At 37.5% G+C, this 288358-nt stretch overlaps 12 protein-coding genes across 20 annotated transcripts in view; 8 read left to right on the forward strand and 4 right to left on the reverse strand.

The window, feature by feature from the left end:
* The first annotated feature begins 1654 nt into the window (after positions 1 to 1654).
* On the forward strand, positions 1655 to 4282 carry lyve1a (lymphatic vessel endothelial hyaluronic receptor 1a). Of its 2 annotated transcripts, none has more exons than XM_030131056.1 (6): positions 1655 to 1819; positions 1907 to 2090; positions 2165 to 2304; positions 3330 to 3488; positions 3597 to 3669; positions 3765 to 4282. In XM_030131056.1, exons 1-6 carry the CDS (start codon positions 1732 to 1734, stop codon positions 3901 to 3903), a joined length of 783 nt encoding a protein of 260 aa, XP_029986916.1. In that variant the 5' UTR covers positions 1655 to 1731; the 3' UTR covers positions 3904 to 4282. The 2 variants fall into 2 exon arrangements, with proteins under 2 accessions (XP_029986916.1, XP_029986917.1); XM_030131057.1 differs by having other exon boundaries at positions 3768 to 4282.
* A 267-nt stretch (positions 4283 to 4549) lies between these two features.
* ampd3a (adenosine monophosphate deaminase 3a) lies at positions 4550 to 13152 on the reverse strand. The gene is made up of 15 exons (XM_030131055.1): positions 13009 to 13152; positions 9836 to 10058; positions 9507 to 9687; positions 9087 to 9252; positions 8783 to 9002; positions 8546 to 8675; positions 8230 to 8424; positions 7906 to 8037; positions 7658 to 7821; positions 7421 to 7547; positions 6971 to 7134; positions 6598 to 6718; positions 5747 to 5920; positions 5510 to 5620; positions 4550 to 4734 (listed from the first exon to the last, which is right to left on the reverse strand). The coding sequence occupies exons 1-15, from the start codon at positions 13082 to 13084 to the stop codon at positions 4567 to 4569; spliced, it is 2352 nt and encodes a 783-aa protein (XP_029986915.1). The 5' UTR covers positions 13085 to 13152; the 3' UTR covers positions 4550 to 4566.
* A 5824-nt stretch (positions 13153 to 18976) lies between these two features.
* On the reverse strand, positions 18977 to 21504 carry adma (adrenomedullin a). Its single transcript, XM_030131152.1, has 4 exons — positions 21367 to 21504; positions 20654 to 20756; positions 20413 to 20538; positions 18977 to 20225 (listed from the first exon to the last, which is right to left on the reverse strand). The coding sequence occupies exons 2-4, from the start codon at positions 20746 to 20748 to the stop codon at positions 19922 to 19924; spliced, it is 525 nt and encodes a 174-aa protein (XP_029987012.1). The 5' UTR covers positions 20749 to 20756; positions 21367 to 21504; the 3' UTR covers positions 18977 to 19921.
* A 3007-nt stretch (positions 21505 to 24511) lies between these two features.
* On the forward strand, positions 24512 to 137868 carry sbf2 (SET binding factor 2). Of its 2 annotated transcripts, XM_030130811.1 has the most exons (42): positions 24512 to 24652; positions 41812 to 41897; positions 62548 to 62685; positions 68095 to 68229; positions 69624 to 69734; positions 70988 to 71093; positions 75150 to 75282; positions 76334 to 76442; positions 76829 to 76942; positions 77197 to 77274; positions 78586 to 78699; positions 79513 to 79641; positions 79924 to 80022; positions 80516 to 80720; positions 80852 to 80961; positions 81904 to 82053; positions 88204 to 88272; positions 98901 to 99068; positions 100379 to 100644; positions 101699 to 101871; positions 102150 to 102223; positions 105423 to 105618; positions 105892 to 106019; positions 106904 to 107079; positions 107433 to 107566; positions 107685 to 107886; positions 108502 to 108698; positions 108793 to 108933; positions 111987 to 112070; positions 115867 to 115941; positions 116993 to 117171; positions 119181 to 119357; positions 120516 to 120617; positions 124574 to 124759; positions 125781 to 125907; positions 128536 to 128663; positions 129759 to 129983; positions 131451 to 131558; positions 131662 to 131852; positions 133105 to 133192; positions 133274 to 133405; positions 136455 to 137868. In XM_030130811.1, the coding sequence occupies exons 1-42, from the start codon at positions 24598 to 24600 to the stop codon at positions 136551 to 136553; spliced, it is 5697 nt and encodes a 1898-aa protein (XP_029986671.1). In that variant the 5' UTR covers positions 24512 to 24597; the 3' UTR covers positions 136554 to 137868. The 2 variants fall into 2 exon arrangements, with proteins under 2 accessions (XP_029986671.1, XP_029986672.1); XM_030130812.1 differs by lacking the exon at positions 115867 to 115941.
* A 9732-nt stretch (positions 137869 to 147600) lies between these two features.
* Positions 147601 to 169139, reverse strand: swap70a (switching B cell complex subunit SWAP70a). Its single transcript, XM_030130814.1, has 12 exons — positions 168976 to 169139; positions 164209 to 164349; positions 162341 to 162514; positions 162016 to 162243; positions 158221 to 158367; positions 157315 to 157423; positions 156995 to 157176; positions 154194 to 154301; positions 153371 to 153537; positions 152630 to 152828; positions 151058 to 151154; positions 147601 to 148212 (listed from the first exon to the last, which is right to left on the reverse strand). The coding sequence occupies exons 1-12, from the start codon at positions 169069 to 169071 to the stop codon at positions 148094 to 148096; spliced, it is 1767 nt and encodes a 588-aa protein (XP_029986674.1). The 5' UTR covers positions 169072 to 169139; the 3' UTR covers positions 147601 to 148093.
* A 3795-nt stretch (positions 169140 to 172934) lies between these two features.
* ipo7 (importin 7) lies at positions 172935 to 186138 on the reverse strand. Its single transcript, XM_030130813.1, has 25 exons — positions 185940 to 186138; positions 183661 to 183742; positions 181829 to 181985; positions 181560 to 181718; positions 181298 to 181454; positions 181039 to 181128; positions 180825 to 180919; positions 180651 to 180735; positions 180401 to 180535; positions 180119 to 180218; positions 179955 to 180031; positions 179747 to 179863; positions 179473 to 179562; positions 179163 to 179328; positions 178914 to 179074; positions 178477 to 178605; positions 177620 to 177686; positions 177339 to 177464; positions 176840 to 176937; positions 176660 to 176755; positions 175407 to 175627; positions 174945 to 175153; positions 174642 to 174848; positions 174441 to 174557; positions 172935 to 174216 (listed from the first exon to the last, which is right to left on the reverse strand). Exons 1-25 carry the CDS (start codon positions 186021 to 186023, stop codon positions 174119 to 174121), a joined length of 3123 nt encoding a protein of 1040 aa, XP_029986673.1. The 5' UTR covers positions 186024 to 186138; the 3' UTR covers positions 172935 to 174118.
* Positions 186139 to 189211: 3073 nt separating this feature from the next.
* tmem41b (transmembrane protein 41B) lies at positions 189212 to 198196 on the forward strand. The gene is given in 17 exon segments (XM_030130123.1): positions 189212 to 189424; positions 189823 to 189838; positions 191841 to 191897; positions 191900 to 191936; positions 192187 to 192200; positions 192203 to 192237; positions 192240 to 192316; positions 192578 to 192591; positions 192594 to 192634; positions 192636 to 192671; positions 193211 to 193315; positions 195646 to 195702; positions 195704 to 195763; positions 195765 to 195786; positions 195879 to 195950; positions 195953 to 195981; positions 195983 to 198196. Coding segments are annotated over 17 exon segments (837 nt in total). The 5' UTR covers positions 189212 to 189319; the 3' UTR covers positions 196043 to 198196.
* A 1540-nt stretch (positions 198197 to 199736) lies between these two features.
* dennd5a (DENN/MADD domain containing 5A) lies at positions 199737 to 231709 on the forward strand. Its single transcript, XM_030160924.1, is given in 25 exon segments — positions 199737 to 199976; positions 208079 to 208150; positions 209010 to 209119; positions 209937 to 210621; positions 214560 to 214595; positions 214598 to 214746; positions 216628 to 216937; positions 218184 to 218401; positions 218502 to 218736; positions 219110 to 219196; positions 220130 to 220280; positions 220402 to 220495; positions 220705 to 220809; positions 221143 to 221274; positions 221942 to 222094; positions 222200 to 222375; positions 224767 to 224895; positions 226193 to 226314; positions 226406 to 226551; positions 226862 to 226980; positions 227067 to 227248; positions 227576 to 227658; positions 228544 to 228667; positions 228949 to 229117; positions 230201 to 231709. Coding segments are annotated over 25 exon segments (4116 nt in total). The 5' UTR covers positions 199737 to 199831; the 3' UTR covers positions 230385 to 231709.
* Positions 231710 to 232284: 575 nt separating this feature from the next.
* Positions 232285 to 236643, forward strand: sinhcafl (SIN3-HDAC complex associated factor, like). Its single transcript, XM_030130961.1, has 6 exons — positions 232285 to 232408; positions 233485 to 233640; positions 233763 to 233862; positions 233958 to 234072; positions 234222 to 234372; positions 234457 to 236643. The coding sequence occupies exons 2-6, from the start codon at positions 233513 to 233515 to the stop codon at positions 234638 to 234640; spliced, it is 678 nt and encodes a 225-aa protein (XP_029986821.1). The 5' UTR covers positions 232285 to 232408; positions 233485 to 233512; the 3' UTR covers positions 234641 to 236643.
* Positions 236644 to 238393: 1750 nt separating this feature from the next.
* Positions 238394 to 260708, forward strand: scube2 (signal peptide, CUB domain, EGF-like 2). 5 transcript variants are annotated; one of them, XM_030131017.1, is made up of 23 exons: positions 238394 to 238597; positions 239055 to 239174; positions 239440 to 239565; positions 239928 to 240062; positions 240939 to 241064; positions 241186 to 241302; positions 243034 to 243123; positions 244213 to 244329; positions 244465 to 244587; positions 245326 to 245442; positions 245610 to 245732; positions 246039 to 246155; positions 247844 to 247933; positions 248078 to 248200; positions 248882 to 249049; positions 249346 to 249552; positions 253798 to 253968; positions 255625 to 255792; positions 257379 to 257540; positions 257644 to 257841; positions 258476 to 258628; positions 258726 to 258805; positions 259451 to 260708. In XM_030131017.1, exons 1-23 carry the CDS (start codon positions 238510 to 238512, stop codon positions 259595 to 259597), a joined length of 3066 nt encoding a protein of 1021 aa, XP_029986877.1. In that variant the 5' UTR covers positions 238394 to 238509; the 3' UTR covers positions 259598 to 260708. The 5 variants fall into 5 exon arrangements, with proteins under 5 accessions (XP_029986877.1, XP_029986879.1, XP_029986878.1 ...); XM_030131019.1 differs by having other exon boundaries at positions 249349 to 249552; XM_030131018.1 differs by having other exon boundaries at positions 239058 to 239174.
* Positions 260709 to 262237: 1529 nt separating this feature from the next.
* On the forward strand, positions 262238 to 269872 carry tmem9b (TMEM9 domain family, member B). Its single transcript, XM_030127236.1, has 5 exons — positions 262238 to 262469; positions 264392 to 264483; positions 264573 to 264681; positions 266022 to 266156; positions 268507 to 269872. Exons 1-5 carry the CDS (start codon positions 262398 to 262400, stop codon positions 268660 to 268662), a joined length of 564 nt encoding a protein of 187 aa, XP_029983096.1. The 5' UTR covers positions 262238 to 262397; the 3' UTR covers positions 268663 to 269872.
* Positions 269873 to 270797: 925 nt separating this feature from the next.
* Positions 270798 to 288358, forward strand: part of dennd2b (DENN domain containing 2B) — a 48355-nt gene continuing 30794 nt past the window's right edge. Inside the window, exon 1 of one of the 3 annotated variants that reach the window (XM_030130857.1) lies at positions 270798 to 270928. The gene's annotated coding sequence lies outside the window, so the exon portion shown is untranslated. Of the gene's footprint in view, positions 270929 to 277374; positions 277538 to 288358 lie in introns of those variants that run through there. The other 2 variants (XM_030130858.1, XM_030130856.1) reach the window with 2 other exon arrangements.

Here is a 288358-nt window from a genome sequence, read left to right on the forward strand (position 1 = left end):
CAAATTTACCATAAATGCAGCTGCTTTTGGCTTCATTTGTGTAATATGACTCCCAAAGCTCAGCTACTTGCAGAATTTGAGCTATGAGTCTCAAGATGACAGGAGTTCATACAACTGCTCCATTAAACCAGAGTAGACAGTTGTGTTGCAATCCAAATGCAGTTTTGATTGATTGAAGTATTCATTTTGAACATAAATGTCAAAAAAGAAGAAAAATAAATAAACAAAACATTTAAACACTAGAAAAGCACTCGGAGAGCGCAGACCTCCACCAAGGCAGATCAGTGCTCCCCCCCCCCCCCCCCGATCACCACCAAAATTTAACCATTTGTTCCTTGTGCCAGTATCAACATTTCCTGAAATTTTCATCCAAATCCGTCCCTAACTTTTTGAGTTATTTTGCACACGGACAGACAGGCAGGCAGACATACAGACAAACCAACGCCGGCAAAAACTTAACCTTGGCGGAGGTAATAAGACATAAAATACATATTCGAAAAGGAGTGAGAACAAGTATAACTCATAAACTCCCACCCCTTCTCCTTAAATAATTAATAATGATAATAATAAGCTTCCTATTCTACAGATATCTATACTCTAATGCCTGATACTTATTGTTAAATAATTTTGTGTCTGACTTCATATTATTTAAAAAAAATATAATTGACATACCCATAATACAATAACATACACACACACACATATATATATATATATATATATATATATATATATATATATATATATATATATATATATATATATATATATATATATATATATATATATATATATATGTGTGTATATATATACATACACAGATATAAATACATACACATGCATATAGATATGCACATACACCACATACTTGTACATCCTTTTATGTTTATGTTTATGCATTTGGCAGACGCTTTTTTCCAAAGCGACTTACAGGAGAAAACCAATTAAATCACTCAATCAATCAAATTTTATTTATATAGCGCCAGATCGCAACAAAAAAGTAATCTCATGACACTTTATATACAGAGTTGGTATAAAACCAGACTCTAAGCCAATTTACAGAAACCCAACAGAATCCTCCAGGAGCAAACACTTGTGACTGGTGACTGGTGACAGTTTTAACACCCAGTGGTACCCAGTTTTTGCCTCAATGTCGAGTAAATTTAAGTTGCATTTATATAAACACATTCAGTCCAGTCTCCTCTCCCATGCACTGAAAAAAATTGCGGATATAAGACACCTCATGTGACTGTTTATCAGTTTGATGAACTAAATGAATGTGCAATGGGGAATGAGGAGATCCACAGATTTCAAAATTTCTTTTTTAATTACTTTTTTAAGTTTTTCATAGTCTTCCACTTCACTACATTTTTATGTTTTCATATACTTAAGGAAATCATTTTTAACTAAAGGTAACATTATTACATGGGTATTTCAGTGAAAACTCAGAGAGTATTTTAGTGTATGTCATGTGATTCTTGGAACATGAATTCTGCATCTTTGCCTCTTGTTGACATATGTTTTATCTCTTGTCTCCCGGGCATTGGTCCCAGAACATATGATCTGACCTGTGAACTGTACTTTCCTCTTCCTTTTCCTGTACTTTCTGACACTGACACACACTGCCCAGAAACACCTCTATTTAACCCTGAAATTTGGCTTGCAGATGCATAAACCGTGCTGCACTTGTCACCGCCTGCATTCATTCATCTGTATCCACTTAGACCAGTCATGAGTGTGATCAGGGTTTTCATCTGTTCAGTGCTGTCTGTTACTCTGGGCATCTCCGAACAAAATATTGACACAAGCAACATCAGAGGTAAGTCCTTCCAGCTATTCTATAAATGAATACTTGTCATCTAAAAATGTGTCAGTAAACCTAACATGTCTCATATGACATCTTCAGTTTTCCCAGCCCTGCACCACAGTATAGCTGGAGTATTTCAGGCTAGTTACATGAATAAACAGAACCAGGTTCAGTATGCTTTTAACGCCTCTGAAGCTCGGACCCTCTGCTCATCTCTTGGTGTCGTCATCGCCTCCAAAGATCAAGTACAAGAGGCTCTTACTAGAGGTCTAGAAACATGCAGGTGAGATTTCAACTATTTGGCTCAGTTTTCTCAATAAATAGGAGATATTATATTTCTGTTAAATTGTGTTTTAGATTTGGATGGACTGATGAACATTTGGCAGTCATTCCCCGTGTGAAGCCACAAAGCACCTGTGGTCAGAACCAGACTGGACTGGTGACATGGCGAGCCTCTGTTACACGCAGATTTGATGTGTTTTGCTTCAATGAATCAGGTAAGTGTGTTCATATTGCAATGTAACCGTATTTTCGTCCATATTAGAAGAGAATGTCACTCTGAAGAGGTTATGCAAAGTGTTTAAGCATCAATTTCTAATGGAATACAGGTTCTCTTTTATAGATTCCTCTTTATTACCCCGTCCCCCGAGGGGGAGGCAAGGGGTGTTGTTTTTGGTTCGATTTGTTTGTTTCTTTTTTTCTTTGTTTGTTAATACTCTAGCAGCAAAAGTATTGGTTGAATTCATACCAAATTGGGTTTATAGATTGCCAGTAACCCAGAATAGATCTCATTACATTTTGGGAACAGTAGGTCAAAGTTCAAATTTGTTATGAATTTTTGTAATCTTTTTTTCTCCATTTACTTATAATGGGCGAAATTTCAAATGTCTGTAGCAGCAATACTGTGGATTGAATTGATGCCATATTGGGTTTATAGAATGCCAGTGACCCAGAATAAACATGGTTACATTTTGGTAAAAATAGGTCAAATTTCAAATTTTTTATGATTTTTTGAAATATTTTTTTTTTCTCCCATTTACTTCTAATGGGCAAAATTTCAAATGCCTATAAAAACATCAATTTTGTTTTAATTTACTTCAAACTTATATAGACACTTATATAGGCACATATATAGAGGCACGTGATATACTGACATCAGCACACGCATAGACATGATGACAACAGCTGGACTGATGCCAAAATAAGATACAATATGTGTGAGCTTGTTGTTATTATTATTATTACTGTTATCATCATTTTATTATTATTATTATTATTATTATTATTATTATTATTATTATTATTATTTAATTAATTAATTTCTTTCTTTCTTTTTTTTTATTTCAGTTATTAACAGGCTGTATTCAAGTTGTGAAAAAGTTATAATTTTAGAGACACTCAGCACACACACAAAAAAAACAGTGATGTTTATATCTTCAGGCATTTGTTGAAGTGATGTATATTTTGTGATGTGCCACATTCTCAGTTTCTTGTGGCAATTGTTTTATGTTTGATGTTTCAGATATGGTGGCACAAATAGAGGATGCAACTCAACTCCCCTCTGAGCCAGCTCCTACTTCTCGCTCTTCCACTCCCACCCTGCCATCATTTATTTTAATAAACATGGACAGTGAAGCAGAAAAGGCCCTGATTGTTGGCAGTGCTCAAGGCTCCAGTGGAAGTATGAGAAATGAGTTCACAATGAAAATCATACAAAATACATCTAAGGCATGCGCTGGAATGAAAATTGTATTTGTTGTTTTATGACTAATGCCTCTGCTTGTTTCAGAAAAGGCTGTGCTCATCACTTCAGCCCTGGCCGTCCTCCTTATTGCAGTTGTCATCTTCGCATACATAAGACGGTGAGTTATTTAAGTGATACTTTAAGAAACATATTCATATATATGCACCAAAAAGAAGAGCTGATTGAAACAAGTAACTTTATTCTCTTTATTAGAAGGAAACGAAAGTGCTCTGATAAGAAACAGCAGGAGTACATCGAGACAGAAGAGTGGATATGTGTGACGAAAACACAAGAACCAAAAAAAGCTGCTTCAGAAGAGGAAAGGATAGAAGTGGATAAAAACACAAGTTAAAGCATTTTTGTACATTATTAGGTATATTTTTTAAAAAGTAATTATCCATTTGAGAGTTAAGATGTATTCCTTGACCTGTGTGAAAGTAATGTAATATTATGGATGTAAAGTTATTATTCTTGAACAGTTTATACTTATTTTAAGTCATGTGATACTGTTACATGCTGTAATTGTGTTAGAATTTAATGCTACATGCCAACAGTTTAGCCACTAGATGGCAATGTTTACAATACAATCATGCGGAAGACTTGTAATATATCTTGTAATAATAGTTCAATTTTTTAAGCATAAATGATTTCATGTTTGAGTATTTTCCAAAGCTTCATAAAACTGATTTATGTATAGATAAAATACGGAAAACTCCCTAAAACATGTAAAAGCAAACACATGAAAATGTTCAAGACATCATTCATCTCAGTTACCTGAGCTCACACTGTGCAAATCTTTTCAACCTGAAAGTGTCCAGTATATGTACTTACTTTAAAAACTCAAAAATGACATACACTGTTAGAAAATGGACTGTCAGCTACAACTGTTTATACAAAGTAGTTTTTACAATGTGTTTCCAGTCACTTGAAGTTTTTGATGTACAATGTAAGTAAATACTGATTACTTAGAGTTCTGCATGCTTCTTTTTTGTCTAACGTGTCCATTTTGCTCAAACTAGGATGCCATTGTTTCAGATTTCACTGCATCGACTATGAAGCTCAGTTCATTACACAGCGTCTCGTGTCTGTAGGCCATGCGGATCTGGGCCACGTTAGTCCGACGGATGTCATTGCCCCCAGGTCCATCTTTAGGATAGTTCACACCTAAGAAGTGCTTTTTTTCCTGTAAATGAAAAATAAAAATAGTCATAGTGTGAATGGACATTATAAATAGTTTGTACAATGGTGTCAAACATTAATGGAGGTTTGAAGTTCAATAAAGTTTCTCTTTTTTTCATATCTGTTTACTTTATTTTTTACATAATAAATAAAAATACCCATCCTAACATACCCATCCTCCCACCCATTCCCTACCCTTGGGGAGAGATAAAATAAAATAAAAATAATTAATTCAATAAATTAATTAATACCTAAATAAACAAAGAAAGAAAATATTTAAATAAATAAATAACTCAATATATAGATATATAGACATACACATACCTACATACATATATATGCCTACATGCACATACACATACGTATAATTAAAAGTAGATAAATAAGATAAAATATATGCTGCATAAACATGATAATAATAATAATCAAAATTACCTGTGCATGCATATATACATACATACTTACATTTGAATACATACACATAACCATACAATATATACCTTACATACATTCAAATTTACGTATATATATACTCATGTATGCATGCCATGTGCATATGCATGCACTAATGCACATACATATACACACGCACACACACGCACACGCACACACATGCACACACACATGCGCGCACACACACACACACACACACACACACTCACCCACACATATATCTACAAACCTGTGCAATTGATTTTAAACACTGATTGATTTGTTTAAAGTAAAGTTCTGTCTAATCTCAAATATGGTGAATAAAGAGTTAGGACTAATAGTGTCACCTGATGTGAAAGACCACTTTGCAGGACACTGTTCCTGGCTATTTCACACACATCACAAGTGCTGAGCTTCCACAGCTGAGCCGCTATAGCATACTCCTCCATTAATGGTTCCTAAAATCAGGACACATAAACAGTGGATAATTAAAGGTATACAAACTACACTGTAATTGTGTCTTAAGGATGAATCTTGACCTAGTTCAGACCACGTGCAAAACGCTGTTCCATGTTTCTGTTTACCTTGGTGTAGTGAAACTGCATGGGATCATCCGTGGACAGGGACACACATAGGCCCTTGTGCAGAAATTCCCTCAGAGGGTTTTTGGAATACTCCAGGAACAGGCTGTTGTTGCTGAGTGGAGACATTGCAATAGGGACCTGAGCCAGGTAGTACAAGTACTGCAGCACAGGACTCTGCAACACAAACAGTTAAAAGAGACACACTTAGAAAACATAATATTTTTGGTTGTTTGTATCCTATAGGTGCAGAATTTGTGATTCAGTTTCGTCATTGTCATCTGTGTTTACTGCAGAGCCTACTTTAAAAACACATAATCAATCCAAACCAGATGCTCCTTTCAAAGGTTTTTCCAGAGTCACTTGAATTTTCCATGTGATACAGCCTTAAAAGACAAGACAATAAACCTTTTACTGCCTCACAGTGTTTTAGTTTAGTTTCAACACTGTGATCTGGATGACTATAGACCAGTTCTATAAAAAATGTTGGCTGATGTGCTCTTGAGCAAGCACCCCCATCACCACCCCCAGGCACCTGTTATGGCATTCCACTCTCCTAGTCTGCAGTGTGTGTTCCTACATGTTCAGCTACTGATGGGTTAAAAGCAAAGGGTCTGTTTCAGTGTCTACATGTGCAATATATACTAACAAAAAGATTCTTCTTCTTCTTCTTCTTCTTCTTCTTCTTCTTCTTCTTCTTCTTCTTCTTCTTCTTCTTCTTCTTCTTCTTCTTCTTCTTCTTCTTCTTCTTCTTCTTCTTCTTCTTCTTCTTCTTCTTCTTCTTCTTCTTCTTCTTCTTCTGTTTATCTACCAGAGTATCAGTGTCTGCACTCTTACCTACAGCTCTCACATACCTTTTTCAAGTTGAGTCCATGTGAGATGTTGTCAGCTGTCAGAAAAGCAGAAACCAAATGAGTGATTGATCCTGCTTCTCCACAGTGAGGACGGAACTGGAAGGTGCTCAGGCCACGCTCTCTAATGGACACAAAGGGAGGGTGTGAACACCAAGGTGAAAAGTATCATAGTGTGTATCTCCTTTCACTCTGGCAAGTGTCTAGATATCAACTGTACTGTATGATTATACAGTTCAGCAGTTCCTAATATTTTTCTTTTTCTGTAAATTTATCACTTCTGCTGAGTATAAACCATGATGTTCCCTGAACTATAGCGTACACCTGACATGCCTTCATCAGCCTCACAGTAACAACAGACAACACTCATTCTTACTTTCTGAGGTTGTTGAGGACCATGATGTTTGCATACATATGGAAGAGGTAGTAGCTGTAGGGTGGGTTGTTATCTCCAGTCCACTGCTCTGGCTTTGGGCTCCTGAAGGAGAACATGTGATCACTGTGTTTGGACTCGTCATCTACACTGTCAAAGCCAGAAACCTGATAGGAAAAGACATGTTGCTAATTACTGTGAGAATTTAACATAGATGCAGTAGGAGATGGATTCAAGCATTTACAGTTAACTTTACATAAAATGATATTTATTCCCTTTAAATTATATATATTTTTCAGTAAATAAAGTAACTACTCCCTGCAAAAATGTATGCACATAAAAATTTTTTATACTGGATGGAGATTAATGCACTAGTTTAGGGAATTATTTACACGTGACACAACTTTGTAATTGAGCAATAGTGTAATACATTAAAATGTGTTAAATACATACATATTTGAGGAAAACATGAAGCTCTTTGTGATCCTGTGGATTAACAGTAGCCTCAAAGAGAGGTAGAAATACATTCTCCAACATCTTGGCAAAATTTGGGACCAGCTTCCTTGACTTGAAAATATCACTGCAACACATAAACATTTTTTTTAAATTTAGTTCTATGCATCACAGAGTGTTTTTTTTTTATGTTTTTTTTTTAAATTAGCTATAAATTCAACATAGTCCTGCACTCACTATATCCTGGGCACTTGAATGATCCACCTCATGTTTGGTGAGTGCACTTTGTGTTGGATAAACCACTTGGACAGGCTGTCCCACTCGTCTGGAGAGCGTCCATAGATGGACAGCCGTGGCTCTGCGTGCTGGTACTTACTTTCCTCTAGATCATGGGCCACTTCCTTTAAAATGTGATAAAAAGAGAATTGGCAAGCTGTCTCTGCATTATTTCTGAAATGAAAGCTGACATATAGATGAGAACATACCTTTATTATGCGAGCAAAATACTCTCCATCAATCAGGTTGTCTGTTTTGAGGAAGATTTCTCTCAGTTCGCTGGCTCCCACTGGATTATACTTTGAGTTGAACTTATCAAAGCGGTGGAAGGTTTGTCTCCCCTGTTGGGTTTATAAAGGCAAAGCATGTCATTGTGAGTCCACATGGTCCACCATAAATGGATACAGAAACTTTAACTGACAATAATCATCTTATTATATGCCACAATCTTTTCTAATTTACCCTCATTTTGACATAACTCAAAAAAATCAACTCATAATGCTAATGAACAAACATTTCCTTCTTTTTCTTACAGCATGTACATCCAGAGAGTCCACAGTGAGATCATAGGGGTCTTTATTAAGGCTGTGAAAAACCTGCTGGAGAGTCATCTTTTGTCCAGCTTTTTCCAACACCACACGATCTGCGTCCGTCTCATATGTTTTCTGAATGAAGGTCAGCAGGTGCTTCTGAGACATGCAGGCAGCAGCATGAATATGTGTGTCCACCTAAGAGAAGAAAATATCAATAGGTTTTGTCATTTATTTTTATCTATTTCACAAGTATCAGCAGGCACTGAGATGTTCAAAGAGGCATGGAGTGATATATCATTTCCAACAGAATGCTTACCTTCCTAACGTTATAGAAGTCTCTGTGAGGCACACTTTTCAGTTCCTTTAGCTCAGCCATTTCATTTAGCATCTCATGGAGGTAGAACTTGGAGCACAAGAAGTTTAGACGTCTGTGACAATATGTCTTCCTGAAAATAAGACCAGAACTGACTTTATTTGTACAGTATAACACAGGTGGAATAAACCAATTTCACACTCTGTATATGAGTATTAGATTTTTGCTTTTGCAGCTTACGTGGGACCATCTGCAATCATTGCCAGCACATGACTGAGGTCAATGGCAAAAGTTTCCAAGTCTGGATATGGAAGGTCATGGGGTTTGTTTGCTCTCAGTGTCTCGGCATTATCATATACATGTACTATTCCATCTTTCATCCTCAGTTCATAGTTGAGGTTTTCTGGGATGTTTTCCATTCTGTAGGGATCCTCTCCATCTGTCGGACACGGGCAGATATCTGAGGGCCACAAAGGTGTTATTGTAATATAAAGAGAATTGTTTTTTTCTTTTTTTAAAGTTATACAGAAAGTACACATCCGACCTGGTAGAACTTCATCATCTTCACTCCATCTCATATTCTCAGCGTTGCGGAGGAACTGTGCTGTGGTTCTGCAGAATCTGTGATAGGCTAGTTTAGAGTATTTCTCACGAATAAGCAGGGCCTTGAATAGACTCTTGGCTGCCTGTTCGTAGTCTTCAACTGTGATCTGCAGGGAACATGAGAGGGACATATAAATATATCCTAAGTATGACCTTTTCAAGGCCATGTATTTCAATTTGGTCTGGACCTTGTTTACATTGGAACTATAACACATATGAACTGAGCACACAGTACATTCAGCTCTAGGTAATAATGCCTCCTCCAGATATAACCTCATAACCTTGACACTCTAGTCTGTTGACATCTCTTACTTTTGCAACCTGATGCACACCAGTAATTAATCCTCTTCACAGTACTTACTCCAGCACAGTAATCCCCACTTATAGTGACTCTCTGATAATCAGGGCAGTGTTCTGGAAGCGATGAGCAGGTGGAGCTTGGAGACAAGAATGGTGTAACTGCGACTGAGCAATTTAATTCTGTAGCCACTGGGATTTGTAAAGACATAGACTGGGAACGAATCATCTTCAAGCTTTTCCTTCTGCAAATTGAAGAACACAACATGAGCATTGTGACAAAGCTATGACTTTACCAAACTTATTAGCTTATCTTGAAACATAATCAATTTATGTGAGTTACGATAACATCTACTGTGATGTGGAGGCAAATCCACAACCAGATCATTCTACCTTTTGGTACTCTCTTCAGACTGCTGTTCTGCCAGCTCCTTGAGAAGTTCATAATCTTTGGCTTGCTGCAGACCAATCGGGCAATCCTCAGGCACAGTGAACATAGATAAGGCATCCTTATTGTCTTCTTCTTTCAGCGCTGATGCATAGACTCTCTCTGCAAGCAGCTGTGTCTCCTCCTCCGCCTCACTCAGTGTTACCTTTGGGAACTGACGAGGCATATCTGTAAGAAAGAAGCTACAGTAAAATGACTTGTGACAGGAAGATGTAGCCTGATGATCGGATAGAAAAAGAACTGGCTGTCGTCTGAATGAATAAAGATTGCTCCTGCTCTGACCAGTTTGTGTTATTTTGTAAACAAACGGCTTGTATGAGGGCTGGGTGCATACCTGCTGAAAGTATTACCACTTGGTCATGTGTAACATGGTCATGGGCTCAAATGCATTATTTTCTACAGTTTTCAGGATTACTTCAAACGGAACAAACATTGTTGATAACACTAGTCTATAATCATTATTTATTTATTTATTTATTTATTTATTTAATCTTCTTTAAAGACAAAATGTACTAATCCCATAAAGACCCAGGGTTACTTTTGTGGCACTTCCCAAATATTTTTTTCTCTAGATTTCACCTTTCTTAAATTATTTATTACCATTTATTACAATACTATCCTCTGTATTTTGTGGTTTTTCAATGAAAACCCTCTATTTTCTTGTATTTAATTTACTGATCATGTAGATGTTTATGGAAGCTTAGATTAAAGTTGAGGGTTATTATACGGTCAAAACACAGTAGTGTCCTGTGAGAGAGAGAGCTTTAATTGATTGCCATTCCAACATTTATTTCAACATAAAGTAGCACCTTGTTTTGGATAATCCCTGATGGTTCAACTAAAGCAGAAATTAATTTAAAAGTAAAAATGTGGGTCATTTAGCAACACTAATCTCTCAAATTGTCTTTAAAATGTTCCATCAGAGATTTTGAATACCGTGTTTTGACCCTATATCAGAAACAGAAAAAACAGAAGAAAAAGTGACTTTTCCAGCAAAGATATCAATAACTGAACATAAAAACAAGTGTCTCCATCTACTGTCTTTTGTCAAACGCCATGGGTTTTACTGGTACATCAGTGTTGCAGATGACGGTGTTTACGCATTCACTACAGAGTTTCTGAACGTCCAAATGGGTTATATCAGATGACCATGAAAAGATGACAAACTGCATTTTACACCAATTATTTACATGTATTGATAGGATAAATGGTTCATCGTTATTATAATATTTTAGATCAATAGATAAGTTTGGTCGCCATTCGCTATTTGGGTCTTTATGGGTTAAAATATGCAATTAAACTACCATTTCTGGGATTGGTTGAGACCCTGATAAAGACCATAAGCTGAAAGGTGTTGGTCTAAATTTATAGATGAGTAAACTTCTTTTATGTGATAAGTGCTGCTGGGGTTCTTGACCTCTTTCTCCATGTAACTTGAAAGTAGGTGAAGTTGTGTCAGAACCCTCTACTTAGATTTACCAAGAATTTAAGAGAAACACTTGTGCAACGTTACTTAAGAGTCATTCCATTTCTAATATTGCTATAATCATGTTTTATCTCTTAAAACATATGTATATACTATGTAAGAGAGCTTGTGTCCTTGGCTACCTACATCAAGATGCTGCAGATGGTTTTCTAGTCAGTGGTGGCAGGTGTGCTGTTTTGTGCTGCGGTCCACTGGGCAGGCAGTATATAACACAAAAGGACACAAGACAGCTAGACAAACTGGTGGAAACAGCTGGATCAGAGATAATATATTATACACCTCTACTAACATCAGACTGTACAATACTTCTGTCGATGTCAGATAGACTATATATGACATTGAAGACTGCCCCGGTAGGTTCACTTGGTTTAATTTCCCTTTAATTTTTAATTTTAATTTTATTTTTCTAACCTTGAGGAGACATGAATTTTACTGAGAGATCATAGCAGTAGTTATCTGAATCTGCATTACTCCATCCCATTTGTTCACCCAGGCTAAGACCATGACAAAATAAGATCTATCTGATGATAACCCAGGTGAAATGACAGAGCCTTGATACCTTTAGTGACAGGTTATAATTTTTGATCATTGGAGTGTTGAAGCAACAAGTAGAGAAACTGTTTCTCATCTGCCATGAGCCTGTACGTTCTGCCCTGCCAGGGTGCTTCCAGGAAGTTTATCACTGTGAACACAAAACACTATCCTGATAACAGACGTGTGCACCATTGCTGCTGAGTAGCTCTGCGGCTCCTAAAGTTGTATTGATCTGGAGATAATGGCTTTATAAATTATTAACCATCACTTCAAACACCTCTAAATGAAATATAGATTATATATGTATTTCCTTTTATTCCAAATTTACACTAAATGACTCAGGACAACTACCCATCACAACCATTCCACAGCAGACATTCAATCAAAGCAGATAGGATATAACATTAAAAACATGTTAGTTAGCATTAAAGTATAGCCTACATTATTTAATCATATTATCAGAACATGAACCAGAAATAACTTGCAGATATGAAATGTCAGAAATAAGTGTGAATATACAGCCGAGGCTGCAAAATGACTGTAAAGGCAAACATTACAGTGAAAATAAATATCTTTACATTCTGGGATGGTGTTTTTCACTATCCTCAAAGGGTTAAAAAGTGCTGTAGCAAACGAGTAGGAGGCTGTGTTAAATGTGTTAATTCATTCTTATTGTTGTGGACTAACCTCTATTTTTTTAACATTTTGTATTTAAAATCTAAGCATAAATAACTTTTGGTAGTTAATGATTCATTTATTCTTGCCAGTTGGCATGAAAACTAGGGCCAAGATTTCAAAGCCATACAAAAGTTAACTTTTAGTGTATTTAAGAATTATTTTTAATGAATTAATGTTTTGGAAAACTTAGATATTTACAACATGTAGAGAAGTCTTTGCAGTTTATATATGAGGCTACTAATCACCACATGCTGCAAAAGTCTGCTGTTTGAAAATATGCTCTTTAGACAGTGTAAATAGGAGAGGTTTTGATACCATGATACAGAAGAAAATCTTTTCTGCAACTGTGATATTATTTAGCCCTGCACCTAGTTTCCTCTTATCTTATCATTCCTATATCTATTATATGTTCTTTCTTACCTTCTGTGTCAGTAAAAGCCATATCTGTTGGAGTTGTCTTCTCAGAGTCAGAGGTGCAGTAGAACATGGTCTCCATGTATCTGTGTCAGACCCACTTTATCTTGTCCATGGTAGTACACAAATACAGTTTTGTTTTCCTGACTGCCCATGTCCCTCTATTTTAAGGACCCAGTGGTATCATGTTGACAGAGTCACTAATCCGGAGAATATGTCAAAACTGGCTGTCCACAAAGAGAGGGCTCAGTATTGCTCCCCTATTGTGGTCTGTCTGCTCCCCAGAGACAAACACACACACATATGCTGTGTTTTCTTGTGTTTGTGGGACATTATATTGACTTACAACTGTTGCGTTTAACCACAATCATGATATGCCTTAAACTATCCCATACGCTAACCTCTACACAATCCTAACCTTAAAAAAGTCTTATATTTAATTGTTTAAATAGTGGACATCTGTCAGCATAAAGGAAACATTTACTGTATCATAACAGGTTAATAAACAGGTTGCAACTTGCTCTAGATGAGAAGAATTAAGCTCTGAATGCTGGACAAGACAGACTCTAACCACTGTAGATTAATCAATTAACTAAATTAGATTAATTAAATTAATTCTAAATTAGAAAATCTTATAATTCAATTTCATCTTATAATGATAATGTGTCCTCCACCTATTTACTCTTCTTTAAAACTTGAGGTGCAGAAAACAAGGTTTAGGAAACATGAGATCAGTATTGGAGATAGTATAATGATCCTGCTCTGCAGAAGGCATTAATGTGGGGAGTGTCCTTATGGTGCCCAGTCCACACTGACTAATGTGGGTGTGTACACTCTCATGTTTGGAAGGCTGCTTAAATGTGCTGCATGTGTGGAAAATCCCCACACTTGCTTTGCAGAATAAGTACTGTCATTCATCATATTCCAGTGGCTGTGTGAATCCCATAGGAGGTTTCCTGAGGCCATTACTGGACCAGACCACTCAGATATATCTCAAACTCATCGTCTACTTTTTTTTATCATGTCCTTTTTGGAGTCAAACACTTCCCTGCTCTTGGCACAGACCTCATGTTAGCTCTTTGTCAAAGTCATATCTGAGGGGGAGGACAGCAGCACTGGAGAAAGCCACTAGCACATTACAGAGAGAGATAGTGGGAGAATGAGGGAGGAAAAGGGGCTCACTCTTTCCCAAGCAAGGACTTGACATCTGCTTTAAAAGAGGCGTGTCTCCTCTTCTCATCTTTCTCAGTGACCTGGGTCTGAAGGAGAGTAAAGACAAAAGCAAGTCATCAATGCACCAACATAGAGCTATTCTGCAGTTCTTAGCTATATTTCCACTAACTGGAGATCTGAGATTAGTTATTGCACTGATGAATAGGCTAAAGCAAAGATGCACTTGAATGCACACCAAAGTCTTTAGCCCACATGATAACAGTACCAGAGTACAACGTACTGGTCTTGTCATGCAGATATGACGTGGCCATCACATGCCATGCTAACTCACCTCTTCGGGCTGTGCTGTCTGTCTTGAGTGTGTATGAACTGTGCAGAAGTTCCTTTACAGAAACATCTAAGTCATGCTGTGCTTTTGTTGTGGCTAGAGGATATGATATCTCACCCACCAGCCTGCAGTGCACATCACAGCATCCTTAACTCCTTCACTGCCACACATTAGCACTGGGACAAAGGAGGAGTAAATGCTGAGTGCAGTCAGCATAGAGTTACTTGATACTCAGACAGTGTTTGAGTGGTGATAAATAAAGGGGACACAGTATGTTCAGAAGGCATCTATGTTCAAAATATTATTATTCCCGTTTTCTGTTTTCATTTTCACAGACTGTTCATGTCCTCTTGTGGTTGTTTCAGTCCATTGCAGCTGTGCAAAGATATGCCATGAGCAGAATGTATTTACATTTAATATAAAAATATTTGTTTCCCTGGTTAAAAATGTTCTCTTGCTGACTAATTTCTCTTCAGCTGCAGGGCAAAGTCAAGGGAAGGTTAACATCTGGTCATAAATTTTTTATTACAATAATCTACACCAAACTTATATTTTTGGGTAGGTAATAAATTATGTTTTCAGGAAAATGTATTTTGAAATGAGAAAAAATTTGTGGGAAAAAAATGTGAGGAGTTTTATGAGTGTGAATGTTTGGAAAGTGACAGTTTTTTTTTTTTTTTGCCATAATTCTGGGTTCATTTTATAAACTCTCATGAATAAACTAAATTCATTCCAAATACAATGATATTTGACTATTGTATTTTTTTATGTCATATTCTAAACACACAGTGTTTAAAATTAATAAATGCATATATCTATGCAAAATACACTTAAATATAATGCTAATATTATTTGTATGTTGTAAATATTGTTTAAAAAAAAAAGTCAAAGAAAAAAAGTATATGATATTGATAAACGAAATAAAAAAGGTTGAATTTTTTTAATTTTATATCTACTTTTGTTGTCCATCCGTGACATTTTTGGCTTCGTCCATCCATGACGCTGCCATTTTTCAAAACTCTTGCTATTTAGGTAAGATTAAAAAAAAAATAATTCTGTAACCAATTATTAGGTTGTAAAATAGAGGGTTTAAGGTGTACACTGAATACATTTTAGGATGAAAATGTCGTAGGAACTTCACTTTGGAGAACTTTGTATTTCAAGGATAAGAATAAATGTGTGAAGCTGGACTTGCACTTCATACTACATCATGGCAAAATTTCTTTATTTTTCACAGGAACTAAAACTCCACAGTATATGAGTTGTATCCGTCAGTCAATTAAGTCTTTAACTGACTTATTTATTGAACAGTTGATTTCATATTTACATATTTTCATATTTCTCCCACCGCCCAAAGACAAAGGTTATTTTGTAAGTCCATATCATCCATAAGTGTGAGTGTGAAAGCAAACGGTTGTTCATCTGTACATGTCCAGGGTGCATATGTCATTCCAACACTTACATGAGTGGTTTGGAAAATGAATGGATAAAAGAAACTACACTGCCAGTCAAAAGTTTGGACTCACCTGTTTTTTCTTTATTTTCATGTCTATTTACATTGTAGATTCTCACTGAAGGCATCAAAACTGTGAATGAACACATCTGGAATTATGTAGTTAAAAAAAAGTGTGACATAACTCAAAGCAGGTTTTATATTTTAGATTCTTCAAAATAGCCACATTTTGCTTTTATTACTGCTTTGCATATTCTTGGCATTCTCTCAATGAGCTTCATGAGGTAGTCACCTGAAATGTTGTCCAAAATTTCTTGAAGGAGTTCCCAGTGATGCTGAGCACTTGTTGGCCATCTGCAGTCCATCTTACGCCATTTAAATGAGAAGGTGAGTCCAAACTATTGACTGGTTTGTTTCCAATACTTTGGGTTATCTTCTACTGTTTGAACTAATGTGAACAGTTTTCACTACTTTTCCTGTTACGTAGATTGCATGATCCATTGATAAATACTCATTGAGAAAATAATGCCATGTTAAGTGATAATGCCATGAACTAGCTGGGATAGGCTCAGCTCCCCACCCCCCCACCAACACCCACCCACCCACAACAAATTGGTAGGGGAATAAAAGGTTGCAGAAAATGAATGAATGAATGGATGAATGAATGAATGAATGAATGAAGTGATAATGAAATGAATCATTAATCTGTTTCATCATGTTCATCCAGGTAACTGTGTTAACTCTGTTACATCTGTTACAGCAGAACAGAATTAGCTGTCCCATGGAAAACTCCTATAGTAGTCCAACCTCAGAACAGCCAGATTTACTACAATAGTAATAAGCACCAAGGGGCCTCTACTGCCTGATTTAGCCTGACAGTGGTTAAGATTATAATGGTAATCCTCTCAGCTCAGGTTATCGGGCTTTCCTCTCACCTCCTCTCATCTTGTCTCCTTTGCTCTCTTTGAAATATTCATCTGGAAAAAAAACAAAATTACAAAGATCATTAGCCACTGCCACAGGTGAAATATAATTAATATCATCATTTGGACATTCTGTAGTATATGGGCTAATTTCAGTTATCTAGGTTGTGGATCCCTAATCTTTTCAGAACTGTTTAAACACAAGAGCAGAGCTTAGTACAAGCTCTGAAAAGCAGTTATATAGTAGCAGTTGACCTGTGGTTATCAGTGTGCTGATGCCATCATCACGTCACTGGTGTCACCAGATGATTGGCTTACTGGAGGAGGGACGCCATCACATATACATTAGTTGTAGATTACTCAGACAGTGCCAGAAATAGATCCATTCAGGCTACTCTTTGACTGCTTAGCTGTAATTACACCAATTCAAGTATTTCTATCAATGGGTTTTGGTAAAATAAATAAATAAATAAATAAATAAAAAAATCAGTCCCTTTAAAATATATAAATGCATTGTCATTGAAACAGCCACTAGATGGCATGTTTGTATTGTTTTAGTTTTGTCACTATTTTTTTTTTTTTTTATGCCCCCCATGGCGTTTAGTCTGGTATGGAATTCCTAAGCTTCATTTCTTTTACAAATCCTGTAGCCAGTGCATGTACTGATTTATTAGTTATTTACCATTTCTTATATTCACAACATATTAAAACATAATTTAAGAAAGATTTAATCTACACTAAATTGCAGCTTCCATTACAATGTCGTGTTTTTTTTTTTTTAAGTAGGAAACGTGGAATGTGCAAAGAAGGTTCTAGCAAACACAACAGTAAATTGAACATTTAGGACAATAACATTTTAGCTTAAAAAATATTGTTTGTATTTATTTATTTATTTTTTCATGCTGTAAAATTATTTTTGGTCCAAATGATATTTCTATTATAGTGAGAAAGCTGCTCATGCTCTATTCTGTGATTTAGGTTACAGTATGTAAATGTATATTATACTTTATATTTTGGTATATTTTATTAGAAAACCTTAATTTAAATTAATCTGTGGTTGAATTATTGACATACCAAAAATAGCCGAAACGCAGTCTTTAGTTTCTGACCTTCTAGTCTCACTAGATGGCAATAAAGAACACAGAAACACAGCACTGACCCATGCTTTGTTTCTGTATAATGTGTATATATATCACATATATGACATGCATACATCTATTTCAAGACATAATCAAAACTTTTCAAAATCTGCACATTTCCTTTCAGTGAGTTTTAAATGTATATATTGCTTTTAATTCAATAATCTGTACTAATTCCCAGTTGTTAGATTATCCTAGACCTTATTTTTCATTTCCTGTAGGATTTCATGATGAATTGTTTATAATAGCAGGATAAATATCTAGTTAGTGTTCATAAAATAGACTTGGGCTATAGCATTTATACCCACTGCTAAAATTCTAAACTGGGCAATTGAAAATGTTAATAGTTGGGTAGGTCTTGGTTAAAAAAAAAACAAAAACAAAAAAAAAAAAATGGAAAAAGAAAACAGAAATGTGGTATGTGTAGGTGTTTGTAGGTGGTGAAAGAAGTGGGTGATAATGTGTTAAGTAAGTGGGTCTGCAGCCTTTCAGTGCTGTTCAGTCTCAGGGGTCTGCTTGAATGTGGAGGTCATGATCACTGCATTGTTGGAGCCTTTTTTTGCGATGCTCTTGCAGGAATGTTTGCCAGAACCCCCCGCATTGGTCTCCTCGTGTCCCGACCGTTCACCATTGAATACAGATGGAGCTAAAGCCTCAGCCTCCTCTGATGGCTTTAAGGCTGCTCTGTGGTGAGGGCTGAGCCAACAAATATGAGCTGAACCAAGCAGGAATGTGCCTGGCACTCTGTCTGCCCCTTTTTTTTTTTTTTTTTTTTTTTTTTGAGGAGAGGGGGGTGTCATAACTGGGGGAATGTAGTGAGAGGAGGGGAAGCTCTAATGAGACCCTGTAATCACTTAACAGAGACCAGGTGCTCCACATCTAGCTGTAGTAGTGTGCTCCAGACAATAGAATGCCATTTTCAATTTACAAGAACCAAGAGGAAAGACGTCTTGAGAAGTTTTAGATTTTGTATGCAAAATGTTTATTGAATGACAATGTTTATTGCTTTGACACAAATAAAATAGAACACATTTACAAATATATAATATACCTATAAAACAATATCCTATTACCACAGTTTGCAAAAGAATAATGACAAATAGCTACAATGCCCATATATATTTCTTCCTGTACAAAAATAGTTCTATCTGCATAAGTACTTTAATGTAACCTCTATATAATATTTAAATAAAGGGATTCATATATACATATACCTGCAATAAAAAAAACAAATATAGATTGCACATGTGTTTGTACAAAAAAATAAAACATTTTCAAGTATATTTCAGTCCATTGTGGACTGGCACATATATCACAGAATCTAAGGCATTTCCCTTATACAGTGTCCAAACATGATATAGACTGGGAGCTTCAGAGCTCTGTAGCTTCTCCCTATTTGGCATTGTGAAGATGATGTCTTTTTCCTGATAATTCATTTGACTTGAAGTCCAAATGGAAAAGTGCAGACAAGTACTGACAGTTTGATGGAACATGGTGGTGTAATCCTCAGAGGATAGCACTTATCAAAGTCCTGGCCTTGAGGAAAAGTGTGTGTTTAGTCCCAGAAAGAGAGTTCCCTCCTTAGGCCAGAGGAGATCCACTTGGCCAGGTTTTAGCACTCTTCCTTTCCTTCTGCCAAGCAGAGAGCAGCACCTTAGGTTACTCCACACTGTGCTATCCAGTGTCTTTTAGCCAGCTGCATGTTCAACATCACTGAGCTGCAGGACTCAGCTTTTAGAGACACTCAGTGCAGCCAGTCTAGCTCTGACTCAGTCCTCATGCCTGGAAAATGTGCTGGAGAATACTTGGCAAGAGTCTGAGGCATTTGGAGAATTTTAGAGGAGAGCAGAGAGGACGCTAAGTCCTATCGCTTTGGTTCCAAACTCCTTCTGCAAAGTCCTGCTCATGTCCTTCTGAGGAGAGCCTCAAGCTTGTGGACTTGTGAGCCAATCTTGCTCCACATGGGCCTCAGCCTGCCCTGGTCCAGCCTCAGAGAGACTCTGCGGTCGGGAAGAGAGCGACGCCTCCGGCCATATCCCTGTGGGCTGATCTTGTCAACAGGGGCGCTCCCAATCTTCATCTTGTTATTGAGCTGGTGCAGGCGGTGTGCCAGGTCATGCACTGTGCAGGTGCCCAGAGAACAACCTTGTCTTCTCGACTGGGTGGCTGAGCCCTTAGACCTCTTGGTTCGGACATGGATGTCAGTGCTGGAGAACAAAAAGGATAATAGGTCATAAATCCATGCAGTTCATTCTTGTATTTGCTTCAGATCATTCTTATGTTCTCTGCTTAAATTCTGTGTTGCTTTATCTATAACAGGTAAAATATATATTGACAGAAAATGATATTATTTCTTAATGGATAATGCAAAAATTTTGTGGTGTGTGTTTTTACCTGGAATGTGGCACCAAGGTATCCCTGATATCTTCTGGTCTGACCAGATGCTCAGACTCTGCTATCTTCTCTACAGACACACTGTTAAGATCCCGTCTCAGTCTGCTCCCAAGCCATATGCTTAGCCTGGACAAGAGAGAAAAATCCATTAGTCTTAAGCATTTAATTCACTGGATTGGTCAAAAACTTGACAGTAACTACATAATAATGTGAGAAATGATGAATGTATTTTAAAACTTACCTCTTTTTCAACTCTGGATTCACTTCAAGTTCCACACAGTGAGCTACTGTCGCCAGCAGACAGCCATAGAGGAAGGATTGGAAGATGAATTTCATTTTGACTCCTGTGGACAGCAGAAAAAAAAAACATTTGTTATTATTTATACTCCAGATTAATATTTAACTCCTTTGATTTCTGACTTTGTCTCTCTCTACATGTAAAATTCACTAAATGAGTATGCCCACATGTGCCACACTGGTGCTTTCTTACACAAGAGTCCAAAAGCCAAGTTATTTGCACTTATCATTCATTTATTTAAAAAGTTAAGCTAAGGTCAGATTTTGCTGGGTTAAGTAAACCAACAACCACGGCTTGGGCCCCTGGCCAACAATGCGAAGGACATTTACCAGTGAGGGGTCCAAAATAGGCTCACTCAAACAAAAGTGAAACGCTGTTCAACTCAGTCATCTAAATAAATACACCCTCAGCTGCTAGTTTAATTGCAATAAACACACACTAAGGTCTTTTGGTGCAGCGCTTCTGACAGATGCTTTACACCATGAAGGCAATTCCTTGACAGACGCACATGTTAAGCGCTGAACTGCTTATATAACCAGAGATAACCTGTCCTTGCCTATACACTTGTGCTCTGACCTCAAAAAGCAAGGATAAAGCCATCAGCTGGGAGCAAAGCAAATCACAGCAGTATGTTCTTTAAAACAGAGTGCACATACCTGTAATTCTCTGTTGATTCAGTGAGATGAGAAAGCTCTTCTTGAAGAATCAGCTACAACAGGGTACTCCACAGATTTCTTGAATTTGCAAGTAGTTCTGTAAGGCAGCTGTGTCACTCTGCTAATAGTTCCTACACACCAGACAGGGAGCATTTATACAGGAGGTGGGAGGGGCTCATTGACTGACACACACACAGTCTCTCATCCTTTCCCCCCACCCCATCCAGTACATGACGGCTGCGCTGCTGCCTATGTACAAGATCATGTATGACATACAGAAATTAAAATAAAATAATTAAGAAAAATGTATAGCTTAAAGAATACAAAGCTATCAGTTATCAATTATAAGAATTAAAACTCAACTATACCTCTTAGGCACGCCTCTTGAGATGTGGGAATTTCAGTGTTTCTATTCATTGGGTTTTAAGAGGGTATTACACATTTAAATAATCAATGATGAAAAGGTTTGAACAATAATCCTCATATATTTGAACATTAAGGCTGGTCATGTACTACATTTTTTTGTTATGTTTCACTTTGCTCAATTGACTTATTACATGTAATGAAAGATAAAGAATGTTTCTCCTTTGCAGGGCACTCCTTGACATGGTGAAGTTTCATGTCAGCTTGAAAGTACATTATGATAAATGTATTTTTTTCTGGGAGACAAGCATTGTGTAACTGGATAAATATAGTAGGTATGCTCAGCTGTAAACTGAATATACTGAATGTATTTGTTTGTACAGAGCAAATATTGGACTTCAGACTAACCATGTAGTTTGTTTTATTATTTGGATAATTGCGAAATGGAATTTTACAATTATCTAAAAATAAAGCTGGAGTCAGAAAGTGAACTTGAACAACAATCTATGACGTATGAACAATATTAGCTTAGACATTTTTCAAATAATTCAGTGGATTTGTTGCTGTTATAGATTTTAAGTAAATTGACTTCACATTCGTAAGAATCTGCTGTGATAATGAGAGAACCATCAAGTCTATGAGTGTTCGTCAGAGGATATCACCCTTCATGTGATGGCCAGTACAGTGAGTCACTCTATGGCTGCAAGTTCTGCTATTTTCACACTTTCATGTCTTTACATGTCCACACATATCCATGGGGGTTTAAAGCTTAAACATTGAGAGAAGTATACCAGTATTCCAAAACAGAGCACAGAAAAACACTTTAATCTGTTCGACTGAACGTAAGGCAGCTGCTTGAAAGGTTCATGAGGGAGATAAGACCACGATAAGAAGAGTGCAGAAAATGCCACAAGAAATGCCTCATTAGTGCAGGTAACAAGTTTTTGGTTTTCACTGTTTGATGCCCAGCAAATGAGGATATAGCTTTATATCTGAAACGTTTATATTGTGTAGGTAATCTGTTCCAGAAAATGTTGAGATTCCAAAAAGACTGTAATTATACACATACATGATGAATGAATGAAATTCTGTAAATACCGGTGAAAATTCCAGTTCATATAAAATTTCCAGTAAGGGCATTTCCACGAGGAGTGGTGTAAATTTGAGCAGATGTTAGCAATAGTTTCACTTTTTTGGTTTCAGTTTCAATGAAGGGGAAATATGGTGCACTAGTTTCTTACAGCATGCTTTTTCTCAACACTTCAAACATAAGAGAAAACAGTCACTTCCCCTCATTTTATATTCTATTGTATTTTTGCCTCTTACGAAGAATAGCCGTTGGTTTATTTATATCTCATGTGACCTCTATCCATACATGGTGTCATATTTTAAACTTAGAAAAATACATAGATGTCAACCACATGTGCTGTAAACCAGCAAACATTTTGTAAGCACTTTGTAATGATAATTGCCTCCGGCAGACAAGTAATCCCCTTATACCAGGGTTTATAACAGGAGATTGTGCAATCATGACAACAAAAAACTGCTGTTGCTTTTTCGGTGCCTTATATAGAAATCTTTTGCTTATCCCCTAAGAAAGCTGCTGACATAGGATGACTGTCAATGTTATTACTACCTTTCGTTGTTTGTGTGCTCAGGTACATGTAGCAGGAAACCTGAGCAATTCAGCCTCTATGTGCCAGGAAATAGATGGTGCCAAATCTAAACACAAACATTTCAAAGTTGACTCATAATTAATAGAATGCTATGATGAACCTGGAAATCATCTGTCGCCTTGGAATGCACTTTGTTCTAGGTCTCATGATTTTCCCTATCATTCCTGTGTGTCACAAAAACTACATGCAAACATCTGTATTTCTTAGTATTCTGGCTCACATTCAACTATTTGATTACTTTCTTCATCCTCTTACAACAATAACAATAAGCGTGATCCTGAATGTGAGTGATTAAGTGGGGGAAACAGATCCATAAAACATTTAGGGGACAATGAAATGAGGAATCAAGAGTGACAAAATGCAGTGGTCCTAACTTGCTTTGTTTCTGATGGTGATGGTGGTTTGTGTGTTATTGCACACACACACAATAGTTTGTGATTTCTTCTCTCTCTCTCTCTCTCTCTCTCTCTCTCTCAGTTTTTTTTTGCCATAAATATCCAATATTCTACAATAACCACATGACTTTCCTTTGTCTCTTGTGCTGTATTTCAAATCACAACCATGCACAGTTTAATAGAGAGGCTTTGAACAAAATATGGCTTGTGACAAAGATTTATTTTTTTCTTTTGAAGGCACATCCTACATAATTGAAATACTACATTAAAATGGATTATAATGCTCAAATATGACCTTACAGCTACCCCCAACCATTATAAATTGGAGCAGCTCTGCTCTCTCTCTCTCTCTCTCTCTCTCTCTCTCTGCTCTCTGGATTCTTGTCGCACGTTTACACATTAACTTTTGACAGGTTGGGCTCGTGATTCCAGTGAAATCTAAGACTGTCCATTTCATTTTATTGATCAGGCAATATAACAGTAAGTGAAAGTAGAGGGATTTTCCAACATGAATCATCAATGTATGTCTCGCTTTTCATTGAATTTTGGAATAAACTGTCAGATCAGTGTTATGTTGCGGCTGTGTGAATGTGAAAACAAAGCTGCAGCCTTGTTTTAGGGCTAAAAACAGGGTTTGGTACACAGTGCATTATTTGTAAACTCAGGGGCCCACGCCCATGGATGTCTCCTGCTGCCGCACGCAAGCGCACTGACACTCCTTCTGTCAAACATGGCTGTGCTTTGGAAGAAGGAAAAATGCTGAATTGTGTTGGTATATATCGGGAAAAGCAGCAGAAATGGCGAGATTGGCTGACTACTTCATTGTCGTTGGATACGATCAGGAAAAAGCCGGTGAGTTTGATAGCACGGTGGTGAATATTGAATTCCAAAGCTGAGGTTTGTGTCCGTCAGGCCGTCAGTCAGTGATGATGTTGATGCTAGGATAGCTTTGCGATTAGCCTAACGTTAGCCGCACAGCTAACAGGCGAGGCTTGAAACACTTTCTTTTTCCTTATTAAGAAGCCAGATGGTGACCATCCTCCGGCTTGCACGTATTTACAGATCAAACACACGCCTGATGGCAAGTCAGCAGGGGGCTCTAACACTAGATCCATGTCGATATTTGACTTGGATCAGCCGAAACTTTTCAGGGATTGAAAATCTGTCACATCCTGTCCCTGTTGATCGTACTCCTGTCAGCCAGGGATTGGGATCAGTACCCGCCAGAAACAAAAACCTGGACTTTAACACGAAACAGCAGATTCAACTAAATGTTATTGCTTGATCTTGATTGCTCTACTTAAAAAAAAAAAAGAATAAAAATGATGCCAGTACTGATTCTACTAGACAGTGATTGCATCTATGTTTTGTTTGTCTGTGGTGTAATTTTGGCTCTGCTACTTATCTCTCTTGCACGCTGCTCTGTTTTCGGTCTGTTTTTAACCACTGCGGCCGCACCTGTCAATGATTTGATGTGATACATTTGTTTTCGCCGGAAGAGTGGTCAACTTTTTCACAATGGGCGTAACATTACGCAGCTGCAGCTAAAGGCAGTCCCCCAGTTCTGCCCTCTTCTCCAGTGTCTGCAGGGGGACAGGAAGCTCCTCATGCATTCAGGACCAGCCCCAACGTTTCTGATTCTGCAAGGGTGGGGGGGTATGCAGCTCAGACATTTCTACCAAAACAAAACATTTTGGCTTTGCACACTGAGTTTTTACTTTGCAGAAATATTAATATAAATAGGTCAAGCTTTTGTAATTTATTGCTGCTTCACTTGTGATCTATTAGGTTATACATTCCTGTGGAGCCTGGAGAAAGTCAAAATATTCAGCTAATACTCAGCCATAAGGGAAAACGTTCAAGTTTCTAGCCTCTTGCAGTGGCATCCATCCAGCGCCATGTGTGTCAAAGAAAGGCCAGAGCAGCTGAATCCTCTTAGTCACCATTGCTTGCTATGCACAAAAGGTAAACAGTGTCTTTCATCAGCTTTGCGCATCCCAGCGCCAACTGACAAATGAATATTTTGTGCTCTGGGGACAAAATGTTCCTGGCGGCACCAGAAGTCTGAATGGGTTCGCATTCAGACAGTCTTACCACAAGAAGACGTCCCTAACCCCATGACTTTATTTTTTCTCCACTGGCTGCTAAAATGATGAAGTCAATGGTGCAGAAACTATAAAAGCAATGAAAAAATGCTGGTTTAGATTGTGGTCGATAGGGCACTGACAGGCTTGTCTCATCTACATAAGCCCCTCTAGAGGACAAAAAAGATCCATATTTAATTGTATTTTTATGATTTTAATAAGTTTAACTAGTGTAACAATCCATTAAAGTTAAAGTTTTGTAAGTATAATTTTCTAAATATGGTAGAAAATGCGTAAAAGCTTTAATTTTACAGAAAAACAAAATGCTAACTGCATTGTGTGTGACTCAGACTATCTTGAATGAAGTTGGGTGGTTGGACCTAGTCTGGCCATAGTCCCATACGGTACGTAGTCTAGACAACAGATTTTTTTCTGTCCACCTTGCTGATTAAATCAAACCAGGGATCCCTGTCCCTGTGTAGGTCATCTACAGGCCTCCTGTGCTGCTCTGGCTTTTGCTCTACTGGCCTGACCCAATTCTTATTGTTAGATTACTATGGATGGATCAGTAGTACACATTGCTAAGCATGCAATCTGTTGAGGAATAGGCTTGGTTCCAATTCGTAGTGAATCAGAATGACGCTATAAAACCCACATCAGCCTATTTAAAATCTCATTCTGTTCTTTTATGTAAACTTTAGTTTAAAATATTGCTATAGTAAATGTTCTTTTGTAAACCTAAAACATCTGCTAAGTAACAACATACAGCTTAAAGAAAACACAAACCTGCTGTGTTGCAACATCCAGAATTGCAGCAGTAGAAGCAGCCTTCATGGAAACGAAATTCAGGTAGACCCCTGAGTTTGGAGTTCAAGACTGTAAGACTGGAAAAAACTATGTATAGTAAAATAAGAGAACATAGTAAATATTCTTTCAAACTCTGCATTTGGACGAGCTAGATCTATGGTGATTCATGGAATTTCAGGCCATTTGCAAGTGCAGAAAAAACACGCTTCTTCTACTGTCTTCAGCTTTCATCTAGGAGCTGAATATAGATCCAGGTTATGTGTATCTTGCATGAGTACCTGTGAAATTTTCATTGTAAGACAGGTGACCTATTTAGAAATTGTATTGAAACCATCACTAATATAACTAATGGTCAAGTCATTGTGCTTACTTCAGCAGATTGCAGTGTTTTAGAAAAAAAGGGTTACAGTGAAGGTTACAGTAAGTAGGGCAAATGCTGTTTCTGGTGTTCATGACTATAAAACCTACCTGAGGTATGCCTTTTGTCACTTCAGTGCTGTTAGATGTGTGACAAAAAACAGCAGTGGGGAATATGCTAAAAGGGAATATGATCCAAGGGGCAGACTCCTCTATTAGTAATCAGACTGTAGTGTGCTTCCCTGGGGGGTAATGTCATGAACCGCAAACCTTGGAATTATTTTTTATGAATAATGCTAGTATGCAAAAGCCCTGGTTTAGATGGATGCAGTCTGTCCTGAGCCTACACTGTACTCTGTATTTTCCATTTGCAGTAGGTCACTGTTTTTTCTCTCTTGGCAGGGGGTTATATATGGAATGGCGTGCTGTCCACCATAAATTGTAATTTGTCAAATGAAATAGAGGAATTTACCCAGCTGCTTTTGTCAAACAGTTTACTGGATGGATATCATCACTCTGAATTGAATCAAACTGGGTTGGGAATATGTTCCACTGACAGCGTGCCCAATATTCACTCCGTTTTGTGACTTTATGATCTGGATTTTGGTGTGGATGAGGGGAATAGCTTATATAACGTAGCAAAATCCTGCAAAAATAACCAAATAAAAAAAAGAAAAGCTTTCAAATGACCAAGAGAAAAATACTTCCATGTGCAGATGGAAGTATTTTACATGTTTGTCTCTCTCCATGTAGAATAGTCTCTTAATCAGCTTACTGTTATGTTGTTTGAATCACATAAATATCACACGTACAAAATCATTTCAAGCATTACTTAAATAAATCTACCAGGAATGAGCCTGTGCCAGGTTCTGTCTTTCTAAACTTTTGTGAATTGGCTTTCTGTTACAACTTCTCAAAGGGTGTTTGTTTTTGTGCTGGCTCACTTGGCACACCCACCAGGAAAGTGCTTTGGCAAAGAACACATCTGTCTTAAACAACAAAACCAGCATTTGAACCTCTGAGAGGATCAAGTGTTTGTCTGCTATTTTTACTTACTTATTACATCTTGTTGGAAATACTATGGAAATAGCCTATGGTGGTGTTCCTGTGGTTTATCTGGATGCTTGTCTCACTAAACTTGTATGTTTAACCCATCATTAGACTATTTCTTTGCTTTCATTATAGGCCGTAAAATGGTTTTCAAGCCTGTGTTGGTCTGCACTAGCTGAGGTTCTTAGCGTCATGTACCAGATCCTTTAGCTCCCTTCATAGTCCTGCAGGATTTTGGCTGGCCGTTAATGTGTTACTGTTACCGACTGCATGAAACGCTGTGCTTTTCTTGCAGCATCCTACAATTGCAACATATAATGAAAATGTGGGCTTTTTACTCCTTAATATACCAGACCTTTCGAAATGGTGAAGGAATGTACACTTTTTCATTCTTTCACTGTATTTTGTCAAATAAAATCAGTTGCAAGCTTGGTCATCACCTGAAGATTTGGTTTCCACTAACAAATAATGGACAGTCCTCAAATACAAGCCGGGTAAAAACACATTGTGGACAAACTTCTGAAGTCTATCTATTGTGCCCAATGTACACTTCTGTGGCTTTAATTTGATACGTCCAACATTATAATTCAGCTGTTTTCCAGACTTAATTGTTCTCAGTGATTCATCTCAGGTGTTATTGTCCAAGTTGTGTTTGTAGAAACCAAAGTTCCTCCATGTATAAAGATTATATCAAATTGCATGAAACAGTACACTTCTCATTTTCTAAGTTGCTGTAGTCAAAAGGGTTGACAACATTGTGTGGATGGATGATTACTTAGGTTTATTAGGTCCTTTTACAGGTTACTAAGATTATTGCATTGTAATTATGTTTCAGTTTATTTTCCTGCTGATTTTTATCTCTTTTTGGTGAGATGTAGGGATGCACCGATACCACTTTTTTCCAGACCGAGTACAAGTACTTACATGTGAGTACTTGCCAATTCCGAATACTGATACAAGTACTTAATAATCCCATTCTAGTTCTTAGTTCCTTTTGTAAATGTGCTTTATTGTCGTTGTCATTAGTCTGACTGTAACAAGGTGCTGCTACTGACATCAAGCGTCTTTGAGTACTTAGAAAAGCGCTATATAAAACTGATGTATCATTATTATTATTATTATTATTATTATTATTATTATTATTTATTGTGTTGGAATGAGCGTGTCTCAATTAATCCACCAGGGGGCACTGCTCTTAATTAACCATACTGGATAAATACCACGAAGAAGAGTAAAGTTTTTTGAGAAGAAGAAAGGCAGTAATAACAAACATGGAGACGACAGAGGTAACACTGATGTGGATACTAATATTGCAGCATTTTTGCTAGTAAGGTTTAAAAGCTTAGTGTCAGCAGGTAGGGAAAAGATAAATGAGCGATAAGTTTAATTTTCACTTCCGCTGGCAGTGGTCTGCGCTGCTCCGTACGCCCATAGTATTATAAGTAGGACAGAAACCGGCCGAGACCTGGGTAGTTGTCATAAATATGTCAATAGTTTTTCCTCTAACTCACACAGTCGCTCTTTGGTAGACAGATCCTCTACCTCCATGGTTCCTGCTGGTATTCTCCATCTGGGTGTGCATCTGTGAGCACCTGGAAAATGGATGGAATGTATGCAGAGGACGGACAGAATGCTCCGTCCGTATCTGTCTGTGTCTTTAACGTTACTTGCAGTCAGCATTACTTTTATCACCGTCTCCAAAATCTCCACACTCCCCACACATTATTCCACCGCCGCATACCTGCTGCACTGAACTGTGAATGTCACACGGCCGTAAGTGATATCGGTGCATTTGTGTCGGATTACTTTTATGAGTACGAGTACAAGTACACACACTGAGTATCGGAGCCGATGCCCGATACTGGTATCGGATCAGTGCATTCCTAGTGAGATGTGTGTTGCAAGATCCTGCAAGAGTTTGTTGCCAAAAGAGATCAGCTTCAAATTAAGTCATTTTTCTCCTGTAGCATGTGTCTGAATATTGTCATTTTAATGTGAGTGTTTTCATTTACTACATCCCAGCTACATAGGGGCGAAGGCGGGGTACACCCTGGACAAGTCGCCAGTTCATCGCAGGGCTGTACCCCGCCTTCGCCCCTATGTAGCTGGGATAGGCTCCAAGCGACCCCCGTGACCCTAGTGAGGATAAAGCGGGTTCAGAAAATGAATGAATGAATGAATGTTTTCATTTATGAGGCTTATGAATAAGGAGTCCAGTTTTTAAGGAGGTGAGTTTGAAAGAATTGGTTAAAATGTGTAAATCACATTTATTTTCTTTCTCATTGGAAATTCTTTGGCTTTCATTCATTCATTCTCTTAAATAGACAGGACAGAAGAGAACCTCATGTGATACTGACACATGAAATTAGGCCAATGCTTACACAGTAAAAGTACTGTCAAGCAAAAGGTTTCTATTCATATGAAATGGTAGAACTCTTGTAATTTAAGGAAGTTTGGCGTTTGTAATGAAAGTAAAGGAGCGGATCGAAACAAGATTTGTACTAAATATGATTATTCCTGTTTATTGCTCACGAAATTGCAAATACTCATACTACTACTTGCCTCCTTTAAATAAAGGCTTGGTATCTTCTGCAGCTGAGATGCACTATACAAAAGTAAATAATACACATCACACAGCCTGCAGGACTTTGTAGGGTTTATAATGGTATCATGATAAAAAATCTTCATGTCAGTTGTCAGTAATTATCACAATAATTGTCAAATCAATACATATACTTTTTTTTTTTTTTAAGTGTAAAGGCTAATATTTCTTCCTGAATGACAGTTGAAGAAACCAGATGGTTCCTTTTGATTTAAAATGATATCTTGTCAGAATAAGATACAACCCAAAAACATACCACTTCCATTTGTAATGGGAGGACCATGTCATAGTCGAAGTGTGTTTATCTGAGCTGTCAATCTATCATTGCTGTTCCAAAGACGGGAAATGAGTAGAGACACTGTGGAACTGTACATAAAACTACAACACTGACTTCCCTCTGAAAAACGAGCTGAGATAGACAAACACAAGGGAACTAAAACCACAGATAACTGTGCAGCAGTCATTTTACCACATGAGGATGATTAAGTCCAAACAGCGTTCCACCATAACTGATGATCTTTTGGAAGTCTGCCTAAGGCTTCTACCAGTAGCTACTGTCCAGACTATATTGACTTCATTCAGTGCAAGTCGTCAGAGTAAGATACTGACCAGATATGTCAATGCTAATTATATTTTATAAAGTATATTCTGTATATTTATAACTACCGTAAATTCTGGACTATCAGCCACTACTTTTTTCCCACGCTTTAAACACTGTGGCTTATACTTCGACGTGGCTTATATGACGATTTTACCGGTACCATGGCTCGGTGCCGCAGCACACCTTGGTGGTGCCGCGGCGTACCTCAGGGCCAACGCTAGGTGCCGTGGCACCACCGCGGTGCCACGGCACCTGGCACCGAGCCGTGGTACCGCGGCACCGGTGGCACCCAGCTGTGGCACCGCGGTGCCATGGCACCCGGCACCGAGCCCTGGTACCGCGGTGCCACGGCACCTGGCACTGAGCCGTAGTACTTCGGTGCCAGGTGCCATGGCGCTGTGGGACCATGGCTCGGTACCACAGCTCAGCTTGGTACCACGGCTCGGTACCATGGCATCTCATCCCTACTGCACGTCGTGGGTAATGTTAAATGAAAATGATATTACAACAGATGTAATTACTTGTTTTTAATCTTTATGTTTTAAAAATAAATTAAAAGTGCTACTCTAACGAAAAACAAAAATTTGTTCACTTTCAAGTGTCTTTCAAGTCATTTTAAGTCCGTGAATCCACAGCCGGCGCAACAGCAAGTCAATCCCGTATCAGCACGAATCCAAAGGAAATTCCCGTTAAGTCCACCGACAAAAAAAAAGAGAAAATGTGCTTTTATTACTATCCTTTTATTGCCTTGTTTTTTGTCTTTTGTTTTTTAATCATCATATTAACAACGAATCAACCTATAGATATGACCGCAAGCTCACACATATCATACCCATTTACATACAGGGAATAATTTCATTTGAACTCAAAGAAAACCTTTATCCAATTACCGTCCAGTTTTGACACAATGAAAAAAAGGTTCCACTCGGTCCCATAGACTCCCATAGAAGCCAGGCTTCATCCTGGAAATGCATTGACCATAGATTGTATGAGGAAACAGCGCAATGGGAATGTATGAGAAGTGAACAACATCGAGTCTGATGATTTGTGATAAAGCTGATTCTGAACGAACTCTTCTGTGAGATGAACGTGTTTTAACACGTGTAGTCAATGAAATGTCAACACAACCAAACATATTTAACCATTTAATTTTCATAATGATAGGGGAAGCCGGACTTCTCTTGCAGTCTATGAGAAATCGCCACTGGTGGACACCCGCGGCTTATACGTGTACAAAATTGATTTTCTTTCTAAAATTAGGGTCTGCGGCTTATATTCAGGTGTGGTCTATAGTCCGGAATTTACAGTATATATACATCTGCAATTTTTAGTGTAGGTACATCATTGTGACTTGATCATTTTAAGAGTAACTTTCAAGCCAAAAAAGTTTGGGCATCCCTGGTCAAGAACATTTAAGACGATTATAATGATTAAAAAATCTTAATGTTGACTTAAATTAAGTACAAAAATTTCTGAATTATGCAAGTGTTTTGTGTAACAGTGTAAACATAATTAACTCTAAAAAAAAAATGAATTAAAGAAAACCTTTATTTCATTTGTTATTATCTTGTAGCCCAGCCTTCAGCCACCTGAACCCTATTGTACTTCATAGTATAAATACTTTTGTCCATATAGTGCAAGTAAAAGTCCCATTCACCATCTGAGGAAATATGATATTTAATACAGTGTTTATAGTTCCAGAATTTCTTTACAGTATCAGAATCTTTTATAGAAACACTATTTACAATTTGCATAATTAACCCACTCGACTTATGACACATTATTGATACCAGTTACTTTACACCAGTGTCAGAAGTGGCTGCATTTTTATATCTTCATAAACTCCCAGAGCCTCTGTCTAAAATATGGCTAGTGTACAAAGTAAGGTTCAACAAAGTTGTGATAATCAGTCCAAGATTATATATTCAGCTTTTATCAGCTAAAAGCCATCTGTTAACTCACTAAGTACTAAATTTGACTAAATAATGCCATAAAATGCATTGTTTGGACACGATGACTTGTTAGATCGGGTCTTTCAACAGCTGGACATGTTGATTCCATGTCGTAGATGCCAGATCTTGAAGTACTGCCATGTGTGGTGGTTGTTTTTTTTTTTTTTTTTTTTTTTTTTTTAATCTTTTTTTTTTTCTTTTTCTTTTGCATTGTGTAGTCTGTTTTGTTTTATTAGCAGTAACATAAACACATGTTGAAATAGTGGTTTATTCAGTCGCTGCCAAATTAACATTGTGATAAAAAAGAGTTTATGTGAGATTGGAAGTACTGGATTTTTTTTCTTTCTATGTTTAAGTGATACTCAACATCTGTTTCTGATGTCAACCCTTAAATCTTAAATATATTCACTGGTCTTTTAATAATAAAAGCTGTGACATTTTCAACTATAAATAACTAAAAAGATTGTCAAGTAATATTAAAACGTTAGCTATAAATCTAATATATTTCATGGTTATTGCTTTCATACTGTGGTGATTTGCAGCATTTAAGTTACATGTATAATATTTGGCAAATTATCTTAATAAAAACATACCACTTTAAATATACTACTTTTAAAATAATAACTAAATTTATTGCATAATGAAAGACATCATTTTGAGACTAATCATAACTCAATGTTTAATAGATTTTACACAAGTGATTAAAAATGAACCATCTCTCTGCAGTCACTACATATGTATTTATCGCCAAAACTGAACTAGACCGATTATTGCATTTCAGCTAGAAAGACCCTTAAGCGCTCTCCTCCTCAACGTCCTCAGGCAGTTGTGGATGGAAAATTTCAGTCCTGTGGGGTTTTTTTAGTTTTTTTTTTTTTTTTTAGCACCAGTAGTCTTGTGGAGACCGGAGGTGTCATGCTAATGTTGTTATTCGGAGAAAAATGGCAGATGTGAAAGTGTTTCTCTCTTTCTTTTATATATATATTTATTTATATATCTTGGATTTACTTTCGTGATTGATTGTTTGCTTTTTAGTTCCACATTTGGCAGCTCCTGGTTTGGATTCCGACTTTGTGGTGAGAGGCACTCTGAAACCACAATGGAGGAGTTCCTTCCTTTCTGTTGTAACATTTAAAACTGATAGCGAGGGAAACTCCACAGGCTACTGTTACCACTGTCAGTCCACCGATAAGGGATCAGAACACTCTGATTTGTGTGGTTATGCAAATTATGCACAATCCACAGCAAGAAACCCATGTCTGAACATTATAATAATAATGTATGAGAATGAAATAAAACTCGGGTATAATTGAGTCATCACCTGGCTTCACATTTCCTGTATCTGATGAATTACTTAGGTAAATAATGAGTGAAAATCCTTTTAGATGAAATGTTTGACACCATATGCACTCTTACTACTTGATATGAAAAGTATGTATTATTTTTTTAAAAAGTCTTCAAGCCAAAAAGTTTAGACAGAGGGATTTGGTCTTGTTATTACTGTGCAAATGTGGAATGAGGAACCTAACACATGATGATATGATTATTTATTACACATTTGACGGATATATTTCTTTTTTTAATTCCAGCATTTTGACCTGGCACGACCTCGAGTCAGTGTCTGTCTTTATTAAATTTTTTTTTCCTCTCTGCAGCTGTTTTTGAAGCATGGAAGGCTTCCTGAATTAGATATTAAACATATTAATCATTCATTTGCAAGTCTGTGATACCTTTTTGCCATGCAAAAAAACACCACAGGTTAGTCCTTTGCATATCATTCACACAGAGCATATAACACAGAGCCTTTGTTTCCTGATAATGATTATTAAATGAATGGTCCGAGTTCTGGAACACTTAGTTAAAGTTCACCCTGATACGCTTTGAGGTCATGACTGGATTTTCCTATAGATGAATGAAGATGTTAGCGGAAAAAAAACTCAGGTACATGACTTAGATTTGCATTTAATATTGTTCATCTTAATTTGTGAACTGGAACCTGATCTGCCCACAAGATTAACAGTAGTGACAGGTGATGACAAAATCTGGGATGCAGGCACATTTTAAGATTTATAGCTGAAAATTCCACATTGAACTCAAAGCAATATAAATATGACGTTCATTGTCAGTAGGTTTGATCTGATCTCCTCTGTGACTAAAATGTGAGTACTTTTGTTTTTATGGGGATTTTCCCCTCAATCTGTGGTCCTGATAGAAACATAGAGGAAGTTGAATTAGTAGTACCTGTGAACTTGTTCCAGAGCAGCCCACCTGTGTGCACGCTTTGGCCAAACTCGGGGTACTGGCTGACGTGAGTGTTACGTCAACTGGCAGAGTCCACTGGTGGCCTCTCCATACATGGTAAAATAAGCATTAGGCCAATAATCAGCAGTAACAGCAGTAGGATAAATCAAGACGATGGAGCTGTAGGGATGAAGCTTTCCAAGAGGAGAAACATCTGCTCTAATCAAGAAAGACTAACAACCGTTCCTTGGTGGATTTTCACTTATTGTTGAGACTGTGCTGAATCACGCAAGCAAGTAATAAATTATTAGGATCATTCAATCTTTCTATGTTGGCTAAATCACATATTACTGATGGCTCCATTCCCAGTTGTGTTGTTGAGGAAAGGAATGTTTAATTCTGAATGTCTGTGCTGAATTTCAGATTTTAATTTCATAAACTCATTCGTTATTATCAGGTTATATTGTTGACATTCTGATATGAAAATCTTTTATTTGAGATCATGTAATCGGTTAATAATAAGATCAGTTTAATATTTAGTTTCAGGCAAATGCAGGAGAAAAGTCTGTATAGTACTGGTCATACTTTTTGCAGTTCTGAACATCAGGTTTTTTATCACCAGAAAGCTGGTTAGGTAACATTAACCCTTTTTTTGCATGTGAATCCACACGGTTCAGTTGACTCAAAGTGTTTTTTTCCATTCCTGCTGGTGGTGACTGTTAAATTCACTACAGTACATTCCTAGAAGTGTGAGACTTTATTGTCAGTCTGTGGATGCAGGATTCAGTGTCTGCAGATTTATTGATTCATATACTGATGTTTTTACTTGCCAAAAATGTTGTCTTCTTGTAGGCCATGCCTTATCAGTCCATTGCATAAAATGAATGCAGATGGACAATTTAAGGCATGATTCAGACCAGCGATTTGCAACGACATTGAAACATTTTGGGATGTTGTAGAGAAATTGCAACAATGACAAATGAGTCATTAAGAGTGTCGCCTATGCTGCAACTTGTCAAGTTGTTAATGGCTGGTTTTAGAACGTAGTGTAATGCAGTGTATGGTTTTTCAGTATTTATTAATATAATAAAGATAAAACAGAAATCAGCCAAACCAATTAAGCAGTGGAAATGGGATGTTTTATGAAATAATTATTGGTAAAATTTGGCTGAAATTACTGACATTCAAGTACAATACTAACGATAAAAAAAAAAGCTTGAAATTCATTTCCACATTGACTCAGACTTATTTCTTAGTTTATTTATGGAGTTGTTAGTTTTTCTTAAATGTCTATTTCAGCACATAATAAAGTGAACATAATGCATTTTCAGTGTCACATTTTTTGGCGTGAGGGGTATGATACTGGCTGATATTCCTGCTCCAGACTATCATTATTATATCGGCCTTTTAAAATTGGTCAACCTCTTGTACGTGTTGGCTATAGCTTAGCTGTTACCACGTCCTTTGGTGAAATTGTAATAATTTGTTATCTCTACTGCTTAGAGGTGAAAGAGCCAAAGTCATTCAGGAATAGATGGGACAATTTATCACCTACCCATTTTATTCATATTTTACTGTCATTTGAATTAGAGATGCAACTATAGCAAGCAATTCACTATCACTGCCTTCATTTCTTTTACATTATATAAGATACTACAAATTATATTCAGCTTCAGAGAGCTTTAAAAACTGGCACTGGGAATATTAGTAATGACTGTTGCTTCTGGAAATGATCCACCATCTCACCTGGATGCATTTGTATGAACCAGCAGGTTTTCAGAGAGTGGCAGATTGGTGTTATGCAAACTCAGCTCTTGTATTTTTGCCGAAAAACTTTAGCATGAAGTTGATCCTGACAACTTGTAAATTTTATTTTCGATTTCTTATTTTGGAATTAAGAAAATTAAGATCAAATGTGCACACAAACACATCATAAATGAGGCCCAATGATTATACAAAGCAGTTTATATCTTGAACAACACTTATTAAAGGCTTGGTTAATAGTTGTTGCTCCCCAATAAAACAATACCTTAAGCACTTTTCATTGGTAATGCTTTGATAGCAGCATATGCCATCAGAAAGCATAAAAAATATCAAGATGTTATTTTGTTAAGTCATATTGTGCAACCTCACCACACACTGGATGTGTTGTATTAAGCTGGAACTGAGCCATGCTCTTAAACATCCAAGCACGCGCCACAGACCTTGACAAGTTTTTTTTTTTGTATAAATAGCGCCTGCCAAAATCTAACTAAATAAATAAATAAATAAACTTGATGTGGATTTTCATCTCCCTCGCGCTTTGCTAGCGGATGTTAAAATTAGCGTGTTCCCTTTCATGCCTGGTTTCGATTATTCTCTGTGATGGGGTTCTTTATAGTTATCAGGGGGGTCGTATATGAGAGCACGGCTTGTTTTAATACAACAGTGCAGCCTCATGGAATGCGAGGAATTCTGTCATTTATTTTCATCTGTGGCTGAAAATTAGAAGTCGAAGCATGTGATTTCAATTAGAGGAGCTGTAAAGACCTGAAGACACGTTACGTTAAGACAGACCAGCGCTCGTCCAGCTCCAACCTCCATACGGGGTCCGGATATGCCGAGCTGCCTCACAGGTGAACAAAGGCCAACATCCAGGCTTTCGTCTTCTAAAGCTCAAATATGTACAGACGTCTGCTAAAAGCATGTGATACCTATCCCCACGCCAGAACAAAAGCTTCATGGAGGTTAATTTGTCACTGTGTTTGGTGGAGTTTTAAGGAGCTGTTGACAGCAGGCTTGAGGCAGTGGAAGCAGGAGGGCTGCCCTGTGTCGCCATGATAATGTGTTACAGTTCTCCAACCTTAGTTATACATCGTATGGGACCTGTGGCTAAAGTAGGACACAGGGGCATCTGTAGTTTGCTGAATCATGGCATTTTCTAATGGGGACACTAAAATATTACACCGGTTTGACTAAAATCAGTTAACAAAATTAATCGCTATTCAGGTATATGTGTGGATGGCACGTTGGTAGATCTACAGGGTTTAATATGATCCCACTACACTCCAGGTTACCCTGAAGACCCTGAAGGTACCCTGTGAGTTTTTTCTTGTTATTAAAGTTATGTTACATTCAGGAGTTCACTCTTACACTGTTCACTCTTACACTGTTTTTCCTAAAATTAGAGATGGGATCATAAAAAATGGGTAATGGAACATTATTTATTGATTGATAGAGTAAATTTAATAAGAAATGTGAGGTTAATTAATTTCATCAATTTTATAGCATGAATTTCATTGGTGATGTAATTTAACACAGTAAACAAACTACAAAAGTACTAATTTGACAAGTATTTCCATTTCATGCTATTATATACCTCACCGTGTTTCGAAAGAAAATATTTTGATTCCACTACATGTATTTGATACATGTACAAACTTTTTATATAAAAAATAAATGATTTTTGACTAATCAATACCTTATAGTCTACAAATGATGTAAAATTGACTCTACAGTGTTAGGCTAGAAAATTATAAAAAAAGAAAATAAGAACATTATAATGCTTTGACATGGGTTTGTCAGTGATAAAAATGGAAAATGTTTCTGTGCTCTGGTATTTATACTTTCACTGATATAAAGGAAGTGAATACTTTTTCCACCTCTAACAAATTTTCAGAAGAGTCTTCTCTTTGCTGCACTGGTCCGTTCATTTCAGATGCTGTGCCATGCAATGTCAATGTTATGACACTTCATAATGGATTTTTGTAGGTTTTTGTATGGTCCTCTGGAGACACAGTATGTCTCTTTCGGGTTTTGAGCTGAAACAGTTGCCAACCCCTGCCCTAACACATTGTTTATCACCTACAAACTGTATTTCTCATTTAGTCATCACACTTTTGTCAGACTGTGTGTGTTCTTCTTCAGTGTCACTTGCTAATCAGTGCCACTTGTTTTAAGAGAGTGATATCATCATTTAAAACATTGTTCCGCTAGGAAGAAAAGAAACTGTTCTTCCATTTTGAAAGGGAAATATGGCAAAAGCTTTAAGAAAGTTGTTAAAAATATTTATAAGTCAATCTGGGTTATGAGAAAGTGTTGTTAAAGGTTTTGAATGGAAGCCAATGATTGTTTCAAACATGTCAGTCCAGGTTTTTCCTCTTTGGATATAAATAGATCAACTTGGCTTTTTGCTTAATTGTAAGTATCCCTCTCTGTAAATGTCCTTTTATTTAAACAGATATTTTACAGTTTTAGAGCTGATTAGAGCTGATTATTCAATTTCTGTCTTACTCTGTTGATAGGAGACCATTTTCCCTTGGCTGATGAATAGAAAGTGTGTCTTTGCTGTCAAAGAGTGATCAAGTCAAGACTGTTATGACAAAGCATTAAGAGGCTGTTGACTAAAGAGCTGCATATCATGTATGGCCAATCGATTTCAACACAAAGTCACAACTACTAAATATATAAAGTACAGTACAGTAGTTTGAATGAAGAACGACAGAGACAATGCTGATTTTAGAGCTAACAATTACAACCTACAACATCTTGTGTGTAATTCTGTTTTCACTAGAGCAGGTGAAATGTTTTATCTTAAGAATTTCTTAATTGCATGAACAGACTATATATTTCTATTTATCTGTTGCACAAATACATCCCAAGAAATTGGCCATATGTATTCAATTTCTGTCTTACTCTGTTGATAGGAGACCATTTTCCCTTGGCTGATGAATAGAAAGTGTGTCTTTGCTGTCAAAGAGTGACTAAGAGTTTAAAATAACGCTGAGATGAAGTCATGGGGTCAGACAACATGGTGTGACAAAGCGCATATTGAGAAACACACACTGAAATGCTGTTTTTGGCATGTTAAAAGAAGGGAATTTTTCTTTAATTAGATAAAATTTCCATTTATTAGCCGTCCAGATTGCTAAACAAGAATGTTGCAGTCATATATCAACTCTTAAATACATATTGCGTTGTGTTTGCACTCGTGCTGACATGACTTATTACATCCAATTTAAGTTTCAGAGTTTTGCAAGACTCGGCCATATGGGGTCCTGGGGGAGATCTACGAGGGAGTTAGTTCACCAATAGAGCGTGCACTGGTCAAACTTGCAAATCTTTGTGGCTGAATGCTTGGTACACCTGCTATAGATCAGCATCCAGCTGTGAACATACCCTATGCTTTTGTATGAATGACATGCCCCTATTTCACATATATTTTTAGGATCAAGTCAAGACTGTTATGACAAAGCATTAAGAGGCTGTTGACTAAAGAGCTGCATATCATGTATGGCCAATCGATTTCAACACAAAGTCACAACTACTAAATATATAAAGTACAGTACAGTAGTTTGAATGAAGAACGACAGAGACAATGCTATGCTTGCTATGAAAAGGTGCCAGAAAGAACAAGAAAGTTGTCCCTCGTTTCTCTGGGTTTAACTTTGATTCTTTACCCCCCCCCCCCCCCCCTTACTTTACTACTACTAAAAAAAAAAACAAAAAATGAATGACCTTCTCCCTCTTGTAATCTGCTTTGTGTTAGCGTTGCGGGTTCCATATCTCACTTTGGGCCACATTCCTCCTGAAACATCTTGAATCAGTCAGTCTCAGCAGGATTTCACCAGGAATTTTTTTTGTGTGTGTGTATTTTGCAATTATTGTTACATGATTGAATGCATTTGCAAAAAAAATAACAGTTGGGTCAAAAATATGAGCCATCCTTTTTACTATTTGAATAATGTGAGGTCTTTGTTTAATTCCACTTTTTATTTGAAGTGGGTCAGACAAACTAAAGTCTGCAAACAATGCTTGGTTAGCATCAATAATCATATTTGTATTGATAATTACAAAATCTGCCTTTTTGTTTGTGTAATGAAAATATTCAGTTTATCCTCATCATTCAGTTTGTGTCACTGTTAACGTTTTTACATATGAAACTATTTTCCAATTCCTCTTTAGAATTGTTTTCTTTTTTTTTTTTTTTTTCCGTGAATTTTCATGTTTCCTGTTCCTGTTTTTATGAAAGTGGCCTTGGGTCATGTGAAATCACTTCAGTTGAAAATCATGTCTTCACTAGAAGTATGTGTAATGTATGTACGGTATATGAATGTATGTAGTCAGAAAAGGGGGGAAACTGCTTGGAAGTCATAACAAAAGAATTCTCGGGAAGAAAAAAAGTTCAGGAACATTTTTTTCTGATGTAAAAAAAAAACCCAATGCAACATGACGGGCCAAATTAAAATATCATAGGCAATCAATGCAGAGCTTTTCCTGCTATGATGCTCATTTCTTTGCATCCTGAGTGATGTGTCTTTGTTCCATTTCACCCACAGGTTCAGGAGAGGGATGTGGGAAGATCATTCAGCGATACCCCAAGACGGACTGGGAGGGAACCGCGTTCCCTCAGGGGGTGGAAATGGTGAGTGACGCGCTACCACCTCACTACTCTATAAATACAAAATAACATATAGTGAATCAGCCTAAGTTCAGCAGAATTCAAGTACTTTTCTGTGGGGAACAGGTGCCAGTGTTGGCATCTCGTGTTTTAGATAAATTCCTTCTAAATGCTTTTATTCACTACTTTGAAAGCCTCTTCTCCCAGAATCCTGTATGATCTTCATTTCCAGCTTGGTTCCCATTGCTCTCTGTCCTCTCTGTAGTCACTTTGTTCCCTCCCTATCTGTTTGGTGAATGCAGGGGGTCTGTCACAGGGGGTCAGTTACCCTTATATGGTAAAGTAATGGATGGACAGATACTTGCTTATCAGGGGGAAACTGTCATTCTGCAGAGTACCATTAGCTGTAACAGTATCAAAGTGTGCAAAGCTATGCATGTCTGTGTTGTATCTGTTTTCGTTCATTTATATTAGCTTCTGCAGATAAGCTTTTAATGACTAAGCATAGTGTTTTTTGGCAAAAGGCAAAGAGTGAAAACAGCAAGAGGAGTCCCAGAACAGCTCTTAGACTCCAGTTGAAAAGGACAAGTTTGCTCAGCACATATTTCTGTAATATTAAGTTATTTGTTTCATTTATTTATTTATTTTTTTATTGTCTTTTCTGTTACTAAAGCAGTGTATGACTTTCATCACAATTTTTTTAAATTTGTAAAACACAAGTGATCGCCTAATTATCACTAATCCATTAGTCTTTCTGTGCTTACGTACCTGAATCACTTCCCTCATGGTGAACAACTTTGAAGATGACTTCATGTTTACGTAACAAACCAGGCCTTTTCTGAAATTTTGTCGCGAAGTGCATCGTGGGAATGGGAATTCCACGCAGCAGTGATTTCACTGTCTCTTGGTGAGTGTTGAACCCAAATGTCACCTTTACCTCCATCCACCTACGATACTCATGCTTTAAAACAACCCTTGTGGACTGTATAATTTTACGTTGTTGCAATCTGGCTCATTTTCTTGCCGAATCTGTGAGAAACCGCTTTCGCTTGGTTGCCATTCCCACAATGCACTCTGTGACAAAATTTTCAAAAAGGCCCAAGTGACATTTCAGTTTGTTATGTAAATAAATGGAATGTGTTAATGGTGGAGTCATGTTTGAAATTGTTCACCATGGGGGAAGTGATTCAGGTGTGTAAGCATGGAAAGACTAATGGATTAGTGATAATTATTGTTTTTTTTGTTGTACTTAGTCGGTTGTTTTATTTTTTTTTTGTCTTTCTTTATGCTAATGTTGTAATGAGGTGAGATTTATTTAATAAGCCCCATGGGATTTTCTGATCTCACCAGCACAACTTGTTTCTTTGCTTGTCCTAATGTTTAATTTGTTGTTGTGTGCAAAATAAATAAATAAAAATTAAATAATTAAGCTATCACTAGGGCTTTACAAATTTGAAAAAAAAATTGTGATGAAAGTCATACGATGCTTTAAGGACCACTTTAGGCATTGCTAACAGGTCACTGTCTATGTCATTTAGGCAATCTTTTCTGAATTTTTATTAACTGTTCCAAAATAAATATTTGTGCTGATGCCTCTGTGTGCTTTTCCCATCAATTGAGGCTGTAACGGGCAAATGTGTTGAATTTGGCAATTCTATGCCCATTTTCATGTAGAAAAATGAGCATTTGATCCTCTATATTTGTGATAAAAGAGCTGTGGTAAACAAATCAGATCAGAAGTAATGCACCTCTGTTATTATCTATTTCATTGCATGAGTGGACACAATTTTTTTTCTTGAATTAATTTAAATTAACTTTATGAAAACTGTGACAAACTAAGTCGCAACATGGAGATTGGTACTTCCTCTTGATTCTTTTCTTGCTCAACAAAAATAACATGCACAATGTTTTATATTGATTGTGAATATTTTTCTCCAGTCGTAACCTATCATTGATTTATTACTACCATCAGGGAGGTTTTTACCTGTGTTTGTCTGTTAGCAGTCTAACATAGACAATTTTGGACAAATGACCCTGATTTTTATTTTGTGAGTACCTGAAGACAGTGAGTACAGATGATCAAATTTTGTTCATTCTGTTCATCCTAGGTCAAAGGTCAGGAGCAGGTAAAATATTGTGAAATGAAAAAAAAAAAAAAAAATCAAAACAAAAACAATCTTATCTGTCAAAACTCATTTGATTTGTATTTGTTGCATGTGTTATAGTATCAAACTCTCGTGTCACAAAATGTTTAACCTTGGAGGGTGAAGGTCACAATCAACTACTGTATATCTTAGTATTTTGTAAACTGATGTTTCTCACATCTGAACTGAGGTATTTTTGTATCTTTAATATTATTTATTGATAATACGCATATATAACATGATTTCACTAAATTATTTTGAATCACATTGTGTCTTGTGTTTATCTTGGCAAAAGAAAATCAAGTATTGTCCAAAGCACTGACAAACATTTCTATTTATTTTATGGCCCTGTTGCTTAGTCCCATTCTTTACACTAATTCACTGACTCATCTTACATAATGTTGGCCACCCAACAGCTGTTTTTGTTGGTCAATGAAGTCTTTCATATGCTTTCTGTTTGGTGGAAAGGCTCAGAGGTCGTACCTAGAGAAGTTTTAATTTAGGAGCCAAATGATGTAGAGCACCAGAGTAGGTGTAGAAGTCAGCATGTTGCATAATATGGGTCAGATATCTAAGCCAAGACAAATGGAGAGAGCTAATCTAAACATCAGGCATTCCTCAAAATCTCATGTTTAGATGAAGTAATAGTTTTTCACTATGATTGAATCCTTTGTACAAATGCATATCTATCACAAATTACTACAGTTATATGTTTTAATATTACATTTGAATTAAATAAATCTTTATCAGTTGATATATGATGTCCCCTACATATAGTAGCTATAGCTGAGATCTATTTTCTCTCTGTGGACGTGGTCAAAGCGAAACTATTGTGTGATGACTTTTGTTTATGCAATGGTATTTATAAGGCAATTGAGGACAAGTGAGGCTGTTATTCCACCACAAATAGACATATTGTGAGTGGGTGGTTAAATGGCATGCAGCCGTCTTCCTGTGTAACTCATTGAGTTTGTTGGTGGCCATCAACAGTGTCTTGCTGTGAATTACTGCTTAGAGAACCAGAGTGGTGTGTCATACCGCACAGCGTAGTGCTCATCAGAGACGACATACAGTTAATATAATAAATCAGACTGTATGTCCAGTCAAAGTGGCCAGTAAATTGTTGTTGAGTACAACTTGTTGAGTTGACATTTTGGTGATAAAGGATGACGTGGTAACCTTACTGGTCTTTGGCCTTTTGTTGACTCTGAGGGATGGAGCAGGGTGGCTCCGTTCTGTCAGCATCATTCCTCAAAAATCCTGTCATCATATCACAGAGTTTAAATATAGAAACACTGCTATGAGTTGAGCTAAATCTATTAACTTAGTGTTTCCAGATGTCACTGAAGACCTGTGTGAGTGTGTGTGGATTTTTTTTTTTATCGCATCTCACTGAAGTTGTCCCCCCATACTTCTTCATTATGTGTCAGCCTAGACTGAAATTGAGACATACAGCTATCCCCAGTGTACTAAGAAAACATAAGGCATGATGTTTCTCATTGGAGTAAGTAAGCCTGCGCTGAAGCGAGAGGATGCATTTAATGCTAAGTGAGACCTTTTTGGCAAATACTCTGCATATTTTCTTAAGCACATTATGTTTCTCTAAACTTACACTATATTAAAATAGAAAAGCGTAAAATATTCAATAACATTCTGAATAGGATTCATATGTTGACATCGGCGGCTTTCTCTATCGCAAAGCTCCCAGAGGAGTAAGCAGGGACAGGAAATGTGCCTGTCTACTATGTTGTGTGTGACAAACTTTGGTCAAGAGCCAAATGACTGGAATTCCGACTTTGAAGCTTTAATGAAGACACACCATAGTGTTTAACAGACCCACTAAGCAATTTGCATTTTGGCTCTGTTTTGGCCTGGTATGTAAACCATTATTATCTGCAGATTTTCTCTACTCCATGAAAAAGAAAATGAGTCATTTACAAACACTGAGGAACACATCTGTAGAAAACAGTGGATGAAGCTGAGCACGAAAAGCATTTTGCGGTCACAACAGGCCCCCAGCAAACTAAATAACCACAGATGAGGAATGCACAGAGAAAAAGCGTTTACAACTTGTGCTAGGAAAAATGTGTTTCTAATCTATCCCGGCAAGTGATGATGATAGGAACCAGCTCGATCCTCATCTGTTATGGATGAGCCAGGTTTGTAGATAGAGGTCAGTACATTGTGCGTCTAGTACATTTCCATCAGCTCACCCTCCAGTGTCAGCGTCCAGTGTCAACGTCCTCATGGTGAACTGTAAATGCACCAATGTTATAGTACTGTATATGACATTTATACTGCAGGTCACTGCGGTCAAACACACTTCAGTCAAACATTTTTGGACAAGCATAGCTATGGTCTGTAAATTTTTTTTTTTTTCGGTATTTGTGATGCTCTCACTTTTCTCGTCTCTCCCAGTAACTTTTACCAGGAGATCTGTATGAAACTACAAAAATGGGAGTATCTGTTCTAGTTTTTTTTTTTTTTTTTTTTTTTTTTTTTAACTGTAGTTCACTAAACTCAACACAGGGTTCGTACAGGTACTTGAAATTCTTGAAAATCCTTGAATTTCAATGTTGTATTTTCACGGTCTGCTTGAATTTTACTTGGTGTGCTTGAAAGTCTTACAGTTATAACTATGTGATATGCTTTATTTATTTTTAATATTAACTTTGGTCAAAGGTACTTACAGACAGTGATACATTTTGAAAAATAAAACTTTATGTCGAAAAATAAAATTCCCAGGTGTTCTCAGGTCGACTCCAGGTCCATTTTTATCTTAATCTGTCTCGGTGCGAGTGTGTCTGAAGAACACTAAATGGCTTCCCTTTTTTTGGATAAAACTTTGTGTTCTCCTTTAATTTCTAAACTTCTTGCAATTATGAAACATGATTTTAGATGTTTATAGCATAATACAATGTACATTATTGTGATAAAAAGTGAAAAAAAATATGAGAATGAGTATATGTATTCCTGTAAATATGTATTTTACCCCAGCAATAAGGTGCTGTGCTGGAAAAATTTCAAAATGACCCTTAAAAGTGCTTGAATTTGACCTTGAAAAATGTGTATGAACCCTGTCAACAATACAGTCATTATTTCCACATTTCCTGGACAGTTATGTGTACCTGCTTTTGTACTGAATCTGCTTCACCTGCAGTACAATTTTCAGATTTGGGAATCATAACCAACCCACCAGTGTCTTTAGATCCATTATTTCTAATTGTCCTTCACAATGCCTTTTATGCCTAGTTTAATAAGGATGTTCAAATTAAATTAAGTTAATTTACCAAAATTGCACAGTAACATCCTACAGTTGGTCATTTCCACTGACCACTAATGCTGAAATGAACTCCATAATTACCAAATGAAGGCCTAGATTTTGTGGTTTTCAGTAGTTAATTGCTCAATTTTCTGACTGAATTCCAGGTCCATTAATTCAGTGTTTTGAATGTCAGTATAACATTTGTTCCTTATGGATTACCAGGCTAACAGATGGTGATCTATGGCTGTTTTCACTCTGCAGGCAAAAGTGGCACAAATCTGATATTCTTTTATTTTTCTTATTTTGTGAACAGCACAAACCACACAGAATCTGATCTTGCCAATTCTAATTCAGGCCACTTCCACATGTGGTCCTGAATCTTTTCCAATGGAACCTCAGTCTGAACAGTCAGAATTCGTGCACATTTTTACATCATTTAAAATTCAGATTTGCTACAGTTCTGTATGGCAGGGAGTCACTTGCATACTAAAAAGTAGTTCAGTTGATATATGTTATGGTAAATCACTGCAGGGACCTTTTTGCTGCAAAATGAATATTGATAATACTACATATTTTAGCTTAAAACTAAGTTTTAAATGCACAGCTTTATTGTAGTGGAGTATTTTCACTGTGTATTAGTACTTTTACTGAATGGAATGATCTGAACATTTCTAACTCCTCCTATTTGTGTATGTACCACAATCCAGTATTATTACCAGTTCACAATGGAACTTGATATTTACCACATTTTAAAAAATAACGTCAAAAAATAAAACAGCCAAACAAAAACATCTGAGCAGTAAATCAGAGTTGAGCACTAAGACTAGCAATGCGAATGTAGCGTAGGAGTCCCTGACTGTTCCTCTCTTTCTCGTAGTTTTTCATTTTTTTTGTGCTCCTGATAAACACTTTTATTGTCATCAGTATTTTTTTATGTTTGACAGACTCTGTTAAAACAAGATTAAGTCTAGATTGTAAAACATCATGTTTTCAAAACTGTCCAAGTTGATTTGAGTTATTTGGACTCCTCAGACTAAATCCTGTCTTAAATTGTCTTTGTGATTTGTCTGCCAACTCGGTTGTAAATTTTTTTTTTTTTTCTGCATTAGCCCCAATCATACCTGGCTGTGTATTGTGGCAAAGTAGAAGTACTTTGATCCAGTTTACGTCTTGTAAAGCGTGTTGAGGAAGTACTCAAAAGAGAACGTCCTGATCTCCTGTTCAGTTCTGAAACTATAGAACACACAGGAAATAGTGACCGTTATATAACTTGATTAGATTAGATTACATTAGACATTACTGATCCCACAAATTCAAATTAGTTTGAATGTCTATATGTTAAATATTCACAACAGTATTTTCAGGATGCATATTTTACTCATACAAATATATTACACTTTGATCTACAATAACTTTATATTATTTGAATAAACAAGATGAAGATAATTCATTGTAGCTGAGCTATGTTTGGATATGTTTCTAATTTACTAAAATATAAAAGGTGACCTGTTATGAAGTTTAGGGTTCATATGCACTTGTTTTATAAAATTCATACAGTGTTAAAATTGTATATTGTAATATCCTCCCAGACAGAAAACCCACTACTAGTAAACCCCAAAATCCTGCATTATACAAAACAAACTGACCACAGTATTGGATTTGTTATGAAAAACCGTATTCATCCAGAAGACCGTTGAATTGTGGAGATGACAATATGAACTACAGTGGAATGGAAACAGTTGTTTGTTTCTGCTTGGGTTAGCCTTCAGTTTGTGTTCTGCGTGTGTGCTGAGTGAAGAGGGATGTCTTCAAAACTATGCCCATGAGGTCAAACACATTCCACAGTGCCACAAAGTTCAGTGTTAAACATGAAGGTCAGTTCATTACATGTAGCCTGCAGACATCATTCTGTCAGCAGACTCGTTACCCCTGCCTTCTCTCAGCAGAAAACAAAACATCTTTATCAATGAATTCGCTTACAGATCAATCAGTGTCCTACTCAATCCCTAATACTTGACTTTTGCACGCTATGGTTAACAGCTACATTAAACTGTTAATACTTCTGCTGCTGTTAAAAAAGTTTAGCTCTGATCGGATCCTATTAGTTTGGCTCTTTAGGTTAGACACTAATAAACATGCTCTGCTCAGCACATTCAGGTTGACATTTATCCAGATAAATAGATTTTTTGTGGATTAAAAAACCTTTGTCATCCATTTGTCGTTTGTCTTCTTTCCCTGAAGTATTTCTCAGTTTGTTTTCATAGCTTGAAGGCAACCTTTTCTCACCTTTAAAGGCTTGTAGTATTTAACCTGAGGTGTTTGACATTAAAAACAGCGGGAGTCTCAGCCTATCTTCTGCTCTGTCTCTGTTGTGGCTTAGGGCGAGATTCTGCCACACTGAACAATAGAAATTCTGTGCTCGTCTACTCCTGCACGCAGTGGGTTTTTTTTTTTTTTTTACTTGGTCAGCAAAGCAAGCACTGTTGTTCCTCTCACTGAATGCCATCCCGGTCATTTGCTGCAGCCATAATTAGACATTCATACATGTAAAAATGTCAGTCAGTCATACTTGAATGGAGACACGGAGACTACTGCTTCATCATCACTTCAGAATTTCACCCAGTCTTCTCCACTGATTTGCCCAAATTTGGGTTGTCTAGTGCTATGAACTGAACTAACATGATGGACAGTCATAAGGACATTCCTTCAGTATGAGAGTGTTGTTTATCGTACGTACTATAAATACATACACTTGAATATAATTGCCTGTAATTACTAATGTTTGCTCCATCTCAGCAGTTATTGTAACGTATATGTCATGATAATTTATGCATTATTTATGTGGTTTTTGATAGGGACAGACACATGTACATAGATACACTGATAACAGCAGTTTATAGGAAATGTTACTTTGTGACACTCGCCCCTAGAAGCGTTTTTACAGAATCAAAAAGTACAATATGAAGTATGACTATAGTATAGCTCTTTAAAACACATTACTCATAAATTAGACATGAGTACAGGGAGGTTGCTGAATAGACCAGGATATAGTGGCTCTCTTAAAAGTGGGAAAGTTTGTAGCAGATGTCAGATAATCCAGACATTTGCTCCTTTCACAGCAAATGATGTCCGATTCTGGAGCAAAAGATGTTTCAGATAATGGAAGTTTACTGTTGCTACATGAAGTTGCACTGGTGGATCTGTAGGAACTTTGCAGTTCATTTATGTAATGCAAACGTGTGTATTTATACATATAAATACCAGTATTATGTAATAAGATCAATAAAATTGGTAAAACTTAACCTAAAAATATAAAAATTTGTATTTATATTTGTATAAATGTGGCATTGATGATATCTTTTTTTAATTATAGCCAATAATTTGGCCTGATTATTTAAATTCAGTGGATCTAAGTAGGAACGGTTGGCCTGAGAACAGATAGCTGAACCAATGAAAAATGTAAGAAAATCCTTGGCTGTTGATGTAGTGTGGTGCATCCTAGGTTCATCCTAAAACAGTTCAGATTAGCCTTCATTATTTTACGTGTTTTTTCAACATGTCTCTTAAAATGTAACTGAGAATCTAAGATGATATCGAAGTACAGCCTGGCAAAACAAAAGTCTGACACATCTATAATATTACATATTATAGAACATGTATAACATATCACTGGTCCCCCTTTACCTTTTGAATGCCAGATGCATTTACAGTGACATAAAGCCTATCTGATGTCACAACATTTTTTTTTTTTTTTCATTTATTAGGCACATAACGGTGTTTAACATAGACCTGGCCAACTGAACCAGCTTCAGATCATAACGCTGCCCCCACAGGTTTGTACTGTAGGTTCGAGGCATGATGGATAGTAGCTTCATCCTCCCATTTCTCTGGAAAAGGGGCAGTCTGGACTCATCTGACCACATGACCCTTTTACATTGAAACACAGTCCAGTCTTTACGCTCTTTATCAAACTGATGGTCGTTTAAGGTATAACACGCTACTCACTGCATCATTCCAGGTTAAAGAACCTGTTGCAGCTGAAATATGAATCATTGCTGAAATAATTCATTGGAAGGATCTCGGCTTTACCTCTAAATACTCCATGTAGCTCCTGGATTTACACAAAATTCCTGTGTTGACTTTTCTTTGGCCAGGTTGTGTATTTCTCTCTTTTTATTATCCAATGAGTTCACCTTTAATTCTAATGATTCCTCTAATTCAAGGATTCTGTTGCAGTTTGTTGTTGTTCTTGGAGTTTGTAAGACAAAAAACAGACAAAGTTTTCTTAGTATTTAGGGTCAGACAGCAGTTATTAAGCCAAGCTGAAAACATTTCTAAATTTGTGGTTAGCCCTTCTTCATATTTCTGTCCCATCCCACCTCACACTTTCACGTTTTTCTTCTTTCTGACAATAATATGTAGACATACAGTAAGTTGCCCCTTGGGGCCTAACTTCCGCAAATGAAGGAATTTGATCTGACTTGAACAGACTGTAAACATTTAGGTCATTTCTCTCGTCTAGATCTTTGACTTCTTGACCTCCTTTTTCCCTCAAATCTCTGCTGTAATGAGGAACCAGGCTTGAATGTCCGGGAAGGATGCTCAAGTTATTCAGAAAATGTGTAAACGGCTGCTGTCGTGAGGGGGAGTTGTTATGAAGGCTGGGCTATGGCACAAATATCGGAGCCTATTTATTCACATTGTCTCAGAAAACAAGTACTTAATGGCCTGGCACCAGAATGAGCAGAATCAGGCTCAATACAGGGAGGAAAAAGACTCACCTCTGTTGTTGAGAGGAGTCATTCATGTGGCTTTGAAATTTCAATAAGCAATTCATGACAAACTTAACAACATTGTTCATCATCAGCAGCCTTGGTTAGTCAGTGTTAGGTTTCCCACCAAGCCACAGACAGATGAAAGAATGCAGCTTAATTGCATGACTTGATGGATTGACTCAAATGACCATAACCTGACATGTCGCGCTGCACGTCGATGTCTTATGATGTTTGTAAAACTATGAGCGAAAAGCTAAACAGTGCATTCCAGATAGCAGGATGCTGTTCCAGGCAGGGGGAGAATAGGATCATGTGTTTGTCAGGAAGATCCACACATGAGTAATCAATGATTCGTGTGCCAGTGAAGCTAAACACATCAGGAAACAAAGCTGGAGCTGTCAAGCATGCAGGACTTTCCACACTGAAAAGCACTATGAGCTCACCAGGAAATGGGAATACACAGGATGCAATGAAGCCACAGAATGCTGCAGAACTTACATACACAGGCTTTTAGATGAAATTCTGGAGAGGCTTTCAGTCTTTATTATTTATATACATTGGCTTTCTTGAATTCTGAAACCCATTGTGGGCGAATGGGCACTAGAGGCCACGAATGGGGGCAGTGTTTTGGAATACCCCGTCCTGTATATCCGGCATATTTCCACTGTTTCTGAAGAGCTGCCTGGCTCCAGAGATCCCAACACTTGACTACCAATGAATGCCATCATTGCTAGAAAATATGTGCTGATTGCCACTAATATAAAGACCAGTAGCTGCTGGCATAACTTGAAGGCTAAAAATACACTACTGGTCAAAAGTTTCAGAGTACCTCCTTTTTTTTCCTACACTATACTACATTTTTAGTTAGAGGTGTGGGTAATATGAATTGTGATGCAAACGAAATAACTGAATGTTCACTTCTCTACTTGTAATGCACTGCAGAGGGATTTATGTTGTGTTTGTAAAGTTTATGTTCTGTGGTGGGTCTTTTCAAGAGCTGGTATGGAAAAACCCCAATTTATTTATGTTATAGACAGTTGTAGTCTGACTTTGAAAGCTTTTTCTCAATAAAAGGAGGTTCAGATTTATCTAACTGCTTGTATTAACTTATGAGAAAATAGCCTTGTGGTAATGTAGAATTTATGATGTAACAAGAGTTATTGTGCATTTGACTGGTAGTTTATGAATCCACATTCTTATTATCATTGTCCTGTCTGCTAGAAACCTGAAAAAATGTCAACATAATGGCAACGTACCAGCCTGTATGCCCAGTTTCAGTTGTGGTGGTCAGTGTTAAACTATTTCAGAGTGACTTGTCAGTATTTTTTTTTTTACTGTAATTGTTCCTTCCTTGTTGTCACAGTAGATATAAAACTAATGTGTTAACTCTGCAGAAGTGGAGCTGTTGTCAACTTGGGCTTGATGTTTGAAAAGCTAAGGTTAAAATAGCCAGGAACTCTCAGGCACTGACAGCATAATAACATGGTGCAATAATACATTACACTGCTGTCATTCAGCTACAATTTTAGCCCTTATAGCAAGAGCATGAGACGACAATGTTGGTTGATTGTCAACTCTTATTAGTCTCCTTGGGTTTGGCCTCTGGGAGCTTGTAATAGGGCTCATACTCTTAGCCCATTCTCTACTGTATTTTTTCCCCTTTTCAATCAGTTACTTTTTTTTTTACTTGTTTATTGGAACTAGTCAAATAAAATGCTCATGTAATCTTCTGCACATGCGTGTATTGTAAAGAAGTAAAGGTTTATTAGGAACCAGTGATGTGTAACCACTTCCTTTGTTTTATTTTATCTGGATCTTGTTACTTGTTACTTTTACATAGAGTCAACTCAGGATCAGTGATTACCATTATGCCACTTATGTTGAACCAAACTTGTACAGTAAAAATACAACAAATATACAACGTTCGGGTTAAGGAAAACTACATTATATGTTGTGGGGACAGGTAGTATATTGAATTAAGTCAATGATTCGAGGTTTTACTTTCTGACAGTTGTGGAAAAATTGTAAAATCAACACCATTCCTCTGGAGATATTTCTTGCTCAACAAAAATTCAGAATGCAATATGTTTGCCTCTTGTAATATATTGTCTTTAGTTCACAAGAACTGCCCAGCTCTAAAAATGTTTGCATATACAGGGTGGGGAAGCAAAATTTACAATGAACATTTAGTTGTTTTTTCTCAGCAGGCACTACGTCAATTGTTTTGAAACCAAACATATATTGATGTCATAATCATACCTAACACTATTATCCATACCTTTTCAGAAACTTTTGCCCATATGAGTAATCAGGAAAGCAAACGTCAAAGATTGTGTGATTTGCTGAATGCACTCGTCACACCAAAGGAGATTTCAAAAATAGTTGGAGTGTCCATAAAGACTGTTTATAATGGAAAGAAGAGAATGACTATGAGCAAAACTATTACGACAAAGTCTGGAAGATACTATTAAAGAAGAATGGGAGAAGTTGTCACCCGAATATTTGAGGAACACTTGCCCAAGTTTCAGGAAGCGTGTGAAGGCAGTTATTGAGAAAGAAGGAGGACACATAGAATAAAAACATTTTCTATTATGTAAATTTTCTTGTGGCAAATAAATTCTCATGACTTTCAATAAACTAATTGGTCATACACTGTCTTTCAATCCCTGCCTCAAAATATTGTAAATTTTGCTTCCCCACCCTGTATGCCTGAAAATCTGTACAGAAATGTGATGTAGCTATTAAATAAAATCCCGTCCAGAATTTCTCACTTAATTTCAAGTTCACCATCTAATAGCTGGTCCAACTATAGCTACTCAGAAAAACAGTGTTTGGACAACAGAGCACAAGCAAAAATAACCAGCACTTAATTCGACAAATATCAAAAACAAGCCAACTGTCCGAGACCAGTGTATGTCATGAAGTATTTCATAAAAGAACAGACTAATGCAACAAAGATGCACCGCTAAGCTAACACTAAGGAGATCCAACAGTACAAGTATTATTTCTCTGCTGCTAAAACTCACTGAACAAACCCAAGAAGAGTAAAAATAAAGGTTGCACTATGATGCAATGATCATAACTTGGTTTTATATGAATTAAACTTTTTGGTATCGGCTCATCCATTGTTTTATGCTACATTGAAATTATTTCAACTAGAAACAAATAAACCAGGGTTTAATATGTGAAGTGCCAAACAGACTCATGGTAAATCCTCATTAGACCCCTCTATGTATCAATTTTTTTTGTATTTTAACTGACCTTTCCAATGGGACATGAGAGAGACAGTGGTTTACAATGAGTAAATCTGCCAGGGCCTTCACAAGACGGTGGAGGAAGCACCTGCTTCAGAGCTGGGTCATTCTGAGCCATTATCTAACAGCCCTGTAAAGGCCAGGACTCTAGGATAGCCATTGTATTTATCTTGTACCTCAGGACAAAGCTGTTTACGCTGCTCTTTCATTTATCACTCCATGTGTGCTCAGAACACTGTTTTGATGTTGTTTTTTCCCCCCTTTTTTTGGGAGATGACAAAGAAAACCTTGTTTACCAAGCCTCAGCTGATATTGGTAAATGTCAGCTGTAGCAATGAACTCATAAAATTAGCAATGTTTGATAAATGAGTACAGCACCCAATGAAAAGCTACAATACTTGAATTTACAAGCAAGTAGAGTGCCATGTTTATAGGTACCTGTGGTGACAAGTAGTTCAGACTGTTGACAGCTGAGAAAAAGCAAAAAAAAAAAATACTGCCTCCAATCCAAATAAGCTTGTCTCTTTGTCAAATACTAGACAGACTCAAGCGCAAAGATGACCTACTGTATTTAGCACAACTATAGCTTGGACGGACTTGAAAATTAAAGTGAAAGGAAGATGGATAGCCACTGACTAATGACTGGAAACCAACACCTGTCTATGCTTGTGAAGAAATCACTTATGCAATTGTGGAAATTGTGTTATTTTAAGGTTTTTTATAGTAATACATGGCTCCGTACTCTGTACTGACATCACTGCTTTGAACTGTAATGGAGCCTGATCCGTCATATCACAAATATTTATGTAAACTTTTGTAAATATTCAGTTTTACTAAAAGTTCTCATCCTTCATTTCCACATCATATCAGGGGGTTGTGGCCAGGTAGGACCTGAGCCTGACAGTTCATGGTTTTGTTTTTCACCACAGCTGTCACAAATGCAGAGTCAAAGAAGGTTGTTATGGTCTGTTGGCGTATGATATGACGCTTCCTGTCGTGTGGAGACTGGGAGGAATCATATGCATCTGTAATTGTTTTACAGCTAGCTGGCTGCTAAGTGGAATTTTTTATTTTTGTTTCAGATGTACTTGGTTTTGGAGCTTATGGAGGCAGCCTTCCCTCAGGCACCACAACATGTCCTGTACTCAGTAGTCATTGTCACTTATCTACTAGATAAATTCATAATGGGTTACTGTGCAAAGTACTCTGCAGTGTGTTGCTAGATTTCTGTTTAGTGTTGTCATATGAAGTGTGAAAGTACAGTTGTTACTTGGCTTTAACAGAGCTTAATATTGTTAAAAAAGTACAGTGTGAGGACACTCTATGATTAACCCCATAATATAAACAGACATGTTTCCACATGAAAGAGCAGAGGCTTCATTAGCAAATGTCACTGATTGCTTTAGTCGTCATACAGTTCAGCCGATTGCTGTTATGACGGGTATCATCACCTCAAAAATGCATTGGCTTATGCTTATGTTGATATTAATCAAGTGGTTTTAATATCAGCTTTTTCTACTGGGATTTGATATTGAACAGTATTGGAAAAATCCCTGGACTGCCCTTGGATTTGTAAAGGGAATTTCTATCCCCTGGATGTTTCCTGTAACTATGACTGAGTATGTTTATGCTTAAAGGATATGGTGCTAATTATTTTTGACAAACCCAGAGTCATAATAAAGACCAGTGAAATATTTGGGACCTCTCTTACTTGCGCAGTTCAGTTTTACTTTAAGGAGGGAGTTCGTAGGAACAGGATGAGTTCATCTGACCATGGACTGATTTAAGAGGAGGAATGTCTAATTTTATAAAGGGTCTTCTATTGGCCTCTTTATGTATATCTGTTTTTAAGTTGCATGTCGTGAATTGGCCATATGTTTTTAATTTATATTGTGTTTCGAAATAAACCAAAGTATTTGCCCTGGAGTGAACAGATCTTCATGAGATGTTTGGGATATGAGGAGAACAGCAGAAATTAGCTTGTCTCTGGGCTGTGCATTATAAAGAATTGCTCTAAAAATACACATTTTACATCATTTCCGACACACATGGTAGTTATGAAGCCTGAAATTTTGTGTACAGTACTATTTGTAATATTTGCTAGATGACTCTTCCTGTAATATTTGACCTGTCTTTTTGTGAATTACTGCAGTCCATCACAACAGTCTAAAAATACCTAACTCTAAAATAAACCTTATGTGCCTGGTGTTGCATAACAGATCTGTAATGAGGATCCAGGGGTGTCGTGACAGTGGAGAAGCAGAGTCACCTCAGTGCAACGCTTTTAGATAGCGTGAAGCTTTAACTCATCGCAGCCACCAAACAGTATTTGGACAACACTGCTGTTTTGGTCATTTTGTTGACGTTGCTCCTTGTGTTAATTACGCTAACGTTGAGAGACGAACACAAGTATGCATGTGAGTGCCAAACCGCTTGGCTTGAGCCAAACCAACTCTAGTTGTTTTGTCCGCTGTTCATCCTGCGGACCAGATAAAACAGGAGTGCTGTGTCGGCGGCACGCCATTGACCTTCTCACCCCCCGGCTGGTCCCTCTCTGGCCCTTGACACCTCACACTTTACTTTCCGTCATTGTTTTGCCTTCCTGACATGCGCCTCCTCCGAATGAATGGGAAGAGGACAAGGTATAGGGAAGAGGATGATGGGACCATACAATGTCATGCACATCTGTTGCTAAGCTTTCCTGGCCACATTGTCTTGGCAGTTGCTTAACATGTAGGCTCAGTCTACAGTTCACTACAATTTTGTATTGTGGTTTGAATGATTAAAGATGTCTCTTTCATTTTTTCAGTCAACATCATTTCCTCTCAGTACCACCTGCTCTTTTCAAGATTTTGCAGTTTCATGATTTATTCCTTTTCATATCTACTGTTGTTTAGTTACATGGTTCTTTTACAGCACTTTCATGTGACATTCCAGTAAGAGGAGCATTGATGATGATCAGAGCACAGGAGATGGCTTAGTTTGCACACATTTTATTGCTGTGGAGGAAAAAATTACAGAAGGATTTTGTGAGAGCATGAAAAAAGATCCTCACTTTAAGGATTTGCGGTATTTGCTTATGTGTGGTTAACAGGAACTCTTTCTAGTCTCTCATGGTTTTATGACTCTACCAAGTCTGTTTGTGTTTCCCCAAATACTGAAATCTTAAATGAAGGGGTTAGAACCAAATCACACTAAACGTGTTTCCAGTCATGTTTCAGCTGAATCTAATCAGACAAATCCAAAGTTAAGGATGATATACCGTTCTCCTTTTTCCTGAGTCATCTTTAGTAATGGCTTCTGCCCCAGTTATATCTGGCCTGGGCCAGGCCTGACCAAGCATAACTGTCTCATTACAGTATGAGAAGGCAGCTCTGTCCTGTTCTGGCAAGTGAGCCGCTGGGTCTTTTTTTTTTCAAATGGCTTTTTTTGTTTCTTGAGCACTGGTCTGTGACGATGCTTAGCAGGTCAGACCGCAGATCCTGTGTCACAGTGTGGGAGTGGGTCATGCCAGACTACAGCACATGATGTGAGAGTTTAGCTGGAGGGCAGCGCTTTCCTCGGCTTTGACATCAATGCAGCAAGTGTGTCCCAGAGTTCCTTTGTCACTTGACTGAGATCTAATTTCGGAATAGGAGGTGTCCTATCTCCCACAGTGTGTGTGTGTGTGTGTGGGTGTGTGTGTGTGTGTGTGTGTGTGTGTGTGTGTGTGTGTGTGTGTACTGTATAAAGGCTGCATTTCCAACAAGTCGACCTTTGCACCTGTTGAATTACAGTGGATTCTGGTATCATGCTATAGCTGAGCATATATTATTTCCAGTATCTGATGCTGTCAGGCTTTCACTGCTTTCAGTTGCTCGCTCATTTGTGCTGTTACCCTGCAACCTGCCCAGTGTCAGTCATGACACCAACACAACAGGATACAAGTGAATTTGCAGAAAGACCTTTTCTGTTTTTCTGTGATGTCATCCACTTTTAATTCTTGTCTTTAACTTCATAGGACTACATCAGAATGGTGTGATATTGCTCTCTGTTTATGGCTGTATTTTAATGACAGATTTTAAAGTTTTTCCAACAACTTTAGGCAGTGTTTCCATTTATAACAGTGAAGCAAAGCTAAAAATTAAGTTATTCATGCACCTCAATACCGGGAAGTAGATTAAAATTGGTGTTACTACTTTCCTTCGAGGTGTACTTAAAGTAATTGCATCTACAACTACGCACAATGTACTGCCTTACACTATAATTTGACATCACTGATGTATTCATCGTCATGCTGTATGAGTTCGTACACCTCTGCTGTTATTGGCCACAACCAGAAAAGCAAGTTTAAACATTGAGTATTATTGTGTTTACATGCCAAAATGTAATGTGTTGAGGCATAGAAAATGCTTGTTAATACGCATATTGATGTTGTTCAAACACGAAATCACATGGCAAGTGGCATTCCACAGTCATGAGTTGTGCATACAGTGATGTCAACAAAGTGTCTTGATGTAATGTTCGCTGACTGTCGAGAATTTCGCGAAACTCCCCAAAGTGTCTTTGAAGTTGTTCCAAACTTCCAAGTGTTTCTCTGCAGACCTGTAGGCAAGATAACAGCTTCAAGGAAATACTGATTAAATATTAGGGAAGTCAATTAAACCTCTCCTCACCGTTCCTTTTCATGCTCCGAGCATGTCAACCTCTCTTAGGAATACACTCCCATGACACGTACAATATATGCACACGTACACACACACACACACACACACACACACACACACAGACAGGATGTTATATCTCCTGTGATCTTTGGAGGAATGCAGTCCCAAAGGTGTTTATCTCTTTTTTTCAACAACAATGAATGGCATTGTTGGAATACTTTAGGACAGGATCACAGTTATCTGCACTTGTCCTTGGGTCCTGTCTGGACTGAGTGTGTATCAGCGAACACACACTCACCACAATGCAGCTTTAACAGATTTCCTGCAGGCTATTGTATCTGCTAGAAGATGGTGGCATCCTGGTCCAGGCCAACAAACCCCCTTTTCCTCTCTTTCACTCTTTGCTTTCCTCTCCTCTCTCCTCTTCCCCTTCAGTGTCTCGCCTCCTTTTTTCCTGCTCCAGAGTCCATACCTTGCAGGTGTATTTGTTTTTTACCCTGCACAGATCCACCTATCCATCTGTCCATCTGTTTGACCCTCACCCAGCACTCCTTTACCCTCACTCCCCTCTTCCTCCATGTGTCCGGTGATCCCCTCCCCATGTAACCCCTGAGGAGCAGTCTAAACACTGTTTCAGAGCCAGCCCAGTGGGGGCCTCCAGCAAAAACACAGAGCGCAGACACAAACACTTGACTCTGTGACCAAATGCCCGCCTGCTTCCCAGATTTGGCCTCTCATCTCTGCCCCCTCCCCGCTGTTTTTTTGCATATCCCTATCATTAATCCCCTTTGAATACATATATAATACTAACATATTTTCATCATTTGGTATGACACGACCTTGAAATTTTAAGGTATTTGCCTCCGATATCTGTTTCCTGATTATAAACTGCATCTGTGTTACCAAACATAGTATCTAAAATAAGCTTGTTTTTTTCCCCACATTTAGCATATGTTTCGTGTCAGAATTGGCTATGACTCACACTGTTGCCCTGAGACTTAGAATGTGTTTGAGATGCTTTTTATTATTGTGGCTTATTTTGTCAGGCATCGCAAATAGTTGATTTGTGTGAGTCTTTGATAAACAGAGCATTAGGAAATCTAAATAATATGTTATTCCAGGAAGATTTTGTAAGAGCTGTTTTACACACTTGTTTCTCAGATTACTAACTTTAATGCTAAATCTTTAAAACAAACATTCAGAATAGAAACATCTCTATTCAGGAAGTCTGTTTAAATTGATGGCCTTTGCCACCTTTTGTAACATATGGTGTTTTATGATGGTACGTTATTCACTCTATACTGTTATGTACGTTACGGTAACTCCATAACCGTGTCTTTCAGTATTTTTCCATTGTTTGATGTTTCCTTTTATGATCAGGCAGGTAATGAGCTCAGGCCGCTCTGTCTGGCACCTTCGCTGATGACTTCCAAAGAGAGTAAACACTCTATGTGCCATTTCCCGCTCTGATGCACAGATGTACTGTAATTTGGCCTTAAATGGGACATCCTGTCTCCAGGGTGGCATTTGGAGAAGAGTGGCTCAAATACTATTATTCCCTCCCCCTTTATCTATTAGGTTAGTTTCCAGCAGCGAGTTTCAGGGAATATCGTAACCTTTGAGCATTTGAGAAATGAAAAATAAGCATTATATATTCCTTTGTCTGTAATTAACAAAGAGTAAACTAATCTACTGATCTAAAAACCTATCAATACGTGTTAATAATTTGGGTAAAATGCAGTTTCTCAGCTTTTCAGTTTCCTGAAATGTGTCTAATTTGGATTTTCAGAAGCGCCATAGTGAACATGGAAACACTGTAATTCTCTGCAACACTGATAGAGTAGTAGAACACTCATAGTTTGACAAAAACAGGGATTATAGGTGCATGTATGTATGTTGAGTTAATCATATTTTGCTGAAAAAGTTATCGAGTTTGATATGTTTTTAAATAATAATCTTTGCATTTACTCTAAGCTTTTATGAACTTCTACATGGTCAGTAAATGAAATATTGGAAAATTTTTGCTTTTTACTGAAAAAATACAGAGCAAAAAATAATAACTAGGGATGAATCACTTTGGAAACGCTACGTCAAAGCTACTCACTTTGGAAGTTACTACAAAAATAGTTCTAGGTTTTTAAAGGTTAAATCTGTTTCTCGAGGGGGTGGAGGGGGGGTAATTTCAGTAATAATAAATAATAATTCAGTAATTTCAGTAATTTTTTTTTTTTAATCAAGTTTATTTTTGTCCTCTTGTTAAGTGTAAATTGACCAAATTTAGGTTTGGGATTGATTATATTAATTTACTCTAACATTGCACAGTCCATAGTAAAAAATAAATTGTACTGTTGTACTGAATAATAAACAAAGAGTACATAAATGCATAATAAATAATTCATAGAATACACTTTCATCCACATTAAACTCTCATTTAAGTCTTGTGTGCTTTTAACTACATTACCCTCGTCACTCATACAGATGCTGCAACATATGTGTCTTCATGCCTCAGTCACACATTGTGTATAGTCTATCTGACCTTGTTACATAGTTTGTGCTCAATCCTCATGCCATGGTGTTTTTATGTTTACAGTTCTGCCAGCCTGGAGGTTGGAGGTTGTCCAGAGAGAGGAAAGTACCCACCTTCTTCACAGTCGTGCTGACAGATATCGACTCAGACCGACACTACTGTTCCTGCCTCACTTTCTACGAGGCTGAGGTCAATCTGCAGGTACCATACGCAAACACTCCACCTCAACTACCATCAAATCTGTCATGTTACCCACACATTACTTCATCTGTACACAGTTTATGTTGGATAGATTGTATTATACTTATTAGCATAACAGTCACATACATGACTTTCATTTCTTCAATCTTACTTTCAGTGTGGTATTTTGACATTTAAGTAAGAATATATATTTTGTGTGTTGTGTGTTTCTTGCAACATGGGGAGAAATTATTATGTCCCTTTTTATGCCCTGTGAGACATGATATGTGCAGACTGTGAACAAATATATCCACACTGGGACAATAAATGCTGTATCTACCTCTGCTTTACTACCTGCTCCCTTCACATGCTATGTTTTAGGACTGCAGGAATCAACAGGAGCAGCACATGAAAGTCCAGAAACTCAAGCACATCACGTGAACTACTCCACGCAAATATGATGCAGCAGTCCTAACCCCTGAGCTATCATGATTATAGGATTATAGCCTGAGTTTCTGAAGCCTCATGATGAGCATGAGATCACCTCTTAGACGCTATCAGGAATATCTGTTGAGCAATGTGATGGTTTTCATTTTCTGCTTAAGCTAATTGTTTGTTTTTGAATCCTCTTTGGCACATTTTTAACACTTGGAATGTCTTAAAATGTGAGGTACCGGTAGAAAACAGCAGGACAGCTTTGGTCCAGCTTAATAAATTCTGAGCTGGCTGCTGGCTAAAGGAGAGGACGGCCGGACACATGGTCACATTCCTACACTGCTTCTGATTTGATTTACTCATGCATACCAAATTGTGTTTGATTACAGATTAGTGGTCATGGTACAGTTAGTAAACCCCCTCCCTCGATAAACTATTGATTACAACAGATTTTTATACTTATGAACGATCTTGTGAATGTCTTTCAATGCCAAAAGCCCACAAAATACCAAACTAATTGTTTCCCCGTGTTTGCCTTTGTTACAGGCCTTAAATGACTCTTGTCCCTTTGCCCACTGTGATTTCACATCCTTTCACATGTGGAAGGCAGTCGTCAATCTCATTCCGATTAGATCAGCACAACATCTCAAGTGAAATTCAAAATATAATCGTGTACAAGAAGTGAAATAGTCACTTTGATGGAATGCTCAGAATAAACGTAGTAGTATTGCATCCTTTTCTCATTACTTTACAATTTAAGCTTGTGTGATGCAGACCATAATTACACAAACATTCCTCTGTTTGCACAACGGGGCACATTTTTCCACAATCGTTAAAGAGAGTTGGAATAGGAAGAAATTAAGTCAAATCACCGCATCAAAGGGGGAAAAGCCCCAAAATAGCCCAGTTGACTGTCATTATGAGGTTTCTTTGTAAGAGCCTACTGACAGACTAACACTCGTTGCTTGTCACTTGTTATATGTCCCTCAGCTGTATGAACAGCTCAGCAGTGATTCCATTCTGGTGGGTAATTCTCATTCAGTGTTGAAACTAAAATCCAGCCTGTTCTGTCATTTCACATACTGACTCACTGGAGGGAATATGAGTTACAAGGCTTGTGATGTGTAACAAAAGACAGTATATAAATAGTTAAGGGACCCTCTGCGACATCTGTGTTGGTTTGTGAATGGAAATTCTAAAGCCTTGATATGTGCAACATGACCATCACCGTGTTAGTTTTTTAGAGTTGAAGAAGAGTCCAGGAGGAATCCAGACGGACCACAGTGTTATAATAAATGCCATCAAGGAATTTCCGCTACTCACTTAAATGTTAACATATACTGTTGTGTTTGATAGCAGTAATGCTAATGTCATGAAATATATAAACACACTAGTTACGGCTTCCTGAGCTTATTGGCAAACTAGCTGACAGACCATTTACTGTAATTCAACACAAATTAATGCTAACATCAGCTACAGCAGCTAAGGTATACCAGTTATTGTAAAGCACTTGACAGTAAACAAAAGGTCTGAATGTCTGACTCAGCAAACAAGCTAACTTTAGAAAAGCACAAACAGCATGGAGGACAGTAATGGCACTCACACAGCACACAGCAGCCACTCTCGATTATGCAGAATTTTTTTGGCTTTAGATAATCTAGGTAGGTGGGTTACTTTAAAAATTCACCCTCATACAGTTGTCATGGCGTGGGAAATGAGCTATGGACAGAAAAAACACTTTTTTTTTTTTTTTCTGCACCATGTTGTAAATAGGGATGTAACAATTACCGGTATAACGATAAACCGCGGTAAAATTCCCGATGGTTAGTATTACCATTTAAATTCTGATTATCATGATAACTGTGTTTGATTACCGCACTTTGAAAATTAATGATGCTGCTCATTTCCTGGAGAAGCAGCAGTACTCCAGGCGCTATCTATCTATCTATCTATCTATCTATCTATCTATCTATCTATCTATGAAAAAGAAACTCAAACAACTCAAACTTGATATGGAAAATGGTCAAACAGTGGCCATAAGGTGCCATCTTTAATGCACATTTGTATATTTGATTGTTCACATGTTAATATTTTAATGTTTCTGCAGCAGAAGTACATTGTGGCTATTATTTAATTACATTTATTTTTCAAAATGCAACTTGATTAAATTATTTCAGTGTGTGTATAAGTACTTTTTGAACATTTTGAACACAATTTCAACAATATCGCAATAATAATGATAACCATGATAATTTTGGTCACAATAACCGTGATATGAAATTTTCATATTATTACATCCCTGGTTGTAAACATGTTGATTTCTGCTGTGAAGTCTGGCATGTGGGTCCATGGGGACTGACTCCCTTTTAGAGCCAGCCCAGCACAGAGGATAGCACTGTTGCCTCACAGCAAGACAGTCCTGACTTTGGCGCCTCATGTAGCATTGGCTTCACTTTCCAGCCCCAGAGGTTGCTGACTATGTGTAACATCACACACAACACATCTCGTTTATTGTTTACATAGGAATGTATAAATCAAAATGACAGGTTACAGTATGAAGACAATACTGTAGCATTAACATCTGTTAATTCACAAACCAAAATGAAGATGGAGACGAAGATATTTCCATGTGAATAATGACTTAACTCAATTTTATGTTCCTTTCCTTTTAACTTTCACTAAAGAGAAAAGTAGTGCAAGTATTTGGATTTTTTGAGGCCACTGATTATACTTTTATTCTGATAATTAATCTTCATACATGATTATCATTGTTAAAAAGAATTCAGTCTAATTTTTGTTTAGGTTTTTCCCATGAATGAAAACCTGATGGAGCACTTGAACAGACCAAAATGCACACTTCCTATTGGATCAAATCAAAATGGTCACATATTTAACCCCTCTACCTCACTGTAAACACAATTGACTGGCCATATGTGTGGTTTTTCTACAGTGGGTAGTGGTTAGACTTCTACTTTCCTTGAATGAAAATATGCTGAAAGGTAATCATGTATTTTTTCCCTAGTGAAGCCAAAAATAACTATCAAGCACTGCAGCTTTAAGAGACAGTAATATGGACCATCTATAACCTCCTGCTGGATGGACTTAGGCATCTGTTTAAGTTATGACTCTTATGTATTGACTAGACCTCACTCCTTTCCTTACGTTTATTTCAGGTCAAACTACGTAGGAATGATCACAAACATAACTCTGTGGTTTTTAATGTAGTCAAAATCATCACTGAAACTTGTGCCAGTGGAATTTCTGTAAGCCTGACAAAAAAAAAAAAAAAAAAAAGAATACTCAAAGCTTCATATGGCATGACCACATCTAATTTGATTGACAGAATTCGGATTTTAGACAGGGCTGCTTGACTTCATCCAGAATTATTCAATGTTTTGCTGTTTTTATTGACGAGGGGCAATGGCATGGTTGTAAAACTGGTTGTTAAAGGTGTCATAAATATCATATCATGACTGAGACAACTGACACCTTATGTTTTAATAATTAAACTTACAGGGACAAAACTTGGATGTGGTGGCCTTTTCAACCGCAATACCCTCTTGCTTTTTTCAATCTGAGGTTAATTTTGGGATTAGGCTATATTTGGACTGGTCTAGACATCTTACTCCTGCAAAACAAACACACATTCCTGGATTCAGCCTATGAAGATGTTCTTGAAACGTGAGGGTGTTTTAACAGACTTCGCTAACTAAACTGACATCCTTATCTACCCAAACTGGAATCCAGGGAGAATCCAGACAGGCACTGGAGGAATGTATTTTGTCGAACCAAAGCCTTAGTATAACCAGGAAATGTGACCCCCCCCCCCCTCTGAATAAGATATTTTGATCCCATACTCCTGAGTCTGGAGATATTGAAGCACTTATGGCATGTTTTCTCTGACTGGAGAAATATACCACATTGTGATAAGGGTTTTAGTGAGGAATGAGCATTGCTGAGATGTTGGTGTATCCTCAATAGAAATAATCTGATTGAAACTATTACTGGTGAGCCGCGTTTATTTTGATTTTTGAGGGAGATATGGACAACACACATGACCAACTAGCTTTTTAATGTTCCCTTAATTCATTGAACAGTACAGTCACAAATCCAATCTGTTATCGCTGCAGGTATGTGCACAGTTTTCTGTAACACACCAGTTGTTAAATTCTCCTTAAACTGTTTTGCTTTTGTGGCTTACTCTTATATTTATCTTATTGGTCTTTTTAAACTAAAGAATTGGAATCTTTATTCTGTTTTTGGGAATCTTCTTGTATCTAATTTGGTAGGGGTATTTTCCTTAACAAAAGTAATGATTATCTTATCAGTGATATTCTGGACTAAATTGTTTTGGCTTTCCTCTACGTAAATCAACTCTTCATTATAAGCAAAATGTTTTATTACACTCTAATTTTATCTGCTGAGCATTCCCTTTGGCTCCAGTGGGACAACCAAATATGCTGAATGGGGAAACAGTTTGAGAAAGGAGATAATTAAAAACCCAAACTTTCATAAATTGGTATCCTCACCCTGATGATAAAGATTTTTAAGATTTTTTTTTCACTAAATGAGTTGGTATGAAGCAATAGGATATGTTTGTTTTGAAACAATAGACTGTTTTTGCTCTGAGACAATAGAGTATTTTTGTTTTGCAGTCAGAATAAGAGTAAATGAAATTTAATGATGCAACCCTTAAGCAAAAATGGAAAATGTGTGTCACCAGCTGTTGATCCATAAACTTACTTCATCGAGTTACATTCCATTCTATTAGACAGTGTTAATTAGAATCAGTACACATTACTATTAGATACATACATCTTACATGTCATCAGTTATTTCTCCTAAAAATGTGTGTCATTTATTGCTTGAGATGAATTTAAGGTACACGTTGTGTTCAAAGGCTGAACTGGAAGGTCAGCAAAGCTGGCGTGCTTTACAGTCCATGGCACTTTGTTGAACTCTTCAACTGAAATAGCATCTTTTTTAATGTTTCAGGGATCAAAGAGTATTGAAGCTGATGGAGACGAAGATGAGGAGGCTGAGGAGGATGGTCTGATCCAGCCAGCTCAAGTGTTTGCACCAAAAAGTCTCATACTCGTGTCCAGGCTGGATTATCCTGAAATATTCCGGGTAATAATAGACCGTATGATTAAATCTTGATTAAAGAAGGTTTTTGTGTCTTATTCAAAACGAATACTCTGAATTTTTGTCAAATCAGAGCTTTCATCTTGTAGTTTATAGACGATGCTAATCTGCTGCGTATTCTCTGCAAATTGGAAGGGTTTGCTTTAGAATTTTAGTGACGTAAATGAGACAGAGGTATGAACATTCGTGATCCCTCCATTGGATCATAGTTTGTGCAGAAGTCAGCTTTGATATCTAATTTGTTCTGCTGTTTTATCTAAATGCCACAGACTTTCAAAGTAAGAATGTTTTTGTTGTGCATCATACAAATATGGTTTAAGGTCACAAGTTGATTATCTTGAGGAAAAACATGTTAAACACTGTATGATAACTGGAAATTTGTCAGAAATGGTCTGAATATCAATGTGATTTTTTTTTTATGGTAAAATAAATTAATTTAAGACTACTTCAAGCAACTTTAATGCTGTTTCATTAGGATCTAGTAGTTCAGAGTCAAATTTCAGTACTAATTAGATTTTACTTTATTTACTATAAGAAAGGCTGCATTTTTAAAGATAATGTTAGTGATGAAAGGTACATTTTTAATTATAGTGTTTTATGGCAGGTCTACACTTGGATTTTGGCCTTTCTCAGACAAAATATGAGGAAATGCAGTGATTTCTCTAGTCATTGCTAAAACACAGTAGTCCTACACAGTTACACAGTGAGATTCATAGAAGACAACCCAGGACAAAAGTCTGACAGTGTCAGAAATTTAGGATGACCTTCTGACTGTGTGACTGCTGCTGTGGCCTACATCTAGGAAACAACCAATACAAATTCAGCATGAAATGAGATGTTGATCAATACAACATGTATATTTATATAGCCTAAATTTCCAACATAAACCTTTCTTTGGAAAATTGTCATCCCATGCAGGCACCCACATCACAACAGGATCATTAATTATTTCTGATCATTAGCTTTATCGTTTACAATTATAGCAGTACAGATGGACAAGGTATACTGGTGTTTTTGCTCTTTAACTTGTGTTGTAGCTTGGCATTCAGTAGGTATTATCATTACACAGTCTATACTCATGTCCTGCTCATGTCCATTAAATTGCTGGAACAGAGTGTGGCTAGCAAAAAACTGAAAGCAAAAAGACTGAAGCTGAAATCTCCAATTTCTAGGAACCTTAAAACATTTCCATTAAGTTGGTGTTATATTACGTTTTTTTACCGATTTACTCTGTAGATCTGTTCCGAATGTCCACTTTCAGTCTACTTACAGTCTAAAAATGTGTATATACAGTGTGTATTTATTTATTTATTTATTAAGACCTGTCTGCTGACATCATTCTCTTTATTATTTGTCTTTTTCACATGTTCTCCAACCAGGGCTGCTTGGGTTTGATCTACACAGTTCATATTGACAGCCTCAGTTTCCCTTTAGAGGGTCTGGTGGCCAATCTCTTTACATTCCTGGTTCCTATTGCTGGTGGATCGCAGGTAAGGTGTCATTATAGGAAATCATGCCTACAACACCACAGCTTGCTCAGCATCTCACTCTCCTGATACTGGCCTTACTCTTACTGATCCAAAGCACAGATTTAGACTCCACACAGGGCTACAAAAGGTTCATGTTAAACCCACCGTGCTGTTGTTTGGGGAAATGATGGCTGAGGCTGATGGTGCAACTACCAAAATGATTTATGTTTGTTATGCAGCTGATCTGGAATGTCTTGTATAGATGGTGCCAGAGATTGTTGTCCAAGCACAGCAGTAATTTTCTAATACATGTTCATCATTTTTCCATGGTGTTAGTTAGGTAGACCAAAATATCTCTGACTAGAGTGGGACAAAAGACAGCCCAACTATTAAACTGTGTTTATAGCCGTTTAGAGGAGTGCATATTTTAAAAGGCAGCCGTGCCTTGAGATGCCTCATTGCTTAAGTTACAAGAAGCATTTTGTTTGCTGCAGTCCGGTGTCAGAAGGTGAAGCAATAAATGCACTGAACTAGAACACATTATTTACAGCACCTACACTTTATTAACGTCAGCAGCCATATGTCTCCAAAAATTCTGCTCCCTCATTGCAAAATTCTACCCATACATAAAAATTAGGTTTTATTTTAAACTATGTCTAATGTGCTGTAAAAGGGAAGAATTTGGCCTGTTCCCCACCATGACTCCACTAAAATTCCCGAGTTCTGTAGTGTGCCTGGAGGCAGAACATCAGCAGTGGCACAGACTCATTTGTTAAACCAGCTCACAGTTAGATGCACAGGTATGCGGGGAATTGGATGAATGGAAATCATGCTATCCCAGATTTTTGCCTTGACAATTGACATTTGTTTTCTGCGTCTTAAATGGCTTAACAAAACAAATGTCATCCCCAAAATCTTTAATTACAATCAAAAATACATGGGTTTCCACAGCACAACTGCAATTCAGGCTGAGTAATAAAAGCTGTGTATAACCTCAGCAGCTCCCTATATATAGTACATAAAATACCAAATATATGTGTCTAACATGTAATTGAGGTTTACTTTTTTTCTCTAACAAACTAAGTTTTTCAATTGGCCAATTCAGTGCTATAGCTGTGACGAACAGAGCAGAGAGTGTCCTACTTGTCAGATACAGCCTTAGTGCTCTTAACTATACATCTGAATGAGTGTCAGTGTTGATTGCATTGCCGTTTGGTCCTGTAGACTTCATGGCTGGGGAAAAAAATTCCATGACCTTTTGTTTTTCTTCACAGAAGCTGTTCAGCCTCGGAGCAGGAGACCGGCAGCTCATCCAGACGCCTCTAAATGACACATTACCTGTCACATGCAAGAGTGTTGCTCTGCTCTTCCAGCAGCTAGGTGTGTCCACGCATTTTGATAACTGCTGAGCAATAATCATAAGACTGAAAGGGACCTGAGTCATAATCTCACTTTTTATGACTGTATTACTAATCACATTAGTAAAGCATTCAAAGGTTCAGTATGTACTTCGGGGAAATTTGTGTTGGAGCCTGTTTTGTTGTCGGAGCAGCTTTATAAGAGGTAGAGCTCTGGAGAGAAAATTGACCTGAGTTCTTTACATAAAAATCAGTGCAAAGGTTGTTGTCATTGATGAAAGCTATCATGACAGTTCTTTGCTTAGAGATATTTTTAGATCTACCGCAACACCGACTCCAACATAAACTTCACATAAGCACACAAGCATGCACACATCTTATACATATCAAACTACTGACTGAAATACTACTGTGCAATAATATGCATATTATTTGTTTGATAAGCATCTTAATGTGCAGAACATTCTTTACAGTCTTTCAGAGATCCCTCTTCCATGTTTGTAAATCACATTTTAAGAGCTTTTGTTGTACTTTGCGAATCACATGGCGTTCAACTACAGTACCACAGGATTTTGCAATGAGCCATTAAGAACAAGATTAATTCTACACTAAATGTGTCGGAGGCTGATTATGTGGTGTTTGCTTTGCCCCATCAGTGTTTCTTATCTGGCCTAGAAGGAGCACATGATGCAGATTTGATGCAGTTTACTGGTTTCACATTGCAGTGTCTGCACATTATGTTAAAGGTCCAGACCCTCAATGATCTGCACAGGCAATACGTGCACAGTCAAAGATACACCATGCCTGATTCGCCGTGAGTCACTCATGAGCTAGTTCAACTCAGTTCAGCAAGTGTATTTAGCACTTTTCTTGGCCTTTGAAAAGTCAGGTGCAGAAAAAAAGGCAGATCTTTTGGACTTTATATTTTTAGATGTTAAGATCATTGTAAAATAATCAATCCTGGTTTTCTTTTCATATCTCTAGGCATACAGCTGTGACCTGAGAGCTAAATTAAATATAATTCACCTGAAATTTGATTTGTAATGGAAAATTGGCCCTCATTTAGTCTCATTTGATTAGAAGAATGTGCTTCAAAACAGATCAGATCTAATTTCCTGAGTGCATTAACACTGTCCTCTGTTTGTTTGGATATAGTGGTGAATGTGCGCATGGGGGGTACTTACACGATACACATGTGAGCAGGGTCATGTGCAAGTCACGCAGTTGTAGCCAATCTGGACACACAAAACAAAGCTCATACCCAACTTAGTCTGCCTTGAGCCTGTTTCCATTTATAAATATGTCTGTTTGGCGCAAATTTATTTTTGATGACTTTGAGTTATAGTATCTTCTTAATGTTAAGTCATAACGCAGTGTCAGGAACAGTGAAGGTGTCAGTGTTTGGACAAGTGACATTTGTTTGTGTTCAAACTTGGATCCACATGAATGCACCAGCACACAAACTTGTTGAATATATCAGTTACACAAGCTACATAGGCACTGGAAATGGTAATCTGTGACCTTTGTACATGGTTCTTACCAAGTATGGAAACGTTTGGAATTTGATTTTAGTATTTTTCAGATCTATGCAAGTACAGAGAAAACAAAAGAGAGTCAGGAAACAACTAGTTTCCACACTATTGTCAAAGTCCAAGTAGTTTACCATTCAGTAGACTGGTTTATTCTTGTGGATAGCGAGGTATTGCATGTGACTGAACACACACCTGTTTAGTGAAAGGGAAAAGAAGGCATGTATGAAACATTTCAGTGTCTCAAACATTGAGATGGTAGCAATATAAAAAAGTAAAAGTACTATCAAACAGCATCCCATGTATCATCAACATTTTAAAGTAATGTGAGACCAAGAGCAAGACAACGAGAAATTAATCTAACAAATAATTAAATCAAATATGCGTCTTAAACGTAAATGGATTCTAAAACCCTTTAAATGCATAATGAGCATCTTGCTATTTGAACAGTCAAATGAAGTCTGGTCCTATACATTTTTAAATCCTGCTTGATACTTGGAAGCTGAGTTTTCTATGAATAATGCACACCTTGCACACTATTCATTATGATTGCATCCCACATTCTGGTGTTTTAGTAGTTGGACAAAATATGCACAAACATCAGGGTGTCAGTTATCAGCTGTCCTGATATGGCAAGTAATGATTGATTCTGTTAAATATTGTCAAACTATACTTTCCTTCCTGAATCTGTTGGACGCCGACAGAAATGTCAATATCTCAAGCCAGCTGATCAGCTACACATAACTGCAGAGAATGAGTGTATTATCTCATCCTTATGTCCATATATGGATGGTTGAGGATTTATATACACGGGCAGGTCGGCACATCTCTTGTGTGTGCACAGGTCACCCGAGTCATCACAGAGGAATGTGTGTTAAACATGTCACACTGCACAGGAAGTACATCCCCCTCAGGCCAGATAAAACCGGCCATCAACAACCACACTGTTTGTTGTTTGTTGCCTTTGTCTGTTCTGTTGTCCTCGGCTGTTGCTGTCATTTTTTATTTAGAGCTCGGAAATGTGTCACAGCAGATAAGTAAACACCTGAACCTGAGGTGCAATTATGAAACGGTAACCACAACAGTTTGATCACATAAGGATGGTTCAATACTTCGTATCCAAAAATAATATTTCATCGCATTTGCACCGGTCGTGTCTGAATATGATTAAATTCCACAGCTCATTTAATTTGACATGCATGTTCACTTTTGGATTTTGTTGAGGCTCATGTTCAGCTTCCTGTTTATCATTGGAGTCCTCCACTCAGGCACCCAAACCTCTAGACCCAGCGCCCCCAGTGGCGCAGACATGTCTGCCACTGTTCCTCTTCTTTATCACTCCAATGTGTGATGAATTGGTCTGTCTGTCGCTTGATAGGAAACAATAACAGGAACTGTAAACTTAGAATTCTTCCTGATTATCATACTGGTATTTGAAATAGTATTTATACTCTATGAGAGTGTGTAATTTCCTTTGTTTTGCAGAGATGAAGTTTATAAAAAAGTGTTTGATATAAATTGCCCTGTTTAGTGATGGAAATTTTTAAGTTTTAGTCATCGTGAGTTGTCAAGTTGGCTTACTTAAAATAACGGCAGACAGATTTCAGATTACCTATGACATTTACACCAAGTATACCAAAGTAATTTCAGTAATTTAGAAGTAGACTACACCAGTAGACCAGAAACTTAAATGTCATTACAGTAGAAATAATGCTTTTGCTAAAATGTTTCATGCTTTACTTATATCTCAACTGAACATTCCTGCTTAAATGTACAATATATCCTCCTTAAACCCAGGAAAGTTTCAGTTGTTTTGCATGAAAAAAAAACATGATGCACCAGTTTTTTCAGGTACACTTTAAATTTTTTTTTTACAAACATCCTTTGACCTTTTTTTTTTTTTTTTTTTTTTTTTTTATAATAATGCTGTGAAACTCTTGTCTACAAACATGGACAAAAAACTCATAGCTGAGTCTCAGGAGGATAACCTCAACATAATGCTGTGTTCAACTCCCAAAGCCAAACCAAACCCAATAAAGATGCAGCAGCTTTTACAGAAAGAAGCGATTCGCTTCTCCATACTGAAGTAAAATTAGAGTAGTTTCAGGCATCTTCCACACCAAAGATAGATCAAACTCTGGCTTTTGAATGCTGTTTGGGCAGCAGTTTCCCACATTATGCTTCAGCCTGACAATTACAATCAGATTTGAAACCACAGATTGTGGAGTCATGCAGCATCTTCTGTAGCACTGAAGACTGCTTTCTAAAACAAGACCGCATACACCAGTGCACAAACTTGCCTGTAATAGTTGTAAAACCTGCATGGCACAGCAGGCATGTGTGTGATTTAAGCTTCGGTAATCAATCTTGAAGCTGCTCTGGATCTTTATAGAATTCCTAAATGAATATTGTTTGCTCTAATCTGTGTTTGAGGTTAGAAGTCCCCCACAAATAGCCCTGAATGTGTGATTAATGATCTTGAACAATGTGGCAGTCACATTCTGACAAATACCTCATTAATTTCATTCTCTGTTGTTTTCCCATTCCAGGAATCCACAATGTTCTAAGTCTGTTTTGTGCGGTTCTGACAGAACACAAGGTTTTGTTCCACTCCACCAGTTACCAAAGGCTCGGAGAGGCCTGTCGGGCCCTGGAAGCCCTCATGTTTCCTCTTAAATACAGGTAAATGTCAGCTTTGACCCCACAGGCTGGACAGCTTCTCATGTGACCTTTCTCCAACACCTACCATGAATTTTGTTGTGACATGACAGATGATTACCTTTTTTTTTCATTGTATATAGTTTCAAAAGCAACATTTGTATTTTCCCACGCACTGTTATTTTTTTAAATTTATTTTTCCTTGAAGCACCTTTCACTTGTATTGTGAAAAGTTTCCTTCCCTTTTAAGAACATATGCATGAATCACTTTCTATTGCAAAGTAAAAGTTTTTGCGGAACTTGTAGATGAGGAAATTTTTAGTCACGCAATATGACTACATTATACATTTAAATACGAGGAGTTTTTATTATCCTGATCTATTATTTTTTTGTCATTTAACAACAGTGCATGTGAGTAAACTAAATAAACAACTTGAAAAAAATAAAAATGTATGATTTACACCTATTTTTTAAATTCTGTATCTATTTGCATGTGCTGCTATGATGATGTGAAGTGAATATTGAGACTCAAGATAAACTTGTATATGAGTGGAGGTATATTAAATAGAGGGACACAGAAATCTCTTAAGTAAATATTCTATATTCTTTTTCTATATAATAGCAACACAAGTAAGTTCTTTTTTCCTTACGTATTTAGGATTTTACAATTGAGCTATTGGATATAATAGCAATGGTTTCTCTTTCTGGTTTTGTGAATATCCAAAATATATCAAATAAAGCACAGAAAAATTTAAATTTTTAGATGTAACTGCCAAGATGTCATATTGAAATCCATTGATGAAAATAAACAAAAAAACATTCAGTTTGGTTTAGCTGATGTGATTCCGTTTCTCTAGCCAGCGATAACAGTTGTAGAGTAAATGCAAATCATTATTACCAAAGTACTAAATGTCATCAGACTTTCATGTGACATTAATGTTATCGTTGACCTATTTCTCACGTGAGTCAGTTTTTCCACTAGATCTTCCGGTCAAACAGATTTACTACGCTAAAGGGAAGTCATTTTTCAGTTTTGAGTGACTAACGGTGTCGTCGTATTCTCTTGTGTGCTCAGTTATCCATACATCCCTATTCTGCCTTCACGGCTCCTGGAGGTGTTGAGTTCGCCCACCCCCTTCATCATTGGAGTGCACTCCATGTTTCAGACTGAAATCCAGGATCTGGTGAGTGCAGATGTGTAACAGACATCAAGCAGCCTGCCTTACTTGCATGCAAAACTCCATCATAAAGAGCTGAATACTTGTGAACATATGCAAATCATTAACACATATTGGAATCTTTTGGAAGTTATTGTAGTATCCTAAAAATGAAGACGCATCATGACATTTTTGGATTTGTTGTTTCTGCTGACCTGCAGAATTTTAATTTCACAAGCCCATGGTTACACAAAGTTTTTAGACATAAAGATTAAGTAATCTGCCCCTCCGCGAGATGTTTATTTAGCTGTTTTCGGCTGAACCTGGTCAGGCAAATGTGTTTTTCCTCACTGTACTCCCTCCAGCTGCAATCAAACCAGCTGACATGTTCGTGTTTAATGTGTGTTCACCAGTTGGATGTTATTATTGCTGACCTGGATGGAGGAACAATAAAGATTCCTGAGTGTATCCACTTGTCCCTGCTCCCTGAACCTTTGTTACACCAAACACAGAGCGCCCTGTCTCTGGTAAACAAACACACACAAACATATTTAGAAATATAATTTATGGATTTTATGTGAGGTGAGCTTGAGAAAATTTTTCTCTAAATTTGTAGTCATTAAATTTTTTTTCTTATGCTGTGCTATCTTGTCTGTGTTTAATACAAATATTGAATAATGTTGTTGTATTATAGGTTATTCTGTATAAAAGCATGCATTGAAATGATATGGAAAACTAATAAATTATCAGGTAATTAGAATATTCTTTCATATTCTCTCAGGTTTTACACCCTGATCTGGAGATAGCAGACAATGCATTCCCTCCTCCTCGCACTGCACCCTCCAACCTCAAGCTATTGGTAAGTCTGTGTATCTGTCCTTAGGGTGTGTCGTAATCAGTCTCTATGTTTACATTCGTATTAATATTCCAACATTATGCCAAATATTACAATAAACTGAATTTGATACAGGTCGCATAAGTAGCATTTCTGTTATTAGTTTCCATCCTTCCATCCACGCGTCTGTCCAACCACCCACCTTAATTACCTCCACCAAGGATGTTATGTTTTTGTCAGCGTTGGTTTGTCTCTCTGTTTGTTTGTTTGTTTGTTTGTTTGTTTGTTTGTTTGTTTGTCTGTCCGTGTGCAAGATGACTCAAAAAGTTATGGACGGATTTGGATGAAAATTTCAGGAAATGTTCATACTGGCACAAGGAACAAATGATTAAATTTTGGTGGTGATCGGGGGTGGGGGGGCCTCTGATCTGCCTTGGTGGAAGTCTGTGCTCTACGAGTGCTTTTCTAGAAAAGAGAGTGCAGACCTCCGCCAAGGCAGATCAGTGGCCCCCCCACCCCTGATCACCACCAAAATTTAATCATTTGTTCCTTGTGCCAGTATGAACATTTCCTGAAATTTTCATCCAAATCCGTCCATAACTTTTTGAGTCATCTTGCACACGGACAGACAGACATTGGGGGGGGACTGATCTGCCTTGCTCTCCGAGTGCTTTTCTAGTTCTGAATGGAACATTTCCTGATTAGACATGGACCAGTATATTTATGTTTTAGGAGCTGTATTTTAATATTTAGGATTTGTGCTTGCTTGAGTTGGATTTTAAATGCAGTTTTCAATTCCCTGTCTCTGGTTTACAGTCAGATATACGTAAATAGCAAACTGTTTCTAAGACTGGGATGGAGAAGGAGGAACATTCTATAACTGTATTATAGTATATTAAGAGGTTCTCTATTATAATGGTGACCTTTTCATGAAGATGACTGAAGGAATGAATGTGGGAGACTGTAGAGATGGGGAAGTCTGAGTAAAATGACATTAATCAGAGTATACATGTTTTAGTGTAAATGGGACTCTCACTGGATACTCATGTTCATTAATCATGTAAAGAGCTTATTAAGAATATATTATTTAAAAAGGGCAAAAAACTGAACATTTTGCACATGGAAACATTATTTTAATGTTGTTCTTCCCTGAGGAGATTACTGCAACCGAAAGGTACTTTTAATTCCTAAAATGGATGTAAAGGGTGGGGAGACTAAGAGACAGCAACCCATTACCGTAAAGACAAATAAAACTTGTGGGTTGTGTAATTAACTTATCAGACTGTGAGTCTGGGGCATGGCATACCTGTTTGATGAGTTGTGTTTGTTTTCCAGGATAAGGAGGTGAGGGCCGTCTTTCTCAGGCTGTTTGCACAACTCTTCCAGGGCTACAGGTCATGCCTGCAGCTCATCCGCATCCATTCTGAACCTGTTATTCACTTTCACAAGGTAACGACATAATGGAAGTTTCGCAAAAACCTCTTTTTTTCTTGTTGAGTGTGTGATCTTAATTTAGCAATTTCTGCTCAGAAAACAAAAAGTTCTTTCGATTTGCCAAGAATGTTTAGCCTCAGTCCAGCAGCAAGGGTGGAATTACATGCAAAGTCTTGACAGATAAACCTGTCAGGAGTGTATCGAGTGCATGTGTGTGTATGTGTGTTGTTTTAAAATGTGTTGTAGCAGCTCCATGACTCTTCCGTGATGCTATCCTTTTGTTTATGCAAGCCTCAGTCCATAGTCCTCTAACCTTGGGCAAAGCCCGGCTATGAGCCATATGAAACGTATTAGGTTTACATTTTTGTTTTGTGCCGGGGTTTTTGTTTGTTCGTGTCTGTGGTGTCTCCGTGGTAACCCCTCTGCACATCATCCTCAAAGTACCCCACATGGATCAGATTATAAACAAACGCTCGGCTTATTCGCCTGGAAATGCTGAGTAGGGAAGGCTTGAGTGAACTGTGTTTTATCTCTTCTACCCACAAGCACAAATAATTATGCGTAAAGTAAATTAAATTCATTTGCATGTAGTCATTTATAACTAGATTTATTTCCCCTTTGTACATGCTGTAGAAGTTAACTGTGTTTTCAACTATAAACGATGTCAGGGCCTCTTGCAGAGATTTTTTTTTCAAATCATATTCTAAAAATGGCTGTGATTACCATGTTTGCTTTCAGTCTACAGTATATCCATATGAACAAGATTACACGATTATATTGCTTCCATCTGTGTGGGATTGTAACTATTCTAATTCTGACATTACCCAGACTGCCTTCCTGGGCCAGCGAGGCCTCATTGAGAATGATTTCCTGACCAAGGTTTTGGATGGCATGGCCTTCGCTGGCTTTGTCTCAGAGAGAGGTCCGCCTTACCGAGCCTGTGATCTCTTTGATGAGGTACTGTACCATGACACTCTACTTCCAGCAGGACTTGATACCCTTCACTTCTTATTTTCTTTCACTTCATAAATTATCATTAGTATTCTCTAACTGTTCATTTGGGTCTTCAAACAAACAGCAAAAGGCTAAACTGTGTATTTAATGTTGCTTCTGTTTGCTACTGGATCTGTTTAATATCAAGTTATTCAAGTACTATTGTTCAGGGAAACCTATGAAGGTCGTCCTGTCCTTTCTGCGCTAGTAATGTTTTTGTTTTGTGTGTGCTGTTTTATTTTACAGCTGGTGGCCTTAGACATTGACACCTTTAAAGAAGAGGAGATCAATCCTGCCAGGCTGCAGAAGCACATCAGAGAACTCTCTGAGCAACTGTACAAAAATGTAAGAGTTGCACTTTCCAGCTACTCTGTTCTGTTGGACAAATAGACTCATTTTCACATGTCTTTCATGTGTTTAGCGGCTTCCTAAACCACAGCTAACATACCACAGCTACGTACGTACATATTAGTAGCATTTTAGCTATTTATTAGCCATTAAAAAGTGTAACCATAACCATATGCTGTTTTCTGTATAACCATAACTACCAGACTTAACTAAGTTTCCCCTTCAATAACCTCCTAATTACTATTTAATGATAGCAAGTAAGGAAGTTGTGAGTGAACTATGATTGTAATATGTTTTAGTCAATACAGGCATTATAATAGTAATTATTATATAAACCGAAAATCATGTTGTGTCCAAATAACTCAAATAGTAAATTAAGTCTTTTCTCTGTCAGGGTGTGTTCCAGAGTCTACAGTGATGCTTCTCCTGTAGTTCATCACTTAAGTGTCCTGGTATCCTAATCATTTCATTTGTCTTTGGTGTACCACAGGAGAACCCAAACCCCCACATGGCTTTTCAGAAAGTGCCTCGGCCGTCAGAGGGATCACACCTGCGGGTGCACCAGGTACCTTTCCCCCTGTTGGAAGATGCAAAGGTGGAGAAGCTGCTGCAGGAGGGTGTGGCCAAGCACAGCAGTGCACCTGCTGTCACACGACCTGAGAAGAAGTGTGTTGTACCTGCCGGACCCCCTGTTGGTATGAACTACTTTAAACTGCAGTGCATACTCTTGAATCTTTACGTAGTGGTCTGATTGACAAACTGTAGGTTTACTGTGCTGTTGTCCTTTACTTAATCCGTTTTTTGCTTGTTTTTTTAATTATTACAGTGTCTATTATGGGCAAAGGTGGCTCTGTGTTTAACAGCGCTCGTAGGCTGGAGGTGGTGAGGAGCTGCATTTCTTTCATCTTTGACAACAAGACCCTGGAGACAGAAAAGGTGATGCATGTTGTCATCCATCATTGCTGTTAATCAACTGTTGGACTGTCTCATCAGCTGGAGGCACCTATCATTTGTGTAACACATCCAGCAGACCTGCTGGATTCTACATCTCTCCACATGATCACATCCTAATACCTCCCAGCTGACAAATAGACAGGATGAGAGTGGACTTAATATTAATTCTCTGAGTCCATGTTGAAGTCTTGCAAACCTTTATAATTAATGACTTGAGGTTATTCAGTTCTTTCACTTTGCCTCTAAAAATCCCTTCAGTATGTAACCCTGCAAAAGACGTTATACTTGAACATTCAGTCCAATTTGCATCCAATGTGTTTTAAATGATACTTTTACCAGGTACTTTATACATCCCACTAGCTTTATTTTTGAGTTATATAACCCAGGCCTGCATTTCTGTGCAAATGAAAGAATGTATAGCATACATCCTCTCAACCCCCCATGAGGCTGTAAATCCTGCACTGCCAAATGGTTTCTGTGAATAGCATTAACCATATGAAGGTGCTGGAAGAACTTATACATGCCTGCAGCATTCCTATTTCATGTATTTCATGCATTGTACTAAAAACTGTAGGTTAAATGATGCAGTACTTTTTATGCTGTTGCAATAAAACAAAGGTCTGTTTTCTCACAGTCAAAAAATGCACTGAATAATTTATATAATAAGAAAAAATTTAGTCTAGCCTCAGTGTTGTCATGGGGCAGATTAGATAAAATCAGAATCAGATCAGATTTCCAATACGGTATATGTACAGAAGCTGAATGCATGCGGAAGTGCTGAAAAACAGTATAAATTCACAATTTTCAGTTAAATTCTGTTAAATCAAAACCCATTTGTAGACTGTGATCACTTAGACGTTTAAGACCAAGTCACAGTGAAAGAATGTGTAATATATTCCTCTTTATTAACATTTCCATTAACAGACCCTGCCGGCTGCACTTCGTGCCCTTAAAGGCAAAGCAGCCCGACAGTGTCTGACTGAGGAGCTGAGTCTTCACGTCCAGCAGAACCGCGCAATATTGGATCATCAACAGTTTGACTACATCATTCGGATGATGAACTGTGCTATTCAGGTGAGTCAAATCGCAGAAATACAAGTCCCACTTTCCCCTTTTTGTACACTGGAAACTGATGAAAACATTCATATTAAGACATGATATTCAAAAAGAAAGACAACCAACCTGCTTCAAACCTGTGCGTCAGTTAGTCCATCATCTTATGGGTTAAATAACAATAATCAATATAAGTCTAACATTTAAAAAGACCAAAGTGATAACATTTCAGTTACATATATGTGGTTAAACATGTAAATCATTTAGCTCTGAACCTCTAATTTAACCTATAAGGGCCTGGTGTTACTTTTATGGCAGTTCCCAAAGGATTTTTTCTCTATATTTAACCTTCATTAAGTGATCTATCATCATTTATTGTAATATTATCTTCTGTATTTTCTGTTTTTTTCATAGAAATCAAGTATTTTCCTATATTCAATTTACCGATCATGTAGATGTTCATAAAAGCTTAATTTAAAGTTGAGGTTATTAAATCAGAAACAGAGAAAACTCAAGAAAAAGTGACTTTTTCAGTAAGCTGAAACCAAGTGTTTCCATCCACTGTCATTGATCCAACTCCATGGGTTTTACTGGTGAATCAGTGTTGTAGAAGATGATGGTGTTTCCACGTTCACTACAGAGCCTCTGAACGTCCAAATGGGTCATATCTGATGACCATGAAAAGATGACAAACTGCATTTGACACCAATTATTTACATATATTGATAGGATTAGTGGATCAACAGGCATTAAACAGTTACATCAGTAGATGGTTTAGATAGACATGGGTGTTTGGGTCTTTATGGGTTAAATAGTAAAAACTGGTTCTGATTTAGGAAAATATCTGTAACTGGGGCTGTAGTGTACAACAGAATAAGTACAACTTGTAAATCCTCTGTGTTTGTCAGATCACTTTGATAGCATGTTGTAAGACTTAATCCCATCATTGTCGCTCATTGTTTGTCAGATACTGTGCTGTCTCTTCTCGGTGCCCTCATTCTTCAGCTGCTTGTCAGTGCAAATAAGTAATGTGTTTTTGTGCAGCTCATAAAGTGTCACTGAGGCTTCACTGGACGAGAGCAGCCAGGTCTTTATTGGTAGTTCCTCCAGTTTTTTACTATGTTGAATTAGCTCTAACCAGGGCATTTTTTAATACTTTCAAGCAGTCTTCACAAAGTGCAGCTTTTATGGAGTGACACTGGATTCCACTCATTCTTCTTTTCCCGCCAAATGATAGAATTAATCCCACATCTGCTGGGACACACAAGGCCATTTGACGTGTCATTTGTTCCGTAATTATGAAACGGGCCAAACTGGAGCTTAGTGCAAATGTCTGTGTCACAAGGCTATAGATCTACATCCTTTGTATTTCCTTGAATTCTGGAAGGTCTGAAAAGAAAAACTTGTAGCATCATTCCTCATGTGCTGCATAACATCTGTCAGTCTGAGTTTGCCTCTGCCTTCACAGGGGTTTGGTGAGCGATGTCAAAGATTTCTTTTTAAGCCAGTATCAGTGCAGGGCTGCATGCTGGGTCACCTTTTATAGCACTGTTTTCTTACAAATAGTGTTGCTTTTTTGTGTTGAAATCAAATACTAGTTTGACAGCTTTTGTTGGCACAATGGTAAGAGTGAGTAAATAAAATTACCAAGTGGTTTTTTCCAAGGGCTTTTGAAAACAGGTGAGCCTGAAGATTGTTTTGTAATAAAACACATGCAAAGCTGGATGTGAAATTAACTTTAACACAAAATGATGAACATTGCAGCCAAGCCCCCTAAAGGCTGCCACGAGGGGATAAATGTGAAATGGATGTTCTGGTCAGTTCTTGTTTTGGCAAGGACGATCTTTGAGTAAAACCTGTAATTATCATGCACATCTGGAGAAGTGCAGATGCTTTCTGTGTCTTCTCTGCTTTTTGTTTCAGTCTGTTTGGAATTAGAGTATTGACATTAACCGCAGATTTCTAAAGTGCAAACTTTTACAAGTCTGTACCACACATATTGTACAGCAATGGTACAAGATTAATAATCTATACTGTAATTACACAATAAAAAATGAATGACAATTAGCATAAATAACTTTGAAATAGCAGTTACACATGTGGAAAAGAGATTTAATTACTTACATGACAGAAGATAGCAAGCCTTTCTGTAGGTGCACTTTGTTTTCATTTATATATATATATATATATATATATGTATATATATATATATATATATATATATATATATATATATATATATATATATATATATATATATATATATATATATATATATATATATACACATATACACACACACACACACACACACACATTTAGATTTTTTTCTCCTTTCTTCATGTTAACATCCTGGTATTTTGTCCTGGCTTTCATTCCTTTTGCTCAGTGTGATGGATTTCTCTCCAATGAGCTGTGAAACAAATATAAATAGTAAATTGCTGGGTCAGTAATTAGTTTCATATTGTGCTCTCTGCCCTTTGTTTCAACGCTGAGCCACATAAGAACCCCAGATATGACATTAGTGAGCACCGTTGCCAGCAGCCGTGTACTGTTGGGTGTGTGTAAGAGATTGTTCAGTGTTTAACAAAGCCAAAGTGACCTATTCTGTAAAAAATGTTGCTTGCTCTTTGAGCAATGACAACATGATGCCTCATTAAGAGTTCTGGCCAGTGCGTTGATGTGACACATTGCTTCCCAACGACATCATTATTATTCTCACAGTTACAACATCTATCGTTTAACTGTCAACTTCAGGCTAAATGACAGGTTTGTTGCCTGGTTGCATGACCACATCAGTGATTTCTTTTTAAAGCTTCATAGGGAAGCACAGCTGCAGGAAGAAGAATGTTATACAAAAATGTACAATAGGCCAAAGGTTAGGACATTAGGATCAGGTGGTACTGTAACATGTCACCACTTGTTAATATGTTTTTCTTTTGTACATTTTTTGGAGCGTACAATGCCTGTAAATATGTTAATGCATTCTATGTATAGGTGGTTTACAGTGACGCACTTTTCCTGTGTAAACTTCTGTTGTACTGCTTTTATCTGTGCAGTGTGTCTGCCATGAATCACTCAAAATAATGACCCTCATTAAGCTTTTGACTTAATTGCACATTTATTTGTGTGTGTGTGTGTGTGTGCTCCTCAGCACTCCAGATTTTGGAAGTAAATGTTGCGCAAGCCATGTGGGGGAATGCGTCCTGCTGTGGATGTATCCTGGCATCCCAACCATTTCCTGTCAGATAGGATTATGAGCCCTCTGTGCTCTGCTCTCTCATGGCCGAGGGCCTCATGATGGTGCTCAAAAGCACACTCTGAGTGGCAGTTTACTGTGAGAGGGGATTAGGGCGGGAGGTTCATGGAAAGCTGCTGCAAAGGCATGGAGCCCATGAGTTCTGCATGGTCTTGAGCTGATGTGTAACACTATGCAAGAACACACGTTAGACGCAGATGTTTTGTCTGAATTGCAGATCCATGGACTCTGCACTGATGAACTGGTGGGTCTGCTCACTGGATTTGTGCCCTGTATGCCCTCAGAGTCCACAGGCTAGTGTACAGCAAATAGTTTTATTCCTAGTTGCTATTTCCTCTGCTGCCTCTGCCTGTTAATCATTTTAAACATCTCCTTTAATAGTGAGTGAATGACTTCATTACTTTTTTTTTTTACATTTTTCAACCCATAAACTAGCTTCTTACTGTGAGAACATGGCCTCTGTCCACCATAGTGTCCTTGATGTACTGCCTTACGTAATGTGGACACTGGGAATCTGCACTGGGTATCATTCCCATGTTCAGATATCTGTTTCTCTACGATGTCCACCAGTACGACCAGGTGAACATCTGCATTAATTAGATTTTATGCTCTTGTCATATAATCTTTGTTTATTGTTTGTCCTCCTAACAGCACAGAAATAAACTGTGAGGCTCATTCCTCTGTCTGTTACTGTAGACTCTATTTACAATAATGGCCTTTCTATTAAGAATTTCCTGCACATACATTACAGTAGAAGTCTAATAAACGTAATGCCGTTCATCTCCCAGCTTTCCTGGAAGTGCGAACATCTCCACACAGGAAGCTGCCGTTTGTTCACACCCTGTAACGTTTCTGTCATGTGAATGTGCTTCTTGTTTTCTTTTGCTGTATACGTGTCGCCCACAGAGTAGCTGTGTTAGTCATCATAACAATTATAACTCATTCACTCTCTAGAATGAGGGTAACACGGTGAGACTTACAGTAAATAATGGGAGGAAAAGAAGGCAGTGGGGTGTCCTCTTAAACTTAAATGTTCATTCAGTCTCATCTCAGACCCACTGCAGATTTGTTGGGCTTATTTGTTTGCTCTGGTAGCCGATGTCCAAAGACACCTCTCAGCTTCACAGTATGTGTACAGGAGATAAAGTAAAGGATTGGAGGTGATAATAAATATGTCTTAAGTAAACCTGATAATGTCTACTTTTTGTAACATAGAACTGTATTGAATCATCCTCCCTTTTCCACTGATATCTGGGCATCTTCATCTGAATCCTGACTTTTGACTGGAAGAACTGATAAATTTCTGTTTCGAAACAACTAACAAACTTCACAAACTTTACTCTTTTTGTCAGAATAATACCGGTTTGTGAAATATTAACACTTTCTGCCCGTGTGTTTCCACTTGTTGTTCTATTTAGACTGGGGTCCATGAACTCCTGTGACCTGCAGCATTGTTAAGGATGCTGGTAAACAATACTTTGGTGCTGCTCCAAACTGGAACATTTTACCACAGCCCAAATAACTGCAAAGAAAAACACAAGCGACAAGAAAAATAAAACAGAAAGTATGTTGCTCAGTCCACAGGGGGCCAGGCTTTCATGTGTAGCTGTGGAACTTGTGTTTTGCATTTTCTCCCCTCTGTACATTCTTGTGTTTCTTTTTTTTTCAAGGAATAGCGGTAACAGAGGCCCCAATACAGACCACTATCAGAAAGTGAAACATTCCTCTCCGTATCTCTACCGCCCAAAATTAAAGACTTTTAATCGTATGCTGCATTCTTTAAGAAAAAAACTGAGTCATGACTTTAAGATTTATGTGTGTGTGTGTGTGTGTGTGTGTGTGTTGCATTTTTGCATGACATAAAAAGACAGATGATACTGAAAAAGAAAGAAAATATAAGTGATGCACATGTTTTCTGGCTCTTAGGTCCTCTGAGGGTTATGAGGTGCTGCACCGGGTCAGAATCAGTGCTGTTGTTTCTACATGGTCTTAAATCAAGTTTCCTCTGGCCATTCTCATTTACAAAGTTCAACAAACAAATCCCAACAAAGCTCACCAAGCATAAGTACCAATTTCCTGTGAATGAAGTATTTTTAAGTCCAACTCGCTCCCTTTTCTTGCATTTCCTTGTTTTCATCATTCTCTGTAATCTCTGTAAGTAAGTTTTGGTAAGGGCCCCTAAATCCCATGCCCTAAGCCTCTTAATGTATTATTCTTCTTTATACTATTCTCTTGAAAGCATCATTAAGCACTGCCTCTTTGACCTGAAACAATCCCAAATACAAAGACACTTTGGCGATGCGAGTAAAGGTCAAAAAGCAAATATTTCCAAATATTCTGTGAGTCAATAAACCAAATAAAACAATTCAATTTTGCTTTCTGGGTTGTCATAGCAGCTTGAAAAATGAACATGGTGTTTTATAGCCAAAATAACTGGATGATTTGCTTCAAATAGATTTATATGGAAATGTAGTTCAACAATGCAAAACATAAAATTACCAATAAATTGATAACAGGATCACTTCAACATTTGTATCAAAGCAGTGATTATATAAAGCTATTGAAAGCATGTGTCCAGAAAAATGAGTGGTTTGGCAGACCTTTTTCTGACACTGACAGAGTGTCTTTATGTAACAGGAAGTCAATGAAGATAAATAATTTGCCCCCTCATTGCTATGGAATACACATCAGTTTTTACACATTCCTTTAACAAAGTGGATCTTCTTCAGAACTAATGCACAAGTTTTGAGGCTGAGGTTTCCCTGTAACCCCACAGTGTATGACCTCTCTGTTGGGAACCTGTACTGATTGTTTTGGGCTTCTGCTGAAGAAAGGTGTTCACAAAGCTGCATAACCAGTGTCCCACTGTGTCCTGCCTTGCGCTCACTTCTCCCCTGTTGTTTGACCCACAGGACTGTTCCAGCTCAGAGGAGTACACTGTGGCTTCTGCATTGCTGCCCCTGTCAACAGCTTTTTACAGGGTAAGAAAATTCACAGAAAGATGTATATGAGATCAGTTTAATGCTTCAGCTACTCTCATTTGGGTATGGTTACACTGCAGGGTCCAGTGGATCAGTTCAACTCAATAAGCCATATGTATTTCCAGAAACTGTGTCCTCGATACTCATGTCCCACAGACCCACAGACCTCGTTATGGATAGTTCATGTCACAGCTTCTGCAGGTTCTTAAAAAGTCTGAAACAAAAAAAAAATAAATCAAGGAACATTGACTGGATTATGATGGTTTCTTCTTTTCACATTGCTACAGAAAAAAACCCTAAACCAACACTAATACAAACTGTATCAGCCTGGTTCAGAAAAGATAGCGACTTCTAGAAGTTTATACTATTAATCCCTTTTATTAACATCAGTCACATGCTCTGATATGGGTAAGTGAAAGTTCAACCAAAATCTGGTTTGACACCAGTACTACTTCATTTGCTGAAGCCTGCTGACTTTGCACCTTGGTCATGAAATGCTTCTTCATACTTTTTTGACATTTTGGTTTTCAAATAGGTCTTAAATTGCCTTCTTAATGACATTTAAAAGTCTTAAATTACTCTTAAATTACTTGCTGAAATCAGGAGAAACCATCAGGCCAGTAAATCTAGATGCTCACTTAAGCAAGTGGTAACAAAGAATTAAACACATCACTTTTTTTCCGTAGTTGATGATTGCTGAGGATTGAGCTGCACTATATGGATAAAAATACTGGGACACACCACATCTACAGATTATAGGTCATGAGGGAAATGAAGAAACCATACTGTTACATGTGGTTTAAAATGTTTATTTATGGTCAGAATGTGAGAAGTATTTCAGAAATCTAGAGTTAGAGCATTTAAAAGCAATAATGGGTAAAAATTTCAATATTGAGTTAAATTAATTGAATCCAACTGTAAGTTGTTTTGGAAGTGTAGATGACAAAGTAAACAAAATAAACCCTGAAGACAAAATAGAAATGTTCACTGTAATGATATTTGTCACAATATAAAACTATATTATGGCATTATGGCATTTGTTGTCATCATTTTGTAGTCCCCCCGTGCAGAGTCTCAGTTTATTTATTTCTTCTTTTTTTATTACATTTACTTTAGATAAGTGTATTTCTGTCCCACTTGCCCGACCGGACAAATGTAAAAAGAACATTACCATTGAAGCCTGGTGAGATGCTACACGTTGCACTACAGGAGAAGCGTAACCCAGAAAATAGGTTTCCCAACCTTTGACCTTTGCTTATCCTGGAGCATGTGAATAATAGGGTGTCCTGCGAAGTCTGAAAGGACATCTGTAGCCTGGGGTTTGCAAACCTACACTGGGTGGCTGCAGCACTCACCACAGCTATGTCTCCACAGTTTGCTTGTTACCATGGGGATAGACACAACTGGATGCATTGGCTTGTTGTCAGGTACCAGTTCCATGGCCTGATTGACTGGACTGGGATCTGTCTCCCTCTTGTCCACCAAATGACTCATCTAGTTCACATGCCCCAGACTGATGTAACTTTGTTTTTCTTGTCTCTCCTTACTGCCACCAGCATTGAAAATGAAGTAATTGTGTCACTATGTCACAGCAGGGTTCATGCTTTTTGAACCATAAAATCAAAATACACCACCATAAAGTTTTTCAGTGTCCTAACTGTTTTGATTTATTGCTAATCCTTAATATTACACAATGGAGTGATTTTCTGCTATTTTAGCAGACTGTAAGGCTCTGACACTAATTAGAAATGGGGATATTTTGAGAGATTTTTTCCTTGTGATTTACAGATGACTGGAACTAGTGACAAGCTTGGGCTTTACCTCATGCAAAGGGTGAAAAGCAAAGTGAGGTCAGGGGGGAATTTGCCAAAATTATTCTGTAATCACTGGTTTACTGGTGCAAGGATCATGCGCTGGAAATGTGAGAAAAACAAAGCTCGATAATGGAGCATCTCAACTGTTCCCAGCAGCTGTCATCATGGGCGTGGACTGAGAGGCAAAGCGTGATCCTGACTTCACACCACTGATACCATTTTAGAATTTTCCTGGATGCGGTAAATTAGACTTTTATGATTCTATAGTAGTTTTCTATACATATTTGAGTATGTACAGTGTATCTTTACGTAACGTGAACTGGATGTCTCATTTCTTCTAGTACAGCATGTGCAAGGACGGTATGTACAATAAGTTGGTGCAGAAAGCAAGCAGTTGTTTTTACAACCATCTAAAATATCCAAAATGTGGCATATCATCTTTCAGAAGCCCCCACGACCCCCCATCTCTATTATAACATAAATCTTATGTAACTACCTCAGAGCGACGTTGCTAGCATGGTCTTGTAACCATTGCCTGTGCATATGAGCAGCTATGCAGATTACATACTGTTATGTAGCCTTGACAAATGATCAGCCAGACCTTGAATTTGACAGACAATTTAGCCTACATATGAAATCTGTGGTTATTGCACCAGAAAATGACTTTAAAAGTGGTATGAGTGTGCAGCAGTGGAGTATGGTGTTGCACTGCTTTGTTCCATTGTTTAAGAAAAAGCTTTCCTGGTTGTAAATACCACAAGGAAAATGATTTTAAAGTTTTTCCAAGTCAGCAGTCTGTTTGTACTGTGGATTGAATCATTGACCTTCTCAAAATTGTTTCCTGTACTAACCCACTTTTCTGAATCTGGAGGTTAAATTTGAACTAGTTTCGCAGCCATGAGCAAAGCTACTATGCTTCTTTTCATTTCCATCAAGTTTATTTTTATGTTCTAGACATTTCACAACCTCTAACTTCATATATAAATTAGCTGATGATTTTGTGTCAGTAGTATCAGTGTCCACATGGTGTTTTCTGACTGCCACCGCCTGCCAAACATCAGGCAAGAAACTGTTTTCCTTGTTGAGTTTCCCCACATTAAAGATTGTTAGTTTAAGTTCAGGAGTCAGACATTGGTCAATTCCCTGTTTGGTATTCTTGGCCAGACTTCCACTGTGTTCATGCTTACAGTGGTTTTGTCCCCATGGTCCTGAAGTCTTCAGGTCAGAGAACATGGGAACCCCCTCACTACAGTAGTCTGCTCCCAGAATCCAGAATCTGGTCTTCTGAAAAGACAGTGTTAGTTTTTATCCTCGCTTTACGTTAACACTGAACCATTTATGCTGTTGACCCACATTCTATGTCCAGTTGTTTTGTATTCCCAAATTACCCTCAGTTTGACCCCCTTGGATGTTTGTCTTATTCTGATGCACTCATGGTAACACACTTAGAGGATTTTTCAGACTTTAAATCACAAAAAAGGTAGAACTGATTTACAAAAATATCTTGTTGTCTCCATCATAAGAGGAAAAGTTCATCTAAAAGCTACACGACCTCTATACAGCATCTTTTGTTAGAGGTGAGATTTTCCATTTTGCTTTGATTGTCTAATCTATGGTCAGTTGTACTGGCATTTGTTATCTAGAGGAGGAGGTTTATCAGAAGATTAACAGGTGTCATTGACGTCTGGGGCAGTTGTTATTCTGCCCTTTGCGCTCCCAGGTGATATTTCTTGAATTTGAATGTGTCACCAGTGTAAATGTCTCTGCGGGGGGAAAACAGCAGCACGTAAAAACCCAAACACAATTCAGGATGACTTACACAGCAAGAACACTTGACTGTTAGCATTCTTTCAGCCATAGTTTATGCAGGGGGGATTTGGCAGCTCACTTTGTCGAATTTGCTCTCCAACATGTCTCACTGAGGAAATGACGTACTGTATGACCCTTGTATAGCCCAGAAATGTCCAGCTCTTGACTTACCGTATCTGTGTTTACTTTGTTGTGGAGCATTTATGTTACTCGCATGTCGTGTTTTTACACAGTTGTGGCCTATGAGCCCCATGATCGGTTTGTTTTTTTACGGCCTAACTCGCAACATTATGTTCTCTGTTTGCTTTACGTGACTGAGTTTTGTAAATACATTGTTTGAACAGAGGCTTTTTTTCATGCTTTTAGGATGCTGGTAGTTTTCCTCATTTAGAGTTGTAAAAATGAGATGGATTGTGTACAGGTCAGGCATGCATTCCCACAGAGAACATGACCAAAAATAATGACTGTTTTTCTATCTACGTCTTAGGAATGTTACGAATGCTTCCAAAACACTTGTAAATAATGTCGCTGCCCCGAGGCTGGTGACATATCAGATACAGGGCTTTTACTCAGTGTCTACATACAAGCCAATAAGCCGAGATTTAAGAGAATATACGCTTTTCTCAGTGACGACATGTACCACCATCTCTCAGTCTGCGAGAGACACAGTTGACACATGGGATGCTGTATGAAGGTCCAGCTGATGTTTGAGGCCACATTCAATCACACTTGTCAACGTTGGGATCATGTCCCCAAGTTCAACACAAGATCCCAAATCCAAGATAACTGTCTTTTCTCTGACCTGTTTGCAACATTTTCTATTTTCTGTCTCCTCTTGTGTTTTTTTTTCTGTGATTTTTTTTTTTTTTTTAACCCTTTCTCAGTCAACCCTGCATTCGTCCTCTTCACTAGTCGTCACGCAGTCAACTACGTCTGATATTGTTCTACTCCCTCCATCCCCTTCATCTTCACTTCCCTTCTTTCTTTTCCTCCTCCCTTCTCTTTTCCTTTATCCTCTCCTGTCTCATCCTCCTTCTTTTCCATCTGTCCCTGAATTATAAAATGATGACCTCGGTCAAAATGACCTGCACATATCTAACGTGTCAACGGAGAACAGCCAGGCAGAGTATAGACAGACAGATCACTCACACAAATCACCCCCTACTCAAACACACACAAACACACACCCACGCAACATCTGCTCCAAGATGCATAACACACTCTTGTGACAGAGAACTATTACATCTCTTCTTATCTTATTTGTCACTTTTATTTATGCTCGCGGCTCATTCATCTTAATACTTGGTTTGGCCTCTGTGTGCGGCCTGTGGACCGGTCTAGATCTACTCTGTTTGTCTGTTACCTCTAGCAATGCAAGGTTTGGTCACAGTGCAGCCTCCCCTCAAGCCATCTCCAGCCACAGAACATTCATCTTCGTCATTTTATTCAGTCTTTTCTGGCCCGATTGTCATGCTCATCTAAGGGTGTATTCTGTTCCCCTGATGATAGCAAAACTGTTGTAATCATCTCTATCTCCTGTTAGAAAACAATCAATCTAAAAAAAAAATCAAGCGCTCATGTCCTCCTAATGTTGTCAGATGATCTACTGCAAGGCTGGGTTGGCTCCGTTATGTTGAAACCTGTACTTAGTCAGTGGTTTTAAGATAGAGGAGCAAGAGATAGAGTTCAAGTGTAGATGTGAAGCTTAATGTATGACTCGACTGACCGATGAACCTGCCTGGAACTACTTGGTGTGGACTAGAAAAACTGTGGGAGCTAAACATGTGTTTGGTACCAGTAGAACCTGAATAAAGGATTATCAGCAGACTCTCAGTGGCTACGCCCCATAAATATGCATAACTAAGTCTTGCTATAAATTGAAGCTATTTATTTATTCATTCATTTATTTATTTATTTATTTATTTATTATAAATCTGTCCATACACTTGTTCTCCACCTATGGGGCACTGTTCATGTACTGTATCTATTATACTGCATTTTAATTTGTGTGTTATTATTTGCAGTATACACTATGCCTGAAGGAAAATTCCCCAAGGGGACAATAAAGTATATTACATCATATTGTATTGTATTTTAAACAGCTGAATTATATAAAAATGCAAACCCATACAGCTGGCATGAACAGAGAAATTAACTCAAGTGACCAAGCTCCTTTTTTTAGTCCAGCAGCCCGAAGGTCCAATGGGCTTTTGTTATCTATAGCTGTCCATCCATCCGTCCATAAGCAGTTTTTCAAAAAACTTCCTCTCCAAAATCGTTAGCTGGAATCAATTGGAATTCATAGCAGATGTCCATTGGGGTAAGGTCTACCAAGTTTGTTCAAAGATTTGAGAAATATTGATTTTTGAATTTTATATGAATTTCTGAAATTTAAAAAATCCCCATTGGTTTATAACTGGACATATTTCAAAGTGCTGTAACCTCAAAATAGTTGAAAATATTGATATAATTACTGTTGGCAATAGAAAGGAATTCACATATGGGCTTTCATTTGGTGCCGTGACCTTGAAAGGTCAAACGAATGTCAATTAATGTCTTTAAATGTACCATTGGACTACAGGAGCCTTGGTCCTAGTTTTTACTATGCTGTGAATGTGTTTATTTCTGTTGTAAAGTTGTTTTAATATGGGGCAGGTTTGAAGATACCAACTGTACTTTTTAACACTTTGGTACTGACTTGATTTTTTAGCCCCTGGTCTTATCACCTGTATTGAAATAGTTCACAGCGTGTATTTAAATCAATATTCTTTAATTTAATATTACTAACAGAAGAAAATTTAAAACTCTGTGTTTTATGTCATCTGTACTGTAAATATTTTTCATATATTTCGGTCAAAGGGGTGTTTTTGATGTATCATCATCAGGAGGTCTTACATTTTTCATTTGAACACCTTGAACAGTTGAAAATCTGCTGAACTCAGCAATGCTACATTTCCCGAAAAAGCGTTTCTGATTTTGAAATCTAACATTACGAGACAACTAGCCGGAAACTGCAGTTGTGTAAGAAGAACATGTTTGAGCATGTTTCAGTGTGTAGTCTACATTTATTATGAATCTTCACACATTACTCAGTTGTAATCCAGTAAGTTGTAATTGCCTTGAATTTGTTTAAAAATGTGTCAAATCACAGATACTTCTGCACCATATATAATAAGACTGTGCTACTCGCTAACTGCTGTATGGGTATTGGCTGTCTTTTGGCCCCCGTCCTCCCAGCTCTCTCCTCTTTTGGGTTCTGGCCCATCACACTGGGAGTAGATCTGTTATGGTTCCTGTCTCTTATAATTACAGTAACCAGTCCAATTCTCATCCTCCTAAGGAAAACTCAATGTGATAATAGAAACCACTGTATTGTGTCAGACTCTGGGGAAAGAAATCAGAAGCTAATCGAATAACAGCCTTGAGCCTTGCACGTGTCCTTCAGCGTCTGCGAGGAGATGGACTGATGGTGAATGGAGACTTGTGGCTGGTCATTTATTGGCACGCTGTTATTCTGGTTGAGACCGTGTGATTTGCGGTGTGATATTCTTTCCCAGGCTTGCACTGCGGTATTTTCTACATGTTACACTGTATGGATCAGCTTCAGTGCCTTTAGCTGAGCACTGTGTGTTCTCGTCAGGAGCTGTTTTCGCAGGCAGCAGGTGCTTTACTCTTCAGTGCAAACTAATGCAAAACAACCAGCACTGCTTCCAAATACATCCAGACACAGTGAGAAAGAGGGGTGGTCTGGTACTCCATTAGGGAATGTTATCTGTTACGACTTACACAGGATGATTAATATCACTTGAAATCCCATGGCTCACTTGTTTTCGGTTTTCCTACTCTTTCCCAGCAATTTGCCAAACTTTTCAAGCCACACTTCCTGCAGCCCAGACCCTACTTGATGCAAATACCCAGTAGTGAATAAGTGTGACAGCCCATAAGGAGGGCAGCAGTGAGATCAGGAATCAGCACAAATGTTTCAGAAAGGGGGCATGTTTTCTTCAGTCAAAACATTACAGGCTGTTGATCCACGACTGCCAATGTATGAGACTATAATGATTCACGTCTACTTTTCCCCTTTAAGAATACTGTATAAAAAACTAGAAGGTCATTTGCATTTTTTTTTTTTTTTACTAAGTTGCTATGATGACGTATTTACATGTCCATTCCAAATAAGGATATAATATTTTTTTTTTTAAAAGAATAATGTATAAAAGATGTGCATTGTCTAACAGAAAATATCCAAAAAAAATTTTAGAAATCCGGAGGGAGGTTATCAGTTAAGAGGGGAACATAACTTCAAAATCAAAATAGGACAACAACCTTAAAAAGCTTTTGTTTATCAATTTCTGGTATTAAGCTATGGAACAATCGAAGTGAGGAACTCAAGCAAAGTCCAAATATTATCCAGTATAAGAAAATGTACAAAAATATTTTGTTTAGCAGTTATAATTGATAATTATCATTACTGACTGTTTTCCTTTACTTATTGATATGGCATAGGGATTAGAGGCAGAGAAGCCTATGTGAATGTATATGTGTATGTATGTAACAGTGTATATATGAATTTGTACATGTATATGTAAGTGTACGCGCATGGGTATGTAATGTGTGTATATGCATATATATGTATGTATGTATATGCAGGTGTATGTGTATATGATATATGTGGATGTGTATATGTATGCATGTGTGCATGTATGTGTGTATATGTATGTATGTATGTATGTATATTTATATGTGTGTGTGTATGTGTGTATATATACAGGGTGGGGAAGCAAAATTTACAATGAACATTTAGTTGTTTTTTCTCACCAGGCACTACGTCAATTGTTTTGAAACCAAACATATATTGATGTCATAATCATACCTAACACTATTATCCATACCTTTTCAGAAACTTTTGCCCATATGAGTAATCAGGAAAGCAAACGTCAAAGAGTGTGTGATTTGCTGAATGCACTCGTCACACCAAAGGAGATTTCAAAAATAGTTGGAGTGTCCATAAAGACTGTTTATAATGGAAAGAAGAGAATGACTATGAGCAAAACTATTACGACAAAGTCTGGAAGATACTATTAAAGAAGAATGGGAGAAGTTGTCACCCGAATATTTGAGGAACACTTGCCCAAGTTTCAGGAAGCGTGTGAAGGCAGTTATTGAGAAAGAAGGAGGACACATAGAATAAAAACATTTTCTATTATGGAAATTTTCTTGTGGCAAATAAATTCTCATGACTTTCAATAAACTAATTGGTCATACACTGTCTTTCAATCCCTGTCTCAAAATATTGTAAATTTTGCTTCCCCACCCTGTGTGTGTGTGTGTGTGTGTGTGTGTGTGTGTGTGTGTGTGTGTGTGTGTGTGTGTGTGTGTATATATATATATATATATATATATATATATATGTATATGTGTGTGTGTGTGTGTGTGTGTGTATGTGTATATATATGTATATGTGTATAGATGGATAGATGTGTATGTATATGGGTGTATATGTATGTATGTATATATGTACATATTGTTGGTTTAGACAAAGGGGTGAGAGCTAATAAGCTATGCTTCGTCTCACTCCTTTTCGAATATGACTTTTTTTTTTTCTTTCTTTTCTTTTTGCATGTATCATTATTTTATGCTTCCTTGAATTTTCATTTCTACATTATGTTGTGCAAAGAAGTCAAATAGTAGTAATCAGGAAGCTTGTATCATATTCATATTTGAAATAAATCAATAAATAAAAAAATAATAAATAATAAATATTAAAGTGACATGATGTAGGCGGTAGGTTCAAACAAGGATGCATGAGCAGCTAATTTTTACTTTAGATTTCACTTGAAGTTTCATTAACATGTAAGAAATCATCATTGTAAGACAAACAAATATGGCACAATGACCTGTATCTGAGAAGTGAGGCAAAACCTAGGTACAGAATATATCCTTGTATAGCTTTTATACAACTATATTTTATAAACTATCTTTTGCACATCATTAAAGCTCCAGGAGCCACAACTAGGTGGACAAAAACGCAAAAATTTGAGAATCTACACCTGGACAAATGAAAATATAAATAAGGTATTGTGGTTTTTTTGCTGTTGTGGAAAAATTTAAACAGTTTTCCAAGTTTCTGCATGAAGACGCAAAGTAGAATCATGTCCAGGTCACATTTAATGGAATCTGATTAGCAATCATTAATCATGGCTGTCAATCATATGTTTAACCCCACGACCTGTCCAAAAATGCCTGTGATTTGTCAAAATGTGCCTCAAGGATCACATTTTCTACAGCCTGAAAACACAAAGAGTAGATATAGACCTCTCGTGTCTTCTTGGACCTGTTGAATTAAATTATCGTGAAAAGCCATCATAGACTTTTGGCCCAGTGACATTAAATATCAAGCACTGTAGGTTTATTTTGTAATGTAATAAAATGAATGACTTTTTTTTTTTTATTATTGTTGTACAAATGTTACAAAGATGGGAAAAGTCAATGTGTCATGAAATGTGACTTTTAAGGCCATCTGGGTTTTCTTGTGTGCAAATGTTAGGTATAAATCTGATATGTGTCTTTGTAACAAGTAACATGACATTGGATGTAGAAAAAAAAACAATCTAGAAATATTCATATTCCGAGAACAAAATGTTGCGCTGTTTTGAATATTGAATACAGAGGTAATGTAATAATTATTTCCACAGTTGTACCAAGTTTTTTTAAGATATGAATGCTGATTACAGACATGAATAGACATGAAAACAATGTGAAATCATTGCCCTTCTTCGCTTGCGGGTAGGACACTGTTTAATAACACCAGCATTGTCACTATGACATTTCACAGTCGAGCATCTGGTTTGTATCCGTTGCTATGAAAAACAACATAAACTCTGAAAACATTTACAGGCTGTTAATGAGGCTCATTTTTGGTTTGTATCTTCAAAAGGCTGCTTCTCTAGATTGAAGAGTGTGTTAGGGATACATTTGATACATCGTGTCGTGTCTATCTTACAGAAACTAGCCGCTGGGGTGAACCAGTTTGCCTACACCTGCATACAGGATCATCCCATCTGGACCAACCAGCAGTTCTGGGAAGCCACTTTCTACAGCGAAGTCCAGGGCCAGATCCGAGCCCTGTATCTTAACACCCCAGAGAAGGGGAGCATCACTGCCAGGCTAAAGGTAAGACTGGAAAGTGACAGATGTGAGACTACATGTAATCTCATTTATCCAGTAAGAGGAATTCAATAGATACGTACCAGAGGATTTTTTATACTCAGTCTGTTTGCAGTGGCAAATATGGCTGAATACAGATATTGTGTAATGAGTCAGAACATACAAAAGACAACATTCACTTAAATTGTGTGGAAGTTTTCTTACATCTGGAGTATGTGATATGTAACTTGGATTCAATTAGATGAGACTTTATTGATCCCACAATGGGAAAGTCACTGGTCCAGGCAGTAGCAGAAAAAAATGCACGAAAAAATGTACACGTATACAGATAATGCAAAAAGACAAACAATATAAAATTAATAATAGTAGTAAATAATAATACTGTATATACACATTTACATAACAGTAGACAGATGAGACACAAACACAACAGAGCTACGCTGATGTGTTGTAAGTTGGGCCACAGCGTTCAGTTGCAGAGGGATGTTGTGATGGATTTTACCTTCAGAAAATAATGGTAGCTTCTGTGATAGGGATTTTGCAATTTCACATTGCAATGTTGGTTTAAATTAATTGTTCACAATTTTAAAGTGTAAAGTCAAAACATTTCCATCGTTGCAATCTTGCAAAAAATCCACTAAGAGATTTTTTTAATACTTTTTTTTAAAATCAGTTGCTCATTGTATATGAAATGGGGACTAGTTTTCAGATTTTTTAAGTTTTAAATATAAACTAGAAGCACTCGGAGAGCGCAGACCTCCGCCAAGGCTGATCAGTGGCCCCCCCCGTGGGCCCCCCCACCACCGATCACCACCAAAATTTAATCATTTCTTCCTTATCCCACTTCCAACAAACCCTGAAAATGTCATCCAAATCTGTCCATAACTTTTTGAGTTATGTTGCACACTAACGATCAGTGCCCCCCCCCACCCCCCCCCGTGGGCCCCCCCACCCCCGATCACCACCAAAATTTAATCATTTCTTCCTTATCCCATTTCCAACAAACCCTGAAAATTTCATCCAAATCTGTCCATAACTTTTTGAGTTATGTTGCACACTAACGGACAGACAAACAAACAAACAAACAAACAAACAAACAAACAAACAGACAAACAAACAAACCCTGGCAAAAACATAACCTCCTTGGCGGAGGTAATAAACAGGAATTAAAATGAAATGTCTAAAACTCGATGTCCAACATCCCCACCATTCAGCCTTAAAAATTTTTCAACTCTCAACTGAACAGAATCGATGCATCAGTCAAATTCCCTCATCTCCCTGTCCTCTAACTTGTCTTGTCTCGTCTAACTTGCCAGGATTCGGTCTCTGCTCCGGTCAAGGATGACGACCAGACGGCCATGGACCTGGCGGCGGAGCAGCTGCGCTCTTGGCCCAGCCTGAGCAAAGAGAAGCAGCAGGAGCTGGTGAAGAATGAGGAGAGCACCGTGTTCAGCCAGGCCATCCACTATGCCAGCCTCATGGTTTACCTGCTGGTTCCCCTGGACACCAGCAAGAACAAGCTGCTCCGTAACACCCCCGTGGCTGACTGGGAGAGTGGAAGCAACAGCATCGTCACAAACAGGTCTGGAGTGTACGGCAGAAAGGTCGGATTAACTTAACCTCAGTTGTGTTTAACATCTTTAGTAGAAACATAGGTGAGCCCAGAACAAAACTTTGGCTTGTTCAGGATTTGTAAGGTAGAACAATCACTGTCGAAGTAGCCTGAGGGTAAGGTTTCATGATTTGGGAGTATGTGTACTTCTCTTAATAAGGTGATGATAAGCATGTGGGTGGATGTGGCAAAACTTACAGTCTACATGATACCTTTCTATTCAGCCAAATGGAACACAGTACCTCTTCTGTATCCGGCCCACATCATCCTTTGGGCTTATATCACTACTGCACATAACAGAGTAAGACTCATCTACGGCTGTTGGGAAGTTGAATGGGGACACCCAAACCAAACAACATAGCAGTGGGAGTGATTTCCTGTGCTTTGCACTAACTGTAAAGTGAAAAAAATCTGGGAAGACCCCTCATGTCCTTCTTTTCCTAGAATTGGAGATTTGGAGATTTCAAGGTTTGTTACCATCCTGTGCAGTAATACAAAGTAAATGAAATAAGGTATTTGAGGAGAATATTACAAAAGCTTTTGTTCTGAATTTCACATTGTATTCCCAAATAACTCAAAGAACACAACATTACAACATTTATATTTTTTCAGAAAAAATATTAATGGAGTTGAAAGGAGAAAACAAATTCTTGGCCATAACAGAAATGTAATGGCCAAGAATTTGTTTTCTCTTTTTGATTCCATTTTTGCCGCAGACTTGTTTGTTTCTCAAAGGACATTTGGATCTCATCACTCACTATTTGTGGATCCAGAAGGACAGTTGCATCACCGTCTCATGTGAAACATTCTTGTTGGCTAATGGAGTCTCAGTGATTGATCCAGGCATCAACACTTGTATCAGACTACAAATCAGTTCCACTTTCACTGCCCTTTATTGCAGAACTGCTTTAAATCCTCTTGTGTCAGCACACATACCTCAGATCTCAGATCAGATCTCCTGGCAGACATGTTGACTTGGCCTTTCACTTTCATTCTCTATCTATGCCCCTGTGTATATTTGCAGCATTGCCGGTAGTGTGGCAGAGAGCTTTGACACCGAGAGCGGGTTTGAGGACTCGGAGAACAGCGATGTGGCGAACTCTGTCGTCCGGTTCATTGCACGCTTCATTGACAAGGTGTGCACAGAGAGCGGAGTAACCCAGGAGCACATCAAGAGTCTGCACAGCATGATCCCAGGTATCAGTCCTGTACTCATTCACTAACGTCACATCCTGACACTGTCCCAGTTCCCTCAGCGTTTTACAGAGAAAACACTTAACTGTGCACCTGCAGCTCAGGCCGACAGCAGGAGACATCTGAGCTCATTAACTCATTACCCTTAAAATCTGCAAATACACACACTGGCTATAAGAACATGTGTGTGTTCATGTGTGTCTCTGTACTAACATTGTGCACACTCTTGTTCTTGTACTTGTATGTACATATGGTAATTGACCTTGAGTTCTGACCCACAGGCATCGTAGCTATGCAGATGGAGGCTCTAGAGGCAGTTCACAGAGAGAGCAGGAGGTTGCCTCCCATTCAGAAGGTTAGTGCCGTTCCACTGTTTGCACTCAACTATTTGTGAAAAATGTTTTTTCATCTGAAGCCTATTATTTCTGTTCGTAAAATGCAATTAAAAAATCACATTGACCCATGTAATGAAATATATTACTGAAATTTACCCCTGAAACATTAAAACTCTTAACTCTATTTTAGGATCAGTGTGTAATATTTAGTAACTTCTATTCATCAGGTTGTGCATTACAAGTGACACAATACCACTCACCTCACCCTCCTCTATGACGGCCACTAAAAAGGCAAAAAGGCCCCTGTAGAGACTGCGTTTTTTTGTCTAGTTGGGTGGTTATTTGGTGGTTAACATTAAAAAATGGAAGGTTGTGCTAATTCACCTAGATGATCAATACCATGTAGTGTATAATGGAAAAAACATGGAATCCACGGATGCTACCCACTCTCCATGTTTATGTCAATGACTCATTCTAAGGTATCAAACACAATTATTCTTATTTTCAGATAATACTCTAAACCTCACATTAAATTTATTATATCCCTGAAACTTGATTTCAGGGATATAATGGAGATTCCTGGTGGAAGAACCCTATCGATTCCAGCTTCTCTATGAGTATTATAAGTCATCCAAATGGGGGCGCTTTCATTGAAAATCTGTTTTTTGAACATAAATCAAGAAATAATTGGCCGATTGAGATAAAATTTGGTTCATATTGATTGTCTCACAAATATCCATTTTTTGGCTACCATCCAGAGTTCATATGGTGTCATTTTCATTCACTAGGTGGAGGTTTGTGAGGAAAATTGGTTCTTTGGCCATTATTTAACCACTATCAGCTCAATGTAGCTCAAACTGAGTTCATATTGATTGTCTAACAACTATCGTGGGTATATTTATATATAGCAGAGGATTGGGGGGATTTCAGGGATATACTGTTGCTGTCGGCTTCCCCGACAACTTAGGCCTTGTTCATTTCTGCAGATACCTGTAAATCTTACTAACTGAACTTATAAGGTAGTCTTATGCTGACATAGTGTTCGAAAAATTCTGAAATAAACTAACACTAGTAAAAGATTGAAATAAAAACTTGTTAATAAATCTGTATTTATTTATGCACCTAAATCCACCTTTTTCCTGATGAAGGTATTTACTCACACATCATAACTCTTTGTTAGGGCTAAGTTTTGTATCGTTGGCTGCTACTCTGCAGAGTGCCGACCTCCTTCAGTATTTTCCAGTCATCATCATGCTTTCATATTTTACCAGTTGGTCTTTTGGATTGTGCTGTGCTATTTGTCTGCCAGCTCTAGGTAATTCCTCTCACACACACACTCATACACACAGACAAACATCATGCCAGTTCTGCTTTGGGAGAAACCTGGAAACCACGGTGAGCAGTCTGGGCAGATTGTCTGCTGTGCTAACTCGTCACATGTTTATGTGTTGGAAAACACTTCCTATCCTGGACTGCTAGCCACAAGTAGCATGCCAAATACTAAAACCTGTGTGTACGGAACTCACTTTGGATTCACTACTCAAGTAATAGTAGCAGTAGGACTGCAAAGAAAAACAATGAACACATTTAATGTGCAGCCTCATTAAGAAGCTGAACTCACAGCAGTAATGAGGTGCAGAGGGACTCTCCTTGAGTCCTGATCGGCATTTAAGGATTGACTCGAGAAGCTCTTATTATCTCCTGTCCAGACCTCAACTCCCTCCGGTTGGCTTTAGTCTTTATGGGAATTGCTGTGAATGATCTAATGTCCTTCCTCCTTCTTATTTGTGACAGTGGAACAACTGAGTGTTTCTGTACTGGTTTTGAAGGCCAGAAGGAGGTGAAATAACACAGGCAGCAGATTACAGTCTTCAGTTCCATATCAGACACTGAACTGTATTGGTTCTGGGTATTGTGAAAAACAAAACCTACAAATTGTGGCTGCTGTATTGCATTATACATTTACCTTTCTTCTTTGTAAGGAAAGACCCAGTTCACCTTTCATATGAAAGTGAATTTAACCCATAAAGACCCAAACATCCACTGTATAATACCTGTATAATACCTATTGATCCACTAATCCTATCAATCCATGTAAATAATTGGTGTAAAATGCAGTTTGTCATCTTTTCATGGTCATCAGATATGACCCAATTGGACGTTCAGAGGCTCCATAGTGAACGTGGAAACACTGTCATCTTCTACAACATTGATTCACCAGTAAAATCCATGGAGTTTGATAAATGACAGAGGATGGAGACACTTGTTTTCATGTTCAGTTATTGATATCTTTGCTGAAAAAGTCACTTTTTTGTAATTTTCTTCTGTTTCTGAGATAATAACCTTTGAATTTACTCTGAGTTGTAATGAACATCTACATGATCAGTTAATTAAATATAGGAAACTACATGATTTACACTGAAAAATCCAAAATACAGAGGATAATATTATGATAAATGGTGATAAATCACTTAAATTGATTAAATATAGAGAAAAATTCATTTGGGAACTGCCACAAAAGTAGCACTGGGTCTTTGTGTGTTAAAAAGAAAGTAATTAACCCACACATACAAAACACACTCCAAAGTCAATACTGAGAAATGAAATATTTTACATGTGATTTTTCCAAAGAATAGGGAAGCACATTTTGATCTACTTTACTTGGAACCAAATGAAAGTGATGATTATTGGAATCAAGAAGCTGATGAAATTAACTGTAGAAGTGATTCCGCATGAATGCACAACAGATGTAAAGCAGTGGCCATTAATTTTAATTTTTGGTGAGAAATATAAATATATAAATTAATTTAAATTAGCACTAATGACTACACAGTACATTAAACTGATAAACAGACACAAATAATAGTTTTACTTGGAAAACAAATCATAAGATTCCTTCAGGCCTGAGATGGTAAATTGGTCTTCATAGACTATTTCTTTTTGTTGGCAAGTTTAGTTTTGAGTTCTTTGTAAATGCTTTCTAATGCTTTGTACGCCAGCAAGATGTTTGTTATGTTAATAATGGTGTGCATGTAGTGCTGTGATTTGACATACCATTCATTAATAGATTTCCTGGCATTTTGGATTTGATTCACTGACAAAGATGTTTATATGAATCTCTCACTTTGACAAGCATCCGTTGTCGTAGAGGGTACAGTTTGTTCATATACAACAATGTCTAGGTACGAGGTTGTGATTAATGTGTGTCCCCCCCATCAGCCTAAGATCCTGCGTCCAACATTGCTTCCTGGCGAAGAGTTCGTGTCAGAGGGGTTGCGGGTGGTTTTGGATCCTGATGGCAGGGAGGAAGCCACAGGGGGCCTGTTGGGGGGCCCACACATCCTGCCAGCAGAGGGAGCACTTTTTCTCACCACATACCGCATCATCTTTAAAGGCAACCCCCATGATCCACTTGGTAAAATCTCTTCCGATGTAGTTCTATCTCACAATCTCAGTCGAAAAGAACCACAATTTATTGCTTGTTAACCACTTTTTAATGAAATGATAGAATTTCTTTGTCTGCTTGAATGAAGCCTTTCTCAGAATGCCTGTTGCACTATCATCCAGATCTTATTACTAATTAATAATTCTGTAGTTTTCAATTGGTTGCCCAGTGTGTTTAGTCTGTAAAACACTGCTGCATTCACCCAGAGATATAACTCTAGTGTTTGTTTGTGTTTGTGTTCAGTGGGGGAGCAGGCAGTGATCAGAGCTTTTCCAGTGTCGACATTGACCAAAGAGAAGAAGATCAGCATCCAAAACCAGCTGCAACAAAACATGCAGGAAGGCCTGCAGCTCCGCTCTGCGTCCTTCCAGGTAAACGCTGAACCACAGAGCAGTGAACACTGACCCATGTTACCATTCAGACCCAAAGGAATTTATTACATTTCAAGTTTACTGATGTCTATAAGAAACTGAACTGCCGCTAGTGTTCCCTTCTAGCTGATGCTTATGAGTAACCTATCGTGAACCAAAATATCCCGAGTTTGAGGCTGTCCCTCCACAAACCCTGTGGAAATAAAATAAAATAAAATTCCTAAAAGAGATTATTGAAAGAATGTGTTTCCCCAAAAACAAGTTGAATGGAAAGTTATTATAAAGATTATGGTGATGAAAGTGATGATGTTGGTTGTATTTTTCATAAAATGAATTCACATTATTATATTATCTGTTCCTCAGTTGCTTTATTTTCCAAAGAATTTTAGACCCCAATAGCCAATAATGTAATCAGTGATGTATTACAATTACCCTCCAATGTGGCATCGATTTTAGAAAATATGCTGTTTCATAACATGACTTTGGTTTATAGATTCACAGAGCAAAATTTTCAGCCAAGCATGTGCTTTTAGGCTTTAGATTTATTGCCGTAAAACTTTTTATGACTATCTTTTTACCAAAACAGATGAACTAAGGGGTCATGTTGTTGGAGCCTAGGTAACTTTGCCTGTATGGGCTTTTTTTTGTTTTGTTGTACTTCTACAAACACTGACTGTGTGGGTGGATGTTGGAAACAGTATGTGGAGTGTTTTTTCAATCTTCCATTTAGAGGTGGAAGTTTCAATCTTTTGAGATTTGACAAAACAGTCGTTGCCGTAGTAATAGTGAAATTCTTTAACCCTCCATTATAAACACAATAAATTAAAACTAATTTGAGTTTAATTGAACTTGTTGTTTCTGAAATGTCATAATATCTTTTACAGTTGATAAAGGTTGCGTTTGATGAGGAAGTGAGTTCAGAGATGGTGGAACTCTTTAGGAAGCACCTCCAGAGGATCCGATACCCACAATCCATTTTCAGCTCTTTTGCATTTGCTGCTGGACAAACGGCACCTCAGCTAATCCTTCCAAAGCAAAAAGAAAGAAACACTGGTTTCAGGTTTGTGCTGCAAAGTTTTCATCACAAAGCTCTGGGTTCAGTGAGTAGAAAATAAAACTGCCATCACCTTTTTTAGATGGTGATTTATTTGTATCTAACATACTGAAAAAACATTATAGTCTTCACTGAGTAAATGTGTCTCTGGCCGTATTAACTAACATTAAGATTTAAGTAAGGTTAGTAACTGTGCTGACATTTATTTAAACAATCTTAATAATCTTACGTAATCTGTCCTTTCATAATATATTATTTTCAAAACAAGATTAAGACTTTATGGTTGGGCATAAGATTCCAAGTTTTGAACGATGAGGGTTTTCGTTGTGAATCTAATGTCTGCTCTGTACTCCTCAAAGAACACTATCCAAAACTATTGTCAAAGGAGCCAAAAAGGCTGGAAAGATCACTATGGGCCGCGGCAGCCAGAGCACACTGAAGAAGAACGATCGAGGCAACAGAATGACCTGGCATGAAGATGATGACATTTCAAGTGAGAGAAATGAAATAGTTTACACAATTTTTTATCAGTGAAGAAGACTAAAAAACAGTACCATGAGTAAAATAAAAGATGTTAAAATCTAGTTCTGCTTCACATATGTGTTTTCCAGTATCAGATGATGGCGAGCCTCCTCCCAGCAGCACTTTGCGAGCATCAGAGAAGTCCACAATGGAGCAGCTGGTAGAGCAGTCCTGTTTCCGTGACTACCAGCGTCTGGGGCTGGGCACCATCACTGCCAGCTCGTCTCGCTCCAAGACTGGAGAACAGTTCAGGATCACAGCCGTGAACAGACTTTACTCCCTCTGTCGCAGGTACATTGACTCACAAGCTGAATGGATCATTTTAGCTGCAGCCTCCAGACAGAAGTTACCTAAAATACAGTCGCGGAAAAAAATATTCGACCACCCTTGTTTTCATCATTTTCTTGATCATTTAATGCCTGGTACAACTAAAGGTACATTTGTTTGGACAAATATAATGATAACAGCAAAAATAGCTCATAAGAGTTTAATTTCAGAGCTGATATCTAGACATTTTCCATGGTTTTCTTGATAATAACCAAAATAACTTCAGTTCTTACATCAATAGCTATGGCATTATACTGTACAACCGGTGCTTTTAGGCATTCCATTTTTTCTTTTCTGTCTGTTTTAGTCACATGATACACTCAGGAGTTAGTACTTGATTGCATAACCATTGTTTTTGATGACTTTTGATGGTCTTACCATTTTTTCCGTGACTGTATCTGTCTAGAAACCCGCTAGGATACCAGTGTCCAGGATTTAAAGGCCTAATTTAGCTTTAGCTTTTTTCTCAACATACACACACAGAATATAAATATTTCTGGCACAGCATATTAACATTAGTCTAAGATCATTTATTTGCCTCTGTATTTTTGAGACATTTCCTGTGTCTTTCTGTTCCAGTTACCCAGGGTTGCTGGTGGTTCCACAGGCTGTACAGGACAGCAGTTTACACAAAGTGGCGCGCTGTTACCGACACAACCGCCTCCCGGTAGTGTGTTGGAAACATCCACGTACCAGAGCCGTGCTGCTTCGCTCAGGAGGCTTCCACGGCAAGAGTGTGGTGGGCCTGTTCAAGTCACAGAACCCCTCCTCAACAGGTGCCGATCACAAATATTACACAAGCTAACTTAATAACATCCTCAGTGTCTGCTTCTGTCGAAGTCACATCCTTTCATTGTTTTTCTTCGGCAGCGCCTGCCTCATCGTCAGAGTCTTCAAGTAGTCTTGAGCAGGAGAAGTACCTCCAAGCCATCCTCAACTCCATCCCTATCTACTTCAAAATGAACGGCAATAATACACTGTCCAACCGCTCCCTCATAGGCCTCTCACCAGGTACTGTACATGTCAGCACAGTTCAGTGAAACTGTTTAATATAAGACTTCTCATCGGCTGTTGGTGTATTTTGATCTGTTTTTATGAGACTTAAGCTATAATGATGAGTGATTAGATTGTAGCTACAGGAGGATTAGCTGAATCTTCAATGTTGTGTAACAGAAAAAGCAGGTGTAACCAGTTCCTTTAGTATTGGTGGGCTGGAACAGATCTACAGTGGATTTTTGCCTTAATGTTATTTGTTCCACCTATTTTTTTGGGGTTAAGGAGCGTTGTGTGTGACAAACCTCCGATAAAACTAAAAATGGCTGCAGAGTTTCCCTAATTTAAGGCTTTCTATCTGCAACAAGCCCAGTGGACTGTCCCTAATCTGCATACACATAATTCTAATGTTACCCTGTCTACCACTTTCTGCTGCAAAATAGTCGTATACAACATGCACCATAAAAGAAAAAAACAAGAATTTGGTCCTTAAGTTTTAATTTATTTCATTTTATTCATGCATACAGGCTCACAAATAAATATATGCACATATTTAGATTATTAATTCAGTGGTGCAGAAAGTTTCAACATCTTTTAACTTGCCAAGGCCTCTTAAGGTCATGTTACTGATCCTGATTGACTACAGCTGGTAGCATCACCGTGCCAACATAAAAAGGCTTTGTTTGACAGCCCTCATTGTACTGAACAACACACAATACAATGGAAAAGTCCAGTGAGCTCAGAACAGATCTGACATAGAGGATCTTAGATTTACACAAGTCAGGAATGTTTCTTGGAGCCATTTCTAAACAAGTGGAGATTCCAAGATCATCATTTCAAACAATTGTACATAAATACAAGCTGCTTGGAGGCGGAGCCACTTGGGCAAGGTTTGGATGAAGACCTAGTCTGAGGGGAATCTGGTTCAGATTCTCAGCAACTACCCAGGAAGCACCAAAGGCTGAGCCTATCTTGAACTGGAGCACCAGTGTCACAGTCAACCAAGTTTTTTCTGCCTTGTAGACTGAGAGGCCACTGTGCAAAAACGCAAAGCCCCTGCTCCAAAATCAATACCATTAAGGTCAGCTGCTGTCTGCAGTCTTAGTTATATGGTCAGACCAATGAGTCAGTGGGTCACAAAGGCAGAGGTTCATTTAAAGGACTAAAAGTAAAGCATTCAACCTCAACAATCTACATTAAATGTACTCAGGAAACAATAAAAAAAATCCAAGGCACTTTCTTTTAGGATTATTAAAATAGTTGTTTTTATATGTCCAACTTGTCCATGCTGTGACATTTTAATAACTTTGCAAGGAATTCTTTGTTGTATCCTGAGTGCATATATGTCAAAATCCAAAGAGCACCTCAATTAAAACACTTTTTTTGTCCAAGAAGTGCTCTTTTTCCAACATTTTAGCTGTCTTTGAACTACACTAAATGTTAAACATGGCAGGAGTAGCAATAAGTGTTTTGCTGCCAATGAAACAGGATGGAATAATGACGATTGTCACAGAACTGTTCAGCATAACCTCAGTTAGATAGTTGAAACTTGAACACATTCATATGTTCCAGACATTGACCACAAATATAAATCAAAGCTGGTTGGTGAATAGATAAAGCAGACTGATATTAAGCTTTGGATCGGCCTCTGTAAAGTCCTAATGTCAGCCCGGTCTGAAATATGTGAAATGTACTGAAAGGTCTTTCTGTGCCAGAAAACAAACATGTTTAATTGAACTCTACTAATTCAGCCAAATATACAACCAGCATCCAGATAGAAGTTTGTTGATGGCAGCTAAAAAAAATCTGGTCAAAGTACAACTTGTTAAAGCACATGTAACCAAATATTAGCGTGATATGAGCTCTGTGTGTGTTCCATGTTCATGTTTTCACCTGTCTTTGTTTTTGCCTTTTAAATATATATGCAGTGTACCCACTCTCTGTTTAAAAAAAAATCATTAAAAAAAAGCCTATAGCTGTGGCATCCATGTCTGTGATGAATTTGGCCTGCAACTGTAAATACATTTATGTCAGAGGTTGTTACAATTTATATGAAAGATTCCTGAAACTACTGGTATTGGATTTTGCCTCTGAATCATATTAAACTTTAATATTAACACATAAAAAACATGAATTCAGTCAATTGGGGATGAAAGAGGCAATAAATTGAACTATTATTACCTCTATATAGCTCGTATTTACTGATACAAGCAGCCTGTCGGTTCTAGTTTACACACAGTTTTAATAGGATGTCTTTTATTTATGGCAGACAATTCAGGAAACATTGGTATGCAGCATTACCTTAATATAACTTTCTACTTCATGAGGGAAACGAAATGTACCTGTGAAACAAAACTCTGACGCCCGACTGCCTGGGCTCCTACCTGACCTGAATTGTCAATGAAATGGCCTTGGCTGTGCCGTGGGAAAAAACTTGGTTTTGTTTGCAGGAGACCAGAGGCCATGTGGAGTGCATGTCTTGTGATAAAGGCAAAAACTGCAGGCTTGCACTTTGCAGACTTATTTTTGTTCACCACATTGCCATCAGACAATCATTCTCTTCCCCTCCATGTTTGCCCCTGGTCAGCGGTTATTATTCACCTCATGAATTGTGTGTGTTTTTGTGTATATGTGAGAGGTCCAGAGACCATGTTGGGAAAACATCTGATATTTGGCAACATCTGGAAGGAACTCTGTACAATAAAAAGGTTATGTAAAAATTGCAGGACAACCTGGGGTCAGTGCCCGGCCCATCCATCTCCTCTTGCTTGTATCCTGAATACACACTCTGGTTACTGGACTAAATTCTCATGCACCTTTTGCTTGTCTGGACTGCTCGTGATTTTGTCCAGATTATAATTAATGCCATTAATTTTTGGATTTTAAGAACTTCAAAAGGTAAAACTGAATGTATAAGCCAAGAGAGCTAACTAAAGTTTGCAATCAGCTGTATATTCATCATCTTTTCTCGTTAGTATTTCTTGTTCAGTGCTCATGCTATCTGACAAACTACTTCCTGAACCAGTCACACATCTCTAACGTCCTGTGTGTTGTCACCGTGTTGTCTGCAGGGAGTGAAAGGAGGACGTCCAGGATACCAAAGATGACTCCTGTCCATTTAGACATCCCATTCTCAAACAGCTTTACCAGAGGAGGTTTGTGTTTTAACGCCTTGTGTTTCAGTTCCTCATTCAAGTGTAAAAATCCTGCTGAAAAAAGTCTTACCTCGTTTTCAGCCAAAGAGTTTATACATTAAAATTTATGTATACACTAGCGTGTTGACCTGTGGGGAACCAGGGCTTATATTAATACCGATATCTACGGGCATAAGTTAGTAAATGCATCATTCCAGTTTTTAACTTCATTTCCCATCATGCAGCGTCATACTGCGCTTCCAGTCAACTGTCATGGGCAACGCAATGTGATTGTAAGGTTATTGTTTTCCAAAATTACTAATGTCTCCCAAAATATTGGTCCTATCAACGTGCCGAGATATTTAATGTGGAGACAGGACTATTCCTCAACTATAGGTACCAAATTAGCTAATTAAAAATATCTCAATTTCTCAAAACTGTATAGATATATACACACACACATACACACACACACAGACACAGATGCTCTGAGACCTTCCAGTATTATGATATAGATATGTACACTATATACCACATATGCACGTATTCCTAACTTCTAAACCTATATAATGTGATTTTCATATTACATTGTTATTAATATATGCAATTTTGTTCATTTAAATGTGTATAGAACAAATGTTACAATAAATCAAACTATAATGATAGCTGTAATGGTAATTATAAAGATGGTAGACTGTATTTGTTTACATATGTTAATAAATTCTCAATAATACAGGATATATCATCTCTGTTTATCAAGACTCAAACCCTGTATCTGTATATTTGGTAATATCTTTATTACTATGCTATTATTATTGGATATAACATGTAAGATCCTCGTAAAATGAAGCCGTAGCCTGATGCTCCTGATGCTCCTGTTAAGAATCCATAGGAGCAATCAGTAATTTTCAGATGTTTAATTAAAGACCAGGTACTGTGGACAAAGATGATCTAATCACATTAGTTCTGGTTCAGTATTAATGTTTTTTATGGAGTTGAAAGTGTCCAAGGAAATAAACTATATATCATTATCAAGAAATGAATAATAATGATGATAACCCATTCCCAAATACACATATAAAGTATCTAAATTCCTAATCCACCTTTTAAGTGCTGAAATTCATCACAAATTATGTACAAATTGTATGTATGTATGTATAAACTATGAATAATTAACAGATTATGACATTATGAAATGTACTTTTACATTCAAATCATTGTTTACATATGATATCAATGTAAAATTTCAGTCAGTGTTATGCATTTATACTCCTCAAAACACAGAGTAGGGACTTGTGTTGTTTCTGGTAAACGGTCATTAATGTAGACGTGACCTCAGATTCGTGATGGACTTAACGTACCACAATGACTGTTTAACCCGGAATGTGGAGAGGAAACAATCAGCACTGAGTGTTTTGTCCTGGTGAGAGGTTATGTGTGGTGTTAGTGCATGTACGAGGAGTTAGTCACTACTTTAGATGAAGGTCAAAGAGTTTCTAAGGGTTCCTAAGTTGGACTTTTGACCTAAATTAAAATCATGTTACACCATTTCAGATAACTTGGTACATTTTGTTTGTCTAATTGCGACACATAATTACAACACATATCTTTAATGATGACTGGACCGGAGCTGAAGGATATTGCTGATTCATTTAGAAAATAGAATTGTATTGAACAGCAAAAATTGCACAAATGAAACTGATTTTTCAGGAGCAACTGCCACATGACTCATCGAATTATTAGTCACAGTTTTATACTTGGCATATTAAGTAGGCAATAGGCGACATTAAACATACATGACAGATGAGATTATTTCATTGTCGATTTTGTCGATTAATTATTTAATCTGTTAAACATCACAAAATCATTTAAAAAATGTAATCAGGGTATCACAAAATCTATGATGTTGGCATAAATGTCTTTTTTCATTCCCAACCTTAAAGACATCCAGTTTTATGTCACAGAGGAAGACCGAAATGTGAAAATATTCATATTTATGAGTCTAGAATATGGGAATCTTGACCTTTTTTTTCTTTAAGAAATTATTCAAGCCAATTATTGATGATGAAAATAGATTTAAATAAATTTTGTAGATGACAACGAAGTGGTTAATGGATTAATCATTGTTAAACCAAACTATATAACACAAAAATTATGGACGTAATGATGTGAATGTTCCAATTATAAATAAATGTATTATATGGACAGAAATATTGGGGCACATCACACTTGGAGTTTATAGGACTTTTATATATTATCATAATAAAAGTGTTTTTGTCAGTTGTCATCCTGATTAATATTAAATCTACTTTAGTTAAAAGTTTAAAGGCTGATGTTTCTTCCTCAGTGGATGCATTTAAATGATTATTTATGGTTAGAACATAACAAACGTTTCAGAAAAATCTAGAGGTAAACATGTAAGACAATTATAATGGTATAAAAAAAAACAAATTCAACTTTTTTTTAACATGAAATATGTAGAGGTAGATGACAGTGCTTTTTACATTGATTAATTATTCTATGATATTTGTGATTATCATTTTACAGCCCATTCTACTGTTACCTATGAAACACCTGATTTCAGTGTATCTCAATACTTTTGTCCAGTTAGTGTTGAGGAAAATGAAAGTCATTATGTAGGAAAAAAAATCCTTTTTTTTTTCTGTACAAAAATTTACAGTCAATTTATTCAATTTCAATTTAGTCAATTTATGCCATGAAATAATTCATTATTATTTTATATACATTCTCCTTTAGATAAAACATTGTGTGTCTTTCAACTGTAAATTGTCTTTGTTTGCTGCCATTTACACCAAAGAACAAACTAGAAGCACTCGGAGAGCGCAGACCTCCGCCAAGGCTGATCAGTGGCCCCCCCTGTGGGCCCCCCCCACCCCCGATCACCACCAAAATTTAATCATTTCTTCCTTATCCCATTTCCAACAAACCCTGAAAATTTCATCCAAATCTGTCCATAACTTTTTGAGTTATGTTGCACACTTACGATCAGTGCCCCCCCACCCCCCACCCCGTGGGCCCCCCCACCCCCGATCACCACCAAAATTTAATCATTTCTTCCTTATCCCATTTCCAACAAACCCTGAAAATTTCATCCAAATCTGTCCATAACTTTTTGAGTTATGTTGCACACTAACGGACAGACAAACAAACAAACAGACAGACAAACAAACAAACCCTGGCAAAAACATAACCTCCTTGGCGGAGGTAATAAGTCATACCCCCATAACATCTTGTCATGCAAATCCTTGCTGCGTTATTACAGTGCACAATTTTTCACTCCAAACTGTGAAAAAAAATGCTTTACTCTCATTATATCTGACAGAGTGATATATATTTTCACCTGTTATTTTTATGATCCTCATTTCAGGACATATGCAAGAAAGGTTAAGGTGCACCTTGAAAAATTTTCTCGGACGGTGCGCGTATTTGATGTATGACATGTTCGTGAGGCAGAAGCAGTCGCGTTTTTGACACACTGATCTGAAAGTGCATCTGGCTTTGTTTTCACACCATCAATCATAAGCATAACCAGTTAACCAGAGAATTCATGCATGCTCTGACAGTCATTCATCTGATCATTTCAAATCAAGACAAATTCATTCTGCCACTTTTGTGAATCAGTCCAGTCTTTGACCTTCATCTGCTTCAATTGACTGTTCTTGTCTGTGTTTCTGTTTAATTAAATGAACAGCAGGGTAGGTTGTAATGTCTGTGGGATGTTGACATAATTTACTTTTTTCATGCCCCTCTCTCTGCCCTCATGTCTTGTCTCTACCTCCTGTAATCAACCACCCAGTGCTTGAATACAGAGATAAGCTATTCACTCACTCACACCAAAAACATTCCAGTAAGGAGAGAGTCCACAACCAAGGTATAGTGAAACTATCTCCTCCTTCTGCCACTTCCTAAAGCGCTCCCCCTTTTTCTAATGCTTTTTCCAAGCTTTTCCTTTCTCTAACCTACACAAGTGGTCACTAACAGGTCACACACTGCACTGCCCCGTGCTGCAAACCACCTTACAAAAACATTGTGAGACATAGTACTAATCATCGCTGACTTTGTGAGTGCTCTTCTGGGAGCTGTGGTTTTTCACAGACCAATGTGGCTTCTCTAATGTGGCCCTCTCCATTGTTAATGTGTTGGCTCAGCAGGACTAACTGTGCTCAGTTTAAGAGGCTGTGGAAGAAAGGAAGCTGTTTATCATTGCAGACCATACGTGAATCACAGAAGATGATCATTATAATAAAAACTGCTCAGATAATCTGTAATAAGAAAATATTCAGTCAATACAAATGAAGTCACAGAAAGTATTTTGTTTTGATTGGCTGGAAAAGTCTAAACAGCTGACCTATTAATCTTACACTTAGATGTAAACAACTGACATACTAGATTGTGTCTATGAAGAGTCAACTGCTTTTGAAACTGATCCAGGGTCAGTATGTCCCTCAGTAATACAGATTTAAAGGTAACTGAACTTAATAGTCCATCTGGTTTCAGGTTTCCATGCCTTGAGCACAGAAGATAATATTAATCGCAGTTTTAGAGCCATACATATGTGACTCAACCATGAAAAGTCATGTCTTCCCTGATAATGCTTCATGCTGTCGGTAAAATATTGCATGCTGGTTTTCGGAGAAACAGCTTCTAGACTTGTTGACTTGCAAAGAAATCCAAACAACCTCTGCTTCTAATATCTCACCACCCGAATCGCAGAGGCAAGTGCTTTGTTGGTGGACTGAAAGAATGAAGGTGTTTACATAATCCCCGTTGTACTGCTCTGCATGTAAATGTGGTCCGCATGTCATGTGTTGTTCATCATTCAGTCTTAGTTTGTTTGACAGCATGTGTACAGCTGCGGCGTTCGAACAGGCCAGCCACTGCGCGAGTTTGTGTGACTTTTGTTTGCATTTATGTGTCTGCAGGCATGTGGGCCAGCCTGCGCTCCAGCAGCCGACTCAGCCAGCACCATTCGGCCGCAGACGTGGGGGCCAGGCTAGCGGGGAAGGATCTGGCGCCCCCTGCAGGTAGCAACAGTCTGCAGGCTCAGCTCCAGAAACATCAGGCTGCTCTGTACATCTTCGGAGAAAAATCCCATCTGAGGGTAAGAAAGGAAATAAATCTACCACTGAGGATATTTCATTGTGAATTGAATTAAAACTTGGTATTGTAGTAATTTGACACATCCATATTTTTTATTAATGGACTGGTGGCTACTCGGCTTTAAGTGTTGAAGTCTTATCAAAACATGTCCGTTATTCTAATTTTTAAAAAAGCATGCTATACAAAGTTAATTATGCATGATCTGTCACTCAAAGAGTTTTTATTCCAGTGTCAAAGCTTTGGTACCCAATACTTGTTTGGCATTATTGAGCAAAAATCCCATAATTAAAAAAAAAAAAACAGTTATCTCATTAAAAACGAGTCTTCTGCACCTACTTTCCCTTTTTGCAGGTTGGAGAAAATGTACCCCATGACATGAGATTTTGACCAATCATAGGTGTATTTAGAGTGGCAGAGGCAGGCTGTTCTGTCTGTGTTGCCATGGTAATGCTATGCAACCCTTGTAGCAATATGCACATACTATACATCCTTGTAACCAGAAGAACGTCAGCTAAAAGCTCAACAAAGTAATTATCAGAAAACAGAACACAATTCAAATAACAAGCACTTAAATGGGCAAATATCTGAAACAGTCTAAGAGTCTGACACCAGTGTATGTCATGAATAATTTCATAAAACAAAAACCAATGGGACAAACTTTGCAATGCACTAATCAGATCCAGCGGTACATTATTTCTCGGCTCACTGAATGAGGATGAATGAAGTTCAACATTATGAAGAAATGACTGTGAATTTTGTCTTACTTTTGTTATTTTGAAACTTCTGCTAACGGTTAATCCATTGTTTTACGTTATGTCTAAATGATTCTGACTAGAAACAAATGACCTAGAGCTTAAAGGTCAAAGTATCGGACTGAGAGCTTTAATTACTAGTTGTTGGTTATATTGGCTCTAATATTTTATCATCACAAAACACAGCAACATTGGAACTGGCTAATCTGGGGTATTTTGGCTTTGCTTTTCCATAGTAACATAAAAGACATCTATCCTCACATTTAGTGTTTTTTGTTTGGACAGAGAAAAAAGAGCTGCTGATGGATGTTGTGTATTTTAAGTCTGTGCATTTTCCCCCTGATTCTTGCAGTTTCAAGGACTCGAGGACAAAAAAAATAAATAAATAAAAAAAATTATATATATATATATATGTATATATATATATATATATATATATATATATATATATATATATATATATAGCCAGATAGAAACATCTCCTAGGAAAAGATCCTTATTATTAAGTCATTCTTATTGCATGTCCAAAACTGCAAGAGCACATACATCCACCAAGTTCCCAAAGTCCAGGCTCCACCCCTTTTTTTTGGATCTTCATCCTTTGCTTGTGGATACAAATTTCATGAGACTCAATGCAACAGTTTTTGCACGATCATGCAACTGACAGACACACAAGTGGTAATGAATAAAATAACATCCCTAGTGAAGGTTTAAATCAAATACTGTATAATTTACTCACTACCTAATATACTATTGACAGTGAAGCATAAATCATTCAGGTGTTTTTGTGCCCCCTAGAACTGCATACTGACCTCTGGCTATTAAACTTCACACTTCAGCAGCTTTTCTTTTCATCTCAGTATAAAGTTTATGTAGTGATAAGAATAAAGTAAGTCAAACCTGACTCAGTGAGACCTGCAGGGTTTATTGTACGCAGTGGGAGTATAGTTCCTCAAGTGATTCAGATCCACATAGTTTCCTACAAACCCACCAGCACGAAGCCTTTGTACCAGTAAGACATGGACAGCTTTGTGTACACTCATTGTTATTGGCATCGGAACAGAATAAAAACCACTTTGTCTGGACAGAGTGATGTCATGGCAAAAAACAATTAGCTACATCCACAGGACATAAAACTGCAGAACTTTCCTATACTGCGCTGTTGTATTGGATTACATAATATCATACATGTGTTTTCATTTGTCTGATATTTCTGTTTGGTTTGATGTGTTGTACTGCTCTCTATCATTCCTGACAGGGCCTCAGAGTGGACTCCACACTGAATTGTGAGCTGGTGCCAGTGGACTTTACGGACACACGGCAGGTGAAAGCCGCGTTCAAGAAGCTGCTGAGGGCCTGCGCTCCCAGTGCAACGTCAACCGACTCAGAAGACTCCTTCCTCAAAGCCTTGGAGGACTCTGAGTGGATCTTACAGGTAGCAAAACACACAGACACAGCCGAGGTCAGACAATTACATGCACCGTGGCAAATGCATTCGACTCAAATTGTCACAAATCTGAAAATTTCCTCTTCATGCATCTGTATTTTATCACATTCTCAGAGTCAGAAGTTTACATACACATTCCACTTAACATGGATGGGGGTATTTTTAATTAGTTCTCTCCAACATTGTTACCAGTATCAAACGCTTTTGAACCTGTTGCACTAAAATGCATTCATCTCTGAGAGTCTGTCCCCTCTCTGAACAATTTGATGACTGTGTGATCCTGTGGTGTTTGTATTGGTTTACTATTGTTTGTACAGATGAATGTGGTAACTTCAAATATTTGGAAATTAGTCCCAAGGAAAAACCAGACTTGTGGAAGTCTGCACTTGTTTTCTAAGGTTTGGCTTTAGATCCAACAAAGACAATCAAAAGGTCATTGGGTCCAATTGGGGGGTACTTAAATACAGACACAGATGCCCCCCACCCCCATTTGTCTCCCAGTAATGACAGTTAACCAATATGAAGTTATAAACATCAGGACATCAGTGTCCAGGAGCTTCTGGGCTGTTTAAAGAGACAGTGAGTGTACAATCCTCAGAGAATGTGATCAAATAAATACAAGCTGACAGTACACATGGCCATCTGAGCAAAACCTATCATTTGTGAAGTGTGAAAAAGCATCTGAGAGGATTCCACCAAGGTCTCTGAAACTCCCATCCTCTTCGGCGACCCTGTTTTTGTTTTCTGCCAGGCTGCACATTGTGCTGAGTCTTGCTCGTTCAACTGTGTGAGAAAAACCCAGCAGTCACCTCTTACTGCTCATCCTCTGTGTGAGTTTCACATAAAGAATAAATCCACTCTGAAGCTGTTTTCCCAAGGGAAATGGGTTCACAATGATGGGATAGCAGTAGAGCCCTTATCATACTGGTTATCTGATTGACCCCCTGCAGCCTTTGTCCTTACATTGAACATTTTATACACAGTCTAAAAACCTTGTGTGTGGGAAACTCTTCTAGCAATACTCAGTAAGTCATTTACCAGTCGATTCAACATGGTAACGTATGCACATGGAGGATTAATCATTGTACATGTGTTTACATATGTATATGTGTTCGCTTGCACATACAGTATGTTGATCTTCCACAGCTTCACAAGATCCTGCAGCTGGCACTGTTTCTGGTGGAGCTTCTGGACAGCGGCTCATCTGTTCTCCTCAGCCTGGAGGATGGCTGGGACATCACAACACAAGTGAGAAAAATGCACAAATACCTATGAGGATAAACACACAACGGCAAAGGCAGATATGAGAATAGAGCGAAGAGCACGTGGAGTAAAACAGGGACACAGACGCACTGATCACTGGTTTAGAAATGTAATTTGAAGTACAGGAAGTGTATTTTCACAACTATTTTAACGAGCTGTTCTTTTGTTTTAAAGCTACTTTTTGTTTTTAGTCTTTTTAGTTTTAGAGTTAGCTAGATTACCTTTGAAATATTATAGTTGCAGTTGCATAAGTTTCCCTTTTATAAATTTAACAAGTAAAGCAGCAATCTGAATTGTTTCATCAATGTAATTTGTTATTACATTTTTAGTCACTTCTCAGAAATATTTAAAGCAAAGAGTGTTGACCTGCATTGTCCATAAATCTGCCAAAATATTAAAAGGAGACACAAAGCACATGATGAATGTTAGATTCTACATACAATAAATAATTTAAGTGAATGCTGTTTCTTACTTACTATAACAAATTACAATTGCATTTAATTTGTAATTTACTGTTTCATTAACAATACTTGTGAAAAGGCACCAGATCACGTATTTTAACAAATCTTACTGCCTATACATGGACAAAAGCAATGAATTTCCATTTTTTAAAATTTCTTTGTATTTTTAAAATGCAGAAAGGCGGTGTTATCCAGAATGGAGCAGTGCACCCCCACCCGTCTGCATTTAGTGTCAAAACAAAAGTGATAACTAGATGTTGACCACTACATTTCTAGGAATCCTCCACAGGCACTCATGGCATCCGTTCAGATGCCTTTATGAATAGTCCATGTGTGAGTAATAAATCTGGCCCACTCTGCCCCACCTGCTTCTCCTGCTCATCTTTTAATCAGTTCTGTCGCTGTTGACCTGATTATTCAAAGATGAATAATGACATGATCTTGAGTCTCAACGCCTCATGTCACTGATTTCTGCAGATTTCAATAATGAAAGTTCATGGTTCTGATTTTAAAGCGTATAAACAAAAGTCAGTTTCCGTCCTGATCAGTTGTCAGCATCGGTTAGCTGCTGCACTCAGCATTTTGGGCTCATGTTTTTTCTCTGAGCTCATATTTTCCATGTTGACCTGTTAAATTGCACATGTTTGACTTTCAAGAGTGTGTCCTTCAAATGTGTTTACTGGGTTTTGTAATGCCCTGGGCTGCTGTTTTAAAGTGCAATTTGTGGATCCCTTATGCCAGGCACGTGTTAAGCTCGCAGCGTCTCTCTCCACGGGCCACCGGCTCCATCACGCCAGGTCCTGATCAGGCCCACACAGGCAAATGGGCTCCATATGCTCTGGCTCTCCTGCACGTCCACGGACCATAGACACCCAGCAGACAGGATGCAGAACTGTCTTTGCTTTTTTTTCTACTTTCTAAACCCAGGTTTCTGTTTCTCCTTTTCATTTGCGGTCTAACCCTCTGTAGCCACTCCCCCTTGTCATGCCCCGCTTACTTGCTCGAATATGCCCAGTCCGTTAAAGCCTCACAGTAATAATCTAAGGGGCTTATTTTGGTCCTGGGATGCAGGGGCTCTCTACCACTCGAGGCTGGATGTTCTTGTAAACCCCGAGGGGAAGCCACGGACTGTTTTTCCCGCTCATTCCACACACGTCAGGCCTCATTAGCTGTGTTGGAGGAGACACGGGCAGGGAAGCAGGCCAAGCACATTGCATGTGTAGACAAGTGGTTCTCAAATGGTGTTTTGTGGACTGAGCTCAAGTGCGCCTGAAGACTTTGCTGCAATGTTATATAAACATTATTGATAGCAGATGATCAGTTTAGCATTGTGTTGTTAGAAGATGGGTCATCTTCAGCATGTGGTGTTCAGCTTTTAAGGTGACACGAACAAAGTCGTACCATCCACTACCGGTGGGCATGAATGTTCTATTAGTGTGTGTCTAAGTAATTAACTGGAGGTGGAAATTACAGAATACCCCACAAAATGAGCCTATTTTGGTAAATGGTCGCCAATAATGATCGTATCATGATCACATGATCTATTGACGATGACTATCATGTGCAATGATAGAATGCTTGTGTGTGTGTGTGTGTGTGTGTGTGTGTGTGTGTGTGTGTGTGTGTGTGTGTGTGTGAGGGAAGGGTTTCTGCTTGTTTTCTACCCATTTATTTTAGTTGCTTTTATTTGGATTGGTATTTTTACAGTAGGTTATATAATTGATGCACAGATTGGATGATCCTTTTAATTTTGTTGTACTTGTTACAGTGACTTTAAAGATATTCTATTCTATGTGACTCTCAAGGAAGAAGAAAAAAGACAGCTAAAAGGCAAAAAACAGGAGATATGCATTTAATTACTGCATTTTGGTATCAGTTTCACAAAATTTAACAGCAAACACTTTACCAAAAAAGCTGTGAGTGTTGGTTTAATTCCTCTTTAAAACACACATAACACGGTCAAGGCAGACGGCCATCCTCCAGGAGTCTGGGTCTGCTCGAGGTTTCTGCCTGTTAAAGGGAAGTTTTTCCTCGCCACTGTCACCACTCACAAGTGTTTGCTCTTGGAGGATTCTGTTGGGTTTCTGAAAATTGGCTTAGAGTCTGGTTTTGACCAACTCTATATGTAAAGTGTCATGAGATAATTTTTGTTATGATTTGGCGCTATATAAATAAAATTTGATTTGATTTTGATTGATTTGATTTGATTTGACATACTCACTACAACTTCTACATGAGCCATAGGTCTTAATAAAAAAAATAAAATAACTGAATGAATAATGTAATGCAAGAGTAAAAATCTGTAAAAATAACCATACTGTACTTGGTCGTTATTTTATTTTAATCTTCCATAGAAACAGAAAAAAATGCCTCACATAAGACCACACTTAACAAAACAAAGAAAACTAAAACTAACTAGAAGCACTCAGAGAGCACAGACCTCTGCCCAGGCAGATCAGTTCCCCTGGATTTGGATGAAAATTTCAGGAAATGTTGATACTGGCACAAGGAACAGATGATTAAATTTTGGTGGTGATGGGGGGTGGGGGGCACTGATCTGCCTTGGCGGAGGTCTGCGCTGTCTTTTCTAGAAAAGCACTCATAGAGCGCAGACCTCCGCCAAGGCAGATCAGTGCCCCCACCCCCCACCCCTGATCACCACCAAAATTTAATCATTTGTTCCTTGTGCCAGTATCAACATTTCCTGAAATTTTCCATTCAAATCCGTCCGTAACTTTTTGAGTTATCTTGCACACAGACAGACAGACAAACAGACAGAAAAATAGACAGACAAACCAACGCCGACAAAAACATAACCTCCTTGGCGGAGGTAATTAACCCCAGTGCTGTTTAGTGACAAGTTCTGCTGCTGAGCTTTTACAGTTTCACACTCCTAATGTTTTCTTTCCACTTTATTCTTCTACTGTAAACCTGTTTTAAGTTTCATTACCAGCATCCTTGCCACCATTCCTGCTGCCTAAATCATGTTACATTGTGATTCAGCATTTGACTCTGACTTGCTGCGTAGTTAAATAGAAAGCAGAAACATTAAGGGTTAGAGTAATAGTAGTCTCTCTAATAGTCTATTCTCCCTTCATAAGAAGAATATTCTCATAAATACGTGCAACAGCCACTTTAATCAAATGTGCAATAACTTGTTCTACCTCCCAGTACTTTATTATTATTATTATTATTATTATTATTATTATTTCCTTGATATAACACTCTATTTTATAGTGTGTATTTGTGTCTGTGCAATAACTGTTTTTATATGTTTTAGCTGTGTTTATGTGTTGTGTTTGTATATGTCTTTTTTAACTCCATGACTCAGGGAAACCCACAAGAATTCCAGTGTACCTATACTGTGATGTATCTGTGCAAATGGCAAAATAAAGTTTTCTAGTCTATTCTAGTAACTTTTTGCCTTTATATAAGTAGGAACGTGTACATGAGCTCATTTTTTTTTTTGCATCTCTGCAGGTTGTCTCCTTGGTGCAGCTCCTGAGTGACCCCTTCTACCGGACTCTGGAGGGTTTTCAGGTGCTGCTGGAGAAAGAATGGCTGTCCTTTGGCCACAAATTCAGCCAGCGGAGCAACCTGAGCCCCAGCAGCCAGGGCAGCGGCTTTACACCCATCTTCTTGCAGTTCCTGGACTGTGTTCACCAGGTGACATTGAACCCACCACACTCTCACCTCTGACCTCCGATGCCGTCGAGCATCTCTGCCCCTGATATGTGACTTGCCTCAGCTCTCAGATGAAGACTTACTGTCATTCATATCTATGTCATGAGCTCATCACACTCCACATAAAAATAGAGAGGAGAAAGTAAAGAGGGTGAGACATTCATTTGTCATGATCTATACATTTGGTTTAGTTTTGCACTTCCTATCGCGTTCCTATTGCTGGACACATAATTCAGACAGTCAGGCTGTTGCCCAGATGGTGTGTGAACCCAGTGATCAGCGCTGAGCTCTCTCTCCGCTCGCGTGTTTCAGCATCCCTTCATATTTCAGTGCGTGTTCAGAGCTGCATGTGGAAAACTGCAGTTTGGAGGATTGAGAACCTCTCAGGGGGCTTGGGTGTGCTTCAGGATTTTGGTGTGGGGGGAGTGGAGATGGAGGGTTAAGAATGGAGCCGGTACAGCTGAGGTCCAGACAGAGAATACTGTGAGTTTTTTTGGTTCCCTGGGGTCACACAGCCCACTCCCATACACTTACATCAACACATAGTTTCTGCATTTGTCTTTTGAAACTGTAGGCTTGGCAGCTCAGGCAGTTTGGCGGGGGTCCTGGGGTCTAGAGGAGAGAGGACTCGGACACAAGCTCAAAATAGAAATGCCTCATCTCCAAAACAGCTGTTGTTTTTGCCAGGAGACCCAGGTGGCCTCAAATATTCAACATTCACATCTTCTCTCACTTTGACACTAACTGGATGGGAACAATGGACCTGCAGTCCCGTTGGCTCGGTTTAGATTGTGTCTGGCGGCGATGATATCACTGACCTTTGCCCCCTTGAAGACGGAGGAGGTTCTTCCTGTTCCTAATTGGTCATTCATGCATTTGAGGGACGTTGTGTAGCTGCGACACAGGGACACAATCCAGCTGTGACACACACTCTGACCCCCCCTTGCTGTTCTGTGTCCCTCTCTATCTAACCATCTTTATTCATATTTTCATGTCTTGGCAGATTTTGGAGCAACATCCTCTGGAGTTTGAGTTTAATCATTATTATCTGAAGTTCCTGGCTTATCATCACATCTCTAACCGCTTCAAGAACTTCCTGCTGGACTCAGACTATGAACGCCTGGAGCATGGTCAGTGTCCTTTAGTTTTATACTGTAGATCAGGGGTGTCAAACTCATTTTAGTTCAGGGGCCACATTAAGCCAAATTTGATCTGAAGTGGGCCAAACCAGTAAAATAATAACATAATAATATATAAATAATGGCAACTCCAAACTTTCTTCTGTTTTAGAATGAAAAAAGTAAAATTATGCGATGACAATGTTTGCATCTACCAACTATCCTTTAAAACAATGTGAATAACTTGAGCAAACTGAAATTCTTAAGAAATCTAAGTGCAATTTCAACAGTATTATGTCTCAGTTTATCATTTGCACATGTAAATTACAACTTACAGATGACAGTGGATCAACAAACACATAAAACATTTAATAAAGAGGCAGAATATTGATAAACTTACACTTCAGATATTTCAAATTTTTCATATTTGTTCAGGTTATTTGTTTTTTTGTGAAATGATTGTTTGTTTTAGTGTAAATACAGTAAAATGACATAAAAATGTTTACATTTAGAAGAGAAACATTTGGAGTTGAGAGTATTTATAGGTTATTATGATAGTATTTTACTGATCTGACCCACTTGAGATTAAATTGGGCTGTATGGTGAACCTGAACTAAAATGATTAATATCTTCAGTGCAATTTTACATTTCACAAATTAATCCCACGGGCCAGACTGGACCCTTTGGCGGGCCGGATTTGGCCCCCGGGCCGCATGTTTGACACATGTGCTGTAGATAGTTGGATTTTTACTCTGTTTTAACCGATCAAATGCTTCTAGGTGAGTGAACTGTTGATTTTAGATATCATACCCCTTCACTAGCGTAATGACATAAAGTACATAGTTTTACTCAAGTACTTTTACACCACTATCAAATATCTCTGGTACATTTCTCTGACAGCCTTGGTTTGTTTTCAGTTTTTCATCACCTTCCTGTCAGTGGGGTTGTGCAGTAGATAACACTTCCACCTCACAGCTAGAAGCTTCTGAGTTCAATTCCCCATCGGTCCGGAGCTGTTCTGTGTTCAATTTGGCCTCCTATTAAAAACAGGTGTTTGTAGGTTAATTCTCCAGTCCATTGCTTTGACTAATGTACTGATGAAGATCTGGAGTTGGTTTCCTGAATACCTTCAATGGCAGCTCACTGCCTCTAATATGCTAATGCTAATGCTAGGTGCTGTGTATTGTGGGGTGTAAAACGTACAAACCAAGTTTTCCCCCAGTGATAATAAAGTGAGTAAACCTTTACCCCTTTGAATATTTGTATTAAATTGAAAAAAATACCTTCCCCCTTCAGTTAGTAAACTCTTTAAAAACCCTCTTCGATTAGCTCTAAAATGCTTTGCCACTAATGCTGAAAATAAGAATGTTGTGCTAAACCCATTAAAAGTTGATATTTTACAGGTGTGTTCTTCTCACAAGACGGTAGCACTACAATATTACTTAAAACCACAGCATCTGGTTTAAGAAAATAGCGCAGCTTGTGGAAGAAAACACTCAAATTATGTACAAAGGTATAAAGTTAAGAGAGTTAGATGGTCAGAAATGCATAAAACCACCATAAAAAATCATTAGCAAATGTCTGTCCTCTTCATATATTGTTCTGTATTCAACTCAGGACCGTTAGTTTGGCCCCAGTGTGATCCACTCAAAGTTAACAAATGGACCTCACTAGCTTTAATAAAAACGGTATTAATATACAAATAGGATAATGTGCTACTTGCTAATGCTAGGTACACCTATTTTTCCTACGGGGGTAATTAAGTGAGTTAAGCTTTAGCCTAACCCTTGAATAATTGAAGTAAATTGAAAAAAATTCCACTGCTTCAGCTAATAAACCCTTTTGGATTAGCCATATAATGCATTGAAACTCAAAAATGAAAACAAAGATGTTTTAACCTCCTGAAAAGTTGACATTTTAGAGGTGTGTTCTTCTCACAAGACAGTAGCAGTACAGTAGTACTTAGAACCACAGCATGCTGCATTTGTGTTTTGAAATATCCAACAAATGCAAGGTCTGCATTCAATATTTTCTTAACTTGGGCCTCAGGAAAGTGCTTCTGTTTAGTCACATGTAATCAGTGTCATATCCCTTTTAATAAGATCGTTAAACGTTGCTTACAGCTGTTTCACTACAGTAAAATTCCATAAGGTGAATAATAAGCAATTTTACTCAGTTACCTCTCAGGGAAACACTCTGAGTGACTTAGTTCAGTGATATGCTGTATATTTAGGGCTTTTATTTCGAAGGGCAAAAATAAAAGTGGTGATGATATTGTTTTGAGTAGCAGAAAGTACATACTGTTATGGGCCAAGGTCTCAACAGAGCAATCTGGGTTTGATTTATGGCCTTGGTCATTCCCTTCTCTCACCACATCTTTCCTATCTCTCTATGCTGTTTCTAAAAAAAAAAAAAAAAAGTTTCAAATATGTCTTAGAAAATAATAGAAAATACATACTGTTCATTAGAGTAAATTAACTCAATATTTCTTCCACCACTGCTCATCAAGATAGGGGTCAGTTGCTGGTTAATCTGTTGTTTACATGATGTGTGTGACCCAATATTATGGTGTTGCACATGATTTTACTTAATCATACAAAATACATCTGGTACTTTTTAATTATTCTGTTCTTTCCACAGGGTTGTTGTTTGAGGATAAGGGTGATAAGCAGGCCCGCAGAGGTATCTGTATCTGGGAGTGCATCAACAGAATGCACAAGAGGAGCCCCATCTTCTTCAACTATCTGTACAACCCCTCAGAGAGCGAGGTGAACTCTCTTGTGATTTTTTTTTTTTTCTGTCCGTCTTTGTGTGTTTTGTGTGGCGTCTCAGTGAAGAATCCAGAGTAGTCTTTTTCCAAATATGGGTTCATCCAAAAAGCATTTATCACTTGTAATAAGACCAAAGTCTAGTTAATGAAGCCTCGCTCTCCATCATATGACTGAGGTTGTTTGAGTGCCACTTGTGATGTTCCAGTTCCCTGACAAAGTGGAGAGCTGTTACTTATTTTTCCCTTGTTGGAATAGTGAAAAATAAGTACTTTAGGTCCAAGACATTGACTTAATGTTCCTTTCATATCTCAGTATCTTTATACATGAACTACAGGGTTTCAGTCTGTCCTTAAAATGTCTCAGTACTTTGAAATTTGGGCCATAAACCCTTACAATTGTGTTTTATAAAGCTGTGTTAACTTCAGTCTTGTAAAAAATGCATTAATCACATTATAACACAACTAAAAAATAGAACTTACATGGAACTAGTAACCAGTAATGTAAACAAGGTCGACCCAGTGAGAATTTATCACGTGGGACAAAATGGCATCTCCTGTCTTGAATTAAGTTAAAGTTGTTTCTGTTGTGAAAATTAAGTGAGATTTGATGCAAGAAAAATAGTGCATCTTATTGTAGAAAACACTCAAAAAGTTAGGTATAGCATTATGAAAGTCACATGGGAAGTCAGAAAAACATAAAGCCAACATAAAAATTAATCAGCAAATGCCTGTCATCCCTGAATATTCTCTTTTATTCACCTCTGGAGCATTTCCAACCAATTATCTGGCCCCAGTGTGACTCACTCAATGAAAAGAACTGGAGTTTTATTAAAAAAATTTATTAAAAGCTGCAGAAACAGCCATGGGGGGCAGCCATGGCTCAGATGTTAGAGCAGGTCATCCAATAACCGAAGGGTCGGTGGTTCGAATCCAGCTCTGTCCCTGCCATTGTTATTATTAAACCCTGTACATCGGACAGACTGTTATTTCAGACAGACTGTTGTATTTGTACTGTGTGTGTGTTTTGTTTTGTTTTTTTTTTTACTTGATCCCCGCAGTACTCAGGGCTTGTTCAAACCTCATTGTCTTGTAGGTGATCCTGAAGCCGTCCGTCAGCATCCCCAGTCTAAGTAAGTGGGACTTCTTCACAGACGAGACTCTGTTGACCGGGCCGTGTTACGACTGGGGGATGATGGCCGTGAGGCAGGAGAGTCAGGAGGAGACGGACACCATCTCCAACAGTAAGAGGAGGATCGTATGGCCATGTTACAGCAGCGTGAGCCGTGCCCAGCCCGACGCCATCACCAAACTCCTCACTGTAAGACAACATTTACTAATGACCTTTGAAGGGCTTAATGTGTTGATGTATAATCTTTTTGTTCCAATATCATACGATTAGTTTCATGCAGATTGAAGAAGAAGAAGAAGAAGAAGAATCAGAATCAGACAGTTTAATTGCCAGCTTTAATTCTCTTGTTAACACAGGCATTGGCTATATTATTGTTGAAGTGTTGCTGTGGTACTATTTTCATTATGCTAGGTGGAGAACATCTCTGTGGATGGTGGCCCATCCTCTCCGTCACATGTTTCTTGTTAAATAACTGTATAATGGTGACAAAGTATTAACCTCTGCCTGGTTTACTGACTGTGCAGATGCATTTTGTTTTTAGCTTACCAGCCAACAGGCCGTAAGCTATTGTCATCATGCAGCATCCGGCAGCGGCGTTTGTTGTTGTTATCTGTTGTTGTCGTCTGTCGTCCGTTACAAAAATTTCAATCGTCTTCTTCTCTGAAACTACAATTCCGATTGACTTCAAACGTGATATACAGTTTCTTTATGATGATGTCAACAAAAGTTAGTGAAATTATTTGGATCCGGATCTGATTCTGGATTTGGTGCGACTTTGAAAAATTTTCCCATTATAAGAGATAAGGAAATGGATTGATACAATTAATCAGTAAGTATCAATGATATCAAGTTGGAATTTGAATTTTTTTACAGATCTGATTGGAATATGACCAAAACATGGGCTATTTCTGTAATATAATAAATACGCATAATTCAGTGATAATAAATGGCATCTGGATACATTTCCCAAAGCTTTAAATTTGGCCAGTAAGCTACAGGGCCATTGGTCCTATTTTTTGTTTTTTTTTTGTGTTTAGATGTAGGATCTTCTCCTCGGTAAACAGACTTTTGTGATTAAATTACTAGAAGTATGTTGGTTAATTATGTCAATATTTCCAGCTCAAAAAGCTCACGTTGCCTGAACTGTCTCCTTTCAGTTCAATCAGTCTCCATTTGTCAGTTGATAATGGATCATAAACAAGGGGAATTTAATTGACTTTAGGTGAATAGACTTTCATTCACGGCAGGCATTTTAGCTTGTCGCAGCAGGAAAGCTCAGGTGATCCTAACAACATTTCAACCATATCTGTTTCATTTAAATGCCTCAGAGTTACTGAGCATGCTCAAACCACAACCCTGGCTACATGGAATGCAACTACTGTTAATTAAAGTCATTACATCTTTTCATTTTCTGTTAGTCAAAATGTCAAATGATGCAAAAACTGTCAACTGGCTGTTTTCATCTGCTGTTTCCTGTAGCTGAGTATACACACAAAACGAAAGTAATGGGTAATGAATCCATTTAAGAATCAGTCATTGTAAATGTGTTATTATTTGATATGTAATTGGCTGTATTACCAATGATGCAATAACATGTTAATTCAACTTTGCATATGACACCCATCGTCTTGTGTTATTTGTTTTTTGCTTGTACAGGACATTGAGAAGCTGGAGGGGGAGCTACACCAGGGCTCCGAGAGGTGGCAGACCACTCTGGAAAGAGTCAGAATCAGCATCCAGGAAGACCTCAAGCAAGAGGGAAATGTGTGTATGAGAAGAAAGACGACAACCGTTATTTAGAAGATTATGTGAGAACGTTCCTGGGTGTGTGTTTCCCCCTCTCACACTTCTTCTCATGTGTCTCCAGCTCCGTAAACAGTCGGTGTCCATCTCAGGCCTCATTCCCACGTCCAGCCTGCAGGCGTTCCAGCGGCGCTCCATGCTGCACCTGCCAGAGAGCGGGCTGGGCGAGGACAGCGGTACCGCCACAGCCAATGGGATCAACCGCCGCGCCGCAACACTTTACAACCAGTTCACCCCCAAGAGCGAGGAGAACAGGTGGGTCATGAACTTCCTGATTCCCGGAACGAATAAGTGCTAAAAAGTCCACATTTGAGCGGCCGCCGAAGGGTCTGTCCAGTTTTGGAAGATGACTCAGTGCTGTGGTATGCTGTGTGTCATGTTTGTGAGGATTGTCTGTACTCTGTTAAACTCTGGGTGTGTAATTTTACAATTACTGTGGGTTCAAGTACAGTCTCCTGGCTCTAGTATTTGGACCTTTTCCCCTGACTGAGGAAACCTACATTATTTAAATTTTTATTTTAGTATGTCCTCTTTGCCTTTCACATTCTTCTTAAGCTTTGACAGACAAAACTTAAAACAGATGATGTTTTTGAAGCTCGCACAGAATACACCATTAAACCATTTAATGATTCTTATTTTTTGTGAAAAAGTAAAATTGCATGTTTTAAAATTCACACCATCAATCTTCTTTTTTACTGTCATTTTTTTTTTTTTTTTTTTTTTTTTCATGTCTGTTTGCGAATGTTGATGAGTTGAGGCTGGTTTTGACAGCATAAACACAGTAAATTGCATCTAAATGGTCGTACTAGTGTAGAAATCACAAAGGCAGGCCCTGGAATGAGATTGCTGTTGCTACAAAGCAGTACAGCTTCTTATTTTTTGGCATCTTTGTCTAATGAGAACACAATGTACAAAGCACTGCAGCCATTATTGAACACATAAACATGCCTTTTAAAGAGCATGATGAACAACAATGCACGTTCAAAAAAGCAAACTCATCAGATTCAATTCCAAGCTTCACTTCAATTACGTAGCAACTAATAATTGTATTGATGGTCACGTATAAGCTTCTGTTATCACGTTACCCACATGATGACAACTGAGCAAACTCTGTCATAACCACAAAGATGAGGTGAAAAGCTCTGGATGTTGATCCGCTAGTTTTTAGTCCAACGGGAAAATGAAAACCGTTGTATTTTGTGACCAGAGAAGTCACAGTTTACATGTGTCTACAACCATATTTATTAAATATTAGCACCAAACAGACTTCCTTCCTTTTTTTCTGTTTTATAGCAAGTGCCATCTAGTGTAAAAACACATTATCGTAACCTGTTATGAGTGTAAACTAGAGTCTGGAATTTAACAAACCCTAATGCAGTCCTGTAGGTGAGGGGTGGTGATCACATAGGTGCAATCTGCAGCTTCACCACTAGATGTCACTAGATATTATTCGCTGATAATGTTCATTGTCTTTGGTCTGCACATCTCGCATTTTGTCACGTCATAGGTCGTACGAGGGGATCCTGTACAAACGCGGAGCGCTGCTGAAAGGCTGGAAACCTCGCTGGTTTGTGTTGGACATCACCAAACACCAGGTCAGGAAGCAGCACTGCACATATAGTATAGGAACACAGCACGCATTAGCGGACTACAGAATAACACTGGTGTCTTCACAGATGAGGTACTACGACACTGGGGAGGACACCAACTGCAGGGGCCACATCGACCTGGCGGAGGTGGAGTCAGTGGTGATCGCTGCTCCCACCATTGGGGCTCCTAAACACATCAGTGAAAAGGCGTTCTTTGATGTGAGTACAAACTAATACCGACCACATCTACAGCTACGTAATATTCTCTTTTTCATCCTGGTTCTGAATAAGACAAATTTCCTGTTAAGCTGTTTACATGACACCTGCAAAATTCAGAATAATATCACCTGAATAACAGCGGAAGTGTCTTTTAGAAGTCACTTTAATTAGAGTTCTTAGTTTTTCAGGAGATTTCTTTTTTTTGGATACAGTAATTGTGCATTTTTGAAAATAATCTAGGAGGAGGTCTTTTCAGCTTTGTAATGGACTGTTTCTATACACACAGCACACTTTGGAAAACTGTTTTAACATTTGTTTATTTCATACATTACATATTTATTTCCATCCACAGGCAGTGAAATGTCTGGAGCCTCCACCGTAAGGAGAACATACTCATGCCCCATGCACTTTACCTCATGTACATTTTTGATAATATTTGTTATTGTCTAGTCTATTTATTATTGTCTTTTTATTGTGTATACACTGCATTTTATTGGATTGTTTTTAATATAATTTTTTACTGCAACTGCATAGGAAAAATGCTGTTGCATTGCTTTTCATCATAGCATAATAATGACAGTAAAGTTCTGTTCTATTCTATTCTATTCTATTCTGTTCTATTCTGTTACTCCCTAGTGATTCTGAATAAAAACTGAATTTCAGATGTACACTATATACAGGGTGGGGAAGCAAAATTTACAATATTTTGAGGCAGGGATTGAAAGACAGTGTATGACCAATTAGTTTATTGAAAGTCATGAGAATTTATTTGCCACAAGAAAATTGACATAATAGAAAATGTTTTTATTCTGTGTGTCCTCCTTTCTCAATAACTGCCTTCACACGCTTCCTGAAACTTGCACAAGTGTTCCTCAAATATTCGGGTGACAACTTCTCCCATTCTTCTTTAATAGTATCTTCCAGACTTTCTCGTAATAGTATTGCTCATAGTCATTCTCTTCTTTACATTATAAACAGTCTTTATGGACACTCCAACTATTTTTGAAATCTCCTTTGGTGTGACGAGTGCATTCAGCAAATCACACACTCTATGACGTTTACTTTCCTGATTACTCATATGGGCAAAAGTTTCTGAAAAGGTATGGATAATAGTGTTAGGTATGATTATGACATCAATATATGTTTGTTTTCAAAACAATTGACATAGTGCCCGCTGAGAAAAAACAACTAAATGTTCATTGTAAATTTTGCTTCCCCACCCTGTACATCTTAAAATTCCATGTTAAAATACTTTTTAAAGATTTTTTAAAGATATATTAAAATCAGCTTTGACTATTACAATCACATTTATAACTACCTTACATCCTAATAATTATTCTTACACTTAACACTCTGACTGGAGAGACCTGTATGTGCCTAAGTAAAATGTAATTACACAGCGGAGTTTGGTTCCATGTGTTTAAAAATTTCATATGTCAGTGTGACATATTTGACTTTTCTTCCATTGGTTTGTGTTGTGTGAGGAGTAGTATGTTGATGTTGACATTAACCAACTTAATTTCTACGATAATGCTAATGTTGCTGCTGTAGAAGAGCAGAGGAGGCAACAAAGATTGTAGAAGTGACCATTAATGTCATCGTTCAGATTTTTACAGAAAGACATCCCACATTGTCCAAGTAGAAAACCAGTGCACAGGCTGTTATCATGAACAGAAGTACACAAGTCACTAATGCTGCATTTCCACTACATGGAACCGGCTCGACTTGACTCAGGTACCAGGTACTATTCCTGGAGACCGTTTCCATTACAGGATACTACTGACTTTAGCCCTTTCATGCATGAATTATGATTACCAAAATAAAGATTTTTTTCCTGAATGTTTTTATTCCTCTTTAGGCATGAAAAAACTATGCAGTTGAAATTTCTTTATGAAACTATTTTTCATGGAGTTACAAAAATGTCCCCGCAGCTGGACACCATGCATTTAATGTTTGAAGCAAAGAAAAATGTATTTACTGACATACTGTGTGAAAACTATGAAATGAAATCCTTTTTAATGCTGTGAATCTGATGCTTCCTCACATGTTAACATACTATAATACTAGTTATTACTCAATCAGATAATATGCAACAAAAAAAAAAAAAAACACTTTTTGTTTTAAAAGAAATTTAAATTACAGTCTAATAACAATTAGCAATTGATTTAGACTCAAATATGTTATTGCAGATCAGGTTTAACAAGAAACAGGAACGGTAATGGTATGAATTGTAATATATGGGGTGTTGCATTAGTGTCCACTGTGTTGGCTGATTTGGAACTAAAACAACAAAATCCATGAATATACAAGAGAACAGCTGGAGAAGAACTGTCCACTGGAGTGACCACTATGCATGAAAGGGTTAGAGTTCATGGTTGTCATAGCAATACTGCACGTAACTTCTGTGTCGTCTGCTCAGAGAGTTGCTGCTAAACTCGCTCATTGCGTGTTGCCCCGACAAGCTCACACTGAATCTTTTCACTGGCCACCAAGGACAGAAACGTCTCAACCTCCTCGAGCGACCACGGTGTCATTCTGTGGACTGTCATCATGGATTAGCCTACCGGCATATTTACTGTAAACTTCCAAATCTGTTTTTTTTTTGTTTTGTTTTTTAAATGGCGGGTCACGCACTGATGACGCAATGACACAGAGACAACTGTGACCAATCAGTGGTCTGCAGTGCTTACGCGACACATTTTAGTATATCTTCACCTGTTTTGGAACCTCAGCTGAGTAAGTACTAAAAAAGTAGTACCGGGTACCAGATTCCAGGTTCTTTTACATAATGGAAACGCAAAAAGGTCAAGTCAAGTAGGGGTAAGCCAGTACCACGTAGTGGAAATGTAGCATTAATCCAGTGGAGTTGGTAACATCAACAAATAAATGGCTCCAGGAAAACACAACCTGCACATGAACAAAACCCACGGTCACATTTGACATTTTGGACTTTTCAGTGTTAGAACAGCGTACGTCATGTAACAGCTGTTTTTATTAGAAGAAAAGCTTCTCTTTGACCACAACTAATCTGTGTTTAACATCCTTTTAGCTAAAAACCAGCAAGCGAGTCTACAACTTCTGCGCCTCAGATGCACCCAGCGCCCAGCTGTGGATGGACAAGATCCAGAACTGCATCTCCGACGCCTGAGCTGCACACGACGGAGCCCGAACACTGAGTTTGACATCGACACGCGAACTTTTAAGAGGCGGCGTCAGGTGGTTGAGAGCAGAGACGTGACAACCGCTCAACACTAATGTCTTTAAGTTTGGGGACCACGGTGAACAAAGTGCCTGGTGGTGGAGGACGTAAACCGTCCACTGATACCTAGACCTCACTCTGCTCGATACTGAGCAGCTGTCATCGCTCTGTCGGTTGAACGGGTCTGTCTCTGCTGTCAGCCGCCTCCTCTGCGCCTCCTCCGACAGGGATGAAGTGAAGATAAGCTGACGTTTTAGGGGACTGCACTACCGAGTAAAGTTATCCTACTTAAGCTGTAAATAGATCAGAGCAATATCACTGGCCATTCAAACTGTGGGTTCAATTTTAGATTAAAACAATATAGAAAAATAGCCTATAAAAGAATTTCTATTAGATATTTTACTACGAGAAAAGGTTATTGCTGCTTAAAGAAACGTATGAACCGCCAAAAACTCAGAGATTTTAATGCACAACATGAAAAAGCAATTTGTTTGCACTTCTCTCTAAAGTATGCACTCCTTATCAGATAGAGGTTTTCTAACAGATGCAGACAGTGAGGCTATAGGCATTACTTTACAGTGTAAATACGACTTTTTCTCAATACAGATTAATGAAAAGAATTTGCACAGTAAGTTCAAAAGAGTGACCTGACTTTTTTTTTTTTTTTTTCTATTTAAATAAGTGACGTTTTCTCTATTTTGTTGAATGTGTATTGACTTCTGGATAACATGTTTGTCTCATGTAATGTAATGTAAATTATTTTTTTATTAAAGTGTAACTGTTAAATTGTGGTGGCTTCATGTTTTCTGTAAATATCCGTGTGACATTTCATTTTATATACTGTATTTACTGAACATAAGTATACTTTTCTAACCTTTATTCTAATGTGACCAATGTGTCTTTTCTACATGTGTCGTTACTGGTGCAAATACCTGAGTGGCCTGTTCCTCGTTTGTGATGAAACATTGTTCAGAAAGTGAAACAGAGACCCCCTTTTTTTTATGTCGTTCAGATTGTCCAGACAGGCTCTGTGTCTTTTAAAGGGCTTTTAAAGAAGTAAATGAAGATATCGCTTAGGACATTGTGGTTTTCTGAAATCCTCGTCTCTTCTGTTGTTTGTGAATCCTTTAGTTTCATCAAGAAAAGAAAAACGCGAATGGAACGACTCAAAGATGTCAGAGGCTTTTTGTTACTGTATCATTGTACCATGTTTTGTGGTGACACTAATTTTTTTTTGGAAATAAATCAAACATACTTGAAAGCACTTATTCATGGTTGTGTACTTGTTTTACTGAGAGAAAATCATAGGGTTTGATCATGTTTCTGTGCTGCTGCCAGTGAAGAAATACTTGGATACTTGAGTAAGAAACAGGGTGAACTGTAAAAAATCTGCATGACAATTTGCAAAAGTCTTAACCAAATGGAAATAATTCTTTGTCATTGCATTATTACTGATCTATAAGAAGGTTGCTTATTAATTTTCAATCTTTACTACCACATCATTAACCCATAACGACCCAAACATCCACTGGTGAACAGAAGTATCTACTGATGTAAATGTTTAATACCTGGTAATCCACTAATCCTATCAATCCATGTGAATAATTAGTGTAAAATGCAGTTTGTCATCTTTTCATGGTCATCAGATATGATCCATTTGGACGTTCAGAGGCTCCGTAGGGAACGTGGAAACACTGTCATCTTCTACAGCATTGATTCACCAGTAAAACCCATGGAGCTGGATCGATGACAGTGGATGGAGACACTTGGATTATTTTCAGTTAATGATATCTTGACTGAAAAACTCGCTTTTTCTTCATTTTTTTCTGTTTTGATATGGTAAACTTTGAATTAACTCTGAGTTTTCTTTAAGATATAAATCAAATATTAGAAATTAAATATAAGAAAAAACATGATTTATAGTGAAAAATGCTAAACATAGAGCAGGGGTGTCAAACTCATTTTGGTTCAGGGGCCATATTTAACCCAATTTGATCTCAAGTGGCCAGACCAGTAAAATAACGACTTAATAACCTAGAAATAATGACAAATCCAAGTTTTTTTTTTGTTTTAATACAAAAAAAACCCCAATTAAATTATGAAAATATTTACATTTTACAAAAAAGACATGAATAACCTGAAAAAACAGAAGTTTCATTTGAAAAATTTGTGCAATTTTAACAATATTATGCCTCAACTTATTATTTATACATGTACATTTACACACAGTGTTAAATAAATATTTGGTAACAGGCAGAATATTGTTAAAATTTTGGAGTTTGGAACTGAAATTTGAACAATTTCTACAATATTCCATCTCTTATTAACACAATTACAGATCACAGTGGATCCAGAAATGCACAAAACATTTAGTAACAGGCAGAATATTGTTCAAATTGCACATTTTTATTTGCATTTTATTGTGAAAGAATAGTTTTGTAAATGTAAATATTTTCACAGTGTAATGTTATTTTTTTCACATTTTTTTCCACTCAATTTTTCACAAAGAAAATTTGTAGTTGTCATTATTTATGGGTTATTGTGTTGTTATTTTTACTATAGGTCACATTGGTCTGTATGTGGAACCTCAACCAAAAGGATTTGGACAACCATGACTGTTCAGGTTCATTTTTGCACTTTCATCCCACGGGCCGGAATGGAACCTTTGGCAGGCCAGATTTGGCCCCCGGGCCGCATGTTTGACACCTGTGATATAGAGGATAATATAATAAATGATAAATCACGTAAGAAAGGCTAAATACAGAGAAAAATTCACCTGGGGACTGCCACAAAAGTAACATTGGGTCTTTATGGGTTAAAACACAGCTTTAGCATCATATTTTCTCATTTTAATTTGTTTCTTTTCGTGTCTGTACGCTTGATAATAGAATGCCTGTTCACCTATAGGAAGTTTTAAGTAATATTTCAACATCTTATTCACTGAGATTCAACAAATCATCTGTTTTCCTTTGAATATTGTCATACATACTCAAGATATTTGTTGGATATAATTTTTTTTTTTTTTTTTTTACTTTTTTCATGTATTAACCCTTTCATGCATGAATTATGAGAACGTTAATCAAGATTTTTTTTCTTTATTCCTCTTCAGGCATTTAAAAAACAATGAGATGATTTTTTTTTTTTTTTTTTAATGAAGCTTTTTTTCATGGAGTTGCAAAAATGTGCGTTTAATTTTTAAAGCAACGAAACGTGTATTTACTGATGTACTGTGTGAAAACTATGAAATAAAAACATTAAATGCTGCTAATTTGACGTTTTGTCGCATTTTAACATACACTACAAACAAATAGTTATGGATATTTAAAATTTTTGGAGCTATTTTTTTTTTTTTTTTTTCAGTTGGGATTTTTGCACATCGCTTTTTACTTTTTTTGTGTGTGAATGGAATTGAAACACATTTTTTTAATAACCAGACATTTATTTACAAATGGCAAAAATGACCAAAAAAAAGACAAAAAACAAAAAGAAATATCCTTAACTTTTTGTTTGTAGTGAACTCCAATACTAGTCACTTCATGGAGATAATATGCCAAAAAAAAAAAAACTTTTGTTGTTAATTACAGTCTAATAACGATAACAAGGAATTGATTTACACTCAAATATGCTAGATTTGGTTTATCAAGAACAGCCAAGTTACAGTAATGTTATCAGTTGCAGTGTTTTGTGTATTGTGTTGGCTGATATGAAACTAAAATAACAAAATCCATGAATTATACAAGAGAACAGCTGTAGAATAACTGTCCACTGTAGTGACCACTGTGCATGAAAGGGTTAATAATGAGAAAAACAGAAATTTGATCTTCAAAAAACACTACAAATGCTACCCAGAATGTATCACCCATTGTTATCAGTTCCTAATTATGACAAAACATTTACTTGTTTTACACCTTAACTATGTTTGTTTCTGTGTTGTATTATTTCTACAGGACAAAAAACATGAGAAATATGGACCCGATGGTTTCACGTGAGCTGTTGCACACAAACACGTGCCTGAGTGATCTTTCAGAAGGTTTTGTATCCACTTCCCCTCTACCTTTTTTTTTTTTAATCTGTTCCTGAAAGAGTAGCTTCTAGCATGTCTGAACAGTAACGGTGACATTAATACCAGAGTGTTCAAGTGTCTGACATGTACACTGTTGCCCATAAAGTTGGAATAATTTTGTTTTCAGACACATTCTTCTTTTTATTCCTATTTATACACATCAGTAATCACCTCTGACCAGTTTTAGTGATTTTATACTGAGTCCCAATTACACTTTATCTACCAAGAATTCTGATAATTCTGAAAATTATTTTTTACTTACTTTGGCTGATATGCTATTAATTGTAAATTTTGTATTGCAAAACTTGTATTGTACTCGTCTGTGTTTGGGTATGTTAAATTTTGTTTTAAAAGTTGTATGTTTATAATCTTGTTCGACCTTTTAGGGTGACAATTCAACATCTGTCCAGGGACTGCAGATGAAAAATAACCATTAGGTAATGTGAGTCAATGTACAATGTCCCTGTTAAATAAACTAATAAAATAAAATGAAATAAAGAACTTGAGAAGAGGTAAAACTATTTTATTCCTACTTTATGTATGACAGTGTAGATCTGAATGGAATCTATGTAGGATTAACCCTTTCGTGCATAGTGGTCACTCCAGTGGACAGCTATTCTCCAGCTGTTCTCTTATATATTCATGGATTTTGTTGTTTTAGTTCCATATCAGCCAACACAGTGGACACTAATGCATCATCCCATACACTGACATTCATACCATTTTTTGCATATTATCTCCATGAAGTGAGTAATAACAACTACTACTACTACTACTACTACTACTACTACTAATAATAATACATTGTATTTGTATGGCGCTTTTCATGGTACTCAAAGACACTTTACATACAGCATAACTAGTATTCAGAGTATGTTAAAATATACGAATATGTTAAAAAATGTTTTTATTTCATAGTTTTCACATAGTATATCAGTAAATACATGTTGCTTTGTTTCAAAAAATTTAATGCATGGTATCCATCTGAGTCGACATTTTTGCAACTCCATGAAAAATAAGTTCTTTAAAAAAATGAATCGCATTATTTTTTTTCATGCTTAAAGAGGAATAAAAACAGGACAAAAACATCTTGATTAAGGTTCTCATAATTCATGCATGAAAGGGTCAAAATAAGGTATAAAACTATGACAAACTATTGTTCATTAGACATAACACACCTACTGTTTAATTTACTGCTATAAAACCACAATCATCTATAAAATACTAGTGTAATATACAGTGGTGGAAAAAAGTTTTCAGACACCCTTAAAATTGTACACAGTTTCAAATATTATCATGAAATATTTGTGGAAAAATGTTTTTTGTGTTTCAAAAGTTGTGGCTAACATGAGACAGACACAAACAAATGCAAAAATAACTCAACTAAATTCTTGACAGATTTAACATGTCATGTCCTGGATGTGTGTTCATTATCTTGTTGAAACATTCACTTTTGACCTCGATGGAACTGAGCATGTGCAGAAGGGAACATGTGGGTTTGGAGAATGGAACAATACTTGGCAGAGTTCAGTGACTTCAGAGTGAGTCTTAATGTAATATATCACAAATGCATGAGGTAAACAAACCCTTTTTTCCACCAGTGTATACAATACAGATCATCCAGGTTGAGGTCAACATGTATTCTGCAGATTATTTGACTGAAAATACCCTGGTTCATTAATTTTTCTCCTTTCTGACTGTAGGGTATGAAATTAATTGTGAATTAGTCAACCTCTTAAGACCATCATAGCCGTGTAGCAAATAATTAATAACATTGTAAGATATTGCAGTTTTATCTTTTCTGGTTTTTATTGTGTTTTATTGCATCTTGTTTTTATTTATTTGATCTTTTTTATTTTATTCTTTTACTTATCCATGCTGCTATACCGATGAATGGTGGAACACTGAGCATTTTTTGTCCTGTCTGTAAGCGTGATCAAGTGCCTGTCTTGCATGTTTAATGTATGTGTTGTTGTAATGCCAAGGCAATCACCTAGACTGCAAAACAAATCTACCTACGGGTATAAATAATAAATAAAGTAACCTTGACCTTGACCTTATGTTTTTTATCTGTTTAATATCAAAGAATGTGCAAACTGTAAAGTATATAAAACTTTCAAAAGTTAAATCTTAGATACACAACATACAAAATATAAATTAAACACATACTGCCAAAAACTACATGACTGGGATGCAGTTTTCGGCAGGGAGTAGAATTCGGCTCAACAAGTTTGACATATTTACTTGAATTACTTGAATTGACTTAATGAAAACACATCATCGGTGAAAGAATACAGGACGGAACCGTTTCTGGCTCTTATGAGCATATTGTCTTTATTAAAGCCTCTCTCTCGATGAAAGGTAATCAGACACTGCCCTTGTCTTCTTTACTCCCAGCAGAGGAGGGAGAAGATGATGATGATGGTGATGATGATCGGTGGCTCACTTTCCAGCTATGAATCTATGACTGGGCACCAACCCCAGCTCCGGCTCGGCGGCGCCTGGATGGCTCTGTGGTCCTGAGATGAGTTGTCTCTGAGCGGAAGCTGCTGGAGGTCAGAGCTGCATTTTTTCCCTCTTTTTTTTCTGAAGCAGAGGGGAGGGGAGGGGAGGAGTGGGGGGTGAGTGTTTTTCTGTTCTGGCAGCAGGTGCAGAGCTGCAGCAGCAGGCCAACATCTGGAAGCCTCCAGACTTTTGCTTTGGGTACAGAGATTAGGACCTCTGCCCGTGGACGTAGGATGCAGCGGAAGTTTTCCAGCAGGATTTTGTGGAATGGCACGACAGGAATCATTTCCTCCAGATGAATGGTTACTCATCAGCCATTTCATTCAGTTGTAGACTCCACATAGCTGCATTCCTCCAGCTGGATCAAACCAGATTCATGCAAATTAGCAAAATAAAGGTTAAAGATTTTCTTTGTTGCATAAGCATGACGTGATTTAGGTTTCATTACAGCCTTTGTAAGTGATTTCTGCTGTAAAACTTCACATAAATGTCTGATGAAAGCATCTATTATCCACAAACACAGCGGTGAAGTAAAACTGTGATCTTGTGTAACTTGGCTAAATGTTCAGTTCAGTGCGGTTAGACCTGGTTGGCTCCTCTTACATTAAAAGACAAATCAAAAGCAGTCTATAAAATCGAGATTCCACATATCTGTTGTTTTTGGAGCTTCTGCTCTTCAGGCACACAGCTGCAGTAAAATGCTTCTTGTGTGGAAAAAAAAAGCTTGAAAAATAAGCTTTACAAGGGCCCCAAAAATACTCCAGTGACAGATGATACTGATTTATTTTATTGGTCCTCCAAATCCTGCAGGCTGGGTTGCAGTTTCCACTTCCTTGGGGCCTCTGCGACGTGGGCAACGTGAGATCTGCTGGGGGCCGCTTGTGCCTCGGAGCCCCGTGGCCCCTCAGCAGGCACCTGCTCCAGAACACCAAAAACACACACACCGAGTCCCACCCAAAAACCAGGGTGATGTCAGCTGCCTGCAGTGTTTGTTGGGAAATTATCAATGCATGAATCAACCGGGCCCCAGATGATCTTATCCGAACAGGGGCCGCTCGCCCATGAAAAGAGCAGCACAGTGATTTATCCCTTTAAGGGACAGCGGTGGGGGTTTCTTAACTTTGTGTTAATGTGTTTTCTTGGCCCACTTAGAGTTATTTATCTGAGGCCCTGATGTGTTTCACTTGCCAGCGTCAGTGAAGCACTGTTTCTCTGTGCGCAGCAAAACCCGGCGTCCATTCAACCGTGTGAAATGTTCAGGGCTGTGAGGTCACTGTGGGAAGTCATCTAACCTAGAAAACAGGCATCTGCCAGACATTTTTTCACCAGCAGACAATCCCAAAGTATGTTCCCGCCGCAAATCAGTTTCGATGTGGATATTTTCGACAGGAATCAGATGAATTTGATATGGGCATTAGGATACTTTTTGGACACATGGGCTGGGGGTGATACAGCAAGAGATATCCTTATTTTTGGAATGTCAAGGGCTTGTGCAAGTTAGCTACAGAGATTAGAAAATACCAACTGAGAATAGTTTATACGAAAAAAGAAAAAAAGGGTGGCACATTTTTCTCAGATTAGAGGATATAAATACCTCAGAGGAAAAATGTGAACAGCAAATCTATTTATCATATAGAAATCCAGACAAACACTTGGACCAGCTGATGATTTTTTTTTCATGTGTTCAGTGATATTTTTGATTTTTGATGTGAAAAGTTGAAGTTGAAGCCGATTATTAAATGAATGAGCACATAAAAGGAGAAGCTATGAGGATTACTGTATCTTTTTTGGTTGTTAAGAACATTCCTTGTTCTAGTATTAGCTGAGAGAATTGGGAAATCCGTCTCTATATCCGATCTTATCTGTAAACCACCGGTATAAAGAGATCTGCACGGTGCTGAGTGGGGTCAGTGCATGAATACAGGCTCCTATCTCATCTCCTGCTCTGACAACTCTGAACTTGAGATGAACTATCTGTTTTCCTCTTAACTCCTCTATCTAAGAGGGCAAAATTTGGACGGTGTGACACTGAAAATCACAAAAGAAAAGACGCTCATTGTGAGGGGAGCTGCCTGGAGGAGCCGACACAAACAAACACCCACAACTAGGTGGTAGTTTGTGTTACAGTGTTCCTAGACAACAGTAAAGTTGTCTGTTTTGTCACTGAAACATGAGAGGAGGGAGCGTTAAGGTGAGGTGTACGAGGGGGAACAGTGGTCTTTTGTTGCGCTCCCTTCATTGTTATGACAGAGATGAGTCCATCCTGCTGTGTTTCATGCACATCAAGTATGATTCATTTTTGTTTTGCCATAACTGGAACAGTGAGGTCTTTTTATAAAAATAACACGCATACACACACACACACACACACACACACACACGTTGGCAGGTACAACTACGAATGCACAGTTTAAAATGTTTTTTTCCACTTGATACCCATCATAATACGTCAACTCATGATGTCTGCAGTTACAAGTCTGATAACAATGATCTCCTCTTTTCTTTCTGCTTTTACATGAGTACCTGTGGTGACACAATATGCAAAACAGTTGCAATGTCTGTTTTTTTCCTACTGTCACCAAATCCCATGAAAAGAACAAAACAAACACTTAACTAAACCTACCAAGTGTTGTGTTGCAACTTATGGAAATAAAGAAAGCCTTTTAATTTCCATAAGTTGCACACATCAACTCAATCAGACCTGAACAAAAAGAATATTCCTCCTCACTTATTCACTCTTTTATGATAAGGTTTTTAGTTGGATTTATGTCTCACTACTTATTATTCTAGTGAAAATCAGGTATTTTTCTGTATTTTATTTACTGATCATGTAGAGAAAATCCAAATGTTTTTAGCTAAAAACAAAGAAAACTGAGATGAAAATGACTTTTTCAGCAAAATATATCGTTAACAGAATGTAAAAACAAGCATTTGCAACCACTGTCATTTGTCAAACTATGTATGTTTTACTGGTGACTCAATATTACAGAAGATGCAGCTACAGATGCATCCAAAAAAGATGCATCTGATGTCTCTGAAAAGCTAAGACACTTTATTTACCTGAATTATGTGAATGTATTGTTGGGATCAGTGGTTGGAAAATGATTAAACATTTCAGATGCTTTATTTCACTTGTAAATGTTTAGGTCTTTGAGGATTTTAATATGATTAAATTGAACTAATAGGGTCAAGGACTGGATGTAAGATGTCTGCAAGCCTTCAAGTAAATCTGAAATCTAATGATGATGCTGTGCAATAAGTAAAGACCATCAAATACTATCAAATTGAAATGTTGTGAAGTCGTTGTGTGATTGGTAATAATGTTCAGATGCTGAGTGTGAATGCATGAATACACAGTTAGAACACTCCCTCTGTTGTCCACAAGTGTTACTGTATGTAAGTTGATACCAGGGTTTTTCTGTTTTACTTTTACATTTTACTTTTTCCAAATTTTTGTAATATTTTGTACTTATCACCTATATGTATATGCACCATAACCACATCTGCAATACTATAAATTGTTTGCACATAGTGGAGCTACTTCTTTATTATATACTTGTATATTTAGATATATTTTGATCTTGTGTGCTGCTTGTATTTTTTTTTCTATTTTACTACTGGCTGCAAGTACAAATATACATTTCACTATGCATTGTACTATGTATAACTGTGCATGTGACAAATAAACCTGTTTTATTTATCATATACTAAAGACACAACAACTGCAAGCAAAAAATTCTTATATGTGTTTATGTATATAATAAACAAAGCCAATTCTGATGCATATGGGTCAAGTCACGCGGTTATGTAGGGAGTGCCCGACTACATTTTATACTCTAATTCAAAAAGTATTTAAGATAGAGACATTAATAATACATCATTTTAAAGGTATTAACTAGTACTTGAAGCTCATAAAAAGAAACAAAAGCTATAGTGGAAATAAAGTTTTCTGTGTTAATATCCCGATGACAAATGTGATCTATTGGTAACCTCTATTTTACAGACAGACAAAGCCAGTCTTTTTGTTTTTTTGTGGAATTTCACAATTACAAAAATAAACAACATATCCTTCAGCGGTGAACCTTTCAAGGACCAGGGAACATTCTGACAAACACGGCTTCAATAATCAGTGATGTTTGTCACAAAACAGATTCTATTAATAAAGAGACACACTGATGTTCTTAAATGTAATGTTTCTGCTGCTCTTAAACCTGAGGATACTGTGTATGTGTGTGTGTGTGTGTGTGTGTGTGTGTGTGTGTGTGTGTGTGTGTGTGTGTGTGTGTATTGTCTGAAGTTTCCACACGTGCCTGCACCACCAGCAGAGCTTCACACTTCTGCTCCTCTTTCACCAAACTGAGGATCTGTTCATATGATGCCACCTGGTGGATGCTGCTCATCATTACCACAAGTGAGCCAAAGCATCAAGGTGTGAATGTTTTAATATGAAATAAAAGTAGAAACATAGAGACACACGGCATTTTCAGAGATGAACATGTTCTATTTTAGTATTAGGGTTGTTTGAGCTGTAAGAAAAAAAGACAAACAAACAGGAAAACAAGAAAAGCAAAAACAAAAAAAAAAAACATACATCTGCTGCTAAAACCTGCATGACATAAGTCAAAAGCTCCTGATGAAATTACATATGCGTAACAGCAGGTCAGTCATAGACAATGAAAAACAAAGTCTGAGACTCAGTCAGGAAAAATATTCAGCTAAACAGAACATGAATGTTAAAAAAAATAAATTCACGTTGTTAATAAAAGGCTGATAAAAAAAAAAGCAGTTAATTTAGGATAAAACAGGAGTCAAATGAAACTGGAACCACAGTTTTCTTTGCAGTCAGTTCATGTTATCAAACCTCTTCTTCAGTTACAGTCGTGGTCATTAGTAAACGCTCCATTCGTAAACGGTCCGTGCGTCACAGACCCTGAGACCCCTGGTTCTTACTCGCCTGCCACGACCTCTTCCTCATCTCGAGCTCAGCATCAGTGAAAGAAGCTGGACCCCAGTTGGTCATTCTCTGAGGCCCTTTGGGACCTAAAGGACACAGAGGAGAAGGACGTTTTTATGACGGCAAGGTTAAAGGTCAATTACACATGTAGAATAGAATGTTATAGATGTTTGACCAGGGCTGGGCCAAAACTATTATTATTATTAAAAGAGTTCATATCAGTCAATACTCATAATTATCATGAAATACTTCAACTCATGGTGTCTTTATAGTTTAGAATCCAAGTGAAAGTTGAAACCAGATAGTTATTTGTGGTTTTGAACTATTCTTGATAGTCAGAATATGATAAACACTGGCCAAATAGTGGAACATTTCAAATATACAGAGATAGCATATACAGATCAAATACTGTTTTATTTGGTCACCATCCAAATATGGAGTAACATGAGAAACAAGAAAATATTAGGAAAAAAAAAATGTTTTAGCTCCCAATGTAAAAAAAAAAACCCAACAAAACCCAACAAAAAACACAGAAATTACAGAACCGAATAGAATAGAATAGAATAGAATAGAATAGAATAGAATAGAATAGAATAGAATAGAATAGAATAGAATAGGCTCTGTTGTCATTGTGTGTACAATGAAATTAGAAGCGCTACTCTAGTCAGTGCAACACTATTAATTAAAAAACAATACTTCAGAAAATAAAAATAGAGTGAATATGAAGTTACAGAAACTATAAATAAGATAAGAAAATAGAATATAAAATTTTACAAAAGTAAATAAAAAAATAAATAAATAAATTTTTTAAAAAAAAGGGGAAAATCAGTGTTTTAGTGTGTGTTATCCACACTCTACAACTCTTATATAAATTCTTCAAACTAGAACTAATTTTCAGATTATGGAAAAGGCCAGTTATTGTAAAAACTAGTGCTGTCAAATGATTACAATTAAATTGTTAATCAGAATAATCACAGGGTTGTTGTGGATTAATTTTGGTTATTCATGATTAACCCTTTCATGCATGAATTGTGAGAACCTTAGTCAAGATTTTTATCTTCAGTGTTTTTATTCCTCTTTAGGCATGAAAAAAACAAAGCGATCAAGTTTTTTTTTTTCTATGGAGTTACAAAAATATCCACGTATTTAATTTTTGAAGTAAAGAAACGTGTTTAAAACCAAATATCAGAAAGTGATCAATGAAATAAAAACATTTTTAATGCTGCTAATCTGATGTCTTCTCACATTTTAACATATTCTAATGTCACTAATTACTCACTTCATGGAGATAATATACAAAAAAAAACCTTCTTGTCTAACAAATAACAATTGATTTACACTCAAACATGTTAGTGCAGATCAGGTTTATCAAGAACAGCAAAGTTACAGTAATGGTCTGAATGTCAGTGTGTGGGATGGTGCATAAGTGTTCACTGTGTTGGCTGATATGGAACTAAAACATCAAAACCCATTAAAATACAAGAGAACAGCTGGAGAAGAACTGTCCACTGGAGTGACCTATGCATCAAAGGGTTAAATATCATTCACTTTTAATTTATATTGATCACATTTTATTTCACATGAGCAAACAGACTCAAGAAAGAAGGAAATATATATATATATATATACAGGGTGGGGAAGCAAAATTTACAATGAACATTTAGTTGTTTTTTCTCAGCAGGCACTACGTCAGTTGTTTTGAAACCAAACATATATTGATGTCATAATCATACCTAACACTATTATCCATACCTTTTCAGAAACTTTTGCCCATATGAGTAATCAGGAAAGCAAACGTCAAAGAGTGTGTGATTTGCTGAATGCACTCGTCACACTAAAGGAGATTTCAAAAATAGTTGGAGTGTCCATAAAGACTGTTTATAATGGAAAGAAGAGAATGACTATGAGCAAAAGTATTATGAGAAAGTCTGAAAGTGGAGGAAGCAACAAAAAACGTACCAAAGCTTTTATTAAAGCTCTAAAATCCAAAATCAAACCAAAACACTTATTGTCAACAAGTGTTTTGGTGTTCTTGTGTAAGATTTTAACTTCAAATCATATTTTATTGCATTTCTAACGGTCTTGTTGTCTACCTCAAGTTCAATTGCCATTTTTCTCATGGATTTGGTTGGATCCTTTAGGATTTTGGATTTGAGAGCTTTAATAAAAGCTTTGGTACGTTTTTTGTTGCTTCCTCCACTTCCAGACTTTCTCGTAATAGTTTTGCTCATAGTCATTCTCTTCTTTACATTATAAACAGTTTTTATGGACACTCCAACTATTTTTGAAATCTCCTTTGGTGTGACGAGTGCATTCAGCAAATCACACACTCTTTGACGTTTGCTTTCCTGATTACTCATATGGGCAAAAGTTTCGGAAAAGGTATGGATAATAGTGTTAGGTATGATTATGACATCAATATACGTTTGGTTTCAAAACAATTGACGTAGTGCCTGCTGAGAAAAAACAACTAAATGTTCATTGTAAATTTTGCTTCCCCACCCTGTACATATGAACTTAACATATTTATTAAACACCTTCAACAGTTTCAACAAAACAACTTGAAACAAAACAACTCGAAACAGACAACTGTTCTGTCTTGTTTTGTTTTGTCCTCATATTTCCATCCAGAGGACCAACGTGCTGTTCAGCGTCTTCCATCTTTATGGGTTAGTTCTGCTGCCTGTCACTACTGGATCTATTTGTTCATGTGCGACACTTACTCTACTTGGATAAACTGCCCCAAATGCGTTGGCAGAGACGTTCAGAGTCATTCTACACTGCTGATGGGTTAATTCCGTTAAAGTTTTTATCATATTAATCATGATGATGGATTAATCTGCATTAACATGTTAATTTTGTCAGCCCTAGTAAAACCAAAACACATATGCAAATGTCTGTGCATAACTGATAATAACTGAGTGGTTCTACCTGGCTGGATGAGACGCACCAGTCCTTCATGTTTGGCCACTTTATCTTTCCATGTCTTTGTCTGGTTTGCCGCTCGCTCCAGCTTCCTCGTCACCACCTTCACACGTGAAAGAAAAGATCTGTGTTAAGATTTCAACACAAATGAAAAGCAGATAGTCACGATCTTTAAACTGTAACATCTGATTTTACTGAGATTATAAAGTTATATGGTGTCTATGATTAGTAAGAAATTTATATCTGAGGATTTTTGGCCTACCCACAATGAAATGTATTAATTTTATATTTTCTGTATCATTATATGTTTCTTTTATTTGATTTCTTTTTCTTTCTTTCTTACATCTCTATCTTTAGAGCTGCTGTAACTGTGAACTTTCTCTACTGTGAGAACAATGGAGTTTATCTCATCTCATCTGATGCTGTCAAACATGTTTCCGATACGAAAAGGCATATGTTTGCACAGATAGAGAAATGTGTTTGCAGTCATACAGGTCTACACACATACTCAGAGGAATTTAGTTACAGCCAGTAACTATTATTATTATTAGTAGTAGTAATAGTAGTAGTAGTAGTAGTTGTAGTATTGCACACATGGTAAGTCTGTCCATGTCAACACACTTTACACAACAACATAATAAAAGAGATGAGGAGAAGTCGGAAGATCTGCTGGTGGTGCAGGCACATGTGGTAACTTCTGACAAAACACACACACACACACACGCACACACACACACACACACACACACACATGCACAGTCTCCTCAGCTTTAACAGCAGGAGAAACACTGTATGGACCAGTTTGGAAGATGACGTAGATATATTTAACCTATAGAACCTATAGATATTTAAGGTACAAAAATATCTTAAATATCTTGTCTTGTCTTATGTCATCTTGTCTTGTCTAATCTTATCTTGACTTATCTTATCTTATCTTATCTTATCTTATCTTGCCTTATCTTATCTTGTCTTATCTTGCCTTATCTTATCTTATCTTGCCTTATCTTATCTTATCTTGCCTTATCTTATCTTATCTTATCTTACCTTATCTTGTCTTATCTTGCCTTATCTTGCCTTATCTTACCTTATCTTGTCTTATCTTACCTTATCTTGTCTTATCTTGCCTTATGTTATCTTGTCTTATCTTATCTTACCTTATCTTGTCTTATCTTGCCTTATCTTACCGTGTCTTGTCTTATCTTATCTTGCCTTATCTTACCTTATCTTATCTTATCTTGCCTTATCTTATCTTATCTTATCTTGCCTTATCTTATCTTATCTTACCTTATCTTGTCTTATCTTGCCTTATCTTGCCTTATCTTACCTTATCTTGTCTTATCTTGCCTTATGTTATCTTGTCTTATCTTGCCTTATCTTACCGTGTCTTGTCTTATCTTATCTTATCTTGCCTTATCTTGTCTTATCTTGTCTTATCTTGCCTTATCTTGTCTTACCTTACCTTATCTTGTCTTATCTTGCCTTATCTTGCCTTATCTTACCTTATCTTGTCTGATCTTGCCTTATGTTATCTTGTCTTATCAGTCTTAAACCTGTGAACGTCCACATGCGTGGCCTAACCTCGTACTGCTCCAGTGCTCCATGCCGTTCCTTCTCCAGTCTCTCCAGCTGTTGCATGGCTGCCTGCAGGTCTCTCTCTTTGACCAGCTGTTCAGCCACCAGCTCCTGCTTCTCGGCTCTGGTCTGCGACAGCGCCCTCTGCTGCTGAAGGTGCATCTGCTCTAGCTCGGCCCTCTTGGCCGCCTCTTCCTCCAGCAGTCTGTGAGTCATTCAGAGAAGCTCCATATTTATTTTAACTAGTTAAGTCATGTTCAGAATGAGAGAAAATAAGGAAGTGAAGCCAAAACACACAGAAGGCTGTAGAGTTCATTACAGAATGAGAACAATCACATTTACTGTTATCAAATCTAGCATATGCACCACTGTGTGTGTGTGTGTGTGTGTGAGTGTGTGTGTGTGTGTGTGTGTGTGTGTGTGTGTGTGTGTGTGTGTGTGTGTGTGTGTAGGTGTGTGCGTGTGTGTGTGTGTGTGTGTGTGTGAGTGTGTGTGTGTGTGTGTGTGTGTGTGTGTGTGTGTGTGTGTGTGTGTGTGTAGGTGTGTGTGTGTGTGTAGGTGTGTGCGTGTGTGCGTGTGTGTGTGTGTGTGTGTGAGTGTGTGTGTGTGAGTGTGTGTGTGTGTGTGTGTGTGTGTGTAGGTGTGTGTGTGTGTGTGTGTGAGTGTGTGTGTGTGTGTGTGTGTGTGTGTGTGTGTGTGTGTAGGTGTGTGCGTGTGTGTGTGCGTGTGTGTGTGTGTGTGTGAGACCTGGCCTGTAGTTTTCGCATGGCCTCCTCATCCTGCTTGGCCTGTCTCTCGTCCTCTAAAGCCTCCTCCAGCTGGTGGTACATGCCCTCCAGCTCCCGGACACGCTGCAGGTACTGCTCCAGTTCAATGGACTTCTGAGCCACCTGCTCCTCCATCTGCTGACGCACCTGAAGGACACACACACACACACACACACACGGTGGGCTTCAATGTGTTATGAGGATATTACATTGAATTATATTCATTTATAGGAGACCATAACACCCTAACCCTACAACTCTTAACCCTCATTTTTAACAAGTTATATATCATAGGAGTCATTATTTTGTTCCGATTACATATCCAAGTCCCTACAAATGACAGTAGAAGCAAATTTATATCCTCATGAAGTAATAAATACTCAGATTTCACACACATTCATCAGTAATGGAAAAAGAAAGTGTGGTACAGTTCTACTAGGAGCTACACAAAGTGAAAATTCTGTGAATTTGATACTGATTTTGTTGTAATACTTGTTCAAACATCAATGTAGCTGCAGTGATGCCCGACTTGAGCAATCAGTGCAGTTTATTTAGTCTTGAAAGGACATTTGTCACAGCCAGTGACTGTATAAATAAATTATTAATCAGAGAACTTCCGATGCTCTGGCAAAATGATGACTCAACATCATGGGATGCATCATTTCAACTTTTTTTTTAGCTCATGTTTCCTGGAACAGCAGTGCCTGCATGTGTGAAACATCACTGTGGTTGACTAGTGTCAGTGGATTTCTTTGTGTGTCACTACATATGCATCGTATTAGACACAGACACTGAGGTTTTACCATTTTCTCCCTCTCCAGGTCCAGTCTGTAGCGATCCTGCAGGTCTAACTCCGTCTTCCTCCTCCTCTCCTCCTCGATAGAAGCTTTAGCAGCAGCTTCTCCCATTTTCTATAAAACAGAAAAAAAGGAACATATTGTTTTGTCCCTGGCTTCAGAAAACAAGATGAGACTGTGGCTACATTAGAGCTACAGGGTGTATTTATGCACAGTAACCAACAGCAACTTTCATTTTTCTGTGTCGTCTTCTCTTAACAGTTCATACACAACAAATGATTTAATATGTAAAATTACAAACACACTCAATAACATAATAAGCATCTGAGGGTTTAAAGCTTAATGTGTTTAAATGGAAAAAAAACAAGAAGTGAGAAATCATCAATAATATGTTAGCGACTTGAAACTGAATCATGGGTCCGGCCCTGCTCTACATGCAGGTGTCTCTAACAGATATGAACTGTCATTTGCATTGAAGGTTTTGCTTCCCCTTTCACAGTTGTGTGTTTCGTCTAAATAATCAGTCATTTGTTTTAGTTGGAACCACAGTATCTGCAAAAAACAGAACAAAAACTAACTTTCTCATATTGACCTGCAGTGATGATGTGACAGCATGTGCATAATATAAAGCACACATACTCTATCTACTACATTTACACATATGTACATACAGTAGAGGAAAAAGTTTTTGGACACCTCATGCATTTGTGATATATTGCATTTAGAATCACCCTTAAGTCACTGAAATAATATATTGTTCCATTCTCCAAACCCACACGCTCCTTCTCTGCACATGCTCTGTTCCATCGAGGTCAAAACTGAATGTTTCAGTAAGATAACATGACACATTGTAACAGTCAAGAAATTAGTTTTGTTATTTTTTCTTGTTAACAACAAACAAAAAAAATAATTTGCATTTTTTGCGTCTGTCTGATGCAGCTGCACCTTTGAAAACACAAAAAAGAGATTTATCTGCAAATATTTCATGATAATATTTGAGACTGTCAAGTCTTAAGGATGTCCAAGTTTCCACTACTGAATGCTTTTTGTGTCGTAAAGAATCTGACAAAGTCAAGACCATTTTTGCAGATGCTGTTTGTGCAGCGACGTTGTACTGAACTGCACTGTAATAAACTTGCAGAAATCTATGTTTTATTATTTAGCCTCTGACAAAATGACCAAAAATAAAAAAAGATGAAGGACAAAAGATGCCAGGTGTGTTGAGGATATTGAGGCATACTGAAGAGGAAACAGGCTCCTACTGATAGTTTATACTCTGTTCCCATAATGTTGGAATAACTTTGTTTTTTCAGATGCATTCCTTTTTTTATTCCTGTTTATACACATCAATAATCAATTTTATCTGGTACAATCATTACACACTGAGTCCCAGTTACACTTTATCTCTCAAGAATAAATCACATTGTCACAGTCATTTCATGAGAAGAGGTAAAAATATGTTATTCTAAGTATATGAACAACAATGTGTAATTGCTCTCTGAAGGCAGAGTGATTTCAGAGTTGACTCCCCTGTATGGTTTTTTTTAACTCATGAAGACCCAAACAGCCACTGATAACCAAAATCATCCACCCATCTAAAATATAGAATAACTTCTGATCCGCTAAACCAGGGATGTCAAACTCATTTTACTTCAGGGGCCACATTCAGCTAAATTTGATCTGAAATGGGCCGGACCAGTAAAATAATAACATAATATATAAATAATGTCAACTCCAAACTTTTCTCTATGTTTAAGAGCAAAAAAAGTAAATTTACATTATGAGAAGGTTTACATCTACAAACTATCATTTCAAAAGATGTGAATAACATGAACAAAATGAAAAAAATAAGTGTAATTTTAACAATATTATGCCTCAATTTATCATTTACACATGTACGTTATAACTTACAGATCATAGTGGATCTACAAATACACAAAACATTTAATAACAGGCAGAATATTGTTAAAATTGTACTTCTCTTAAGACATTTCAGGTTGTTCATATTTGTTCAGGTTATTCACATTTTTTTGCAAAATTAAACTTTGTTTTTGTGTAAATACATGAAAATATTTATATTTACAAAGAGAAAATTTGGAGTTGTCATTATATATATGTTATTATGAAAGTATTTCACTGGTCTGACCCACTTGAGATTGAATTGGTCTGAATGTGGAACCTGAACTAAAATGATTGTTAATATCTTAGTGTATTTTTTGCATTTCACAACTTCATCCAAAGGGCCGGACTTGGACCCTTTGGCGGGCCGGATTTGGGCATGTTTGACACATGTGCACTAAACCTATCAATATATGTCAATAATTGGTGTAAAATGCAGTTTCTCATCTTTTCATGGTCATCAGATATGACCCATTTGGACGTTAAGAGGCTCCGTAGTTACTGTGGAAACACTATCATCTTCTACAACATTGATTCACCAGTAAAACCCATGGAGTTGGATCAATGACAGTGGATGGACACACTTGGTTTATGTTCAGTTAATGAGAGATTTGCTCAAAAAATAACTTTTTCTTCAGTTTTCTCTATTTCTAACATAATTCTCAACTTTAATCTGAGCTTTTATGAACATCCACATGATCAGTAAAATAAATATAGGAAAATAACTGATTTTCACTTTAAAAAACGCAAAATGCAGAGGATAATTGTAATAAATTACAATAAAACACTTGAAAAAAGGTCAAATAGAAGGAAATATTCATTTTTCTAATTGCCACAAAAGTAGCACTGGGTCTTTGTGGGTTAGTTTATCCTGGTGTGAAATCTTTCAGTATTAAATCAGAAACCACCTTCCTCATGGCCTCCAGCTCTCTCTGTTTGTTGTCATTCGCTGCCTGGAGCTGCTTCATCCTGTGTGCGAGGTCGTCTTCCTCGACCTGCTGCCTCTGTCGGAGCTCCCTCCGCCTCAACCGGGCCTCACGGTGAGGAGACGGCAGCCCCAACCTCCGCAGCTGGATGCAGGTCTGAACCGCTGCCAGGAGGACCAGAAAAACAGGAGACACAGACTCATCAAAACCCACCATAGTTTAAACACAGACAAACAGTGAGTCAGAAAAGAGATTTAGAAATCCTGATTACAAGAGAACAGTGGAAAGTCACCGGTCATTACCTTGAATCCATTCCTGCTTCTTCTTTTTATCCGATGCACTGATCTCGAAGCTTTTGTCAGAACATTTGATGATAAAAAGGCATTTCTTTGTATCTCTATCTGGGAGAGACTGAGACAGGGAATAACATGGAAGTGAAAATGTGGTGGTAGACAAACAAAACTGCAGGTTAATAAAAGTCAAATGCTTCTGAAAATTATATTCAGATACACGCCATCATTTAGAAATTCATAGACGAGGCGCGTCAAACACATGGCCCACGGGCTAAAACCAGCCCTCCAAAGGGTTCAGTCAGGCCTACAGGATGAGTTTGAAAAGAGCATAAATTAAAAGGTGTCGCTAAGTCTTGACAATTTGTTCTGATCATGAAGTTAAATGCCATACTCTTCTGTTCCTGATGCCTGTTACTAAATGTTTTGTCCCTTTGTGATCCACTGTGATCTGTAACTTGTAACGTACATGTGTAAATGATACGCTGAGGTGTAATATTCTTAAAATCGTACTTATTTTTCTTGAGAAATTTCTGGTTCAGGTTATTCACATTTTTTGTGGAAGGATAGTTTGTAAATGTAAATAATTTCACACTGCATTTTTCCTTTTTTGCAACTAAACTAGCACTGATGCTTGATTTGATCCTCTCTTTTCTAAATTGCTTTGGATAAAAGCGTCTGTTAAATGCAAGGTAATGTAATACAATGTAATGAAACAAAGATAAAAAATTTTGAGTTTACAATATTTATAAGTTATAATGTTATCATTTTACTGATCTACTGATTGTGGTCGAATTGGACTGTATGTGAAACCTGAACTAAAATGAGTTTGACATGTATGATATAGATACTTGAGGCATTACAGACTGACAGTATAACACATATATTTCAATACAAGGACACAGTTGGACTGTTTACCTCCACACAGCAGTCACTGTCTAGAGCAATCGTCCCTTTTATCTCCACAAGATCCTCACAGACATAATATGACAGTGAGTGGGGTCGAAGTACAAACCAGCGCTCCGTCCAGTTCTTCCTTTTGTGGCCCTTTTTCGTCATGTAACCCTTCAAAGTAACACAGAGACATTCAAGCCACATAAATCAGCAAAAACATGTGGAATACGCAGTTATATACAGACTTTCTGCGTGTTTCAAATCTTTTGCCTCTTTGTCCATATAAACCTTAAAAAGATAAAAGATACCAAGCTTTTCTACCACTGAATGTGAGGCAGTTCCTGTTGAACTTGTTCTTAGTTACAATAGATGAAGGTGTTGTTAGCAGGAACTAAAAAACCATTCAGAGACCACAAACCTCTGCCAAGGAAGGTACATTCCCACTAGAACATAAACTACCTACAGCAAATTCTGTCATGCTTTCATTTTGTGTGTTGGAAGACAGTGGTCTAAAGTTACCTCAGTTAGAATTGGAAAGAAATCTGTTTAAAAATTGTAGGAATATAATGATTTTTGTGTGTGTTTGACATACAGTACAGGCCAAAAGTTTGGACACACCTTCTCATTCTTTGCATTTTCTTTATTTTCATGACTATTTACATTGTAGATTCTCACTGAAGGCATCAAAACTATGAATGAACACATGTGGAATTATGTACTTAACAAAAAAGTGTGAAATAACTGAAAACATATCTTATATTCTAGTTTCTTCAAAGTAGCCACCCTTAGCTCTGATGACTGTTTTGCACACTCTTGGCATTCTCTTGATGAGCTTCAAGAGGTAGTCACCTGAAATGGTTTCCTAACAGTCTTGAAGAAGTTCCCAGAGATGCTTAGCACTTGTTGGCCCTTTTGCCTTCACTCTGTGGTCCAGCTCACCCCAAACCATCTCGATTGGGTTCAGGTCCGGTGACTGTGGAGGCCAGGTCATCTGGCGCAGCACTCCATCACTCTCCTTCTTGGTCAAATATCCCTCACACAGCCTGGAGGTGTGTTTGGGGTCATTGTCCTGTTGAAACATAAATGATGGTCCAACTAAACGCAAACCGGATGGAATGGCATGTCACTTCAGGATGCTGTGGTAGCCATGCTGATTCAGGTTGCCTTCAGTCTTGAATAAATCCCCAACAGCGTCACCAGCAAAGCACCCCCACACCATCACACCTCCCCCTCCATGCTTCACGGTGGGAACCAGGCATGTAGCATCCATCCGTTCACCTTTTCTGCGTCGCACAAAGACACGGCGGTTGGATCCAAAGATCTCAAATTTGGACTCATCAGACCAAAGCACAGATTTCCACTGGTCTAATGTCCATTCCTTGGGTTTCTTGGCCCAAATAAATCTCTTCTGTTTGTTGCCTCTCCTTAGCAGTGGTTTCCTAGCAGCTATTTGACCATGAAGGCCTGATTCACGCAGTCTCCTCTTAACAGTTGTTGTAGAGATGTGTCTGCTGCTAGAGCTCTGTGTGGTATTCATCTGGTCTCTAATTTGAGCTGCTGTTAATTTGCGATTTCTGAGGCTGGTGACTCAGATGAACTTATCTTCAGCATCAGAGGTGACTCTTGGTCTTCCTTTCCTGGGGCGGTCCTCATGTGAGCCAGTTTCGTTGGAGCGCTTGATGGTTTTTGCGACTGCACTTGGGGACACATTCAAAGGTTTTGAAATTTTCTAGACTGACTGACCTTCATTTCTTAAAGTAATGATGGCCACTCGTTTGTCTTTACTTAGCTGATTGGTTCTCGCCATAATATGTATTCTAACAGTTGTCCAATAGGGCTGTCAGCTGTGCATCAACCTGACTTCTGCACAACACAACTGATGGTCCCAACCCCATCAATAAGGCAAGAAATTCCACTAAGTAACCCTGACAAGGCACACCTATGAAGTGAAAACCATTTCAGGTGACTACCTCTTGATGCTCATCAAGAGAATGCCAAGGGTGTGCAAGGCAGTCATCAGAGCTAAGGGTGGCTACTTTGAAGAAACTAGAATATAAGAGATGTTTTCAGTTATTTCACACTTTTTTGTTAAGTACATAATTCCACATGTGTTCATTCATAGTTTTGATGCCTTCAGTGAGAATCTACAATGTAAATAGTCATGAAAATAAAGAAAATGCGAAGAATGAGAAAGTGTGTCCAAACTTTTGGCCTGTACTGTAGAATGACCATAATTTAATTATCTATTGTCAATAACATCAGAAACTCACAGAAAAATGTCACGATATGTTGTCTAATCTTGACTGGAAACAGACAGAGAACAACACAAACTTAACCTACCTGATAGAGATAACAACTTATTTTTAACTTATTCCATAAAATTATTTTCAAGATTTAACTTTTAGATGGGCTGTACAGTTCAGTAGTTGTTGGTTTCATTTTGTAGTTTTGTGCTCTGTCAAGATTATATTTAACATATTTAAAATTTGTATTGGATGACTTTTTAAGACTCATTATGCATCTGTGGAAACGTTGTGTGAAGTCAAATTTAAAGTAAGAAAATATTTGTTTATATAAATAATACAAGAAAATTAAGCATACAACAAATATAAAAACCCAGTGTACCACTGTTAGAGGGGAACATCTGTGGAATAATCTGGATCAAAACTTAAAAATGTCTTCTTTAATTTGTGCATTTAAAAGGATGTATAAATCCACTATAATAACAAAATATAGAACATTATCTGATCTAGTTATAACATAGAAGTATGCATTAAATAAGATATTATTGTCATTAATTAATTATCATGATTAGGAGAAATTATCACATTTATTGATCATTGTATTTGTAGTAAATATTTAAAGTGCATATAAATAATATAGTTTATATTAAAAACGGTTGATTATGCAAATCTGATTGTGTGTGAGGTGAGCAAAAACATGTATGTGAATGGTTTGGATGGATGTTTTGTGTTATTGTAAAAAAAAAAATAAAATAAATAAATAAATAAAAATACAGAAAAAAAGTGTGTTAATAAAGCAAAGGAAGCAGAATTAATCTAATAATTAGTTTGTTAAAAGAGGTGGGAGTCTATAAATTGTACTTCCTCCCTCTCCTTTTTGAGTGCAGATATATTTTGTTTGACATGTTGTATTGTTCTTTTTTTATCTGATGATTCTACGTGCTTGAAATAAAACTACACTCACTAACTAACTAATTTGAAAACGTATTGTATGGAAACATTCTATTTAGAGTGTTTAGATTGGACTGTGTTTCAATGGAAAAATGTGGTCTGGTGAGTCCAGATTGACCCTGTTCCAGAGAGGTGGATCCATCAGGGTGAGAAGAGAGGCAGGCGAAGGTGATTACCCATCATGCTTAGTGCCTACATTTCAAGGCTGTGGCAGTAGTGTTTTGATCTGGAGTTACGTGTCCATAAAATGAGGTCAGATGGACCTGAATACACTGAATAACCTGTTTTGTTTTTTTTCTTTCTGATGACACAAGCATATTCCAAGATGACAAAACCAGGATTAATCAGGCTCAAATTGTTAAAGAGCGGTTCAGGGAGCATGAAACATCATTTTCACACATGGATTGGCCTCTAAAGAGTCCAGACATGAACACTTTTGAGGATCTTTGTGATGTGCTGGAGAAGACTTGATGCATTGGTCTGAATCTCCACCATCAAAACAAGATCAATGCAACTTTGGATATAAATAAATGTTAAAAGTTGGTAAATAAAAGTAGGTAGTGCAATTTCTGTTCTTTTAAACAGTAGATGTGTAGCGGTACATGAGATCAGGATCCACTGGTACCTGTTTGAGGATGTCCAGGATGAGCTCCTGGAAGACCTCATTGATGCCCATTGACAGAGTCTGACAGTTGAGACTCTTGCTGAAGAAATGCACCCCCACCAGCTCAATCAGCTCCCAGGCCGTCAGGCAGTTCTTGTTTCCGCTCAGTTCAAGCTTGTATTCTGTAAACCGGTCCTCACTCCACGTGTTCGCCATGGCGTCAGTCAGCTTTCGCAAGAAGTACTCGATCTACATGGATGGACAGGTGAGTTCAGAATGTGTCCCTTCTCTGTTTTCACTAAAGTTAAAATGGCTGAAATGTGAAGACCCCCTCCCCCATGTTCACCTCTTCAGCAATGATAACTAGTGGGTATTTATCCTCTGACAAAAAGTTGAAAATGCACCAGACTTTGAAGGCATCATCATTTGAGATGAGCAGCTGCTGAGGGGAGATGTTTTTCCTGTAACACAGTGTCCAGCACATCTTGTTGAACTCCAAGATGTCAAAATCCTCCCGTACCTATGATTAAAAATACAGCGTTCAATCAGAGTCAGAGTCAAGCTTTTAGCTCCAGAGAAGGCAGTGTGTTTACAAATGCTAAGCAGGAGATTGTGTTTGTATCCTTTCACAACATCCAGCCTGCAGGATGTGAAGCACAAACCTGATCCCTCATTTTCATTCTAATCAGAGCCTGTGAGAAAAAGGCAAGAAAACGGCCTCAAAGAACAACCAGGGAAACTCGAGCGGTTTACCAATAGGTTTGACTTCAGTAGATATTTGTGAGGAGAGTCTGTGTTGTTTTTGAGTTTTAATAAATACGCTCTATTGATAAATAATAAAAATGTGTTCAGTAGGGAAGTGATGCTAGTCATGATTAGTCATCTGTGCCAGAGTTCATGTCGGTGTTGTTTCTGTGTTATATAATTGTTTTTCTTTCAGCATAATTTAAGTCTGAAAAAGCTGGCAACAAATAATGAACAGCTCTAGAAAAAAAAAAAAAGAATGGATTGAATCATCAATTACATCCTGCAAATGAGTCAAATGTGTCCATAGGGAATCAACTGAAATAAAAAGGACTCCCTGATCTGCATTCAGTGTTTTATTTGTGAAGAATGCAATATTCCTTTTAATAAGGATGCATTCAGACCAAGGATTTGCAACAAAATGAGCTGAAAACTTGCGACTACTTGAAAAATACAAGTCTGCGATATTCTGAAACCTGAAGTTCAAGGTGCTGTGATGGTTTGTTTTTGCAGGATTTCATGTTGGGTTCTGACCTGAGACTATTTGCTGCATATCTCTCCCCCTTCATTTCCTGTCTGTGTTCACTGGGTCTATCTAATAGAGGCAAATTCCCAAAATACACTGTTCCCTACAAAGTTGGAATGAAATATTTTAACAGCTTTTCATGAAATAATTGTGACAATGTGATTTATTGTTGAGAGATAAAGTATAACTGGAACTCAGTATGTAATCTTTGAACCTGGTCAAAGGTGATTAATGATGCGTATGCATAGGAAGAAAAACAGGAAAGTGTCTGAAAAGAAAATTACTGAGCAACTGTACATAGTTTCAAAAATATATCTGAAACTTAGAACAAAACAAGACCCGATGCTGCATCTCTTCCATCTCTGTGCTCACAATTTAACAGATTTGATTTTTCATCATGCAAACAGTAAAGGTTCTGTTCCAGTGTTGTCTGGTGTCCATGTTGGTGTATTACCTGAAGATTTCATTTGTTTATTTAGTGCTATAACAATTTAATGGGATTTAACCTGTGCTGTATATGTGTGTTAGTTTTTTTGTTGTATTTAAGATAAGATAAGATAAGATAAGATAAGATAAGATAAGATAAGATAAGATAAGATAAGATAAGATAAGAAGAAAAAAACACAAGTGAAAATGAAAAATAAAGGAAAAATGAGAAATTTTATATTTATATAAATAGAGAACTTAAAATTAAACATTCTTAAAATTTTAATGGTATACATATTTACATTGTGGTTGCATATGTACATGGTGTGATATGGGGGTAAATGTACCCTTTTCTCACATTTTTTACTTTTACTAAATGTTTACCAGCCTTTGCTTCTTACAGACCCTTTGTTTCTTCCTATTTTCACCGTTTTCAACATTTGTCTCATGTGAAACACGTGACATATTGAATTGACGTACTGTATGTGAATCTGACTTCAGTGTCTTTATGCACTTACCTTGTCCAGAATGAACCTACTGAGATAAGGCATATAGCCATGGTTGGACAGAGGCCCCTCATTGTCATCTTTGAAATGCTCTTCGAGGGCCACCGGGTCATGAGGGACCTTCATCACAGTGCAAAGGTTATGAGATAGCACCTGGAAAACCACACAACTGAATTAATATAATAAAGGATAAAACATTAGTAGCATGTACATAATAATAATTTAGTGCACAGTTCATACAGGGTGACCTGATCCCAGCAAAAAAGTGAGCGTACTTGTGTTTCTTTGTGATGTATGACTACTGTAAAACAAAAGTACACAGTATCACAGACACAAAGACGCATCGTGTTTTCTTTTTGGCTGCTTCACATCACTGGGATTTTCTCTTCTTGCTGTTACAAATAAAATGAATAAGAAAGTTCAACAAGAATGAAGACTGAACTGGTTTGGCTCGTCAGGATTAAACGTTTTAAAGCCACCATACAATGACTAAAGTGAACAAAATAAATAAAGATGATCAATGAAAGGACCAGTAAATGGGCAAAATAAGCAAAAAAAAAAAAAAAAAGGTAAATGCTTTAATTAAAAAAAAGTAAAAACCAACATAAAACTGAACATCAACAAAATGAAGAAAAATAATCCACAAAAGAGAATCAAACTGAAAAACATGCACAAAATAATCAAGAAAACTGAACAAAATTAACAAAAAAATGAACCATATAATCAACAAACAAGAATAAAACTGATTGAAAGAACAAAATAGTCAAGAAAAAATGGCAAAAATAAACAATGTAATCCAGGAAAATTAGCAATATTGATACAAAATGAACAAACAGAACACAAAATGAACAAAAGCAACAAAATTAACAAAGAAGAATAAGAAAAAGAAAAACGACAAAATAAGTTAAAAAGCAATAAACTAATTAAATACAAAAGAATAAGTAATAAATAAACAAAAACATCAACAAAATTCAAAAATAACTTATAAAAAAGATACAAAATATTCAACAAAAATTCACAAAAATTCACAAAACAATTGGTCAAAATTAACAAAATTAACAAAGATGCATAAAATAATGATCGAAAATGAAGAAAATAATAACCAAAATTAACATAATAAACAACCAAAAGGTTAGCAAAAATATCAACAAAAATGAATTAAATTAACAAAAATCAACAAAATTGACAAAAATAAAGAATAATCCTCATATGAATCTTTTGGTAGATCATTTTTACAATCATTTTACTCTGAAATGACATGGAAACAAGCAGAAAATGCCTGTACTGAGCAGTAGTTTGTGATATATTTTGCTGTAACCCTGCTGTGTTCTGTTTGGGGTCGTGTATTCTCTTCATGGTCTAAATGTGGGACGTGGTCTCAATATGCGTGGACAGATAAACATGTGCATGTCCACACAAACGAGGACATCTGGTTCATGTGAGTGCAGTTCTAGATCTGCTTCACCCCTTCTGTCTTTATCATAGGACACATTTATGAGCATTACTGGCCATGCGTTTCTTTTGTGGTGAGGCTCCTTCAAAGTTCAGGCCCAGCTGTAATAATGATGGGGAACTCCCTGAAAAATAAGAGTTTTCTAACATGATTTTACCGAAAAAACACTTGATCCTCGCTTTACGCTGTCGAAAACCTTTATCCCAGGGGCTTTATTTTTGCAGACTGTTTTCTCAGATAGACATTGGCTGCTGAATTAGACATCGTTGTCATGTAAAGTTAAAAAATAGTCGTCTTAAAATAGAGTCTTTGTGAATTTCCTGGCTGCTCTGCACTGTTCAGAGAGAGCATATGTGAGATGAAAAACCCCGCAGGATGTCTGGAGTCAGACTGTGTCTTTGGCAGGCTGGGCACATAGACATCAGTCTCAGCAGGTCGACAAACTCCAACCCAAACTGTCATACAAAAAAAAAAAAAAAAAAAAAAAGAAGAGGAAAAAAAGCACCCCTCGCTTTGGCTTTTGCTTCAGCCTCTACAACAGTATGTTTCACACGCTTCACAAATAAGTTAACAATGGTTGCCATGCAGAAGGATTTTGTATAAAGACTATTTATCAAGAAAAAACAAAGAAATAAATACAGGAAATCCTGCAGCATATTTCATATACAGCTTTTGAAATAATTATTATCAGACAATCACAGACATTCTGATCAAATTCATTATAAAACTTTTTCAACGTGGGCTGTTCTTGGAATATTATTTATTCTCTAACATCACAATTTAATACATGTGTTCTTTGTTGTTATTAATAAAATGTATGTCTTTGTGAAATGTATAAGGCCTTACATGTGTTCTTTGCACAATTATTTATCCACATTTCTTTTAATTATCATATTGTTATTATTTGTCTAGTATATATTGTACAACCAACTGTGTTTAATAGAGTGTTTAAAAAGTATATTTGGCGTGTGTGTGTATATGTGTGTGTATATGTGTGCGTGTGTATTTTTCCCACTACTTTGATTATACTTGCACAGAGCAACTGTAACGCACGATAATTTCCCCTGGGATTAATAAAGTATTCTGATACTGATTCTGATAGTGATTTGGATTCTGATACTGATTCTGATTTCCACACAACAACATGTCATATCTATGTCAGGTGTTGATTTCAACTTCAGCCTGGACTAATAATTATTTACTAGTGCGTTGACCTGTAGGGATCCACGAGTTCTAGATGTGGTAGTTTTTATGCTGTTGTGTATTCATGCATGCTGTACCGCATTTGTCCAGCAGTCACCGCCAAAGCCTTGTAGGCATAGCTACGTGACTGTAAGGCTATTATATTCCAAAATTACTAAAATCTCCCAAAATATTTTTCCTATCAACTTGCTGTTTTCACTAGTCTGTTCCTAGATCAAAAATATACAAGTATGCTAAACTGCAGCAATCAGCTCTTTCCGGATTTTGTGTGAATCCCCGGACACACACACACACACACACACAGAGGCCACTTGGCTTTTATATTAAGTATATAAGGACTCGTATAATATTTGCATTTGTTGATTTTGGAGCAGCATGTGTAGGACAGCTAAATTCATGCATTCACTAAAATGTGGAATCCCCATATATGTGTAAATCAACACACGCACACATATCTATATATGTATGTATGTATGTATGTATGTATGTATGTATGTATGTATGTATGTATGCATGTATGTATCTCCTGCTCATTCCTCAATTTCTCCCCAAAATAATTAGTAATGATGTCACTTTTACTTTCTCTTTTCATTGTGACCTGTAAGTGTCAAGATAAAATCCTTGTATTATTATTATTCTCACTGTATTTGTTGTTTTCCCAGTTTGACAATAAGTATATAACCTGGTTTAATAATTATTATTTAATCATTTACATTTTTGGGTGAATTCATCTTTTATTTCAATACTTACAGAGGCTTTTGGGCATAGTGCTGGTTGGTTTCAGTATAGTTTTTAAGAGCATACAGTTAGGGGGGCCAGGTGAGGGGGGGCAACAGTTGCCCCTACTTGCCCCTACTTGCCCCCCTGCTTTGACCATTGTAAGATTCATATAGATTCCTGTTTAAACAGTAAAAGGGACACTTCTGTGAATTTCAGCTGGACATTCAGTAGACAAAGGTATAAAAGTACTGAACCATGCGCCATGTTACTGTAATCATTTTTCTTCATTTTAATTTAGTGCCTTTTAATAGTCGTGGATGTTGTTCTATATGTTGATGTTATTCTGTATAATTCATTGATCTTACCTTATTTAAGTTACTGTTTGGAGGTATGGGGAAATACATATACAAGTTCATTACATAGACTTTTTATATTGCAAAAAAGAGCAATAAGAATTGTTCACAATGTTGGTTTTCGGGAACACACAAATCCACTATTTTAACAATCTAAAACTTTAAAACTCATTGACCTTGTGGAATTCAAAACTATTCAAATAATATATAAAGCAAAGAATAACTTACTACCGGGCAATATTCAGTAAATGTTTTGAGAAAGACAGGCAGGCTATGATTTACAGGGAAAATTTAATTTAAAGATTCATAAAGTACGCACTACATTAAAAAGTTTCTGTATCACCATTTGTGGAGTAAAACTGTGGAACAAATTGTGTGTGGAGATAAAACAAATATCAAACATTATTCAGTTTAAAAAAAGATATAAAGAATTGATTCTTGAGCGGTCCAGTATTTAATAATGACAATGAGGAGGGCTGTTTGTTTATGAATAATGTTGTACTGATAAATCTGCTGTAATTATTGAAGAATAATGGTTGATTTGTTGAGTCCATTTGTATGACTGTACTGACATGAACAGACTGTTGTGGATAATTCAGTTACTGCATTATGGATTGTTGTGGTTCGATGCTAAAATTAGGGAAATAGTATTGTTTGATTGTTGTGTTAAGTTAATGATAAAGGTGTAAAAGCACTGAGGGGTTAGATTAAATAAGTTCATACTTCTTCCTACTCCTTTTGGACCATGCAATATTCAGACTTGTATGTGTTTGAAGATAGATTCTGTCCATTTAAATGTTATTTTGTTTATGTCTTAATTTACTTTGTTTTGTTTTATTTTTCTTTGCATGTGATTGATAAATAAATAAATAAATAAATAAATAAATAAATAATTCTAGGGCCTAAAATGACATTATATTTACTAGTGACTATCACATGTTCCCATAGTAACAGACTGACTGTAGTGTTGTCAGTTGGACTGGTTAGACTACTGTATTTCCATGTGTAAAGAGTCGACTGCTGTGCTTTTAAAACAGAAGTGAAACGTACCTTGAGCTGAGATTTGGACACTTTTCCACGGTGATCCTCATCCAGGGCTGTGAACGCGTGCCAGATGGACTTCAACAGCTCATCTCGAACCCACATTTTGTCCCGAATCACCAGAGGATTTCCGTCTGTCTGTCTGTCTGTCGACTTTGTGAGTGTCAAAGTGTGTCTGTGTGCTGTCTGCTGGCGCAAGAAGGAGAACTGCGACGTTTGCGTCACTTTACGCATGGATGAAAACTTGGTCACTCCATGCGCCACATCTGTGGGGGTTTTCTCTGCCCGCAACAGTGACGCAAAAAACATCTGAGTTTACATTTTCTCGAGGTAAAAATAAGATTTCTATGAACTTATCCATGACACTTCTTGTTTCTTACAGTAAAGCTGAGAATTTCTGGTCATTTGATGAGTAGTGCTCCATTCATAATACTTTTCAACATGGGTGTCAAACATACGGTCCGCGGGCCAAAACCGGCCCTCCCAAGGGTTCAATCCTAGGACGGCGTATTGGGGCCACATAACAAAATAAAAATATCGTAAATTATTTATTTATTTATTTATTTTAAAGTCGTTAATTAACGAGAATAAAGTCGTAGTTTTAAAAAACTCATTATTTAACGAGAATAAAGTCGTCATTTAACGAGAATAAAGTCGTTAATTAATGAGAATAAAGTTGTTATTTAACGAGAATAAAGTCGTAATATTTTGAGAATAAAGTCGTACCCACTCATCACATAATGGAGAACTTGGAGCATTTAGCGCAGTTCTACTTTCATTTGGGGTTTACGCACAAAGTCCAAATAGTGAGACTATCCCACATCAGCACATATTAATTAGTCTAAGGACTTTGAAGGGAGTTTGCACACATTTGGGTTTGTTGTAAAAACCGAACTGATTTGTAGCAAATTGCCTCTTTTGTGGAGGAGAAACTGATGAAGTGGTCAGCTGCAGGGCTATCAGTGGAAACACCAGAGAACTAAACATAGAGGGTTTGATGTTTCTGAACAAACTGGGGGGATTCTACTCCGAGTTTTTGAGTCCAGTAGAAGGGAAAGTTGCTGCTTCGCTTGTTGCCTTCGCTGTAAAACCGGAAACTATCCAATTTTCAAAATATTACAAGTTTGATCTCATAAAAGTACGACTTTATTCTCATTAAATAATGACTTTATTCTCGTTAATCAATGACTATATTCTCATTAATTAACGACTTTATTCTCGTTAAATAATGACTTTTTTTTAAACTACGACTTTATTCTCATTAAATAACGACTTTATTCTCGTAGTGACAAGCATTTTTATTTTTCTTATGTGGCCTTAATACGCCGTCGTACAATCCGGCCCACTGCATGAATTTAAAATACAGAAATCACACAGAAGACATTAACAGTTGTGGGTCTCACTGTCTCTTGTCAAATTGTTTTGATAATAAGGTTTAAAACTATATTTTTCAGATGCCTGTTCCTAAATGTTTGGTGTCTTTATAGATCTACTGTGATCTGTAAGTTGTAATGTACATGTGTAAATGATAAGATGAGGCATAATATTATTAAAATTATACTTGTTTTCCCCAAGAAATTTCAGGTTGTTCATGGATGTGGAGGTTATGGTGGTGGTTTGTAAAAATGCAAACATTTTCATACTGTAATTTTTCTAGCACTAAAACTAAAAGAAAAATTACTTATAAGTTATTATGCAGTTATTTACTAATGACTTTGACATCCATGTGCTACAATATGGAGGCCAATCTTACAGAAATAAAACAGCACACTATCCAGTAGACCTTCTCATCCCATGTTTTTCTCTGTTTTATTATTTTCCACATTATAGATTAATATTGTAGACATTAAAAATATGAAAAAGGTGTGAATGATGTATCTTTTGTTGTCACCTTTTGCTTTGATTAGGGACAAGCATAAAAAGTAGATTAGTCAAAATAGTAACCACTTTTTTTTTTTTTTTAAGAGTGACTAATTTTTGTCAGTTGGGGGAAGAAGTTTCATGTTCTACTTCATACAAATATAGAAGTAATGTTTATAGTTCAGAAATATTCAACCTCCTCACCTCAAAATACAAGGGAGAATCAGAAGGTTCTCAAACAAATTTAATAGAGTTCATTTTATTAATTTATTTAACAGACCTCTGTGCTTTGAATTCCACAGGTCTAGCTACTCCGTTTGGAGGCCACTCAATTGAATTTTGCTCTCTGGGTCAAACTGGAAGATCCAAGTTTCATCCCCAGTGACACAGCGCTTATCTAAGAAGTTTATGACTCTGCCTCACTGTGATGAGGATGAAAAATAATGATAAATGACAACAAACCTCATTAAGGAACAAAAAACCATTTATTGATAGATATTTGAGCAATTTCGACAACAGAAGTTGACAACTTTGAAGTTGAAATGAATGAGGTGACTTTTATTCAGCCCCTTGTTTCAGTACTTAGTGGAGCTTCTTATAGCTTTTATAACCTCTAACAAACATTTTCAGTTAGTGCTGAAAACTTTCTCTCACCTCTAGATCACAATCTTTACTCGTTCTTCACATGCAAAAGCCTGTAGCTCTGTGATGTTCACCCACTTTTTTGTACTTATTATTAATAAACTGGTTTCGGTGGAAGGCATGTGTTACTGATGACTTCATGACTGATCTGCTTAAACTGTTTGATTATCCAACTTAAAGCGTCCCCATCTTTGAAGACAGCTCTGTACACTCAGCTTCATGAAATTATTCACCGATATACCATCCCATCTGGTTTGTCCTTCGTTTGACCAACCCACAGTCACCTAAAACAGTTTTCCAACAGTCTTGAAGGGTTCCCAGAGGTGCTGAGCTCTTGTTTGGCATGTTTGTCCAACTCATGATTGTAGAAGCCAGGTCATGTGACACAGCACTCCATCACTATTCTTCTTGGTCGACCTCCTCACAGTGTTTGTGGTCACTGTCCCATTGAAGAACAAGTGATGGTTTCATGATGCTACCACTGCCATGCTGGTTAACTGTGCCTTCAATTTTGTGTAAATCACTTAGTGTCACAGGCAAAGCCCCCCTGACCATCACACTTCATACCTCCATGCTTCACGGTTGAAAACCACACATGTAGAAATTATCTGCTAACCTCCTCTGCGTCCAACACACATGGCAGGTGGAACCAAAAATCTCAAATTTTGACTCATCTGACCTAAGTACTTTCCTGGCCCAAGCATTTTTCTTTTTGTTCTTCCTCTGTAGTGGCTTCAACCATAAAGGCCTCCACACAGTCTCCCCTCAACAGGTGACATTACTGTACTTGTACTTGAAACTAAGATGCTTTAATTTGCTGTTTCTTAGGCTGGTAACTCCAAGGAACCTCTGCAACAAGGGTGACTTTAGGTCTTGGTCTTTCCCGGGGCAGTCCTCATGAGAGCCAGTCCCTTCCTGGTGTTTGGTTCTTCAACTATACTTAGTCTGGTTCTTGGACTGGTCCTGGATAGTAATTACATGATACATAGCTACAGGCATCTGAAACCTCAGGGCAGGTACATGCTTTGTTATCAAGTGGTCTTATGATCTGAATCAAACTGCCATGTGTCCCAGAAAATTGGAAATGTTTTACAATGCTGGGGGAAAAAAATGAAGATGGGTTGTTTTACACAGTTACAGCCCTCTATTAAATATTAACCCCAACTAAATAAACGAGGCAGGAACTAAACTGACTTTTTCAGGTTCAATTACCAGCAAGTATTGATCTGATACCACCATTCAATCAAAGCAATTATCACTGTGTGGGAGAGACTGAATTCATTGTTATGTGTAAAGCAACAGGCTTCACTTTAAACATTTCTCTTTGTAAAACAAAATGCAACAAATAAATCTATTACACCATGTGGTATATTGTTGGTCAGTAAGCCCTGTAAAATCCCTCCCTTTTTGCTTTAAGAGGTTGATTTCGCTACAGACTTATTTTGTAAAACAATAAGATAACGTAGTGATTTACATAGTTTATTGGTGATTATTGGATTTTATGTTGGGATATCACTCTTTCATGTTAATGCATTGGTAACTGATCAGCCAATCAATATCCAATCCATGTTTGGGTCAGTACAACACTAATATATTTCATACCAATGTCCCAACAGTGAATCACTTAGATATACAATTAAATATAGGGCAAACATTGGTGTAAGAAAACACTCATGGCCATACATTCCCTTAGCTTTTTTAATATGTTGTTGTATATATAGATGATTTATCCATACACCAACCAAAAGCTTGAGACCTTCACGATAAGTCCAATTGTACATGCTTCCATGATGTATGCAATTGTACTTGCAGTGCTCACAAACACATGTCCTGTAGCCATACTGAACACCAAGAGCATTCTCATTTGTCCTGAAATCAATGTTTCCAAGATGCCCACTGATCCACTCTGTCACCAGATGCATGACAACCAACTATTACACAAGTCGCTTGCAAAGTAACAAAGTTACAGCTGTTTTCACTTTAAATAGTCTTCAATTTAAAAAATTTGCAGTCTGATACAGAAGGCTAGGAGACCTGAACAATATGAAAGTGCTAGTCATTAATTTACAGAGATCAGGCATCACATAGTGCTATGAAGTATCCAATATGCTACATATGAATACAGCTGTTGACACCTTACAAATGCCTCTGATCGTTTTTCAAGGTTACTTGAAAAATCAATAACCTTGGCTCATATGTACATAAACATGAGTGTTTGTTTATGCAGAAAATAATGTAGATATCACCACTACCAGAGGTATAATCTTATTATGGCCATAAGGCCTGAACAGTGATAATGAAATATTTAGTCCCATTATCAAATTCTGATAACTGTTAATCCCCCAATTTTGTTGAAGTGGGAAAAAAAAATGAAAGAGTTGCCGTCATGGTATCCCCTCCACACTGGACTCCAAAAGACAACGTTGTTCAGAGCTTCTCTTGCATCGTGCTCAAGTTCTTGGTTTGTTTTCCCCAGCCATTGGTTGCATTTTGGTTGCTTTCCCACGTCTTCTGGTGCGATTTCCCATTTAACAGATTGAAGAATGACTGAGAAGAACCAGTTCTGGAACCACTACTTAAGGGAACAACACAAGCTTTTTTTCACTTCACTACAATCAGTCACAGAGTAATAAAAAGTAGAACGGATGACTCAATTCATTCCTGGAGCAATGCCTCCAAAGTTGAAAGTATCTGGCACCTCTTGTGTTTCGAATTTGTACCCGCCGTGTTTCTCGATCATTTTGGATTCTGTAATTGGACAATGAAATCAAACCGTTAATATCTCAGAAACGGGAGAAAAGGGATTTTCCCAAGTTTTTGGGGGATAGCTGCTTCTAAATGTACATGAATGACTATTATAGCACTTCAAGTTTTCAGGTAAGTGCTGACATGAGAAGTCCATTAAATTAAAAAAGGGTGAGAACCTGTGCTGAACTAAATGAGACTGTAGTCCAGTAGTAGCTCCTACTCACCATGTGCTGCCCGTCTCTGGTCTGCAAGTGTGCCGATGTCCTGAAGCTGTTTGCCCTGTTCCTCATCGAGGACTTGTGTTAGTGCCTGGTACCATGCTGGGTCACGGGTCTGGATATCTGCATTAAAAGTAAAGTTGGAGGTGATTAATGCACATCAGGGTTATTTATTCATTGTTTGTTACTGTTCATTTGTTGCCTTACTCTGAAGTATGGCTTTGAAGATTTGATACTCGTCCACCACGTTTTCTTCGTCATCTACTGCTGTAGTGTAACCCTCAAGCGCCGTCTCCTCGGCGTCGTCCTCCTCCCAGTCTTCATCGTCTCCGTCCTCTCCTGCCTGCTTCGCCAGCATCTCCAGATACTCCTGCCCCTCTTCATCAATGTCATCCTCATCACTGCCCAGCTCCGCTACATTCATGCAAAGCAGCAACATGTAACAATCTGTCTCTTTCCAGAGTAATGGGAAGATGATAAAACATAAGTACGTCAAAACAATTCTCTTACCATTGTCATCATCCTCCTCCCCATCTTCATCATCGTCATCTTCCTCATTCTCATGCTCTGCTCGGCAAGCGTACGCCCTCTTGAGGCCGCTGAAGAGTAGGATGGCTGCTGGAAGAAGCTGACCGGCCACCTGATTAACAGCCTGAGGCCTGTGATCGAGGTCAATCAGGGCACAAAGTCCAAGAATGCACATTTTTCTGTCATGAAGTCTGTAAATGAAAGAGTAAAAAATACTTAGAAACAGATAACAGCATCTCCTTTGAGAAAAGTCACATGACAGTCACACACAATCAAATCAGTATAGTTTACACCCAACAGTTCTGTATCTTTAAAGTTATCAAACTGAAATGTAATTGTTGCTTTAAGTGTCATCAGATTTGGAAAAGTATGCACGTTTTAGAAGATGGACAAAAAACATACTATACTTGCAATTTGTCAAAAGTCTCATGAAACTTGTCTTACCCAAGGAAGCAATCAACATCTTTGAGCCACTGGGTTATGAAGTGGTTAGTGATTGGCTCAGTGTTGTTGGGAAAACGCAGATTCTCCAACGTGTTGAGGAGAAGAGGGGGGCTGTAGTAAAGTGCGGCTATGGCCACCTGCAGACACATAGTCCTCAGCTCGCTGGTCTTCACCTCCCGTGTCAAACGCTCCAGCGCAGCAGCCACAAACAAGGGCACAACCTGCAATGACAGCAGGTTCAAGTTTCTGGTTACCTCAAGGGTAGGGGCCACAGCTTCTAAATGAAGCCAATGTGGAAGTATAGCAAATATCTAACACTCATGACTGCCACTGTGGCTGGTTCAAAAAGGCCCTGGCTCCCACAGAAGTATATACTTTTTATTTTAAGTCACCAAGAAAGTCTCATTGGGCTTTAAAATATAATTTTAAGTAAATTAATCTCTTTCCCCTTTGTTGTTTAACACTTATCCTCACCAGACTTGTGAAAGAAATCCTGAAACATTAACTCTACCAACAGCCCAGAGCCAACCATTACGGGGGAAAAGTGACTTTTCTTGTTAGTTTTGATGCTCTCTCCTCAGATTCTAGAGCAATTTAGTTTATGTGGACCCAAAATGGCTTGGGTACTGCACCCAAGAGTTGGAATGGTAGGAAAAACCCTGATTTAGTTTCAGGTTGGAGTGAAAGTCTTCATCCATCTTGTAGATGTATAATTAATAAAAACTCTGAAAAAGTATATATACAGGGTGTCCCATAAGTCTCCATACATAGGAGACATAATACATTCCATACATATATGGTTCTAACATGTATTTCTTTATATTTCTTTTTTATAGTTCTTCAGCAGTGGAGGACACGCATTGAAATGTGTTCCCGACAAAATGTCAGTCATATAGAGCATATTATATAAATAAAAATGGTTCATGTCAAGAAACATTTATTTTTCCTATGTATGGAGACTTATGGGACACCCTGTATATATTTTTGGAATTTTTATTAGTTATACATAGAACTAGTTACAAAATTAAAAATATTTTCTAGCCAACTTGAATCTCACCCTTAGCAAATACAACTAACCAATATTACAAAACTTGCTAAAACCAGCACTAAAATTAAGGTTTATAAAATTAACAAAAACCGTAAAATTTAGCTTAATTAGCTTACTTAGTTCAACTAACAAGAACCAATGAAAAATGCAAAATATTGAAAAACTTGTTGTCAATGAGGATCAGAGTCTGTTATAAACACTTCACCTGGTCAATGCCACGGCCTTTGCACTGCAGAATGATCACCTCCAACAGCTTGGCTGCATGGCACTCTGGGTCTTCGCCTGGATCACCCGTTAGGACCTGTGTGAAGAACCATGTAGGGTCAACAACCTAATACATAGTGATCATAACAATGATCTTGGCTTTCATATAGTCAAGTTTTACCTTCTTGCACATGCTATAGATGATCTCCAGATATTTGGTATCAGAGAGAAGGGTGTCTGTATCAACGGTGACATAGTTGTGAAGAAGAGGCATCATGTCTGAAATAAATAAAACATTTACACAACTATCAGATCTCAGTAACTGTTTTTGCTGACAATCTCGGCATCTATTTCTGTCCTAATGCAAACTTTGATTTAGAATGTCAACTCAATCTGGGTTTCAACAAATGAAAAGTTATGAATGGAAGAGGCTGAAGATAACCATAAATGAAAGATCTACTCCATGTCCCTAGAAACTGGTCAATTTTTAAACATAGGTGATATCATGTTAGCCCACAAACCACAGTGACACACTAGCTTGGCACAGTTGTCATTTTTCTAGAGTATTATCAGCGCAAATACTTTTCCAAAAAAAAAAAAAAAAAAATTAAGAAGTGAGAGTGAGGAAAGAGGAGTCTCTAGTTTTAACTCCAAATACTTGTTCAAAGACAAGCACAGACCTGTGAAGTAGTCAAATCCATCCTGCTGGAAGACTTCGTACACCAGTGGAAGGAGCTGCCACATCTGTGGCGACACCTGCTGGCAAGTCAGGCTGTGAGCCAGTGACAGGATCTCCTCATAAAACTCTGGAAAAACAACAAGACGGAGCGAATGATGAGTCACCGGAAGTAAATAAATAGAGTTTGCATTTACAGACCATGTCTTACGTAGGCAGACAATAAGGGTTAGAACCTGCATGATAGTGGAATGTAGTAACACAGGAAGGATCAGTCTTGCTTACCAAGTACATGTTGTTGCAGCACAGTGCCAATCACCTGCAGGCAGATGCCCTCCAACTGCTGTGTGATCTGGAAAAGTTCAAAGGACAAGAGTGAGAAGATAAAGGTGGAAGGGTGGTTTGTTAAATTCAAATCTCTTGGGCGCTTGATTCAATATGTGTGATGAGAGTGGCGATTCTTATTCAGCATATGCCCTCTGTAAAATCATGAGCAGCTTGTTTTCATTTCCCCTGAGCCTTCATTTAAAAAAGCTGGTGAGGAAGAAAAGTTTACCATAACCCACGTGTTATGTTATAATTGTATAAAGGCTCAATATAATACACCAAAATACAGACTTGATAGAGATCTCACTGCAATTTTTCTACTACGTTTGCAATGAAAACAAATCAATGAAGCTAGTCATTACTCAATTGACTTTTGTCGTGTGTCAATACAGTAAATTCACACTTTTTGGGGGATTTTTTGGGATAAAGTGCCACATGAAGTGATGGCTGAACCAAAAACCACAGAGCTGTTGTGCAATCACAGTTCCTCTCTAGAAAGAAATCCTGGATCAAATCTAATAGTTCTGTGGTTTCACGCGCTCCTGTGTTTCGGCAGACATGGTGGCAGCCTGCCCCAGCGCTATTTCTAGCATCTGCCTCAGCCTCTGAGTCATTTTGAACATGGTGAGAACAGAGCGTGTTCCCAAGAGTTGGTGGGTGGCTCAAGTGTGTTGGCAGGAGCGTTACAGCAGACCAGAGCCGCTTCTGCAGAGGAAGTGGCACCGAGATGACTGATCAGCCGGAGACTGTGTGTGTGTGTGTGAGTGTGTGTGTGTGTGTGTGTGTGTGTCATGCTTAGTGACTATGCTGCTAACCTCTTTGTGATCCTCCACTACACTTAACAGTGTATCAATAGTGTTGAGGATGCCCATAGCCGTCACAGCCTTGTCATCTCCTCCCTCCTCATCAGGCCCCGTCTGAATCACCTGGTTGAACGTCATAGCCTGTCAAGAGCAAACAGAGAGGCCATTATAATCATGTCTGTGGACTGCTGACTCAACTGTGCAACTCACAGCACTGTGCAAAAACTAAGTTGAAGATAATTAATGTGCACATTGTTAAAGACTCAAAGTTTAAGACGGCACATAATCGTTTGCCGCTACACATTACATTTCAACATTTCAGGCTGCCATTTCATTTTTTGAAGGGTCTCCAATTACAGATTCAACAAATCAGGGTGGACAAAGTTTACCGACATAATGACATCATAATGCCTAAATGAGGATCTCAACTCTTTACTGACTTCACTCACCAAGTGCTGCGTCATCTCCACTGCAATTGGAGTGACTTCCTCACTGTATTCACAGATCATTTTCTGTATGACATTGGTGAGGTCGTCATTCTCCGTCTCTCTGACAATGTGCAGAAGTGCCTGCATCACTGGCCGGATGAAGGGGGTGATGTATTCTTTGGCTAAAGAGCCCAGACATAAGATCAGACACTTACAGAAACAGTTCAGATTTTCATTTGATCAAACAAGTAAGCTGGATTTTGTGCTCACCTTTCTCCTGGTTGCTGATGAGAACCTGCAGGGCAATAGCAGCCTCCACCTTGACTGGCATTTCATTGTCATTGATTAGACAAAGGCGGGTCAGCTCCAGGGCCGTCTGCAGGTTCTGGTCACTTTTGAACTTCACTTCGCAGAAGTAATGCAGCACCCAGCAGGCCTATGTAAAAACAAAAAGGCTGAGGAACTAGCAGAATTTCTTATAACTCAAAACAAAAGGGCTATTTATCATGTCAATGTAAGAAGCTAGTGATATTTCAAAGAGACTAGTGTTAGATTATCCTTTTGGGACATTAGCACTTACTCTAGCTCTCATGTAGCCCAGTTCACTGCGGAACAGGGGGAAGACGTGATTCTGCAGCATGAACTCCATCTGATCTTTGTAAATCTTTTTCTGTATAGAAAAAGGATCACAAAAGGTGAATGAGTATACTTTAACTCATACATTGTAAATTTTTTTTTTTTTTTTTTGTTACAAGAAAGGGATTGCCTTAGTTGGTAAATGACTGAAATATGTTAATACTAAAGCACAATTAAAAAAAAAAATCCTTCCAGGCAATTAATTAAGAGTTGTTTACCTTCAGTAGGATTTCAGCCAAAGATCCAATCATGTGGAGGGCACCATCCTTTTTCCTTGGGTCAGAGGCAGGGTCAGTAAGAATCTGGTAGCAGAAGCCCATAGTCTTTTGCAGCACCTAAAAAAGAAAACAAAAAGATGAACACCACATTAGATTGTGAACCTAGCAATACAAAAATGCAACCATTAAGCTTGAAATCAAATCACACCTCTTTCCTCTTGTTACAGGCGGTAAAGAGGAGTGTCTGGGCTGCTGTTGTGGGCGATATGAAGTCCTCAAATACATCTAAAGGGGACAAAAGTTCCAAGTAATGGTTAGCTGATGTACAGGATTCTGTTTTTAAGATAAGCGTCTAGTTCAATTTCTGCGTACCAAATTTCATGCGAATGTACTCGTATGGATCCTCCTGCCACAACTCCTCATCACTGTCTGTGTAACACATGAGCGGGAAAACAACATCCTGAATGATGCCCTGTAAGACACAAACGGCCCAGTCAGTGTATGGCAATGGATCACATAACATTTTGAAGATAAAAGTGAAAATGTCAGTTTCTGAAAATCTTCCAATAGTTGGCACTAAGATGTATTTTTAGTGCAAATATAACAGCATCAAATGTGCAAAATGCTATGACTAATGAAATCAGTTTCCAATACCTGGATGTGTGGTTTGAGGTTCTTCCACGTCAGAGCATGTGCAATGCCCTGGTTGATGTAGTTGAGCGTCTGCTGGAGTACTCTGGGAGCCACATATTGCTTTTCCTTGTACTGGTATAAGACTTTCAGAAGCACCTACAGAGCAAGTGAATAAAGATGTATTCAGCTTGTGAGGTCCACTCCAAAAGCACACATTTGAGTTTGACAGGTGGGCTACATTTGTCTGCATCAATCCATGTTAGGTTCCTACCTGCTGTGCAGGGACTGCATATTCCTTGAGGAAAAGTTCAGCAAACTCTGCGTACTCTTTGGTTGTGTTTCCTGGACTTCCATATCTACAAAGAGGGTATATTAAAATTAACGGCACTTATCTATGTTGGTATTATTTATTAAACAACAGAGGGAAGAGTTATCTGCTTTTTACCTCTCAAACAGCCGAGCCAAGATGTGAAGGGCCCACTTCTTGCACTTCCACCACGGCAACTCAGGCCTCTCATCTTCATCTATCTGCATTGTCTCCTATACCGATAAAATGAACACAGTCAGCATTTGATGAACTAAAACACCCATAGCTCAAATGAACTATTCTTAAAGCAACTTTGGACTATTAATTACTAAAATGATTTTTGTGTCCGCACCGGAGGCACATCTCTATCCACTACTGTCTTGAGGATCTCCATCCATTCTGTCAGGTTCTGTCTATTGATGAGTTCGAGGGGAAGATTGTACTGTGGAGACAATCATAAAGTTAAAAAAGGAAACACAAAAACAACATTAAGTCTCACTCCAACCTGACTATATTTATAGATATATGGATTTCCATTTTAGCTTTAGACATTAAACATTCTGGTCAGTTTCCACAGCTAAAGGAAAACAGCCTGAGTGTTGTAATAATACCTGGAAGAGAGCATAGAGGATTTTGAAGATCTGTTTCTGGATCAGGACAGAGTCACTGGAGTGGTCAGGGAGCAGCTGGATGAAGCGCTCTTTCAGCATGGGCATGAAGATGTGCATGGCAGCCACCAGAGGCTGACGTTCTTCAGGTTTCTTATATCTGCGCAACACAAAAGTTACATCAGCCATATGAGACACATTAAGTAAAAGTGTTTTCATGTTTCATAAATTACTGTAAGATTAAGATTGTGAACCTTTGACTTACTCATAGTTTTTGACCAGCTGGTAAAGGCAAAGCAAGATTCCTAGCCATCCTGCACTGTTGTCTGACTGCAGGTAGAAGCCAATCTTGTCCACAATGGTCGTCCACTTGCCGGGGTAGTCATGCTTGATCATGTGATGGATACATGTTGTCAACTGAACCCTGACGTGTCAAAAGGAAAGTAGTGGAAGAACATAAAAAGTCATCAAAAACACATGAGACAATTGGATTAAAAACAAAATCTTCTCATTGCTGTGTGGGTGTGTGGTTACCTGATGCGCTCAGGTGAATGGATGATGGCCTCCACTATGTTGTCTCGAATAAACTGCCTGTCCTCGTCAGGGATGTTATTGATGATGGGTGTCTCTGTGCCTGAACCGTCTCCATCACTCCAGTGCTGGGTTATCATGTTCTTAAGGTAAATTACACCTATGCAGGAAAAAAAACCACAGGACTCTTAAAAAAATATAAGTCTTTATGCAGTATTTTAAAGCAGGTCAGTATTTTTCTTGACTTTGCTATAGTGAAAGGATCTCACACAGAAATTTATAATATTAATTGTCATTGGTGATCCCACTATTGGTGACTGCCTTAAATCATCGACAGTTTCCAACACAGCAATGTGATTTCAGGGTTTATGAAATCTACTACACTAAAATAAACCCTTCCTTCAGTAGTTAAGATGTTCTGAATGTGGCACAAGGGTGTCAGTTGGGTTCACTTCCACAGTGTGGGGGCCCCATTTTCGCAGAGAGCTGTATCTGATGGAGTGGAGGAGTGAGGGCTGGGAGGTGTACGTCAGACTGCTGACACAAATGTCTACACCGCTAGCGAGGCAATCATAATCCAGCCTATCAACGCTGACAACGCATAAAGCCCCCTGTCCCTCCGCCTATGACCACCTCTTTACACCACCGCCCCACAGCACTGTAAAGCCACAACTAAAACGCAGTCAAATAGATCTGAAAGCAGAAATGTTACTTCTAGTTGAAGTTTCATAAAAGTGGTAATGTTACCAACTTTGCACAATATTTTCATTGGAAAAAGCTTGTATCTTCTACAAAATTTGGAAATGCCGAATGAAGACTGGTCACATGAAAAACAATTCAGGTTAAAAAATACTTGTGAATGAAATGAGAATTAAATTTTATTTTAGTGTCAAAAAAGTTACTTTAAAAAGTTACCTAATGTTTAGTACATTATTGTTTTTTGATGAAGTAGTTCATGAAAATTATGTAATAACTGATAACTGTCAATCTAAATGACTGTGAAAAGCAGAATGATTGACTCCACAGTAATTACAGCATTTTTAGACTGAACTTGTCTACCAAGACTAGAATTGGCCACAGTACAATGCAGTTCTTTCAATACAGTAGACGACATCACTTGTGATATCTTTCTGACAGCTTCTGTAGAGTTTGATAAAGCTGCTTTTATCTACTTTGCACTGAAGACAGACATTTTTTTCTACAGCAGGAAATGCCATTTGTTGCACTGAGTCCCGGATCTTTAAAAACAAAATAACACCTTAATTGTTTTCTGTGCTCATAAATTTGGATGTAGATTCATTCAGAACTATCTGTGCATGTTCTGTAACAGATTTTTTTTTTTGCCTAAAAAATTGATTTTGCCCTTCACGAACACCTTCTGCCTAGAGCAACATTCAACTAAAGCACAACAGGCTATATTTAACCAACTCCACGTCTGCTGCACTTCAGTGTGGCACTTCAGCTTCACAAAAACACAAATGTGAATCATGTATTACTGCTAAATTATTTTTTAACCATTACATAAATGACCCGATTACCTTGGGATACGGGAGATTATCTCATCTATTCAGTGCAATCTAACAAAATTGGAGTCAGATGCTCAATGATATGCCAAGTCACATAGTAATAGAGGGTCTCAATGTCCTTATGTGCACCCACTAAGTCAACTCAGTACTTTGAACTTAACCTTCAGTTTCAAGACTCAAACAGCAACTCTGAAAATTAAGAGACCAATAAATTCCCTAATTAGTTTCAACCTACTTGAATGTTAAAGTAGGTGTAAGTACAATATCCAAGTATAAAAATAGTGTGTGTGGCAGTACATCTTGACTTACCTGCTTGCCTGACAGGCAAATCGAGCTGTTCAGACATGGTGACACGCAGCAGAGTGGACACAAAGTTTACCTGGGTGTGACCCTGCAAATCAAAATCAAAAGGAATTCAGTTTCAACCAGTTGTAAACACTGAAACAAAGTAAAAAAAAAAAATCTTCATGGAGGATGTCATTGTTGTTCTGTGCACACCTGACAACACAGAAAGACAGGACTACTTGGTATAAAGCCTTTATCTAGCTGAAAATGTTCATTTACTAATGGTCACAGCATTAAAACACAACTATCATGATTCATGAACGTACATACAGTTTGCTGCCTTCAAATTAAATCTACGAGGTTGTATTTTTGGACTTGCAGGTTACAGCACAGAACAAAAGTCTGACATTTTCCAATCATCACCATAAATTACAGAAAAAACAGAAAAAAAAAGCCAAACACAGCATTTAGTAGTTAATGGGAGTATTCTCATTAGATCTGTAAATCTACACCAACTGAAAAGTATTCATTCTAACAAAAGAAGAAACATGCAGATCACTATTTTTGTACCTGCAAGTAATTAATTTAAAATGCATATAATTCCGGGTTACAACAACCACCTAAAGAATACTATCATTAGATTAGGTTAGTCTTCATATACTTATGATATAAAAAGATATAGAATAGTCATGGGCTCAACTATTCATTTATAACATTCTTTGGCGCGTTGTTAGCCCTTATTCCATGACTACACAAATCTTCCATAAATAAGACTATAAGTTGATGACTAATCAAAACATTGCATTTAGAAACCATGCACAACAGAATCACTTCATCCTCCAGAGAAGGACAATACAATAACTCCAGCCGGCTGCAAGTGAAGTCATTCCAACTAAGCCATTCAACTGAGCCATCACTCTACTGATGCTGATATGAGTGTTTAAATCATATTTTTAACAAGAAAAGGAAAAAAGAAACTCAAGCCCCCTTCCACTGCCAAAAGTAAGTTCAGGAGGAGACTCATTTGATTGGTCACTAACGTACAAACAACTCCTCAAATGCAATGATTCAAGCTAAAGTCATACAGTAGAGGTTTAATGTTCGACAAATGCCATCCATTTAAAAATCAAAGTACTATTAATTTATAAATGTAGGGATGTACAAGAAATGGGTTTGTTTATATTATCCCCCATTATTCACATCACGCAATAAATTCAGCAACACTCTGGGGTTCATGTGCATTTCATCTTCACCAAAACAGCAGGTGAACCCAAAAGTCTTCACAGACCTTCACTGGAAATGTGTTCGATTAATGTCATCAGCCCATTTTGTCTGATGTAGACTTCTTTGTCTGATGAAAAACACTGACTATATAGAAAGTCTCATGCAAATGTATTTCTTACATTTTAAGAACGTGACTCACAAATTCAAGTTAATCATGCAAGTCTCAGATTTAGCAGTTCGGTATCTTCTGAGTCGTTTTCATCCATGTATGAGTAAACAACATGGGAGCTAGTGCGGCTAGTGTCTTCACAAAGACATACCTGATAGTCTAAAGCTGGAGACAGTGAGCCGTGCTAACGTGTAATTCATTTTATCGATATGTGCCCTATATATTCGTAACGTAACTAGTAACATGGAATGACCAATAGCGTATGACAGCAACAACCGAGTTGATGTCTTTCTTATTCCGTTGTGAAAAATGTCATCACTCTTGGGCTTGTCACAGTGACACGTGAGCAGGAGCTACATAGCGGGGCTATGGCAGCTCATCCAACAAGTAGCCAAGTTAGCTAGCTACGGTTAGCCACACAACTAGACATCAGTTATCCTACTGCCAAATACGGCAACGAGCACCTGTCCGTCAACCATTTATTTTTCCGTGTGGTTTAATGCGCCAGTAATAATACAATAAGTTCGCAAAAGCCCGGTAATCAGTCTGAAAAACTGTGTGCGACGTGCTAACAATTACCGTTTTCTCTCCAGTAGGGTTAGCTTGTTTAGCATTAGCGACACAGCTGGCTCAAGATGAAGCTAACGTTGGCGTTGGTAACTGGAAAATGAGTTTGTACTGAGAATAAAAGAAACACCTTTAAATTAAACCCAGCAGCTGTACTTTAATAATGGGAATAACGACGTATAAGCAGTATACGTGTCGAGCAGCGGAATTTAGCCCATAATCTGTGAGGGTAATGATAGCAGAGCCCACTCTGCGTGATCGCACCATCTTGATGTTATGAGCGGCCGAGGCCCGATCCGAGACCGCGCCACCACAACTGCCATCATAAACTGACAACTTTTACCTCGTTCAGCTGTCTCTCCGCGGCCTCCCGCAGATTGGGGTCCATCGTTCCCCGAAGGGCCTCGACCAAAGACTCGGGATCCATTTCGAAAAGTCTGTTTACGGCTCGGATTTTAATATTTCAGAGGTCTGTCAATTCCCAGTCACTGCGCACATGGACGCACGGCTCTCCGGTTACCCGGCGCGAAAGGAAGCAGTGAATGAAGTACCCGGATAGATCAGCGCCAAACTTGAGCAACACGAGCATCCGGCTGACTTTACACGCCCATGGGAAATGTAGTTTTCCTGCATGTTTTCAATGTTGTTATTGTCATTGTGTGCTATTAAAAGGTGGCAGGAAGACGGAGAATAACCGTGGTTGCAATTAGGTTTACTTAAAAAATAATTACATGTGGTATATGTAAGTAAAGGAATGTTTTATTTCTTACAAATTAACAGATTTAATAGTTTCAGTTCACCTTTAGACTATAGAAACTCCAATCAATACTGAGACACATCAAGTCGGGGTAGGGGAAAATTTTAAGAATCAAGAACATTCTGTTGTTTTTTATTAATGCACTAATTTATGCCCTTTCAGCAGCAGTTTATGGCAGGTATGCATATTAATGTGAAGGAAAACACAAAATTCAGGCAATGTTTCAAATTACCTGTTGCATTTAATTATAATATATTGAAAAATAGACTTTCATTCTTCCATTCATTATCATGATGTTTAATATTACTCTTGCTGAGCCACATATAGATATCATTTACTCCTCTGTCCTCTTTTGTACCTTGAAGAAACCTGTTTAAACATGTAAATGACTTGATGTAGAATGTAAATATTTTATAAACACTTGAACTTATTAAAATATTATGCTAATTTATATGACCTTCTACACATTCAAACAAATTAAACATGTGCTTTGGAGTTATTTTAAGAATATTAAAGCAGACTGACAGCCTGCAGACAGTTTTGGCCATTATCATTTAGAATAATAATCAGAACTATTAGAGTATATAATGAAATCTTATGAATCAAATTAGAATTCCAGTGTTTCCACTTTCATGTTTTTGTTGTGCTAAGTGCACATTGTAAATATTGACAAGGTTGTGCACCTGTGGGCAATAGACAAAATGTGATTTTTTGTGTTTCTTTTAATTATAATATATTTATGATTCCGTGGGGCATTTGTCTGAAACCCTAGTGTTTTATATTTAATGATATAAAGTCATAGGTTTTACATGATAATCAAACCTCTGTCATAGCTGACAACAGGATCTGAGCACCATGTATTCTGGCTGACTTCTGTTTTTACCCAATTGTGGGTGTGGGAGTGAAGCCATGTGAATGTCTGTTTATAATCTATTTATGTGCTTGATGTGTTGCAGAATATGGAAAGAGAATCTGCAATGCACATACTCTCATAACCTTATATGGTCATAATGGACTTAAGAGAACATCTCCCATTCTAGGCTGCACACACTACTTATAAGGCAGTTTATGTATACTATATACTTTTATATCAATGACTTAGTTCATTATTCAATGATTTGTAAACATTATTCCTCAAACTTGCTTCATAATATCTATTTTTGATTTTATTTATTATTATTTTTTTTAAAATCTGTCATCATGCTTGAGGGTTTTTTTTTTTTTTTTTTTAGTATTTTCTGTGAAAAATTGCATTCAGGGTGCTGTCTTCATCCAAAAATTATTATGATAGATTTTTATAGAAATGCACATTTCTGGGTGTCTGTGCTAAAGCTATGCTATGCTATTTCCTGTAAATGTGTTAATGTACTCAAAACTACTGGTGCAATTACTTAACATAGGATGAGAATGCTGTACTGCACAGTGGGACTGAACAGCATTCTTATCCTATGTTTCATGTCCCACATACAGATAAATTTTTTGTTAACTCAAGCATTAAAAAAATGGCACATGAACATACAAATTTTTGTGTTTCAATTCACTAGTGATATTGGAATATTAAGATTTTGTTTAAGCAGATAAGCAGTAGGGATATTTTAACTGTAATGGGCTAAGACCAAAAGATACTTAATAGCTTTAACATTCTTTTTTGTTACTTGATCCTTAATTAACATAATGGTATATCCATTAACTTACTCTGACATAAGGTCATTTTGACATAAAGGGATTAAAATTTTTCCACCCCTCACAAAATTATTTTATGATATTTTGAGGTTTTTAAAATCTATTATAATTTTTTGTCAATGTGCAAATTCTAAATGTGTATAATTACATCTGTAAGACATAAGTATGAGTTACCCTAGATAAACATGATATAAAAATTTAAGTCTACCTCTTGGCATTGATAACCTTGGCCCACACAAGCATACTGTTTGCCATACTTTTACCCTTAAGTCTTAAAACTATTTTTGTGGCAACATCAAATGAACTTCCCTTTACATTTAACCTTTCCCAAATGATTTATTATTATAGTACTATTGTTTATTAGAATACTATCCTCTGCGTTTTGCATTTAATTGTGATAGGCAGGTATTTTCCAATATGTTTAACGTAGACCTTGCAGATGTTCATGTAGGCGTTACTTCACCAAGTCATTAACTGAACATAAAAAAAGCAGCTACAACTACTGTCACTTATCAGACTATATGTGTTTTACTGATGAATCAATATGGCAGAAGGTGATGGTGTTTCCATGTTTACTACATCCAATGTCCAAATAAGACATACCTGATGCTGCTAAAAAAGCTGAGAAACGTCGTTTTACCTGAGTTTTTTTAAAGTTATTGATAAGATTAGATGTTGAGAAATTGTTAACATGTTGATCAGTAGAAGCTTTGATCACTGGCGGACAGGTCTTTGAAGGTTTTAATATCATCAAATTGATCTAATAGGGTGAGGACTGGATGTAAAATGTCTGCAAGCCTTCGGGAACATCTGAAATGTACAATAACATTGTTCATATTGCAATGATGATATCTTGCAATAAGGTAAAGACCTATCATCTCAGCTACACTTAAAATGATGTCAACTAATCTGAGGGTAGCTGTGGCCTCATCAGACTCGCCAAAGGTTGTGAAGGCATGGCCTGTGTGAGGGGTAATAATGTTCAGATGATGAGTGTTATTAAAGATTTTTGTTTCAGTCTTTGAGGGATGACTGCTTGAATAAGGTGAATTATACAGACCAAAAACAGAACATGTTACTGTTCATTTTCTCATGAACCATCCAAACAGACAGTTTCGCCGCTAGGGGCGCTGTTTGCATAATATGGGGTAGTTTACAGTAAAGGTCAAAGGTCATCTCATGTGACGCACCAGTAGGCTACCGCTGTCAGCATACCGGTGTCATCCACCCTTAGACTGGTGTAGTCTCCGGTGCCAGAGTTGACCATAACCTTACCACAGAAAATGGCAAAAAAGCGGAGAGAAAGACGAGAAACCGACGGCCTTTCCTCGGCTCAGGAGGAGGTTAAAGGAACCGCTAGCGACTCACAAGTACTCAAAGGTAGGCGCGTGCTACAGCGGCCAGCTGAACTCAAACCCGAAGAGGAGGCAGAAGAGACACAGCTCCGAGGTCTCACATAGATTAGATCATTTACAAAACGTCGGCGTCCTTTTAGGCCGAGGACAGGGACGTGTTATTAGATACGTCAACGATTGAGAGGAGAAATCAAGCTAAAGCTAAAGGCAGAGGACCGGTTGCAACACATCCAGCTACAGACGTAGCTTAAATTAGCTGACGACGACTACAAATGCTAGTTTAGCAATGTTGCTGCCGTTATGTTACTTTGTGACTTCGAGCTTCATGGTTCGAATAATGTTTTGGGAGACTTGTTTTGGTAAACTTTTTTTTAAAAGTCTAGCTATTTTACCGTATGTTAAATGTATAAATAGCCAGTTGAATCAAGGAGAACAGTGCAGGAGGAAGTAGCCTATTATTATAGATAGATAAGAGATAAGTTAAAGCAGCAGACCCTGCGATAAAACACTTTCAAATGAGAACGAATCATTGCCGTGAAGGTAATGTGACACTAATAGAATAAATACAATATTTTCAAATGTATATTAAGGTGTAAAAAATGACTTGTCATATTGTAGTTATATATAATTTAGCACATTACTTATGTACTTTCCTGTGGATCTAAAGATGCACTTGTCAAGTGACCGAGCCTAACGTGTAAGATATATTAGGCTTTAGTTGTCCCTTTAGCTAACTATTTATATCAATAACCCACCGACACATCTATTTTTTATTTATTAAATAGTGCAAAGACTATAAACCATTAAGCAGATTAATGTGTTTATCAGATTGCAGTACCTGCAAGGTGCTGATCACCTCTTGCATCATGCTCTCAGTGTTCTTTGTGTGTGTGTTATATGTGTAACCTCCTATTGCACCTTTTCCTGAGGCTTCTTCTTTCTCCCTGTGAAATTCTTTTCAGGAGGTTTTCCTTCTTCAAACTAATAATAGAGGTAGGATAAAGTGGGTGGTGTACAGAGTCCCTTAAGACAACTTTGTAAGATTGGGTTACAGTATATAAATAATACTGACTTAAATTGATCTGAGACATTAATGACCGCCAGCTTTATTCAGAACTCCCCCAAAGCTTATTTATAGCTGAACTATGCAGCTCACTGTTTGACATCAGAAATATTCAGTCCCAAGGTGGGGCTGCTGCTAGTCATGTGGAAAAACCTGCAAAGAGTCTATTGACTCCCAAATTCAGGCATTGTCTATGTATTCACAGAGGCAACACACAGCCAGAAAAAAAACCAGAACACTTAAGTAAATAACTGACAACTTACAGTCACGACTACAAATGTGCAGTTTCAAAATAGGTCTTGATCTGTTAATGCTGTTTAAGAACCAAATATCTACTGTTGTTTATTCAGCGAAGCCTATTCTATATGTGTATATTAGTTCAGTCTTCTCCTGAGTTTCTCTTTGCTTTTATTTCTGCAGAGCAATAGAAATCAGGGTTAGGACTGTTATGACAGCATCAGTGTTAATAGTTTATCTATCAACAACGACCTGTAGCAGTAACCATGCAGTGTTGAAACCGGGACCAGTTGATTATGAGGCCAACAAGATAAGCCTGGAACACCCTCAAAACAACAAGAAATTATGTCCATTTGTGTTTATTAACAAAGATTATGACATTGGTTCCACAGTTTGTGCCCCTTGTGTACCAATTAATGTAGTCAAATACAATACTTAAAACACAATATAGTTGATGTAGACTGATATGTTGGCCGACTGATTATCGGGCCAATATATTGAATGTTTTTTTCAATATCGGCCATCAGCCTTAATTTTTTTTTTGAAAGGCAATATTTGATCAGTTGTAAAAATGTTATAAGATATTCGATCAGACACCTATGTGGGCAGCAATTCAAGTTCAATAAATTTTAAAAGAGTACTATGTGTACATATATTAATAATTTCATTTATATGGCTGTATAAAAATCTCAATTATCTGAGTTGTTCAGTTGTATTTTATGGTCAGTGTGCTTTTAAAAAAAAATCAGCATCGGCCTTAGAAAAACCTATATTGGTTGACCTCTACAATATAGGGTTGAAAGTTATTTTGTAAGCTTTTTTTTTTCTTTTTTAAAGCTTATTATTGCTTTAATTAGTGGCATACCTATTGATACTGCTTGACTTGATGCACAGCTTGTAGTATAATAATAATTTATCAGGCTCAATGGGTGTTCTTTATCCATATCATGTTGTTTTAAAGCTCCATTTAAAAGAACAGCAACAGGAAGAGTCTCATGAGGATAGAGCCCCTGAAGAGGTTTTAACAAGTGATGCAAACTCATTAGGAAATTACACATAGTTATCCCATGTAACTTGCTGTGTCTGCTCTTATTAACTATCACAGTATGATCTATTTTCCTTTTCCACAGAGCCTCATCATACACAGAGGGCTCCGCACGCATGTCTTCCTCATCCTGCTGTCCATCTTCACCTGTTCTGCCTCAGTCAGTACCTGGTCTACAGGAACTTTCCAGAGCTTCCAGAGTAAGTTGCTTTACTCACTACTCATGCATGTTTATTTCTCATTTGTCACCTCTGTTACATGCAGCAATGATATAAGCAAAAGCACCGCAAAGACAGTGACTAGTGGTCTGTTTGTATTGGATGTAAAGGTGATAGTTTTTTAAAAATTGTAGTGTATTTTTTTGGTAGAAAACAGATTTAGAATGTTCTCACAAAAATGGAAAATGTTATTGTGAAACATAGACTAATAAACTTTTTTTTTTTTGTTCAGTGATGAAATGGAGAAATCAAGATACCTAAAGATATGGATGATGCCAAAAGCGTCTGGGAACAGTGCTATCCAAATACAAAGACACCTACTATACCCAGGTGTTGGTGGCTTACTTTGCAACATATGTTTTGTATCCTTTGAAAAACAGATGAACATTTTCAGTAACACATCAATATTTGCCTGTTTATCACTGTCTTTCCACTAGGCATGTTTGAACAGTAGATACTTTTGTTTACAGTTCATTGTTGTGCCTCGAAAGTCTGGAAATGACTTCTTTACCTACCATTATCCTAAAATATTTTAGGTATTATAAACATATGAAGTATGTACCGTTGTGCTAGTCTTGTACTCACTGCTTTTGCTGACTATGCACCTTGACCCTAATCTCCAGCCTTCAAACTTTTGCAATCCTGGATCCATTTTTCTCAGCATTCTGTCTGGATATCTTTTACCCCTTCCCTTTGGCTCTCTTCTTAGTCTGTTTGGTGAGTAAGCACAGTATGACATGAATGATTAAAGAAGAATAAGAAGTTTTCATAAGACACTTGTATACTGTTTTGAGATTCAGAGTACATTTATCTCAGAGGAAATTGTTGTATGTTATGTTTGCTGCATGCGAGTATAATATAAAGTAGCAAGAAAGAAATATCAATACTACAAAAAATGATATATATCTTTTGTGTCTGTCTACAAATATGTTTAGATTTATTACATCACGGTTGATTGAGGGCGCACTCGGTCAGTAGTGTTTCCTCTTTAGCAATTGATTTCTTCAGCTGTTATGTAATTTGCTAAAAGCAAATGGCAAAGAATTGCAGATGACAGCTCAGTCTCTTGCTATTTAAGAAGGGAAATTACAAGGGAACACGTTTGGATGATGTTAGCTCATGATGGCAGCTGGTTTGGTTACTGAATGACTCAAACCAGACAATCAGAATGGGTGGTGGTTAATGTGTGAAAACACCAGAGCCCTCATCATACACTTGTGCTTGAGTCTGTTATCATGTGTTTCGTATTTTCACAGTGCTCTGGCCTGGGCGCTTCCTTTTGCTACATGCTGTCTTATCTGGTGGGCAGACCCATGGTCTACAAATATCTCACCGAGAGAGCTCAGAAATGGTCCCAGCAGGTAAAACTTTAACCAAAATAGCACAGTAATTGAAAGAATAATGAAATTCACTTCCTCCTCTTTATTTTTTTTTTCATACAAATATTTAAATTCCACTATTGTAGCATGAAATTCTTAGCCAGTGTCATTATGTAGCACTGTATTTCTGCAGATGATGCATGCTAGCAATGATGTACCAATTCTGACTATTATCACAGCCTGCAGTTCAGTAGGTGTTATCTACATACATCAGTATACAGTACAGGCCAAAAGTTTGGACACCACTTTCTCATTCTTCGCATTTCTTTATTTTCATGACTATTTACTTTGTAGATTCTCACTGAAGGCATCAAAACTATGAATGAACACATGTGGAATTATGTACTTAACAAAAAGTGTGAAATAACTGAAACATCTCTTATATTCTAGTTTCTTCAAAGTAGCCACCCTTAGCTCTGATGACTGCCTTGCACACCCTTGGCTATTCTCTTGATGAGCATCAAGAGGTAGTCACCTGAAATGGTTTTCACTTCATAGGTGTGCCTTGTCAGGGTTACTTAGTGGAATTTCTTGCCTTATTGATGGGGTTGGGCCCATCAGTTGTGTTGTGCAGAAGTCAGGTTGATGCACAGCTGACAGCCCTGTTGGACAACTGTTAGAATACATATATGGCGAGAACCAATCAGCTAAGTCAAGACAAACGAGTGGCCGTCATTACTTTAAGAAATGAAGGTCAGTCAGTCTAGAAAATTTCAAAAACTTTGAATGTGTCCCCAAGTGCAGTCGCAAAAAAACCATCAAGCGCATCCAACGAAACTGGCTCACATGAGGACCGCCCCAGGAAAGGAAGACCAAGAGTCACCTCTGATGCTGAAGATAAGTTCATCTGAGTCACCAGCTCAGAAATCGCAAATTACAGCAGCTCAGATTAGAGACCAGATGAATACCACACAGCACTAGCAGCAGACACATCTCTACAACAACTGTTAAGAGGAGACTGCGTGAATCAGGCCTTCATGGTCAAATAGCTGCTAGGAAACCACTGCTCAGGAGAGGCAACAAACAGAAGAGATTTATTTGGGCCAAGAAACCCAAGGAATGGACCTTAGACCAGTGGAAATCTGTTGCTTTGGTCTGATGAGTCCAAATTTGAGATCTTTGGATCCAACGCCGTGTCGTTTGTGCGACGCAGAAAAGGTGAACGGATGGATGCTACATGCCTGGTTCCCACCGTTGAAGCATGGAGGGGGAGGTTGTGATTGATGTGTGGGGGTGCTTTGCTGGTGACGCTGTTGGGGATTTATTCAAGGACTGAAGGCAACTGAATCAGCCTGGCTACCACAGCATCCTGAAGTGACCATTTGCATTCCATCCGGTTTGCGTTTAGTTGGACCATAATTTATGTTTCAAAGGACCAATGACCCCCAAACACACCTCCAGGCTGTGTGAGGGATATTGACCAAGAAGGAGAGTGATGGAGTGCTGCGCCAGATGACCTGGCCTCCACAGTCACCGGACCTGAACCCAATCGAGATGGTTTGGGGTGAGCTGGGACCGCAGAGTGAAGGCAAAAGGGCCAACAAGTGCTAAGCATCTCTAGGAACTTCTTCAAGACTGTTAGGAAACCATTTCAGGTGACTACCTCTTGAAGCTCATCAAGAGAATGGCACGTGTGTGCAAAACAGTCATCAGAGCTAAGGGTGGCTACTTTGAAAGAAACTAGAATATAAGAGATGTTTCAGTTATTTCACACTTTTTTGTTAAGTACATAATTCCACATGTGTTCATTCATAGTTTTGATGCCTTCAGTGAGAATCTACCAAAGTAATAGTCATGAAAATAAAGAAAATGCAAAGAATGAGAAGGTGTGTCCAAACTTTTGGCCTCGTCCTGTACATGTTAAAACACAATTTAATAGCTCTATGTCTTACAGTAGAGTGGCTGAAGGAACCTGTAGGTTTTTTGAAACCTCAGTCTGTGGGCAGCTTTTGAGTGCAACTGGCTCCCATTTTGAGTTGAGTTTGATCAGTTCCACATTTATCAATTACTTTGAGTATATTCAGATTTATTTACTTACTTATTTATCCATTTATGCATAAAATATATAATTTCCAACAGTGTTAAATTGTTTCTCAGTGTGTCAAATGGCTGATTAAATAAAATGCAATGCACAGAAAAGTTGGACTGCGTTTTAAAGTTTTTTCATGAAGGTTTATTCACAATAGAAACTCAGTTATCATTAAAGTCTCAAATGCACATTTGAAACAACATGTCTTTGGCATTGTCACTAACCTGTTCTACAGTATCCAACTGAGTACTTGAACATTACACTTTTTTGTTTTTGCTTGCAGGTGGACAAACACAGGGATCACTTAATCAATTACATCATCTTCTTAAGGATAACCCCTTTTTCTTCCTAACTGGTTTATCAACATCACGTCTCCTGTAATAAATGTGCCTTTGGGGGTCTTTTTTCATTGGTACCGTTTTCGGTAGGATACTTTATTCATTTTATTGTATTGTTTTTTTTCCAACCGTTGTTATTTTCTGGTGTTTAATTTTGTCATGACTCATGTATTTCCAGGAGTGGCACCACCATCTTTCGTAGCTATCAATGCTGGCACAACACTGTACAAACTGACCACAGCCGGCGAGGCAGGTCTTGGAATTCGCTGGCTGTGCTGGGTTATACTTGCCGTGCTCTCCATCTTGCCTGTCTGCTTCCAGAAAAACTGCAGAAGAAACTAGAGTAGAGCACAACCACCTCAGCATCTCATCTGCTGGCTGATCCCACATCCCTTCCCCTCGGCTCAGGAACATGCAGCTGTCACTCAAGTTGCTTTGCCTCGGTCTCATTCACAGCTGCTTGTGTTGCTAGTGGCTGATCACCGGTTAAACAAGTACTATTGACTACCAAATGTATGCAGTGGTGGGTTGTTCCTGATATTGAATCAAGTATAAACTGCCCCACCGCTTGTATATGTTTATGTTTTCTGTGGTTGTAAATAATTTTATTTTTGAAGGCACTGCTTTTATGATTCTTGCCAGTCGATTAAAGGTGCTACTTGTAGGACATGAAACACTTTTTTTTTTGTTTTTTTAGTTTTACAACTTCATAGCCTTTGACAGAAACCAGCACATCTCAGCTTACTAGAAGCATGGCTAATCACCTCCACAGGGGAAAGAGAAATCCTCAATCAGTAAACTATTACACCAAACATCTGTAACTGTTGCGTATCCTATCTATTCTTTGTTCCTATTGGTAGCACCTTTAGTTTCACTCCTTTTAACTATTTATTTTAATATTTTGTGTCTAATTTGAATCTAAGGAAGTGTGCCACCACAGCAATAACTGGGCCACCTTTGTTAAAATGGATTTTATTTTTGAACAATACATTTTAAAACCTGGTGGTGCTTGCCTGAGCAAATGTATGCTTTGTGTGGGAGGAAAAATAATGTGGAAAAGAGAAATATCTGATCTTAATTATTGAAGCTTTTTTCCTCACATATTCTTTATGTTCTTCCTTTAACGTTTCCTGGATTCACTGCCACATTGTGCTCCCTTTTATTCTTACCCATTTCTGTTCATGTTTGTAGCCTGATGCAGCTGTTTGCTGCTGTAATTCATAAAAAAATAAGTGGTTTGCTTTCCTTAAGCTGAACTGGAGGAGGCCCTAACTTAAAACATTATCTAGTTCAGGACTGGTATTTTAATTACTATTTATATGTAGACTGTCAAAACAAGGTGAAGTAACATGCATGTAACCCAGAGAGGTTAATGAAATGCAGAATAGAATCAACTTGGACTGTAAGGACTGCCTCTCCATCACGGTGAGATCTGCACATACTGTACTCTTTGCCAGTATACAACTGGATTATGTTTTCATGCCATGGACAAAGCACCAGTGCCCTTGATAAGACTGCCAACAGACTGTGAGGTATCCTTTAAGCCTTACCTCGCTTTTACTGCTTCTGTTCTTTGTCAAGAGAATACATTATAATGCCTGATTATGCTGTAGTTTGTGTTCTTAGAATTGTTTTGGATTGCTAAATTTGTCCTGTGCTACAAAAGCTTACGGAACTTCATTTGGGTAATGTTAGTGTCTTTTTTTTTTTGCCTGTGTACCAAGATGTTTTGTTGCTGCTGCTTAACCTTTCTGGATGGTAACCAGAGATGATGCAGTGAATGTACATGCAGGTAACAATATTAACAGACTTTTCTTTCTTTTTTTTCTTTCTTTCTGTCGGTTAAAATTGCACAAATTTACAGGCAATTGCTCTGGTGTACTGGGAGATTTCAGTTGTTGCTCAGTTTGAGTTCAATGTAATGTCTTAATACTGGACAGATTTACTGTGCACTATGTTACAATTTGTAACCTCTTAAAACAGCTTTCAACAACTATAAACATTGATTATGTGTCACCATGGAGAGTTTTAAGGGATTGTGACCTTATTTTTTTTTCTTTCTTTTTTGTGTGAATTGGGAGTCTGTGGATTTTACGGCTCAGTGGGGGCTCCATCCATACACAATACATTGGCATCTTGTGGCTTCACTAAGTTGGCCAAAAGAAGTGATTAAATATATGTCCCTCAGCTCTAATCTTAAAATGAAATGCAATATGCCAAGATGTGAAAGATGATTTTTTTTTTCTTCAACATTGCTAAACCAAACTTCAGAATGGAACATAATCAGATTATCTCTGGGGTTTGTCCTAATACCCTCTCAAGCTTGTGGAATCATTTTTTGTAACTTTCTCTGTTGACATCTCAGAAGCAGTATTATTTTGCACAGAGAAGTGATGTATTGCAGTATGACATGTTTACAGATTGCATTTTCCTGTCCTATCTAATCAACCTTGTTTTATATATAATTTATTAAATCATTAAAGTTCCTTTCCTTAATATCTGTGAGTTTTGTCAATTCTGTGTATTCAACTCATGTTTTGTCATCTTAGTCTATGCTCTTATATGGGATGCTTCTGCTGCAGGAGCCACTCCATTTTTTTCCTAAAGTGGATGAAAAAATGTAAAATCTGTTAATAAACTGAACAAAATTGATATTTAATTTCACAATATTTTGTTCTGTTTATTGCTGAGCGAAAAATTACTTTGATCACTTTATTCACTATCCACAAACCACTTTTATGACTAATCCCTGCTGCAGATCACAATCTGACATAACGGATAACAATTCAGTTTTAAACACAAACTAGTGACAGCTAAACGAAAACAAAAGATTCTATCTGTTTCATATTGAGTGGCAATAGAAATTAAACTCTTTGACAATGACACATTTGTTTTATTACAAAGATTCACTGAGAAGAAATAAAGCGCCACTAGGTGGTGACAGCAGAACGTGACAGCTGAATAGTATGGGTTTAAATCATAGCCTATGCGCTGTACTTGAAATGCTTAGATTTCTTGCAGAGGGTTTTCAAAGACCTGGGTTTATTGCCATTAACTGATTAGTGCGGTTTAGTGGCACCATAAAATCATGTTGAGTGACAAAATCATTTGAGATTTAAAAGAAAAGTTATTGCTTGTAACTGTAGCATGTCTATTAAAAACAAATGGAGCAAAACGGCAATGTTATTTAATTTTCATTACAAGATAAATAGAACAGAATAGGCCTATATAAGCGTAATATCTCGGATTTATAAGATTCAAGACCGCTGTGAACCTTTATTTATTTATTTATTTATTTATTTATTTATTTATTTATTTATTTATTTATGGTTGCTTTGAGCACTTCTCTCCTTATGTTAAGTTAGATTTAGTACCACTCACGGAAAACATTTAGAAATATTTCAAAATAAAATAGTTTAATCTATTACGCTGAATTTACCGTGATTATAGATTAGGTAACGTTACACAACATTAAAATACGTTACATTGCTTTGCAGTGCTTTATTAACTTAGTCCGTATACCAAAGTAGAACTGACTTTTTGATATCAGTCATAACATGACAAAGTAAATAGAGGAGAAAAGTATGTTGTAAAAATCAACACTCACTAAAATACGGTTTGGAGCTTATTTCTTTTTCTATACTCAGCCTAATCTGTTAATGAGTTGTTGTTTTTTTTTGTGTGTGTAATATAAAATACATTTAAAATTCACAGAAATAATAAGTTTAAATCTGTTTATCTTTAGCAACTTCGTCACTAACATCAGTCAGGTCACAGTGATGTACCATGAATCATGCTCACATTAAAAATCATACAAACAAATTTGATCATAAATATATAGGAAATATATGAATTTATATGGTGACATGTCTATGAACAATATTTGAGACCGATTTTGATACTATTGTACAAGTCGTGATTTTGTGAATGCTGTCAAAGGGTTAAATATGTGGGATACAGAGTAAAAAAAAAAAAAAAAAATTAGCTTTTATTTTGAAAGGCTCTATCCGGAAGTGCGCTGCTGTTAGCCCTACAGTGTAGCTTAGTGTCCGTAGTGATTTTCAAGCTTCGTTCGCATTAACGTAGCATCCGTGATGGCAGAGACAAATCACGTCTCCGAGGTCCTATAATATGCTCCCTGTTGAGGGGATAAGGGTACCACTGGACCAGTCTCAAAATGACCACCGGCTTCAGCTCCGGTTCCTGCCGGTTCGCAGATTATTTGTGATCTGCGGACTCGACACCGAAAGCGGGCTGGAACCCGACGAACTGTCCGGTAAGCACATTAGCCAGCGGGGTAATGTCGGGGCAGATGCTGTAGCACATATAAGGGAAGGAAGCAGCACCATACCACCGCATCATCCTGCTTATTTATGTGTGACCATGTCCTAGCATGTATGTGTTACATGTTATGTGTAATATTGGTGACAGGCTGTTAGGGTTTGGACACAGCGGAGATACCGAAGGCCTAGCGCCTCTGCTCAGCCTGTGTGTTTCTGCTGGTCGTAAACCACAGGATTACTGGCTTATTTTGTATTTTAAGCGCAGTTCCTTGAATTTCAATTTTAATGTGTCTATTTTATACTCTTTTCCTCCATTTGATCCTGTCAGTGTGCTGCTCATCTCTTACAGTTGATTTGCTGTTGTGTAGTTTTTCCACTATTGTCTATGCATCATGTCGGTGTAATGTTATTACATGAGAGGATGTTGTCCTTCAGTGGGTTACTGGGCAGGATGGACCTGTCACATCCCCCAGGAGAAAAAAAATCACAGTGGATCCCTGACATCTCCATCATCCACTGTGTGCATGTATACGTAACATTCATGTAACCCTTTCAGAGGGCGCACCCTTCCCTTACAAATAACTCTATTATCTGGATAAGCTCATAATCAAATGCAGTAAGGTGTGACACACCTGAACCCAGCTTGTGTCTAAAACTGGCATCCTTTCTGTTCCATCTGCATGTGGGAAAGAGATCTGCAATTACATCTGCATGTGAAACTGTCAAAGGACTAGAGGAATGAATGTTATAGGAATTTGTTTATTTATTTGTTTTCTACTGATATATGTTTGACTTACTTATATTTGTCGTGTAAATGAATGATACTGTGCATGATTTGGCATTCCTTTGTAGTTCATTATAAAAGGTTTTAAAATGATGGGGAAAATATGATGTAATGATTAATACACCTGAGTTCTTGTCACCTGTGGGAATCACGACAAGTAAAGAGTATCGGTGCTGTTGGGAGGGCCATTTGGTCAATAACAGAGCTAAATGTGATGAGACTATCTGTCAGCTCCTGGCAGGGTTTCCCCACAGTATCTTTCACCGCTCAGAAGAAATTCCTGGGGAAACCCTAAATGTTAAAGTTAACAGCAAATATTTTAGTTTTAATACGACTCTATTATCCAACATTCATTCACAGTTAAAAGTGTATCGACTTCAACTGTTTTGGCTCATGTTACTCTTTAGTCGAGTGACAGTCTAAGCCCAGATCTACTAAGATTAATCAGCTGTAAGCCTGTTGTTGGGGTGTATAAGCGCACACTGACTGAGTCACGTCTGCTCGTACTCTCTGAGCTTCAGGCAACCGAGAGTGACCCATGTTTTATGTGTGTTATCTGGATCTGTGTTAAATTATGACTCAGCAGGTATTAAGCAGCTACAGACCCACAGTTTTTGTTGCAGGTCTTTCCTTCTTAAATGCAATATGTAATGAAAAAATCCTTTTTGTGCTTCCTGTTTTTACTTCTTCAATTCAAGTTCCCATTATCTACTTACATTCAAGTTTTCTTCAAATTCATGACATAAAGATTGAAGGACACCCAGCCTTGCATTACACTGAAAAAATTGATGATTTAAGGTATAAATCAACTTTTGGTTTGAAGCTGGGATTGCATGTTATAACGGCTGTTTAACAAGTTGTTATTTCAGTCTTACAATAAATGTGTTGCCAAAATGCAAGTCTTATTTTTGAGCCATAGAAAAGCCATAAATAAGTAAATACAGACATTGGTGTAGACTTTACAGACAGTGTCCCATAATTTGGCATCTCTCTGTGTTTATGTTCACACATTTCCCATCTTGCCTGTCGTAGTACTTCATATTTGCACAGGAGTCAGGTGTGGTGGCTCTGTGGTTATACATCAGATTGTTTTTTATCTCTTTACTGCCTTTTACTGCTGTTTACTGTAGAAGGAGCGTAGGGGGTTACCCTTATCGACCATTTCAGTTTTGAGTTGAAGAAAGGAAATGGTGTGGAAACTCCAGTGTTGTAGCTTACATATAGGTCACATATGATTGTGTCAGCTAAACATCTGCTGCATTGGTACAGTAAAGCTAACAGATCATCTGGATTCATGGATCGAGCATAGGTTTTTTTAATCCACATTGTTGTGGTTGAGAGGATAGAGGAACTGCTTTGTGACGTCTTGTTTGAGGCTGTGCTTGAATGAGGGTTTATTTTAAAATTCTTTTCAATGACATCCTGTCCTTTGATAGGGGAGTTTTTTTATTCTATAGAAGTCAATAGAGTAGTATGCCAGGAAATACTGCGTCAGGTCTGATTTAGGTAAATAAAGCTGCAAACTCATGAACAGTTTACTTGGAAGAAAAACCCCAATATCTATCATCACAGTTGCATTGTCTGATGATTTACTTGCAATGATTTTTATCCCAATAATTGTGTTTGTTTTCCAGCCAAGTTGCAAATTCCAGTGTTGCAGCTTTTCTTTGCCATTAAATACCTTTTGGTTGTTCATCAAAAACAGCTGGGATTTTTTTCTTGGGGTTTGAAGAAAATTTACAGACAAGTTTTTAATGGGGAAAACAATCAATGGACCATTAAGAAGGTAATAACGGTTTAATCTGTAATGTAGGGTTTGGATCATAATACTGATAAAAATAAAATAAATAGTATCCAAAAATCTTTATAAAAAACTTGGCGAAGAAGTCCATTAGGGATTAACTGTAACCATAAGATCTGGGGAGAATCATTTAGTTTTGAGATACTGATTTTACAAATTAATTGGCACTACTTGGTGCTCGGAATGGCTTAAGCTTGATAATGGTAGGGAAAACCCTGGTAATGACGCTTAAATAACATTCTTACTTTAATGGTTTAGTGATTAAAAAAGAGACAGTACAATCTCCCTGATGAAGAAAAGACAACATAATAGGAATGGTAAATGTCGTAATGCTGTCACCATAATTATAAAACAGTCATTATTTAGTTTTTATACAGATGAATTCAATTAAATTTAGCTGAAACAACAGCCCAACAGGACAAGTAGGTAAGACGATTTAAGTTGCCAAATCAAATGGTTTTACTCAGTTTTTTTTTTCCAGACATAGTATAGTTCCCTATTTTTGTATGTGGTTCTGCTGTGACTCACGTACAGTGAAACGAGAAGAAATGAGCAAAACTTTCTCTAGGCTCAGTGTTTGGCTGCACAGTGCGGACCTGATTAGCATATGTATGACCCTGCAGCCTCACAGGCGACACTGGAAAACAGGGAACGGAGGGACATAAGTACACTCGTATACAGGCTCTGCTCTTTCAGATGCTAATATCCTTTAGAATTTCCCAGGCAGCCTCTTCCCCACAAAGCCCACTCAGCAAACAAATAAGGATGAATGGCTCAACATGAAAGCTGGCCTTAATTGCATAATCTGGACTTCCATATTTTCATCCATAGCTGTTTGTTGGTATCGTAGAAATTTGCTAGAAAACGTGTCAGGAATTTCAGATGTCTAGTTGGAGAATTCTTTGTGTTATAAGGGGTTTCATTATCCTATTCTATTAACCTCTCATTGGATTTTAGACATTTAGACCTAAAAAAAATACAGTACTTAATATCAGAGGTTGGGTGATTTATTTTCTATAGGCTTTTATTATCCGTGTTATTATATCAGTCTGTTTATAATATTTAGAAGTCTATAGAAAATAAATCAGACGACCCCCCCCCCCCCCCAGTAAATAATAATTCAGGCAATACTGGAAATTAGCCATCTTTTTTTAAATGAACATCTCAGTCAAATAAATAAATACATTTGGACATTTGAACTCGAATTTAGGTGTAGGAAATATAATTTTTTCAGGTATTTTATCCCCAAAGTCATTAATTATATTTGAGTATCCTGATATTAGATATCATTCACTATCAGACCCAAATTCTCCCAGTACACATAGTTAAACACAGATTAATTTATCAATACTTAATATTTTTGTGGTTATTTTTTATATATATTTTGCATTGGGTTTAGTCAAGTTTAGTTGGTATGGAAGATGATTTTACTTCACTATAGTTCCCTGTTTGGTTAAGGCCAGTTTAGATTTACTCAGTCCTTCTTGAATAGCGAGCCCTCACATTCTTTCCCTTCAGGCCAGAGTAATAAAGCCTGCACATTCTTGTCTGCAACACAGTGTATTTTCAGTGAGTAAGGTTTCTCTCCACTCCAATCCTAAGGTTGCGAGCAGATGTTTTGAGAGCTCCATGCTCAGGCTGAGTTGTAACATGAGAGTAGCAGCAGGTTCAGTGACTTCTTGTGCGTGGACTTCCTCCGTTTGCTAAATTGATATACTCTGAATGTTGATGTTCAATGAGCTCAGAAACAGCATCTGTCCAGAGATCACCACACCCTCTCTAAGTATTTATTTATTACTTAATTTTTACTGATTTTGTGAGTTATTAAGATCATTCTGTAAAGTTTATAGAGACATTGTTGGCATAAACATACTTTCAGAGTGAGAGTAGGTTTCCCAAAGCTTTATTTACCTCATTATTCTTTGACAGATAATTTTTCTGCCAAAAAATCCTGAAGAAACAGCAGCGTTTGGCTGCTTGACTTAAAATGGTGACATGACTGATGAATGGCAGCAATGTTTGACTGCCAAACTGTTGCCACTGTGCAACCACTCAATGCCTAAAAAGTGAGAAAACATTTTATCTTTTGTTGCGAGTTGAATTATGAATTTCTGCTAGGGCTGGGTGAGAAAGTGTTGATGTTTGATGTGTGTAGTGGTGTCATTGCTGAATTTTGCTGTGGGAAGTGAAGTCAAGATGTGGGTGAATATAGTTTTCTAGAAGCAGAGGGGTTTCCTGTTATATATGCGGCTGCATATGCTACAATTGTGTGCGGGTGTATTAGCACAGTAAGTGTGAGGGTGTAGAAGTGCAGAAGGGGTGCTGAGATGTGGGTGGTCCCTGGCTGTGGTGGATGAGGAAGCAGCTAGTAGCCAGAGCTCTGTGACGCTCCACTCCCACAGCTACCGGTCCACATTCGCATCATCGTCGTCACTGCCCATTTGTTCAAAATGACAGTTAAGAAGGAGTGTACAGTATGCTTGGAGATTTTCTGTTGCATATATCAACCTCTTTATTCCCCAGATGAGTTGTTTAGTCAGTGGGGAATGACAGTCTCCACAAACAGCCACATAAAACGCCTACATGGCACTACTTCTGTTTTACCTAATTGAAAATGTTTGACATTCATGTGTATATAGTGACGTCCAGCCTTAATTGTGTTGTGTAATGTTGGTTTATGTGAGTGTCTTTCCTTATATTACTTAATTTTGAGGTCAATAAGTTCACTGAGTGTGCTCTTGATATATCCTGTATAATCACATTATGGTTTCCACATTCGACATCCTTCTTGTGTGATAATGTTGTATGTGGTTAATGCACACCAGGAAAGGCCTCACCATGATAAATTGCATTCACATGATTTTAAAGATTCATCATGCAACGTTCAGAGATATATCTAGCTGCGAAGTTGCAGATTATAACCAGTTAATTAACCACTGTGGTGGCTTCAGAAACCGAAGTCCCTTGTTAGATCCAGTGTTTGGTTTGTTTTAGTTGAAGGCATTTTTAGTCCAATCCACACTCAGACTTAATATGCGACATTAATGTAGCTTAACACTGAATGTCCCCTAACATAAAACTGAAAAAAGAAGTCCATCTCATTGTAAGGAGGTTAAATCACAACAGTTCACATTTTCATGGGATCCGAAACTAATGAAAACATACTTATGAATATTATAGTCCATTTCTCCAGTCAGATTCTCCTAAACTCCTTCGAGTCTTACATACTGCATACTTACATACAGTTAAATTCACATGATTTCAAAGAACAGTGACTGAGGCTATTGGTTGAGTCAAAGCAACATGTTGTTTCTGCTCTAGTTCCTCAAATGCCATTTGAGGTTTGTCTTGAGTCTGATGCTCTCACATGTTTGTTACGTCGCTGCCATGCTCGACTTTCCTGTGAGGGTTTACAGCATGAGTCATGTCATCATGTGACCGTGTGTCTGTTTTCATTTACTGTCAGGGTCGTGACACCGATTTGTTTTTCGTCGGAAGCCCAGTATAGTTTTATTCTTTATGAACAGTCCAAAACATTTGTAGGCCTTTAATGTGGTGTGTAAACTTTAATGAAATGAACTGCACAAATATTAAAGGATTGAGTGACTACTGAATCTGTCATCATAATCCCTCTGTCTGACCTGTCTGCCATCTTTTAGTCTGAGCTGCACTCATGGCCTACTTTCCCCCTTGTAGGCAGTTTAGAGATGAAAGTAACCAACAGATTAAACAACTAAATCCTTAAGACTTTTATTTCATTGCCAGGATTCACTTGACTATACTTAAGTCTAACTTGTACTTATTTTGTTGCTCTATTTACCATGTCCTGTCTAAAGTTGTTGGCTATGCTGATTAAACGTTTCCCTGCTTGTCTGTTAACATGTGGAGAGATAAGCATGTGGAATGAAAGGGGCTTTTAACCGCTTCTATATTTTGCAGTCAGATAATGTCAGTCTCCTACCTGAGATGTAAAACATAACTGTGATCCATCCCTCGTAAACCTAGTCTCCTCTGTGAATGCTTTCCCAGATTAAACCATAGACTGCATGTTCACACAAGCACCACAGAGAGAAAAGAAATGAAATCACCAGGGATGAAAGTACAGACTTTTCTTTTTTGTCTTTGTGTGTCTCCGCTGAGTAGCTAATATTCAGAATGCAATACAAATAAAATACCTTGAACCTAAACTAAAAAAAGGTCTAGAAGTAAATGTCAAGCCTCACATTGCATAGACCACATCAGCCTGGTCATGGTTTGCAGCTAATGTGATGTTATGACAAGAGACAGTGTGTCATACAGCTTATATTGGGCTTTCACTTGCAGCATGAATGTTTTGTGTGTGCCAGACTTTTTTTTTGGTGTTCAGATTTAATGCATGAATTGGAAAACAAAATTAATTGCCTGCAGCAACCCTTGTTGTTCTAAAATCTTGGATGATAAATACAGCAGCAGTCATTTACTTTTACTGTTAAGTTACAAATACAGAAGGGTGACAAATTAAGGCAAAAACCAACATAAAGTGAGTTTAAAAGGTGGTATTTTTCTATATTTGTTTCTCGGTACAGATGTCCCTTTACTCTGTGTTATGATGGTGTGGCAGAGAGAGCATTATCTAACACCTTGGTCTAAAATTCCCTTCAGATGTTCAGTTGGGTTGTGATAATGGGAGATTACGATGCATATTATTTTCAGGCTCTTTGTGCCCTTTGGAGATGCCAGCAAATTAGACCATGTGCATCATATTTTTCCTTTAATTTGTCACCTGTCTACATCAGTATGCTGCACACTGAAATATTTTATACTTTCATTATCACATTAAATATTTAGACAATATTTTGTTAGATTGTTAGATATTTTGTTAATTCTACTTTTTGTATTGTAAGCAGTCCATGCATTACCTGTCAGTTTCTAACCACTAACACATTAAATGGATTGAACTGCTTGGGTTTATTTCCAGCTGTGGATTAACGCATACATGTGTTTGGCCTCTGTTGACCCACTGTGCTCACTAGCTGTGCTCAAACATGCACATCTAGTCAGTACAGTGAACTTTTATCCTTTCAAAATGAAAACAAAGCAGCCTTCATTCTGACATTTTTTCTGTGCATGGAGAAGGAACTTTACATATCAATATATTTCAATTATTTTAAGGAAAAACTTTCTAAATTTTTTAAGAAATTCTTTAGCAATTCAGTGTTCCGTATAAATTTGTTTGGTCATGTTTCCACATTGGCTGGGTCTTTTTCAGTGTGTTTGTGGTGAGAGTATAAAATGCATATTCGATCAGGGTGGATTTGCATGACTTGCAGAAGAAGACGAACCACTGTATCCTTGTACCATAACCCCTCCAGCTGGCTTAAATTAGCATTCCCACCTGACACAGACATGATAATGTCCTGTGTGTGTGCAGCTTGCTCCCACAGCACAGCTGTTTTTGCACAAACTGAGAAGTGATGCGCTACTCATAGAATCAGGCTTTTAATTATATTTTTGTTTTATTTGTTGTGTAGCTTTATGCCAGTATATAGAAGCTACTAAATTCAGAGATGGGGCCAGAGGAAAATTGGCGGGGGCAAATGAAGGTAACCCTCCCACCACACACACTCCTCCCCCTCTTAACATGAGCGCAGCTTCAACCCTTCAACCTTTAACCTGACGCACCTTGTTTTTTTTTCCTCTCAGCAGTTTAGTTACTTCAAATTCTGATTCTTCACCGTTATTTTCTGTGCAGGTGTGGGGACTTGCCCTTTCTGTTTTGCACACTCTGATTTTTCTCCTCCTGGTTTCTCTTTTACCCTTCCTTGTCTTCCTCACATCCTTCAGCAGCAAATTGAACAATGAGCTGATGTTTGACAATCACTGCTTCTGTTTCTCTCTCTCTCTCTCTCACACACACACACACACACACACACACACACACACACACACACTCACACTCACACTCACACTCATGCAGTGCTGCCTGCACTGGCATTGCTTGGTCAATGTTTACTCTCCCCCTACACTCTGAATGACTTTTCAGTACCGCCTTGGTGTGTGCATCACTTCTGCTTCACTCTGGGTTCAAATCAACTCAATATGTGCTTTCTCTTATTGATTATTTTGTATGCGCATTCGTATTGCCATTAAAGCTGCCAGGAAGCATTACAATTATTAATACTTTAATGTCTGATAAATTATCTGTGTTCAAGACATATGCTGTTTCATGTATCCTCCATCGTTTATCAGACCAAGATGCAGATGACAGCTTTAAATGATGCAATACAATCCTTCTTCTCAAAAACAAATATGCTGACTTGCTCTTTCCTCTGGAGTTATGCCTGGCATCTTGAGCCCGCTTCTAATCACGCTGTTGCTGTGTTCAGCACGCACATGGAAACCAGTGCTGACTGCTTTTCTTTCCCTTCTGTTTTTCTTGCCCTTTGTTTGTGTAACTTCCAGGTGAGAATTTTGAGCAGAGTCCACTGCGGAGAACCTTTAAATCCAAAGTTCTAGCACATTATCCAGACAATGTGGAGTGGAATCCATTTGACCAGGATGCAGTCGGAATGGTATGAGCTTTTTATCATTAAGGAAGTAATGTTGGAGTTGGAAAGTGTGCTTGGAAACAATATGAAAATATGAATATATATTTCCTTACATATGTTATCATATGTGATAAATTGATAAGTATAATTACATAAAAATATAAAATAAATACTTTATTCTACTGTTGAGTACATTTCTCAATATATAGAATATTTATAGTCAGATAAATCAGATTGCAGAATTTTTTCTAACATAGGATCTGAAAAGAACACCTACCAAATGTCAAATACAGGGAGAGTTTAATTTGGTGAGTAAATAGGCTACTGGCCACGTTGGTGGGTAAATAGTCATATAAATAGCTGTCCAGCCATGTACTGTCTGCATTTGAGTTTACACTCAAAATATTGTGCTGACTTTCTGCTGTTAGCTACTGTTAATTATCCAGCTATTATGTGACAATTATACCAGTTAATTGTTATGGACAGTAGATCTTTTTCTCTCTTTAACCGGTGAGTCAGATGTTTAGTTATAGATTCAATATGGCAATATAAAGAAAGTAGAGAGTATGTGAAGATTTTCTTGGACAACCACCTCACCTAATTATTTAGGTGGGGGTTAGGAGGTAGTAGTCCAACAAAATCTTGACTCATTGTCTACTGTGATGTATTTATTTGCCAAAATATCCCAGAAACTTGTCACCAATAGAATGTTTTATTTTATGCTATGTTGTTACACCACAGGAAGCCCTGTATTAAATGAACAAGTATATTTTTATTCTGTTGAATTTTTACCATATAATAGTGATTAAAAACACAACCTGTCTGCCTCCTCTGCCCATAGCTCTGTATGCCAAAGGGTCTGTCCTTCAGGACGCAGGTGGACTCTCGGGAGCCTCAGTTCCACTCGTTCATCATCACCAGAGAGGACGGCTCTCGAACCTACGGCTTTGCCCTCACCTTCTTCGAGGAGGTGACCAGTAAACAGATCTGCAGTGCCATGCAGACTCTTTACCACATGCACAACGCAGAGCAGTATGACATCCTGCACACTCCCACCTCCCCGCAAGGACTTGAAGAGCAGCGTCACCACCACACCCAGCCCCGGCCGGTACTCCACGCTGCACCCGCCATCTCCAGGCTGCAGCGCTTCAACTCGTACGACATCAGCCGCGACACCCTTTACGTGTCCAAGTGCATCTGCCTGATCACACCCATGGCCTTCGCCCAGGCCTGCAGGAAGGTGCTGCAGCAGCTTCACCAGGCAGTTTCATCCCCCCAGCCCCCACCCCTTCCGCTGGAGAGCTACATCTACAACATCCTCTATGAGGTGCCCCTGCCTCCATCCGGGCGTTCCCTCAAGTTCTCAGGCGTCTACGGGCCTATAGTGTGTCAGCGACCGAGCACGTCTGAGCTGCCACTCTTTGACTTTGCCATCAGTGAAATGTTTAACCTCCTGGGGGTGGAGAACGTTCTCCAACTGTTCACCTGTGCCCTGCTTGAGATGCAGATCCTGCTTTACTCCCAACGTAAGTAACTTGTCTGCTGTGCCTGCAGATCCAGTGAATTCAGAATACATTCACTAAAGTTTCTTTCCATTGTACACATATTAAGTGCTTTTACACTGAACCAGATAAAAATGTAGTATGCCTTATATTTAAAGCATTATATAGACACAATCACCTAAAAGTAATGGTAATATTAGTTGTTCCATGCCACAGTTATGAAATTTTAGTTGACAATTACTTGTCATTGCCATCGTCTTTTCAGTCTACACCTTTAATAATAATTTAATGATACAAATATACCTTATTAAGGACAGCCATTTATTGACTTTATGTTCTGATGTTATTGAACATCAGAACATACTAATTAAAATTAACATTCTGTTTGTTTTTTACATTGAATCCATAACGTTTATGCTACTTCATAGTCATTGAATTAGTTCTGGCCAATATATTAAAACTTAGGTACCCCACGAAAAATACTTGGTGGTTTTAATTATCTACACAGGTGCCATTAAACTATAGCATGAGAAGGAACATGAAACTGTGGTGGAAATATGGCATTTCTTGTTTCTTAAGCTCAAATAATTCCAGTTAGACAGTTATGTAATAACTCTAAGAGGCATCGTTGTTTTTGGATATTCACAGCACTTTATTAGAAACTACAACACTGGGTTGTTTCATTGCTAAAATGTTGCTCCGTCTTCATGGTTACAGAATTTTTATTTATTTATTTATAATGTCTGGATGATTGTTGTATAGAAACATGACTTGAGGTTTGCTATGCTTCGTGGAGCTATTATACTGAATATTACATAATCTTGAGTGTTTCCATTAAAGTGATGTAGTGAGTACCAGCCTGTGTAAAGGTTGGACCCTGTTCCCATCATGCACAGCTCTACCCACATATAAATGCAGACTTGTGTGTGAATTGCCATGTTGGCTCTTGTTGTTTGCACATCTGAGCTGCTGAGGTGAGGCCAGCTGCCACAAGTTTCTCTCTTCTGTACATCAGTATCATTATTATATACTTAATTTAACCATGTGAAAGTCTTATTGAAATCAACACTTAGGCCTATGCTTCAAGAGTAACCTCACCAATAGAACAGCATAAACATTGCTACAACAAGTAATAAAAGAGTACATCTAAAGAAATACAACTTTTACACACTGCAAACAGGTGAATAGAATGTCCAGTTATTATGCAATAAAAGGTCAAGTTCAAAAAGGGCTTAATGAATTGAAATGATCATCAAATAGGACATCAGACAGTGTTGAAAATGAGAACCGGAGTGGAGTACGTCTTTAGAACTGACATTGTTCATCTTTTGAAGACAGCTTTGCTCAGAACAGAAAAGAAATTATTTAAGGATGCTGAGGCTGATGTCGTAATTGGATCCATTACAATAGCAAGTGAAGGGAAATGGTTTACAAAACGCCAGGGGCCGGAGAGAGAAGCTCTTAAGGGGGGAAAGCTGTGCTGTTGCTAGGTAACCATGAGACAGGGAGGATAGCAGTGTTGCTGGATGATTATTATTGGTTGGAAGTGACATCATGCCCCCCCCTCCCCATGAGGCTCATCACTGCAGAGCATGTGAAGGGTGTTGTGTAGAGTTAAGGCCTGGCAGGCTTCCACTGAGAAGAAGTGAGGGATTGTTGGAAGAAAATGCCACACATTTAAACACACACACACCGAGGAAAGGGGCGCTCTGCAAATAAGGAGATGACTGTGTGTTTTGTGCTATAAATAGCACTGAAATTCATATTTCTGATGGAAACATTTATTTAAAAGACCTTGAACATCTCCTTTGTAAAGCCTTGAGAAAAACGATGAAACACTGTCTCCTGATTCTCCACTACCTCATAGGAACACTCGCCATGCGTCAGTCACTGTGACAAGCTGCAATTAAATCCTTGTGCACTGTTATTATTTAATGGTCTCTCTCCCTTCATGTGATTTGTGCAATAGAATGACAGGAAGCATCAGAGAAAAAACACCAGGGTGTGTAGGAGAGATCTGAACTGAGGATTTTATATTTTTAAAGCAATTGTTCAAGTTGTGAAAAACATATTTTTAAAGCACAGATTAGAAGCCATCTCTGAAACTTGTAATTTAGTACTATTCGTTTGGTTATATCACTGCATTTTTTCTTATTATTAGTACATCTCACCTGGTTTTAACCAATTTTCAACCGTATTTTCTCTTGTTTTTATTATTATAGGAAAATAATAATTTGACATGTATAGTAACTTCCACCTCTGCTTGGGTAATGAAATGAACACTGAAATGCTAGATACAAGGAGTCACTTTCTTTAGACTGAATAGTAGAAGCATCACGTCCAAATTGCAACCAAGTAGATGTTGACAATAATTACAGTACTTAAGAAACTCTTTTTGGTTTGCATCTATGTTAAAACACATCACATTTTCTATGTATTTTCAGGACTGAAATAGTTTTATATTGTTGTAGCCTAGTTTAAGATGAGGCAGCCGTTGTTAGTATTCTTGTCTGTGTCTTTGGGAGAGGAAGCCTGGTGAGAAGGGGGGGACAAGGGGGACGAGGGGGAGGCCCTGTCTGGGGATTGAGTCTCTTCCCATGGATCCACACATGACCAAATGAAGGAATGGTGTTTGTTTTGGCACCATAACAGGAGAGACCGAGCTGCTGCTCCTGCTGAATGTACAGTAGGTGTCAACAGGATAGAGCAGGAATGCAGTTGTGGAGGACTGGACACATATTTGTACGTATACCAGTCATGACAAAAGAATTTAACGTCACAGAGAGGCATTTGACTTTAGCTGTGTCACAGTCAAGAGTCTGAATACGAAGGTCATAGCTGTAGAGCAGGGGTGTCCAATCCGGTCCTCAAGATCTACTACCTGCATGTTTTACATGTATCCCTCTTCCAACACACCTGATTCAAATGATAAGCCTATCATCAAGCTCTGCAGAAGCCTGATTAATGACCGTCAGGTGTGCTGGAAGAGTGGAAATGCTAAAACCTGCAGGATAGTAGCTCTTGACGACCAGGATTGGACCATATACAATAATTTCCAGAATTGTCATAAGAATGCAACCTTAACATGACTGAATTTTAAGTATAGCTGTTGAAAATTTAGAGCTACACGAGTTGCACCAAAGGAAGGAAAGTTTGCAACACTTTTTATTAGTAGAAATGGATATTCAGCAATTTTAAATAAGTCACTACAAGTTCAGGTTCATGCCTTGAGCTTGTTTGACAGTTCACAGCGGATACATTCAGTCAATTCTTTGACACATTTTCAGTCTTTTTAAACGGATGAGACCATGTCAGCCCGTTGTAATGCATGTGGTCAACGTTGCAGGCGAAACATTTCAACAGCCTGAATGTCATCACGTCACAGCTAATTCCTTTAAGGTTTGTCATTGTTAAGCACTCTTACATCTATTGAACACAGATAACAGACACTTTGACCGTCAAGTCTGTTTGAACAAGTCCAAAGAAGAAATTCCACACTAGGCTTGTATACATCAGTACTGTGTCTGGCTCCATTCAGTAAACACCAGTATTTTTCTCACCATAACCCATAAACCATGAGAGCACACAAATAAGCATGTTTTGCACAACTTATCAGTTACATGCTGTTTATGCTGACCCAAATGTTTGAGAGAAAGGAGCAAAACAATTTATATTTTCACAGAGTTGAGCAACATTATTGTTATTTATTACATTATTGGTCTCAACAATGCATTTTCATAGAAAAAGTTGGTTTAATATAGGATCATTATCTTAACATTGTATAAAGCACTACAGTCTATGTTTTCTGTCCTTTTAGACGTCACTGTGTCCCTGTGAAATAAGCTTAAAATGTCCTATTGAATACATGTAATTGAACATGCTTTGTTGTTTTGTGAATATCACATTTCCACTTTTTCTCTTGTATCAGTCCTCTCATTCAGTCCTTTGTGCTTGTGTTACAGATTACCAGAGGCTGATGACGGTGGCGGAGAGCATCACGGCCTTATGTTCCCCTTCCAGTGGCAGCATGTGTACGTTCCCATCCTGCCCGCCTCCCTCCTCCACTTTCTGGATGCACCTGTGCCGTATCTCATGGGCCTGCACTCCAATGGACAAGATGATCGGACCAAATTAGAGCTCCCTCAGGAGGTAGATGCCAAATGAATACCTGAGTTTAATACAGCATAAGCTTTTTGTTTGTGTTTTTTTTTTTTTTTAATCTGAGCCTATTGCTTAACACTTTCAGTGCCATGGGCCGATTAAATCGGCTTTACGAAAACAACCTGTAAAGTGCCACGGGCTGATCAGATCGGCTTGGAGAACACGCCACATTTGTGTACAAACAAACCATCCACCCCCATTTCTTTCTCACATTTCGATGACGTTCTTTCTGTGTCCCCCTTTTGAGACCAAGCAGACGGGAATTTGAGGTCACGCGACCGAATAATATTTTTATATCTTTTAATGTTTCTTATCTCGCGGTGTTTCATCAGAGGGAGCCCTCCATGCCGGGGGGCGGCTGTGGACTCCGGGGGCTGTGGCGGCGCCTTCTCTCACTGGGGTCCGCTCCTTTCTGGTGGGTGGGGGTCCCAGTTGGCCCTCTCCCACTAGTTGGGATGCGGGGCTGTGTTGCTGGTGCCTGGTCGCCGGGGTCGGCGACTGCCTCCTGGTGCGGATGGCTCCCTGAGACAGCGCCTCCTAAACTGATGTTTTACTTTTACTTGTACATTTTAATTCTGGTCTACCCGTGCTCAGTCAGTCTTCTTAAGTATGTGTGAGCTTGTGGGTTTGCATGTATATGTGTGTGTGTGCGGGTGAGTGGGTAGGTGTGGGTGGGGGGGCGATACTGATTTTTAAACTGATATGTAAAGCACTTGTGCTACAGTTTTTAATGTATGAAAAGTGCTATATAAATAAAGATTATTATTATTATTATTATTATAAATTATGCAAATTACGATAAATAATGAATCGGCTGCGTCCGGTGCGTTTTGGATCTAATCAGCAATCGGTCGGATTGTTACCGAGCGGTTTCCTGCAGGATTCTTCAAATATTATAAAAACGACGCGAATACTGAAAAACGGCCAAATTCTGTGGCACTTTTAAGGCTTATTAGCCCCTTAACTGTCTGGCACTTAAAGAGTTAAGTATGTTTTACTTGCAAACTTTTGAGCAGTAGGAATTGCACCAAACTAGTTAATTTGTTATTTTCTAAGACTATAATCCATGCTGACAGTGTTTTATTTACAGAGAAAGCACCCTGCCATTGTGTATAACTAAGGCATTTGTTAGACTGCTGACACAACTGATGAAGGACATTTCTGGCTTTGGTATTCATCTCATGTCTGGAGTCTCCCTCCACTCAACTAGTGTTTGTTGTGTGTTTATATTATGGTCTTTGAGTTTCGCTGTCAGTATTTCTCATCGTCAGTTGTGCAAGTTTTTCTGTACTCACCGAAAAGTTTAAGACACATCTAAGCCAGATACGCGAAATGGTCAACAATTTGGAGCCAGTCAGGATGTAGTGTGTTGTATTTACATGTGGTTTTGAAAAACCATTAAACATCATTGCTTGTAGGACTAAAATTGACTCATCTGGAAGGAACAATATTATAATGAAATACTTGCTCTGAAATTGTTCATTTTCACTGAAGGAGGAGAAGTTATTTGTTTTTGAATCAAATTGAAATGAATTATATTCAAGCTAGAGCATTTTATTCATGTCTTATAACATGATTGAAGCTCCTTGGAACTATCCTGCTGCTCCAGTTATTCTGAAACTCTGCTGCAGTATGCATAGTTTATGCTTTCAGTATGTATGGGTGTTTCGGGGTCAAATGTTGCTTCAGGCAAAGCCAGCCAGTTTCATTTTTTAATCATCAGTTCTACTTCACATTTCTTTTCACTGTTAGTCAGTTCAGGAAAACCAGTTGGTCTAACTGGAACTTCTGTACTATGACTGAGTTCAGCACTGATTTCTTTTTTAATTACAACGAATGTTTTATCTACATTTTCCTGTCATCTTCCAGGCTAACCTGTGTTTTGTGGACATTGATAACCACTTCATTGAACTGCCTGAGGAGCTGCCTCAGTTTCCAAATAAACTAGAGTTCATCCAGGAAATCTCAGAAGTACTCATGTCCTTTGGAGTGTCTCCAGAAGGAAACCTTCACTCCAGCGACAGCCAGGCAAAGTACCGAGGCTTCCGATCTGTTGATATGGTCTCAGACAAGCGCAACGGCAACCTGGCCTCGCCCCTCAACTCCTACCTGCTGAGGGAGAATGAAACTATTGCCAGACCTCCAGGCTCTGGTAAGAGGACAGGTGTCAGCCTGGAGAGGTGAGAAATGATGTAATCTACTGATCACACTCAGGCTGTGTCTGGTAGTGGATGGTTGGCTTTACCAGGTCATGTAAAATTTTAGATGTTTAATGCCAGTGGAATCTTTACTATACCAGTGATGGAACCAGTATGTCTGGTCATAACCTAAATGAACACTAATTTATGGGTCCATTAGGGTGAGCAGTTTCATTATTATTTGGTTGTTCATATCAGTCAGAGTGAGCTAAAATATAGTGATATGTGGTAAAAGAACACATTTGTGCCAGCAGAAAAATAAATACTCCCTTAGAATCCTGATGTACTGTACAATATTTTTGCAAAAATACCAACATTTAGGTAACATAGATTTGGACTGTTCACATACCTTTTCTTTTCTTTTCTTTTCTTTCGTGTATTTTTTTTACCCTATTAATCTTGTTGTTGCAGTAACCAACATCAAACACATGGGGGTGCCCCTCCTATGCTGTAGGACAGAAAATGTGTTTAAAGTAGATCATTAAAATGGAATGAAGTGGAGACATAGGTGTTATTTCTGTGTCTTTTATTAATCTGTTGGTCAAGTGTCTGCACAGTCCAGGCTTTATTTACTCTTAAGCGTCTGTTGAATGTGACAGTTTACTCAGTACTACACACAGCAGCAGGACACCTGCAAATCTAATTGGCATCCCTGTGTTTAGAAGAGGGTAAAAGACGGGCAGATGCTAGTAAGAAGATGTCTCTCTATGTGCAGCCTAAGTAGCTTATTCACTAGTGGCCAGCATTAGCTTTCCATGAATGGATTACTTATGGATTTCCAGCTACAAGGTCAGTCTCCACAGATGATTATTCTTATCTGAACTGTGTGAATTAAAGGGCCGAGGCAGTGACTAATTAGTCTGGGTCATATGATCTCATCTTGGACAGCAGCTTTGGTTTCTTGTGAAATGTGGTGGGACTAGCCTGTGTTATTTTAACCCCCCAGTATCAGCATCTGTACAGCTGACCTGCTGACATGCTAAAATAGAGACTGGCTTTTAGCTTGATGTTGGTTCTAAGTCAAAACAGATGTCCCTCACTTCCTTTCCCATGACCTTGCTGCTTTGTCTGCAGCCCATGTTGAACAGTCAAATAAGGTAACATGAAAAATGCACAGCTCCTTTTCAGCTGACTTGATTCTCATATCATTGGCTCCAGTCTGTGTTTTTGTTTATTTTTCTAATCTCTCTCTGTGTGTTTGCCTCTGCATGAATTCCTCTGCATATCAGCTGGAGGTGAGAGAGGATGCCAGCAGCAATAAAGACCCACGGGTTCAGTGCGATGAGGAGGAGCTAAAGATGCATCAGCTCAACATCCATGTGCGCGAGGTCTTTGCAAACCGCTTCACCCAGATGTTTGCAGATTATGAGGTGTTTGTCATCCAGCCAAGCCAGGACAAGGAGTCCTGGTTCACAAATCGAGACCAAATGCAGAACTTTGACAAGGTAAAGGATTAAAGATGGCTCACTAATAACATATAATTAATTTGGTTTCACATAACACTGAATTTGACCTGTCACTGTAAACGTGTACCTGTGTCTGCAGGCCTCCTTCCTGTCTGACCAACCGGAGCCCTATCTGCCCTTCTTGTCCCGTTTCCTCGAGACACAGATGTTTGCCTCTTTCATCGATGGTAAAATTCTCTGCCATGACGATGAAGAGAAGGAGCACACGCTCAGGGTGTTTGATGCCCGTGTGGATAAGATCCGCATGTTGAACGTTCGCACACCCACTCTACGCACCTCTATGTACCAGAAATGTACCAATATTGAAGAATCAGGTAAGTGGAAGGATCGGTCCTATGAAGTTTTGTGGATTTTTACAAATTATAGGATGTTGAATGAATGGATGATTAATTAAAGCGCTGTTTTAAAATGAAAATATATCCAGGTCTATTTATATGGACCTGCTCTTCATGACACCTTTCTACCTGTGATGCACAGATACAGCCACAAAAAATAAATAAATAAATAGCCTGACTTTAATCTCTTGAGTTGATTCAAGTGAACAAAAATGCCTGTTATCCAAAACACTGCAATTCACTTTTCAATACATTTTCCTTGGAACTCCTTTTATTATATCAAATCAGTGTCAGTTTTAAGGTGTGATGTGTGTCTTAGTTAACTTATTGGTAATTGCTGTCTTGTTTTCAGATGACCTGCTTAAAAAGAGATATGAAAAAGCTGATTTTCTTGCTCCTGGACCTCATGTCATTGGGCTCGAGAGAAAGACCGAACCTCGTAATACTAGCTCTTGTTATCTCAAGCATCACTTGGTGGTGGCTCCCTGAATGTGTGCAATGCATTAGGTTACATTTACTCACAGAGGACTGATGGGATTATTTTTATGCCACAAAATTCCCATTTCAATTCACTTTTTGATGCAGAAAACACATTTAATGTAATTCTATACATTTGATCATGCTCTGGGGGACTCTTTGTGCATTGCATTCATGTTTGTTTGTTTGGGTCTTTTTTTACTAAATTTTGTGAAAATAATTATAAGTAAAAGACACTGATTTAAAGGTGGTGATAACTTTCAGCATGCAGGTGAATGGGTAATATTTTTAAGGAATCACTTTTCTATACTGTGAATTGCAGCTTCAGACTTCAATCTTATACTTTTTTAGCATCTTTAAATTTTTTATTTGATAGTTAGATGTTGTTACACGGACTTTTTCCGATTTTTATTAAAGTATGTGCTGCTCCTCCATCAAACAGTGTTTGTACACTGCTGTGTGGGTGGGTTGTCAATGCTCAGAAAATCCCTGTCTAAAGCTGCATTCATCAGCTTTTTCCTCTAAAGAAAATATCTGTTCTAAGTCTTTATTCTGTCTGTTTTGTTCTGTGTGTGCTTGGGATGAAAGGGTTTTTGAATTGTAATATTTTCTCTTTCTTCTGTTGTCAATAGTTTACTGAAAGAGAAATGACATCTGGTAATCATTAAATTCACCTCTCCAGCTGAATGAATAGCAGCTAAGAGACTCTGGAATAATGTTTGTCATGGCCAGATGATCCCTTTTAATTGCAAATCCTATCAGAACATAGGTAGTGATGCTGAATATTTATGATTCTGATTGAAGTTAAAGGCATCAACAAATTGGCAAAATGAGAAATCCAAGTGCATCCTATAATATTTCTTGGTTCTGTAACCCTCTTTTGTGTCCTCTACAGAGAAATCCATTGAGATGAGAGTCCAGAAGATCGACCACACTGCCCTTCACCCACACCTGTTAGACATGAAGATTGGACAAGGACGCTACGAGCAGGGCTTCTTCCCTCGACTGCAGTCTGATGTGCTCTCCACGGGACCGACCAGCAACAAGTGAATATATTTGATGTTATACTACAGTTATTTGCGTAATTTATGTGAAATAAACCGTAGTCGATGCTCAGACACTGTTTTACAATAATTGATCATAAACTTATGTTGATTTGTGTTCCAGATGGACAAAGAGGAGTGCTCCTGCCCAGTGGAGGAGAAGGGATCGGCAGAAACAGCACGCTGAGCACCTTTATTTAGACAATGACCAGAGGGAGGTGAGATGGTGCCCACAATGAACTGAACTGAACTGAGCTGAACTGCCTGAGCTTTGTTGCCTTTTTTGTTTTGCATGATTCATTCTGTCTGCTTTATTTTAACTCTACTTTTATCATCTTGTCTGCTCTCCCACTCCCTCCTTCTCACTCTTTGTTCACATGTTCTCTTTCTCCGCCTTTTTCTTGCACTCGTGCACGCTCACTCTCAGCATGTAGAGTGTTTGTTTCCGGAGCTGCAGCTCCTGCTGTTTCTTGACTACTACTGGCTCTCGCAGTCCTTCAAGCCCTGTCTAAAGTCCGTGACTGTGGATGTGGTATGTGTTTGTAGTCTGTGAGGCTTTAAGCTTCACACTGAGACCACATGACCTGTCCATCCATGTGGTCTTTACTTCCCCAAATTTCCTCCACTTCCACAGGTAGTCTGAGTATTTTTAAGGTCATACCGGCCTCTGTTTTATGTCCAAAATCCATACATACATATTGCAAGACCTCTTACTGACTGCTCATATAGATTCATGTTATTATGCAGTTGATGAGAGAGGTCATTTAAACAACCCATATTATGATCAAATACTTCATGTTGTTGTAGTTCTACAGGTAACATGCTCGTACTTGTTTTCCAACTGTTTTTTTGTTTGTTTTTTTAGAAATACATCCAAGAAGCCAGAAACCTGGGCACAACCATCAGACAACCCAAACTGTCCAACCTGTCACCTTCTGTAATCGCTCAGACTAACTGGAAATTTGTTGAAGGATTACTGAAGGAGTGCAGGAACAAGGTTTGTACATAGTGCAGTTATTCATTGACAAATCGCTTTAGATAGAAAGAAAAATCTGGGGAAAAAAAATGTATGTAACACAGTATAAACACACAAGAATAATAGTCCTCAGTCTTTAAGATAAGATAAGATTTTATTTATCCCACCAATCAGTGGGAAATCAGTTTGACAAATTTACTGAGGTAAAACACCATGATTCAAGTTCACATTGTATGTATTTATTGTGTTTTATATGTGAACTTCTTTTTTATGTGTAACTATTGTTGCTGTCCATTTGGCCAGGACTACCTGTAAGAGATCTTAACCTATATCTCAGTGGGATCTGCATCCATAAATAAAGGATAAATAAATGAAATAATTGATTCTAGATGAAGTCTTTAATACTAGCTTGTTAGTTTGCTTTATTTTTTACTCTAAACAAAATAAACATGTCATGGATGTATCTGAATTGATGAGTTCTTTACAAAACTGTGAAAATGCTGTTTACTTTGAGTTTGTTTGTCCTGTTGCATAAAATGTGTGTTAGACATTGTCATCAGCATACATGGTAGAAAACACAGACATATCTGGCAACAATATGCTTACACAACAGAAGGCCACTTTAAACAAGTGGGACAAACAAGATAACCACAGAAAACAGCTGTGTGTTTTTTTGGTCTCCCTGCAGACTAAGCGTATGCTAGTAGAGAAAATGGGTCGGGAGGCGGTGGAGTTGGGTCACGGAGAGGTCAGCATCACCGGTGTGGAGGAGAACACCTTGATTGCCAGTCTCTGTGATCTACTGGAGAGGATCTGGAGTCATGGTCTGCAGATTAAACAGGTCAGGAGTCACATGAAACTGCAGTCACCTTGTCTGAGTTTCCTCAGATGCTGAACACACTGGTTTAACAGCAGTTAATGGTACTGGGGATGTTTTCTGTTTCAGGGTAAGTCTGCCTTGTGGTCCCACCTGCTACACTATCAGGAGAGCAAAGAGAAGAAGAATGCCACTCCAGCTGGTTTGGGACCTCCAGGTTTTATTCATGACACAGAGAGGCGTAAATCTGACGGCGGTGGATCGGCCATGCCTCCTCTTAAGATATCTCTGATCCAGGATATGAGGTGAGAATCTTCAATACTGATTTCATTAAAGGATAGAAGGAGAAACCCTCCTGAGTTTATCCAACATCCACAAAGCTGCTTTAGAAATATCTAGTGTATCTGTCCTGCTGGGGAAAAGTCAGTTGGAATAAGACTGCCCCCCTGTGGAGGCTCTCAGACAAACCAACTTCCAGTTTACTTTATTCAGTCGCGTCTGCAGAAACAAGAACAAAAACTCACAAAGACAAATTTAACAATTTTGCCTTTTATTTTTTCATTTAAACATAAAGGTTTGGTGCCTGTTTTTTCCTCTGACTGGACTTGGTTTCAGATAAAGATGCTTAACTTTTGTGTTTGGATTCATCATGAAATCATATTCATTGGAATGGTTATAGTACATTTATCTAGGTGTGGTTGTGCTAGTGGTGTTTTTTCCTACTTCCCATTAAGTCATTAAGAAGAAACTGGGATGTAAAATGCATCTATAGAAACCAATAACTGCGCTGTAAAGTGATTACTTATAAAAACTACTTCTCTGTAGATTAGTGAGAAAACAAATCATATTTACACAAATTAAAAAGTGGTATGCACCTCATCTGTGGGGGAAAAAAACACTTGAATAAAATGCACATGCATTAGTTAATCTTAATGTACATTTCTTGTCCTAGTCCTTAAGTTAATAACTTCAATGTAGTAGCATAAGTATGTTGTCATCTAAAGTGTTACGATGCTATTTTAGTCACTATGGGGAAATATATTTTAATGTCTCAGCAAAACTGTAATTTGTAGTAACTTACAGGAGCCACAAATTTACATTTTCAGGTGCCATAAATGAACAGTGCAAATAAATACAAATGTCTCTGGATCACAAAATTGTTAAGGTTTTCCGTTTCTAACACTAGAGGACTTTTCCTATGCAAGTAGTACAGGAACTATTGTGTTTATACTAACTAGTGAAAGATGGCAGATTTAAAAAAAATGGGAGCAGATAATACAAGGGATTTTTACTAAACAATGATCAAATATGTTTAGGGAAATGGCAAATTAGGCCTACATGTAGCCTAAAACAAACCTGCTTCAAATAAAGGTGTGTTTAGTAGTTGATGTAAATAAATTATACCCATTTCACCCTACATCCAGTAAAGTAACTACTATAGATGCTGCGTTATCACTTGGTATTATTTTTAAGAAAGCATAGGATGATGTTTGACTTCAGGAAAAGATAGATATGATGCCACCTAACGGGAATGCAGCAATTACATCATAAACTTCACAGATTTTCAACTATAGTGTGTATATACATGTGGCACGCTGAGCTTTTAGTGGCTGTAAGAGCTCCTGCATGTGTTTGTTATTGTGGCATCACTGTCATTGTGCTGAACATACCCAGTGTGATGTGTCGGTAAGTCAGGGCTTGTTTTGCGTGATGGAGACGCTGAGTGAGTCTGTGTAACAGCGCGTTACTTCCAGCCTAATTACTCGGACCCCCGCCAGTCTGACTGTGAACAGAGGAGGGGTCATCTCAGGGCAAAAACACACATCTCTAGTCTTTGCTGATTGGCTGACCCACCTCCACACTCCTGCTAGTGTCTGGTACCATGATTGGAAACAGAAGCAACCATCACCCTCCTTTAATAAATCTTAATAATTGATTACTTTGTCCTATCAGGAAGTAGATGTTATTACTGAAAATTAGAAGTTCATTTTTATTTTCTGTTCCGTTTTTTGCCTGTTTAAGACATAGTGATATTACCTGTTATACTATGTTTTCTTGGTTACAGGTATATCATTGCATACAGTAGATGTTTCTTCCTGTTTCCATGGCAATAATGAGCTCAGGAAACTGGGTTACTTCATGTGAGTGTTCATAGAGGGAGGGGGATGGAAGGTAGTGACATGAAGAGCTCTTAAGAAAGCAGACAGAGCGCATGTCACAGGTGGAGTGGAAGGGAATGTGTCTCGACATGGGAGGCATGATAGTGGCTCCAAGCGATGACATGGGACTGACTCATGCACTCTGGGAGTCTACTGTGGTGAAAATGCCACGACTGAAGAGGAATGAGATTCTTTCCCTGCAGCAGTGATTTGGACCGGGAAATTTAGGATATGAATACAGTTATATTTGCACAAAGATGGATGGTACAAACCCAATTTTTAGACTGTAAATTGCTTGTTATCGTATTAGTAAAGTTGTCATATCTGGCCTCTTTATGCGTTTTCATACATTCATTTCTGATAATACTGTTTGTACAGCTCCTTGGCAGGAGTTGGTACCTGTATTTTTCTAATCTCATGTGTTGGTTAATGATTTCAAAACAATTAAGTACAGTATTCTAACCTCAATAAGTTGATGTGACATCTTGTTAAAATGGGTAAAATTAATCTTTGAGATCCTTTTTTTTTTATTTACAGACACATTCAAAACATTGGTGAAATCAAGACAGATGTGGGAAAGGCCAGGGCATGGGTTCGACTCTCCATGGAGAAGAAGCTACTATCCCGACACCTAAAGCAGCTGCTCTCTGATCATGAGCTTACCAAGTGAGGAAAACAACACTCTCAACAAACAACACAATGCAAACATCTATGTTACTTAATATGGATGGGAACTTTGGTCCAATTTATCAGTGGATCATCTCTCACAACAATCGGGGGACAAATCTAATCTGGGACTTTAGTTAGTACCAATGATTAGCTCAGATTATCAGGGGATGTGAGGGGTTCACAGACTTAATCTTAAACCCCCGGAACTGGTCACAGACTCATCAGTACAATAGTTTCAAGAATATTTGATATTTAGGAGTTAAAATGTGAATAATTAACATAGTAGTCCACAGACAAGACTGCAATATCTAACAGGACAATTAAGATAAAAGTCAAAATACTCGTCCACCTCCAGTTCTCATTGAGAAATAAACAATCTGCACTGACTACATCTCCTCAACTATTTAGTTTTTTCTCAGTGGAAGTGCAAAGCATTGCAACAGCAAGTTATTGCACAGTGTCATTCTCCTTTTTGTTTATAACTGCTTCTATGTGAGGTCATATGAGATCACATGAAGTGGTGCAATTTACCCTCTGGCACAATAACCTTTAGTGATATCTTTTACTGTCTGCCTTTTTTAGATTAGAGAGAAGAACATGTGTGATCATTGCCCTTGTTTAATTTTAATTGTAATTTTCTCTATTTTTATTTTTTCATTTATTAAAATAATGTGCAAAAACGAAGACCAAATCTATGCGAAAGTCACTAAATACTTACAGTAAGATTAAATGTATTTGTAAGTAATCAAAGTAAATGGCCAATAAATGTGCAATAAAACACATTTGTCTGATGTGACCTGATATCCAGTTTCAAAATCCTTTTTAAAGCTGCTTTAGTCTACATGTGGTTTTATTTTCAGTGTTTGTCACCTGTTATAGATCACAGTTATGTTTTCATACCTCTTATTTTTTTCTTCTGCTTGTGAAAGAATGTCGCTCTCATATGAAATGAACATTACATGTATTCTACACATTTATAATACATGAATTCCTCTGAAATTGCAAAGCATCATACTGAAGTCCACCGCTACATAAATAATTAACAGAGTTGTTCATAATTGATGTCTCAGTGTTGAACTGGGTCAGGGGGCTGCCTGTCTGCCTTCATGACCTTACATTGTTATGTCTCCTTTTTGATGCCAAACAATGTACATTATACACCATGTCATCTGTTTACAGTGCAAATGGGCTTCATTACTTTGTCAACTCTCATGTGTCTAACTCTATCACTGCACTGATGATGAGCATTTTATCAACAGAAAGAATCTGTTATTGTGTTTTTTCTTTCTTGCAGAAAACTTTATAAGCGCTATGCCTTCCTGCGCTGCGATGATGAGAAAGAGCAGTTTCTCTACCACCTCCTCTCCTTTAACGCTGTGGACTACTTCTGTTTCACCAATGTGTTCACCACCATCAGTGAGTGCCCCTTCCAATTCATACCAATATTAATCCTTTTTTATTAAATTATTTTTATTCAGCTTCTCACATTTCTTTACCTGTCTTCCAGTGATCCCATACCATGTGGTGGTAGTCCCCAGTAAGAAACTGGGCGGATCCATGTTCACAGCCAACCCCTGGGTGTGTGTTTCCGGTGAACTGGCTGAGACGGGGGTTCTGCAGGTCCCCCGAAATACTCTGGAGATCACTTTTGAGGTTAGTGGTAATGTTGATTGACAGATTTTTGACTCAAAGTTTGGTGTTGATTTGGGCCTGATTTGTTGACATTGTAACAACAAGGAGTGAATGAGTGAACTTATAGGATGTAAAGCAGACCACAGGTTATTGTATGAAGTGAGCGGCATCAGAATGTTTGTAATAATCTGTCATTAGACAAAACATAGATAATGGAATTGTTTGCCATTGTTTTTTCTTCCAGATTTATAGTTAGAATATAAATGTTGAATACCTTGTTGATGAGTCAAAGCATTAGTCGAAGACTGAGTTGTTTTTCTTTCTCTCTCAGTGCCAGAACCTGGGCAAATTGACCACTGTGCAGATGGGTCATGATAACACGGGGCTCTACGCTAAGTGGCTTGTGGAGTGTGTTATAGTCCGCAATGAGATCACAGGACACACATATAAGTACGGCTGTGTTTTCGTAGAAGTTTTCCCTTAATGGCCATGAGCAGTTCATTATAAAAACACTACACTAATGTGTCTTTTGGTAGGTTTCCATGCGGCCGGTGGTTAGGGAAAGGTGTGGATGATGGCAGTCTGGAGAGGATCCTTGTTGGAGAGCTGATGACCCCCAGCACTGAGAATGATGAGAGGATGTGTCGCACACCTCCCATGCAGCAGTCCCCAGGAATGATGAGGCGCTTTGTCACCATCTCACCAAACAGCAAACCAAGTAAGTTATTCACCTGCACAACTACAAGTTGTCTGAACCATCACCAATTAATCATGGTATGCATAGATGTGTTGCTCTGTTCTGTCTGACATTTGTTTCTTGCTCGTGTCTAAATTTACAACATTGTTAGAAAGGCATGGGTTGCTAAGGTTCTCTGGTATTTTTTGTTTTGCTGAGATGGTAAGCCTCATTCTGCTTTTGGAAAAATTAAATGCATATATAAGAAAAGAAAATGATAAATAGGAAAAAATCTGTGAAGGGATTTTAACTGTCAGTTCAGCTCAATGGTTTACAGCATCTTTTTTTCCCTTTTTTGTTCTCATCCAGAGTTAAACACGGGTCAGATCCAGGAGGGAGTGGGAGAAGCCATCAATGGGATTGTGAAGCACTTCCACAAGCCGGAAAAGGAGGTGAGAGACGGCAGTCTAGACAGGCTCCAACATGTAGCTCTATTATTTATCAGAAGCAAGAAAAAGCTGCTTTCACCTCTGGTGGTCCTTCAGTCACTCTAGGCTGTGTGGTAAAATTTTGATCTAAGAAACTAATTTTCAAGGTGATACTATCTGTCTTTTTTCCCTTCAGATAATGCACATTATCTGTAGTTATGTTATGATATTTTTTTGCAAACACCTTTCCTTTATTTTTTCACTTCTGATACCATTTGATCTGAGTGTTGTGTTGCACCTGTAGAAATACTTTATGTAAATCTTCTCTTTTATTATTATTATTATTATTAGTATTATTATTAGTATTATTATTATGGTTATTCATAGCTGTCAGATGTATCAAAATCACTCCTATCAAAATGAATTGGTCTCAGTTTGAATTAAAGAATGTTGTTTGATAAAAGTGTTATTAAATATCCTTTATAAACCCCTATAATATTTTCTTATCACTGCACATTATAGTTGCAAGTGACTAAGGAGATTAATTTTCATGATTTTTTGAAGTTATAGTTTCACAGTCATATTTTGATAATAACAGGTTTCAACAGTTATCTGTGGCATTAAAGTACAAAGGATTTTCACAGGGAAATCCCCTTCAGTCCACCCCCACCTGTACAACAACAGGACAGAAGTACAGCAGTGCTACAGCAAGATGTTTACCATTAAAGCAAACTGAAATAAAAGATTAGTTAGGTTGAACTTTAATGGATTGGTTTTAACTGAGATGCCTCTCTTCTTTTTAGTCACAATGTGTCTTCTTATTTTGAAGAAAATGCCTTATTTAAGGCATATGAAAATGAACATCACTGAATAAATGTATAAGCTGACGTCCTTTTTTCTCTGTCACAGAGAGGCAGTCTGACCCTTCTCCTCTGTGGAGAATATGGCCTCGTCTGGGCTCTGGAGCAGGTTTTCCAACATGGTTTCAAATCACCCCGTCTCTTTAAAAATGTCTTCATCTGGGACTTCCTAGGTAAAGATTTCATATTCCCCTCTTTAAGTTAATTTTGTTACTACCTGCATGAATATCAAACACTAGTTGACTGTAGTTTTTAAATTTTTTCTTCTTAAGAAGCAGCGCCACTATGACCTGCTTTTGACATAGGACATCGGTATATTTATTCAGCATTAGATTTACTGCTAACATTAGTGTGTTTCATACCAAGATTTTAAGACTAGTATTGAATTTAAAAGGCTTACAGTACTGTATAATGAACATGAATTTATTTGTTTTATTTAATTATGCTTCAACAGAAAAGTCTCAAGTGTACTTTGAGAGTGCAGAGCAGCGGGAGGTGACCCCAGATGAAAACTGGCAGACCAGAGTGCGCCACTTCTGTCGTTTTATGCGCGCCATCAACAATACATCCAGAAACATTGGCAAAGATGGGAAGTTCCAGATGCTTGTCTGTCTGGGTGCAAGGTATGCAAGCAATCCATACTCAATATCCTGATGAGACAGAAATATGATTTAAACCTTTGTCATGGGAAAAAGAATGTTTAGTGTTACCAACATACACTTTTTGCAATTTTTTTTTTTTTGTAAACCAAAAGGTTAGGCCACTGAAAGTTGTAACCTTTCGGCATATTTGGGATTTTAATGCAATGTTTCAGGATAGTGATGGAAACACACGTTCAGATTCTGTCCTCCAGGCAGAGCATCCACACTCCAATGTCATTGATTAAGACACTGAATCCCCAACAGCGCTATGTCTGACCCTGCATCCTGACCTGCAGGGAGGCCAGTGAACATGATCTCCCCTTTGAGGATTCTGGAAGAATCAGATATTTTAATGGTTTCCTTAAGTCGAAGCATATGCGCCTGACAATTGAGTGAATATTGACATTCAGCTAGTATTTGAATACAACTGTATTTTTATACTTCCACCATGTAAAGCATAGTCTTACTGATACAATCAATTTCTCTAAGTTTTTGGAAGTTGTTATCGCTTTCATTTTTCATTAATATTAAAATAAAACACATATATATTTTTTGGTGCTGTACATTATTAAAATTTGAAGAATATTTTGAAAAGTTATCTTGGCTTTAAATCAGAATCAGTTTTGTAGCCAAGTGTACAGGCACACAGAGAATACAGAGAAGAGAGAAAATATAGCAAAAGGAAGCCAATAATAAAAAATAATAATGAACAAAAATTAAATGTAAGATCTATTTATATAATAGAATATCTCAGTTTGAAGATAGAAAAAATTTAATTAAACTGTAGGAAGTGATGTATATAAAATTTGTGAAAGTGACAAGACATGTAACATACATGTACAACTAGGCTAAATAATATATCATTGAAACTAGAATGCAATAAACAGTGTCAACTCTGAGTTGCTAACAGTTGAGTTGAGTAGTTGTTTTTGTGTCTGCTGGTGGTTTGTTTAAATGGACTTTCTGCTGTGACTTAATGATGGATATTTACTGATGTGATATTGATATATACAGACACTACACTATAATGGTTTATGTTAAATTAGCAATGTCTGCTTCTTTTAGGGACCATTTGTTGCATCACTGGATTGCGCTGCTCGCAGACTGTCCAATCACAACTCAAATGTACGAGGACATTGCACTGATTAAGGACCGGTCATTGGTAAACTCTCTGATCAGAGTTCTACAGACTTTGCAAGAGTTCAACATCACCCTGGAGGCTTCACTTGTCAAAGGTGTTGGTATTTAAACCAAAACCAACTTTCCACCAGTTGTACCTGACCATGAAGATCACTGGGGACCACTATAAAGATAAAATGAACCTTTTTTATGCAGGAACAGACTTGAACAAAGGACATTTTCTGGCTTATATTAAAGCTACTGTTACATTTGCCATATATTAAGTGCAATGAGCCTTTCAAGATATGTTGATATTTTTATCCTGAATGATGTTGCCATTAGATGTTATAATATGTTTTCTATTATGAACCATGATTTTCACATTACTGATGATGACCTACTTGTGCTATAATGTTTTATTGAAAGCTAAATATTTTCATTGTTATTGTGAACTGCTGACAATGGCTATATTTAAGGGAAAGCGTGGATCAAAACTGTTAATATATTTTCAGAGAAAAACAGTATTATTTTGTTAAATCAGTCAAGTTGCTTGCTCTGTTGTCAACTCAGATTCCAATGTCATATTGCAGAGCTTAAAGCAAATGATGTAGAAGTATGCTTTATAAGTATGTGTATGACAGGGGGGTTTGTAGTGTAAAAGAGGATTCATCTACGAACATAGGAATAAAAAAGCTGTTACATTAGGGCCTTTCCCTGAGAACTGTACCTGTATGCAAATCTTACACATGGAATACCTTCAGCAGTGATAAGGATCTTTGATGCATGATTATGAGACTTTGTGGTTTAAGCCTGTATCCAGTGATGAACAGTACATTCAGTTGGATAAAGGGAAGTTCCCCAAGTCACAGATTTGTGTTCCAGACACAAGTCCTCTCAAAGACGCCTGACCCAGCTTTTTGTGCAAAGTGGATCACATCGACAGCCTTCATGTAAATACCTCCAACCAGCCATTTCCCTTATCCCACCCTGAGCCCTTACACTACATCCCTGAAAAATACTGTCTTTGCAGACTCATTGTGAAAAACTAGGATGATTTCCTGCTTTTCTTGTGAGAAGCAAAGACTGCTCTTTCCCCTTCCTGATTTTGTCATCATCGTTTCTTGCTATGCAATATCAACAAAACAAAATTTAACCCATGACAAACTGTATACCGGGGCTCTTGAGGTATTATGGGCCCTCCTCTGTTACATTGAACTTTAATGTGCAGAACAAGAGATTCGGTATGTGAAGGACTTCTTTTCTGTGCCAATGTTTGGAATGACTGTGTTGTACTCATCTGTGTACGATCCACACATGAGCATCTTGGAAGATATCTATTTTTGTTTTCCAATACTGTTGTACATTTATTGACATAGCTGTGTAATGTAGTGTTTACTAAGTGTACAGTGTAAAAATATAATAAGAATAAAGCATCTGTAATGTATAAAAGTGGAATTATTTGTACTGGAGTGAATCACTTATCAGTGAAGTAATGATAATTACATTTATTGATGAACTCTACTAAAGTTAAATTTGAGAAGCTTTAACATCACTGCCAATATATTGCATCGTAATATGTGGGTGTTTTTTTAGTATTTACTTATAAAGACAACACATATAGCAATACTTAAACCGTTTTAATTTATCAAGGTTTTGGGTTTTTTACGCTTAAGTAAACATTTACGAACAATAAAGCTGTGATTAAGTACTTTTTTATTATGAAGGCTTCCTTATTTTTCGAACCCAATGATTTTAATGCTGGGGTCGACGTGCTTTCTCAGCTGAGAAAATGTAAACAAACGCGTTCGCGCCATGTCAAAAGCTGTTTTTCTTTGAAGCTTTTAGCCAAGTGAATTGTGGGACTTCGTGTTCAAAACAGGGCCTCTTACACCACAACGTTACTGTGAGTTGCTGCTCTTTCACTCCGTTTCCCATCATTCAACTCTTCGGAGGCATACGCAAAGTTAACAGTGATTGGTTGAGTCACTGTTCAAACTCAACGGTTACACTCCTTATATGGTCATGTTACTATCAAGGCCCTTTCATTCCGGCTTTTTATGCTAATGTTATTATAATGCCCAGCTGTATGCAGTAGTAGTAAGAGCATGCGCAGTGTGTGTAAAGAATACGGCGAAGATTCAAAGTTTTTGTTCAGTAAGTACTCTCTTATTTTGTTGCGCAAAATTTACATTAGTAAATAGTTACTTAATGTGTTTTAACATAATGTGATCAACCGTACTGCGATTTACTCGTAACCTGACGTTTGCATTTCGGTTGTTGTGGGCAGATGTACAAAGACAAGCCGACTCGACAATGGGATAACGTGGAAGTGAACGAGAGCGTGGCGTGGTGGCGTTAGCAGAAGGGGCTAGCTAGCATGCTAAAAGCTAACAACAATGAGCCATATTTGGCGCTCTTAAGGGCAAAAGTTTGAATTTAAAGGGAAGGGTGCGTTCATCGCAACTTTCCCGATTTTAATAAATATTGACAACGTGACTGAATGTCGGCAAGGGGATAAATGTGTGATAAGGAACTAACCAGCCCATGTTACATAAAATTCAACGAATAGCCCGGTAGCTTTTTGTTTCTTCAGTTCAGAAAGAGCTGCTGCCCGCTTTTTGTTTCGACTTTCTAGCGTAAGCCGCGACGCCGCCAAAAACTGTCTAACGTGAACTATTTTTTATGTCGTTATGAGACGAAATGTCCTCGCTTTTCAACGTGTTGTCAAGTGTTAAAGAAACTACGATAATTTGTTGATATAACGCTATGTGTGGACGCTGTGGGCTGCGCGTAGCGTTACTGAAAGTAAACCGTACAGTGCGATGCAAACTTTAAGTTTACATCATGTGTGTCACAACTGGTCGGAAACACTGACTTCTAAAACGATAACTACACAATTAATTGTACCAAGTTATATCGTAGGATTGTGTGTTTTTAAGGAGTCAATCGGTCTTCCCGCGACTTAACGTTTAAGTTTTTTGACAGTGCGTCTTGAATGAAATGAGATAATTGTTCGATTGTTTGTGCACTTTACATAGAAAGCATTCTCGCTTGAATGTCTAGTTCCACACAATTCTTATACATGTTTAAATTATAGGTCAAGCAGGCTTTGCTTGTGTGTGTGCGTGTTGGGACCGCCCCCTTTCAGTAGTAGAAAGGCTAACTGTCTGCAGACAACCACGGTGCTCATTACGGACCCGCAAACAATTATCGGCTCTGCATCTTTTCAGGTTTGTGCCATTACACCAACACCAGACTATGTTTGGCTTCCACAAGTCAAAGATATACCGGAGTAACGATGGATGTTGCATCTGCAAAACCAAGTCCTCCAGTTCACGCTTCACAGACAGCAGTCGATACGAAGAAACGTTCAGGCTCTGCTTCGGGTAAATCACAGATCCTCTTATAGTGTGGTTTTTGTGTTGAATGTGTGTTTGAGAGACTGAGCACCTGCAGGTATGTGAAATAGCTGCACTTTTTTGATATGTGTGTCCATTAATTTGTAAAGGCTGTCAGAGGACCGTGTTGGAGACATTTGCAATGCCTGTGTTTTATTGGTGAAGAGGTGGAAGAAACTACCTCATGGATCCAAGAAGAACTGGAACCATGTAAGTTATTTTTGCTCTGTCATAAATTCTGATAAACATGCCATGTTATAGCTTCAGATTGACTTTTTTTTTTTTTTTTTGGTAATTTCACATAGGTGGTAGATGCCAGAGCCGGGCCAGGTTTCAAAATGACAAAACCCAAGAAGATCAAGAACAGTGATGGAAAGAAGAAGAGCAAGCTAAAGAAGCTTCACAAGTTCAAGAGACAAAGTATGTGTCAAAATAAGCTCTGAATCAGTAACACATGCAAATTAAATACCAGTATCGTGGATCAGATAAAACAAGGACAGAAATGTCATCTTCATCTCTGGGAAATTCTGATTACTTATTAAACTTGTATGTTTAATTATTTTGAGCAGACTCGGATGCCCACAGCACAACCTCTAGTGTGTCTCCGGCTCAGTCCCCCAGTTACAGCAACCAGTCAGATGATGGTTCAGACATCGAGTCCAAACAAAGACGCTCCTCTCCCTCCATCTTCTCATTTTTGGACCGCTCCTACTGGAAAAGGTAAGTTGCTACATATATAGATGAAGCAGTCTGCTCTAGGCTTTCTTATTTGATTAATAACTCAAACTTTATTTTCCAATTTAGGCAAAAAGTCTGCTGTGGGATTGTCTACAAGGGTCGCTTTGGAGAGGTGATCATTGATCCTCGACTTTTCAAGCCTTGTTGCAGTTCCAAAAAACAGAAGACACTGGTATCCACGCAGGTGTCCACGCGCCTTCCAGAAACACTTCCTCCACAGCTCCCACAAGACATAAAAGAAACCTGGTGATTGCTTTTGTTGTATCCCCCTGTAGGGTTATCCACGGCATCCACCTGGATTTGTCTCCAGTGGCAGACCTACCTTTCTTTTTCATTTTTTTAAGTTTTTTTTTTTTACTTCCCTTACTAGATGGTTTACTTAATTTTTTTTTCTTTTCTATATAATGTTCCTTTTTTATCAGGATATTTTTTACGGAGTTAATTTTCCTTTTTTAAAGAAAGCAAAAGGCAAAAAAAAACTTCTTACGGGCATTAGTGTTATTTATAGGATGAGGAGGAAAAATACTGTTGAGACTGTTTCTTTTTTACATTTTTCTAGTAAGTGATTTGCGTTTTGTAAATATTTTGTCAGTTTTTTTTAATGCATATCAAGACTGTTCTATTTTTTTGTTAATTTGTCATAATATAAGTGTGCTGATGAGAGACACCAGCTTTTTCTAATACCAGCTCTTTTGTGTGTTGGAGTGACTCTTCAACATGTTGCTGCAATGTGTTTTGTCCTGATTGTTTGCTCCATATGTCTAAATGCGTGAATCTGTAGGAATTTTAGTACACAAAGGGCTAATGCTGACACCAGGGATCTTTAGTACAGTAGTTTATGAATTCATTGAGCTTTTAATGTGTGTATGAATAACAGTGCATAATTGCTAACATTTTTGCAGTTTAAGCATGTCACCAGTTTGAAACACTCCAATGAAATTGTGCACACCAGCTTGGGTAGATGTATCAAAACCATGCATGCAGTACATTCCCCTGCCTTTTGGAATAACAGAAGTGATTATTTATTTCTTTTGTACAGCTTCCAATGAAATGACAGTGCATGTTGTAAAGCAAATGTTTTTAAAATGGATCTTGTAAATACTATGTTTTGGTACATCAAAACCTTGTGAATTACAGGAATGGAAAACCACTACTTCTGTAAAACTGTTTCTGAAAGGTGTTGAAAACATGAACTTTTTATACTAAGCCAGTTTATATCTGTTCTCCAAGTTTTTATCTCATGGTCACATCTCATTTCCTCAAGCTGTTTTTGTTTCTGCAGACAGGCAAGGCTGTAAACCTATACTCTTTAATAAGTACAAAACACTGTGCGAAGTGCAGGGAAAGTAGTTGCTTCATGTTAGCATCAGTGTCTTAGTGACCAGTCGTTTTCCTAGTCTGTAATAGTCAGAAACTGATGATACAGAAAAGACATTACACATGGAAATGTTGCTAGTGAAAATGTTTGATTGTCATTGATGTGATTAATCTTAAGAAGCAATTGTCCGTTCAAACTATGCAGACATGTTGAATGTGGGAAGTGCTCTGGGCTGTCTTTCACTCTTGCTTTAACAGCATGAAGTGTTAGTTTCTAATGAACCAAATTGGCTTGGAAAAAGCTTCAATTATTTCAGCAATAATTTTACATTTTCTTAGTCACAATTCACAATTTAAGATATCATGTATTTCATATTTAAAAAAAAAAAAAAAAAACAATGCTCAAATTGCACAGTTTTAGCCATGGTGCATAACATCTCAAATTAATACTGGGGTGACAATGTTTGCTTTGTTACGGGTGAATATTGTGACCGATCTCAAACTCATGAATTGCCAGACGAGGCTCTGAAGTTGCTGAATATATAAACTTTTCTGCGGCAGGGTAGAGTGCTTAAACACGTTTTATGATTGAGAGGAATATTGTTTCCTTTCAAGCTGGAAAATAAGCTTGTATTTGTCCTTAGGGAGTTGCCATATTGTTTTTGCGAGGTACATTTTGGGATATGAGATGTGCCTTAATGAATTACCTGACTTTTCAGTATGATAACCCATGTAATTTATATTTATTTATTTCAAAGCTTTTTTTTTTTTTTTTTTTTTTAAACTGAAATTTTGAGAACTGGTGTGGAGCCTTTCAGAAAGTCTGTTTTAATTTCGTGCACTTCCTTTGAACATGCAATGTAGATGTTTTTGAATGCTCTTTTTTTGTATACTGTACCACAAAGTAGATCTGTACTGTAATAAAATGGCAAAAATAAAAACCTGAGCTACTGTTTGGTTTTTTTTTGTACCGCTAGATGGTGCACAAGAGCTAGGTAACGGGACGCTTTGAATGGGCGAGTATAAACCAATGAGGACGCAGTCGACTGATAAAACAGTTTAGTTTTCCCACAAATAATATCTGACTCAGTAGATTGCACATTATTTGCAATTTATTATCAAAAAGTGGGGTAATAAATTAGGTATTATTAGAAAAGCTATTAGAGTGAATATAAATTTGAATGTGAGTTGTAAGTTACTAATTTATTTATCTGACATGTTAATATTTTTAATACTCATGCAGAAGTCTATCATTGTGCACTGGCTGTGTCACTAATAATATACACTGTTGTCCATAAAGTTGGAGTAAAATATTTTACAGTTTCTCATGAAATGACAGCCCCAATGTGATTTATTTTTGATGAAGTATAAGTGGGACATGGTATGTAATCACTGTACTTGGTCAAAGGTGATTATTGATGTGTGTAAATAGAAATATAAAGACGAATGTATCTGAAAACAAAATTATTCCACCTTTATAGGCAACAGCGTACATTAGTTTTTTTTTTGTTTTTGTTTTTTTTTTTTAAGTTTTATATATTTTAAAAAGGCTACCAATGGCTGTAAATGCAAAAACTAACAGTATTTAAATCGATCCGCATTGGACACAAGTTTTAGAATTTAGAAACTCCCTAGTGTCAACTGTTATCGGAAAAAAATGGGGTTACTACAGACAAAAGTTTAATGACTCATGCTTTCTTTTTTATTTTATTGAGCCGATTTAAGTGAATTTCCCCCTGTGGATCAATAAAGTAAATCTGTATTTGTATAAAATAATATATTACACAGAAACGAAGCAGTAAAACCAGTGCACTTCCAGATGATTTTGCACTTCCCTGATATAAGATATTTAATGAAAAACTGTATCTACTTCAAAATACTGTAGCCTACATGACAATACATTACATTTTCAGGTTCTTACAATTTTTGTGTACAAAACATCAACGTATGAAAACATCAACTAACCAACACTTGTGTCATTTGTTTTACAATGGATAACAGAACTCTGAGTTAGATAATTTCTTAAGCAAATAGATAGATAGATAGATAGATAGATAGATAGATAGATAGATAGATAGATAGATAGATAGATAGATAGATAGATAGATAGATAGATAGATACTTTTCTTTCTTTCTTTCTTCCTTCCTTCCTTCCTTCCTTCCTTCCTTCCTTCAGGAGTCGATATCATGTGTTGCTTAGCAACCAAGATGTTTAGCTAACCGCTCTACTAGCTAGATAACAGCGGTCAATTAGCAAACCATCGTCTGCTTAAACCACTTACATGGTGTGTGTCAGAGGGTTTTATTAAAGCAGCGTGTCGGGATTGTTTTTAACAGACACTTAAAGTGATGTTTACCAAGTTGAGACTTTACAATAATCAACTCAGGTCAAGTTTGCGTATATAAGTCTAAAAGGTTTCTGGGACCAGCTTTCACTGTAAAAGTCTGTTTTGTGGTGGATCACTTGTAATGTCTTACTTGAATGTGCGGGTTTTCCGGTTGTCCGTCGCTTATCTGACTGACTTTATGCAGCTCTGCTTCAAAGGGTTTTTTCCCCTCTTGCTCACGTGTACGCGCACGCACGCTCTCATTCTCGCTCTCAAACACACACACACACACACACACACACACACACACACACTTCCACACACAGACTCGCACACTCACTCACTCCTTTCTCTTTTCAAAAGCCCCTTGTGAGGCAGATTGACAGGCTAGAATGAAAATGAGGCGTACGCTCGGTCACGACTTCAGTGCGTACGCGTCCTTTTGAGCAGACCTCTAAACTTGGATCATATCACCATGGGAGCTATTTGGGCTGCAAGGGACTTTTGTTTGTTTTTGCTCTTGTTAAATAGTCGCCAAAGCGCTGCGCTTCCAGAGATTCGAGGTGGGACTGTAGTGAGTGTGTGCGGGAGTGTGAGCGTGTTTGCGTGTGTGTTTTCCAGCCGTGGGGACTGCTACTTTACGCACGCTTTTAGGAGTGCGCTCTTGTTGTTTCCCCATTAGTGACTTTTAATTTTTCCTTTATTTTCTGCATGTCTTTGTTAATAGTATTAAGACTGTAACAATGTACACGCGTATATAACAAAAAGTTTGTTTTACAAGCTCAGTTTTATATGAAACTTTTTCAACTTTGTTAGTTTCTACTTATTTTTCTCAAATTGTCTTCTTTGGGCCCTTTTATTATCACGACAGTTTATATTAATCTGTAACCTAAAGTTTTCCTTTTCACCTTTTTACTTCACAAGAACATTCGCATATAAATGTTAATCTATTGGGATTGCGTACAATTTGTCTTTTTTACGTGTGATGATTATGATCTGTAAAACCACTGTGGATTTCAGCAGATCCATGCGCAGAGGGAAGTGATGGCTGTCACATTGATGCTATTTGTCAGACTACCCAAGGCTCATACAAGTGCACGTGTAAAGCAGGCTTTAAAGGAGATGGAAAACACTGTGAAGGTACTGTGGATCTTCCATTTGTTTCACATGAGTGTCTGGTTATCAGTCAACACTAGTGTCAACACAGGATCATAGATTTGGAATGTTTTGACACATTATTATTTTGGTCTGTAACACTAATTAGTAATCTAGTATGGCATATGAAGTTTTATTGTCAGTTTTTAGTTATATTTATATCTGAATATTCATCTGTCTGTTGAATTCTAATTGTAATTGATTTATTTAATCATGCTATCCATCCATACATTTGATTTTTGCTTCTCAGACACTGATGAATGCGACTTTGAGTACAATGGTGGCTGTGTACATGAATGCAACAATATTCCAGGCAATTACCGCTGCACTTGTTATGATGGGTTCAATTTGGCACATGATGGACATAACTGTCTAGGTAAGATACATCTGAAACCACAAAGTCAATACATTTGTGACAGACAGACAGCTTCATGGTCAGCTGTGAGTTAATGTTTGCGTGGGCTGCATGTGAAGTTTCTCACATTGTCTCATGCTGAGGTCTTTCCTTCAGCCCTCTTTGGTAAAACTTTTAAAATGTACCCTGATCCAAACTGTTCTGGTTTAATTCACATAGTGATTTAAAAGACTGATAAATATTTATGTTGAAGTTTGATGGGAAGAGGCTTTTGTTTACATTTACACTGTTCAGAACCACAAAACAGCCTCATTTGATGAACGTGAGTTAAAAGCTCATTTTGGAGATTTGTAAACACCATTGATGAATCTGTTGTGTTGTAGATGTGGATGAATGCAAGTTCAACAATGGTGGGTGCCAGCATACTTGTGTTAACACCATGGGCAGCTATGAATGCCGCTGCAAAGAGGGTTTCTTCCTCAGTGACAACCAGCACACATGCATCCATCGATCTGTGGGTGAGTGTACACTTATTTTATGCATCTTTTACTGTGTATTAACAGCACAAACCTTAAGTACTCATTGTAAGAGAGATGAGAGGTTACATGGAAGCCTGTGCAGCAGCGTAGAAGCTGAAAATTTTGACTTTTCTTTTTCAATTTACAAGAGTCTAATACAACTTAATTCTATTCATGTGAGATGTGTTTGCACCCCTATTTGCTGATTTTGTTTGGCTGGGAAAAAAGACAGAATAATGCATCAGATTTTCAAATATCCACATACAAATCTAAGATTGATGGCACAATGAGGGGTGACAGTTTCAAGCTGGTTTCTGTCTCCAGGGCTTTATCCGCAGCAGCAACATGCTGTGGGAAAGGATCACTGAGACTCACAGAACAAAATAAGTTAACAACTGCAACACTGCGGTCTATGTGGTCTGTGTCACAGATTATTCTGAAGTGCCTTTGTTTTGTCTTCTTGACTGAACTGAAATACAAGTGCTTTCCACTCCATCGGATCTTGACAACCCTTTTAAATCCTGTGGACCTATCCACTCAGCTGTGACTCATCTATATAAATGGACAGACATATCTAATTTTCCAGCTTAAGGCTTTTCTGAGGGTGGACTTATACAAGGATGCACTGAGAGCCTTTGTTTTTTAAGTTGTGAACTTCTCAACAACTTCTGTTCTCCTTACAAAATGTCCTTTGCTCTGTAGAAGTGCTAAAAATAACACAGTGGTTGATGTTTTTGGATTGTGTTAGGCGTGAGAACAATCAGTGTCTTTAAGGATGCCAGACTAATCTCTCAGTATGAGCTCCTTTGTGTGAAGCCGGTCACTCACTGTAGGAGTGCTGCATTGTGTACCTCTCTCTCCCTTTTTCTATCCCAGAGGGCCTCAACTGTATGAATAAGGAGCACGGCTGCGCCCACATCTGCAAAGAGACACCCAAAGGGGGCGTGGCCTGTGAGTGTCGTCCAGGGTTCGAGCTGGCGAGGAACCAGAGAGGCTGCATCTGTATGTGCTCAGCAGCATGAAGCTAAACACACACACAACACACCTACATCCAGACACACAGCTGGCTTCAAATAGTGCTCTGATTTCATGACTTAAGGCTTACATATTGTTGATCTGGCAGTGACTTGTAATCACGGCAATGGGGGCTGCCAGCACACCTGTGAGGACACAGAGAATGGGCCGATATGCAAGTGTCACCCCAGGTACAGTCTGCAGCCTGACAGGAGGTCCTGTGTAGGTAAGCACTAAGCATGATCTGATGTACTCAAACAGCTGCATGTAAAGCACAAATAACACATCATACAATCTGTAGATATATTTAAATGTGTTGAAATAAGATCTTCATTATCTGAATGAAATAATAATATGACTTTATTAATGGTTTACTCCAATGAAGCCAAACTTTGTTGAGAGTCACAGAACTTTACAATAAAGAGTCTGCCCTGATTTTTCACTTCACATTCAGATTAGTCATCATGTGGACATTACTGTACAGCCTGGAAGACATATAGTTAAATATAATGTGCTACTCCATGTCTGTTAAAAATGTCTATAAAACTAAATCTTAAACTAAAAGCATGAATTACAGAGATTGTTGAGTTGCAAAAATAGGCACATTTACCAGATAACTATGCTCTTAAAGTTACTAGATTATTATATGATACTGCACAAAGGTCATTTCTTTGGTGTGGATATAAATAATGTTTTACAGATGTAAATTTACTGCTTTAAATTAAAAAAAAAAAAAAAAAAAATCAACAGTCTTCATTTATACAACACTGTTTATACTACTGTTTGTGTGCAATTGTGTGTAATTTCTTGCTACCATGAAGCGCTGATAAAACAGATTTTTACTGGAAATGGTGACTTTACACTGTCAACACTGACAATAAAGGATTCTTATTCTTCTCACAAGCTGAAACAGAATGCACTATAAGTATGGCAGCAGCAGACAAGTAGGTTCAGTTTACAGAACTAAAAGTAGCAATAAAATACTCATTGAAATAATCACTTAAGTAAAAGGATTAGCATCAAAAATACACTTAATGTATCAAAGGTAAAAGTGGAAAATGACCCAGTTCAAATTAATAGATATCAGCAGTGTATTGATAAATGAATGTATTCACCGTCAGTGTTCCAGCTGGGAATGGTGCAACTCATGTTAATTACTATATATGTTGTTGGGTATCTTAATCAATTATTATACATGCATTTATTAGTTCATTTATCTATCTATCTATATTAGTAGTATAAACCTGCATTTAACTACAATCTAAATACTTGTAGTAAATGTATGAGAGTACAAAGTACAGAACACAAAAGTATTAAATAGCAGAAAATACAGTCAAGTAAAATAAAATATTGTTTATTGAAAAAATTTTTAAATTTTTAACACAGTTCAAATTTTAACTTAAGTACAGCATTTAAGTGAAATTACTCAATTACTTTTTGCCTCATAAACAGTGATATAGTGGAAAGGTACATGTTAAAAGTTTAAGATGTTTTTAAAGACGGTCTTTTACTTCAGTTGGATCAGTAACAATATCATAAACAGTCAGATTTTATGAATAAATCCAAACAGTGACTACAGTCATGTCTGTATTGTCCTGTTCACCAGTGTACATACTTTCCTCTCAATGCTTATGAGTGATAGAGATCAGCTGTCACACATTGGGTAACATCTCTCTCACAAGCAGCAGTGTGTGTGAGGTCCAGGCCTATCACTTCCCAGTTGTCTCCAGATTCACTTCACTGATCTGCTGCAATATCTGATGCACAACAAGCCGAGGATCTCAAACATAAACGTGTCTGTGCAGTGAAAGTTGACCAATGCAAACAGACGGAGCTGCTCAAGTTGGATTATTTTGTTTTATTGACATGAATATAAAAGAGCTTGTGTGGTTTAGTAAATGTAATAAATGTATGTAGTGGTTCTTACTGAATTCATGATTTTTTTTGTCTGCTGCAGAACGAGATGAAGCCACCACTGAGTCCTCGGACCACAACACCACATCTTTTACGGAGGTGGATAAACGAGTGAAGCGAAGGCTATTAATGGGTAAATAGAGTGGGGACCTGTGGGGAACCATGGGTTCTAGATCCTCTGATACAGTTCATTCCTTTACTTCCTTGATAAATTCCACTGGCATTTCCAGTTGAATAACCTCTCAGCTGCCATGTCTGTTTCGGCACATGAAATTTGACACCATGGCAACATGGCCCTATTGTTTATCTGTTGCTAGGTAATCCACTTCAATTCTATGATTCTATGGGCATAACAGTGTGATTGTAAGGTTATTGCATTACAAAATTACTAATATCTCCTAAAATACTGGTCCTATCAACTTGCCGTTTTTTGCTAGTCTCTTCCTTGACCAGAAATGCATAAGTATGCCAAACTGCCGCAGTCAGCTCTTTCCGGATTTTGTGTGATGCCTGAGACACACACACACACACACACACACACACACACACACACACACACACACACACACACACACACACACACACACACACACAAACAAACAGAGTCCACTTCCCTTTTCTAATATAGATTTTCACACTCATACATTTCACTGGAGGCTAAAATAAGGAGGCTGTAAACTTCAATTCATGCTTTACCTGACGGCATGCTTAGCTGCCAGGAACCACCCATGGGTGTTAAACAGTGGAGTGGAGCTGTGTCTAGTAAACCAATGCATTCCTCAGTCCTTTGAGCAAACTGTGAAATGACTATGGACTCGCTTTCTCATCCCTGGCATCCCCCCTGAAAAATATGCATTTGTGACAGTGTGGTACATTTCACATTTTCCTTCTATTTGGGAAGGGCAGAGTGTGAATCTTTTCTTGTATAGTTAGTATTTATCAGTGGTGTGATTCTGGGTCACTCCATACATGTAAAACATTTTACTGTACCTTTGGCGCTTTAGCACCAAGTACATGGTTAGCACATGAGCTCTGGGATTCTTGTGCTGTGTTACAAAAAGTCATGTAAGACTCCTGCTCATTTCTATATCTGTCAGCAATGATTGTTCAACAGTGTATTTTTCACTCTAAACATCATGAAAGTCTGTTCATATTAAAAGGCGTTTAGAGAAATTCAATAGGTAAATGTCCTTATCATTCACACCGTGTCCTGTGATTTCAGAGACCTGTGCTGTGAACAATGGGGGGTGTGACTGCACCTGTAAAGACACATCCACAGGCGTGCGCTGCAGCTGTCCCGTTGGCTTCACCCTGCAGCCTGATGGGAAAACATGCAAAGGTCAGACTGGTAGTCCACTGAAACCTCCACAGGAAGGGGCAGCTTTTTGTGTACCCCCCCCCTTTTTTTTTTGTTTTTTTTTCCTCTGATACACCCAGTTAACAAGTGTCACGGTTTTACCCTGTTCTCCTTCAGATATTGATGAGTGTGAGCTTCACAATGGCGGTTGCGATCACTTCTGCAGGAACACCATCGGCAGCTTTGAGTGCAACTGCAGGAAGGGCTTCAAGCTGCTGACAGATGAACGATCCTGCCAAGGTGCAAACGGCCTCAGAGAACTTGCAAAGATGATGTAATAATGAATGTAAAAAAAAATATAAGATTATGATGTAAAGACATTCTTTGCATAGCATATTTTCCAGCACTTTCAGGTTTTGTGAAGTTGGTAAAAGTTCTGAAAAAGCATCAGAGTAGGACCATTTTAAAACGATTTTCCTATTTGTATAAATTAGCAATTTTTTGCTGCAAAATTGCTTAAAGTATCAACATAAAACACATCATTTAACTGTCTGAGTCATTAACGGGCATTTTTTGTCTTTCTTTCTGTCCTTCCTTTTTTTTAAAAAAATCATTTTAGGCATCAGTGACAGTAAATAAAGTAAAAATTACTAAAGTAAATAATACAGAAAAGGAAGAACATGTAAGACAAACAGTAAGATTAATTTATCAGAAACAGACACAGAAGTGGCAGTATCAGTAATGATCTAAAAATGTTCAAATACACATGATTTTCTGTCATTTTCTCTTATTTACTCATGCTTCAGGGTGTTTGCCTATAATCATGTTGCTCTAATGCAGCTAAAATGCTTCACAATGACACACTGCATCCTTTTTAATTCCAATCAAACATCTGCGTCCTTGTACCTGATGTACCAAAGTGCACTGTGGGAAGATTCAGCATCAAGTGCAAATGCGTCTGTAGGTGGGAAATCCCTTATGATGAATCCTGTGCCTAATTGCCCTGCTATTATATCATCTCCCTGATTTTGATTACAGATATAGATGAGTGCTTTTTTGAGAGGACCTGTGATCACACGTGTGTGAACTCCCCTGGTGGTTTTCAGTGTCTGTGCAACAAAGGCTACACCATGTATGGACTGGCCCACTGTGGAGGTGAGACGGAGTTGGGTGGAGGGAGCTACACATAACAAGTTGAGCGTAACGCAGGGACTTAATTTACAGATGTGTTAGGTTTCTGTCCATAAAGTCAAATTGGATGATGCTCATGATGCTGTAGGAAAATGGAGCACATAATTAATGATGTTCCTCTTCTCTCTCAGATATAAATGAATGCAGTGTAAACAATGGCGGTTGTGAGCAGGGTTGTGAGAACACCATGGGTGGATTTGAGTGCTTTTGCCACCCTGGCTATAAGCTACACTGGAACAAAAAGGACTGCATTGGTAAGCCGATGCCTCCTCATAACACGAGAGGCAAATCTGTCACGCAAGTGTGTAAAGAAAAAATGTGTGACATCCCACATTTTGGACCAAATTTTAGGGGACAAAAACAGGAGATACTTTGAACTCTGCTCTCATGTTTTCTCTTTAATTCTCCCTCCTTTGTTGTTCTCTTGTGCTTGTGTTAAAATTTCAAAGTGATGTGACGCTGTGAGGAGGTTGGACTTGGATGTTCATGTGCCTCGTCCTCCTCGTTACAGTCAGAACTGTTCTGTTTTACCTTGGAGTTCTGTTGTGGTTTCTATCTAGAGGCTGAGGGTTTACCGCCTGCAAACCCCCCCTTTAAACCTACCTTGAACTGTAGCAAACAGGAGGGGGGGGACCGTTGCTTCCTGACATGCCAGTCACAAGTTCATATCAGCAGTGGTGAGTTCTTCATACACTGAACTATGATTTACCTGTACTGTGATGTGACTCATACAAACAGCCTGGACTGGACAGACTTTGTCCCACAAAGACTTAATCACATGTTGACTGAGTGAACTTTTAAAATGTTTTTAAAAAATACAGTAACTCACAGTTTTGTTGCACTTTGTCATGTTTTTCTTGTCACCATGCATCAAAAAGATACTATGAGTATGCTATACTTTTCCAAAGGTATAATCTAACTATTTTATAACTATTTAATCTTAGCCTACAGAGTAAAAAAAAAGTAGATAAATGTTCCAGTCTGATCAAAAGCTTTTCAGCATCTTCACTTTTCCACAATCACAATTAAGGAATAATATTTTTTCAAACCTCAAAATACAATGTGGCCAAAATGTTGTATAGAAAAGCCATTACCAGCAACTGCAAGACTTCATTGTCCTTAACATTAAGAAAAATGTTGATTAATGTTGGTGTAAAGTGAAATTTCAATATTTTGAGCTCAGCTTTTCTTTACACTTAAGTCAAAAACATGTCAGTTAATGACTGGGGTTCATTATAGTTCTAATAATACACAATCAAAGTGAATAAATTAGAAAAATTACAGTTCTGAAGATACTGTATATGATTGCTGAGAAGTGAGACTTTTCTGGAATATAACTGAACTGCTGTTGAACTGTGGTAGAATTCAGCTGTACTGTACATTTCAAAATATTGTTGAAATGAGGAAGTTAACCTGAAGATGCTGAAATAGGAGTTTTGGAGATCATTGGTAAAGCAGAAAAATAGTGTTGAAGTAGATGTAGAAAAGTCTATCAAATTAAAAATGAGTTGAAGGATAGGCTTAACCTATAAAGACCCTGTGCTTCTTTTGTGATACTTCCCAAATGATTTTTTCTTTCTTTTTAACCTTTCTTAAGGAATTTATCACCATTAATTATAATATTATTGTCTGTTTTTTGTGTGTAAATCATACATTTTCCATGTAGATGTCCATAAAAGCTCATATTAAAGTTGAGGTTTATTGTATCAAAAACAGAGAAAACTGAAGAAAAAGGGATGTTTTCAGCAAAGATATCAATAAGTGAATGTAACCCAAGTGTCTCCATCTACTGTCATTGATCCAGCTCCATGGGTTTTACTGGTGAATCAGTGTTGTAGAAGATGACGGTGTTTCTACGTTCACTTCGGAGCCTCTGAATATCCAAAAGGGTCATATCTGATGACCTTGAAAGATGACAAACTGCATTTTGCGCCAATCATGCCCATGTTTTATTAGGATCAGTGTTTCAACAGTTTTTAAATAATATAGATAAGTAGATAAGTAGATGCTTTTGGTTGCCAATGGCTGTTTTGGGTCTTTATGGGTAAAAGATGGAGAGCAACCTGACAATCATTTCATCAGCTGATATGTCACAGCACACCCCTGTGTTTTCATTATGATGTGACTTACACAGTAATGTACAACACAGTGCTGGTAAATGCATATATGTCTATTAATAGAAAACAATTAGTCATTAAGTCAGGGTGTTCAAAGTCTGGTTGTGTTGCTAGTTGTTAGACATCATTCTCCAGAGCGACGCTTCATGTTCCTACATGCTGCGTGTTTGCTCTCACTAACTTGGCTTTTGTGGCCCTAACTTTTGTCTGCATTGGCCTGTGTGTCATGGCCCTGTGTGTGTTTTCAGGGACGGAGGATTCTTACACTGTGACCTGTGGAATGCCTCTGCCCTGCTTGGCTGACGCACAAAAGGACAACAGTGGCTTGTATTGCTTAGGCAAGTACAAAACATTTTAGATTCACATCAGCTTTAATCTTTACGCTCTGCCACACAAAACTGTAACTCGGGAACAACTTGTGCAGTGTTTGTGTACTTATGATGTATGAGTAGATCAAGGTTTTGTGTCCCTCTGCCCTGCAGGTCCAGAAACGCCTGGAGTTCCACGTATTAGGACCACAGCCACATTCAAGTCTGGTACTGGGAAGTGTAACTTAAAACGGAGTCAGGACAGGCTGAAGGAGAGCTTGAACTCAGCACAGTCAGGTACAGAGGTTGCCACAACAACAAGCTTAACAAAGCCTCCAAACACAAGCCTTAGAATATGGATAGACGTAGATTAAAATTACGTCTCCTTCATGTCACTGGTTAAAAAACAGTTTGGGCTTACCGAGAACTGCCAGCATCTGAAGCCACAGTCTTTAGAAGATAAAGCAGACCTGAAGGCTGCTTCAAAGTAAACCAAAAACCATGGGCAAATGTGAAAGAAATTTGTGGGAAAGTGATGTGGTTTTAAATGTCTTGAATGTCTCAGCGCAGCATTTTGTCTGGCGGTGACAGGGGAGGATGTAATTAGCCACAGCATGCCTCTCAGTTGTGTCTGACCTAGCCATCAATCAAATGGGTTTCCGATTGTAGGATTATTTCGCCTCACCAAATGGTTTTGGCATGGTCTTTTATATTCTTCACAGTCACTGAAAGAGCATATATTTGTTTCAAATAAAGAAGAATTTCACAGTGACATCCCATTGTTTTTCTTGTTTCCATTCTACATGCACATGAAAAGAATATTGTCGCATTCATGACCATTAAATTAGTAACTTTCTTTGGTTTTACTACTGATATTTTTTTTTTTTTAACAATTCTTCACTTGTGTTGGGTGTTTGTGTGTCTGCTGGTGGTGGTGTGGTGTGTTTGTGGGGGGCTGACTGTCTCCCATGTCCACAGATAGTAGGTTTCTCTTCACTGAAAATGTCCAGTTCAGCTATGTGAGCCTGCGCTGCACATCGTCTGGACAGAGACCTCGCAGCCGCCACGGCAGGAAAGCAGGGGAGGAGGACAGCTCCTCCATCACAGCTGAGTTTGTGCTGGATGTGAACCTAGAGGAGGTAACAGGTTGGTCTCGCTGCGCTTCCTGTCTGCCTGCCTGCGACCTCTGCTTCTTGTTCTCCACCTTTCTTTTTGCTGCTGTCTGTTTGTCACTAATCAAACTGTTAAAGTATCTCCTGTTTTGACTTGGCTGTGGTGGTAGGCTCTGGGTTGAGGGGTTCATGGTTTTTCATCTCTTCAAATGGTGGCTGATGTTGTTATTTCCCTTAGCATGTGAGCATCTGTGTATGTACAATCTGCATCAGCTGTGTTAGATGACACTTTGCTCTGGAGACAGTTGTGGTATGGAGTGCTTTTCTCAGCAGAGAGCTGTGACCTGAACTGTGTGCGCCGACGCTCAGAGAAGCGACTCAGAAAGACCATCAGAACCCTGAGGAAGTCCATCAACCGGGAACAGTTCCACCTCCACTTTGCCGGGTCAGACTATGAGCTCGCCAAGAGTCTGGTCCAGCCGGCAGAGCTTCCAGGACACTGCGTGGCAGGACAGGTGCTGGTGAACAGGAAGTGTGGTGAGTTCAGTTATGTATTCAGCTGGTTTAAAAGAAAAAAAAAAAAAAAAAAGGAAAAGCACAATTCAGCCTGCTACAAATCTCTTGAAAGCGGAAAACAAAGCGGTGGCTGCTCTACACACAGTAGGCTCATAGTAATCGAACATGCCAGTGAGATATATTTAGACAAGCTGGTTTAATGATTGGATTTGGGGCAGGTGTTGGCCAGATGAGTGCCATATTTGGTTTGCAGACATGCTGTAATGAGCTAGTTGAAGGGGAGCTCAGATGGAAGAACAGAGAGACTGTTGTTGTTCCTCCAAGCTGTGAGATGTTCCAGCATCTCCCCAGGATAACAGTGTAACACGAGGGCTGATGGGAGGTCTCACGGTAGCTTTTTGCCTCTTGGTTGGGTTTTATATACGACTTATGATGGTGAAACTGTTAGTTAAGCGAGACCGCACACTGTCTGAGTTGTGGCCTGGCCTGTGTTTTCTCTGGCTGATGTGATTGTGCGCCCCTAGTTTTGGGCCTCACAGTAAGTTTGCTGCCTTGCTTCACGTCGTCTTAATATCAGTGAGAGAAAACTGTTTCCTTTCTTCTAGTGAGATGTCTAAACATTTATTCAGATGGTCTGTATTTTGTTCAGTGTACCAGTGGTGTTCAAGATGTTGGGATTTCATGTGGGCCTTATCTCCAGATTATCAGTAGATGTCACACAAATCTTCAAGTATGTTTAAGGTTTTTGTTTTCCCTCTTTTGAATCACCCTACTCCACTGAAGGACAGAACCGATAGGAGCGTGGTGGTGTGTATTTATCAGAAAACCAAATGTTTCTAAACCTATGGCTTTTCTGTGTTTAACTAAACTGCCCATGTTCATTCTATCTTCCAGTACTACAGGTCTTAAGTTGTCTTGATTCCTTAACTCCCCTGCTATGCTTTCAGGTCAACATTAAGCAGTCTATTGGCCATGGCAGGGGTGTAGACATGTAATTTGGGAGAGGAGGGGAGGCTGAAAGGCATTCTTAACCTCCAGCTCTTTAAAGGGGCTATATTTTTCCCTCCTCCCCCAACTCCCGCTCTGGCTTAGCTCTGAGCGCAGTTTAGTCCTTTTCAATTTGCCCACTCCATTGAAAAAAACATTTGGGGCTTGTTCTCAGTGCCTCATATGGAGCATATCCCTCAATGACAACACAATCTCTATTGCATTAGGAGGAAATTTTATGTGAGCTCTCTTTCAAATGTTTTCTGCTCATATTTATTGACATGTTTGGGCGTTAGTTGAGTCATCTGGTATTTCTGTGAATTGTCTTACCTTCTATAGATAATTTAATTTTATGATTACATAATATCTTTGTTAACTTGTTTATTTTTGCTGTATTTTACATGCTTTGAGGACTGATTCCATCAAATAAGACATCACTTCCAATGATCCAGCGATGCTATGAATGGTGCGCATCCACACGCTCACGTCTGTTTAACTGTTGTTTGCGTGTTTGTTTTAACATTGAAGATGTTTAGGAAGTGCTGTTGATTCAAGCTGGCAGTTTGAGTGCTGTGTCCCCCCTGCCCCCCAGCTGGGGCTGCTTTGCATGACCCCCAGCCACTAAACTGCTAAAGAGAATTGACTTCAGCCACACCATGGGAATCAATTAGCATCAGCTGTTTGGGCCTCTGCTTGATGGGCGCAAGCAGCGATTGGGCCAAGCAGAATGGGGGGATTCAGAAACCTGACCTCTTTTATTGGGTTCAGCTCCTAACCACTGTGATACCGTAGTGTTTTCCTATGTCATCAAGCAGGCAAAGACTGAGGACTTGAATAGAGGTGAAAGGTCTTTTAAACCTCTTTGGGGCCATCAATTCGAGGACTCTAAAGAGCCGTTCTTTGCATTTGAAAGGCTTCAAGGTTTTTTTCCCTTTCACTCTCACTCTCTCTCTTCTCTCACTGCTTCCCTCTGTCAAATAAAAGCTGTTAGAGGACAATGCAATGATGGCTCCTCATGGTCTTTCAGAATAAACAATAGGCTTCAAAAAATGAACTGCTTTTGAGAGAATTACATTTTCTTTCTCTAAAGGAAAATCTAACAATTTGCTGAGCGACGTATAATGGATCTGCATTAAAGCTTTCTGTGTGTAAAGCTTTGAGAGATAGTGGGTCTCTACTAACAAGCAGCTTAAAGGCTACAACTGAAGCACATTTTGCACCATGGTCTTGGGAATTTCATTGATTTATTTCTGGGCGAGATCAGCTTTGGTTTTCAAGTCAAGTTCTTAAGACTGTCAGACAGACGTGGTAATTCCTAAATTAATTACAGGCATGGCTGTGAATGGGGGAAATCAAAGCAGAATGGTGCTTTGGTTCCTCTAATCAAGTTTGTACTCCTGTGAGATAAGAGGGAAATACTCTCTTTGATTTGCTTGTGTGTTTGCTTTTGAAAGAGGTGTGGGTGTTTACGGTGGTTATGGTATTAAAACTTATTCCCTGATGCACCGCCATGTTTTATCAAGTGGTCAGATGTAAAGCACAGAGGCAGCTGTGCAGAGGATCGGAGCTCCTTTGTTTGTGTTTTCAAGTGGCTGCATTAAGGTGGTTTGTAAAGGGGATTTTAACAGCTTGATATAGGAAACACACTTTTTTTTCCAATATGCATGGAAGGATTAATGAAAATTCTCTGTGCAGGCCTTTATGTATCAGACATGTATCAGAGTGTGTACATGTGTGTTTGCTTTTTTTTTTTTTTTTTTTTTTTTTTTTTTTTTTAATAATAATAACCACAATATATTAAAAATGACAGAAAAGGTGCTTGGCAACAACATGTCCAGTTATTTTATAGTTATATTTTATAGTGTGTTTGCTTTTTGGGTAATTCACTGGAAATCTGATTAGGTTGTGCCACTCTTACTCAGGAACAGGAAATGGTAACACTTTGTGATTTTACTGTAGCTATGATTCCTAATTTATCAGTTGTAAGAAGTACATTACTTGTCTGTAAACATAAAGTTAAAGAACACTCTGTTGTCAAAATGTATCATCCCATCAACTCTCAAATAATCCATTTCTATCATGCCCTTTGCTTTCTTTTAAAGTGCTCTCTTTTTCTTTTCTTTCTTTTAAAGATTGACTATGTGAGCTTATATCAACTAAAGCACTAAAACAACTTTTGACAGTATTTCATACATGTTTTTTAGTGATGCACCAACAAACTGGAGTCTTTAAAACTTCAGAAATATGATTTAAGTTAGCGTTAACCATAACATTTACTTTCCCCCCTTGAGACCGTAACTTTTATTATTTTATATCCTTATATTCATCAAATTCAGTTTGAAGTGACTATAGAAGATCTTACACAACTGTTAAATTATTTACAGTGAAAATATGGCAAATGTAGCAAATACATTTTTGTTTAAAATTTTATTACTAAACAGAATATAAAGCTCCACTAAACATTAGTGTAGTTACTGCTTGTTGTACCAGTATAAACAATGATAAAATGCGTCAATTTTAACTTTAATATCATTAGTCAGTCAGCTCAATATCAGGTCTTTTTAATTATTTCTATTACCAGGTGATAAAAAAAATCACGTGAGTGTTGACTGATTGATCATTTAAGCCAGATCCTGTTTTAATGATTTGCTTTTTGCTTCACATCCATTTCCAGTATGTATGCGGTTGTGTTTGATTACATTTGAGAGGCTGATGGTGAAGTCTGGGTTACGTTACTTTAATGGTCTTGTCATGTCACAGCTGTATTTATAGTGTCAATCTACATTGTGGTGAGGACTGTTTGGTTATGTGTAGCCATAGGGCGTACAGTTACAGTTTTGATTCATGTCTCTGCTTTACATCGTCTTTGTTGTTTCTTCTGGTGTTTGTAGTCATTTCCCACACTTCCATCTGCTTAATTGATGTAAATTACAAATACATGCTTTTGTTTGGGTTTCTTGTCTTAAGTATTTGTTTGCTCTTTTTAGGAAAATGTTTAATTACACGGGCCTGAATACTTACATTGCTTTTATCCATATTCCATAGTAATTAGTTCATTTTGAGAGGATAATAGACACTTAGGTGTGTGGATTTTTTCTTTAATCTCGTCATTAGCAACTGTCAGATTTCGGAAATGAGGAATAACCACAAACTTAGCAATGCCTTTGTGAAACTTAGCGTCTTATTCTGAGATGCACCTGTTGGAAAGATTCTTGCTATGTGTAAATAAAGCCTAATAAGTGTTCTTCCTTTCGGTGTCATTCCTCACCTGTCTATTAGTGAGCTGCAGTGCTGGGACGTACTACGATGGAGATCAGGGCCGGTGTGTTCTGTGCCCGGCAGGGACCTATCAGGATGAGGAGGGACAGATGTCTTGTGAGGTTTGTCCAGGACCTGAGGGGAGGGAAATATCCAAAGTGGTTGGAGCTCGAAACCTCTCAGAGTGTGGAGGTAAGAGACTGGATTAAGCAGCAGTGATGATGTTTTACATGTGCACTGTTGGCCTTAAAGTTTTATTATAAAATATTTGTACATCTTCTCATGAAATGATCATGACAATGTGATTTGTTCTTGATAGATAAAGTGTAACTGGGACTCAGTATGTAATAATTGTACCTGGTCATAGTACAGGTGATTACTGATGTGTATAAATAGGAGTAAAATAATGTAAATACAGTTAAAAAAAAAAAAAAAAAAAAAACGCACAAAAAAGCTATGAAAGATATATGCACTTTGCCAACAGTTTCACTCATAATTAAATAACACGCTAATACTAACCTATATTATATCATTATATGGTTTCATTATTTTATATCATCTTGAGACCAGGCAATGCATTTTTGTCTGCTGTAGGGGACAAGAGTTTCATAGCTTTACTTTAAAAGGTAACAAAAACAAAATGTTGCCCACTGCAAAGGGCATTCCATACAGTCTTGGAAAAAATTATTAGACCATCAAAAGTCATCAAAACAATGGTTATGCAATCAAGTCCTTACTCCTGTGTGTATCTTTTGACTAAAACAGACAGAAAAGAAAACATGGATGCCTAAAAGCACTGTTTTTCAGTACAATGCCATAGATATTGATGTAAGAACTTAAGTGGTTTTGGTTATTATCAAGAAAACCATGGAAAATGGCTAGATATCAGCTCTGAAATTAAGCTGTTATGAGCTATTTTTGTTGTTATCATTATATTTGTCCAAACAAATGTACCTTTAGTTATACCAGGCAATGAACAGGAAAATGAAGAAAACAAGGGGGGTCTAACAATTTTTTCCATGACTGTAAAAGAATAAAAACATATTTGAAAAAAATTTTCTGGGTCTCAAATGAATATATACATTATTTTAGAAAATGCATTTTGTGCATGCACAAGCGAATTGGGGGAAAAAAATCTAAACCTAGAACAAATAAACAGCAGAAATGCAGCAGGCGCACAAAATGACACAAAATGTAGATAACAGTTTGTGAATATGAGCCACACAGGAAGCGATGGTGGCTCGATAAAGATCTCTCCCTGGCAGATGCTCTGCTTTGTGCAAAGCCAAAGAAGCTTGGATTTAGATGCTAAAGATGTATTTAAACTCAAAGGCTGAACGCTGCTTTCTAAAGTCCCGCACAGAAACTGAAGGAGCCACCATGTTTTGGTCTGGTCTTCTGCTGTTATCACTGTGAGTTTGTGGCTGAATCCCAGATCCCATCTCCTCTGACAGACTAAACAAGAAGAGGCTCCCAGCGGCACCCAGTGTGAATTATTCACCCAGGATGTCAGATAAAATACGGCATCATTCCATTACATTTGCTTAAATTCATTTATTGTATGCTCTTATCTAAGTGGAATGTATTTTTTATGTTTCACAAGCAAAAAGACAAAGATTAAAACTAATCCATGCAGTGCGGCTCCAAGCTGTTTTGTTACAAAATGATACAATGATAGTGGTTAAAAGTATTTTGTTCTGATTTCTATCTTGGTGACTCATCCAAATGTTTGTGTGTGTGTGTGTGTGTGTGTGTGTGCGTGTGTGTGTGTGTGTGTGTGTGTGTGTGTGTGTGTGTGTGTGTGTGTGTGTGTGTGTGTGTGTGCGTGCGCGTGTGTGTGTGTTTTAGGTCAGTGTCCCCCAGGACAGTACTCCCATGACGGTTTCATCCCTTGCCTGCCATGTCCTCTGGGAACGTACCAGCCTGAGGTTGGCCGCACCTCCTGCTTCCCCTGTGGAGGCAGCCTGGTCACCAAACGCCCCGGGGCTGTAACCTTTCAGGAGTGTGAAACCAAAGGTATGACGTCATCTTTTGTATTGTTTTAGCTGGATGAAAACCTCATAACTGCAGCTCTGTTTTTGTTTCTTGAGTTATAATGTAAATGGGGGATTAGATGGTTTACAAAAACCTTTCAAACTTAATAAATAAAATGTAACATCTGTGCTTGTTGGGTTATAAACACAGCAGTTTGGAGTTTTTCAGGGTTCTTTTTTATCCTTTAATGGCTGACATTTTAGATTTATGAGGATTTCACCTGACAGTATCATGTGAATGGTGACTCAAATGGTGACTTTTTAGGGCGTTAACAGGAACTCTGCTGACCTCTCTTCCTCGTGTATTGTTTGTACAATTAACTTTTACTTTGGCTGAGACTGAGAAAAATTAAACATGTTAAGACACTGTTAAGGTCCATTTTTACGTATGATCCCGCTCTGGTAGATGTTCTGCTTGAAGAAGCTTGAATTTAGATGTGAAGGATATATTTGTACAGATAAGTTGAATGGAGATTTTGGCAACCTGACCAAAAGTCATAAATTGATATTTCAGGTCATCATCACAATAGACTGAATTATAATTTTTCCCCTTAATTTTTTCTTAATATATAACAATCTATAAAAGGGCTCATGCAGGCAGCGTCTTTTTTTTTGTAATTTCACTAAAAGTTGCTTAATGGTGGAGTGATATTATTCCACTATTTAGACAATAACTATTATATACATGGCAGAAATCTGCATATTCATGACTAACAATTGTATGTTTGCAATCAAAAACAACAGATAGTCCAAAGCTGAGTTTCCCAAATTTAGGATCAGGACTCAAAATGTGTCACAGAGTTACTTTATTGACAGAGAAAACTTTATGAAAATTTTATGACAACTGGATTAATTTAGTAATTAAACAGCAAGTGTGTTCTCCAGAAGAGTTAAGAGAGTGAAATCACCCAAATTTGCAGAAAAAAGAAATCAGGTTTAAAAGACACAATAAGACAAAAAGGATGCAAAGAGTATTAAAAGAGTAAAAAAAAAAAATGTAAAAGATGTGACAAGACAAAACATTATGTAAAACACACAATAAGGATAAAAGATGTAACAAGACAGATGTAAAACACTCAAGAAACCAAAAATAACACAAAAAAGACTTTCATAGACGGTGTTTTGACAGTGGAGTACATGTCTGGTTATTTGTGATCTATTTTTGTAAGTTTGAGTCCAGAGGAGACACCATATTTCTGTTTTTTGTCTCTTTTTGGAACCACAGCTGTCAAGAGTCATTAAAAACACTTTTAATACATTTATTAGCTTTGCAACTTCAATGCCCCATAACCCATAATGCAACACATCTGTACACCAGTATTTACACTGGTGCTGGGCACTTATAAAAAGAATTAAAGCAGATCATATAATAAATTAAGATTGTCCATGGATGACGATTTTTAGATGCAACAAAACCAGTTGCGTTTCTGTCATTTTCTTACCATCCCAAATCAAGATGTGAAAAATGGCCCATGTGACACATTCAGTAGAAACATACAGTATTTGATCAGCATCTGAAGAATGTTATACCTACTAATACCCCTCCATCACTATCTGTGGTTCCTACAGTCCAGTGTTCTCCAGGTCATTACTATAACACCAGTACGCATCGCTGCATTCGCTGTCCCACGGGAACGTATCAAGGGGAGTTTGGCCAGAATTACTGCATCGCCTGCCCTGGAAATACCACCACAGACTTCGATGGCTCCACTAACATCATGCAGTGTAAAAGTATGTCTGCCTCTATACAGTGGTGAATAAAATGCAACAGTAGGAGCACTCATAGTTCAGACTTAAGATGAAGGAATAATTAACATAGCTGCATTGTTCACAGACCGGCAGTGTGGAGGAGAACTGGGAGACTTTACAGGATACATCGAGTCACCAAACTACCCGGGGAATTACCCTGCGAACATCGAATGCACCTGGACCATCAACCCACCACCCAAACGCAGGATCCTGATAGTTGTCCCAGAGATCTACTTGCCAATTGAAGATGAATGTGGAGACTATCTGGTCATGAGAAAAAGCTGTGAGTTGCATTTGTCCAGAATATTTTGTCATATCACACCGGTCTTAGCATCTTTGCACTGGCTGCCTGTCAGTTTCAGAGTGCGGTTCAAGGTTCTGGGCATCACCTACAGAGTTCTTCACTGTCAGGCATTGCTGTTACTCATTGAATTGTTACATCAGTTTGCTCCCACACAGCCAGTGAAGTCAGCTGATCAGGGTCTCTAAAACAAAGGGGACAGAGCCTTTTTTAGCAGTTGCTTCCAGACGGTGGAATGTCCTTCTACTTGATCTACGAGCAGCAGCCTCTGTGGACATTTTTAAAAGCACTTTTATTCTATTGCGTTTATGGGTATTCCATGATTTTATCGTGTATTTTGGAATTTCACATTTTTACATTTTGTATTGTTTGTGTGTTGTCTTATGTCCTTTAATCTGTAAAGTGCTTTGTTAGTTTTTCTCTGTGATAAGTACTATATAAATACATTTTACTTACTTACTTAATCATCAACTTTAATGGATTAAAAATGTGTGCAGAGCAGCATTTACAAACTGCACATCTTTGAATGACTTCATATACTTTTGGCTAAAGTCAACTTACCCAACAGGTTTTTAACACCAGTAGTAGATGTAATGGTGTGTTTTTACTTTCACAGCTCTCTCTAACTCTGTGACAACGTATGAGACTTGTCAAACATACGAACGACCCATCGCTTTCACCTCTCGCTCGAAAAGGCTTTGGATACAGTTCAGATCCAATGAGGGAAACAGTGGGAAAGGCTTCCAGGTCCCATATGTGACATATGACGGTAAGAGTGAGTGATGTTTGCTATACTGGTGATGTGTTGCTGCTTTCTGTTTTTCTGTTATGCAGCTTAAATTTTGTTATGATTTTATTTGTCTCAGAGGACTACCAAGAATTAATAGAAGACATCGTCAGAGATGGAAGACTATACGCTTCAGAAAATCATCAGGAAATCCTCAAAGTAAGTAGTTTTTCTTCACTTATGTCCTGTAGCTAATCTTCATGTTTTCAAAAATTTATGAAAGTTATGTTAATAGCTCAAGAAAAGCTGAACTATTTTGGTATACTGTGTTTATTTATGTCTATGCTTAATAAAATTTCCCCCATGCATTAGTTTAGAAGCAGAAATCTCTTTTATGGTTAATTAAACCTTTCATAGACTGAAGGCAGTGACTGGAAAGGAAATATTTTTTTCTTTTTCCTTTTTTTTAATAGTCTGTTATTGTTGTTTTGCCTGGATGTATCTACTTTCATGTACACATAGATGAAAATCGTACAATTAAGAAAATGTAAATAAAAAGATTTTCATGCAAAAAAGTTAATTTTTATTAAATTTGGACATGGTTAAATAATGAAGGCCTCAGGATTTATTGGTGAAAGATGGTGGTATTTTGTCTTGTTTTCTATTAATTTGTTTGTTATATTAATATTTAGAAATACCTATAATTGATGATGATTCAGCTCAATAGCATCTCTTCAGTTACTGATGTTTCATATGCCTTTTGCTCAATACTTACATAAGCAAGTGCTGCCCTCTTTTGGAGAAATCTGGAAGTACAAGCTGCACACATTGGCTCACATTAAATATTTTTTCTTTTCATTTCAGGACAAGAAACTCATGAAGGCACTGTTTGATGTGCTGGCTCACCCTCAAAATTTCTTCAACTACACCGCACAAGAATCAAGAGAAATGTTCCCTAAATCCTTCATCCGCTTCCTGCGCTCCAAAGTGCTGAGATTCCTTCGTCCTTAGGATGGGCCTGTTGTCACCCAGTGTTTGGATGTTACATGACAGGCTTAGATTAGATACTGGCCGCAGTATCTGCTTTTTTCCGACCAGATTATGAGTAGTTATCTTTTTTCACATGGTCCAAAAACCCGAGTGGAATGCACACTTGATAAAACTGATCCGAAGGAGAAAGCAGACGAGTGAGTGGATGTCTGACTGGAGCTTTAAGAGGAAGACAATGATCAGTGATGAAGTGGTACAGGGAATAGACCAGCATGGGCATCTCCAGGAAGGAATTAGGATCCTCTCTCTGTTTTTGGAAATTTGGAAATGGTTTGATTAGCAACAGAGGAAATGTGATGACTTTATAATAACATCTCAGGATTAAATTCCAAAGTGCTGCCTGGTTATGATTTTTAGTGTCTGGGTGAAACTAAAGAGTGTTCTGTACTTTCGTCTCATAGTATTCAAGTATTTGAATATTGCTAAATACTGTACATTTCAATGTTATTTTGCTAATAGCACAGCGATGAGAAACAAATATTGTAGCTAAACAGATATATGCTGAATGTCAGTCATACTGTATATAGAGTGTGTATCTAGTTTTAACATAGGCTACTTTCACAGGTAGGGTTGGCAGAAATACTGCTAAATGTAAGAGGCAAATATAGCACAAATGTTTTCTTGGGAACATTAGCACTACTAAGGCAGTAGTGGCACCACAAAAGCAATTATTCTGATGAATGTTTTGTATATGATGTAAAAAATTTTAGGTGAAAGACTAAAGTATTGTAGCGACAATTTAGCGTAATCTTCAGCAATATAGGATTACTGCAAGCCCCAACAGCCCTTTTTATTTGAGGTTAAAGGTGACTGAATGAGTGCTGATAAACATTACCTCCTTCAACAAAGGTTACCTAATATTTTTGTATTGTTGAACAGTAACCAAAGACAACTGCTCAGTCTGCAAACACTTGAGAGCTACAAGATTAGTGATACCGAGGTAAAAGGACAGAATGAAATGGGAAGTCCTGTAAAATACATTTGAACCATTCACCTTTTTTAGATAATACATGTATGTATATTTTTATCATTTTGTACATCTGTTATTCTGTAAATAAAGATAGGAAACTTACTTTGTGGTCACTGTGGGTGATATTCACACATTATCACAACACGTCTTAGTATTCATTATCTCAAGAAGGTGTAATTTGTTCAAACTGAATACAATAGAAACTTACTTTGTGGTCACTATAGGTGATATTCACACATTCAGAGCTGACTTGAACAGTGATTGGACAAGTTAAAATGAAATATTAAATGCTGTTTTCCTTTTTTATGCCATTAGAAATCAAAAGAAATGGTCACATGTGGATGTAAATGCAGTGTTGAGGCTGTTTTGCCAGTGGGATTTCGCATTATTCTCTAAATTGAATGTGACATGTTTTCGTTTACCAGTTATTAGATAGTTGCAGTTTAATTTTACTTTTGACTAACAACTACCAGTTGTTAGATAGTTGCAGTCTCATACTAATTTTGACTTGAGTAGCCTATTGTGTCTATACAATTATTATTATTATTTCATTTATTTATTATTTTTTTAACCAACATTCTTTGTATTGTTTTCAAAACATAATTTGTATTGAACAAAACATGTCAAAATGAGTCAAATTCCTCCCACCCCCTCCCAACTTGTTCCAGCTCTTGGTTGGGGATGAAGTTAGTGAGTTGTACTGTATTTTAGTCCATTTTATAGAATAAAAGAAGAATATCTCTGCTGTATTGGCCACTACCACTGTTTATACATCCTCAGGCACTTCCGTTATATGTGTCAAGTCTGTTCCTGTTGCATAGTAAATCAAGGGGTCCCAGATATGAGGGAAATCATGTTGTTGATGCTTTATTGTATAGGTGATTTTTTCTTAAGGGAGAGTTGTCGATAGTTTGGACAACAATCTTCAGAGGTTTTTTTTTTTTTCCCCCCATGAGAGAGTTATTACACTTTTTGTCACTAAAACACTTAAATCTACAAATGTTTGATTCTTTTTTATTTTCCAGTTTTCTGGGTATAACCCTTAAATAAACTGCTATGGAACCAAGGATACCTGTATCAGTAATGTGTCTGGGATGCATTGTTCCACTTTTTTGCAAGAATTTCTGGATTTCAGAACACTGACAAATACAATGGAAGTGTACTTTTTCCTCCTCACGTTTGGTAAAAATATCAGGTATGGGTCTATTTTATTTTAATTAATAAAAATAAATAATTGAACGTTTTAGTTTAATATGCACTTGCTGAGAAATTATAATTATAATATGGAAATGCACATTGCCCTGATTTCCATAGCTTTTTAATTTTACTGTTTACGATAGAAAATGAGTGCGTTCGTGTTAATTCACCGGGTGCTCCCTACAGCGTCAACCGGGGCGGGGAGCTGCGCCCATTGTAAGGAATAACACAATTAAATCACATTAGAATCACCCTACCTATAATAACTGATAGAAATGTAAAAGCTAAATGAAACACACACTAAACCCAACTATGTTTGATTTGAGAAGGTTTTTAGCCAAAACAAATGAATACGACAGGAAAAACCAGCTGGTCCGGTCCATCGGGTTAGATATCGAGCATTCCCTGTAATCCTGTGTCGGCGGAAACGGACCGCCATCTCCGGAAGCTACAAGTCAGCTGCTGGAAGCCGAGCAGTGGGTGTTTATCCCTACACTAACTGGATGGGTATCGTTGACAAATTCTAGGCTTTTTGTCCTGTTACCACTGTTACAGTTACTAGTAAATAAGCTCCTGGACCCGACAGACTGAAGGATGAAGTCTGTGTTTCTGCTTGAGTTTTTTTCCGTGCTGTGTTTTGTGCTGCTTTCAACAGTGACAGCGAAGGTAAGATCATGTTAGCCTGTTAGCTAACATCAGGGAGAAACGGCGGCGGATTAGCACAAAACACCATAATGATACCAAACAGAAATAAATGTTCGTCTGGTAAATACAGGGGGGTTCTTTGCTTTATAAATGTATGTATTTTTCTTGATTACTACCATCATTGGTATCCCGTGTTTAATGATAGTAACGAAAACTATGTCTCCAGTCAATGTCTGGTACATCCAACTAGCTGTGTTACAACCAAACATCTGAATGGATCGTCTTAATGTATTTCATGTAAATAGAGCTGAGGTATTAAACTGAACTGCACTGAATTTGAGGTGCATAATGATATGACACTGAAGTGTTTAGTCGAACATATATTATTAACTACTAATACTATCGTTGCCGATTTTAAGGAAACGTCCACTTACTCGTTGTATAAATACACTATTATTTTTGTAATTTTTTACCATCAGCAATGTAGAGGATTAGGGCCACTGAAAAAAATAAAAATTAAGATCCAATATATTTTTAAAATTATTATTCAGAGAAAAAAAGTCAGAATTCTGAGATTAAAGTCAGAATTCTGAGAAAAAAGTCAGAATTCTGAGAAAAGTCAAAATTTTGAGATTAAAGTCAGAATTCTGGCTTTTTTCTCAGATTTTTTTTTTTATTTTTTATTGACATTCAGGGAGAGTGTCACTTTTGCTTTAAGGCATGCAGGAGGAGTACAGCAGGCTGACATAATGACGGATTTCGGTGACTTTTTACATATCTGAGAGGTTCCGGAGGAAGTCATTTCACTGTTAGATAAGCAAAAGGGAGGGAAACAGATATCAGTGGCTTTTTCTTCAAATTCGCGTACACAAGCTTCAAAACATAACATTCACACACCTTTTGCTCATCCAAGAAAAAAAGTCAAAATTCTGAGATTAAAGTCAGAATTCTGACTTTTTCTCATAGAAATAAAAAAATATATATATATTGGATCTTAATTTAAAAAATTTTTCCAGTGGCCCTAATCCTCATCTGTAGCAATGTTATACTACTTCATAAATGATTCTCTAATTTCGTTTAATATTATGTATAGCCCCGAGAAGATGTCAATAAATATATATATGCAAAATTCAAGTAATGGGATGTCAGCATCATAATTTAAAAGTTTCGCATAAGATTATCGTGACAAGCTAACATGATGACAGTGACGCAACAATATTTTTTAATTCATATATTACATTTATGATATTTATGTCACATATTTGATGGTTAGGTGTATTTTATGTTGTATATCACTACAGTTCACATATTTTTTTACTTGCTGAAGTTTTTTTTTTTTTTTTTTAAGAACTTTTGATTAGCAACAACAGCCACAAAAACTAAATAAGACAGCATTAGCCTAACTCACCAGTCTTAATATTCATCAGCACAAAGCCTATGACTGTACATAATAGGAAACAAATGAATCATTAATTAATAAAAAATAATGCTATAAGTCCAATCATAGTCAGGAGTTTATGTCTTTATATGAAATTAATAAAATGCAATTGAAATAATGTCAGAAACCTAAATAAATAGAAAACACTTCAAGAGCGCCAATACTGTCAAAGTAACATTTAACTCTTACGGAACATTTTCACTTTAATAAAGACCATAAAGTCCCTCCAGACGATTAAATATGATTTTTTAAAAATATGTAATTTAGCTATCATTAGTTTGTTTGTTTTTTTTACATACAGTAGTTTTTGACAACAAATCCTTAACAATTACATATTAGGACACATTAATTCCTCTAATATAAGGAGCTCTATATACTTTATTATGAAACCAATATTGACAACTTCACAGCTCAAGAAAGTTTGTCTAAAGAGAATACTTTTTTATTAGAATGTGAATATTTTGTGTCCTTTAAGTAAATCATATAATCACTTATCTGTTCACAGAACTCAGAGGATATCCGCTGTAAATGCATTTGCCCGCCATACAGAGATGTGGAAGGACAAATCTACAAACAAAATGTCTCTCTCAAAGACTGGTATGTTCAGGATGTGTGACACTATGTTCACTGATATTAAACAACTGTTTAGTTTGCTGTTTACTAGTTGAATCTTTTTTTCTTCCCAGTAATTGTCTCCATGTAGTTGAACCCATGCCCGTTGAGGGGAAAGATGTGGAGGCCTACTGTTTACGTTGTGAGTGTAAATATGAGGAGAGGAGCTCTGGGACCATCAAGGTTAGCTCAATATGACTTGTTTCTAATATTTAACAATTGTTTAGATATTTTCCTAATTGCTGATTAATATCCTTTCAGACCCAACTGACTAATTGGTTAGTCAGTTAATGTACTTACAAGCAACCACAAACTATATATTCATGTATACTAGATACTCAGATATTTCAGAGTCGGGTTGTTACAAATTTATTCGTTAACATTAAATCTATACACTGTATTCTGTAATTATTTATGTTAAACAATTGGAAATGTCACATTTTACTAGATATAACCAGTGCATTATGACATTTTTGCTTGGGGAAAAACCAAAACACCAAATTGCTTAATCTACTGGCAGAATGATTGCTTATATTGTTACTGTCAACTCACTGATTAAATGTTGGAGCTCAAACATTGTATCACAATTATTATTAATTGCTTATTCTGATGAAGGCCGTTGGTGAAAGTATAAAGTGTTTTAGCAATGTTACGTAATTGTCAGTGGTGCAGGATTACTGCTATTGCCAACAGACATTTTAATTTGCAGTCAACCTTGACTGAGTGCTGAAAAACATTATACCTAATCAAAGAATGGATCTGACACATCAAGGGTGTACCCCACCTTGGCCCATAGGTAGCTGGGATAGGCTCCAGCACAGCCCATGATCCTCTCGAGGATAAAGCAGTTCAGAGAATGAAAATGAAAGATTGGCTCCATCAAGCATTAACTTCTCCTCCAAGAAACATTAGCTCAGATTTCTTTTTATTGTTTTCCAGCAACCAAAGGCAACTGATCAAAGTCTACATACACCTAGAGTTATAGGATTTTTGATAAAACATTAAAACATGGACTAAACCAGATGAAATACCCTGTAAAATATATTTAAGCTATTGTCCTTTTTATAGCTATATCATTAGGTTCCAGCAGGAGATCAGTTAAAACTATATTTAGCTTTTGGTTAGTCAACACAACCCATTTGAAGATGAACAGCTCTGACATAATGATTAATTGATCATTCAAGAAAAATGCATCAGATTTTTCCACTGCAGTAAATGAGAATTGTCTAGAGTCATAGCTGAGAAGGTCATGTTTAATTTTTTTCTTTTGAAATAAATGTTGCATTTTTTCTTCAAAATTTCATACGCTGGGTTTGTTTTCACGTTTACTAAACAACCCCAGCATACAAGACAGCTAAACTGTGGAAAAACTACATATGATGATTTTTTAAAAATGTAAAAATTACTTTTTACTTGAAAAAGACCAAAGCATAATGATATTTTAGTTTTGGTTATATGTAGCACTACATACTTTGCTTTCTATGTTTAAGTTATCCATTTTGATTTTGTTGCTCTGTTTTTAGTTTACCATCATAATGTACCTGTCTATATTGGGCCTGCTGCTCCTCTACATGGTCTACCTGACTCTGTTGGAGCCCATGTTGAAGAGGAGACTATTTGGACACTCCCAGCTCATCCAAAATGATGACGATGTCGGGGTATGTGTTGACCAATATAGTAAATGCCATTTATATCGTAACTACAGTAATGTGATATGGTACAGGAAGTATGGTATTGAGGCAGTGTTTATACTTAGCAAAACATCCATAAAGTTAAAATTTCTTGTGATTAAAGTAATTCCTACCAGTAATGTGCCAACACTCATTTCAATATAAGTGTTCCTCATAAGAATTTTAAGGTGTCGCTATCTTCCTTGTTCACAAAATGTCACATGAGTGTCATCCCATCTGGGTAAAATTTAACAAAGTTATAGGTCTCTTCTATAATTTTTAAACCCATGTGGGTACAGAGGTCATTGAACAGGTGGAATTGTTCTAAACTCTATCTTCTGTTCCAATATATTGTCTGTTTTGTATTAGATTGTTTACAGCAGCTGATTCTGTCTGAACAGATGGTGCGAGCAGTACTGTGTGATGCATTACTGCAAAAATGCTTTCTCACTATATCCGATTTTATTCTATGTGTGGGAGGCTTCACTGGAGAATCCATTAGTAACCACAATCACAGACCATAAGACTGCAGCAAGGAAGCTCTTAAACTAGTGTGAGACACTGGCATCTTTTGACTATTGTATTTTCACGACATGATGTGTTTACATACCAGAACATTAATGTGAGACAGATTTGCTTTGTTGGCTTCAAGGAGAATTTGGTAGTGCAGATATATAGGGGGAGGGGGGCAGATAGGATAAGCTTACTATCTTCAGTTGTGTGTCTTAGTTAAATTAAACTTGGGTGAAGTTGGACTTTTACATAGATTCAGTCAGTTGCCACAGTTGAACACTAGACTGCAGTGTTTGTTCACAGACCGGCTGCTTTCCTACTGTAGTAATTGGAAATTCATTCAACCATCCGTCCAAAATGTTCCATCCATGAAAGGAAAATCCCCCAAAATATAACAGTTTTCTTATATTTTTATTAATTTTTTTGAATTCCAAATTATCATGCCTTGTTTCAAATATGTGTCAGCAAGGTGGGAATGACCACTTAATTACTGACTAATGTTAAGTAAACTGAGGCTTTGGATTAATCCCGTTGATGTAAGACATCCAAAACCATTCTGATTGTCTAAAACCACATTTCTGGCAGTAATCTGGTTGATGACATGATTGATATTTACCATTTTCAACTATTAATTACAACACTAGTTCTTTTAATGCTTAGAACAGCAGTAAATCAATATGCTCTAGTATGACACAGTGTTTACATATCAACAAAGCAAAACAGTGACCGCCTTCGCCTGAGGGGAAAGCGGGAACTGCTTTGCCAAACCCTCTGTTGTGTCTGGCACACAAGAAGAAGCAGAAGGGTACGCCAAAAGTTAGACTTGTTGAGCATCAATGTCCTGATGTTAAATCACTATTTGTAAGGGTAAAGATTATTGGTTCACTGTTTTTGTTTTTTTAATATGTTTATAATAGTGACGGTTCTGAAATAGAGGGAGACCATTTACTCCACTAAAGGAAGGATGAATTTTACATAGTAGTACACGGATCATCACAGCACAGTAGCTCGCAACAATGTTCAGATGGACCAATACAACCGGATGTAATTCTTCCACATTAATTACAGAGGAAATAGTTTGATTGCAATGTTTAGTCAATCTTTGAAATGTAATTCTCACAGCAGAACAGACTCTAACTAAAACATTGATCTACTTTCCTTAAACAAAAGCAGTCTTTGGCAGTGGTTTAACTACCAGTCTTTGCTGCTGTGCACTTTTTCTTGTTTTTCTGGTAATGGTAATAATTAAACTAAATACAATACTTTGTTTCTGTACTTAAGTAGATAATTCAGTTATGTGTGTACTTAAGTTTTCCTTTTATCCGCTACATTTTAACACAATTATCTGTACTTTCTACCACTTACATTTTCAAAACAGGCCTGTAATTTTGTCTTTAATACATTTTAGAGGGATTATCAATTATTTTTTTGATTTACATCATAGTGCACCTTCCATGAAATCAAGACTGTTTTCAACTTAGACTGAACAAATTACAAAAGATTAACCTTGGTTCATAGAACAGTGCATATCACACATGACAGACATTGTAGTGTAAAAGACATTCTATCTGTTTTTATTTTATAAACACAGTTTTTTTTTTTTTTTTTTTTTAACATATATCTTTTTTTGTTCTGTTTGAGGGAAGAATCTCTATAGTTTTCCACCTCTGTTCATATCACATATATTGTAAAACTTACAAGTGGCCATTTAAATCTCTAAAACACAAAGTAAACCATTGTACAAATGTTACATGAATGCCCAATAATTATGGAACCTGTTGGACCTTTTTAGTTCATCCTGCTTTATTCCATTCTCTGTGTTCAGGACCAGCAGCCTTTTGCCAACGCTCACAACGTCCTGTCCCGTTCGCACTCTCGACCTAACATGCTGAACAAAGTGGAACACGCTCAGCAACGCTGGAGGAGGCAGGTCCAGGAACAGAGGAAGTCTGTGTTTGACCGTCACGTCGTCCTCAGTTAAATTGCTTTGTGAGAAAGAGTAACCGGTGGAGCAAAAAACACTGTGTCACAGCCCTCAGTTTATATCTCTACCTTGTCTCATATGTGGTTTGAAACTCATCAACTGTGACTCCTCTGAGGTGAACACGGTCAACAAATCTAGGGGTCTGTAAAGCACAAGTCCCTGGCAGATTTATAAACAGAGCTGGAAAGAGAGATTACAGAGAGAAACAGAGATTACACAAGAAATGACAGTGAATTCATCTTTGCACAATACTGAATGAAGAGTCTTTAGTAGCATTTCCAAAAGCAGAAGTTAATTTCTGCCTGATGTCCAATTTGCAGAAGTGCCAAGTCACCCAAAAAATTGCAAACAACAGTCGTAATGAGATATAAAAAATACCACAAGAAAATAAATCTTTTAAGAGAATGTTTTATACCATCATCATCAGTCTGTCATTTTCTGTATGGCCTCAGTGTCCAGTGAAGTCCCATCTGCACAAAGTTGACCAAATATTACAATCTTACAATGTTTCAAGCCCAACTGTGTTTTTTAGAGGTAAACCTTCAGATGTTGGTTGGTGCCGTTCGACATGACTGGATCAATGGACCAACCCTCTGGCTGCTGTAATGCTCTGTTACTTATATCCACCCAAAACTATACCTTTGAACAGTTACTGTCACCCCAGGGGAAAGGAAATGGTGTAAAATAAAAGCCTGTCAGCCTTTGGAAATGCATGTTTTATAATAAATCCTTTTATAAATGTTTTTGATCCATTCTTCATCTCTGCCATAACCTTTAACGTCTTATAACTGGTGTGAAATCAATCATTTAATGCATTAAATTATATTTGATATCTGAAAGTAGTTTCAATTAATCTCTTTGCAGGAATTGATGCAATTTCTTGTTGATGTCATAGTTAACGTAGCTGTGCTATTGACCCTCATCTGTTGAAGACCCTAATGAAGTCAGTGCCCTCTTCAACTGCCTAAACAGATACGGTGTACATATTTTATGTTTCTGGCACTAGTGCTTGGTCTAACATCAGTTCCCCTGTCAAAGTCCTAAATAATATTGTTGTAAAGGCTGCATTGGTATTGGTTTGAAAGATATGAGTAAAAGTTTACTTTGGAGTGGATAAGTATGCCATTGGGAGACTTATGAAAGTGTTCTTAAACTGATGTACTTGTGAAACCTTTAACTTTGAAATAAATTCATGTAATATTTGTGATTGTTGCATCTGTTTTCTTTATATTAGCATCATCTGCCCATATGTAATATTCTTCAGATTGCTGTCCCTCCACACCACTGGGTCCAAAACCATCAACTGATCTAAACAATCAATACATTAAACCTATCAATATATTTAAATAGTGCAGGTGAAATGCATTTTCTCAATTTTCACAGTCATCAGATATGACCCATTTCAGAGGTTTTGTACGTTGAAATGTTTAAATAGTCATCATTTGCAACACTGATTCACCAACAAAACCCATGTAGTTTGACAACATTATATTTCATCATATATTTTGCTGAAATAGTTACTTTTTCTTTCTTTCTTTCTTTCTTTCTTTCTTTCTTTCTTTCTTTCTTTCTTTCTTTCTTTTTTTTTTTTTTTTGACATAACCATTGAATTTACTCTGGGGTTTTAAGAACACTTACATGGTCAGTAAAATATAGGAAAATGCCAGAAAAATACAAAATGCAGAGAATAATATTGTCTTAAAATGGTGATAAATCACTAAACTTAGGATGTAGAGAAAAAATAGGTCTTTAAGGGTTAAAATCATCTTATATCCCACGACTGATCATATAGATTAAGTGCATTTAGAAACAAATTTCAGTTCATTTTACTGAAACCAAAAACTCGTGGATAAACCTGGAAAAACGTCATTAAATGAATTCAAATCTAATGCACCACATGTGGACACATATTTGGAGAATGTCTGGAAATGTTTATCAACCCTTACAATCTTCTTTAAAAAAAAAAAAAAAAAAAAAAAAAAATATATATATATATATATATATATATATATATATATATATATATATATATATATATATATATATATATATATATATCTAACAAAGTGATTTACATGCAGCTGCGTCATCATTTCCTGTGCAGCCACTTTTCCTTTTTTCCCTCTTGTTGCATACAGTTATACGGAGGAGACTTTTTCCGCAGAAAAAGTCCCAGTTTTCCTGCTGCACACAGACACAAAGCGACACAGGCTCTGCGCAAAAATGGATCACTGACCAAACTCTTTCCAGCGCAGGAAGGCAGGTAGGATTTGGATTCATTTCACCAATACTATAGCAGAAACAGACATTTAACAATGTTTTGGAGAAAACATTTCAACTTACTGTGGCATCTTTGACAGCTGATGTTCACTGGAAAAGTCAGAATAAGTCATCTGTAGTCATGTGTACTGTTAATGTGATGAATGTTATTGAGTTTGGATCATTCAGATACAGTGTGTTTGGACTACAGAGGTAAACTAATCAACTTCTTGATGTAACGTGTGAAAAGTTCTCCCCATCCTTGAAGCTGCATTGTCAGTGATGAGCCTACAGGGGGCGCCTCAGGCTTTGGATTTGCTCTTCCTCTGAAATCCATACATTCTATCTACACTCTGCAGACACTGTTTATGGACTCACCTCAGTGTACCTGCTCTGTTGTTTTCTGCAACTTTCCACTCAGTTAATTCAACCAGCCTTATTCTGCATTATTTTTTTAACTTTCAGGCTTCATAGTCATAACTGATGTTGTGTCTGCTGTTTGGTCAAAAGCTAAAATACCACGAGATAAAGGAATGTCCTTGTGCTACTCTGTGCTTGAGTCCTATCTGTGCAGACATGGCATGCTCAAAGCATTTTAGAGACAATAAAGTGTTTTTGTTACATAACAATGGAGTCTTTGTGGAGAGACACTGGCAGCTGCAGATTATTATGAAATGTTCTCCAATTACTTTAAAACTACATATTTTTCATCACTCAGTAAATTGATGATTGCTATTATTACCATCACATACCATGCACATATGCAAGTCTTATTTTCTAGAGTAGGGGAATTTAATAGCTTTTTTTTGCTCTTGGTTGAAGACAGTAAAAAAAACAAAAGTGTTTTTAATGTGGGTTTAAGGCTGTAAACTCTGAGAGGAATCAAACAGCTCAGATTCCTTGTTGCTCATCATAAAAAGAACGACTTCTGTACAGAGTGTCGTGCATTCGTGTGTTTCTTTGAAGACAGTATTTATAGCAGGCGACACATACAGTTGTCTTTCTCTGACGTTTTACTCTTTAGTGTCTTCTCTGTCAGTGTTGTCGAGGTGAATCTCAGACACATGAGCAGGAGTGTTGACGAGACACGTCAGCCTGACTAAACCTAATCCTGGAGTTTAAGAGCCGCCTCAGGTCTGTTTCTGAAACCTGATTCCTCTGTACTTGTATATTTTCAGTAAAAGTGAGGCACATGATCATCCAGTAGCTTCTGCTCCTTTTCTCTCATGTGGGATCTGATCATCTCTCATAATTTCCATACTTCCTTTGACCCCTGACCTCTGAAATACCCAGAGGCTGGAAAAAGGGATTTGAGGTAAATTTTTGACGAGTAGGTGGCAAAAGCCTCACAGCCCTGTGGAATAATCCCCTCCAATGTTTTAGGATTTGGGAATCCTAAAACATTCAAATATTTGAGGATCTTACAACGTTGGATTTTAGGATTTGGGAATAACCTTAGGCAAACATATACACGGTTTAGTGATTTTAGTTGGGATAAATCTTTACTTCCTTTTGACTGTGGCTTCAGCTGGTGAGAAATCAAGAAAATATACATGAACATGAAAAAAAGAGTTTTTAGCCTGATATAAAGAAGTGCCTTGTCACAGATTTCATGTGTGAGAGTGATTATAGATGTGGATGACATGCATATTTTGTGTTTCTTTTGTAACCTTATTTTTCATGCGAGAAGAGGATGTGGCTTTTCATGAGAAATCCAGATGGTTCTCCAATCAGTGGAACAATGAATTCCACTAGTTGAAGCTGAAGTTACGTTTTGGTAAAACATCCCACTAAAAAGAGTCAGTGTTTGCCATTGTCTCTCTTTTGAGGATTTACTGTGTTCTCAGGAAGGAGAATCTTTACGAGACCTTGAAAGGTTTTGAGGCGAGCTCTGAGAAAAGCTGCACAGTGGCAGAGCTGAAGGCTTCCTGCTGAGCTGATGGTACGAACCGTGATGACGGATGTCGGAGTTTTGTGACTTCCTCTGTTCCCAAGTCTGTGGGATGATAAGACACCCCAAGAGACGGGATGGAGCGGAGTAACTGATGTGCAGCTTTTATGGATGGGTACAGCTTTAATATCTGGTGCACTGATGCTACATCTATAGAAAAACAACAGAGAACGATTGTCTGATGGTACCAACACAGGGTATTTAGCTTTTTCACAGTTTGCTTGGTTATCTTTGTCAGCTTAGGAAACAGTTTCCTCTCAAGGTCCACTTAAACTGACTGATTGTGTTGAATGTTTTGACTTTACCCTAAGGTCTTCTTTTGCCACTGTTTATTCTGGGATGCAGTATTGCAGATAACTTCCACCTATTCTCACCGTCCAGAAATTGCAAACAAAGTTAGGTTGAAAAAGCCTAATGATGGCATTCATATAAAAAGACTTTTACCCCATAAAGAACCAAACATCCACCGTCAACCAAAAGCATCTAGTGATCTAAACTGTTGATCCACTAATCCTATCAATACATGTAAATGATTGGTGTAGAATACAATTATTCATCTTTTCATGGTCATCAGATATGACCCATTTGGACGTTCAGAGGCTCCGTAGTTGCCGTGGAAACACCGTCATCTTCTACAACATTGATTCACCAGTAAAACCCATGGAGTTGGATCAATGACAGTGGGTGGAGACACTGGGTTTATGTTCAGTTGTTAATAGATTTTACTGTAAAAGTCACCTTTTCTTCATTTTTTTTCTGTTTTTGTTACAATAACCATTGACTTTACTCTGAGCTTTTATGAATATCTTCATGATCAGTCAAATAAACATAGGGAAATACATGATTTTCACTGGAACAAATGCAAAATTCAGAGGATAATATTATAATAAATGGTGATAAATCACTTAAGAAGGGTTAAACAGAGAGAAAAAATCATTTGGGAACTGATACAAAAGTCACACTGGGTGCTTGTGGGTTAATTCAGAATTTTAAATAGAGACACAATTAAATGATTATCTAGTAAAATAAATGTTGTATTGTTGTCATTCATCTCCATTTTTTCCTGTTTTAACCTGGAGAAAGTAGTAATAAGAAAACTATATTCCATCTATATCCAGTATCGACAACAACAAAAACATAACAGGAGTAAATGCAACGTCATCTATGTGTATTATATGTTAAAAGTAAAATAAATTTTGGTAAAGCTCCATGTATTGGTACTGACTAAAGAGACATATTTATGCTGAAAATATTAAAACAAATATTCTGAGCTTTTGATAAGCAAGAAACATCTCCAGAGGAAGGACTAATAGTATTTTTTTCTAATTTTCTCAAAACAAAAACTTGGTTAATCAGTTCAATATCTTGCTTAGAAACATCTCGTGCTAAACTTACATATATTTTAGAATGAGGAGATAAGTGCTGACCTCTGGACCACTGAGAAGCATATTACAGACATTTGGATTTCTCTGAAAATACTTATGCTTCTCTGTAAACAATGTGTCTAAATGAGCACACACAGCGATCAGCCACAAATGGTCTCGATGAGCTGACATTATAAAGAATTTATTGAGTATTTTACATTCAGTGAATACTCCAGAGCCACAGTGAAAGTTTATGGGTTTCATTTGGCTCAAGTTAACTGAAACCTAGGCGGCCATTACATTTTCAGTGAATATTTACATATTTGCGGTTACCTCCAGTTTAGACCTGTGGTTTAGCTCTGAAGCAGTGATGCTTTTTGGCAACAGAACAAACAAACACTTGAGATAGGCTTTACAGTATGTTTACAGTTATGTATTTGGGGAATGTAACTCCACAGTTAGTACGCCTTGTACCTGTAAGTGAAGCATATGTACTTTAGCTTTATCTTTTTATATTAATGCATCTTTAAACACCTCTGTATTTTAGAGGCGGATAGTGTTTTTGTTTTATTACACTACATTTTTTCTCACCTGCAACTTTGCATGAAGATTTTGTAAAATTAACACAACTGATCAGCAAAATGTTGATTAAACCATCTCCTTAACAAATGCATCATGAAACATAGGCCTAACACATAGTATTTTGCAATTAGGTTAGCTGTTGTAGCAAAGTTATGATTACCACACAAGCAATTCTCAGTCTCTACATTAAAATATAACCATATATGGGTAATATGTACACTACTAAAAACAAGTTTCAGCAAAAAATAAAACAACTTCTACAGAGCAAAGTGTGAGGTGTTTAGTGTGACTTCCCTTTGCAGTTAACACATCTTTTACTCACTCAGACAAAATGAGATTATCTGCACTAATCTTCTGGATTTTTACACCAGGTTTCATTCATCACATGTCAAAGATTTCCTTTAGTTTACAACAGCAGCTTTTTGTCATGAGAACAGAGGTCACACTAAATCCTGACTTTCGGATCTTTTGTGTGTTTATAATACTGTGCATATATTTCCTATATTTTGTTGTTGTATCTGAAGAAAAGAGACTGAGAAATTAATATGTATGCTCATTTCAACCCTGCAAGAGCTGCTGAGAGCTTGTCCAAGACTTTTGCACAGTACTGTGCATCAATATTGACCATTTAATAATATACTAATAATAGGAATACACAGATTACTATGATATTTGTTTTATTTTTTTATGTAGGAGAGACCAAAGACAGATGACATGGGATGTGGCAGCACCTTGAATTGAAAAGAAAAATGTCACAATAGCATGAAAATAAGTTAATTTTTAAGGAGTTTTGTATATTTTAGACAAGCTACAGTATAACAACGCTTTTTGATTTATCGCAAAAATTACAAAAAAGTGTTACTACTGTCCCTGGACTTTCAATCTATGATGATATCTTACAGTTAATTGTATATGATAGAAAGCAGTATGTGGCAACCAAGGATAACAATAAAAAAAATCCTTTGAAAACATAATAATTGCAGCAGATAATGTACTAATACATATATTTGTACATTTGTACTAATACATACATTTGGGGGCGGCCATGGCTCAGGTGGTAGAGTGGGTTGTCCAATAACTGAAGGGTTGGCGATTTGAATTCCGCTCTGTCCATGTGCTGTTGTGTCCTTGGGCAAGACACTTCATCCTCCTTGCCTCCAGTGCCACTCACACTGGTGTATGAATGCGTATGAATGTTTGGTGGTGGTCAGAGGGGCCGTAGGCGTGAATTGGCAGCCACGCTTCTGTCAGTCTGCCCCAGGGCAGCTGTGGATACAGATGCAGTTTACCACCACTAGAGGGAGAATGTGAGAGTGAATGAATAATGGATCAATAATGTAAAGGGCTTTAGGTGTCTAGAAAAGCGCTGTATAAAATCCAATCCATTATTTGACTGTGTTTCTTAGAAATGAAATTTTTTTTGCAGTTTTTGTGTAGTTTGCTCATCAGAAATAGGTATAGTGGATGGCATAGTTGTCATATTCTTTCAAGGACACTTTCTCCTTAACCCTTTCATGCACGAATTATGAGAACCTTAATCAAAATTTTTTCCTGACTGTTTTTATTCCTCTTTACGCATGAAAAAAACAATGCGATTGAAAAATAAATAAAAAATAAATAAAATAAAAATAATTCAAAAAAATTCAAAAATACATAAAAATAATAATAATGAAAAACAAAAATTCTTATGAACCTATTTTTCATTAAGTTGCAAAACTGTCCACTCTGCTGGACACCACACGTTTAATTTTTGATGCACAGAAACATGAATTTAGTGATAAATTGTGTGAAAACTATGGGGAGGGCTTGTGATTCTGGGGGTTTATGCTCAGGAGAGATCTACATAATGTTACCAATTCATCTCAGAAAAGATTTGTAGTGTCTTAAAACTTTAATAAAGATATGTGTTTAAAAAAAAAACAACAACAACAACGAAAAGAACAACAAAATCCATGAATATACAAGAGAACAGCTATAGAATAGCTGTCCACTGTAGTGACCAGTATGCATGAAAGGGGTAATTATGTCTCAAATATTTATTATGTTATTGGCAAATAATTACATTATTGGTTTTATTATGTGTAAAATGGCCAAAATGATTGTTACTGGCAGGTTATGTTATTGGTTGCTACTACATAGGCTCTTTACAAATAGACAATACTGTTAAAAGTTTGCAGTAGTCTGTGCCTACTTGCTGCGAAGCTCCACATTCATTTGTAGTAATGAAAGACATCTTTGTGTGGGTGAAATGTATTCCTATTGACCAGTGGGCCTTTGGGGATTTCAGTGTGACTATGTGTTGCAATGCTGGCAACATGGTTTCATCCCATAAGCAGCCTTCAACTCGTGAATATTCATCCACACTCCTTCAGCCCACCATGACAATAAACAAGGCAGAGAGGCTGAATGCCTGGCTGTGGAGGGCATGGGGCCAAATCCCAGGAAAAGTGGGGGGCAAACAACCCGTTTCCATGGCAACAAGTCCTGCCTCCCACTCTCCAGCAGGCTGTGAGAGGGGCAGAGGTTTTTTTTTCCTCTTTTTTTTTTTTTTGTCGGTTTTGCTTGGAAAGACATGAGTCGGAGTTTATTGAGAAGGGCAGGTATCCGGCAAAATCGGCCAAAGTTTTTCAACGCGTAGACGACCGGGATTTGTGCGTCTCACAGGGATTATAATCTGAAGATGAAAACAGCCATGGATGTGAGGAGGAATTTGGAGGTAAAAGACGCCTGGTTTTTACACCGTTAACACTGAACTCAGCAGGGTTAAACGTGTAAATAGTTAGCTAGTTGTTTAGAAGCCGGCACTAAAGTAACCGAAAGGTGACGTAAACCAGGAAAAAGTGAGTGAAAGTGTTGTGAAAAAGTTGCAAGGTGCGTTTAAGTGTCGTCGAAATCTCCATGTGACCATATTTGGGCATCGACTTGTTAAAGTATGAAGTAGCAAACAGGCTAAAACAGCGGACTAGTTTGTTCATCTGCCCCTCAGAGAGCAGTAGAAAGTCCCACCGGGTACAAGCAGCGACCCCGGGCAGTGAAGTTAGACCACGGTACGGCTGCACATCCAGAAAGAAAAACCACAGAAACAGAAACAGGACAAGAGATCTGACAAGGTCCTCTACTCCTGGAGGACAGAGGAGACTGTATCTGTCCAGGGAGCAGATAAAATGTGCCTCTTGTCTGTTTTACATAAATCATATGAGATTATACAGGCTCAACTTCTATAAATGCATTATATTGGTCTTACAAACCTCAAAATGGTTAAAGACATGTTAAGTGCAAAGGAAGGTCACACTAAATATTACCTCTGGTTTATAGAAGATGCTTTTTCCCTCTTAAAGTTTTCTTTTTAATGTTGTTGTACATACGTCACATATATCCAGACTGTATCTTAATACAGACTGAGAAATGCATATGTGTGGTCATTATAACTTTACTAAATCAACAAATCTAATGTTTGTCTAGGACTTGCATAGTGCTGTATGTGGTCACTACAAACATATGATTATCTTATAGAACAAGATGCATGACTAAATAAAATGATCAGTTCCCATAGACTGAGTCATGATCCACAGAAAGGTCATGAATTGTATTGGGTTTTCCTTGTAAGATAAGGAGAAAAGAGAAGTCTGAAAATGAAATATTCCAACTTTGCTTTAACAATGTAGCCTAATGAATACATACCTAGGGATGTAACGATACGAAAATTTCATATCACGGCTATTGTGACTAAAATTATCATGGTTATCATTATTATTGCGGTATTATAGAAATTGTGCTTAAAATGTTCAAAAAGTACTTAACTACACACACTGAAATAATTTAACCAAGTTGTATTTAAAAAAATAAATAAAATAAGTGGCACAATCTACTTTCCGTTGGCAGAAACATTCAAATAATAACCCTTAGTGGTCTGACATTTTTCCTTTATATACTATATAAAGAAATGTTTACTATACCCATGTTTGGTGTCTTTTTTTCATCTCATCTGCCTATTATTTTTTTCACTTTAACCTACTATATCAACATTAAAGGCCAGAAAACACAAAAAAATATAAAATCCGATTTGAAAAATTTATATAATTTATTGCATAAATAACACAAAGATGCTTAATGAACCTTTTCAAAGACTTTAAAAGTGAATGTTGGTACCAAATATTAGGCATAAAAAATCAAAATTGTAATAAATTAAAACTATACTCAAATATTTGACATAAAAGCATAGCTTTACATAGGGTTTTTTTCCTCCTAGAAGTACAGTAATCAAACACAGTCATCATGATAATTAGAATTTAAATAGTAATACTAACCATCTGCAATTTTACTGCGGTTTATCGTTATACCGGTAATCGTTACATCCCTATACATACCCCATATATCTAATACATTTTATTTTCAAAGCATGCATGTGATGTTATCTCTCTATAAATGTCAGTAGTAATGTTATTATCATATCCAATTGTATTGTCTTCTATGCCTACTTTCAGTAATAGTAGTAATAAGAAGAAGAAAGAAGAAGACTGTTATTTGTTTTACTTTAGACCTGTTTCCATTTTACCAGCTGGTCTATTCAGTTTAGATGTTACTTTACATTGTTGCCCATAAAGTTGTAATAATCTTGTTTTCAGACACATTCCTCCTACTGTTTACACATGAGTAATCACCTTTGACCTGGTGCAATGATTACATACTGAGTCCTAGTTACACTGTCTATGAAGAATAAATCACAGTGTCACAATCATTTTATGAGAAAATGTAAAACATATTGTATTCCAACTTTGTGGGCAACAGCATATTCATTGTTAGACTATATCTGATTTCCATGCTGCCCATTGGCAAAGCAATAAATGTCAGCAGCTGATTGTTTTCTCACTTGAAGAGTCTGAAATGGTTGCATAAGTATGGTGTGGATGTCTGAATTCTACACTTAGTTGGATCATGGTGTCACTTTATTTATACAAGTATCACTGAGGTAGTAAATCTGCAACTTTCGGACAGCAATGATGTAGTCATGTACTATCTGGTCACAGAGTAGTTTGTTCCTGCTCAGTCTGATTGGGGATGCATTGATATATCAACAGGGCATCGGTGTTGGTCTAACATTTGTTGATATCAGTATTGTCATAGGAGATATCTTTTTTTACTAATGACAGCGTCATGTCTTATTAAGTGGCTTTTCATAATTTGTATGAGTGCGTCAATGTTCACTGAAATATAAAGATGAAGAGCTGAAAGACATGACAATAGTAGCTAGTTTTATAGTTATATAATTAAGTTTTCTTTGTTAAGAGTGAAATAAATGGCAACAAAAACACAATGAAGAAACAAAAAGTAACATCTGTATCAGCATTAGCTTCAGTTAAAATGTCATTTTAAATATCACTATTCACCAAGAATTGCAGTACATCCTAATTCTGACTAAAGTGTTACTATTCCTCACACAATTCAATTTAATCCACAGTTTTTACTATCCTATAATATTTAATCCCTGGTAAAACCTATGGCTGTTGGAATAGTCTGACAGATTTTTTTTTTTTTTTTTTAGCTCACTTTTGTTTTCTAAAATGTTCTATTGTTCAGATCCAACAATGACTTTCCCCTGTCACTGGACAGGACTGTCAACACAACACTATTGAAGAGGTTGGTCTTTGTTCCCAACTCACTGCAACAGACGCAAACCCGGTCTGTCTTTCATTCAACATCACAATACAAAGTCTGTTAAGCTGTAAAACCTACTAGATCATTTTGTAGAGATTTGCTAAAGACTGGAGACACTGAGATGGTAGTTGTTGATGTTTTTAGTAGATCTACTTATCACTTGAGTAGCTCTGCCTTTACTCCACTACAGTGATGGAGTGTCTTGTAAGAGAAACAGTTGTCTCTTGTAACCCTTTAAGCTCTTTCAAACATTGTTTTTGTCCAGTTGAGTTTAGATTCTTCTACATGTGTTCATATGAATTTATGTAAAATATAATCACCCATTCTGGAAGTTTCAGGTCCTATGATGATGATCAGTTGTTCATAAACTGCACCAACAATATAACAAGAACCTTAAAAATCTCCTAGATGAATTACCTAAACTTGCCTGAAACTGATGAAGATTATAAGGGTGCATAATGTAAGCAACAACACCAAGAAGATTTTTGTTAAAGTAATGTGAAGACAGTGGTTAAGAAAAAAACATCCTACCCTCTTTATGTCCTTGGAAAAGTCAAAGACTGTGTGTCAGAGGTCAGCTGTGTGACACAAATTCTGGCCTCCCGACTGCAGCTCAGATGGATCTAAGCCTGTTTTCCACATGCCTGCCTCTGCAGCTGTGCATGCTCATATCTAGGTTACACAGAAGGGTTTTTCCTCTTTTTCACAACACAAAATAGTCTTTTTTTCACCATGAAAAAAGCTGAAAAGGCTAAAAAAAAAAAAAAAAGTAGATAAAAAAAGGAATCATTTGCACCTGGCCAACAGTGCTGTAGTGTCAACATGGTAAACCTTGTGGTAGAGTAGCCTATGTAGGTAATTATATAGGTAAAGCTTTGTGCAGCTGCCAGTAGCATCAGCCTTGGTGGTTTTCTGTTACATAGACACAGTGGTCTGGATAGCCGTCAGTGCTTTAAACTACCCTCCAGAGACAGCCAGCCATGAACAAAATACATATATCCAGAAAGTAATTACTTCAGTCTTTGAGTTTCAGCTGGGAAGTTTTGCTGTTTCATCATGTTTGGACTGCTGTACTTGACTAAATGTGTGTAAAGCCCACATGCACTATTCACATACGTGTAATGCTGGATATAGAGGCCAGGTTATTTGTGCAAGTCCCACTCTCACAGTCTCCATTAACATGATCTGACTCAACCTCCAGTCTCTTTTGGTCTTTAGTGGACAAAACAGGTCTTTTTGCAGATATTGAAACAATGGCCTAGATCTGTGTGTGGGCTACTGCTCTCATATTTGCCAGTGAGTTGTGACGTCTGGAAAGACTTGAGAATTTGCAGATATTTTTCATCCTTCCTTTCCTCTTTGCTCCTTGGCTGGATGTATGGTTTGTGGTGGTTCTAAAAACCTTGAAGTCAGGTTGCTGATCAGCAGAAATGCAGGAACAGGTTTAGTAGAAAAGCTCAGCAGCAGAAGACAAGAGAGGAGAATTAAAGTGTAAGCCTCTGCTTATGGAAGCTGTTTGTCTCTTTCTACAACTTTTAAAAGGTCGGCTAAGATTAAAAAGAAAGGTGCAAGAGGTTAATGAAAGTTTTGTATCGTGATGTTGTAAGAATGAGAACAAGGCTTTTGGCTTCACGTTCAGGTGTTTCTGTCGACTTCTGTGCTTTCTTTTACCCTCTGAAAACATTCTTCAACATTTTTTGAATGCAGCTGCCGTCTGATGGATAGGGCAAATATTAGTACATACCTCCCCGTAGTGAGACCTGTGTATCAGATGATCTGTCAAATGTGACAGGGCCAAGGACGTGTGGATTCTCCTCTGAAAATTTTTCTAACCTAATTGAGTCTCTTTAACACACACACACGAACTTCTGATAAAAAGACTTACTTTTTAACCACATCTCCCTCTCAAGGACATACTGAACACAAAGGGCTCTTTATTTCAGCCCAAATAGTCTAATGGAGACGCTGTTGTAGTGCTATTTCATGAATATCCTCTTGTTGCTGAGGAAAGTATGCGTCACTGATATGCCTCTCATGTAATCAATTAAGTACTTCTGGGCATGAACATGACAAAACCAGTAAAAATCCTGAAATGTCTGAGTTAGGTTATTGAGATGAAGGGATTGAATATCTGAATAAAGAACAGATTTTGGTTTTATGTTTTGCTCATTCAGATTGTTAAAAAAAACAGTGGGTGCTCTGATCATGCCTTCTCATATTTGTCATATCTCACTGTATTGACCTGACTCTTTTTTACCTGCCTGGTTGGGAAATTTTGAGTGAAAAAAAAAAAAAAAAATACAGTAACAAACACAACACTAAACACAATATTGTCTGTATTGGATTCCAGGTTCATATTAAGATGATTCACAGTTTTTTTTTGGACATTTTTGCTTGACAAAACCTTGGTAAAAAGTTGGTAAATCTCCTTTGTTGCCAATTTTTACCAGCTTTAACATGACTAAGAGGCTAATTTTAGCATTGTTATGTTATGCATCCTCTAATATGTACCTCTGACACATTAAAAGCTCTATAAATGACTGCTTTGGTAATTTGTGTATTAAATGTTTCCATAACTGAGAAATCCGTAACTTTATCCTGTTTCATTTGATTAGTGGTGTGATATCCCTTACTAATGTCAATGTTAGAGCTCAAGTCCTGCTCCTTCCAATTTGGCCCAGGACACCAAACCTTGAAAAATAGACATGATAATTGATGGAACCATTTACATGTATGATGTTTGTCCTTTTAAAAGATATTGTCATAAGTCAAGAAAGTCATAATTTGTGATAAAGATGGTAAAGTAAGTAGTTTCTAGTTTTGTATGAAAGGGTTCAGTGGTTTGCATCTCATGTGGTACATTTGATTTGATTTGATTTGATTCAACTTTATTGTTATTACACATGTCACAAGTACAAAGCAATGAAATGCGGTTTGCATCTAACCAGAAGTGCTTAAGAAGTGATTAATATTATGTTACCAATATCAGAACGACCGTTACCTTGACATATTTCACCTCATCTTTGAGAGGGAAGTGAAAAAGTATTAAAAGATGTGAAAATCACCACAAGCCAGGTCATGTTGAAGCTGTTCTGAACAGATCGTGGAGAGAGGAAGTTAGAATGACATCAACTTTTGGATGTGTATTCTTTGCTTGTAAAATGATCTTTTAATTTGACAAACATCATATGAGTAAATGATGCTGTAATTTCATCTATAAAGACCCAGTGCTACTTTTGTGACAGTTCCCAAATGAATTTTTATCTCTATTTGTAATATTTCTTAAGTGATTTATCACCATTTATTCTAATATTATGCTATGTATTTTGCATTTTAAGTGAAAATCACCAACTTTCCTATATTTAATTTACTGATCATGTAGATGTTCATAAAAGCTCACATTGAGGTTGAGGGTTATTATGTCAAAAACAGACACCTGAAGGAAAAGTGACTTTGCAGTAAAATATATCATTAATTGAACATAAACCCAGTGTCTCCATTCACTGTCATTGATCCAACTCCATGGGTTTTACTGGTGAATCAGTGTTGTAGAAGACAACTGTGTTTCTACATTCACTACTACTCTGAATGGGTCATATCTGATGACTATGAAAAGATGACAAACTGCATTTTACATTAATTATTTACATGTATTGATATGATTTGTCGGGCAACAGGTGTTTAGCATTTTAGATCAGTAGATGCTTTTGGTTGCCGATGTATGTTTGGCTCTTTATGGGTTAATTGGGATCAAAAAATTGACTTGTCATTCATCATTGACTGTAATTAAGGTTTGTTTTTTTTTGTTTTTTTTGGCAAAATGAGGTCTGGAAGAGGTAGGACTTTGATCTCTATTTAATCATACCTGTAGCTTTCATTTCTCATAATGTGAATGTACGTCATCGAACTTCTTGTAAATAAAATAACTGCCGTAGTCGTGTTAGATTTTCAATAGCAGTGGTGGTGAAAAAAACTCCCATGACCCCATGCTACTTCACATTTGTCATCTACCACATCTTTTGTTATGGTTTTGATTGAGAGACCCCTAGCAGCAGAAATGACACACTACTTTAGTCTGCTATGTGTAGATGAAAAATGCAACAGAATTTCTCTTCAAAGTGATCTCTTGAATGATGCCTTCCAGCCTTTTGTGCCCACACTTATTAATGTTTGCCCTGCCCTGCCTCATTCTGTAAAAGTCCATAACAAACCAGTGACTGATTTGTCAGTGGGACAGTAGTGATTGAAAGAAAAAACTCCCATTAGCTAGTTTGACACTGTTGACTTTTCTCTTATGACCTTTGGTTTGCCTTGGGCTCTGACATCTCAAGAGAAAATTTGTCTTCAGTCTGGTTGAATGCACTTTAAAGGTACTCCAGAGCATTCTTAGACGTGGCTGTTTACAGCTTGAGATTTTGTGTCAGGAGATGGTATCAGAGCTCAGGAAGTCAGTTGGCTAACGCCTTGGTGTTTACACTGCAAAGTCCATCCTGGGCCTCTCTGACCCATTTCTTTGATTGTAGCCTTTTCAGACCAAAAGAATGGAAATAATAAATGAACATAAATAAACATGGCTTTTGGAACAACTGAAGTTGTATGTTTCTAATCAGACATTGGGAATATTAGATGTCACTTTAAATCTCATGAAATAGTCATAACAAGTTTCATCAAAGCTTGTTTTATACTTTAACTACCAGTGAATATTAGTCAAATAAAAGTTGATATAATTTTGATCTATATGAAAAAATATCTTACAGGTATTTCCTTGTTGTCTTGCCAGTGATACAATTGCTGGTTTTCATTATGATGCAAAAAAATAACAACCAAAAAAAAAACAGATGTGTTTGTTATGTTTTTGCTTCATAAGAACTATTTTGATAGTTTTGGAAGTTGGCGCCAAGGGTGGCCAATTGCTAATACTGTACTGCTAAACCAGACATACTAACTTTTAGGGAAAATAATCAATCAAAATACCAAATTAACTCCATAGTCATAGATGTTTTGAAGTCTGTTTAATGTTTAATACCAGAGTTATTATTCTGTTATTTTAATTTTGATATTCAGTGATTCAGATTCATTCATGTACATATTTGTTACTTTCACTTAGATGTTCAGTTCAGCAGTTTTACAGTTTCTCATGAAGTGATGGTTACTTTCAGACATACATAATGCATTTTCACTATCAAAACTTTAGGGGGAGGAGCACGGATGATGTTTGGAGATTAATCAGCTATGAATGTTTTCCTGCTCCAAACTATGTTGTTTTATCTGCCTTAAAAATCCAGTGTTGGTTGACCTCTGATGCATCCAAGTGTCCCATGATACAAATGTCCCAGAGCCTCATTAATATATAACAGTCATTTGAGAACAATCATCATGCTTTTTGATTTACCTATCGCTCTGAGTTATTTTGAGTTCAGTTATATCTTCTCCATGTAGCTTTTTTCTATTTTGTTCAGTTTTCTGTAGAAAAACAATCCTGAGTGTGATAATATAACAGAGGATTAGAGTTGTAAGCCACACAAGACGACACCATTTTTGTGTTGGATGAATAATAATGATGCATGTGCGGCCCTCTTAGCACAGTCCACAGTTACAGGAAATAGCTGACAGCAGGAATGCTGCCTCACTCTCCTCATCTGTCTCTATAGGACTCAGCTCCACCACTGGTTGGCTGGCTTTTTCATACAACAACTTCCTGTAAACAAGTCACACTGCCAAGCACCCTCCCATCCTCCACCTCTGATCTCTAGGGATTGCCATTTGACCTCTTTATGCACCAGAACAATTGCAGCAATCGGTCAATGCTGCATTTCATAACATGATTTTCAGGGTTAATGGCCGTCAGTTTGAAGGGAGAGTTTAACAGCTGTCTAATTAGACATGTTCAAGAAGAGCATTTTATATAAGGAGCATTTTTTCAGCCATTTTGTCTCTTTATATTGTTTAATAGAGGATGAATAAAGTGGATTGATAGCACATAAAAGCACATATCTTTAAGAGCGGGCTGTGAACTGTGTCCAATGTGCTTTAATACTTTGAATGCTCTCAGCACCATCATCAAAATCCTGTTCAACTCATCCTATCTTCCCCCTTGCCTTAAATCACAAACCTCAGCAAATAAAAACAAAACTATTTAGCTCATATCTAGATCACGAGCAAGAGCAATAAATTAACCAACATCATATCTTGGCTAATATTTGATTATTAGGCATATATTACATGAAAATGACAATGCTCTAATTACAATGCAACCACTTGTGTTCAACTTTGAGATGTCATTGTTGGACTAATAATTCTCTATCAGCTACACTACAGTTGATAATATCAAGAATAAATAAGCAAATGTGTTTTTGTGATTTATTGTTTTTTTAATTGACTGGTAATGGGACTGTGAGCAGTATCACAATACAGCGCAAATATTTGTGGGCAGATTTATTCCATTGTGGTTATCTCCATTAAAGCTATCAATGTTAGTAGCTGCAAAACCAACATTATGAAGCCGCGAGGTGTGTGAGATAAGGGGCTTAAATAATGACAGTATTTTTCAAACTATTTGTGAATCTGGGGCTTGTGTAAAGTTTGTCAGTAGAGCAGGTTTTGTGGCAGCATTGTACCTTTGTGTTGTTTGATGCTGAAAGGGTCATATTGTAGGTGGAGCATTACCTCATCCAGGAGTTTTCTGACATAACATTGTGTCTGTGTACGCTGTGTTAGTTTTTCCACTTGCGTTTGGTCCATTCAGAGTCGTGTGCAATATTTGCTCTGGTGATTTAACATGGCAGATGTGGTCATGTGGGATGCTCTGCCAGATACATTATATTTTGTTTAAGTAAAATAATTCACATTCTGCTATAATCTAATGTAAATATATGATTAATCTGAAAGTGTCTTAAGTCAGACTAATGTTGGCAGCAAGACTTGAAGTAGTTATTTGGGTACAGCCTAAAATAATCATAGCTACCATGGGAAGCTGTCCTTTTCCTTTAATACTGAAGTGTAACACATTAAACCCTGGTTGTGAGCCATGCTATAAAGCCACATCATGTAATGTGAGCTGACCAGTTCACACTGAGACAACTACCGGCCTCTTTGTGGTCTTAAAGGAATGTTGGCCATCTGGTTTTTCATATGACAATGGATTAAAGTCCATGTTTGTCACAGTATTGTATCATTTCTGCTCCAAAAGTATTGAATACATTATAGCGGTGGTTCTTAAACTTTTTACCGTGGAGAACCCCCTGAAATCTACTTTTTTGCCAAGTACCCCCATTCTTGCTTCAGCCTTTTTGATTGAAAAAAAATTGGCAAAATTTGTTCCTGTGCCAAAGGTGTGTGTTTATATTTTCAAAACTTTGTAAATAAACAACATATATTTATCTGTAATATATAAAAAAAATAAAATAAATAAATATATATACATATATATATATATATATATATATATATATATATATATATGTTAAATTATTTTTGCACACAAAAGTGCATTTTGTGTGCAATATGTAAACTGAAAAGTACCCTCTTTCATTGATGAGAAAAATAAATAAATTGGTCATTAATTAATAAACAAATCTTTCATCATCAAAAAATAATTACTTAGCTACTCAAATAAACTCATTTTGAATAATGTGAAATAGAAATGTTCTTAAAATTTTACCAAAGCTTAAACAAGATGATTGAAAATAAAACTATTATGTGAATGTATTTATTGTGTTTTATATTTCAGCATTAACTCTCATTATTTGTTTTGTATTCAGTATATGATAACTTATTTAATGTATTTTTCCCAAAAAATTTTCAGGTACCCCCTAGACTTCCTCCAAGTACCCCTAGGGGTTTACATACCCCACTTTGGGAGCCCCTGTGTTATAGAAATAGT

This window comes from Sphaeramia orbicularis, chromosome 3 (genome assembly GCF_902148855.1).
Source record: "Sphaeramia orbicularis chromosome 3, fSphaOr1.1, whole genome shotgun sequence".
Lineage (NCBI taxonomy): Eukaryota > Metazoa > Chordata > Actinopteri > Kurtiformes > Apogonidae > Sphaeramia > Sphaeramia orbicularis.

Coding starts and splice junctions, on each gene's coding strand:
- lyve1a (XM_030131056.1), top strand. CDS start 1,732: ATGAGTGTGATCAGGGTTTTCATCTGTTCAGTGCTGTCTGTTACTCTG. Junction 1,820..1,906: donor TGACACAAGCAACATCAGAG/GTAAGTCCTTCC, acceptor TGACATCTTCAG/TTTTCCCAGCCCTGCACCAC. Junction 2,305..3,329: donor GTTTTGCTTCAATGAATCAG/GTAAGTGTGTTC, acceptor TTGATGTTTCAG/ATATGGTGGCACAAATAGAG.
- ampd3a (XM_030131055.1), bottom strand. CDS start 13,084: ATGGAGACCATGTTCTACTGCACCTCTGACTCTGAGAAGACAACTCCA. Junction 8,425..8,545: donor ACTTCTATAACGTTAGGAAG/GTAAGCATTCTG, acceptor TTCTTCTCTTAG/GTGGACACACATATTCATGC. Junction 6,719..6,970: donor GTCCTCAACAACCTCAGAAA/GTAAGAATGAGT, acceptor TGTGTCCATTAG/AGAGCGTGGCCTGAGCACCT.
- adma (XM_030131152.1), bottom strand. CDS start 20,748: ATGAAATTCATCTTCCAATCCTTCCTCTATGGCTGTCTGCTGGCGACA. Junction 20,539..20,653: donor AATCCAGAGTTGAAAAAGAG/GTAAGTTTTAAA, acceptor TCTCTTGTCCAG/GCTAAGCATATGGCTTGGGA. Junction 20,226..20,412: donor ACCTTGGTGCCACATTCCAG/GTAAAAACACAC, acceptor TTTGTTCTCCAG/CACTGACATCCATGTCCGAA.
- sbf2 (XM_030130811.1), top strand. CDS start 24,598: ATGGCGAGATTGGCTGACTACTTCATTGTCGTTGGATACGATCAGGAA. Junction 69,735..70,987: donor CTATTGCTGGTGGATCGCAG/GTAAGGTGTCAT, acceptor TTTTCTTCACAG/AAGCTGTTCAGCCTCGGAGC. Junction 108,934..111,986: donor CCTCATAGGCCTCTCACCAG/GTACTGTACATG, acceptor TGTTGTCTGCAG/GGAGTGAAAGGAGGACGTCC.
- swap70a (XM_030130814.1), bottom strand. CDS start 169,071: ATGTGGGTTCGAGATGAGCTGTTGAAGTCCATCTGGCACGCGTTCACA. Junction 162,515..164,208: donor GTAGGTTCATTCTGGACAAG/GTAAGTGCATAA, acceptor TTTTAATCATAG/GTACGGGAGGATTTTGACAT. Junction 157,424..158,220: donor ACAGTGACTGCTGTGTGGAG/GTAAACAGTCCA, acceptor TCCCTGTCTCAG/TCTCTCCCAGATAGAGATAC.
- ipo7 (XM_030130813.1), bottom strand. CDS start 186,023: ATGGATCCCGAGTCTTTGGTCGAGGCCCTTCGGGGAACGATGGACCCC. Junction 179,075..179,162: donor CATCAGCAACCAGGAGAAAG/GTGAGCACAAAA, acceptor TGGGCTCTTTAG/CCAAAGAATACATCACCCCC. Junction 176,938..177,338: donor TGGATTTGACTACTTCACAG/GTCTGTGCTTGT, acceptor TATTTATTTCAG/ACATGATGCCTCTTCTTCAC.
- sinhcafl (XM_030130961.1), top strand. CDS start 233,513: ATGTTTGGCTTCCACAAGTCAAAGATATACCGGAGTAACGATGGATGT. Junction 233,641..233,762: donor ACGTTCAGGCTCTGCTTCGG/GTAAATCACAGA, acceptor TAATTTGTAAAG/GCTGTCAGAGGACCGTGTTG. Junction 234,373..234,456: donor GACCGCTCCTACTGGAAAAG/GTAAGTTGCTAC, acceptor TTTCCAATTTAG/GCAAAAAGTCTGCTGTGGGA.
- scube2 (XM_030131017.1), top strand. CDS start 238,510: ATGGGAGCTATTTGGGCTGCAAGGGACTTTTGTTTGTTTTTGCTCTTG. Junction 238,598..239,054: donor TGCGCTTCCAGAGATTCGAG/GTGGGACTGTAG, acceptor TGTGGATTTCAG/CAGATCCATGCGCAGAGGGA. Junction 240,063..240,938: donor ATGCATCCATCGATCTGTGG/GTGAGTGTACAC, acceptor TTTCTATCCCAG/AGGGCCTCAACTGTATGAAT.
- tmem9b (XM_030127236.1), top strand. CDS start 262,398: ATGAAGTCTGTGTTTCTGCTTGAGTTTTTTTCCGTGCTGTGTTTTGTG. Junction 264,484..264,572: donor AATGTCTCTCTCAAAGACTG/GTATGTTCAGGA, acceptor TTTTCTTCCCAG/TAATTGTCTCCATGTAGTTG. Junction 264,682..266,021: donor GGAGCTCTGGGACCATCAAG/GTTAGCTCAATA, acceptor CTCTGTTTTTAG/TTTACCATCATAATGTACCT.